The following is a 288,358-nucleotide window of genomic DNA, read 5'->3' as shown; positions in this document are numbered from 1 at the left end:
TCATCCACTATGTCCACTAATCATAGCAGCCTTAATGCATACATCAAAAAAAGGTGTGTATATACAAAATGATATTTTAATACGTATTATATCTCTTTACGTGATAAAGACCTAAATATATAAGCTATTTGCTTTAAATATGTGACTCATGTTAAAGAAAATGTAAGTAAACTATGGGGACAGAAAAATCACTGAATAACAGGAATGACTGACATATAGTGCCAAACAGATATGGTGCAAAGACAGAACTCATAGTACAAAGTAAACGTAGTGCACTATGTAGGGCAGGGGGTTCATTAGTTTCAGGAGAAGGAGGCTACCACCTTGAAAGTAGGTGGCTACCATTGTTTAGGGAAACTCGACATGCAAACTCTGAGACATGAGACGTAAACCAATTTCAGGGGGTGGTAGGGGTCCTTCTGGGGAAATTTTGAAATGTAGACCCATTAATAGTCCCTTTTTCAGGCATCTTAGAGGCCTCATTCCACCAAATTTTACTGACACAAACTCTGGGTTATTTTTCATCATACAGTAGTAGTACTAAGTAGTAGTAGCAGTCTGTTACTGAGGACACCAAATGTATCTCATTCTCAGATTATGTTGATTAATGATTGATGTACTGGTCAGTTGCAGTGCTCAATTATCAAGTAATGGTTTCATCAACAAGAGGTCAGCTTACCAGTGTCTGAAATAAGACTTTTAACCATTAACCAATCATTTAAAAAAATAAAGTTAACGTGACAAAGGAAATTATGTCTATGACTTTATTTATTTCACACCCTATTAGACATGTTAAAGGAACCTACAACTGTCTGAATGTAGCTTCTTAAATTCAGTAAATTCAGTGGTCTCCTGAATCAAAATAATTCCATAATCCAACCAGGTACACTCATGTCAAGACTCGGCTAGAAATATTCCACAGGCACAGTACAGGGTAAATAATGAATCTGAAAATCAAATAAGAAAGACTACTAAGAAAGACTGAATTTTCACGCATGGTATAAAAACTGTCAGAATGGGTTAACTTGGAACACATGTTAATGTTTGTAAACAAGCTCGGCTGATCGTGACGTCATCGCTGTATATTATATGGCTAGTAATAGTAGCTAGCCTACACACAACTAGATCAGCGAGTTCAGATGCTCCAGCATTCTGTCATTTTTTTTTGTCAGAATATTTCACTTTGGAAATAAGCTGTCGGCCTTAGCTTTCAAACAAAATCAGTGTCATGCAATATCTCCCCATATTCTTCACCAATTTTACGCCGATGTTGGCTCGAACGAATGAAGATATCGATCGTCTGCTGCTGGTCTGATAAATGTGCATCTGTACTGTGTGAATAAGTTGACGAGTCGAGTCGTATGTCAATGCAATGCATGCGGCAAACGAAGCGATGACACCGGGATGAAATAGTATAGTATTACGCCATGCTGGTCTCACTTTATTAAGTATTAAACTCGCCTTCAGTTCCTTCAGTCCTGGGCAATTTCGCGCTCGGTTGCAGCCACTGGTCAAGAAGGCTGCTTCGCTTTCTAGACGCCATTTTGTCCACTTGCCTCAATCAGCCAATCAGAAAACGCAGAATAAAAACTTGCCAAAAATAGCCAATCAAAACGAAGATAAGAATTAAGAAAGCCAAGCTAAGACGAAGATGGCTGCGCCTAGACAGAACACGGAAATTTCTGCAAAATAAATCTTTTATTGTGGCACAGAGTGCTGATCGTTTGATTCTGGGAACAGAGGCAGATTTTTTTTTTGAACAATTGAAAGTAGCCGGCTATGTACTTACCCACAGGCGGCGAAATATCGCCGGGTGCCGGCTTCAAATGAACCCCCTGGTAGGGTAGGTTGTAAATTTGTCTGCACTTTGCAGCTTACCTTGCGTTGACTCTTTGTAGTACGGACCCCACAACGGTGGTGGAATTATAAGGGGCTGGTCATCAGGGGGCATGGATTTTGTGGCAGTTTCTTTATTGTCCATATCAAACTCAGCATAGAAGCGCTTAAGCTGGTTGGCGTTGCTGGTGGAGGGAGCTGCATTTGTGGGTTTCTATTCTGCAATGAACATAAGAACATAAGAACTATACAAATGAGAGGAGGCCATTCGGCCCATCAAGCTCGCTTGGGGAGAACTAAACTAATAGCTCAGAGTCATTAAAATCTTATCTAGCTCTGATTTAAAGGAACCCAAGGATTCAGCTTGCACTACATTATCAGGAAGGCTATTCCATACTCTGACTACGCGCTGTGTAAAGAAGTGCTTCCTTAAATCCAGCTTGAAATGTTCTCCCGCTAATTTCCACCTATGGCCACGAGTTTGTGTATTTAAACTAATGCTGAAGTAACTATTTGGTTGAACAGCATCCAAACCTGTTAGAATCTTATATACCTGGATCATGTCCCCCCTCAGTCTCCTTTGCTTGAGACTGAACAGATTTAGCTCAAGTAACCGTTCCTCGTATGACATTCCTCTAAGACCAGAAATCATTTTTGTGGCCCTACGCTGCACCTTTTCTAAGGCCACAATGTCCTTTTTAAGATATGGTGACCAAACCTGCACACAATATTCTAGGTGAGGTCTCACCAAGGAATTGTATAATCTTAGCATTACCTCCCTTGACTTAAACTCCACACACCTGGAGATATACCCCAATATCCTATTGGCCTTTTTTATTGTTTCCCCACACTGGCGAGAATGGGACATGGAAGCATCAACATATACACCAAGGTCTTTCTCATGATCAGCTACCTTTATTTCAGTGAGACCCATGAAATACCTGTACTTTATGTTTCTGCTCCCTAGATGGAGTACCTTACATTTATCGACGTTAAATTTCATCTGCCAGGTATCGGCCCAGTCACTAATTAAACCAAGATCCCGCTGTAGCTGCTGAGCCGCTAATTCAGTATCTGCTATACCACCCACCTTGGTGTCATCTGCAAATTTCACCAGTTTACTGTATATATTGGTATCCATATCATTTAATGGCTTGAATGTCATGTGTATTAAGACAAACTCATGGACTATTACGTCGCCCACATAACATAGAATGAATAAGAGTTCTTTACCGTCCTCCTGTTACTGTAATATTCTGGGAAGTTGTGATTGTTCAACTCCACTATGCACGGTTAGGAGCAACTCCAACTTCACCTAGCAGAAATATGTAGTGTAACAAGACGCTATGTCCAACAAAAAGCAGTTTTTAAAAACCTAGCCTACATGGCGAAATTGAATTACTTTCTGCACCAACAAACGCAACCAGGCATGAACATTATGCACCTTCCTAGTCTTGATGTATGTCGTCAGACGGATGAGGACGACTTTAGATCATACTCATCATGCACTGCAATTATATGCAAATTCCTCAAACGGAAAACCATTAAATACAAAACGAGCAGCTTAGTTTGACTTTATGTATTGTATATTAAGTTTCTTGTAGTGATATTACAGAATTTCTTTACTAAAACTTACAAATTACACCATACATCCACCACAATAAAAATGTATATAACTAATGACAGATATATAAATCCAAAAGTTAAAGGCAGAGAAAAAAATATGTTTTAGCAGTCAAGAGCTTCGGAGAACTTATATCAATATAACTTTATGTGTATTTAGTATATAGGAGGGTCCTCTACGATCCAGGTTCCAAGATCGATGGATCTCAGCCAAAGTTTCAGTATCTGTGTGCGTTTTCATTGTAGGATTCAGATGGTTAGGTTGCCATTTACTGTGTGGAAGTGTTGCGTGCATGAAACAAAAGTACTTTCTATCGGCTAGGATGCGCACACTCACCGCACAGGCTTAGTATATAACAGAGGGTGCAGTGGGGTACTGCGGTGTATGTATATCCCGTTTATATGCTGCTGTGGTGAATGACAGAACCCTCTGTTTCTCTCCACGGTTTTAGCCCTGTCAGTTTTTCTGTCGGTTCTGGTGATACTGTGATGCTTGATACAGATGGCCGATGGCGAAAACCAGCCGTAGCACGTTAGCCTTCATAATGATGGCCGTGATTTCGCCGTCGTATGAAAATCCTGCGGTCTGTTTTAAGGTGGAGGGGGGTGATTACAGATGCCTGCGCTGCCGCAGTACAACAGTCTGGGTAAGCGAAGAGGTAGCCGCGTTGCCGCTGCCATTGGTTATGACATTTAACCACCTTCTCCGGAGACTCAGTTCGCATGACATCAGCGAGAAGGGGATTCGGGGGCGCCGTGGTGGACGGTAAACAAAGATGGCCGCGCCCTGAAGCCGAACATAAACAAAGATGGCCGCACCCCGAAGCCGAACGTAAACAAAGATGGCCGCAACCCCAAGCCGAACGTAAACAAAGATGGCCGCGCCCCGAAGCCGAACGTAAACAAAGATGGCCGCACCCCGAAGCCGAACGTAAACAAAGATGGCCGTGCCCTTAATTGGAATGTAAACAAAGATGGCTGTACCCTGAAGCCGTACATAAACAAAGATGGCTGCACGCATGAGTCTCTTTTTTATTATTATTATTTATTATTAAGCATTCCAAACAACAACATGCAGAAGTTCTCATTTGAACACACTTAACAAAATGAAATACAGCAAGATACAGACAGGGGTAAATGCACAGAATAGAAAAAGGAGAAAAAGTTATAATGGTAAGCTCAAGGCTGAAAATGCATCCAGAGTCTTAACAGCTTTTCTGTTTTTTGATCCATGCAGGGTTTGGAAATAAAGTCCCATTTCGATTTTAAAGTCCTGGATCCTGGGTTCCTTCTTTGTCCATATTTACATCTATGAATAAAATATTTCCCATGTAAATTAAAAAGGTTTAATATAAATTTCCTATTGTATTCAATATCAGTCTTTTCATAAAAGAAAATAACATCCTTCTTTTCCAGTTAATTGTTTTACTATAAAACATATTAAACATAAGTTCAACTTCTTACCAAAAAGAAAAGACATGCATGCATGGCTGCGTCTGAATGTGAGCTATTTGGGGTTAAGTGTCTGGATAAACTGATCCCTGGCCAGTTCACTCTGTACTGATAGAGCCATGTGAGCACAGACACGCCTACACAACCCCTTGATATCATTAGCCAGGATGCAGAGAGACTCATTTGACTCAGTGCCTGCGCCTATTGTTTAACTGAGAGGGCAGAAGTCCTCACACTGCCCACAGCGATTCTGCAGGGCACTGACCAGTGTCTCATCCAGGGGCTCAAGCAACCAGCAGTGTACACCTCACAAAAACATGTGTGACAACCCTGAGGACCTGCTTGCATACCACAATGGTATCCCATCTCCCCTTGCTCTTTAAAGGGGTACCACCCATCCAGTATAGTTATCACTGGGCAATCACAATGTCATCACAATACTAAAGACTGAATCAAAGTCGTGATGTCAGACCCTCTATATACAGCACACAGTCTCACCCTTACATCCTGTATGACCACATTTCTGCTGTTCACATGGCATTTCTCCAGCTTCCAGTGCCCTGCAATGGACTGACGTGCTGTTGAAGGTCAACCTCACTATACACTTTGCCCATGTCTTGTGTATACCCTGTCTGATCCTAACGTGTATTTAGTGTGTGTAAATCTCACTGCATGTGCATTTCGCAGTTCAGCATCTGACTACATTGTGTTTCCCATCTGTGTATTTGGGTTCGGTGCTTGTTGAGTGCCTGTCGTGGTCCTTCTATTTACAATTGTACGCGGGGCATGCTGGGATATGCGCCCCACCGGCGTTACATTAGTTTAAAAAAATGGAATCTGATAGAGGAATTTGTTCATTGACCAAATTTTGTATGGGAACCAATGCACACAGATGTCGTCCTCCTTTCTGTGCTTTAGTCCTCCTTTTTGGATACAAGTGTCATCCTTTTTAGAGTCATGCTGGTGGTCACAATATTGCAGACTTGGCCTACAGATTCTCTTCACTGGAGCTGACAGCTTTCTACCCCCCTCCTCTTTCCTCTGCTGAGGAGCAGAAGCTGAGCACATTGTATCCAGTTCAGACCCTGCCTGTGTATGTACACAGGACAGCGGGCTTCAGGAGGTACCATCAGCTGGTCGTGTCCTGGGCTACACCCCAGAGGGGCAAATCACTGTCCAGCCAGAGGCTTCCTCACTGCATTTTACAAGCTATACCCTAAACTTATACATTAGGGGTGTGCCTCTCCATCACTAAGGCTGATGTGATACACATCTCAATGCACTGGCAACCATCTGATTCATTAAGACACATATGAAGAAACTACTAACGTAATTCGATGTCATTTACCCCTATTGTGATGCAGTGTGATTCGGTGCGATACGATGCCCATTCTGTTAGGGGTGTGGCCACATCATGGGCCTTGTTCAGGGGGTGTCAGGCCAGGATATCTGTAATGTGGCAAGCTGAGCTACACTGTACACATTTGTGTGTTTTTACAGGCTGGCTGTTTCAGGGCCATCCGCGCACATGCAGTGTTGGAAGCCAATCCCTCAGAACTGGTGTAAGAATCAGCTTTTGGGTGTTTATAGTTTCCTGATTCGGGATACTGCAGTGCATTCTGGGAGCCGTCTGTATCTCCCACAGTGAAACACCCAGCGAAGTTAGGAAAAGAACTTATCCCTTGTTCTTTGGTAACAGAAGGAGGCGTTTCATCATCACTTCCCTCCTTGCATAGGCAAAGGATGAAATGATCCATCAGGGATGTCAACTGGGGTGCTAAGGGCAGGGCGTAGCTTGGTCTTGGGTCAACCTGTCTGTCACAGACAGATGTGGTGTTAAAAAGTATAATAATTGCAAGATAAAGGTAATATTGATGTTTTCTTCTAGAAGTTGGTGTTGAGGCTCAGAGGGAGGGGGATGAGTGACGTGGAATTGAAGATCCAGAGTGAGAAGGCAAGGGGGTCCAGATCAGTGGTCACGATCAGCCTCAGGAGTTGAGACTAGACCTGGTTGTCTTTCACTCTGCAGCAGGTTTGGAGAGCAAGTTAACCTCTAGCTGGGCTTGTGGTTTCGATATCTGGCCCAGCTTTTTGTGGATGAGATAGATTAATTTTTATTAGAAAGCTGTAACACAGTAGTTTTAAAAAAATAAAACGGTCATTGAGGGAAAGCAGAATTCATTTATTAATACATTAATAAATTCATAATTATAAATATAAAATGTCAGATAAAAACAAAGTTTTATTTAAAAAAGGTTAAAATGTCAAAGCTACGAGAAAAGTTAAAACGTTAAAAATGGGCTGACGGGGTTAAAAGCTTTTAAAGAAAAAAAATTATACCTGCCTATACATCCATATTTAACTTGCTGTCTATATGTTGAGCCTTACTGCTCACAACGGGTTGATTGATTATGTCTGCGGAGGCCGGAAAGGGGAAACTGTCAGCGCGATGCCTCATTCTCAGTAATGCTACCACGGCGGAAGCATTGTGCCTGGATGTGTTTATTTACGTTTCCCCTTTATTCAGGTACGATATGAGCATATTAGCTCCTGAATTCTTAATATGTTTGCTGCGCTATTTTATTTGTGTTTTATTAACATGTCGATTGTATGTTGAGTGTGTTTTGAAGCTGTATTGTCAGTTGTAAATTGTTAATCAGTATATGGCTAAGCGGCTAGTTGAAACTTCTTCCCCAGTGGTGGGAACAGAACAACCTGAGGCCAGCTTGTTGTATAGCGTGTGCGCTCTGCTCAGGTCAAGCTCAGTAAGACGCACACAAAGCATTTGGGTTTTGGTATGTTTGTGGGTGTACTTTGTTACGCATTTATTCGTATGTTCACTTCTTAAGTGAGTCGCCATGATAACAAACGGATAATACGAAGGGCTATATGTATTTTTTTGTTTATTTTCTGTAAATTCTCATTTGTAAATTTAAGGTCATGTTTACTGATTAATAGACCCTTGTTATACTTACCTGTTACACTTGATTTTATCTGTTTTAAGAAAAGTGAGAGATGTTAGTGTTTATTTACCTGTACAGCAGAATGGAATTACATTCGGAGCTGAAAGAGCATATAATTGGTGCAATATTTTGTTTTGAGAATAACCTTATAAACGCATATTTAATTGTTGGAATATTTTATTTTGGACAAAACGATGCATCTCTGCAGATGTTTTGAAAATAATACACATATATTCTCGGTAATGCTACCACGGAGGAAGCATCGTGCATGGATGTGTTTATTTAGATTTCCCCTTTATTCAGGGTGTTACATGGGCAGTTTGCATGGTCTCCCTGTATCCACGTTGAATTCCTCTCAGTTCTCTGGTTTCCTCCCGCAGTCCAAAGACACGTGGTTCAGGTGAATTGGTGCCTCTAAAAGTGCCCATAGTGACTGTGTGTGAGTGTTTGCCCTGTGACAGACTGGCATCCTGTCCTGGGTGTTCCCCGACTTTATGCCCTGTGCTGCCTCCGATCAGCTCCATGCTCCCAGTACTGTACTGACCCTGTACTTAATATGAATGTGCAAGATAAATGGCTGAACTAAAATACATTGAAATGCTTTTTGTATAAGTCATGTCAAGTGATTTTATTGAAAAAGTACATAAAAAAAACAATACATATTGTGCCAAAATGCTGTAGATAAAAATAGTACAATAAAAGCATGAAATACGTAATACAACCAGAGACATTGGACAAAGTTACATAAAATATATAATTTTAGTAAATCAATGGGGATAAGATAAAAGCAGGAGTAACTGTAAACCTGGGTACAGAGAACGGCAGTAACCCAATCAGGATAAAAGCAGGAGTAACTCTCCAGGTCTTTGGCTGAAAGGTGTGGTTTAAGCCAGGCTATTGAACTCAGCTGACAGAAACACCCCTTCACAACAGCATTTATTTGTTTATCAAACTCAGTGATGAATCAAAGATGACACCAAGATTTTTAGTATGTGACTGGAAGTTCTCTGAATGAGGCCCTAATTGTTCTCATGAACAGACCCTGAGTGACCAAAACTCATTACCTCTGTCTTGTTTTCATTAATCTGGACGAAAGTCATTGCTGTCCTGTTCTTAATATCCTCCAGACAGTTAGAAAGGGCCACCAGAGAGCAGCAGTCACCAGGTTTTAATGGCAGATAGAGCTGCGTATCACCAGCATAGCAATGATATTTTACATAATAACGTTCACAAATAGAGCCCAAAGGAAGCATGTATAGAGGAATAGGAGAGGGCTTGTATCACAGGACTGGATATGTTTACAAGTAAGGCAATAGTACTGAAGGGGTGTGGCCATCCCACACAGTGACAAGCCCATTCATTCACCTCATCGAGGCCTTTTACTAGGGATTTAAGGTCCTGGTTTTCCTCTCAGACCCTAGAACACACTGCCAGGCTCAGATTCCCGATCCTACATCCTGCTGAAGCCCTTCCAAAGATTAGACACTAGTTTTGTTTTCCTTGTTTTTATAGTAAAATGATGGTCTTTGAGTTTTATACATCATCACTGTTCTGTTAATTACACATGACCTAATCTAAGTATTATACAAACCAAGCATCATTACTTAGAGATGTCATGAGGTGGAAAATCCTTATTCAGTTAATTATTTTCCCCACAGGTGCTGATGGTGTGTCCACAGTGAAATGGGTCTGTGTACAGAGAGGATGATCTGTAACAGTCCCATGTTCCTATGGTGACAGATATGAAACTCATGTGAAATACTGGTACAAATGGCATGCTGTGAGGTCATGTACTCCCACAGTACACACTGACTCTCCACAGGAGGGTAAAGTGTCAGTCAGAGATGATCCTGACCAGCGAGTCTTCACTGTGACCATCAACAATCTGACAGCTGAGGACTCCGATCGGTACTGGTGTGGTGTGAAGATCAGTGGAGCCTCTTTGATCAGGTTAATCTGTCAGTCACTGATGGTAAGATGTCTGTACTGCAGACTGTAGCCAATGAGATGCACAGTATGTAACATGTCACTGAGTCAAAAAGGAAGGACCTTAACACAAACACTGAAGGAAAAAATGTTTTAATATTTAAAAAATCTGCATTTTAATTTAACTCAATATGATAAACGAGACTTGGAAGAAGTAACAGTGTCAGCTAAATTGGGCAACTTCATGAGGTTAAATATGATAAGTAATATGTTAAAAAATGTCACTTTATTGGGCAAACATTTACATACAGTATGTATGTTGTAATGGGCTGATATTCATAAACATTTCATTGCTGTGCAAATCTTTGAGTGTTTTACCTGTGTGTTCAAGTCCTCCAGGGCTGTCAGTGGTCAAACAGGAGGTGACGGGTGTGGATGGAGACAGTGTCAGTGTTACTATGGAAACAACAAAAGACAAAGGATGTGGTGTTTGATTGGGGGCTCCTGTCTATTTGGCTGATATAAGTTCTGCTCACTTCTGCTTGGGTTGCATGGATCACCAGCCAGTTGTCACCAACTAACAGACCACAGCCTACCTGACCAATGTCATAACAGGTGCACCTAGGTATAAAATTTAGTCTCACTGTCTTCGAAAAAGGCCACTGTCTGGAACCCCATGGAACCACATTTTTGATTCCTTAGGCAATTTTTACACTATGTGACAAACAAAAACAACACACAAGTTTGTCTCAACACAGGCTCCATAGTCAAGAAAGGACAGCAGCACCTCTACTTTCAGCGGAAGCTGAGAAATGTCCATCTCCCATCCTCACAACATTTTACTGGGGAACTACTGAGAGCATCCTGAGCAGCTGCATCACGGTCTGAATTGGGAACTGCCTCGCCTCAGATCACAAGACCAGCGGATAGTGAGGATAGCTGAGAAGATTATTAGAGTCTCTCTCCCCTCCATCATGGACATTCACATCACACGCTCCATCCGCAAAGCCACCAACATAGTGGATGACCCCACCCACCCCTCACATAATTTTTTCACTCTCCTAGCATCTGGAAAAGCATTCAGGCCTCAGGGACTGATCTGATACCACACACAACACACACACACACACACACACACACACACAGGTGTGTAAGTATAATACCGTGGGGACTCTCCATTCATTTCTATGGGGAAAACTGTAATCCCAACATGACAACTTTAACCCCTACCAACCCCTAACCTTAACCATATGTAACCAAACCAAATACAAGACTTTTGGCATTGTTAGTTTTTTGACTGTATTTACAGATCTTTGTGAGTACCTGAAAATGCCCCCCAAAACATCAAAATAACAGGTTTTTGTCACATTGTGGGGGACATTTGGTCCCCACAATATAATATACACCTAATCCACACACACACAGAGATTAGGTATCTGAATCTTTGTGGAGATTCTCCATTCATTTGTACGGGTGTAACCCCAATCCTAACTATGGCAACCTTAAACATTGCAGTAGTTACCAAGCAGTAACAGTAAGCAACCAAACAAAATGCAAGACTTTTTGAATTTTTCCTTTGACTGCATTCACAGAATTTAATAAAATTCAGTATCTTCTTACTTTCTGGATCGAAAACATGTCCCAACAAAGTCAAAATAACATGTTTTTATAGCACTATGTACATGACCACCCACCCAAACGCGCACACACACAAACACACACAAACAGGCCTACCTACAGTATACCCTCTGTTGGAGAAAGCGTCAGGCTTTCCACTCCAACTCTGCACACACTATTAATTACAAGACAACACACTTAAAGTTTTACTTGCGCAAGGGTAACCACACTCTCTGCATGCTAGGCTACAAACGAATGTGTTACAAAGGGTGGTTCCCCTTGGCACCTTTATTTATAGTCAATGGGGGGCAGGGGTCTTGGAGTGAGAACAAAGAAAGGATGGTGAGAGTAAGAAGAAGTTCTGGTTTTACTCAGGTGGACAACTATTTAAACACGTACTCAGGATACATGTAAACTAATATAATCTAAAGTATGAAGATAAAGGAAAACAAAATAATGTATATACATATTTACACTCATTGCTGATTATACAGAAATGATAACAAATGATTAATAACAGTTTCTTCAACCTAACAGGTGTAAAACAGTACTGAACACACTTTACGTGTCCAGCCTTGGATGTAACTTCATTGTTGCAATAAAGACTGAATTCTGGATACTACACAAGCGGCCCTCTGACTTCTGATTTGGCGGGGAAGGAGAAAAAACCACAACATAAATTGGCGTCACGAACAGGATCGGAGAAGAGACCTGGGGAGGCGACCACCTGGCGGAGAACCGGGAGACACCCGTCTGCATTTAAGCGGCGCGCCCAAACACAGGTAAGGAAAGGTTTTTATTATTGTTTAATAGAATAGGGAAATAGAATAGGGAGACGGGGGTGTCTCGGGGACATACGCCGCCAGGCAGGGCCTCCTGGTAAGGGAACTCGCCGATTAAAAGAACTAAAGATAGGAGAGCTGTTTGTGCAGTGTCCAGTGGGCCCAGTGTGTGTGTGTGATGTGAGAGAAATCCCTAAAGGAAGGGTCACGTGTGGATATTCCCTCAGAGATAAGCGCCTTGAAGGAGGGGAAAGTTGACCCTGAGGGCTTGATATACTGTTGCGAGGTGGAGAGGCCTTGAAGGTTTAATAGTGATTTAAAGGTATTGCCCTGAGAGAGGGCCAGTGTTTGTGCTGCAGGTTCTTGGATTAGTGTGAGTCGGAGACATCGCCCTAAGAGAGGGGGGTCTCCTTGTTCTGATAAAGTAAAGGTTAGGTGGCCCTAAGGGAGGGGGCCGTGTGTTTTAAGTTGTGGGGGAAAAAATGCTGTTATGTCATAATGCAAAGATGTTGCTAAGGAATTGTTTTAAGCAAAGGTCATGTTGTGTTGCAAATAAAATATTGGTAAAGTAATAAGGCCAGAGAGAGCCTAAGTATTAGAAGTTGTGGGGATTTTAAAGGTCTGCTGGATCAGACTGGTTTTGTTATGCAGAAGTGGGGAAAATTGTCATGTATGCAATTTTGGGTTGAACCAGAGGAAAAGCACAAATATTTTTGACTAAAAGTTGAGTGTTAAGGTGCATAAAGCAGAAATAAGTACCGCAGAGGTAAAAACGCTTAGGAGACTAAAATTAAAAAGGGATCAATCTAGCAGGGGGACTGGATAGAGCATTTGTGCATTTCTATAGAAAATCATTTGTAGTAGTGGAAGTGCAGGTAGGTGAGTTTAGAATTTTGACAAATCTCAAAATAAAGTTTTTGAATAAAATGTGATTAGAAGATTCTATGGACTAAAGAGACTAAGTTTAGAGATAAAGGGTATTAAAGCACATCTTTGTGAGAGAACAACAGGACATAGACAAGAGGTTTTGTGACTTCCCATGGAATTAGGGAGTTTAACAGAGAAAGCGTGAGGAGGCTCGTGTGCATGGTGGACAGGCAAACGTAAAATCAGGCTGATAAAAAGGAGAGAAGGGAGGCTTTGGTATATGTGTGCCCATAGATAATTGGGTGCAACGTTAGGAGTAAGTAGAAAATAATATAGAGTCAGTGACACTTTAAGGTGAAGTAGGTTCAGTCAGGGAGAAAATTCTTATTAAGGAAAAGAAAGGAAAACAATAGAACACGGGTTGGCTGTGAGGAAATTTGTTAATTTTTATATCAAACAGGAAAACAGCCCAAGTGACAGTAGAAACAAAAAAAACAAAAGTTGTTGTTCCATAGAGAGAAGTATAGTTTATATGGGATTGAAGATGATACTGGAAAAATTTGGGAAATTTTAGAACAGTGGGACCCATTCATACTGGAACAATATAGCAATAGGTTAAATTGGACACAGGACAAACATATTTCTTTGTTGCGATGGGGAAAATTCAGTGATCCTGAAGTAAAGGGTGAGTGGGATCAGCTGATAGAGTCTCTGCCTGGCCGGGAGAAAGAAAGGATGTGCATGATAACAGACGGGATAATATTAGGCCCTGAGGGAGTAGCCATTCCGATACGGAAAACGGGAATAGTGGGAGAATGGTACAACATACCAGACACGGAGCCCCACATAGCGATGGCTTTTAATCAGTCCATGCTGGATCTGAAGTTAGACAACAGAGATTTGTGGCTGTGGAGCATGATAGGAGTACAGCGTGATGCAAAAGAAAGTACAGAGGAATGTTGGCAGGAAATGGAAAGAGAAGTGCCTGAGGAGGTGTGGACTGCTCATGATACAGATGTAGGCCTAGTAAATTCAGCTAGCCCAGTGGAAATTTATCTTAAACCAGGGTGCACACCACCCTGGAAAAACCAGTACCCCTTGAAACCTGAGGCTGAGGAAGGTATAAGGGAAACAATAGAGGGATTACTGGATGCAGGGCTGTTGGTGCCTACCATTAGCTGCTGCAACACCCCCCTCTTGCCTGTGCCAAAGGCAGGAGGTGAAAAGTGGAGGCTGGTTCATGATTTGCGTGCAGTAAATGAGGTAGTGGAGGATCAGACAGCAGAAGTTCCCAATCCACACACACTGTTGACAAATGTGCCCCCCAGTGCAAAATGATTTACAGTTGTGGATTTGTGTTCAGCGTTTTTCAGTGTGCCCCTTGCAGAACAGTCACAGTTTCTGTTTGCTTTTACCTACAGGGGTCAGCAGTATAGCTACACGAGGATGCCACAGGGATTTAAGCATTCGCCGCATGTTTTTAATCAGGTGCTTAAGGCAGACTTAGATGGACTGAATTTAAAAAGTACAGTGATACAGTATGTGGATGATCTATTGTTGTGTGCTGAAACGCTGGCAGACTGCCACCAAGACTCAGTGCAGTTGCTGAAGGTCTTGGCAAAAGGGGGGCATAAGGTGTCCAAGGCCAAGCTGCAGTACTGCCAAGAGCAGGTTACGTACTTGGGGCATGAGATCAGCCATGGGATGAAAGCTATAGCAGCAGAACAGTTAAAGGGGATCACTAAGGCTCCGAAACCCATGATCGTATCACAGATGCTGACTTTTTTAGGGATGACAGGATTCAGCATGGACTGGATTGAGGACTGTGCTGTGAAGGTGGCACCGTTGCGGGCACTGATAAAGGAGGAGGGCCACACTAATTTGAAGGCCCCCTTAATTTGGACAAATGAGGCCTCAGTAGCATTTGAATCTATCAAGCAGGAGCTACAGAATGCACCTGCTCTGGGCCTCCCAGACTACACCAAGCCGTTTTATCTGTATGTCGGGAACAGGAAGGACGGCTTTGGGACAGCCCTGCTCACTCGGGACTTGTGTCCTGGCAGACGGAAGCAGCCATTGGCATACTACAGCATGAAGCTGGACAATGTGGCTCAGGGATACCCACCCTGTTTCCAGGGAGTGGTGGTTGCCTATTTAGGCTATGAAGAGGCCACTGCCATCACAATGGGTTATCCAGTGACAATTAATACTTCACATAAGGTGGTGGTCCTTACTGACAAAGGCAAATTTGTGTTGACCCCAGCAAGGCAGCTAGCGTACTTAGGATTTCTCACTTACCCGGATGTGACAATAAAGCGCTGCACTACAGTAAACCCTGCAGACAGCATTCCCCTGGAGGATGAGGGGCAGCCACATTAGTGTGTGGCAGAGTCTTTGGTTTACACTAAACTGAGACCAGACTTGGAGAGTTCTCCCATTAAAATAGCGAGATGGTGTTGTTTGTGGACGGCTCATGTTGGAGAGATGGGGATGCCTTGAAGGCTGGGTTTGCTGTAGTTCAGGCACAGGGTGATGATTTTCACACTCTCGTTTCAGAGCCAGCGGCACAACCGTGTTCCGCTCAATTAGCGGAGCTAAAGGCTTTGACTGAAGCGTGCCGGCGAGGACAACATAAGACGGTTACTATCTACACAGACTCTGCATACGTACTGCATACGCACACGGTGTATGCCATCTGTTTGGAGCAGTCTGGAAGCAAAGGGGGTTTCGCAAAAGTGACGGCTCCCCCATTCAGCATTATAATCAGATTTTGGAGTTGCTACATGCAATGATGCGTCCTAAGCGTTTCAGCGTGTCAGGCCCACCGCAAAGGTCGTGATTTTGTTATACAAGGCAATGCGGCCACTGATGCGGCAGCCAGGGCAGCTGCACAGGTCAGGACTGCTCATCTTTTGCCTATGGTGACTGTAGAGCCGGACCTTACTGTTTCTGATCTGGTGGCCCTGCAGGAGCGTGCGGGCCCCTATGAGGCCTCTGTGTGGCTAAAAAGGGGGGCCTCTAAGGATGTTAATGGTCTGTATCACAACCATAAGGGACTTTCGGCCGCACCTGTCTCTGGTGAACATTTTGATAACGGATGCGCATGGTCTTGACCATTGCACAAGGGGGGAGGTGTTACGGAAAATTACACGACAAGGTTTCTGGGCACCACAGATGCAAGCAATGGTGGATGCAAGGTTGTCAGAATGTGAAGTGTGCATTAAGAACAATGTACGCAAAGCAATCACGGCCCCAATAGGGCACATTCCAGTGCCTGAGGGATCATTCAGACACCTAGTGATGGACTATGTGGACATGGGAAAAACAGCATATGGAAAGCGATATATGCTTGTGATTGTGGACAGGTTCAGCAGATGGGTGGAGGCAATACCGTCCAAGGACATGGGGGCGATGACAGTGGTGAAATTCCTGATCAGAGAGGTGATTCCAAGGTTTGGGATACCAACTGAAATAAGCTCTGATAATGGAGCTGCCTTTGTGGGGAAAGTTACTAAGTTAGTGGTTCAACAGCTGAGAATAAAACAAAGGTTGGGATGTGTGTATCACCCTCAATCACAGGGCATGGTGGAGAGAGTGAATGGCACACTTAAGCAGAAGCTGAATAAGATTTGCGCCACCATGAAAATGAACTGGGCAGAGGCACTGCCAACAGCCTTGATGGCGTATCGGATGGAAACGCACAGGGTGACGCATTTGTCTCCGCATGAAATGCTGACAGGGAGACCAATGCCTGGATCGACTTGGAGGGGGCCGTATAAGGGACCCAGCCTAGATCAGCTGGGGGATGAATTAAAGTTGTACATGAGGACGTTAACCAAAATACACAAAGCTATTTCCAAACAGGAAAAGGAGAAAGCACAGAAAGAAGACACAGACCGGGAGGAGCCAGTCATCTTTCTCAGAGATAAAGTCTACCTGCGAGTGTTCTGGCGAAAGTGGCACGAGCCCCGACGAGAGGAACCCTTCAAGTTGACACGAGCCACAGCAACAGCGGTACAGGCAGAAAGGAGTAACACGTGGTATCATTTGAACCACTGCACTAGAGTACTGCACGAAAGGCAGATAGTCACTGAAACCAACACAGAGGATGCAGCTGCCCTTGGCTCAGATGGCCCTGATGGAGGTCCCAGAGGAGCTCCACAACTTGGAGAGGAGCCAGTTTCAGGTTCAGAACAGACTGAGGGTCAAGAGGGAGCATCGCAAGCAGGTCAGCTACTCCAGACAGAACACGAAGCTGTGGGTTCTGGTAGGGCTGACAGCGATGATATTGGTGATGCTAATGATATATCCGGCCCTTGAGGTCTGGGGGCACAGCAGGACCACAGGTCAGGTGAGTTCAGAACAATTGACTTCACTGACTCAGCCTTGTCCTTTGATGCTGAATAACCTGTCAGATAATGAGCGAAAGCGGAGAGAAATAGGGAGGAGATATGGGAGTGAGGAGAGTGAACAAATTGTAGAATATACCCAGGATGAAGTAGACCTGGATGGGTTAGCAAAACGTACGCTTGGAAATTGGTGGTATAAATGGGCTAAGTATACCGCTGCTTCATTAGGACAGGAGGGTTGTGTGTTGTGTGCAGGTCCTGACCCTTCAGTTAGGGTAGTCCCGTTCCCATACACTAATAAACGGTGTGAAGAACGGGAAATGGAGAGGATAATGAGATTCTGGAAGAGTGTGTGTCAGGAGGCGCAGGCCCCTGAGAAAGACTGCAGACCCATATCTAACCAGTCAGAGCGCATACCATACTGCCCCTATCAGTGTCTGATATATCAGGGAAATACTAAATATGCTTACAGGGTGGAAAAGCATTGTGGGCAGTTTAAGCCCTGGGAAGGGGGAAAGCAAGATATTATGATGAACAAATTCAGTTTTTTCAAGGGACTTATTTATGAGTGTTTTACAAATGATGGGCCAGAGGAGGTAGGCATCTTCTGGGGAATCTGTGGAACTGTTTGGGATGTTAAAGGTCCCCGAGTACAAAACGGAGAACTATGACGTGTTCCGCTGGATGCGTTAGAAAACCAGAGTGTGCCCCTGGCAGATGTGTGGTGGCTGTGTGGTAAGGAGGGCGGATTGAGGCCTACTCTTCCCTATAATTGGGGAGGCCTCTGCGCTAGGGTAATGTTAGCCAGCCAGGTGGATATATATTCTAGAAGACGACCGTCTAAGTACCGCAGATTTGTTGCAAATTATGAGAAGGATCCCAATGTATATATAGATGTGATTGGCCAGCCGAGGGGCATTCCAGAGAAATATAAGGCGAGAAGTGAGATAGCTGCTGGTTTCGAATCAATATTTATTTGGCCTACTCTTAACAAAAATGTGGAATGGATAAATTATTTGTACTATAATCAGTTTACCAACTATACTCAGGGGGCACTCGCATCTCTGGGGGAGCAGCTTCAGGCCATGAGTCTGATGACCTGGCAGAACAGGATGGCCCTGGATTGGCTCCTGGCAGAGAAAGGGGGAGTGTGTGTGCTGTTCGGGGATCAGTGCTGTACGTTTATTCCTAATAATACAGCCCCGGATGGTTCCTTTACTGAGGCTATGAGAAAGTTGCAGGGGTTACAGGACAAGATGGCAAGTAATGCAGGACAACATGACAGGTTGTTTGACTGGTGGTATGATATGTGGGGAAATTGGCAGCAAGCCCTTATGAAAGCACTCTGTGTGGGTGCTGTGCTCATTTTTGCTCTGCTACTAATCTTTTGCTGTGTAGTTCCTCTTGTTCGCTCCCTAGTGGGGAGAGCACTGTCCCGGCAGGTGACTATAGCTGCAATGTCTAGAGTGGTGGGAGGACCGTTTGGAGCGGCATCCTCCTGGACCAACACAGAAACGGATGGCGACATAGATACCTTGGATGCAGTCCTGCCCATAGCTGAAGTTCGGCCGTTCCGTGTGTGAATACTCCGAGCAGGAGACCTGCAGCATGCCTGCCTCCCATGACATCTGGGATTTTTTCTGATTAGGACAGACTGTCCATTATAATAGTCTGCAATGTTATTAGTTAACCTTTTACTTATCTTTGTATTACATATATCTGTTTTTGTATTGGGTTTGTAATAGATTTTGTAGTCCTGCTGTATATGCAATATATCCAGGGGAGGTCATTGTATGGCGATCCTCCCCTCCCTTCCTGATGTACCCCCTGTGCTGCTGTTGGTTGATTCTCAGTGTTAGTAATTTGTGAGCCATGCCTGCCATAGACCCCGAAGGGGGGCCGTGCCTGTGGCGGGCTGGGAGTGGAATTTCCCTAGGTCATAGGGTTTTTGCCCTCCCTCCTAGGCTGGATGGACAGGATTGTGTGTGGGACTCCTTGGAGTCCCAAAGGGGGCAAATATATGGAATATTATTTAGCACTATATAACATAGAATACAAGTATTATGATATTATTAAAAAGTATGCCAAATATCCATGATGTAATCATCACAATGTAAACATTATAATGTAATCAACACAATGTAATCAACTGAGTATGTATTTGCACCTTTTGTTAGTCTGAGTTTCTGTTAGCTACTTTATGTTAGTCCTGAATCTATGAATATTCACTTTTATTAACGTATATTTTATCACAATGTTAAAGGACAAATATATTATCAACCTTTTAGTTAGACAATGTGTAAAAGGCTGAAACTGCCAAGGTTTACTACTGATGGAAGGGATTTGCCTGAGTTCACCAGAAGTTCATGGCTGAGCATTTTTAAAAACCCAAGTGGAGCTGCTCGCACCACCATTATGTTCAGCCGAGAGACCAAACGATAAAAGAAATGATGGACAAACTTATCACCTAGGGGTGTGGATTAAGGGAAAAAACAATTATTGTGAATGGCTGAAGGAATGATGATGCTTAAGTGACGAGATATTGTTAAATGATAAGAACTTATACAAAAATTGATGTAAAACAGTACTGGACACTTTACGTGTCCGGCCTTGGTTGTAACTTCATTGTTGCAATAAAGACTGAATTCTGGATACTGCACAAGCGGACCTCTGACTTCTGATTTGGCGGGAAGGAGAAAAAACCACAACAGTACTAAGGGGCCTAACACAGTCCCTGAAATGTAGCCCCATACAATTATCCCTCCTTCACCAAACATTACTGTTGGCACAATGCAGTCAGACTGGTCATGGTCCCCAGACTAATCCATCAGACTGCCTGACAGAGAAGCATGATAAATTACTTCCTAGATCATGTTTCTACTATTCCAGAGTCCAGTGGTGGCGTGCTTCACACCACTCCATCAGACACTTGGCACTGCATTTGTGATGTGAGGTTTGGATGCAGTTGCTCAGCCATGGAAGCCCATTCCATGAATTTCTCAGTGCACAGTTTTTTTGCAGGAGTTAATGCCAAAGAAAGTTTGGAACTCTGTAGTTATTGAGTCAACAAAGCATTAGCAACTTTGCACCTTAGCACTCTGTTACATTATGTGGCCTGCCACTTTTTGGTGCAGTTTTTGTTATTCCTAAAGACATTCGCTTTGCAATAATACCACTGACAGTTCACTGCGGAATATATAACAGGAAAGAAATTTTCAAAAACTGCCTCATTGCAAAGGTGGCATTCCATGATAGTACCATGCTTGAGTCTTCAGAACGACTCATATTTTCATAAATGTCTGTAAACCTGTCTGCATGGCTAGGTGCTTGATTTTATACACCTTTGGCAATGGATCTTAGTGAAACACCTGAAAATTTTAAATCTAGCATGTTACATGACTTCACTGCATTTCCCTTCACAAGGATCATCTAACTTCACCAGAAGTTGTAGACAGAGCTGAAAATTAGTTAAATCATGACTTCAAAAGTTATCCAAGGGACAAGAGATTCTGAAAAATCAGAGATGGAACTACTGGTTGGGATGGTCGTTGCCTGCTTTTTCTAAATGAAGTTTCAACCTACTTAATTAATGTATGTAAATATGTTTTATAATATTTAAACAAAAAGCTTTTTAATGGGTTTGCATCTTATATATCCTACAGTGTGCTTGTGCATTTGATTCCTCCTTGATTCGGGTGAAACAGAAAATAACTATCAAGAGAGACAGAGAGAAACTTCTGGGAAGATTTGTTGTCCAAAGTTAAATTGAGTGTCCAAACCCTTTTGGATGTCAAATTTCATCTAGGTTCATCTAAATCACCTATTACCCACTGTAATCCTATCAATATTAACCTCTGTAGTCTTCATACACCATCACTGCCAACAAAATAAGAGAGTTATAGTTACATTAGGTAAGAAATTTTATGTAAAATTTGCCAATTCGGGCATTCAGCACCATAGACAGCAGCCTACTGTTGCTTAAAGGGGCATTATTATGCTCACTTTCAATTTATAATTCTATTTTTAGGCTCTGCAAGAATATAGTTTGCATGCTTCAGTGTTCCAAAAACACATATTTTCTCATTAATGCACATCTCTATTCACCCTCTGTCTAATCCCACCCCCAATGAGTCCCATGTGGTTTGATTGGTCGGCTTACCCTTCATTCCCCTGTCTTGCAGTTGGCAGACAGATCCTTGCAGTTAGGCAGCCAATAAGGATTGTGTTATGAAGAGACCTCATCATGTTGTGAAAGTAAGAGCTGGAATTCCAGTGAGGTGTTTTAGGTAGATGAGAGAAGAGTGGTTTCTGTGGTGAGAGTTACTCCCTTTGCTATGTACTTTGCGTCTTAAGACTTTGCAGACTGTTTACATGCACCTGAAGCCATATAACACACTAATAGAAAGGGAAAAGCATAATAGGTCCCATTTAGTGAGTATTATACCAGTTTCCAATACATTATTTTATATGTATATTTCTTTTGATGTTGACCAGAAGGTATGTGATGTCTTTCTCCCCTTACCCCTCATCAGATAAGTAAGAGCTGCTGTCATCTGAGACAAGCTGGTGTAATTCCCTTTAGTTCAATTCAACATTACTTCTGTCGTGCATTTTCACATTACATTGTCTCAAAGCACTTTACCTTATCCCTGTCCAAAGCCCCCAGAGAGTAAGCCAGTGGCAAGGAAAAACTCCTTAGAAGGAAGAAACCTTGGGAGGAACCAGACTCAAAGGGGAAGCCCATCCTCCAAGTGCCGGCACAGGAAGTGATATGAGCAAAATGGCAAGGTCCCAATTCACACTGTCTATGTTTTAAGATTTGAGTCTCAAAGTGGGCAGGTGATGGCAGGCAGGTGTTGATGCTGCTTCCGATGACAGGAGGAACTGTGGTACAGAAACAGGGCATACAGGAGAGACGTTACAGGCTGAGAAAAAAGCGGGCGGTCCTGATTTCATGTCTTTCATCAGACTACAAGATGGTCACTGACTGGTGGGCTCTGAGGGGGAGCTGTGATCTGGAAACCACAACCATTTTGTGATGGCGGCTGAATAACTGGAGCAGAGATCCAGATATGCGGGCAACTGTGGCTTTTAATAGTAACACGATAGCAGAGGTACAGATGGGACGTGGCAAGAGGGGTAGTCGATGGTCAAGAGCAGAAGTCCGAAGCCAGGAGATCCGTCCGACGGGTAAGCACAGGACACAAACACACCAGGGAGAGGGAACAAGACTTGCCGGTCTCAGCGGGTAAGGAAGATCAGGTTCGGGAGTGGTTCTGGGGAGAGGAAGAGAAACAGTTAAGGTACACACACAAGGCAGACAGAAATGGTAAGGAGGAACGGGCAGACGCAGGACAAAAGAATGCTTGGTATGGCTCAACTGCATTGGCTCAATACTTCGCAATGTTCCTCTGATACTCTGTGCCTTAAGACTGTTCGTTCATTGTTTTGCGATGCAGAACACCTGGCGGGCTTTGCCTGCATGGGCGTGACACATTTACATTTAATTTTGAAATATTTGTAAAATATTAATTCAATCAGAATATTTATTAAATCAAAATAATGACAAATATACAATTTTTAAGAATTAATAAGCAATGCAATAAGATTTTTACTTTCACAAATGATTAAACCAATTTTAATCTTTCACCAGCAGGTGGCAGCAAAGCACGTGTGAAGAAGAGGCCATCAGCAGTACAAAGCACTGGCTGTACAGGTTCCCAGCAGACAATCCAAACCTCCTTCATTAACTGACTCTCATGGTCTGACTAGACAGTCTGAGCAGATCTGCGTGAAAGAGGCCTCACTGCAGTTAGCATGACCATTTATTTTACAGCTCTTCTGTCTCATTCTACTCCATAAAGGTCACATCCCCCTTCCAGCTTCCTCTGATGCAAGGAGATTCATGCACAAATAAGTAGCTACAGCCGTTTATTTTTCTACTGATTAATCTATCAGTTATTTTAATGATTGGTCGATCAATCTAAGTGATTAATTTTCCTGCAGAAAATCACATTGAGTGTTTAATTTAAGTTTAATTTTGACAACACCAAACTGTATGTAACTGCAGGGCTATCGAGAATAACTACTCCAATAATTACGTAGTGATATTGAAGAAAGTCATGTCATCCACTACGTCCACTAATCATAGCAGCCTTAATGCATATATCAAAAAAAGGTGTGTATATATAAAATGGTATTTTAATACGTATTATATCTCTTTACATGATAACAAAGACCTAAATATATAAGCTATTTGCTTTAAATATGTGACTCATGTTAGAGAAAATGTAAGTAAACTATGGGGACAGAAAAATCACTGAATAACAGGAATGACCCACATATAGTGCCAAACAGATACGGTGCAAAGACAGAACTCATGGTACAAACAAAGTAAACGTAGTGCACTATGTAGGGTAGGTTGTAAATTTGTCTGCACTTTGCAGCTTACCTTGCGTTGACTCTTTGTAGTATGGACCCCACAACGGTGGTGGAATTATAAGGGGCTGGTCATCAGGGGGCATGGATTTTGTGGCAGTTTCTTTATTGTCCATATCAAACTGAGCATAGAAGCGCTTAAGCTGGTCGGCGTTGCTGGTGGAGGGAGCTGCATTTGTGGGTTTCTATTCTGCAATGGCTTGAATGTGCTGTGTATTAAGACGAACTCGCGGACTATTACGTCGCCCACATAACATAGAATGAATTGAATTGTTTACTGTCCTCCTGTTACTGTAATATTCTGGGAAGTTGCGATTGTTCAACGTCATTACGCACAGTTAGGAGCAACTCCAACTTCACCTAGCAGAAATATGTAGTCTAACAAAACGCAGTTTAAAGAAGGTAGTTTACCTGGCGAAATTGCAAACAAACATATAATCGGGCTATATCCAACAAAAAGCAGTTTTTAAAAACCTAGCCTACATGGCGAAATTGAATTACTTTCTGGACCAACAAACGCAACCAGGCATGAACATTATGCACCTTCGTAATTTAAAGATGGCCCCCGATGTTCTCTGTGGGCGTCAGACGGTCCGGCCGCCCGGCCCACCTGCCTAAGGGGCCCCTGAATTTCGGCCCGGAGGGTCGGCCTCGTCACGCCCTCCCGACCCGTTTGGGTGCCAGGAGTTGCGGGCCCCACATGTGTACCCGTGCGCCGTTGCCCGTTTAAGACAGCCGTCTAGGGCTACGAGACGGACCTGCGGAGCAAGAGCTCGAGGTTCGAATCCGGCTTCGGCCGTGCTTCCAAAACCGTCTGAAAAAAGTCTGAAAATACCCCTAAATTGTCTTATGCTCCTTACTTTAGCAAAACTTACAAGCGTTGTGAGAAAATCAATTTATTTTATTTTATATATATATTACATATATTAATATATCATGTATTACATATATATGTAGTCATGGGTAATCCAGCTCCAGACTTAGCTCTGAAAATATTTATTTCTGGGGGGAAAGTCACATATACACCTCAGCCAGGAAAACTTAAAGAATTCCTCTGTGTGTGTATATATAGTATAGTATGGTATGTAATGTGTATATATACAGGGAAAAAGTCTCGTACACACTTTGCTTCAGAAAAAAATATATATATATTATAAAAACATACAAAATAATTCAAATAAATAATATACAATATACATATACTATATATTTATATATAACATTAATTATATATACTTTATACATATAAAATAACTAAATATAAAAATATCATTTAGCGCGGCTCCTCGTGCTGTGCCTTCCAGTCCTCAAAGGACATCCCTTCCGCCTTCTCACAGAAAAATTTTTTTCTAAACCTTCTGTGTCCATACTGCTGCCTCCGCGGCTGCCCACACTGGGTGCACGTGTAGCGCTGATGACTGACACGTGGGGGGATGGGGAGACCCTGCGAACTGGCCTGGGCTTCAGCTGCCTTCCTCACTCAGTGGACCGGCTCCAAGTCTTTAACCCGAGCAGGTTGCCGGGGGAGTCTGCCTGCAAGGGAGCCGGTGGGGGTGTCGGCGGGGCAGCTGCTGTGGCTAGCTGAGGTGTCGGCAGGGCAAGTAAGGGGGCAGCTGGGATTGATGCAGAGGGCAGAGGAGCAGGTTGGGGTTGCGGAGTAGGAGCAGCTTGCTGCCGTCTCCGCACAGCCTGCCCAGACAGGTCTGGAGGGGAGGAAAAGGTGAATGGCCTCAGGTCAGAAGGAGGTTCTGCAGGCTCTGGCTCCTTCTGCCTGGGCTCTGCTAGAGGGGTGGGTGTCATCAGGCTGGGAGTGGGGAGAGGGATGTCCATAGACAGCACAGCACACTCTTGCCGCTTCACTAAATCGTTATGCCTATGGGAAATAAGACATTTTTAAAAATAAACTTAGAGAGTATTTATCAATAAGCCATTAAAAAAAACAAAAAAAAAAACCTCTGTTCAGCTGATCCCAAATGTTCGCTGAACACTTACCAAACGGACAGTGTATGCTGGTTGATTTTGAAAAGCTGAAAAAGTGGCCTGCATGAGCCCCCAGCCTAATGATCCTGCTGTAGTCCTGCAGGACGACAGCCCAGCGGTTCAGTCTCACCCCAGCAATCTTCTGAGCAGCTGGGTGAAGTGAGCAGAGCTCCAGGCAGATGGCCTCCACGAGTCTGCTCACGTGAGGCCACTGTGCAGGCCCGGTGCCTTGGCCCAGCAGGCAGCTGCTCAAAAAGAATTTAGAAGTTAGGCCAAGTGTAACCCAGCAGCAGAGTATGCATGCCTGGAAATATGTAATATCATTGTCTACACAAACGATTCACTCACCGCTTCAGGCTTTCCTTCCCTGAGCACACTGATGTTTTCGAGTGGCTGGCCTTCAACCCGCCCTGAAGGAGCCGCTCCCTGTGCCTCGGTGGGTAGGAGACACGCTGCCTGTCTCTCTCCGGCAGGTTGTTCCAGAGAGAGACGATCCTGGCAACGTGACTCTCCAATACACAGGGCTCCTCACGTAGCCCCACCAGGTACCTCGCCAGCCTGACCACATGGTTGTACCCCGGGGCTCTTCTGTCAGGGCCTTTGAAAATCTGACAGGATGACAAAGGGAGTAAAGTGTGAACGGAGGAAATTTGCAGTGCTGTTTCACATTAGGTGAATAGAAAAATAAATGAAATTCAGTGAATATAGATTCTGCCTCTCTGGGTGGCCAGTGCCTCGGGTGAGGGGCGCAGGGTGAGCTCCCCACTGTGCTCAAAGCGGAAAACTGGTGCAGAGTCCATTCTGATAGGAAAGAAATATTGAACAGCTCAATAAATGCAAGCATAATGCAAGAAATAATGAAATAGAAATTTATTGATATATTAATATAATGATTCCTGGAGAATTTTGGAGAATCTTTTTAAACAAACAGGAGGACTGCTTCTATATTAAATTACTTGCAAGAAGTATTACTAATGACAAAGAATAAATAATTTTTCTGTACAAAATATTTTTTTAAATTACATTCTGAGCAGGGCGGCATGGTGGTGCAGTGGTTAGCACTATTGCCTCACATCTCTGGGACCCGGGTTCGGGTCTCCGCCTGGGTTACATGTGTGTGGAGTTTACATGTTCTCCCCCTGTCGTCGTGGGGTTTCCTCTGGGTACTCCGGTTTCCCCCCACAGTCCAAAAACATGCTGAGGCTAATTGGAGTCGCTAAATTGCCCATAGGTGTGCATGTGTGAGTGAATGGTGTGTGAGTGTGCCCTGCAATGGGCCGGCCTCCCATCCTGGGTTGTTCCCTGCCTCGTGCCCTTTGCTTCTGGGATAGGCTCCGGACCCCCCGCGACCCAATAGGATAAGCGGTTTGGAAAATGGATGGATGGATTTCATAGCAAAATTATTGATAGCTGGTCTTCAGAGTGAATCATTCATGCTCACAGAGTTTAAACTACAAACAAATTAATCAAATAAGTCTAGTTCTTTTCTAAACTGTTACTTCCTCATATTGCAAATGAGCAAAGAGCAGTGAATTCAGACTTATTCTGAAAAGCAGAAAAGTCGTCATACAGGATGTGAGTGTGAGACTCTGCAGAAACACTGTGTGCTACATGCAGAGGGTCTGACCTCAGGCCTTTGTTTCACTCTTTATTATGTTTTATACAGTTTTAAAATGTCACTGCAGTAGGTCCTTTTAATATCTGTGGATCAGCACAAATCAAGAGGTCTGTTAGGAAGGTGTCTGTATGACAGGGGTGGGGGTGTCCTGGGGGGGGGGGGGGGCATAGTCAGGTGATTCACTTCATCTGGGTCTTATCAGCAGTCCTGTCAGACTGAGCTGTTTGTGTTTCTCTCAGCACCACAATGATGTTTCACACATAATGGGGTCCGTGGGCCTCCTCAGTTATATTCAGGCTTTCAAATTTCTTCAATCATAAAAAGTCACATGGATCTGACACTCTGAGACTGTTATATTAATTTGTTTAAATTCATTGAAAATACTATATATTACAGCTAGTATTTGGATCCGTCTGCTCTTTATCCGTTCCTCACTGGCATACCTGGGTCTCTGTGCAGTGCTTTCCGGAAGCATGAGAACCATTCATAAGGGAATCTATGTGTGGCTGCCCTCTAGTGGATACACAAAATTCAGCTACTTAAGTAGCTTGACTATATTTCTCTCCTAGTTTAGTTTAGTTCCTAATTTAATCTAACCGATGAAACTGAAGGCAGAGTTGGAAATTAGTTTACTCATGACTGCAGAAGTTACCCTGACAAGGGATTCTGTACAATCAGAGATGGAGCTGCTGGATGGGCTGGTCATCGCCTGCTTTTTCTGAATGATGTATGTCTGGATGTAAAGTTACAAACTGCTTAATGTGTATCAATCTGTTTTATAATCCATCCATCCATCCATTTTCTTAATCGCTTATCCTACTGGGTCGCGGGGGGTCCGGAGCCTATCCCGGAAGCAATGGGCACGGGAACAACCCTGGATGGGGGGCCAGCCCATCGCAGCCAAACCATTTAAGTTTGTGAAATTCGTTTTTAATAATTACCAATTTCAGAAAAATATGAAATGTTTTGTAAAGTATCAATTTATTAATCATGTATTTAAACAAATAATGACCAGTATAGAAGACACATACAAAACTGTACAAAAGTACAAAAGTGCAAAAGTGTTCAAATGATCTTCATCTTGGTCTAGAATTATAATATTTTGTCCGTCAAAGTGTGGCAGCCCAGTCATTTCAAAATCTCTTCTAAAGTTAGCAAAACATTTGCACCAACCATCCAATCGACCCATATATTTTTGACTTGACCATTAACACAACTCCTATGGCTAATTAATGCATCATTAACATTTGTTTAATTAAATTAATTAATTAAGTGAGCTGGTGGCGGAATTTAACAAATACATGGAATGGCTGGGATGCCCCTGAGGAGAGGTTTAGGATCCAAAGCGTGGTTCATCTAGCGATCCAACAAGGCATCAGTAACTTTATGGAGAAAAGAAGAAATTCTTGTTAGTTTTTATTGTGTCACTTTTAATTTGCATATATTTTTTATGATAATTGTGTTTTTGTTCTGAGCAAATATACACAACCCAATTAAATAGCATTAAACGTTTTCTTTGATGGCCCAAGACTTTTGCATAGTACCATATTTTTTCAGAATCAAGAGACAATTTAATAAAAATCAGTCTTACCTTCACAAGATAACGATTATTAAACATTTACCAACAGGTGGCAGCAAAGCACTTGAGAATAAGTGGCCAATACGTGGTTGTACAGGTTGCCAGCAGATAATCATCCCCTCTGTGTTTAACTGACTCTCATGCTATGACTGTACAGACTGTGCAGGGCCGAGTGAGAGAGGCCTCACTGCAGTTAGCTTAACCGTTTATTTTACAGCTCGTCTGACTCATTCTGCTCCACGAAGGTCATCTCCTCTGCCAGCTTCCTCTGATCCAGGGAGACCCTCTGCTTCTCTCTGATTGGTTCCCGCTTTCTACAGGAGGTCAAGTGCATTTGAATGGTGATGATGGTGCAAATCAGGTTAAACACACCAGTCCCAGCTTTCAGTACAGCATCCAGAACCTGCTCCCACCTGTGAGACATATAATACACCAGTGTGTCTGTCAGTCACACATATCACATTTAAACCTGAATAACAAAACAGTGAATCTATTCTGACTGAAGTAAAACCACCTTGATAATCGACAGCAGCACCGATCAGCTCAGTCCTACATACAGAGCCAGCTGGACCAAAGAGCTGAATAAGAGGGTGGATGTGAACAGTAAAGTCTTACATGCTTTATAGAAACACGGTACAGCCACATCTGTACTATTACACAGGACACATGTGAGGAACAGGCGACATTAACAAAGAGCATGAAAATAGCTAGAGATTATCACACAACATGTTACACTATTTTGTAAAAACAGGCCTGCAGTCATTCCCCAGCAGCACAGGGCACAAGGCAAGGGCTCACCCTGGATGGGATGGGATCTCAAGTTTATTATTAAGAAAATAAAATAAAAAATATTTTTTTCTTTTAAAATTAAAATGACAGTTTCCCATTACTGTGTGATCAGGTAAATGCTGCTAGCTGGACCCCCACACTACTGTAAATGCTGCTGAATGCTTACCTCAGTTTTTCATTATCCCCTCCTTCTTCATCATGTGCAGAGAAAAGGAGAGCAGTGGAAACAGGAGAAAGGATAGTTAATAAAATGCAGTGATCTGTTAGTCAATAAAGACTAAGAAAAGGTCACTCTTGAAACTGAAATATAAATTATGAAAGATATTCTACAGAGAAAATGATTAGATGGAGAACAATGAATTAGTGTTCGCATCCCAGGGCACTGATAGTGAACAGGTGAGATAAATGATTTTATTAACATATTTTAATGTATCTATTGTATCAGGGTGGCATGGTGGTGCAGTGGTTTGCACTGTCGCCTCACTCCTCTGGCACGTGTACTCAAGTCTTCGCTGGAGTTCCGTGTGTATGGAGTTTGCATGCTCCCCCTGTGTCATTGTGGGGTTTCCTCCAGGGACTCTGATTTCCCCCCACAGTCCAAAAACATGCTGAGGCTAATTGGAGTTGTCAAATTGCCGGTAGGTGTGCTTGTGCGAGGGAATGGAGTGTGAGCGTGTCCTGCAATGGGTTGGCACCCTATCATGGGATGTTCCCTGCCTTGCGCCCATAGGGACCCTGACTTAGACAAGCAGTTTCAGACAATGGATGGATGCAGCACTGGATCAGATATTACAGAGTACAACTGTAACACTGGCCTACGCTGCAATGAAAAGCCACCTACAGACATGTTAGTCAGTCTGCACACCATTAGTAACAATTTATCCTCACAAAGATGAAAAAATGCCTGAATTAAGTTGCAAGCTACATGGATTTGTCTGGATTTGTATACATAACAAGTGACTGGCTGTATGTCTGTGGAAAATGCTGTGTCATATTACAGACTGATCATAAAGTAGAAGACACACATTCAATATTAAAGACACCAATTAGCCTGACTGTGCGTTTTTGGATTGTTGGAGGAAACCCACACAGCATGTGGAGAACATGCAAACTCCACACAGACAGAGCAGGAGACAGATTCAAACCCCTAAACATGGAGGCGTGAAGCAACAGCGCCATCTACTGGACCACCGTGCCACTATCATTGAAACAATAATCCCAATAAATAACTCTGTTTCACAACAGCTGATAAATAGGGGATTATCCCCACAAAGAAGCACAAAGCCCTTCGTGAGTGAAACTGCTGGGTTGGTTAGTATGTATCTATTTATATTCAAGCATAAATAATTCACAGGCAGATTTAAATCAATTACTTATGTTTAACAGTAATATGAACTGGAATCTGCAGGATTCCACAACCAGCCACCAATACCAGCCAGTGTCCTTCCTCTCCAGCCCACTCATTGTCACAATGAAGGTTTTATTTTCTGTGTCATCCCTGATCAGGACAGGCCTCCCATGCAAACTCACTGATCTCTCTGATGCACAGGACCCCCCAATCTTACACCACATCCTTTGTCTTTTGTTGTTTCCATAGTAACACTGACACTGACTCCATCCACACCCTTCACCTCCTGTTTGTCCACTGACAGCCCTGGAGGACTTGAACACACAGGTAAAACACTCAAAGATTTGCACAGCAATGAAATGTTTATGAATATCAGCCCATTACAACATACATACTGTATGTAAATGTTTGGCCAATAAACTGACATTTTTTAACATATTACTTATCATATTTATCCTCATGAAGTCGCCCGATTAAGCTGACACTGTTTCTTCTTCCAAGTCTCGTTTATCATATTGAATTAAATTAAAATGCAGATTTTTAAAACATTTTTCCATCAGTGTTTGTGTTAAGGTCCTTCCTTTTTGACTCAGTGACATGTTACATACTGTGCATCTCATTGGCTACAGTCTGCAGTACAGACATCTTACCATCAGCTACTGACAGATTAACCTGGTCTAAGAGGCTCCACTGATCTTCACACCACACCAGTACCGATCGGAGTCCTCAGCTGTCAGATTGTTGATGGTCACAGTGAAGACTCGCTGGCCAGGATCATCTCTGACTCACACTTTACCCTCCTGTGGAGAGTCAGTGTGTACTATGGGAGTACATGACCTCACATTATACCCTCTGCACCAGTATTTCACATGAGTTTTATATCTGTCACCATAGGAACAGGGGATTGTTGCAGATCATACTCTCTGTACACAGGCCCATTTCACTGTAGACACACTGTCAGCACCTGTGGGGAAAATAATTAACTGAATAAGGATTTTCCACCTCATGACTTCTCTAAGTAATTATGCTTGGTTTGTGTAATACTTAGATTAGGTCATGTGTAATTAACAGAACAGTGATGATGTATAAAAGTCAAAGACCATCATTTTACTATAAGAACAAGGAAAACAAAACTAGTGTCTGATCTTGGGAAGGGCTTCAGCAGGATGTGAGATCGGGAATCTGAGCCTGGCAGTGTGTTCTAGGGTCTGAGAGGAAAACCAGGACCTTAAATCCCTAGTAAAAGGCCTCGATGAGGTGAATGAATGGGCTTGTCACTGTGTGGGATGGCCACACCCCTTCAGTACTATTGCCTTACTTGTAAACATATCCAGTCCTGTGATACAAGCCCTCTCCTATTCCTCTATACATGCTTCCTTTGGGCTCTATTTGTGAACGTTATTATGTAAAATATCATTGCTATGCTGGTGATACGCAGCTCTATCTGCCATTAAAACCTGGTGACTGCTGCTCTCTGGTGGCCCTTTCTAACTGTCTGGAGCAATGACTTTGGTCCAGATTAATGAAAACAAGATAGAGGTAATGAGTTTTGGTCACTGTTCATGATCTCAGAGAACAATTAGGGCTTCATTCAGAAAACGTCCAGTCACATACTAAAAACCTTGGTGTCATCTTTGATTCATCACTGAGTTTGATAAACAAATAAATGCTGTTGTGAAGGGGTGTTTCTGTCAGCTGAGTTCAATAGCCTGGCTTAAACCACACCTTTCAGCCAAAGACCTGGAGAGTTACTCCTGCTTTTATCCTGATTGGGTTACTGCCGTTCTCTGTACCCAGGTTTACCAGAAGCATCTTTATTCTGACTACACCTTGTTCAAAACGGTGCTACCAGGCTCTCAACAAAATATAGACACCAAATTTCCCCTGTGTTGGCTGCATTGCATTGGCTACCTGTTAAGTTTTGAGAATTTCTGAGAATACAGTTTAAAGATTTCTTATTTCATTCTAAGGCGATTCATGGCATAGGTCCCCAGTCTGTCTCGGAGCTAATTCAGCCTTACACCGCTTCTTATTAGATGCATCTCTGTACTGACCCTGCACACACAGGAACACATTTTATTTATCTATTTCATCGGACTATTCTGCTTTGCACATCATGTATTTAATATGTATAGTGATTTTATATTTATTATTAGATTATTGTATAACTTTTGCACTGTTTTTTAAACTTGGTTGTTGCTTAGTCTTGTTTTTCCAAGGAGCACCATTATACCAAAAAGAATTCCTTGTAGGGTCAACCTACTTGGCAATAAACCACAGTCTGATTCTGATTAATTCTTGTGTAACATTGTGTAACATTGGCCAATGTCTATACTTTTACTATATATTTATATTATTTTGACCTACAGCACTTTGGCACAACATAGATTGTTTTTAAATGTGCTATAGAAATAAAAATTATTCAACTTGATATTGAAACGTATTTCAAGTCATCCATCTTGCCGACAGGGGGGTTGCGGTGTGACCCCTGGTGGACAAATTATGCAGCAACAGCACTCATATCATGGTTGAAAGTTCTGTCTTCAGTCTCTCTGTTTCTTTTTAATTATCATTAATTGGCCATTATAAACCAAATGCTGATAGTGATTTATCACAGACTCCAGCATTAATGAATTAAAATATTCATAATGAATAAAGAAGATGAATTGGCGCTAATGTGTATTTTTACTGTGTTATTGATAAGATAAATATTACAGTACACGGATCGCTCTGGTGTCTCAGAAATTGTCTCCATTTTTTCATACCAATTTATCATTAGTACAGTAGTGCTTGCAGTTCACAAATGCTTTGGCCTACAAACAATTTGGTTCGCAAAAACAATATTTGGTCAATGAACAAACTCGACCAGATTCCTTTTTTTATACTAGTGTAACACCGGAGGGGCGCATATCCCAGCATGCCCCGCGTACAATTGTAAATAGAAGGACCACGACAGGCACCCAACAAGCACCGAACCCAAATACACAGATGGGAAACACAATGTTGTCAGAAGCTGAACTGCGAAATGCACATGCAGTGAGAGATTTACACACACTAAATACACGTTAGGATCAGACAGGATATACACACAAGACATGGGCAAAGTGTAAAGTGAGGTAGACCTTCAACAGCACGTCAGTCCATTGCAGGGCACTGGAAGCTGGAGAAATGCCATGTGAACAGCAGAAATGTGGTCAAACAGGATGTGAGGGTGAGACTGTGTGCTGTATATAGAGGGTCTGACATCACGGCTTTGTTTCAGTCTTTAGTATTGTGATGACATTGTGATTGCCCAGTGATGTCTATACTGGATGGGTGGTACCCCTTTAAAGAGCAAGGGGAGATGGGATACCATTGTGGTATGCAAGCAGGTCCTCAGGGTTGTCACACATGTTTTTGTGAGGTGTACACTGCTGGTTGCTTGAGCCCCTGGATGAGACACTGGTCAGTGCCCTGCAGAATCGCTGTGGGCAGTGTGAGGACTTCTGCCCTCTCAGTTAAACAATAGGCTCAGGGACTGAGTCAAATGAGTCTCTCTGCATCCTGCTTAATGATATCAAGGGGTTGTGTAGGCGTGTCTCTGCTCACATGGCTCTATCAGTACAGAGTGAACTGGCCATTGATCAGTTTATCTAGACACTTAACCCCAGATAGCTCACATTCAGACACAGTCAACCCCTCTGCGTCCCTGGACGAGGCCCTGGAACTGGCTTTGGAGAGAGAAATTGTGGGCAGCGAGGTGGTGGGGAACGAGGCGGGAGAAATCAACCAAGCTGTGAGGAAACGCCAAAGGGCTTGGAGGACCCAGGCCCTCAGGTTTACTTCCTGGATGCAGACTGCCTGTAGGCTGACAGGCAGCAGCACCCCCCCACCCCTCAGTCCTCAGACAGTGTCCCAAGTTCACCGCCACCCAGGGTTCCGCCAAGGGCACGCATAGCCGGGAAGATGTGGGTCAACAAGGTTAATTTCCTGAACTTCCTTGGTGACACCGGGGAGGTGGCCCTGCTGCCACCTGCTGTAGAGGTGGTGACTACGGATTGGACTCACAGAGGCAGCTTCTGTCACATACCCACCATAGTGATGTGAGTCGCATGTACTGCCCTAGTCCATACAGGTTCCACTGCAACCCTGGTGAGACCAGACACTGTCTAGAACTGACATTGGTGCAGGTGAGAACAATGACTGGTGACCTGGCCCCTTTAAAAGGGACGGGGTTGTTCCCTTTTGACATGGGGGGTTTAGTTGTGAATAGTAACTATGTGGATGGATGACATGCTCGATCCCTCCATCCTGGGCCTGAATTTCCCCCGGAGCACGGCATGTGTGCTGGACTTTGGGCACAACATGCTGAGATTCCCTGCGGTCCATGTGTACAGTGGGGCCGCTGGCCCCGCAGCCTCTGCAGCTGACTGCCCACCCCTTACTGCCACTGGGCCTGTACCTCCACATCAGCTAGAGATCCCTTCCTCTGCTACAGTCACATTGGCCCCTGAGCCCACATGTGTCCCCTCCAGTGTAGCGCTGCTGCCTCACTCACTTCACTGGAGTCTAACGGGGTTTATCAGAGCGACTTACCTGAAGCTGCCATTGGAGGAGCCCATGATGACCACACGGTTGCCCTTGTGCCACTGCAATCCCACTGCCCTGGTCCTCTACCTCACACCATTGATCCCCTGCCCCACCCATACGGTTGTGTGCCTCTTCATGTTTGCAGCATCCTTCTGCACTGAGCCTCTTGCCACCAGCACAGAACCAGTCAAGGCTGACCAGTGAAGCTCAGTGGTGGGTGCTGAGTGGCCATTTCAGAAGTTTAATTATTTAATTTACAGTAATACACACGTTTCCAACCATTAAAAACATTATCCAGACTTAAAGTCACTTGAATAAAAATATTTAAAAACTTGTTAGCATTTCAATATAGTATCTGGTTGGACTGTGTACTTCCTCTTTGTTTACATGGATAACATAACACTCACAGCACAAAGTATGCTGTCCTCAGCATTCGCATCGCCGCAACATTCCAAAGATCCATCATAGGCCTTTAGTCTAAAAACAAGCTAAAATGGTCACTGAGAACCTTTGCGTCCATTGATTTCCATCAGCTGTGTGTGGAAAGTTCGAAAGAATTTCTGAAGCTACTGAACAGAGCAAGGGTTGCCAGCTCTCACCCATCTGGTGTGACACTCACACTTTCAGGCTCTCACGCTCACGCAAGAAATCTATATTATTTCATTATAAACCTAAAATTCGCTATATCAAAAGCACTGGGGTACTTTGAAAACCCTACAAACTATTTACAAGGTAATAAAACTGTTACGTACATGTAAATCTGTGTGCATACTTGTTTCAAACTGAAAATCTTATGCCAGCCAGCTAAACAAATTAGACAACCCTGCTACAGGCCTCTCTGTTCAGTTTTCGCTGAATGCTAAGGCTTCCCAGGCAAGCTACTGACCCTCCAAATTTCACAGACCTCTCGGCCACCCAGTAATCTGTAACTTTAGTGCTGAAAGCTTGACAGTGAGTGTATCATGTGAGGCAGCTGTGGAAATACAGACTCTCCTCTGTGCTACAAAAAACCTTCTGCAGCGGCAATGTGGGATCTGTGCTCTCCGGGAGCATAACTGCTCGGCGCGGCAGCTCCAGCTCTGAGGGCCGCCGAGTCCCGCTGAGGGTGATACGATGCGCCCAGAGAATCACCAGGACAGAACTGCCACCCTGCATAAGTCCCCGGGGCCTTATGGCCGGGACTGAGAGGCCGAGGAGAAGCTTCTACCCCCAGGCCAGTAGGATCATTAACATCACAGATTAAAAGCTAAAATATGCTATAACTACAATCTGTACTTTAAACATTTCTACATATTTTCATCTTTACTTTTTATATAACTTTTATTGTTATATTTTCTTATTATCTTTCTGTAGTTTCAGTACTTATTTTGTTAATTCACGTTGTTTAATTTTGATGTCCTTTTACTAGTGTGTTTATTACACTGACTGGAGTAACGACAATTTCATTTCAGTGAAAGGAGGCAAGCCTAAGTTGAACTACCGTGATCTCCGATCCCTCAGGCGGCACTGTATCAAGAATCGTCATTCATCTATACGCGATATGACCACATATGACTACTTCGGCAAACCTTTGTCAAGTACCACAATACGTAGTCACATCCACAAATGCCAGTTAAAACTGTACTGTGCTAAAAGCAAGCCCCATCTTAACAGTGTCCAGAAGCGCCGTCGGCTTCTCTGGGCTCAGAACGCATCTGAGTTGGACCATCACACAGTGGAAACGTGTACTGTGGTCAGATGAATCAGTATTTCAGGTATTTTTTGTGAGAAATGGATGCCGTGTGCTCCAGACCAAAGAAGAAAAGGATCACCCAGACTGTTACCAGCAATAAGTCCAAAAGCCAGGGTCTGTCATGGTATGGGGTTGTGTCAGTGCCCTTGGCAAAGGTAACTTGCAGTTCTGTGATGGCACCATTAATGCTGAAAAGTACATAGAGATTTTGGAGCACAATATGTTACCTTCAAGAAGACATTTTTTCCAGGGACGCCCATGCATTTTTCAGCAAACAATGCGAAACCACATTCTGCACACATTACAAAGTCCTGGCTGCGGAGGAAGAGGGTATGGGTACTTGACTGCCTGCAGTCCCGACCTGTCTCCAATAGAGAATGTGTGGTGCATTTTGAAGCGCAATATGTGACAACGAAGACCCCGTACTGTTGTCCGCCTTAAGACTTGTTTGCAGGAAGAATGGGACAAAATTACACCTGAAACACTACATCACTTGGTGTCTTCAGTCCCTAAATGTCTTTTAAGTGTTGTGAAAAGGAATGGCAACATTACAAAGTAGTAAATGCTTTACTGTCCCAACTTTTTTTGAAATGTGTTCTAAGAACCAAAATTGGAATACGTGTTTGAAAAAATCAATGAAATTCACAAGGAACACATTAAATAATGTGCTGTTGTATTGTTTTCAATGTAATACAGGTCAAAGATAATTTAACAAAGTGCTGTTTTCAGTTTGATTTTCATTTTACATACCATCCCATCTTTTTCTGATTTGGGGTTGTAAAATGTGAACACAAAAGCTTTTTCTGTGTGAACATTATAAAACAGATTAATTCGTATTAAACAATTTGAAAGACATAGACATCTAATATGTGTGTGTCTGTGAGAGAGAGCATTTCAATTAATGCCTATAGTTCAATATTTGTTATATGTGCTGAATTTCATGGTCATCATTTTGGAAAAAAAGCTACCTAAACCATACAGGACTTAGAAATGGGTTAAAACTGACAGGACGATACCAGATATCAAATTGTATAGTTAGGATGAATGTACTGTTAAACATCAGCACCATTGGAGGAGTCATGCATGGTGAGGCAGGGGGATATCTGTACATTAATGGGCGATGCATTACTGGGGATCTTTGGCGCCACCTTTTGACCTGTTACAGTCGTCATCAACATTAAAAAAACATTTCCATTTCCAATGCATGAAAAAACAAATTGCACCCTATTTATAGAGTGGGAGACTACTTTTGCAAGGATTTATATCTCCTGAAATTACTTCTTCACAGATAAGCACCAGAATGTTCTTTTCCCAGATGGTAGTAGGGACAAAATCTCCTACCACTGATAATTCTGACCATACACAAAATTTAATTTTTCTGCGTCTTGCGATTTTACATTATCAAAAATAACCAGCAAATCCTATTATTATCCTGCTACCCCCACTCTATCAAAACTCATGAAATGATATGATTCATTTGGAGGAGGAAGATTTCTAATTGATCCTTTATACCCACCAACCAGACCAGTATAAGCAGCTGCACGATGTAAAGCCTCTTTAAATGGGTACAGACTACTTCCGTTTTGTAAGGACATAAAACTTATAGGTCCTGCAGGCCCCAACTCTGATCAGCCTGTATCAGTCTATTTCAGAGCTCCGCTGGCCCAGGCAAGACTGGACTCAACTCTTCAAACCACCCCTTTTAAGGAAGGAAATGGCCTGCCGGCTCCTGAGACACTGGATAGGAATAACTTGAGCAACACAGGAAAAGCAAGACCTTTCACCCCCCGGAGTGGCCGGAGTTCCACAGTCAATCCACAACAACAACAGCTGTTAGTTTCCATACACTGACACCTTTTCCACTATAAACAGGATAACTCACCACACATAGATGTTAGGGACAAATACACGCGTGTTTGGTCTCGTTTGAATAGGCATGAGACGGCGAGTGTTATACACTCAGATTTCAGGCAGTATAGCTTTTCCTAAGAGAAATACAGAAACTTCGGCTCCACCCACCAAACTGAGAGAGCCTCTCACATGGCAGAACAAGGGAATTACGACCACCCCCTAAAGTGATCTGATTGGCTGGGGACTTGAGAACCAAGGTCAACAATGCCACTAAAATTAACCATTGACCGAAATTGGTCAGTCTTCAGAGACATGCCATCATCTGGTTTGGATACTTAAGGAAGGGCCTCAGAAGAAGTCGGGGAGTCACTCTGTAATCAGAGCTCCCACAGAGAACTGCGTGAAAGTCCATCTGTCAGATACTTTCCACAGAACTTTGTGCACTCTCAGCTGAGGTATGTGATTGTTTAATATTGTATTCGTCAAATTGTATTTACAAGTATGTGGCCACATGTCAATGATTGGATATTGTAATATGTTTAATAAATGTTGTCTTGATTACTTCATGACTGTCTGATTTGCTAACCTTTTATAAACTTTCCAGATTGGGCTTCTATCCTGTTTGGGACTAAAGTGGTAAATACTACCTTGCAGCCTCTGGGTTAAATCCCCTTTATCTGGATCCCAAACTCGTCTGCCCAAGTTAAGTTAGGTAGATACCAAAACCGCACCTCTGGAGTTCGCACACGCTCAGTTACGGGCCGACTTAACCTCTGAGGTCAACACATACACACTATGTTCCTAGGCACCGGGCATAGTCCCTGAGACGCTCACATGGTAAGACAATGGGCGGCATCGGCGGAGTCCCTGAGACGAGCCCAAAGTAAACCTCATACAAACTACCACAACAAAAGGTGCGCCATCACAGCTGCTGAGGTTGACACATGTTATGATGTGGGCTGCCCCCGGCTGAGCCTCTGAGGTGGACGTACATGTGGTTCGGGTAAACATCGGCTTAATCTCCGAGGCACCCGCATGCTCAGTAATTGGCAGACACTGAGCCTTTGGGGAATTATATAGGTCGAGGGACCCGAATAATCAGAGGCTGACATTGTCTTAAATGGTGGCGATGTCCGTACCTTTAAGACAAACCCTGTGGAACAAGCCCACGAATCGCCCTGTCGGCCGAGGCGAATCTGGCGGACTTCTTCGTCAGGGGTAAACTAGAGTTGGTAACCTAAAGGAGAGTCCTGAAGTAATCCGAGCAACATGCACGTCATGACTACAATATACTGAAATAAGGTCATTAATAAAATGGAGTCAGATATGTGTCTAAAAGAATATCTTGTATATTAAAAAGGGTAAGTAATTCCCAGGAGCGCTTGGAAGGACCAACACGCATTCACAGCCTTCGGCTGCGCCATTGGATTCCGCCATTGGGTCAGTGGGCGGCTCCCTACAGTTTATTGTAATAAGTATCTCATAAATTTGACTTTACACTTTTGCATGGCATTGATAGATTTTGAAAGTTAATTACTTAATACAAATCTTATTAAAATTGTTCATTATAGAACCTGAATGTCTCAAGGTAGCACATTAGTACAAAAAACGCTGCATGATGTATTATTGTAGCAGTCAGATGTTATTTTAACCAATGTACAGGTTTACCTTTAATTAAATTCTACAAACATAATCAAAATCACTTGTGAAAAAGACATTTAGTCATTTACTAAGGCAGATACAACCTGTGGAAGCACAGCTAAAAGCATACCATCACCCATTATAGAGTGACCCATTGTCTTTGTAACTGAGTAATCACAACTAAGTGCAATTAACTATAATGAAATTGTACACAGAAACAGTAAAGGCAAAGGTAATTTATTATGACGAAATGCTTCCAAAATGCCCAGTGTGCTTCAGCGTTTCTCCTTTTCTCCAGTCGTCGACAGGTCCTGTGTTTATTAGGTGATCTGTGATGTAGGAGATCCTGAGAATGGCTGCTGCTCCAAGGATGATTGGAAGGTGGCTTTTCCCAGGAACAGCGGGCTGGAGATGTGTGGGATCTGGAGTGAAGATAGAAATAGAGGAAGAGAACAAGCAGAGGGTGTGGGGGGGGGGGGGGGGACAAGACTGCAGGACACGTTAAAGTCTATGGTAACACAGGTGACCTGGACTACATGCCTATCACTCCCCACATGCCTGTTTCCCTCGTCTTCCCTGTGGTGTGGTGCTGATGAGCTACATCTATTTCTCGTTTAATCCTGCCTCCCGTTTCAGCCCTTGTGTGGATGATCCCAGGTCCCTCTCGTCTGCTCCTCATCTGTGGTGCATATAGTGCCTCTTCGTCCTGTGCTCCCCAGTCCAGTCATTGTATTGTTACGTGTGTGATCCTGCTGTATAGGATCAATCCTGCTGATCCTGTGTTTCCCCCCTGCTCTCCCAGCCTGGTTTTGACCCCTCATGGTCTGTTTCCTTTTGCCTTTTGCATTGTGTTTTTATTAGAATAAAATCTCCTTCGTTTTCCCCGACGCCTGCCTTTACCTGCATCCTTCCAGAACCTTGACAATATCCTTAATGAGAGATATGGTGCTTAATAAATAGACAATAAATTAAACACAAATACTTAATAAGGCTAATAATTTTTATGTGTGTGTCGTTTAAAAGAAATTAAATCAAATTAACTTACCTGGTGACACTGGTAACTCTGAACATAATACTAAAAAGATCATTTTAAAATTGTATTCAATTTTGCTGTGAATAAGCATTAACAATTATTTTTTAAACTGCCCACCACCACCCCCCCTCTTCAGAGGACAACTTTATTTTACATTAAATTAAAGATACAGTGTAAAGAATGTGGCTGCTCCGAACTCACCTGTCCTAGTACTGTGATTAAAGAAAAAAAAATGGGGGGGGGGGGAGAGGGGGGCACAGACACAACAATCGTAGTAATAAAGGTGGGATGGAGAAAATAAAGTGTAGGGGAATACAGAGTACAAACAACCATAAGAAACACACGGCCCATGGCCATATGTCCACAAGACAACCACCCGCCCAACCCGAGAGGGAGCCTACGAGGGACTAAGGGGGCGCCAACCCCCATAAAAGGAGGTCCGCAGAGGGGGGACAGACAGCGAGCCCCCCAGTCCCTCCCGCAAGCCCTCCACCGAGGGAAGCGGGTCCAGGGCCAAAGGGCCCCATCAACCGGGAACACTCCCCTGGCGGACGGTCCCCCCAGCCCGCTCCCCAGCAGGACGGATCGCCGCCCACTGTAGCGACCCGGCACGCCCCCCCCCCTCCCCGACACTGCAGAATGATCTAAGGGAGACCCATACAAACAAAGTGCACCCCCCCCCACCACCTAGGAGTGGACCTGTGTCAACTGGGGAGCGGCAGACCCCCCGCCCAGCCCAAACCGAACCCTCCAATTCGCCTAGAAGGGCTCAGAGCATCCCTAGATACCCCGGACCACCTGCCAGGGCTCCACCACGGCACAGCAGAGCCAAGGACCACCCAGCCCGCAGCCCACAAGAGGAGACGGCCCACACCGGCCAGGGCCGTCTTCTACCTGCCGGGCCACCCCACCCTCGCAGGGCCAGAGACAGAGAGTTAGGGGGGGCCCTCAGCCCCCACTGCTTCCCCGTCCCATGTTAATGTGACGTGTGCATGTACATGTGTGAGAGAGTTGTGTGTTTATGTCTACAATGCATTAAGATTAGTGGGTGCAGTTCGAGTATGAGGGCCCCACCACTGGCAGATGGCAGAGTCCCCCATCCCCCTCCCTGCACCCCAAGGCCCTAATGTAGCATGGACTGTGTATATAACTAAAGTGCAAAAAGCAGGTGAACAGTCGAGGCACGGGCACCCCACCGCTGGCAGACGGCAGAGCCCCACCTGCCTAAACCCACCTCCTCAGCCCTAGTGTCATGTGGTGTCTAATGTACAAGTAAAACCTCCCCACTGCCCCTCAAAGCCCTAGTGTTGTATGAAATGTGGTGTCCGGCCCAGGGGAGCAATAAGGGCATGCAGGAGTGCCCCCCCCCCCCCAGCACCACATTAAGAATTATTAATAAACATTCCACTATACATCTCAAAATTGATCACACTTAATTCATTATCTTTGATACTGTTTCAAACATCTAATGTTCCCCAAACAGCAGCGGAAGAACCACAACTTCATCTTCCTTGTATTTTGGCTCTTTTCTGTGTCAAGAGCTCTACAAGCTCAACTTTAATATTAATTTTCCACCACTTCTACATCTTCTATCTCTACCTGACCCACATCTATCTCTACACCGCCAGTTTCCTCATTACCTCTTTCTCTATTTATAATATCAACTAGTACATCACTTACTATTATTTCCAATATGGTTACATCTCTCACCATGTCCACACCCTCAATAATTACCTCCCCTACTTCTACCCCCACAATCTCAAAATTTACATCCCCAGAAATTACTTCTGCAAGCCCAAACTCACACACTCGGACTTGCAAAGCCTCCACCTTCACATTTCCTTTCGTATCCTCTGCCTTTAGGGTAATATTCCCCCCCTCCACCTTAACCACCTTCACATTTACCCCCACCTCACCTTGCTTCCCATTGCTTCCATTTTGCATTTTATTAATGCCTACATTCTGGTCTGCACCCTCCACCTGTACACCGGAGATCTTACCCACATGTCTTTCCCTTTCTGCCACCTCCACCCTTTCCCCACTAACCTCACCCTTTACCTCACCTACCCCCTGACTGGTCCTATTCTTCCTCACCTTCTTCTTTTTGTGAAGGTAATACGTCTTATAAATTTCCCACTCTTCAGATGTCAGGCCGTAATTTTCCTGAAGAGTCTCAGAGAAAATGCCAGCATTGCCTATCACTCTCACACCCTCCCCTCCCTTACACCAGTCAGTCACACCTCCCAGTCCCGCCATAACCTCCCCAGCCTGGACAGTGGGGGGTGTCGCTGGTGAGCACTCCTCCAAACCTTTCCTCTCTCCCCAGTCGATCACCTCGTCCCACAGGTCCCAGGCTCCCCAGTGCTGGTCGTTGATCCAGGAAACAGCTTTCGGAATTTTCATTCTGGTGAATAAACAAGACATAATTAACTAGCCGTCTGTGATACTCTCAAAGCCAAACTAGACACTGTGTATTTTCAACGTACTCCAGACATTTGCTAAATGCTATTCACAAAGAATGCCTATGGAAAGGGATGGAGCCTTCATTAGCTGCTCGTGGCATCGAGGCTACTCCGATAGAAGCGGCCAAATTGCTAAAACTGTTTCACAACCTATACAGTAACGCTGGCGAAATCAGGATGCTGCTTCGATACGTTATAACATCGCCATGGTAATGAACCCAGCAAACGGTTAATCGTACTTCAACAACATGGGACATTTAAAAAGTAAACGTATAGGGGCTCTTTTCAGAATAACATCTTCAGATGAAACGCATTACGACAGACCGGATGAGTAAAACCAATCATATCAACCATAAGTCTTATTGTTTTTAAGTTTAACACAATTATTTTCTCTTACAATTTAAATATAAACAATCACATTACGAAAAATGGCCACAGCATCTACAGTTTAAGCTACTAATTTTAAGTATATTTCAATTATATCTTGCGGCAATATTTGCATGAACTATATCACGACATAAAATGAAATATAAAATTAACTATGCTAACAAAACATAATCTGAAGAAATAGCAAGAAACATACGAAAAGATGCTTCTTACCTCTGTGCCATCGCTCTGTCAGAAAGTTTATGTTCAACCTGCACTGATTTTGTTTCTATGGAAACCAGCGAAAGTTTTCATTGGTCTAAAGGATGAAGATATGTACTGACGCAATATTCAACGAATGAAAACGAGAAATGATTGTCAGGGAGGGACGAATTTGATGGTGAACCAATCAAAAGTAATATGTTTAGCTCGTGCTTGTTCTGGCTGGGCGTGATTGGATTTGTTGATCTAACCGCCTTCAAGCCCGTAAACCATGTATCTACTTGTCAATGGGAAACCACGCAGTTCTGTCTATAAATACTGACTGTAATTTTTTTTATGACATTATGTCTTTGCTATGCAGTTTTACGGTAATGCGTAATACCGCGATGTTTGGGGTGTACCGCTGTTTTTTTTTCTATAGCTGGTGAACGCAATTAGCATTTTAGCCACGTTGGTAGGTACGCTTTTGAGAAAGAACACTATAGTTCTTGTTATTCACATTCTGTGTCCTGGTGTTTTTAATTTCTCATAATGTGAACAAAGATATGTCATATTCAAGTTTTTTGAGAGACTAAATTTTGGTTTGATTTATAATTTATTTAATGGTAAATAAAGTTCTTATATAGCCATTTTAGAATTAGTGCAGTCTTTCGTTTAGAATTAGCGCAATATTCTTAAAAACTGCATGTTCAAACCAAACGCCATGCCATAATAACTGCTTTACAGATATTTCATTCAGGAATCTGGAGGGTGTACTGTAGGTAGGCCTGTTTGTGTGTGTGTGCGTTTGGGTGGGTGGTCATGTACATAGTGCTATAAAAACATGTTATTTTGACTTTGTAGGGACATGTTTTCGGTCCCGAAAGTAAGAAGATACTGAATTTTATTAAATTCTGTGAATGCAGTCAAAGGAATAATTCAAAAAGTCTTGCATTTTGTTTGGTTGCTTACTGTTACTGCTTGGTAACTACTGCAATGTTTAAGGTTGCCATAGTTAGGATTGGGGTTACGCCCATACAAATGAATGGAGAATCCCCACAAAGATTCAGATACCTAATCTGTGTGTGTGTGTGTGGATTAGGTGTATATTACATTGTGGGGACCAAATGTCCCCCACAATGTGACAAAAATCTGTTATTTTGATGTTTTGGGGGGCATTTTCATGTACTCACAAAGATCTGTAAATACAGTCAAAAAACGAAAAATGCCAAAAGTCTTGTATTTGGTTTGGTTACATATGGTTAAGGTTAGGGGTTGGTAGGGGTTAAAGTTGTCATGTTGGGATTACAGTTTTCCCCATAGAAATGAATGGAGAGTCCCCACGAAGATATGATTACACAGCTGTGTGTGTGTGTGTTGTGTGTGGTATCAGATCAGTCCCTGAGAGTTCAGTAGTCTGACACCATGTTTCTGAGTCTGGTTGTGGAGGCCTGAATGCTTTTCCAGATGCCAGAGTGAAAAGATTATGTGGCTTTGCGGATGGAGCGTGTGATGTGAATGTCCATGATGGAGGGGAGAGAGACTCTAATAATCTTCTCAGCTATCCTCACTATCCGCTCACTATCAGACCGTGATGCAGCTGCTCAGGATGCTCTCAGTAGTTCCCCAGTAAAATGTTGTGAGGATGGGAGATGGACTTTTCTCAGCTTCCGCTGAAAGTAGAGGTGCTGCTGTGCTTTCTTGACTATGGAGCCTGTGTTGAGACAAACTTGTGTGTTGTTTTTGTTTGTCACATAGTGTAAAAATTGCCTAAGGAATCAAAAATGTGGTTCCATGGGGTTCCAGACAGTGACCTTTTTTGGAGACAGTGAGACAAAATTTTATACCTAGGTGCACCAGTTATGATATTGGTCAGGTAGGCTGTGGTCTGTTAGTTGGTGACAAGTGGCTGGTGATCCATGCAACCCAAGCAGAAGTGAGCAGAACTTGTATCAGCCAAATAGACAGGAGAAAGCGGATTTTTCATTGGACTTCAGGACTCCTGAGTAACAGATAAAGACAGAGAAACAGCAAAGTTATGGAGAATCAGGAAGTAAGTGCCAGTCTGCGCAGATCTGAGGTCAGTGAGACACACATAAGGCTCCTCTGATGCTCCTCTTCATCCGCTGATGGGCCTCCAGGTGAGAATCACAAATCAAACATAATAACAACTGACACAAAGGCCTGAGGTCAGACCCTCTGTATGCAGCACACAGTGTGTCTGCAGTCTCACCCTCACATCGTGTATGATGACATTTCTGCTTTTTAGATTAAGTGCCTGTCTGCATCATGCTAATTATTTAGCTGTTTCGTGCTCAAGGGCAAAAGAAAAATGAGGATTAAGTTAAATATATCAGAAATAAATTTCTAATATGACTCAAGGCCACAGTAAAGTGGACCATCACATCAAGTAAGTACAAAACAGTCTTTACTAATACGCTAAGGGTTAAAAAAACATATAAGATGTGCATAATCTGACAGTATATCAGCGTGAGAGCAAGGCTGGCCCTGGAAGTGGTGTGCATGTATGCAACGGCAGAGCAAAGTTAGAGACACCCGCTAAAAACTTTCATTTCATCTCACTTACTTCTTTCTTCTTTTTCCTTCTTTTTTTCCCTCCTAATCTGTCCATCCTCTTCGGCCAGCTCACCCACTGAAATACTTTACGTGTTAGAAATGAAATAAATAAATAAAATTTAAAAAATGAAATCGATCAACATGAGAGGCCTATACAGAGTTTATAGAGCCCCTCATGGTAAAGCAAACATGTTTGGCACAGCAGCGTATTCAGACCATGATTCTGCTAAAGCTGCCGGACAGGACAAAGGGAAAAAAAAGAAGAAGGTGGGGGTCAGTGCAGCAGTGGGTAGTTCAGGTCCAGAAAGTAAAAATCCGGACCAAGATTTAGTTTCAACCAAACATCTGAGTACTCTGTGTCTGTGACACGTTACACAATTAGTTGTTTGAAACAAAGTCCTGGACTGGATTTTTACTATCTGGACCTAAACTATCCACTTCTGGATCAGTGTCATTCTTAAAGTCGTATTTCAACTTCTGGCAAAGTTCTCCCAGGAGCCTATCTCTGTTGTATGTACAGTCGGCATGTAATTCATTCCTGCCCAGATCCCTGACAAACAGTTGGAGGCAGAATTACTTGTTATCAGAGTATGTGAATTTATACACACACCAGCAGCTGTGACAGAATAAGATATTTCCTGTATACTGCTGCCACATAGTGGACACAAAGAAGACTGCAGTCAATTCTAAAATTAGTCAGTCAACATGCTACCACCACAGACTATAATCGGGAAGTAATCAAACTTCATGGAACAATATGAATATAAACATACAGATGTAGTAAGTATATTGTGCCAAATGTATCTTCATCTTAACTACGCTGAATGGTGGAGTCCCAGAGTAAGTGATCCTCACCTGGAGGCCCATCAGTGAAGAAGAGGATGAAGACTGGCACTCACTTCCTGACTCTCCTTAACCTCACTGCCTCCCTTTTTGTGGGTTTTAAATGTTTAAAAATCATCCATCTATCTTTGATTTTCATAAAGTGTTTGTGCACTGATGCATTTCCTGTCTATTTCTTGTCTGTAAAAAGGAAAACAGTTTGATGCTGCTGTTGTCCTGCTCTTACCAGGAATAAATATTTTGATTTCATCTAGAATCTTATCATTTTAGAAACATGATTTCATAGCAAAATTATTGATAGCTGGTCTTCAGAGTGAATCATTCATGCTCACAGAGTTTAAACTACAAACAAGTTAATCAAATGAATCTAGTTCTTTTCTAAACTGTTACTTCCTCATATTGCAAATGAGCAAAGAGCAGTGAAATCAGACTTATTCTGAAAAGCAGAAAAGTCGTCATACAGGATGTGAGTGTGAGACTGTGTGCTACATGCAGAGGGTCTGACCTCAGACCTTTGTTTCAGTCTATATTATGTTTTATACAGTTTTAAAATGTCACTGCAGTAGGTCCTTTTAATATCTGTGGATCAGCACAAATCAAGAGGTCTGTTAGGAAGGTGTCTGTATGACAGGGGTGGGGGTGTCCTGGGGGGGGGGGGGGGGGGCAACGTCAGGTGATTCACTTCATCTGGGTCTTATCAGCAGTCCTGTCAGACTGAGCTGTGTGTGTTTCTCTCAGCACCACAATGATGTTTCACACATAATGGGGTCCGTGGGCCTCCTCAGTTATATTCAGGCTTTCAAAGTTCTTCAATCATAAAAAGTGACATGGATCTGACACTCTGACACTGTTATATTAATTTGTTTAAATTCATTGAAAATACTATATATTACAGCTAGTATTTGGATCCGTCTGCTCTTTATCCGTTCCTCACTGGCATACCTGGGTCTCTGTACAGTGCTTTCCGGAAGCATCAGAACCATTCATAAGGGAATCTATGTGTGGCTGCCCTCTAGTGGATACACAAAATTCAGCTACTTAAGTAGCTTGACTATATTTCCCTCCTAGTTTAGTTTAGTTCCTAATTTAATCTAACTGATGAAACTGAAGGCAGAGCTGGAAATTAGTTTAGTCATGACTTCAGAAGTTACCCTGACAAGGGATTCTGTACAATCAGAGATGAAGCTGCTGGATGGGCTGGTCATCGCCTGCTTTTTCTGAATGATGTATGTCTGGATGTAAAGTTACAAACTGCTTAATGTGTATCAATCTGTTTTATAATGTTCACACAAAAAAGTGCTTTTAATGTGTCTGCACCTTGTATCTCCCACAATGTGCTTCTGCATTTGATATCTTCTTGACTTAGGGATAAAGAGATTTAACTGGATGGATTTTACTTTTGTGAAGCACTACAGTCCAAAGCTGAACTGATTGTTCAAAGCTTTTTGGTTTTTAAGCAAAACTACTTCATTTAATTTATCTGTAACCCACTTTGCGCCTTTCTAGACTCAACAAAGCATCATTGCCAACAAAATAAGTGAGTTACAGTTAAATCGGGTAAAGAAGTTTCATTTGGAATTTACTGATCCAGGTTTTCAGCACCACGGACAGCAACTAGACTTACTGTCATTTAATGGGAGTGAAAGCAGAAACCAATAGATCACACAGGGATATTTTCATTTGATGGTGTCTTTCTTTTTACTTTTGATATGCTGTCTTCCTCTTTAGCTGATATGTGAGGCTGCTGTCAGCTGAGACAAGCTGGTGTGATTTTACGCAGAGTGATAAGTGGGCGGTCCTGTTTTCGTGTGTTACATTTTCATTTGATGTTAGCCAATATGTATGTGGTACTGTTTCCTCCTTAGCTGATATGCACAGGCTGTTGTTAGCAGAGACAAACTGGTGTATTTGTACCGCAGATTGAAACGTGGGCGGTCCCGATTACATCACTCTTTAAAAGAGTCCCTGATTGGTGTGCTCTGACGAGGAGGCGTGACCTAAAAACTCCAAACCATTTATCCATCCATCCATCCATCCATTTTCCAAAACGCTTATCCTACTTGGTCGCGGGGGGTCCGGAGCCTATCCCGGAAGCAATGGGCACGGGAACAACCCTGGATGGGGGGCCAGCCCATCTCAGCCAAACCATTTAAGTTTGTGAAATTCGTTTTTAATAATTACCAATTTCAGAAAAATATGAAATGTTTTGTAAAGTATCAATTTATTAATCATGTATTTAAACAAATAATGACCAGTATAAAAGACACATACAAAACTGTACAATAGTCTTGGGCTGTCAAAGAAAATGATGTTCAAATGATCTCCATCTTGGTCTAGAATTATAATATTTTGTCCGTCAAAGTGTGGCAGCCCAGTCATTTCAAAATCTCTTCTAAAGTTAGTAAAACATTTGCACCAACCATCCAATCGACCCATATATTTTTGACTTGACCATTAACACAACTCCTATGGCTAATTAATGCATCATTAACATTTGTTTAATTAAATTAATTAATTAAGTGAGCTGGTGGCGGAATTTAACAAATACATGGAATGGCTGGGGTGCCCCTGAGGAGAGGTTTAGGATCCAAAGCGTGGTTCATCTAGCGATCCAACAAGGCATCAGTAACTTTATGGAGAAAAGAAGAAATTCTTGTTAGTTTTTATTGTGTTACTTTTAATTTGCATATGTTTTTATGATAATTGTGTTTTTGTTCTGAGCAAATATGCACAACCCAGGTAAATAGCATTAAACATTTTCTTTGATGGCCCAAGACTTTTGTATAGTACCATATTTTTTCAGAATTAAGAGACAATTTATTAAAATCCAGTCTAACCTTCACTAGTTAACTATTATTAAACCTTAACCAGCAGGTGGCAGCAAAGCGCTTGTGAATAAGTGGCCAATACATGGTTGTACAGGTTCCCAGCAGACAATCCAACACTGCAGATCAACCCCTCTGTGTTTAACTGACTCTCATGCTATGACTATACAGACTGAGCAGGGCCGAGTGAGAGAGACCTCACTGCAGTTAGCATAACCGTTTATTTTACAGCTCGCTGACTCATTCTGCTCCATGAAGGTCATCTCCTCTGCCAGCTTCCTCTGATCCAGGGAGACCCTCTGCTTCTCTCTGATTGGTTCCCGCTTTCTACAGGAGGTCCAGTGCAGCTGAATGGTGATGATGGTGCAAATCAGATAAAACACACTAGTTCCAGCTTTCAGTACAGCATCCAGAACCTGCTCCCACCTGTCAGACATATAATACACCAGAGTTTCTGTAAGTCACACGTATCATATTTAAACCTGAAGAAAAAAACAGTGAATCTATTCTGACTGAATTAAAACCACCTTGATAATCAACAGCAGCACCAATAAGCCCAGTCCTACATACAGAGTCAGCTGGACCAAAGAGCTGAATAAGAGGGTGGATGTGAACAGTAAAGTCTTACATGCTTTATAGAAACACGGTACAGCCACATCTGTACTATTACACAGGACACATGTGAGGAACAGGCGACATTAACAAAGAGCATGAAAATAGCTAGAGATTATCACACAACATGTTACACTATTTTGTAAAAACAGGCCTGCAGTCATTCCCCAGCAGCACAGGGCACAAGGCAAGGGCTCACCCTGGATGGGATGGGATCTCAAGTTTATTATTAAGAAAATAAAATAAAAAATATTTTTTTCTCTTAAAATTAAAATGACAGTTTCCCATTACTTTGTGATCAGGTAAATGCTGCTAGCTGGACCCCCACACTACTGTAAATGCTGCTGAATGCTTACCTCAGTTTTTCATTATCCCCTCCTTCTTCATCATGTGCAGAGAAAAGGAGAGCAGTGGAAACAGGATAAAGGATAGTTAATAAAAAGCAGTGTTCTGTTAGTCAATAAAGACTAAGAAAAGGTCACTCTTGAAACTGAAATATAAATTACGAAAGATATTAGACAGAGAAAATGATTAGATGGAGAACAATGAATCAGTGTCATGCCAACACCAAAGTGTTCACATCCCAGGGCACTGATAGTGAACAGGTGAGATAAATGATTTTATTAACATATTTTATACTATGGGACCGTTGAATGCTTGAATCTGATTGGCTGACGAACGTTCTGAGGTGTGTAATTATTTTTAGATAAACGCACGGCGAAAGTAGTTCCAGGTAGCTCTCTTGACCGCATTACAGTTCCATATCACTTCGCATAGTTAACTGTAATAACGGAAATTAGCATACAGTACCTATACAGCACGCAGGACTAACAAAAACAACAACATGACAGACGATTTTCCGAAAGTAAATTTTAATATTTATGGTGAATATGAAACTTTCAACAACTGGGCTGCAGCAGTATTAGTTAGCCTAGTGTACCAACTTAAAGGCTACACATGACATTTCTCACTAGCGAGGTAATAACAGCGCTGCACCTTAAAGCAGACTTACAGTTTAGAGACGGTGCTTCAGAACACTGTTGAGGGACACACAGAGGTAGCCTAATTCATACAAGCTCTCTCTCTCTCTCTTTCTCTGTGTCTCTGTCTCTCTCGCTCTCTTTCTAATAACTTCATTATTAACTGCATTAGTCTGCTATCAACGGCTCAAACCTCCATTGCAAGCTTTAAAATGACGTTTTGGAACTAGCAAAAGAGTCGTTGGATGAGATGCGGAAGAAATAATCCTACTCACAATAGCGATTTAAGTAGAAAAACCGGACGAATCCCTTGAAATATATCATCTGATCGATGTCTTGAGGTGTGGCAACCGTAGTATAAGCGGAATAATTGACTCCGGACCGTTGAATTATTAGAAAATAATGCACACCCGAGGTGTACCGGCCTAACCCTAACCCTAACCCTAACCCTAACCCGCATTACCACCTCGGGTGTGCATTATTTTCTAATTATTCAACGGCCCGTTGTCAATTATTCCTTACTTAATGTATTTATTGTATCAGGGTGGCATGGTGGTGCAGTGGTTTGCACTGTCGCCTCACTCCTCTGGCACGTGTACTCAAGTCTTCGCTGGAGTTCCGTGTGTATGGAGTTTCCATGCTCCCCCTGTGTCATTGTGGGGTTTCCTCCAGGGACTCTGATTTCCCCCCACAGTCCAAAAACATGCTGAGGCTAATTGGAGTTGTTAAATTGCCGGTAGGTGTGCTTGTGCGAGGGAATGGAGTGTGAGCGTGTCCTGCAATGGGTTGGCACCCTGTCATGGGACGTTCCCTGCCTTGCGCCCATAGGGACCCTGACTTAGACAAGCAGTTTCAGACAATGGATGGATGCAGCACTGGAACAGATATTACAGAGTACAACTGTAACACTGGCCTACGCTGCAATGAAAAACCACCTACAGACATATTAGTCAGTCTGCACACCATTAGTAACAATTCATCCTCACAAAGATGAAAAAATGCCTGAATTATGTTGCAAGCTACATGGATTTGTCTGGATTTGTATACATAACAAGTGACTGGCTGTATGTCTGTGGAAAATGCTGTGATTTTTGTCATATTACAGACTGATCATGAACTAGAAGACACACATTCAATATTAAAGACACCAATTAGCCTGACTGTGCGTTTTTGGATTGTTGGAGGAAACCCACACAGCATGTGGAGAACATGCAAACTCCACACAGACAGAGCAGAAGCCAGATTCAAACCCCTAAACATGGAGGCGTGAAGCAACAGCGCCACCTACTGGACCACCGTGCCACTATCATTGAAACAATAATCCCAATAAATAACTCTGTTTCACAACAACTGATAAATATGGGATTATCCCCACAAAGAAGCACAAACCCCTTTGTGAGTGAAACTGCTGGGTTGATTAGTATGTATCTATTTATATTCAAGCATAAATAATTCACAAGCAGATTTAAATCAATTACTTATGTTTAACAGTAATATGAACTGGAATCTGCAGGATTCCAGCAGCACACCAATACCAGCCAGTGTCCTTCCTCTCCAGTCCACTCATTGTCACAATGAAGGTTTTATTTTCTGTGTCATCCCTGATCAGGACAGGCCTCCCATGCAAACTCACTGATCTCTCTGATACACAGGAGCCCCCAATCTTACACCACATCCTTTGTCTTTTCTTGTTTCCATAGTAACACTGACACTGTCTCCATCCACACCCGTCACCTCCTGTTTGTCCTCTGACAGCCCTGGAGGACCTGAACACACAGGTAAAACACTCAAAGATTTGCACAGCAATGAAATGTTTATGAATATCAGCCCATTACAACATACATACTGTATGTAAATGTTTGGCCAATAAACTGACATTTTTTTACATATTACTTATCATATTTAACCTCATGAAGTCGCCCAATTTAGCTGACACTGTTACTTCTTCCAAGTCCCGTTTATCATATTGAATTAAATTAAAATGCAGATTTTTTAACTATTAAAACATTTTTTCCATCAGTGTTTGTGTTAAGTTCTTTCCTTTTTGACTCAGTGACATGTTACATACTGTGCATCTCACTGGCTACAGTCTGCAGTACAGACATCTTACCATCAGTGACTGACAGATTAACCTGATCAAAGAGGCTCCACTGATCTTCACACCACACCAGTACCGATCGGAGTCCTCAGCTGTCAGATTGTTGATGGTCACAATGAAGACTCGCTGGTCAGGATCATCTCTGACTGACACTTTACCCTCCTGTGGAGAGTCAGTGTGTACTATGGGAGTACATGACCTCACATTATACCCTCTGCACCAGTATTTCACATGAGTTTTATATCTGTCACCATCTTAACATGGGATTGTTACAGATCATCCTCTCTGTACACAGACCCATTTCACTGTAGACACTCTGTCAGCACCTGTGGGGAAAATAATTAACTGAATAAGGAACTTCCACCTCATGACATCTCTAAGTAATTATGCTTGGTTTGTATAATACTTAGATTAGGTCATGTGTAATTAACAGAACAGTGATGATGTATAAAAGTCAAAGACCATCATTTTACTATAAGAACAAGGAAAACAAAAGTAGTGTCTGATCTTGGGAAGGGCTTCAGCAGGATGTGGGATCGGGAATCTGAGCCTGGCAGTGTGTTCTAGGGTCTGAGAGGAAAACCAGGACCTTAAATCCCTAGTAAAAGGCCTAGATGAGGTGAATGAATGGGCTTGTCACTGTGTGGGTTGACCACACCCCTTCAGTACTATGGCCTTACTTGTAAACATATCCAGTCCTGTGATACAGGCCCTCTCCTATTTCCTCTGTACATGCTTCCTTTGGGCTCTATTTGTGAACGTTATTATGTAAAATATCATTGCTATGCTGGTGATACGCAGCTCTATCTGCCATTAAAACCTGGTGACTGCTGCTCTCTGGTGGCCCTTTCTAACTTTCTGGAGGATATTAAGAACAGGACAGCAATGACTTTCATCCAGATTAATGAAAACAAGATAGAGGTAATGAGTTTTGGTCACTGTTCATGATCTCAGTGAACAATTAGGGCCTCATTCAGAAATCTTCCAGTCACATACTAAAAATCTTGTTGTCATCTTTGATTCTTCACTGAGTTTGATAAACAAATAAATGCTGTTGTGAAGGAGTGTTTCTGTCAGCTGAGTTCAATAGCCTGGCTTAAACCACACCTTTCAGCCAAAGACCTGGAGAGTTACTCCTGCTTTTATCCTTATTGGGTTACTGCCGTTCTCTGTACCCAGGTTTACAGTTATTCCTGCTTTTATCTTATCCCCATTGATTTACTAAAATTATATATTTTTATGTAACTTTGTCCAATGTCTCTGGTTGTATTACGTATTTCATGCTTTTATTGTACTATTTTTATCTACAGCATTTTGGCACAATATGTATTTTTTTTTTTTATGTACTTTTTCAATAAAATCACTTGACATGACTTATACGAAAAGCATTTCAATGTATTTTAGTTCAGCCATTTATCTTGCACATTCATATTAAGTACAGGGTCATGGGTGCTGATCGGGAGCATGGAGCTGATCGGAGGCAGCACAGGGCATAAAGTCGGGGAACACCCAGGACAGGATGCCAGTCTGTCACAGGGCAAACACTCACACACAGTCACTATGGGCACTTTTAGAGGCACCAATTCACCTGAACCACGTGTCTTTGGACTGCGGGAGGAAACCAGAGAACTGAGAGGAATCCAACGTGGATACAGGGAGACCATGCAAACTGCCCATGTAACACCCTGAATAAAGGGGAAATCTAAATAAACACATCCATGCACCTTGCTTCCTCCGTGGTAGCATTACCGAGAATATATGTGTATTATTTTCAAAACATCTGCAGAGATGCATCGTTTTGTCCAAAATAAAATATTCCAACAATTAAATATGCATTCATAAGGTTATTCTCAAAACAAAATATTGCACCAATTATATGCTCTTTCAGCTCCGAATGTAATTCCATTCTGCTGTACAGGTAAATAAACACCAACATCTCTCACTTTTCTTAAAATAGATAAAATCAAGTGTAACAGGTAAGTATAACAAGGGTCTATTAATCAGTAAACATGACCTTAAATTTACAAATGAGAATTTACAGAAAATAAACAAAAAAAATACATATAGCCCTTCGTATTATCCGTTTGTTATCATGGCGACTCACTTAAGAAGTGAACATACGAATAAATGCGTAACAAAGTACACCCACAAACATACCAAAACCCAAATGCTTTGTGTGCGTCTTACTGAGCTTGACCTGAGCAGAGCGCACACGCTGTACAACAAGCTGGCCTCAGGTCGTTCTGTTCCAGCCACTGGGGAAGAAGTTTCAGCTAGCCGCTTAGCCATATACTGATTAACAATTTACAACTGACAATACAGCTTCAAAACACACTCAACATACAATCGACATGTTAATAAAACACAAAGAAAATAGCGCAGTAAACATATTATTATGTTTATTAATGTATTAATAAATGAATTCTACTTTCCCTCAATGGCCGTTTTATTTTTTTAAAACTACTGTGTTACAGCTTTCTAATAAAAATTTATCTATCACACCCACAGAGAGCTGGGCCAGATATCGAAACCACAAGCCCAGCTAGAGGTTAACTTGCTCTCCAAACCTGCTGCAGAGTGAAAGACAACCAGGTCTAGTCTCAACTCCTGAGGCTGATCGTGACCACTGATCTGGACCCCCTTACCTTCTCACTCTAGATCTTCAATTCCACGTCACTCATCCCCCTCCCTCTGAGCCTCAACACCTACTTCTAGCAGAAAACAGCAATATTACCATTATTTTGCAATTATTATACTTTTTAAGATATCTGTCTGTGACAGACTGGTTGACCCAAGACCAAGCTACGCCCTGCCGTTAGTAATCCAGTTGACATCCCTGATGGATCATTTCATCCTTTGCCTATGCAAGGAGGGAAGTGATGATGAAACGCCTCCTTCTGTTACCGAAGAACAAGGGATAAGTTCTTTTCCTAACTTCGCTGGGTGTTTCACTGTGGGAGATACAGACGGCTCCCAGAATGCACTGCAATATCCCGAATCAGGAAACTATAAACACTCAAAAGCTGATTCTTATACCAGTTCTGAGGGATTGGCCTCCAACACTGCATGTGCATGGATGGCCCTGAGACAGCCAGCCTGTAAAAACACACAAATGTGTACAATGTAGCTCAGCTTGCCACATTACAGATATCCTGGCCTGACACCCCCTGAACAAGGCCCATGATGTGGCCACACCCCTAACAGAATGGGCATCGTATCGCACCGAATCACACTGCATCACAATAGGGGTGAATCACATCCAATCACGTTAGTAGTTTCTTCATATGTATCTTAATGAATCAGATGGTTGCCAGTGCATTGAGATGTGTATCACATCAGCCTCAGTGATGGAGAGGCACACCCCTAATGTATAAGCTTAGGGTATAGCTTGTACAATGCAGTGAGGAAGCCTCTGGCTGGACAGTGATTTGCCCCTCTGGGGTGTAGCCCAGGACTCGACCAGCTGATGGTACCTCCTGAAGCCCGCTGTCCTGTGTACATACACAGGCAGGGTCTGAACTGGATACAATGTGCTCAGCTTCTGCTCCTCAGCAGAGGAAAGAGGAGGGGGGTAGAAAGCTGTCAGCTCCAGCGAAGAGAATTTGTAGGCCAAGTCTGCAATATTGTGACCACCAGCATGACTCTAAAAAGGAGGACAGTTGTACCCAAAAAGGAGGACTAAAGCACAGAAAGGAGGACGGCATCTGTGTGCATTGATTCCCGTACAAAATTTGGTCAGTGAACAAATTCCTCTATCAGATTCCTTTTTTTATACTAGTGTAACACCGACGGGGCGCATATCCCAGCATGCCCCGCGTACAATTGTAATTAGAAGGACCACGACAGGCACCCAACAAGCACCGAACCCAAATACACAGATGGGAAACACAATGTTGTCAGAAGCTGAACTGTGAAATGAACATGCAGTGAGACATTTGCACACACTGTATACACGTTAGGATCGGACAGGGTATACACAAGACATGGACAAAGTGTAAAGTGAGGTAGACCTTCAACAGCACGTCAGTCTATTGTCAGGCCCTGGAAGCTGGAGAAATGCCATGTGAACAGCAGAAATGTGGTCATACAGGATGTGAGGGTGAGACTGTGTGCTGTATACAGAGGGTCTGACCTCACGGCTTTGTTTCAGTCTTTAGTATTGTGATGACATTGTGATTGCCCAGTGATAACAATACTGGATGGGTGGTACCCCTTTTAAGAGCAAGGGGAAATGAGATACCATTGTGGTATGCAAGCAGCTCCTCAGGGTTGTCACACATGTTTTTGTGAGGTGTACACTGCTGGTTGCTTGAGCCCCTGGATGAGACACTGGTCAGTGCCCTGCAGAATCGCTGTGGGCAGTGTGAGGACTTCTGCCCTCTCAGTTAAACAATAGGCGCAGGGACTGAGTCAAATGAGTCTCTCTGCATCCTGGCTAATGATATCAAGGGGTTGTGTAGGCGTGTCTGTGCTCACATGGCTCTATCAGTACAGAGTGAACTGACCAGGGATAGGTTTATCCAGAGACAGATAGCTCACATTCAGACACAGCCAACCCACCCTTGTATGCATGTCTTTTCTTTTTGGTTAGAAGTTGAACATATGTTTAATGTGTTTTATAGTAAAAACATTTAACTTGAAAAGAAGGATGTTATTTTCTTTTATGAAAAGACTTTGTTTTCAGTTTGATTTTCATTTTACATACCATCCCAACTTTTTCTGATTTGGGGTTGTAAAATGTGAACACAAAAGCTTTTTTTTGTGTGAACATTATAAAACAGATTAATTCGTATTAAACAATTTGAAAGACATAGACATCTAATATGTATGTGTCTCAGAGAGATAGCATTTCAATTAATGCCTATAGTTCAATATTTGTTAGGTGCTTATAGTCCAGCTGAACAGCATGTCATCAATATCCCGCTGCATTATAGAAACTGAAAGAAGCATTACTCCATCAATCTATACATCTGCCTTCCAGATGTGTTAGCACACTGGCAAAACAGGGCTACTTATGTCAGTGAAAGCCTCGTTAGCGCGTCAGTCTCATAATCTGAAGGTTGTGAGTTCGACCCTCACACAGGGCGGTTTATTTACTTGCTGAAACAGTTCCCATGCATAGCTGCACTTTTACAAAATCACTCTCCCACAGACTCTAATAGATGTTTTTATGTCACTCATGTTGCATGAGCCCAGCGTACTTGCATAACTGTGCAAAAGAACTTCTTCAGAAGTAGATACCATTACTCGTCTCATAGCGGATCCACAAACCTTCCAATTTCAACGTCTAGCCCAAACTGATCTCAGATGCAAGCATCTGTACAGTCATCCGCATCCCATGGCTAAGATTTCACCTGCAACAGTAGCCAATCGAGCAACAATAAAATTCGGCAACAGCAAAATCTGTGACGAGGGCCATATACTTGTTGACTGTTACACTTGTATCACAACACCAGACCTGGACCAGAACCAGACATACTGCTAGCAGGTTTGTGCATAGATAATAGATAATCGCTACAAAGCTTACACCCGGTGTTTCCCAGATAGGTTCCAGACCCCCATGACCCTTTCCAGACCCTTTCTCATGGAAATGATTCATTTACTGTCTGTCAGTCTATCTGAAAATATGTGAGAGAGAGTGAGAGCCTGTCCCAGAGTAAGTGAGCCTCACCTGGAGGCCCATCAGTGAAGAAGAAGATGAAGAGGAGCATCAGAGGAGCCTTATGTGTGTATCGCTGACCTCAGATCTGTGGAGACTGACACTCACATCCCGACTCTCCATAACCTCACTGCCTCCATTTTATGGGTTTTAAATGTTTTTAAATCATCCATCTATCTTTCCCCCTCTTGCCCAGGCTGGGGTCACAGTCAGCCTGGGGCACATCCCAGGAAGCACGGGGCCCAAACCAGGGACACAAACAGCACACTGACAGCCAGGGGCAGGATTCAAACCCAAACCCCTGAAAGTATGAGGCGTCCGTGTTACACGCTGAGACATCACTGCAGCATGCAGGAGCAATGAAAAGCATTTTTATTAACATTATGTTAGTATATCCCACACTGTCTGTGTTCTGCATTTTCAGTTAAATTGTCAATAAGCAAAAGCATGACATCCTCTTAGATAAAGATACTGTGCAAGTACTGAAACATACAGAGCTACTAAGGGCACATGGGACACGTAACAAAAATGGAACAAAAAAATAAGACACAAATCTGGCAAAAGTTTTGTAAAACAACACAGATGTTTTACAAGATAATGCAAAAAGATTTGGTATTTTTTACTTCCATTCATTTTTTTTACCCTCCCTTGTCAAAGTTACTCCAGGAGGCAGTGAAGTACATAAAAGGGCATAAAATTAAAGCCAGAGCCTTTAAACCTCACTAATCAGCACATACTGTACATGCACAAGCGAAAATCAGATATTAGCAAATACTGTCTTAAAAACTGTATATTGCGGTATTCGACATTTCACATTATAAATGAATAAACTAGGAATTATAATATTTTTTGCATTTATTAGAATGAAAAGTAACAGACCACCACAATAATACCTTGCATTTACATGTATTATTTTTACCAGTTGGTTCTGTCCAAAGTGACATACAAGTAAGTAAATAGTTCCATGATTATGGTTCAAATGCACAGCAGCCATGAATGTCTGTTTCTCACTGGCTGATTCTTACTGTCACACTGTAACATGACAGTGCTGCATGCCATTTAAATACAGCTCACATCACTGTACGATTCTCCTCTCTGGTGATTTTCCCTCCCCATCACTGGAGTGTCTGCGTGTCCCTCACAGCTCTCATCCTGGGCAGCAGCTCCCCACATGTAGAGGAGCCTCTCTGTGTTGCTGCCCCCTACTGGACAAGGAATAACAGATAAGCATTAACATCATTTTGGTTTCTGAGGCACTAACACCTTCCTTAGCATTTCAGAGAGTTTGGTGTGTTAATGTTACTGCTACAGGAACAGGAGGTGAACCAGAGTGATAGATGAATAAGGGAAAACTCTTTAGTTCACTTTCATCTGGCAAAAATTTCAAGTCAAATGAGCTGCATGTATGTTGTTGGAATCGTGGCTGTACACATAATTAATGGAAACATATGACACATGTGCAGCATCATACAGACTAAATGTATCACAGCTCATGTTAGAGCAGATTGTCCAAACTCACCTCTCTGTGCTTCAGGGTGACTGAGCTGTAGATCACGTCGCTGGCTGGGTTCACAGCAGGACAGTGTGAAGAACATCCTGAGGACACCTGCTGAGAGTATGTAGCTGCTTACAGTGGAGGTACAAGACCAACCTTTGTACAGAAACCACAAATCCATGAACTCCCAAACCTCCAATCGGAGTCACTGTGAAATATCAGGGGTATCATAGTACTTCTTGGTACATTACAGCTAATTCTGATACACATGGATCTGAGAGATCAGCTGAGGTGTAGATGTACCTGCCCAGTCAGTATATTATTGATATATGTGTCACTCTCAGTGTGATACTGGTCCTATGTCTGAACCAAACACTGATTTACATGAAACTATCTTACCTCTGGGTCTCGCAGGACAATGGAGCTGTAGGTGACATCAGCACCAGGCTCCTCAGAGGTCTGAGAGAGGAACATTATGATTATGTATCCACCTGTCCATTCTTTAACTGACAGCAATCAAACGTCATTGTTAGTGAATTTGGTAATAATGTGATGTACTGTATCGGATAATGATCTGTATCTTTACAGATATTTCTATTTTTTTCTCTCTTATAAGACAAAAATCTACAGAATCTTCTAGATTTTCTTCTCATATTAAAGCTGAACTTACTGTCCCTCCTGGATTTTGATTCCTGGCCATTTTTTTTGCTACAAATAAAGAAAAGAAGAAAAAATAAATAGAAAATTATTTCTCTGCTCTTAACTGATACATAACAACTGACTACCAGCCTGCGTTTGCAGGTAACCAGTCAGTGAATCCCAGCCAGCCTTGGTTGGAGTAACTAACTCGTTTAGGGTTTTATAAGCTCAGCTGGGTGGACACAGACTCAGGAGGTCAGAGGAAAGTCTGCAGGATCATGGAGGAAAGGCTCTTTCAAGGCTGTTGTCCTCTGATGTCCTGTTTGTACTATAATGGATTTTAGCTCTGCACTGTTATTCCTTTTCCGAAGGGTCGTGACCACGTTTTATATTTTAATGTCACTGCATATGTAACCGGTCTCGTTTGGGTCTTTGTTTACGGCCCGATCGCGCCAAGCGAGTCCAGTTAAAACATAGTCCCGGTTAAAGTCCGAGAGCTGATGCTCTCACTCTGCGTTGTGTATTTTTTTTGTTGTGTGTGGTGTGTGGGTGCGGGAGAGGGAGAGACGACACCGCGTGGCTTCCTCTGGACTCGGGATCCGACGTCCCTTTATTGGCACGTGTCTTTTCCTCTGGTAATGAAGAGCAAAGCATTAATTCCCCAGCAGCATGTAGCAGCTCAACATTCTCTTCCTCGAAGAGACAGGGAAAGAGGACAAAATGAAAAAAAATATACATCAATATATAAAAAAAATAAAACAAACAAAACATACCTGGTAATGAAGAGCAAAGCATTAATTCCCCAGCAGCATGTAGCAGCTCAACATTCTGCCCATGTGCACCCCGACAATAAAAAGAAAAACACAAACCAAATGAAGTTCATACATTAAAATATTGCTTGATATATATTAATAATGATATGCTTAAACTTTTATTACAGGAATTTTATATAATAATAAAAGGATTATTTTCTATTTAATTGGGTTAATGAGAGAGCCATGTTACCTCTTCCTCGAAGAGACAGGGAAAGAGGAAGAGGAAACACGTCACGCCCCCTTTTAACCAGTGGGAGGCACCATGAAGCAGGGCCTTCTGGGAATTCTCCTTACTCCCTCTCCTATTTATTTTACCAGGATTTTAATAAATAAGGAATTTTGAGTAATTATACATATCAAAACAACTTTGTTACACATAGACCTGTGTGTCTGAATGCTGCTGTCTGTGTCCCTGTCCAGCTGGCTTTGGAAAAGGATAAAAGCATGAAGTAGCTGCTGCTTACAGGAGTGCAGAGGGACATGCATCACTGCTCAGACAGTCAGGTCACTTATACACCGTCTGCATCAGCAGATACTCACTGTGTTTGTCCCACACTTTCCATGTGATGATGATGATCAACAGCAGCACCAATAAGCCCAGTCCTACATACAGAGCCAGCTGGACCAAAGAGCTGAATAAGAGGGTGGATGTGAACAGTAAAGTCTTACATGCTTTAAAGCAACATGGTTCAGCCTCAACTGTACTATTACACAGGATACATGTGAGGAACAGGAGACATTAACAATCAGCATGAAAATATCTTGATTACTTTTTTTTGCCAGTTTTAATATGATTATTACAAGACTGTTTTGTAAAATCCATCCATCAATCCATCCGTCCATCTAAACAAACAGGCCTGCAGTCATTCCCCAGTAGCATAAAACAAAAGGCAGGGGCTCACCCTGGATTGGATGTCATCTCATGTTTATTATATCCATCCATTTATCATCAAAACTGCTAAATCCCAACTGGAGTCGCAGGTGGGACCGGAGCCTATTCTGGGAACAATGGGCGCAGGCAGGAACCAACCCTGGAGAGTCACCAACACACTGCAGGGTGCACACACTCAACCAATTATGGGGCCAACTGAGAGTTGTCAATTAACCTGCCTTGCACAATTTTGGACTGTTGGAGGAAACTGGAGCCCCTGGCAGATACTCACAAGAACAGCATGCAAACTCCACACAGAAAGGTCCCACGCCCAGCCCGGGGTAGAAACCCAGGACCTTCAAGCAGTCAGGCAGCAGCACTAACCACTGCACCACCATGCCTATGATTAAGAAAAAAATGAAAAGTAATATCCTAATTCTCATAAATATAATGGTAGTTTCCTCTCCTGGAGCTGACACCTTATCGTGGTGGAGGGGTTTGCATGTTCCAGGGATCCCAGGAGCTAAGTTGCCTGGGGTTTTATGCCTCTGGTAGAGTCACCCAAGGCAAACAGGTCCTGGATGAGGAACCAGACAAAGTGTGGCTCATCAGACCACTTATGATAAAAAAATAAAAAATAGATCCACGTTTTCCGTTGCCCGGAGCCAAAACACCAGCCCCCCCCCCCCCCCCCCCTCCCCCCGGAGCCAGGCCTGGTGGTGGGGCTCAATGGTGAACACCTGGTGGCCAGGCCTGCACCCATGGGGCCTGGTCGGGCACAGCCCAAAGAAGGCACGTGGGTCCCCCCTCCAATGGGCTCACCAACTGTAGGAGGGGCCAAAGGGGTCAGGTACAGTGTGAGTTGGGCAGTGGCTGAAGGTGGGGACCTTGGCGGTCTGATCCTTGGCTGCAGAAGCTAGCTCTAGGGACAGGGTAGCCTCCCTTTGCCTTCGGGTTGGAGAATGGGTCCTGACTGTTATTTGCGCGTATGCATCAAACAGCAGTTCAGAATACCCACCCTTTTTGGAGTCCTTGGAAGGGATGTTGGAGAGCGCTCCTCCTGGGGACTCTCTTGTTCTGCTGGGGGACTTCAATGCTCATATGGGCAATGACAGTGAGACCTGGAGGGGTGTGATTGGAAGGAACGCCCCCCCTTGTTCTGAACCCCAGTGGTGTTTTTTAATTTGACTTCTGTGCTTGTCACGGATTGTCCATAATGAACACCATGTTCAAGCATATGGGCCTCCATATGTGCACTTGGCATTGGGACACCCTAGGCCGCAGTTCAATGATCGACTTTGTGGTCAAGTCATCGGAATTGCAGCCGCATGTATTGGACACTTGGGTGAGGAGAGGTGGCGGAACTGTCAACTGATCACCACCTAGTGGTGGGTTGACTCCGCTGGTGGGGGAAGAAGTCGTTCAGACCTGGCAGACACAAGCATATACAGTATGTAGTGTGAGTCTGCTGGGAACGTCTGGTAGAATGGCCTGTGGGACTCCGGAGGCAGCTGATGAGTATCGGAGGGCCAAGCGGAACGCGGCTTCGACAGCTGCTGAGGCAAAAACTCGGGTATGGGATGAGTTAGACGAGGCCATGGAGAAAGACTTCCAGATGGCTTCGAGGAGATTCTGGTCCACCATCCGGTGGCTCAGGGTGGGAAAGTGGTGCAACATCAACACTGTTTATGGTGGGGATGGTGCGCTGCTGACCTCAGCTCGGGACGTTGTGGGTCGGTGGAAAGAATACTTCGAAGACCTCCTCAATCCCACTGACATGCCTTCCAATGAGGAAGCAGAGTCTGGGGACTTGGGAGTGGACTCACCTATCTCTGGAGCGGAGGTTGATGAGGTGGTTAAAAGTTCCTCAGTGGCTGGGCCCAGAGGTGGATGAGATCCGCCTGGATTTCCTCAAGGCTCTGGATGTTGCAGGGCTGTCTTGGTTGACACACATCTGCAACATCGTGTGGACATCGGGGGCGGTGCCTCTGGACTGGCAGACCGAGGTGGTGGTCCCCCTCTTCAAGAAGGGGGAACGGAGGGTGTGCTCCAACTATAGAAGGATCACACTCCTCAGCCTCCATGGTAAAGTCTATTCAGGGGTGCTGGAGAGGAGGGTCCGCCGGATTGTCGAACCTCAGATTCAGGAGGAGCAGTGTGGTTTTCACCCTGGCCGTGGAACAATGGACTAGCTATATACTCTCAGCAGGGTCCTGGAGGGTGCGTGGGAGTTTGCCCAACTAGTCTACATGTGCTTTGTGGACTTGGAGAAGGCATTCGACTGTGTCCCTCGGGGAGTCCTGTGGGGGGTGCTCCGGGAGTATGGGGTGCCGGGCTGCCTTATAGGGGCTGTTTGGTCCCTGTACAACCGGTGTCAGAGCTTGGTCCGCATTGTCGGCATTAAGTCAGTGAGGGTTGGACTCCACCAGGGCTGCCCTTTGTCATCGATTCTATTTATAACTTTTATGGACAGAATTTCTAGGCGCAGCCGTGGCATAGAGGGTGTCTGGGTTGGTGACCTCAGGATTATATCTCTGCTTTTTGCAGATGATGTGGTGCTGTTGGCCTCATCAGACCGTGGCCTTCGGCTCTCACTAGTGCAGTTTGCAGCCAAATGTGAAGCGGCTGGGATGAAAATCAGCACCTCCAAATCCGAGACCATGGTCCTCAGCAGGAAAAGGGTGGAGTGCTCTCTCCAGGTCGGGGAGGAGGTCCTTCCTCAAGTGGAGGAGTTTAAGTATCTTGGGGTCTTGTTCACGAGTGAGAGAAGGATGGAGCGGGACATCAACAGGTGGACTGGTGTAGTGTCAGCAGTAATGCGGACGCTGTATCAGTCTGTCATGGTGAAGAAAGAGCTGAGCCAAAATGCAAAGCTCTCGATTTACCAGTCGATCTACGTTCCTACCCTTACCTATGGTCACGAGCTATGGGTAGTGACCCAAAGAACGAGGTTGCGAATGCAAGCAGCCGAAATGGGTTTCCTCCACATGGTGGGTGGGCTCTCCCTTAGAGATAGGGTGAGGAGCTCGGTCATTCGGGAGGGACCCAGATGAGGTGGTTCGGGCATCTGGTCAGGATGCCTCCTGGATGCCTCCCTGGTGAGGTGTTCCGGGCATGTCCCACTGGGAGGAGGCCCCGGGGAAGACCCAGAACACACTGGAGAGACTATGTCTCCTGTCTGCCCTGGGAACGCCTCGGAATTCCCTCAGAGGAGCTGGATGAAGTGGCCGTGGAGAGGGAAGTCTGGGTTTCCCTGCTTAGACTGCTGCCCCTGCGACCCGACCCAGAAAAGTGATAGATGATTGATGGATGGATGGATGGATAATGACAGTTTCCTATTACTGTGTGACCAGGTAAATGCTGCTAGCTGGATCCTCACTCTGCTGTAAATGCTGCTGAATGCTTACCTCAGGATTTTATTATTCCCTCCATCTCCATCATGTGCAGAGAAAAGGACAGCAGTGGAAACAGGAGAAAGGATTGTGATTTTTTTACAAAAGGCCTGTCAATAAAGATCTTTCTGTACATTCAAACAGACCCAGAAACTAAAATGCCAATGGATATCCTAGAACAGCAGCAGCTGATAAATGGGGGAATTGGTAGTGATTCATTTAGATATCTAAAAAATCAGATAATAATATGTATGTTCATGCTCTTAAGGTTTGCTGTAATTTCAGCTGAGTGATTCTCTTCACTGTGGTGCTTGCTGGCAGTATTCTAGCAAACGCAGCCCCTCCTTCATAAGTGAAACTCTTAGGTCCAATTTTTACATTTATCTATTTGAACTGAAGCATAAATGATTCACAGCCAGATTTAAATTAATTACTTACATTTGATGGTAATACGAATTGGAATCTGCCAGACTCCATCAGCACACCAGTACCAGCCAGTGTCCTTCCTCTCCAGCACATTCATTGTCACAATGAAGGTTTTATTTTCTGTGTCATCCCTGATCAGGACATGCCTCCCATCCAAACTCCCAGATCTCTCTGATGCACAGGAGCCCCCAATTTTACACCACAACACCCGTCTTTTATCATATCCATACCGACACTGAACACTGATACTGTCTCCTTCCACACCTGTCACCTCCTGTTTGTCCACTGACAGCCCTGAGGAACCTGAACATACAAATTAGGGACAAATAAAAGACACCGTGTTACTGTAGTTACACAGCTGTAAAATATTCATGCATATGAACCAGGTAGAGCATGTTTATATTAATATTTGTCAAAGAAATGGACATTTCTTAGGATATTACTTGTTATTTTTCCCCCGAAATTCTCCCAGGTCTCATTCATTATATTGAACAAAATCAAAATGTGGAACCTATTCCATACTAATAACATTCTAAAATATTAAAATATTATGTTTTCTCAAATATTATTTTATTTAGTGTTTATGTCCATCCTTTCTGGCTGAATGTTACATATTGTGCATCTCATTGGCTACAGTCAGCAGTACAAACATCTTACCATCAGTGACCGAGAGGTAAACAGGTACCGAAACAGCTGAACCTCCACTGATCTCCACATCACACCAGTAGGTGTCAGAGTCCCCGTCTGTCAGATTGTTGATGGTCACAGTGAAGATTCGCTGGTCAGGATCATCTCTGATTGACACTTTACCCTCCTGTGGAGAGTCAGTGTGTACTAAGGGAGTACATGAATCCATATTATGCCCTTTGCACCAGTATTTCACATGTGTTTTATATCTGTTGTCATAGAAACATGGGATGGTGACAGATCCTCCTCTCTGTACAGGCACCAAGCTCATTGTGGACACACCTGCAGGGACAGTATGAAATTTACCAAGCTGATTAACTCTCACTCCCACTTACATCATTTATACACATATTATTAAAGAGTCAGCAGCAGTCCACTGTAGGTTACAGTACTTCACATTGTAGAACTATTAAAACTTATTTTGATTAAAATTTGTATTTCTTATTGTTGTATTTGTAAAGATTAAGAAAAAATTACTGACCATTTAGGATGCAAATACCTCCTTTGCTGGCTAATTTGTCATTAAAAAATGTTTATACATTAATTATAACACAGTCAAGCCGATGCTCTTTTACAGTATGATAATTTATATGTTTATTCTTTTCAGTGTAATTTATCTTTAAATTTCAACCAAAGGACATTTCTTAACATATTACTTTTTTAGCCCCTTGAAGTAGCCCATTTAAACTGACACTGTTACTTCTCCCAGGTATCATTCATCATCCGGAACTAAATATACAGTGGAAACCACTTAGCGTGATCATGTCTGTCTGGGCGATATTATTACATAAATATAAGGTAATAAAATGGACACTATTGCAATTTACTTAATTTTATTGACAGTTTCAAGATACAGTACAGCTGTATGAAACGCATTTCAAATTACAGTACAGTCGTCCCTCGCCACTTCGCGCTTCGACTTCACTCTGTCGCGGTTTTTTGTTTATTAAAAACTTGATCGAGACAGTGAAAATGATACATCTCTAAGTATCGTAAGCATCTTTGCTCCTCATAATTAAATGTACAATAATAATAATATGATATTTGTAACATCTAATATGTCTTTTTTTCTCTTATTTTGTCTAATATGTTGGGTAATAGGAGTGTAATTGTCATGACATGACTGTAAGATCCTCTTGTGTGCCACGCCCCCTTATTAACCAAGTGTGCAGCCCCGATGGTTACCAGCTGTTCCCTGTCAGTTTTATCCATCTGGTGTATTTAAGTCCACGTCAGAGTCTGTAACCCCAGGTCTCTCATTGACGTTTTTGATGTTACATGTTCATGTGTCCTGCATTTGGAGTGATTCCAAATAAACCCTTCAATCCTGATTCCTCATCTCCCCGTTCCTGCTTCCATGTTCAGCAATCATAACAGTAATGCTGACTAAAGGGTGTTATTTCATGTCTAATAATGTTAAAAACCATATATAGAAGGTCGTAAACATGTTTTCTGTGCTCTAACTACGAAAATATTCTATTTATAAATAAAGAATCCTACTTTGCGGAAATTCACTTATCGCGGTAGAGTCTGGAACTGATTAACCGCGATAAAGGAGGGCCGACTACTGTACAAATGAAATGACTAAACTGTGTATATACAAATACGCTATAATACAGGTCAGTACTGTACATAATATTCAATTCAATTTTATTTATACAATGCATTTTCACAACATTCCCTTGTCTCAAAGCGCTTATTGTAGTTTTGCTACTGCATTCTTGTGGCTCATTTTTGGTGGCTTATCAGAAGCTTTTTGAAAATGACTTTCTTTTTCCATTAATGATTTCTGTGCACGCCGTAGTAACATCAGGCAGCTACCCAGAAGCAGACGAGTTACCGCAAGGCAAAATAGGATGATCAAAATAGAGTAAAAAATAAAAAATCACTGCAGTTTTAATTTTTTCCATATGTTGTCACGTTGAAAAAGACCCAACTCTGCAAGCAGACCACATGAATACTATAAGTGAATTCATGTTATTTAAACATTACTTAATCTACCCCAAGCTATTTGGTCCATTTGAGCAGTTGATCGCTATAGCCGTGATCACTATAAGCAGCTTCCACTCTATTTGAACCCTGATCTACATGAATAGTTTATTGTTACTCTAATTAACATATTCTAACCATCACCAAAAAATCAAGAAAACATTTATTTTTATATTCCTTTATGTTTTTTTCACTGTCCAATTCATTCCTATTTTAAAATATTTATTCTGAATGTTTAAGAATCATACAATATACAACAGTTCATACAACAATCTGTATTTTTACTTAATTAGAGATACTGTATGTGCATCAAAATGGTGTCATCAGATGTTTTGTACAGGCATCTTACCATCAGTGACTGACAGGTAAACCCTTGCTGTAACATCTGAACCACCACTGATCTTCACACCACATGAGTAGGTGTCAGAGTCCGCAGTTGTCAGGTTGTTGATGGTCACAGTGAAGACTCCCTGGTCAGGATCATCTCTGATTGACACTTTATCCTCCTGTGGAGAGTCAGTGTGTACTATGGGAGTACATGACCTCCAATCTTTCCCTCTGCACCAGTATTTCACATGTGTTTTATATCTGTCACCATAGAAACATGGGATGGTGACAGATCCTCCACTCAGTACAGGCAGCCATCTTGCTGTGTACACACTGTCAGCACCTGTGGGGAACACGGTCATGTAAATAAAGATTTTATTCACACGTCACAGTACCTCTAAGTCAGCTAAATTATTTTTCTCTCAAGGCCCAAATTCCTCATGTGTAGATTTCACCGACCAGAGGGTGCTTTGTCATGGGGGGTGGGGGCCATTGGGATGGATTGGTAGTGCAGTTCGTATTAAATTCAAAATCTACCAACTGAGTACCCCTGCTGTAAGTAATTATACTTTGTTTATATAATACTTGGAGTGTTTAGTGGAACCATGAGGATTTATAAAAGGTAAAGACTAGGCCTACCATTTTGCCATATGAACATAGGACAGACATAGGCTTTTTTAAATATGAAAAAAATATTAAGCTACTGGCAGGTATTACATTAACGAGACTTATGGGCTTATTGGCTGCTACAACCCCTTATAAGGAAAACTGGGTTTGTCTTGGCTAGCTAACACTGTCTAATAATCCCCCATTTTGGAGAACACAAGGCTCATGGTCCCGCATGTTGGGGCTAGTCCTTACATGTGTAGCACCAAAGAAAACTGGATGGGTTCTCTTCAATGTGTAAAGTTTATCAGGTCCTGATGTTTTTCCTCAAGGGAACTAAGCCAGGATGAAAAACAGAATAATCTGTCCTCTGCACTATTTCCCCCCAACCATCATATTCTACTCTACCCAAACCACAAAAGCCCACACAGGGAGGTTAAACCCTTTGACCCATCCACAGGCTAGCAAACAAGAGCAGATCCCACCAAGATCCATTTGCATGCCTGGAGTTTGCAAAAGTTATTTAGGTCTATCTGGGGTTTCTGTTCTCTTGTCATATTCAATACCATTGGGGTGGATCAAAAAGAACAGAAAACCATTAATTCAAAGACAGTACAATGTCATGCTATGCAAATATACATCCAGCACCTTTGGCCTACAGCAGAGTGGGCAATTTCAGAATCTGCACAGCAGAGAGTGTCACAGCTCTCCTAATACCTTTCCAAACATAATACCCATCATACAAAGACAGGACTAGTATTGAAACACACCCCCACCATTAAAATACACTGCTCAAAAAAATTTAAGGAACACTTTTTAATCAGAGTATAGCATCAAGTCTATTAAACTTCTGGCATATTGATCTGTTCAGTTAAGTAGCAGAGGGGGTTGGCAATCAGTTTCAGCTGATTTGGTGTTAATGAAATTATCAACAGGTGAACTAGAGGGGCAACAATGAGACAACCCCCAAAACAGGAATGGATTAACAGAAGGAGGCCACTGGCATTTTTCCCTCCTCATCTTTTCTGATGGTTGTTTCACTAGTTTTGCATTTGGCGACGGTCAGTGTCACTACTGGTAGTATGAGGTGATACCTGGACCCTACAGAGTTTGTACAGGTAGTCAAACTCCTCCAGGATGGCGCATCAATACGTGCCATTGCCAGAAGGTTTGCTGTGTCTCCCAACACAGTCTCAAGGGCATGGAGGAGATTCCAGGAAACAGGCAGATATTCAAGGAGAGCTTGGACAGGGCCATAGGGTCCTTAACCCATCAGCAGGACCGGTATCTGCTCCTTTGTGCAAGGAGGAACAGGATGAACACTGCTGGAGCCCTACAAAATGACCTCCAGCAGGCCACTGGTGCGAATGTTTCTGATTGTTTGGTCAGAGACAGACTTCATGAGGGTGGCTTGAGGGCCCAACGTCCTCTAGTGGGCCCTGTGCTCACTGCCCAGCACCATGGAGCTCGATTGGCATTTGCCATAGAATACCAGAATTTGCAGGTCTGCCACTGGCACCCTGTGCTTTTCACAGATGAGAGCAGGTTCACCCTGAGCACATGTGACAGACGTGAAAGGGTCTGAAGAAGCCATGGGGAACGTTACGCTGACTGCAGCATTGTTCATCATGACCGGTTTGGTGGTGGGTCAGTGATGGTCTGGGGAGGCATATCCATGGAGGGACACACAGACCTCTACAGGCTAGACAACGGCACCTTGACTGCCATTAGGTATCAGGATGAAATCCTTGAACCCATAGTCAGACCCTACGCTGGTGCAGTGGGTCCTGGGTTCCTCCTGGTGCATGACAATGCCCGGCCTCATGTGGCAAGAGCATGCAGGCAGTTCCTGGAGGATGAAGGAATTGATACCATTGACTGCCCCCACGCTCGCCTGACCTAAATCCAATACAACACCTCTGGGACATTATGTTTCGTCCGTCCGATGCCACCAGGTTGCACCTTAGACTGTCAGGAAGCTCAGGGATACCCTGGTCCAGATCTGGGAGGAGATGCCCCAGAACACCATCCATGGTCTCATTAGAACCATGCCCTGACATTGTCAGGCATGCATACAACCACGTGGGGGCCATACAAACTACTGAGTATGATTCTGAGTTACTGTAATGAAATTTCGGCAAAATGGACTAACCTGCGGCATCATTTTTCACTTTGATTTTCCGGGTGTCTTTGAATTCAGCCCTCTGTAGGTTGATAATTTCATTTCCATCAAACAATGTGGCATCCATTTGTTCCTAACACATTACCCAGTCTACAGAAGCTGATTAAGTTCAGTTCCTTTACAATTCCTGATTTCAGGAGCCAGTTAATAAAACTAAATAATTTTCAAGTATTTGTCCTATAATACATGTTTAAGTTAATTTCCAAGAAAAGTGTTTCAGTAAGGCAGTGCTCATTGACACAGATAATAAAGTTAGTTCGACTGCACAACATAATGTAGCAGGGCTGAGAGGAGAGAGCTCTCCTAGTGGCTATACGAGTGCATTTCCCTAGAGCAGATACAATGTGTGGCAGCCTTAATGCTTTTAGATCACAATTTGGGACAGAAGAACAAATCAAATCATTTTGCTCATTTAATATTTAGATTTTTTTTATTAGGCTTATTTTTTTGGAAGCCCATGCTTGCTTCATATTTAGAGACTCACCACAATTGCACGCCACAGATATTAGTTTCTACCAGATTGTGCTGTTAGATTTTTTTTGGGTGTCTGAGTTATTTGGTGTGTGTCTGTTGGTATGATGCCTTAAGGAGCAAGAGGTGTACAACTGTAAAGGAATCTGAAAGACTTCTTTTTGTTGGGTTATGATATCAGTTAGTATGAACAGATCTTGAAGTGTTTTTGTAGCAGAAGAATCATAGGCATTGAGTGTTTTTGTTCCATACGCATCTAACTGGCATGAAAAGCCTTGGGGTAATTTGCAGACCCTATGGACTTATTTACAAGTTAGTAAAACTGTTACACAGACGTAAATGCTTGTGCAGACTTGTCTCAAATTAATAATCTCACCAGCCAGCTGACCAAAGTTGGTATTACTTTGAATGATGTTTTCCCATTACCGTTTCAATACCAAATTCTGGCATTCTGGAAATTATAAGGTTCGGTAGGCTTTAAGTATACTGAATAATTTAAGTGATATACCTGCACATATATCAGTCGTAGGTCAAAGCATTTTGCCTCAATTATAAAAGCCAGAAGTGGTACTAAATGAAGAACTGGTGTTTGAGAGCTCAAAGAGGCAGCTCTTATTGCTGAACTCAGTAAAAAGAGTCAGAAATCCCATCACTAGTGTAGCTCCTCATGATCACGCAAAGAAGCTGCAATCAAATACTTAACAAAATGCCGTTTCATACCTGTGGATAAGGCGTGAGTTATCTCTCAGTCATGACACGTATGAGTATGTATGATCATACGTCCCAGACAATATTACTGTAGATATTCATAACTTTAAGACAATACGTAAACTTTCGTAATACTGCATATTTATACAATGCTAATTTTTCCTAGGATGATGAAGTATGCCTGCAAATTACTCTACAAGGTACATGTACGTTTACATGTAGGTTAAAACTCAACTTCTTGTATTTCCTATTTTCTATAATACAAAATGACAGCACACATTATGTGCTTATATTTTGGTTTTTAGAACTTAAATCTAAGCCAGATGAAAACGGTGGAGATGTCCTATACTTACGCTAAATGTATTGTAATGTGTATGATGATAGTTTAATTGTTACAACCTGGAATAAATATGGGAACTTTGATAACGCCAAACTGGTCAAAAACACATGAATTTTGACAGGCAGTATACACATAGAATGCACCTTAACGTATGGAAGGCCATCAGTATGAAAGGCCACCTGGGCCAAAACGTCTTAACCTCTAGCCTAGAGGCGCCATTATTTCACACCTACATAAGTTGAAAGTGTATGGAACGCCATTGTTGCCACCCGTATGAAGAACAAATACAATGGAAATTTCTTATAGCGTTAACAGTTATATCAATCAACCGCTTATATGGATCAAAAAGATTGAGACCTAATCAGTCCTGTACAAATAATGTTTAAATAATCTGTGTGCCTGTAATCACACGGTCGCTGGTTCAAACCCAGCCTCAGCACATTTGCAGATCCTTGAGCAAATGTCAATAAAATGGCAATCTGCCTGAGACATACGAAGAAAAAAATCGGTTATAATCCACCGAGCACCAGGCATCCATGGGACATTGTTTTATGGGCTAAATCTGATCAGCCCATTTTGGCCTTTACTTCAAAAAAGATCAAAAATAGTCATTGAAAATTAGGCTGGGTTTAGTTCGTCTGTTTCTGCCCACATTTAACCCAAAACAGATTTGGTCTTTTTCGGACCAAATAGACGTCTAAAGTGTAGTTCATTCTTTACACTTTCCATGTGCGCTTTTGTGCACTTCTGGTCTGGAGACGATCATCCGCGCAGCAGCTTGTGTTCATACTGTGGATGCAAGTGGTTGTGGTCGGCGACCTGCAATATGACATTGCTCCAGACCAGCAGAGGGCACATGACATCTCCAAGGTCTCAATGAAGTTTACACAAAAGCATGATGAGATACTGTTCATAACCCCAAGTTTCAAGTCTTCTTGGGGTTTTAAAACAATAAAAACATAACTTTCTTTGTAAAACTACTTAACTACTTAAAACAATTTGGACAGTAAACATTTTTTATATTTACCTCTGCCAGATCATGTTTCGTATTGAAAGTACTATTTGATTCTTGTGATAAAATGTGATTTTTGGATAGAAATCAATAATAATCCAGACATAGGTGGAATATAACATGTTTTATAACAATTTTACGCAGAGCAGCTATGGTCTGCTAGCGTGATGCTACAGTTTGCTAACTGACGCAAATTGTGGTCCCGCCATTCTTCATTAAGCTCCACAGCTAAATTACTTGAACAGAAGACACTCATTCCAGTTTGACAGGTATTATCTTTGGGGAAGCATTGCAAGACGGCATGAGACAAGGGGTTTTCTAGTTGCATTTTACAAATGCAATACGACACAGATACTATGTAGATATTGTATGTAGTGTATATAGTGCTGTATATCGTATTGTGCTGTACAATGTACATGTATTGAAATAGACTGACTGTACTCATATTTAAACCCTGCAGATCATACACACATATTCATCAGGCACACAATTACATTCCACTATTCTAACAGTTTTCATTTTGACTGCTTTTGCAACATTTGCACAAATTCTGTATGTCTAAAATACCTATTGTAAGCTTTTTGTGTTTAGAGTTGATATTTGTAAATTATTTATAAAAATTCTTGTACTCTGTAATAACTGGAACCATGTGTTCTGGTGTCACGCCCACGCAGGCGGGAACTACGGGGTGTGTGGTGTTACGGTTAATGGGAGGAAGTATAAATGAGACCGAATTACCCCAGCACGCCACGAAGTATTGAGCCGATGATTCCGAGCCGTACTAAGCGTTTCTTTGTCTCTTGTCTTCCCCATCTCCCTCGCCCGCGCTGTTCACCCAGTGTGCTCTCCTTACCTGCTTCCCTTTCCTTCCCCGGACCCGCTCCCCGCCGAGACCGGCACGTCCCGTTCCCGCCCCCCTGTGTAGTCCCGTCTCGTGCCTGCTCGTTGGACAGACTCCCCGGATTTCGACCCCCACGCTCGTTGAACGACCACGACTTTTGCTTGCTCTGATCTGTACCTCTGCCCCAATCACGCCAATAAACCAGGCGTTGGCTTGCATTCCTGGATCCGTGTCTTCCTGTCTGGGTTATCCTCACATCTGGTCTCATATATAGCTGAGATGACTAAAGTTTATTTTCACTTTGACAGACTTATTAGTTTAAACTTCAAAAATACTTTTTACAGTTGCTTAAAAATCTTGCATGTTTAAAAGGTTTGCATAATTATATTTTCTTTAATTTTTCTCTGTTTGCAGAGATTAGAGAATCCACTTCTACTGTTAGATTTCATAGCTCTTTCAAAATGTCAAATTGTTTTCATTTACATTTTCCATGCCATCCCACCAGTTTTGGAAATGGGATTTGTATTAAAATCCTTGTAAAAATCAATTGCTTAATTATAATAATTTTAATTTGTATTTACAGTGATTTTGTCCTCTAAATACAATTTTAATGGGAGATGCTGATCCTTTTTACACCTAAGTGTACCTGTAAGTGTAGGTATGAAGTCCATTTAAACTGTGATACCGTAAATCTGACAAGTTACCCCAATAAGCCAGTAACTCCGCTTCGTAATACAGACCACTGGGGCTGATGAGACTGTGACCAAACCTGCTAATCTTGTCTAACATGGAGCTGATCTGAGGCAGCACAGGGCACAAGGCCGGGGACCCAGGACAGGATGCCAGTCTGTCACAGGGCAAACACTCACACACAGTCACTATGGGCACTTTTAGAGGCACCAGTTCACCTGAACCACGTGTCTTTGGACTGTGGGAGGAAACTAGAGAACTCAGAGAAAACAACTGTAGATACAGAGAGACCATGCAAACTGCCCACAGAGAGCTGGGGGCCGGATATCTAAACCACAAGCCTGGGGGTGTGAGGCCCCCACGCTGCCCCCAGTCTCTAGCAGCTAGAGGTCAACTAGCTCTCCAAAGCTGCTGCAGAATGAAAGACAAGCAGGTCTACTCTCAACCCCTGAGGTTGATCTTGAGCCCTGATAAACAGAGACCTGCTCCAGTAGCACATGAAGCTGGGTGTTTAGACCCCACTGACTGTACACACAGAAATGACAGATGGCATCCCGGCTGTCTGCTCACATAACCACTTGTACTGCTGAAAAGACCCCAGTAAGATCAATCGTAGGCCTCACAGAAAACCAAAGGGTACAAGAGACAAGGGTTTTTTGTCTGCTCTGACAGAATCTACATACAGCTTGGACACTAAATGGGAGACATGACAGTATCGTGCTATATATTTTGATTTCATACTTCATCAATAATCTGATTCGTGGTGCACTGGTCATGTCTTAAATATTACTGTTCTGGAAATAGTTTGCAAAAAGATCAGAAGACATATGACATACGCACTTTAAAACAGCCTATTACAAATTCATGAGGAAATATTTTTATGTTTTTGAATTCTACAAAATCTTGTGACATTTTCAAAGACAAAACTATTGTAAATTTAGTTTAAAAATTCTTTCCATAATCTGCATTTTGAGATTCCTTCTGATGTAGCAGTAGATTTCCATCATGATCTCCAAACTGTGTGGAGGAGCAGGAGAGAGATCTCTAGTCAGTTCCACTGTAATGAGTGACACTCAGTTATGAGATCAGTAATGAAAACAAACAGGAACATCACAGGACCCAAACATCCTCATCCTCTGTACCTTCACTGTCTCTGTTGTTTTTTTTTCTCACACACAGCAGGCAGAGTGAAGGGGGAGTGGACACTTTACACAGGAAGTGACAAAACCACAAGGCTGAATGTTTAGCAAGTCATACCACAACCACTTATTTGAATTATAGTTAATGTGCATTTATATTATGTTATTGCTAGTAAGAAATAAATATTAGTTGGATCTCTCTGTTGCAATTAAGAGGCGTCTCGGTTTTGTCTATCATAAGTATAATTATCTAGATCCTAATGCAGGAAGCACACAGTGCAAAGTGAGGTAAACCTTCAACAGCATGACAGTCCATTGCTGGGCACTGGAAGCTGGAGAAATGCCATGTGAACAGAGGAAGCCTGCAAACTGCACACAGACACAGTTATGGCCACATTCAAAACTAAAGACAGAGGGACTTTGAGGAACCACAGCAAGACCAACAGAAGACGTGGGTTTCTGACAGTAAGGCATCAAAATCCTTCACTGTTTACTGTCAGTGTCGCATTGCTTTTAAATTGATGTTTCTCAAACCAGTATTTGCAGAACCCCAGATGGTCCATTTTTTGCTCCCTCCTTTCCATATAGCAGAAAACTCTCTGGCAACTGGGAGAAAAATATGTGAACTGGTTTGAGGAACACTGGGCTCTATTTTCCACCTGCACAAAGCGAAACGCAAAGTGGTTTTGCTAGTTTTGTACCAGCACATTGCTCATTTTCACACCATGTGCACTCATGACCAAAATAGCAAACGATTTTGCACCTGCTTTCCACTCATTGGAGTGGTGTTTTTTTAAATGAAGCGTGGCCAGGTGCATTGATAGCACGTTGCTATTTTAATGTCATTGTGCTTTTGACCAATAAAAAACAAATATAAAGTTAATGGCACACTGTTGAACGGTATATAGAAGGGAGGTATTTAGGTTTTAGAAAAAATATATATAAAACAAAGAACAAACCATATAATTAAAAATCCATTTTCAGCCATTATTTATCATCAGAATGAAGCAGGTACTGTAATTCAAAGGACATTGCTGGACTGGATTGCTGAAAATGAGCTTCCGATATTTAGATAAGTCAGGTGGAACATTGCAATGCAGCCCTCAGAAGGTCGCAACATTCTTTGCAGCGTGTTGTTTGTTGCGTGCATTTCCATGCATGATAGATGTCTGTTGGACATAAATGAGGACACATTAGAGGAATTTAGAAGACAGAAGGTGTGAAGCTGAACTGCATGTGCCGATGTCAACAAAGGAGTGTATGGCAGGAGCTGCGTGGGCAAGGAGGGATCAGCTGGCAGAAGAGCTGAATGGTCTGAGACTGGTAAGGAAATTGGGAGTAGAAAAAACATCCTGATTGCCTTTTATTTTGAACATTTCAAAACACATTAAATACTGTAGGTTCTGTTTTGCTTGAAGAAAGATTGTACTTTTATTTACGACCTGCGACCTGCAGCCCCAAAATTAAAATAAAACATCCATTCATCCATCCACCCATTTTCCAAACTGCTTATCCTACTGGGTCACGGGGGGTCCGGAGCCTATCCCGGAAGCAACGAGCACGAGGCAGGGAACAACCCAGGATGGGGGGCCAGCCCATCGCAGGGCACACTCACATACCATTCGCTCACACATGCACACCTACGGGCAATTTAGCAAATCCAATTAGCCGCAGCATGTTTTTGGACTGTGGGGGGAAACCGGAGTACCCGGAGGAAACCCCACAACGACATGTGGAGAACATGCAAACTCCACACACATGTAACCCAGGCGGCGACTCAAACCTGGCTCCCAGAGGTGTGAGGCAACAGTGCTGACCACTGCACCAGCATGCCGCCCCTAAAATAAAACATGCAGGTATAATTAAGTCCCCGTTCCCAAGCCCTATTCTCAGTCTTTTGGCATCATTATACCGCTTTTGGCACTGCGCGGATGATCTGGTGATGCCAGAAAACAAGGACACACTTGTCACTGCTTCATCCCACGCCTGCTTCCCCCGAAAGACTTTGGTAGAACAGTGACACTCCCGTTCAATGGCATGCTCACGCATTTTCGCTTCACGCACAAGCATTCCCGTTTCCTCGGCTGAAAAGCGATCTGGGTTTGCTGAGCACACGCGCCATTGTAACAGCAATATACAGTAGATAATATGCTGCTGTCTTTTAAAGGTGAGGTGATGCACCATTCTGATTGGTTCATTGCTTATTATGCCCAAAACACGCTGCTGAATAATTATAAGAGTTAGGACAACCTTTTTGTGCCTTGCATAGGTGCAAAGTTTGGTTTTTCTGCCATCATAATAGCAAAATGGATTTGGACAAGCCTATATCTGTTAGTTCCACTTTGCGTTAGATCGTCAAAATAGGGCCCATTGTCTTACATAAACTGTGGGGTGGCTGGAAGAGACCCCATGGCAACAGGGAGAGAACAGACAGTCTCCACACACATATAGAGCCAAGGTGGAAACTTGGCCTTAGGGGTGTGAGGCCCTGCCTGCAGCTAAAGTGGAAAATTGAAGAAAAAAAACGCCTTCATCTTGCTTGGCTTCCTGTGTCATGCACGTGACTCACAGTTTATTTTTGTGCAACTTCACACTTCAATTGAGAAATGAGAGGAAGAGACAATGCAGAAAACAATGAGGGCCAGTACTGTACATACTGTCAGAGGTATAATCTTTACATTGCGAGAGTTTGTGCATTGATGTTGATGTATTTTCTGTTAAAAGGAAAACAGTTTGATGTTACTTTTATTTTGCTGTTTAAAGCAATACATTTTATAATTCCATCTAAAATCTCATCTTTTTAGAAACATAACATCATGAAATTATTGAATGATATTGTCTATAGCAGTGATATTCCACCAGACTAGCAGATACTGTAGCAGTTGTTTTGCAACAAACACAAATACTAATGTACTGAAATGGATTAACTTTTTATAAAGTTTTAAAGTTGTGACAGTCAAACCATGCTAATGTGACAAAATTATCAATAAACTAAGTTGTATGAAAAACTGCGTGTTTTATATGCAGTGTTCTTGTACTGCAGGACATAACAAACAACATCATTTCTCTCTGTCTGAGGAAATTCTCTTAATTGCCCAGTTTTTAGGCAATTTCTTTCAGTTCTTGCAGTGAAATACGTCTCTGTGCTCATTCACTAATGAATTTTGATGAGCCAAGACATGACCACCCCCCACATGAACCTGATAAGGCTGACTCTCATAACAGGTCTGGGATTTATAAGATATATAAGACAGTAAAGGAACCGATGGTACTCATAGCTGACATGCTGAATGCAAACCTGAGGCTATATTGTTATGGCCAGATGACTGGGTCAGACCACCTCAGATACGGAAAGTCAGCCGTGATGGATATGTACAGACAGTGGTCTGAGGGAGGAACAATGAATCAGCAACAGGCGTTTGGTGGCCAAAGACTCATCAATGTGAGATCAACGTGGACGAATGCCATCCCGTATGATATGAACTAACAGAAAGGCTTCTCAGGCACAAACTGCAGAGCATTTTAATGATGGTACAGGAGCCACATGTCACGACACACAGTACATCAAGCTATGTTGTGTATGGAGTTGTATAGTCACAGACCAACTAAAGATCAGTGGTGTGAGAAATATACTGAACAAAAATATAAACGCAACACTCTTGTTTCTGCTCCCATTTTTCATGAGATGGACTTAAAGACCTACAATTCATTCCAGATACACAATATTACCATTTCTCTCAAACATTTCTCACAAATCAGTCTAAATGTGTGATAGTGAGCACTTCTGCTTTGCTGAGATAATCCATCCCACCTCACAGGTGTGCCACATCAAGATGCTGATCTGACATCATGGGTAGTGCACAGGTGTACCTTATACTGCCCACAATAAAAGGCCACCCTGGAATGTGCAGTTTTTTGCTTTATTGGGGGTCTGGGGACTCAGAACCGGTCAGTATCTGGTGTGACCACCATTTGCCTCATGCAATGCAACACATCTTCTTCGCATAGAGTTTATCAGATTGTCAATTGTGGCCTGTGGAATGTTGGTCCACTCCTCTTCAATGGCTGTGCGAAGTTGTTGGATATTAGTGGGAACTGGTACACGCTGTCGTATACGCCGGTCAAGCACATCCCAAACATGCTCAACGGGTGACATGTCCGGTGAGTATGCTGGCCATGCAAGAACTGGGACATTTTCAGCTTCCAAGAACTGTGTACAGATCCTTGCAACATGGGGCCGTGCATCATCTGTCTGAGTGGCTGGTCTCAGACGATCTTGGAGGTGAACCTGCTGGATGTGGAGGTCCTGGGCTGGTGTGGTTACACGTGGTCTGCGGTTGTGAGGCCGGTTGGATGTACTGCCATATTCTCTGAAACGCCTTTGGAGACGGCTTATGGTTGAGAAATGAACATTCAATGCACGAGCAACAGATCTGGTTGACATTCCTGCTGTCAGCATGCCAATTGCACGCTCCCTCAATGCTTGTGGCATCTGTGGCATTTTGCTGTGAGACAAAACTGCACATTCCAGGGTGGCCTTTTATTGTGGGCAGTATAAGGTACACCTGTGCACTACCCATGATGTCAGATCAGCATCTTGATGTGGCACACCTGTGAGGTGGGATGGATTATCTCAGCAAAGCAGAAGTGCTCACTATCACACATTTAGACTGATTTGTGAGAAATGTTTGAGAGAAATGGTAATATTGTGTATCTGGAATGAATTGTAGATCTTTAAGTCCATCTCATGAAAAATGGGAGCAAAAACAAAAGTGTTGCGTTTATATTTTTGTTCAGTGTATAATGAAAAGATTAATATGTTGCCCTGGCTTCCATTTTCTCCAAATCTCAATCCAATCGAGCATCTGTGGGATGCATTGGAACAACAAGTCTGATCCATGGTCTGATCCAGCTCTACCTCAAAACCTACAGGAATTAAAGGAAAGCTGCTGACATCTTGGTGCCAGATACCATAGAGCACCATCAGTGGTCTTGTAGAGTCTATGGCTCAGCAGGTTTGGGCTGGTTTAGCAGCATGTGGAAGATCAGCAGGATATTAGGCAGTTGATCATAATCTTTTGGCTCATCGGTGCATTTCTGCACCTTCTCACACAGCTGCGTGTCGACAGCTTCCATAGCTACAGCTACTCATCCGCTTCTGACGCCTACTGGAAACACTTATTTCATTTTCTTTTACATGCATAGTCGGCTCACACAGATGCGTAAAAACTCCTCTAGACCCTGTGGTTCATGAATACAATCCCCATCGCAGGAGCAAAGAGAGTCATGGAGACTTGCTTAACACGGAAACCACACTCTTTATTAACAGTCCTTAACTCTTCTATTGTTGTTGTTGTTAATGTTAATTCCCTGTTGTCAGATATGTGTTTGCCTGTGTCTTGTGTGTACCCAGTCCGATCCTCGCGTGTATTTAGCGTGGTGTAAATCTCCCACCATGTGTGCATCTTGTAGTTCAGCCTCTGACAACCTTGTGTTTGCCGTCTGTGCATTAGGGTTTGGAGCTTGTCAATTGCCTGTTGTGATCCTTCTATTTACAATTGCACATGGGGCAGGCTGAGACATGCGCCCCGCCTGTGTTACACTAGTACACAAAAAGGAATCTGGTCGAGGAATCTGTTCGTCGACCAAATTTTGTACATGAACCAATGCATTTTTTTTCACAAAATTTTTGTTTGCGATCCAAATTGTTCGTAGACCACAGCGTTCATGAACAGCAGGCACCGCTGTACCAGTTTAGGCCAATATTGTAATCGTACATAAAGCCATCATTTAATTTGGACTAATTTAATTACATTTCCATTTCTGTTTCTAACACACTCTCACACAATCAGTGTTGTTATTCACACTATGTATGTTTATAACTGTATGTAACTGTTAATATGTATTGCTATGTAACGCTGTTAGGATACCTGACAAAGGCCAGGCAATCCAGCACCTGCAGTGAAGCTGTCTGCTGCAATGGACTGAAAAAGCACCAACTGTTACCGAACCAATGCCACCCCCAGCAAATAAATTGGCAAAGAAAGTTGCTGCTTCTACAATTTAAAAATGAACAAAAGAACTAGTTTGGTGTTGAAGGGGCGCACATACTTGGAACTCAGTTACTACTTAAGTACAAATCGTGAACAAATACAGTAGCTACTTGAGATAAAAGATGTGTCATGATTTAAAGATGAATAAATATGAGATCAGTATTTAACTTGTGTTATTCATTACTTGCTACTTTAGTAGTTCCTTCAGTAGTTCACAAAGGTTTACAGAATTAATAGGTATAGCAAAAAATATAGTAACTGCTTTACTATATGATAATGCGTCTCGATTAGAGATATCATGATTACTCGATTAAACTCGATTATGATATTATTTAAAAAACATCAATAAAAATTTTCATTCTCGATTATTCAGAAATATGGCAGAAGGGAGATGAAGGTGAAAATAAAGAGCAAAAACCATAACTTTTGTAGAAGCATTTCACAGTTATTTTTCAGTATTGCAAATCATAACTTAAATACCACCACAGCAATGCAAATACATCTTAAAGAAGATTTTCGAGTTTGACAGAGTTTGACAGTAATGTTAGGTTAGCCATACATATGTGACATTTAGTGTCTTGAAGTAGCTTAGCCTGTCTTTGTCATCACTTTGACTTCAATTATTTTGCTTAATATACTTTCTACTTCCTCTATGGCAAAATATTCACTGCTAAAACAAAGGTTAGCCCTGTCGCTTAGCCACATCATCATACATAATATGGTACATATACATTTGCATTGATTGTCTCAGAAAAAGCACGCAGAGCTCATGCAAAAGCAGTAAACTTTAGACTGATTTTTTACATATACTAGATCATTTTGAAAAGGAACCGTTCTTAACATTGCAGAGCTTGCTAAATTTTGCTTCCTATGCTATGTCGATACTATAATCGCACATCATGCAAGCATGTCAGTGTGGAGCAGCAGGGCGGCGCTATCGGTGCACACTGACACTATGTGTGTGTGGAGTTTGCATGTTCACCCTGTGTGTCCGTGGCATTTTGAGTCTCTGGTTTCCTTCCGCTGTCCAGCAACATGCAACTTAATGAGCTGGAGTGCCCAACGTGACCATATGTGTTAAGAGCCAAATAAAAGCCTAAATAATTAAAACTGTCTCCTGGTTTCTCTCACACATACAGACTGTTTTCTGTACAGATACAGAAGATTGCACACTACACTTTGGAACAGCAATAGTATCAAACTACTGAAGGTGGTTATTAGTATATGCATTATAAGGTGGGATCATTTCACATTAAAAACAGCTAATTTTGTAAATAACTCTATTGTTTAGGCATTGAGGCAAAAGTTGCCCGCGTGAAACACTTCGAAAAATTTCCAACACTGCATACGCAGGGGTGCCGCTAGAGATATGGGGCCCCATGAAAGCATATTATACTGGGCCGCCAACCAGGCCAGTCCAATTATGCTCCAAATTTTTTAGGGTCCCTGTCAGTCAGGGGCCGTTGGCATCATCCTAACCTGCCCCCCCCATAATACCCATGAACACCGTAGATTGACAATCCCAGGTCCACTCTATGGTTGCGCCATAGTACCTTCATGGTGCTAATTGGAAACCACAGATCTTGGTGTCTAAAAGGACTCCTGAAGAGGCACTGTGGGAATGTTAGCCAGTTGATACTCTCAACTCTGCCTGTAGAACATCATGAATTCTAAAAGGATTTATTTTTACCTGAGGATAGAGCAAGATCTTCTGCCATCATACCATGTACACGGCCTGGAAAAAATGTAGTCGCCGCTTGAATTTTAAATCTTGAATCATTATTGCAGTGATTAATATGTTTGCAGCAATAAAGTGAAGTCAGCTGAGTACCGGAATCTACTGAATAAGCAGGTTATCCCAACAATGAATGTTTTCTTCCATAATGGCACGGATGTATTCCAGGACGACAATGCTAAGATTCAACAGACTCAAATTGTGAAAGAGTGGTTCATGGAGCACAAGGAATCATTTTCACACATGAATTAGCCACCATAGAGTTCTCATTGAAAGCTTTTGGTATGTGCTGGAGAATACTTCACGGAGTGGTTTGATCCTCCTATTGTCAATACAAGACCTCAGCAAAAAATTTATGCAAATCTGGATGAAAATAAAAGTCGAGATGTTGCATAACCTCATCGGAGCAGTGCCTAGGTGAATGAAAACTAAAGGCAGTCCAACAAAATATTAAAGTGTGCGATTTTTTTGTCAGGCAGTGTGTTTCTTTGACCTACTGATGTGTGCGTCTTTCTTGTTGACCTACGCACATCCTTGATAGCGGCAATCTTCTCCTCCTGAAATCGGATTTATTATAGTTTTGATTTTTTTAAATTTCATTTTTATTTTTATATTTTCAGTTTTAGTTTTCATTGCGGTTTTGTATGTTTTTTATTTTAATGATTTATTTTCTATTTAGTTTTATTTATTTTAATGTAATTTAATTTTTGTGTAATTTTATAGCGATCTCTAATGAATTTTACTGTAATGAGTGACACTCACCTGTGAGCCCAGCAATGAGAAGAAACAGGAGCATCAGAGGATCCATATGTGTGTGTGTCACTGAGCCCAGATCTGTGGAGACTGACACTCACTTCCTCATCCTCTGTACCTTCACTGTTACTTTAATTTCTATTTTCAGACACAGCAGTCAGATTGAAGGGGGAGTGGACACTTTAAACAAGAAGTGACAAAACCACAATGTTTAGCGCTTCAGCAAGTCATTCTCTTATTATTTGTCTGTAGAGCATGAAATACACGGTTATTGCATTAATAGACTCATTAATGATATTAACATTTCAGCATAAATAAAGGACATGCCTGAATTACAGTTAACATGTATTTGTATTGTGTTATTGCTAATAAGAAACAAAAATTAGTTGGATTTCACTGTTGCATGAAAGAGTGATGTGTTTCACCATAGCTGTTTAATCATTGGTATACTTATCTATATCCTAATGCTGGAAGCACACAGTGTAAAGTGAAGTAAACCTTCAACAGCATGTCATTCAGTTGCAGGGCACTGGAAGCTGGAGAAATGCAAACTGCACACAGACACAGTCATGGTCACATTCAAAACCAGCACTCAGCAGTGCTGGGATGGCAGGTGTGTGAGTCAGATATCTAATATCATGATAATCTAAGGACAAAGAGGGACTTTGGGGAACCAAAGACTTCGCCAATTCAGGTGAATATCTCATTGGTCATAAATAAACCAAAAGTGCATCCCCATTCTACCCACATACCCCTAATCTCAACAAACTGCATCCCCTCCACATACTCTCCTCATGAATGCAAGACAATCCTTACTACAAGCCTGACTTTGGGCGACTTGTCTCAGTGTATCCACCTTCACCAGATCTACACCTAAGTGACGCTTCAATTTTGATGTGATTTGTCTCAAAATTAAATCAGTTATGGATCTTCTCTTATCTGAAGTCTTTGAAAAAAACTGTAAAATATTTTTTTCATTGTTATAATAATGAGATAAACTGCCTGAGGCAGACCATCTCTTTGATATCACATGAGTAGACATGCCTAGACAGACAGACCTACCTACCGCCCTACTGCCAGGCTCATCCTGAGCCATCTCTGCCGTGATACCTTGCGCCCCCTGAAATCACCCTCGTCTCACTGAGGAGAGACAGTGCTGTTTATAGTCCTGGTTTTGTTATTGTGTGGTTACTATCTTTCAATCGCACACAGACATGCCAGCACTTCTTATCTGATGCACAGATGCTGCTACTAAATGGCTAGTAAAGAATAAAGAGAAATGAGAGGGAGGAAACAATCTGAAGATCGTCTGGTTTACATTCTGAGTGCCGCTGCTCAGAATGTAATTTAAAAAAATATTTTGTACAGAAAAATTATTTATTCTTTGTCATTAGTAATACTTCTTGCAAGTAATTTAATATAGAAGCAGTCCTCCTGTTTGTTTAAAAAGATCCAAAATTCTCCAGGAAGCATTATGTTAATATATCAATAAATTTCTATTTCATTATTTCTTGCATTATGCTTGCATTTATTGAGCTGTTCAATATTTCTTTCCTATCAGAATGGACTCTGCACCAGTTTTCCGCTTTGAGCACAGTGGGGAGCTCACCCTGCGCCCCTCACCCGAGGCACTGGCCACCCAGAGAGGCAAAATCTATATTCACTGAATTTTATTTATTTTTCTATTCACCTAATGTGAAACAGCACTGCAAATTTACTCCACTCACACTTTACTCCCTTTGTCATCCTGTCAGGTTTTCAAAAGCCCTGACGGAGCCCCGGGGTACAACCATGTGGTCAGGCAACCATGTGAGGTACCTGGTGGAGCTACGTGAGGAGCCCTGTGTCTTGGAGAGTCACGTTGCCAGGATCGTCTCTCTCTGGAACAACCTGCCGGAGAGAGACAGGCAGCGTGTCTCCTACCCACCGAGGCACAGGGAGCGGCTCCTTCAGGGCGGGTTGAAGGCCAGCCACTCGAAAACATCAGTGTGCTCAGGGAAGGAAAGCCTGAAGCGGTGAGTGAATCGTTTGTGTAGACAATGATATTACATATTTCCAGGCATGCATACTCTGCTGCTGGGTTACACTTGGCCCAACTTCTAAATTCTGTTTCAGCAGCTGCCTGCTGGGCCAAGGCACCGGGCCTGCACAGTGGCCTCACGTGAGCAGACTGGTGGAGGCCATCTGCTTGGAGCTCTGCTCACTTCACCCAGCTGGTCAGAAGATTGCTGGGGTGAGACTGAACCGCTGGGCTGTCGTCCTGCAGGACTACAGCAGGATCATTAGGCTGGGGGCTCATGCAGGCCACGTCGCTGCAGCTTTTCAAAATCAACCAGCGTACACTGTCCGTTTGGTAAGTGTTCAGCGAACATTTGGGATCAGCTGAACAGAGGTTTTTTTTTTGTTTTTTTTAATGGCTTATTGATAAATACTCACTAAGTTTATTTTAAAAATGTCTTATTTCCCATAGGCATAACGATTTAGTGAAGCGGCAAGAGTGTGCTGTGCTGTCTATGGACATCCCTCTCCCCACTCCCAGCCTGACGACACCCACCCCTCTAGCAGAGCCCAGGCAGAAGGAGTCAGAGCCTGCAGAACCTCCTTCTGACCTGAGGTCATTCACCTTTTCCTCCCCTCCAGACCTGTCCGGGCAGGCTGTGCGGAGACGGCAGCAAGCTGCTCCTACTCCGCAACCCCAACCTGCTCCTCTGCCCTCTGCATCAATCCCAGCTGCCCCCTTACTTGACCTGCCGACACCTCAGCTAGCCACAGCAGCTGCCCCACTGACACCCCCACCGGCTCCGTTGCAGGCAGACTCCCCCGGCAACCTGCTCGGGTTAAAGACTTGGAGCCGGACCACCGAGTGGAGGCGGAGGAAGGCAGCTGAAGCCCAGGCCAGTTCGCAGGGTCTCCCCATCCCACCACGTGTCAGTCATCAGCGCTACACGTGCACCCAGTGTGGGCAGCCGTGGAGGCAGCAGTATGGACACAGAAGGTTTAGAAATAAATTTTTCTGTGAGAAGGCGGAAGGGATGTCCTTTGAGGACTGGAAGGCACAGCACGAGGAGCCGCGCTAAATGATATTTTTATATTTAGTTATTTTATATGTATAAATTATATATAATTAATATGTTATATATAAATATATAGTATATGTATATTGTATATTATTTATTTGAATTATTTTGTATGTTTTTATAATATATATATTTTTTTTTTCTGAAGCAAAGTGTGTACGAGACTTTTTCCCTGTATATATACACATTACATACCATACTATACTATATATACACACACACACAGAGGAAGTCTTTAAGTTTTCCTGGCTGAGGTGTATATGTGACTTTCCCCCCAGAAATAAATATTTTCAGAGCTAAGTCTGGAGCTGGATATATATATATATATATATATATATATATAAAATAAAATAAATAGATTTTCTCACAACGCTTGTAAGTTTTGCTAAAGTAAGGGGCATAAGACAATTTAGGGGTATTTTCAGACTTTTTTCAGACGGTTTTGGAAGCACGGCCGAAGCCGGATTCGAACCTCGAGCTCTTGCTCCGCAGGTCCGTCTCGTAGCCCTAGACGGCTGTCTTAAACGGGCAACGGCGCACGGGTACGCGTGTGGAGCCCGCAACTCCTGGCACCCAAACGGGTCGGGAGGGCCCGACAAGGCCGACCCTCCGGGCCGAAATTCAGGGGCCCCTTAGGCGGGTGGGCCGGGCGGCCGGACCGTCTGACGCCCGGGGGCCCACAGAGAACATCGGGGGCCATCTTTAAATTACGAAGGTGCATAATGTTCATGCCTGGTTGCGTTTGTTGGTCCAGAAAGTAATTCAATTTCGCCATGTAGGCTAGGTTTTTAAAAACTGCTTTTTGTTGGATATAGCCCGATTATATGTTTGTTTGCATTTCGCCAGGTAAACTACCTTCTTTAAACTGCGTTTTGTTAGACTACATATTTCTGCTAGGTGAAGTTGGAGTTGCTCCTAACTGTGCGTAATGACGTTGAACAATCGCAACTTCCCAGAATATTACAGTAACAGGAGGACAGTAAACAATTCAATTCATTCTATGTTATGTGGGCGACGTAATAGTCCGCGAGTTCGTCTTAATACACAGCACATTCAAGCCATTGCAGAATAGAAACCCACAAATGCAGCTCCCTCCACCAGCAACTCCGACCAGCTTAAGCGCTTCTATGCTCAGTTTGATATGGACAATAAAGAAACTGCCACAAAATCCATGCCCCCTGATGACCAGCCCCTTATAATTCCACCACCGTTGTGGGGTCCGTACTACAAAGAGTCAACGCAAGGTAAGCTGCAAAGTGCAGACAAATTTACAACCTACCCTACCAGGGGGTTCATTTGAAGCCGGCACCCGGCGATATTTCGCCGCCTGTGGGTAAGTACATAGCCGGCTACTTTCAATTTCTGCCTCTGTTCCTGCCAAAATCTGCCTCTGTTCCCAGAAGCAAACGATCAGCACTCGGTGCCACAATAGAAGATTTATTTTGCAGAAATTTCCGTGTTCTGTCTAGGCGCAGCCATCTTCGTCTTAGCTTGGCTTTCTTAATTCTTATCTTCGTTTTGATTGGCTATTTTTGGCAAGTTTTTATTCTGCGTTTTATGATTGGCTGATTCAGGCAAGTGGACAAAATGGCGTCTAGAAAGCGAAGCAGCCTTCTTGACCAGTGGCTGCAACCGAGCGCGAAATTGCCCAGGACTGAAGGAACTGAAGGTGAGTTTAATACTTAATAAAGTGAGACCAGCATGGCGTAATACTATACTATTTCATCCCGGTGTCGTCGCTTCGTTTGCCGCATGCATTGCATTGACATACGACTCGACTCGTCGACTTATTCACACAGTACAGATGCACATTTATCAGACCAGCAGCAGACGATCGATATCTTAATTCGTTCGAGCCAACATCGGCGTAAAATTGGTGAAGAATATGGGGAGATATTGCATGACACTGATTTTGTTTGAAAGCTAAGGGCGACAGCTTATTTCCAAAGTGAAATATTCTGACAAAAAAAAACGACAGAACGCCGGAGCATCTGAACTCGCTGATCTAGTTGTGTGTAGGCTAGCTACTATTACTAGCCATATAATATACAGCGATGACGTCACGATCAGCCGAGCTTGTTTACAAACATTAACATGTGTTCCAAGTTAACCCATTCTGACAGTTTTTATACCATGTGTGAAAATTCAGTCTTTCTTAGTAAATTCAGTCTTTCTTATTTGATTTTCAGATTCATTATTTACCCTGTACTGTGCCTGTGGAATATTTCTAGCCGAGTCTTGACATGAGTGTACCTGGTAGGATTATGGAATTATTTTGATTCAGGAGACCACTGAATTTACTGAATTTAAGAAGCTACATTCAGACAGTTGTAGGTTCCTTTAACATGTCTAATAGGGTGTGAAATAAATAAAGTCATAGACATAATTTCCTTTGTCACGTTAACTTTATTTTTTTAAATGATTGGTTAATGGTTAAAAGTCTTATTTCAGACACTGGTAAGCTGACCTCTTATTGATGAAACCATTACTTGATAATTGAGCACTGCAACTGACCAGTACATCAATCATTAATCAACATAATCTGAGAATGAGATACATTTGGTGTCCTCAGTAACAGACTGCTACTACTACTTAGTACTACTACTGTATGATGAAAAATAACCCAGAGTTTGTGTCAGTAAAATTTGGTGGAATGAGGCCTCTAAGATGCCTAAAAAAGGGACTATTAATGGGTCTACATTTCAAAATTTCCTCAGAAGGACCCCTACCACCCCCTGAAATTGGTTTACGTCTCATGTCTCAGAGTTTGCATGTCGAGTTTCCATAAACAATGGTAGCCACCTACTTTCAAGGTGGTAGCCTCCTTCTCCTGAAACTAATGAACCCCCTGTCCTACAGAGTGCACTATGTTTACTTTGTACTATGAGTTCTGTCTTTGCACCATATCTGTTTGGCACTATATGTCGGTCATTCCTGTTATTCAGTGATTTTTCTGTCCCCATAGTTTACTTACATTTTCTCTAACATGAGTCACATATTTAAAGCAAATAGCTTATATATTTAGGTCTTTGTTATCACGTAAACAGATATAATACGTATTAAAATACAATTTTGTATATACAAACCTTTTTTTGATATATGCATTAAGGCTGCTATGATTAGTGGACGTAGTGGATGACATGTCTTTCTTCAATATCACTACGTAATTATTGGAGTAGTTATTCTCGATAGCCCTGCAGTTACATACAGTTTGGTGTTGTCAAAATTAAACTTAAATTAAACACTCAATGTGATTTTCTGCAGGAAAATTAATCACTTAGATTGATCGACCAATCATTAAAATAACTGATAGATTAATCAGTAGAAAAATAAACGGCTGTAACCACTTATTTGTGCACGAATCTCCTTGCATCAGAGGAAGCTGGAAGGGGGGATGTGACCTTTATGGAGTAGAATGAGACAGAAGCGCTGTAAAATAAATGGTTATGCTAACTGCAGTGAGGCCTCTTTCACGCAGCCCTGTTCAGACTGTCTAGTCATACCATGAGAGTCAGTTAATGAAGGAGGTTTGGATTGTCTGCTGGGAACCTGTACAGCCAGTGCTTTGTACTGCTGATGGCCTCTTCTTCACACGTGCTTTGCTGCCACCTGCTGGTTAAAAAAAATCTTATTGCATTGCTTATTAATTGTTAAATATTGTATAATTGTGATTATTTTGATTTAATAAATATTCTGATTTAATTAATATTTTAAAAATATTTCAAAATTAAATGTAAATAGTTGTGGATTTCAGATCAGAGCTCCCCCTCAGAGCCCACCAATCAGTGACCATCTTGTAGTGTGATGAAAGACATGAAATCAGGACTGCCTGCTTTTTCCTCAGCCTGTAACGTCTCTCCTGTATGCCCTGTTGCTGTACCACAGTTCCTCCTGTCATCAGAAGCAGCACCAACACCTGCCTGTCATCACCTGCCCACTTTGAGACTCAAATCTTAAAATATAGACAGTGTGAATTGGGACCTTGCCATTTTGCTCATATCACTTCCTGTGCCGGCACTTGGAGGATGGGCTTCCCCTTTGAGTCTGGTTCCTCCCAAGGTTTCTTCCTTCTAAGGAGTTTTTCCTTGCCACTGGTTTGCTCTCTGGGGGCTTTGGGCAGGGATAAGGTAAAGTGATTTGAGACAATGTAATGTTGTGAAAATGCACAACAGAAGTAATGTTGAATTGAATTGAAATTAATCACACCAGCTTGTCTGAGCTGACAGCAGCTCTTTTCTTATCTGATGAGGGGTAAGGGGAGAAAGACATCACATACCTTCTGGTCAACATCAAAAGAAATATACATATAAAATAATGTATTGGAAACTGGTATAATACTCACTAAATGGGACCTGTTATGCTTTTTCCTTTCTATTAGTGTGTTTTATGGCTTCAGGTGCATGTAAACAGTCTGTAAAGTCTTAAGACGCAAAGTATATAGCAAAGGGAGGAACTTTCACCACAGAAACCACTCTTCTCTCATCTGCCTAAAACACCTCATTGGAATTCCAGCCCTTATTTTCACAACACGATGAGGTCTCTTCATAACACAATCCTTATTGGCTGCCTTCCTTCAAGGATCCATCTGCAGACTGCAAGACAGGGGAATGAAGGGTAAGCCGACCAATCAAACCACCCTGGACTCATTAGGGGTGGGATTAGACAGAGGGTGAATATAGATGTGCATTAATTAGAAAAGATATGTGTTTTTGGAACACTGAAGAATGCAAACTCTATTCTAGTAGAGCCTAACAATAAAAATTTTAACTGAAAGTGAGCATGATAATGCCCCTTTAAACAACAGTAGGCTGCTGTCCATGGTGCTGAACACCAGGATTGGCAAATTTTACATAAAATTCCTTTATCTAATGTAACTATAACCCTCTTATTTTGTTGGCAGTGATGCTATGTGAAGTCTACTAGGTTGGTATTGAAAGGATTACAGTGGGTAATAGGTGATTTAGAAGATCCTAGATGAAATTTGACATCCAAAAGTGTTTGGGCACTCAGTTCAACTTTGGACAACAAATCTTCCCAAAGGTTCTCTCTGTCTCTCTTGCTAGTTATTTTCTGTTTCACCTGAATCAAGGAGGAATCAAATGTGCAAGCACACTGTTGGATATATACGATGCAAATCCATTAAAAGGCTTTTTGTTTAAACATTATAAAACATATTTACATACATTAATTAAGTGCCCGGGAGGTTGGCATATTGGGTCTGTGTGTGTCTTTAGGCCTTAGGCAAGAAGAGATTGTTTTGAATACTGTGTGACCTCGCTTCGAGATAGCTGCCTGCAGTAAGTTCCGCAGACCCTGAGGAAAGTTCGGGCCTTGGAGAGGCAGACAGCGGAACAAAGGGGGGGGGGAGAAACCACTTGCAGGAAGAGATTCGAAGCTGCCTCAACTGGTGCACAGCGAGTTATAGCTTTATAGAATAGTTGTGGCAAACAATATATAGCAAGCTATGCGGTAGTGCAAATGTATAAGTAATTATGTTAATCATACTAATCATATGTTAACCATGTATTGGCAGTGATTCAATGACAATACGTCAATACGTTAATCATTAATCAAAGGACAACTGAGTATTTACAGTGATTCAATGTCATGTAATCAATATCTATATTCATATCTCCAGTAGGAGCCTAGCAGTCGAGACATGTTCTGGTAAACTGAGCGGAATGGGTGGACTTTACCTTGCCACCACGGTGAACCAATAGAATTCGAGAATTGTGTTTGTTATACGTTTAAGCTTGGTTCATTGGTGTGTTGTGACCAATCAGGATTTAGACACCCTTACTGTGAAGTGGGAGTTATGGTATAGCAACTGGTTGCTCGGAGAGCTCCGGAAGATTTTGGTACCGAATGCCAGAGTGTGATGAGAGCGCTTTGCTGAGTTGCTGAAATAAAAGAGATTTCCTTTACCTCATCAAACTGAGAGGTCCGACTTTTATTCTAAGTGTTATATTCTAAATTTTTCTACCACACTTTGAAACTTCATTTAGAAAAAGCAGGCAATGACCAGCCCAACCAGTAGTCCCATCTCTGATTTTTCAGAATCTCTTGTCCCTTGGATAACTTTTGAAGTCATGATATAACTAATTTTCAGCTCTGTCTTCAACTTCACCAGTTAGATTATCATTGTGGAGGGAAATGCAGTGAAGCCATGAAACATGCTAGATTTAAACTTTTCAGGTGTTTCACTGAGACCCATTGCCAAAGGTGTATAAAATCAAGCACCTAGCCATGCAGACAGGTTTACAAACATTTGTGAAAATATGGCTCGTTCTGAAGACCTCAGTGAATTCAAGCATGGTACCATTATGGAATGCCACCTTTGTAATGAGGCAGTTTTTGAAATTCCTTTCCTGCTATATATTCCACAGTGAACTGTCAGTGGTATTATTGCAAAGTGAATGTCTTTAGGAATAACAAAAACTGCACTAAAAAGTGGCAGGCCACATAATGTAACAGAGTGCAAAGTTGCTAATGCTTTCTTGACTCAGTAACTGCAGAGTTCCAAACTTTCTCTGGAATTAACTCCTGCACAAAAACTGTGCACTGAGAAATTCATGGAATGGGCTTCCATGGCTAAGCAGCTGCATCCAAACCTCACATCACCAAACGCAGTGCCAAGTGTCTGATGGAGTGGTGTAAAGCACGCCACCACTGGAATCTGGAATAGTAGAAACATGATCTAGGAAGTGATGTATCATGCTTCTCTGTCAGGCAGTCTGATGGATATGTCTGGGATTGGCAGATGTCAGGAGAACATGACCAGTCTGACTGCATTGTGCCAACAGTAATAGTAATGTTTGGTGAAGGTGGGATAATTGTATGGGGCTACATTTCAGGGACTGAGTTAGGCCCCTTAGTACCAGTTAAGGGAACCCTTAATGCTTCAACATACCATGACATATTGGACAATTCTATGCTTCCGATCTTGGCATTAAGATATCCTATAACTCAGTATAGATGGTAATGTCTGAGTTACTGCTGCCCAGAATGTATGAGTTGGTTGGTAAGTCCACATAGCATGAAAGGAATCATGGATACTAGTATGGGAGCACTGGGAACATACGTCTGCATCAGCAAGGCCCACATTGGACATTTCATGCTGAGTTATATGTGCTCTATAAATAATGCTATACTGAATTAATTGAAGGTTTGTATTGGTGGTAGACAAAAGAAATGTTTTTAAATGTTTATGTCCAGAAGTCAGTGTCAGTAGAGATTCCTAAGTTGCTCTTGCATTTTCTTATTGGTACTGTTAAAAAAATGTCTGAGCTTACAGAAAGTCTATAAAGTTTAGTGGTCAGTTTTTTCCTATAATGTAAATCAAGATTTTCGCTGACTTATTTTGAAGGGTGAAGAAGCTTTGGTGGACCCAGGCCTTCAGGTTTACTTCCTGGATGCAGACTGCTTGAAGACTAACAGACAGCCGCCCCACCATCCCTAAGTCCTCAGACAGTGTCCCAAGTTCACCGCCACCCAGGGATCCGCCAAGGGCACGCATAGCCGGGAAGATGTGGGCCAACAAGGTTAATTTCCTGGACTTCCTTGGTGACCACTTGAAGAGAACATATTTGTGTTCATAAACTTAAAATAAGATTTATAGTTGATGTGAAATTTTATACTCATCCCGTCTCTAACAATGTATTTCATCTTAAGGTGTTATTCTGAAAAGAGCCCCTATACATTTACTTTTTAAATGTCCCGTGTTGTTGAAGTAAAATTAACCGTTTGCTGGGTTCATTACCATGGCGATGTTATAACGTATCGAAGCAGCGTCCTGATTTCGCCAGCGTTACTGTATAGGTTGTGAAACCAATCTACCAATACCTTACCAATTTGGCCGCTTCTATCGGAGTAGCCTCGATGCCACGAGCAGCTAATGAAGGCTCCATCCCTTTCCATAGGCATTCTTGGTGAATAGCATTTAGCAAATGTCTGGAGTACGTTGAAAATACACAGTGTCTAGTTTGTCTTTGAGAGTATCACAGACCAGCACTGGGGAGCCTGGGACCTGTGGGACGAGGTGATCGACTGGGGAGAGAAGGAAGGTTTGGAGGAGTGATCACCAGCGACACCCCCCACTATCCAGGCTGGGGAGGTTATGGGGGGACTGGGAGGTGTGACTGACTAGTGTAAGGGAGGGGAGGGTGTGAGAGTGATTTTTCATTTTCTCTGAGACTCTTCAGGAAAATTACGGCCTGACATCTGAAGAGTGGGAAATTTATAAGACGTATTACCTTCACAAAAAGAAGAAGGTGAGGAAGAATAGGACCAGTCAGGGGGTAGGTGAGGTAAAGGGTGAGGTTAGTGGGGAAAGGGTGGAGGTGGCAGAGAGGGAAAGACATGTGAGGAAGATCTCCAGTGTACAGGTGGAGGATGCAGACCAGAATGTAGGCATTAATAAAGTACAAAATGGAGGCAATGGGAAGCAAGGTGAGGTGGGCGTGAATGTGAAGGTGGTTAAGGTGGAGGGGGGGCGGTTACCCTAAAGGCAGAGGATACGAAAGGAAATGTGAAGGTGGAGGCTTTGCAAGTCCAAGTGTGTCAGTTTGGGCTTGTAGAAGTAAATTCTGGAGATGTAAATGTTGAGGTTAAATGTTTTGTGTAAATGTTTTGTGGTTCTTCTGCTGGTGATGTGAGTGTTTTGGGACAATAAAATAATTATAACAGCATCAGGAAGTATCAATTCAGATAAATTTTATGTACATGTGGAATGTTTAATGATAATTTTTAACGTTTATTCAGAGATAAATGTGTATTTTTAAGTAAATTAAGCTGCTCTTTTTCGTTTTTCTTTAGAGTCAGAATTACCAAAATCCCCAGGTAATTTAATTTAATAATTTAAAGTAAAAATTAATTTTATTTAATTATTTAAGATAATAAATTACCTTTGTCTTTTCTATTTATGTGTGCAGTTTCATTATGGGTTATTGCACTTCATTTTGAGTATTTTGAGTTACAAAGAGAATGGGTCACTCCAGTATCGATGGGTGTCCCAGAAGGGGGCCGGCCGTGTCTCGATCTCCGGGAGAGGGAGACGGGGACACACCATCCATGGTCGCTGCTCCGGCCCCGCTGCTCGCTCCCACCCTGCAAGGCCCTTGGAGCCCTCCAGGTCCTGCTCCTGCCCTGTTCCGCACTCTGCTGCTGGACTACTGCATCTGGGCACTTCACTCTATATTTACATTTATTTTAATTAAATTTTTTTTGCTTTTTAAAAACTAATCCCTTCCATATTCCCTTTAGAGATATTTAAAATGATTATTAGGATAAAATATACCATGTCAAATTCAGTGTATACGTGTCTACTTGGCTCATAAAAATGATTGACTGAAGTCAGCTTCCAAAAACCATTGGCGCTGTGTGTACAGTGAGTCGTGTCATTTGATTTAGGCTTAAAAAGCTTTTGTTGAAAAAGACATACTTCGCATATACCTATTTTGTGTCAAGTGTGTGTAGATTGTAAAATGAGAGTTAACTGTAAAATCACCATACATCCTGCGAGAATTTTCATTTTAGTTATGACTTCAAAAGCTACCCTGACAAGGCATTCTGTACAATCAGAGATGCAACTGCTGGTTTGAACGTAAAGTTTCAAAGCGCTTAATGTATTCAAGTCTGTTTTATAATGTTTAAACAAATCTTTAATGTGTTTGCACCTTATATCTCCTACAATGAGCTTGTGCATTTTATTCCTCTTTGATTGGAGGGTAATGAGAAATAACTAGCAAGAGAGACAGAGAGAATCTTTTCGGAGGCATTATTGTCCAAAGTTGAACTGATTGTCAGAAGTTCATCTAAATCACCTATTACCCACTGTAATCCTTTCTATACCCACCTCTTTAGACTCCTAAGAGCATCACTGACAACAATATGAGGGTTACAGTTAAATTAGGTAAAGGAATTTAATGTAAGATTTGCCAATCCAGGTTATCAGCACCATGGACAGCAACCTAGTGTTGCTTAAAAGGGCATTATTAAGCTCATTTTCACTGTTCAAAACTTCTACTAGAATAGATTCACATGCCAAGTTCCAAAGACACATATTTACCCCAAACACTGTGTTATTACGCATCACCGTAATACTGACTAGCAATGACAAAATGGCATAAGGATTTACAGACAGACTTTACAGACAGAATTGTGTAGTTTCCCTTAGACAGACAGATACATGGTTTACGGGCTTGAAAGCAGTTAGATCAACAATATCCAATCAGGCGGAAATGCAATAAGCACCAACTAAAGATGCTGCTTCTGATTGGACCAGCTTCAAATTTGTCCCTCCCTGACAATCAATTCTGGCTTTCTTTCGTTGAACATAGTCTTAAGAATAATCATTTTTAGGTTGTTTAGTTTTACAAAATTACTAAATTATTGCCGGTTAAACATAAACTTTCTGATAGAGAGATGGTGCAGAGATAAGCAGCATCTCTTCAGGTGTTATTTCTTCACAATTTGTTTTGTTAACATATTTAATTCAATAGAAACTGGTGATGTAGAAATGGATGTGTGTTGGATAAATTTTGTTATGTACATGTGCTTGTTTCCTTCCTCTGTTTCTATCTTCACTCCAGATCCCACACATCTCCAGCCCGCTGTTCCTGGGAAAAGCCCCCTGCCAATTATCCTTGGAGCAGTAGCCATTCTCAGGATCTCCTACATCACAGATCACTTAATAAACACAGGACCTGTGGACGACTGGAGAAAAGGAGAAACACTGAAGTACAATGGGCATTTTGCAAGCTTTTCATCATAGTAAATTACATTTATCTCTAATGTTTCTGTGTGCATTTTCATTATAGTTAATTGCACTTAGTTGTGATTACTCAGTTACAAAGACAATGGGTCACTCTATAATGGGTGATGGTATGCTTTTAGCTGTGCTTCCACAGGTTTAATCTGACTTAGTGAACAACTAAATTTGTCTCATTCACTTGTGTTTTTGATTGTGTGTATATATGTAATTCTAAAAGTATACCCATACATTGTTGAAGAGGAAATACAGACTCATCCATACGACTGCCAGACAGAGATGCATGATTCGTCACTCCACATAACACGTTTCCACTGCTCCACAGTCCAGTGGTGGTGTGCTTTACACCACTCCATCCGACTCTTGGCATTGCGTTTGATGATGTGAGGCTTGCTTGAAGCTGCTAAGCCATAGAAGCCCATTCTCTGAATCTCCCAGTGCACAGTATTTGTGCAGGAGTTAATGCCAGAGAAAGTTTGGAACTATAAAGTTTCGAGTCGACAAAGCATTCGCAATTTTTACACAATATGCACCTTAGCACTTCACACTTAGTTACTTGACATGGCCTGCCACTTTGTGGCTGGGTTTCTGTTCCTAAACACTTTAACTTTGCAATAAAACCACTTACAAGTGACTGTGAAATATATAGTAGGAAAAGAATTTCACAAACTGACTTGTTGCAGAGGTGGTATCCCGTGACAATAGCAGGCTAGAATTCACTGAGCACTTCAGAACGACACATTATTTCACAAATGATTGTAAACCAAACTGCATGACTGGGATTTTACACACTTTTGACAATGGGTCTGAACATTGCACGGTGATGATGAAAGCATGCTCAGGCCTGGAACGTTTAGCGCAATGTGTCCGCAGACAAGTTGGGCAGTGAAGGGGGGGGGGGGGGGGGGGGGACAATCATGCTCAGGCATGGTACAAGGCTAATTGTGAGTACATCCTAACACTGACCATTTGCCAGGCTGAGCCCTACCTGGGAGGGTCCTAGAGCAACTACTGAAAGATGTGGTGCAACTCTACTTACCTCAGCCACCTGACAGACAACCTCAGTGCCTCCAAACCTACAATGAAAGAGCAGCCTGCAAGGGAAGAGCAGGCCATGAAATACAGACACCATCACGAAGGGCTACGGAGCCAGACTCCACTCACTCACAGAGATGGAACTCAGGGGTTCATGACGAACCATTTGCATTATTTGTGATTATAGCATTATTAAGTGTTTCCTCTGTTTATGTTAAAGTTCAGTGGTCAGTTTAACAGATAAACCACACACAGTTCCTCAATCCGGTCAGATCCCACACAATTTATTTGACTTGAATATACCTGCACTTACGCAGGTTATAGGAAATTATAATCATTCTGAAACAGAATATCAAAAAGATCTGAAATATTTACAATGAATATGAGTCTAAACAATGTTTGTAAAGCACAAAAATGCCCAGTTATGTTAATTATCTATTTTATTTCAATGGATTAAAAATAACAAATAATAACAAAATAACAAAAAAAAAATTTAAGTGCATATTTTATTTGTACCATTTGTTTCTGTCAGCGCTACTAATGACTACAGCCTAGAAAAATTCTGTGTTTCTAGGACATTATTCTGTATTTTTGTGACTGGGGACCTGTAGTCTATTCTCCAGCTGGGGTCATCAATTGTAATGGAATAACTATATTTTATTTTTCAAAACAAATTTAAAAATAATTATGCAATAAAAATGATTGTGTGAGCTTGCTGGAAAACAGCTTGGCTACACATTAACTCACATCAAAGTATATGATGCTTCTGTGATCAGTTATGGCCAACAAGCAACATCTTATGCATGATTTAAAGTGCTCAAAACAGCAAACTGGGATGTCTTGGTGCTGGGTGATACTGGTAATTTAATCAGTCTCAGTTAGCCTCATATCACACCAAATCCCATCAGTCTAAGTGAAGTAGTTCAACAACGAACATAAATCTACCTGATGGCTGTGGGGCTTCTTTGGATAGTATGCTGCCTTCTGTCTTTTCTGAATGAACACAAAACAGTGTTTGGTTTAAGAAAAAGACATTTATTTGCTTAACACAAACTCCAACTAATGCATGTAAGGTGCAGAGTGCTGCAAGCTGGGTGATCATTGCCATAGTGCCTGGGGTGGGGGCACAGCTGGCAGAGGGTGGCAGTTGTCGATCTTTCTGTTGGCCTGGGGGTACAGACTGTTCTGGAGTCTGGGTGTTGTGGTATTAACACTCCTGTACAGGTTTCATGAGAGTGACGATTTGTTGGGTGAGGTGGGTGAGACTGCTGACAATGCTGCTGGCCCATCTGCAGATTCTCCTGTCACAGATGTCCTGCAGTGAAGGGAGACCTAACCCTGTGATTTTCTGGGCTAACATGATCACCCACTGCAGTGCCTGTCTGTCCTGTCCAGCGCAGCTGCCAAAGCACACAGCTATGCAGCAGATTAATATGCTCTCCACAGTGCACCTGTAGAAGCTGCCTAGGACTGTCAGCAACATGCCAAATTTCTTCAGCCTCCACATAAAGAGTAGGCTGTGGTGAGCTTTCTTAAGCAGCCATACCATGGTCTTTGACCAGTTTAGATCCTAAAACCAGCTGAAAGAAGCAAAACACACAGCCACAGAAACACAAAGTAAATGGCTGAACAAAGCCAAGGGGGAGAGGGAGGGAGCACGCAAGCTGCATAGGAAGCCTCACACTGCATTGCTTGATATGATGAGGGGCAGTCCTGCCCCCTGCTGGTGGGATGGCAACAGCTGTTCAGTGAACATCTGCTTTAATTAAGTTTTGCATCATTTTCATTCCAGTGCTGGAAAAGCTAGGAAGCATGAATGGGTGATATGTATCTTAATTAATTAATGTAAGTTAATTCATGTCAAAAGTAAGAAAGCTGAATTTTACACCACTGCATACAGTTAAGAAGTTTAGCCTTTTGCATGGCTGGATAGGCCAGCTTTACAAATACCAAATTGAAATTCACTCAGATGATTTGGGTCCAACTTGCAATATGCAAGGCTCATTTCAGCGGCATGGACATATACATTTTTAAAAGATTTACATCCAGTGCCTTGCTGGAGTCGACAGTCAGATTAAACTCCTCCCCAAGGACCACGTTGAAAAGGTCTGAATTCACTCCTTTACTGATACCAGTTGAAGGGTAAGACGGAGAAATAAGCATACAATGTCTATTAAATGATAGGCAGCAACAATCAAGGCACCATTGGTGTAGAAATTAAGCTTGCTAATCACGATGCTATTTGGTATCTTTACAAAAATAGCATTCGTACTAAATAAACAATATTGCGGAAACTCAGAAGGCGCTTATTAATAAAAATGTAAAGTGCAGTTCAAATTACATAATGCAGCGTCTGGCGTACCGATGCAACGTAGAAGCAGAAAAAAACAAGGAGACCCGCTGGGCGGAGAGCAACACGCTCTATATTAGCCGCCCTGAAAAGAATTACATCAGACATGCAAAGCGCATCCAACCAATTACATACAGGAAACACAAGGTTGTCAGACGCCGAACTGTAAGACGCGTACATGATGGGAGATTTGCGTAAGATAATTACACAGGAGGATCGGACAGGGTACACACAAGACACGGGTAAACACACGCGCAACAATAAGGAAATGTAACCAGTAACATTAACAATTACGACACAACAAAGGCTAATCCCTTCAAAGACTAACAAGCTGTAAAAGACGGACAACTCGAGTCCCTACCTCGTGACTACAACAATTTGGGCTCCTACCCATGACATCATTAAACAAGGACCGATTCGCAGACGCGGTTTTGAATTAGGCGTCAAACGAGCAAAGGAATAAACTTTCACAGCTAACACATTGAATTAATTAGAATATAATACACTGATAACAGAACAATTACTATTAGTAGGAGTAGGGATGCTGCTGTCAATCTAAAGAAATACGGGACTTCGGAAATACGGGGCACCGGAAAACAGAGTGGGACTGGGGGATTCTGATTGGATGCTTAGTTTCAAATGATATCGATCTGTCTTTTTATGCAAAATAGTAAATAGATGAAAATAAGTGGGAGGAAACGATTAATAAGGCGACTAGCTGCTGCTACTAAAATTACTTTTACCGGTTAGTACAGTTTTTTTTTTTGTGAATTTCTAAGCGACCCATGTTTATATTCAGTTAATAATTGCATGGTCAAAGCAGTGGTAAAATAAACTTACATATGGACTGCATTTCTGTTTTTATTTAAAAGGGCGGTGAAACGTGTATATTTTGCAAGTTTACCCTGTACTTACGTAATCCCGTTTCTCATTGGCTATCGGGTTTAATCGCGATATGAAGGGCAGCTGTGTTGACGCAGTTCTAGAACTTCTACGTCACGCGGTCCTCTGGCCACAGAGGGACAGGACGTACAGTAGGTGGGTGGAAGTACTTATAGTTAGGTGCCATTCCATTACTCTGAACTTGGTGCCAGCATCTACAGAGAGCCAGTGAAGAGAGACAAGGTACGGTGTATCATTGGAGCGTTTGGGCTGACTGAATACCAGACTTCTTAGTTTTGAACGGATCGGATGAAGATGGAAAAAGTATGTGAGCTGTGCTGTGGGCTATATCCATGACTGGATCGGGACATTGGACTCAAACAGAAGACATTAGGATCAGCGGGTGAGGTTGGCATGCTGACCATCGAGGGATCGAATGCCGGTAGGTGCTGTTTCATTAAACTAATCATGTTGCAAGCGCCTATATATATGGAGCCAATGAAGACAGACGAAGTTGTATCTTTGGCGTATTTCGTCTGATTGAGTACCAAATGTTCTGCTTAGTCTTAGAAAAGTTCAGTTGGACATGGTGAATGTCTGGGGCTCCGCTGCCGCGTTTTAGTATCTAGTGATTTTACTTTGCAGCTGCAATATCACGGGATCCTTACCGACCCCAACATTGTGTGCATGGACTTGCTGTCCCTATATTTCAATGGATTCCTCCCATATTTTTATTAATCAAAAAGGAAAGACCTGATAAGAAGAATGATAATATGAAATAAATTAAAATAATTCAAATAAGCTAAGAGAAAAAAAATGATAAAAAATATAAAGATAAAAAATAAGATGATAAAAAATAAAATCACTAATATATTTGTTGTTGCTGCTGATGTTCTTGCTGCTGCGAATGTTCTTGTTTCTGCGGATGTTCTTGCTGCTGCTGATGTTCTTTGCTGATGTTATTTGCTGCTGATGATGTTCTTTGCTGCTGCGGATGTTCTTGCTGCTGCAGATGTTCTTGCTTATGTTCTTTGCTGCTGCTCATGTTCTGTGCTGATGTTCTTTGCTGCTGATGATGTTCTTGCTGCTGCTGATGTTCTTTGCTGCTGCGGATGTTCTTGCTGCTGCTGATGTTCTTTGCTGCTGCGGATGTTCTTGCTGCTGCAGATGTTCTTGCTGATGTTCTTTGTTGCTGCTGATCTTCATGCTGGTGTTATTTGCTGCTGCTGATCTTCATGCTGGTGTTATTTGCTGCTGATGATGTTCTTGCTGCTGCTGATGTTCTTTGTTGCTGCTGATGTTCTGTGCTGATGTTATTTGCTGCTGCTGATCTTCATGCTGGTGTTATTTGCTGCTGATGATGTTCTTGCTGCTGCTGATGTTCTTTGTTGCTGCTGATGTTCTTGCTGCTGCTAATCTTCTTGGTGATGTTCTTGGTGCTGCTGATGTTCTTGATGGTGTTCTTGGTGCTGCTGATGTTCTTGTTGCTGCTGATGTTCATCCGCTACTGCTGCTTTTCTTGCTGATGTTCTTTGCTGCTGATGATGTTCTTACTGATGTTCTTGGTGCTGCTGATGTTCTTGCTGCTGCTGATGTTCTTGCTTTTGCTGATTTTCTTGCTGTTGCTATTGTTCTTGGTGCTGCTGATGTTCTTTCTGCCAGTGGTTTCTGATGTTTTTAATCCCTGCCTGTTCCTGTGCAGCTAGTTTCACTTTGTAGATCATTTTGTTCTCTTAGTTACTTTAGTGGTCCTTTTTGTTTTGTAGTGTTCTCCATGTTTTTGGTTTTTGTTAATAAATCCCTCGCCCCCATGCCAGAACCTCTCGGTCATGACAACAATGCATATCTTAACCTACCGATTATCAAGACCTAATATGAAGAATGATAGTAAAAACACAAATCAAAATACAACTGCAGGCAGTAAGGAACGGGTCCAAAGCGTAAGATGGTCGTCTTGGTAGGACAAACAGTAGAGGAGCGTACTAGAAAGTCAAACAGAACTATAGGTCAGCAGATGGCCGACAGAACAGGACTTGTTTGGGTCAGATAGTCTGAATAGTAGGTAGAAATGAGGATGGAGATTGTTGAGTGTTGGTCTAAAAGGTCAGCAAATGTAGGACAGAATGTAGAACCCAGTGGTGGAGTGCCTGAGCTTGACTGAATGCATGGTTAGGCGTCTGATGGTCTGACTAGTTGGTAGATTTAGGCACCTTCATACCTGGTCTGATAAGTCTAGATCTTACAGGGTTGCTTTGTTTATACTGCTTGTGTAAACATAGGCTGTGTTGTATATTATTAACAAAGTGCTGAGTTGCGGGACTGCTGCATGTAACAGCAGTAATATCATGCTGTATCCTGTTCTAGGCTGTTCATTTAGACAAGAGGACGGCTGATAGTATTGAATTGAATTTTATAAATGGTGCACTGACTCCACCTGCTGGCCAATTTATTTAAAAATTCCAATTGCTGCAGTGTACACAGCCTGAAGTATCATTGAAGGTTCTATGAGAAATAAAGACATTTCAGCTGAATTTGCTATGGTGGGTGTTAGACATTTATAGACAGTGGCCTTAGCGCCTCTGTTTGACCGATTGGCACCAAACATGTGGTCTCGTGCTACATTAGTCGGTCAAATTTGGTGAGGATTGGTTGAAGCATGCCTGAGATAAAGACACCTGATTGAAATGAGTATGGAAATGGTGCAGGGTTGGTTGTGGCTGGTGGCCATACTGTACAGGCAGGTCAAGTTATTTTATGAATCATCCATAAGGGCAGTGTCATAATTGACCTGAGACCAGAATGACCTAGGTGGGGTGTACATTGTAGGAATTGTAGGAATATGGCATTTATTGAGTTTTTAAACATCATGAGGGAAAGCAAATCACTGTCATTGGACAGTACATATATCTTGATTTGGCAGGACTCACAGAACTTGCAGTACAAAGAATTTTGACTATTAATATGTCAGTAGAACAGAATGAGGAAAATGTCAGTTTCACTGATTTTGCAGGTTTAGAGACACATGTTAAATTGCTGTGCCACCCCCGTTTGACCGTTTGGCACCAGATTTGGAGGGCCTACCCCCACTACTGTCCTAACAGGATTTATTCAAGTTTGGTAGTGATTGGCTGAGACAGGCCTGAGATACAGCTGTCTGATTGAAATGGGCGTGCCACCTGTATGGTGTGAGTGTGGCTGGTTGCCATACTTTACAGAAACTTTAGGATTTTTTGAGTAATTATTTATGAGGACTGTCTCCTGATTTGAATGATACCAGATGTATGTAGGTTGGATGAAAATTCTAGGAGGTTAACGAAAAGTCCTGTTATCAGACCTACCTGAATCATGCAAAAGTGCAAATATGGAGAACTAAGTTCTACATGTTGTTTGATTTGGCTTGACATACTGAATTGGCTTGGCAATAAATGTCAACTGTATGCTTGACAGTTCTGGAGAAATAGGCAGAAACGGCAAAAGTTGTTGCTGTAGCGCTCTCATCTGGCAGACAAGGGTGCTCTTACCAGGGTGAGGTCAGGGTCTGTAATCACATGGATCATCCAGATTTAGTTGAGATTGGTGATTGCTAGCCTGTGAAATGCATGCTTGATTTTCATTGGCTAATTATGGCCACCATTGTATGACTTATGACTATCATATTACGGGTTTGACCTCAGGTTTGGCCATAGTACACATGTGCCAAATTTCCTTTGGATAGGCAAAGCAGTTCAGGAGATATTGGAAGTAGGCATTTGTAGCGCCCCCTATTGACTAAATGCAGCCCGCTTTGTTTGGTGTCCCCAGAATGGAACATGGGGTTAGCATTTCAAATTTGGTCATGGCTAATGGCCGTATCATACAGAAATATCATGCTTTTTTATATATGTTCATCAGCTCAGAGGACTGATCAGTTTGACACCTCATTTGTCTGATTTGGTCAGACTTTAAGGCAGAAGTAGGATTTCCAAATTATGCAAATTAGCAAAAAATCTAAGTAGGTGGAGCTTCATAGTCCAAATGGCAAGTTGGTAGGGCAAGGCTGTCTGTATCGGAATTTCGATTGTAGGACTAACAGGACAGGAGATATCAACCAAAACGTGTTGGGCTCATCTGGCTGACAGACTTGGGTCAGACAGTCTGAATAGTGGGTAGGAATTGACATCTTCCTGCCGAATTTGGTCGGCCGAGGTCTTACAGTTTAGGCTGCCCATTCAGATTTAGGGAAGAAAAATAAAAACAAATCCTACGAAAAACAATAAGGTTCCATAGCACTACGAGCTTTGGATTCTTAATTAAAACAATAAAAAAACTATGATAAAACAACAAAATGAAATTTATTTCTCACATAGAAAATATCTAATACAAAGAACATCCATTTAATGAAATTAAAATGCCAAATATGATTAAATAATAAATATAGCTTTAATATAACCAACAATTTGTCATCCTCTCCTGCCTTCTGGAGTGAGACCAAGTCAGACTCAGACCTCAAACATTGCTGAAATCGTAGTCTAAAGCATCCAACAATTTGTCATCCTCTCCTGCCATCTGTAGCCAGACCCAGTCAATATCAGACACTAATAAATATTTTCTCGAAATAAAAGACTCCTCGGACTCCTTTTTAAGAAAGTGATATTTAGAGAATTTTGTGCCTAGAAACCCGGCTAAAATAAAATAATACAATCTCTGGAGGGCAATTTTTTCCGCCATCAGATCACTCGAGGAAGGCGTGAGGTAGGAGGATGTGAACAGAGCTGCGTGGCATGAGCTGGAAGACCATGAGCTGAGCCGCGTGCCGTGAGCAATGAGGCTCGGAGCTGACCCACGTGGCGCGAGCGAGGAGGCCGCAGGCTGAGCTGCGTGTCGCGAGCTAGGAAGCCGTGAGCTGAGAGGCCACGAGCTGAGCCGCGTTCCGCAAGCTGGGATGCCCCAAGCTGAGCCGCGTCCTGTGAGCTAGGAGGCAGCGAACTGAGCCATGACCGATGAGCTAGGAAGCCGTGGTCTGAGCCGTGTCCCGCAAGCTAAGAGGCCTCAAACATTGCTGAAATCGTAGTCTAAAGCATCCAACAATTTGTCATCCTCTCCTGCCACCTGTAGCAAGACCCAGTCAATATCAGACACTAATAAATCTTTTCTCGAAATAAGACTCCTCGGACTCCATTTTAAGAAAGTGATATTTAGAGAATTGTGTGCCTAGAAACCCGGCTAAAATAAAATAATACAATCTCTGGAGGGCATTTTTTTCCGCCATCAGATCACTCGAGGAAGGCGTGAGGTAGGAGGCTGTGAACAGAGCTGCGTGGCATGAGCTGGAAGTCCATGAGCTGAGCCGCGTGGCGTGAGCAATGAGATTCTGAGCTGAGCCGCGTGGCGCGAGCGAGGAGGCCGCTGGCTGAGCTGCGTGTCGCGAGCTAGGAAGCCGTGAGCTGAGAGGCCACGAGCTGAGCCGCGTTCCGCAAGCTGGGATGCCCCAAGCTGAGCCGCGTCCTGTGAGCTAGGAGGCAGCGAGCTGAGCCATGACCGATGAGCTAGGAAGCCGTGGTCTGAGCCGTGTCCCGCAAGCTAAGAGGCCTCAAACAATGCTGAAATCGTAGTCTAAAGCATTCAACAATTTGTCATCCTCTCCTGCCATCTGTAGCCAGACCCAGTCAATATCAGACACTAATAAATATTTTCTCGAAATAAAAGACTCCTCGGACTCCTTTTTAAGAAAGTGATATTTAGAGAATTTTGTGCCTAGAAACCCGGCTAAAATAAAATAATACAATCTCTGGAGGGCAATTTTTTCCGCCATCAGATCACTCGAGGAAAGCGTGAGGTAGGAGGATGTGAACAGAGCTGCGTGGCATGAGCTGGAAGACCATGAGCTGAGCCGCGTGGCGTGAGCAATGAGGCTCTGAGCTGAGCCGCGTGGCGCAAGCGAGGAGGCCGCAGGCTGAGCTGCGTGTCGCGAGCTAGGAAGCCGTGAGCTGAGAGGCCACGAGCTGAGCCGCGTTCCGCAAGCTGGGATGCCCCAAGCTGAGCCGCGTCCTGTGAGCTAGGAGGCAGCGAGCTGAGCCATGACCGATGAGCTAGGAAGCCGTGGTCTGAGCCGTGTCCCGCAAGCTAAGAGGCCTCAAACAATGCTGAAATCGTAGTCTAAAGCATTCAACAATTTGTCATCCTCTCCTGCCATCTGTAGCCAGACCCAGTCAATATCAGACACTAATAAATATTTTCTCGAAATAAAAGACTCCTCGGACTCCTTTTTAAGAAAGTGATATTTAGAGAATTTTGTGCCTAGAAACCCGGCTAAAATAAAATAATACAATCTCTGGAGGGCAATTTTTTCCGCCATCAGATCACTCGAGGAAAGCGTGAGGTAGGAGGATGTGAACAGAGCTGCGTGGCATGAGCTGGAAGACCATGAGCTGAGCCGCGTGGCGTGAGCAATGAGGCTCTGAGCTGAGCCGCGTGGCGCGAGCGAGGAGGCCGCAGGCTGAGCTGCGTGTCGCGAGCTAGGAAGCCGTGAGCTGAGAGGCCACGAGCTGAGCCGCGTTCCGCAAGCTGGGATGCCCCAAGCTGAGCCGCGTCCTGTGAGCTAGGAGGCAGCGAGCTGAGCCATGACCGATGAGCTAGGAAGCCGTGGTCTGAGCCGTGTCCCGCAAGCTAAGAGGCCTGAAAAATTGCTGAAATCGTAGTCTAAAGCATCCAACAATTTGTCATCCTCTCCTGCCATCTGTAGCCAGACCCAGTCAATATCAGACACTAATAAATATTTTCTTGAAATAAAAGACTCCTCGGACTCCTTTTTAAGAAAGTGATATTTAGAGAATTTTGTGCCTAGAAACCCGGCTAAAATAAAATAATACAATCTCTGGAGGGCAATTTTTTCCGCCATCAGATCACTCGACGAAAGCGTGAGGTAGGAGGATGTGAACAGAGCTGCGTGGCATGAGCTGGAAGACCATGAGCTAAGCCGCGTGGCGTGAGCAATGAGGCTCTGAGCTGAGCCGCGTGGCGCGAGCGAGGAGGCCGCAGGCTGAGCTGCGTGTCGCGAGCTAGGAAGCCGTGAGCTGAGAGGCCACGAGCTGAGCCGCGTTCCGCAAGCTGGGATGCCCCAAGCTGAGCCGCGTCCTGTGAGCTAGGAGGCAGCGAGCTGAGCCATGACCGATGAGCTAGGAAGCCGTGGTCTGAGCCGTGTCCCGCAAGCTAAGAGGCCTGAAAAATTGCTGAAATCGTAGTCTAAAGCATCCAACAATTTGTCATCCTCTCCTGCCATCTGTAGCCAGACCCAGTCAATATCAGACACTAATAAATATTTTCTCGAAATAAAAGACTCCTCGGACTCCTTTTTAAGAAAGTGATATTTAGAGAATTTTGTGCCTAGAAACCCGGCTAAAATAAAATAATACGATCTCTGGAGGGCAATTTTTTCCGCCATCAGATCACTCGAGGAAGGCGTTAGGTAGGAGGATGTGAACAGAGCTGCGTGGCATCAGCTGGAAGACCATGAGCTGAGCCGCGTGGCGTGACCAATGAGGCTCTGAGCTGAGCCGCGTGGCGCGAGCGAGGAGGCTGCAGGCTGAGCTGCGTGATGCGAGCTAGAAAGCCGTGAGCTGAGAGGCCACGAGCTGAGCCGCGTTCTGCAAGCTGGGATGCCCCAAGCTGAGCCGCGTCCTGTGAGCTAGGAGGCAGCGAGCTGAGCCATAACCGATGAGCTAGGAAGCCGTGGTCTGAGCCGTGTCCCGCAAGCTAAGAGGCCTCAAACATTGCTGAAATCGTAGTCTAAAGCATCCAACAATTTGTCATCCTCTCCTGCCATCTGTAGCCAGACCCAGTCAATATCGGACACTAATAAATCGTTTCTCGAAATAAAAGACTCCTCGGACTCCTTTTTAAGAAAGTGATATTTAGAGAATTTTGTGCCTAGAAACCCGGCTAAAATTAAATAATACAATCTCTGGAGGGCAATATTTTCCGCCATCAGATCACTCGAGGAAGGCGTGAGGTAGGAGGCCGAGCACAGAGCTGCGTGGCATGAGCTGGAAGACCATGAGCTGAGCCGCGTGGCGTGAGCAATGAGGCTCTGAGCTGAGCTGCGTGTCGCGAGCTAGGAAGCCGTGAGCTGAGAGGCCACGAGCTGAGCCGCGTTCCGCAAGCTGGGATGCCCCAAGCTGAGCCGCGTCCTGTGAGCTAGGAGGCAGCGAGCTGAGCCATGACCGATGAGCTAGGAAGCCGTGGTCTGAGCCGTGTCCCGCAAGCTAAGAGGCCTCAAACATTGCTGAAATCGTAGTCTAAAGCATCCAACAATTTGTCATCCTCTCCTGCCACCTGTAGCCAGACCCAGTCAATATCAGACACTAATAAATCTTTTCTCGAAATAAGACTCCTCGGACTCCATGTTAAGAAAGTGATATTTAGAGAATTGTGTGCCTAGAAACCCGGCTAAAATAAAATAATACAATCTCTGGAGGGCAATTTTTTCCGCCATCAGATCACTCGAGGAAGGCGTGAGGTAGGAGGCTGTGAACAGAGCTGCGTGGCATGAGCTGGAAGTCGATGAGCTGAGCCGCGTGGCGTGAGCAATGAGGTTCTGAGCTGAGCCGCGTGGCGCGAGCGAGGAGGCCGCAGGCTGAGCTGCGTGTCGCGAGCTAGGAAGCCGTGAGCTGAGAGGCCACGAGCTGAGCCGCGTTCCGCAAGCTGGGATGCCCCAAGCTGAGCCGCGTCCTGTGAGCTAGGAGGCAGCGAGCTGAGCCATGACCGATGAGCTAGGAAGCCGTGGTCTGAGCCGTGTCCCGCAAGCTAAGAGGCCTGAAAAATTGATGAAATCGTAGTCTAAAGCATCCAACAATTTGTCATCCTCTCCTGCCATCTGTAGCCAGACCCAGTCAATATCAGACACTAATAAATCGTTTCTCGAAATAAAAGACTCCTCGGACTCCTTTTTAAGAAAGTGATATTTAGAGAATTTTGTGCCTAGAAACCCGGCTAAAATTAAATAATACAATCTCTGGAGGGCAATATTTTCCGCCATCAGATCACTCGAGTAAGGCGTGAGGTAGGAGGCCGAGCACAGAGCTGCGTGGCATGAGCTGGAAGACCATGAGCTGAGCCGCGTGGCGTGAGCAATGAGGCTCGGAGCTGAGCCGCGTGGCGCGAGCGAGGAGGCCGCAGGCTGAGCTGCGTGTCGCGAGCTAGGAAGCCGTGAGCTGAGAGGCCACGAGCTGAGCCGCGTTCCGCAAGCTGGGATGCCCCAAGCTGAGCCGCGTCCTGTGAGCTAGGAGGCAGCGAGCTGAGCCATGACCGATGAGCTAGGAAGCCGTGGTCTGAGCCGTGTCCCGCAAGCTAAGAGGCCTGAAAAATTGCTGAAATCGTAGTCTAAAGCATCCAACAATTTGTCATCCTCTCCTGCCATCTGTAGCCAGACCCAGTCAATATCAGACACTAATAAATCGTTTCTCGAAATAAAAGACTCCTCGGACTCCTTTTTAAGAAAGTGATATTTAGAGAATTTTGTGCCTAGAAACCCGGCTAAAATTAAATAATACAATCTCTGGAGGGCAATATTTTCCGCCATCAGATCACTCGAGGAAGGCGTGAGGTAGGAGGCCGAGCACAGAGCTGCGTGGCATGAGCTGGAAGACCATGAGCTGAGCCGCGTGGCGTGAGCAATGAGGCTCGGAGCTGAGCCGCGTGGCGCGAGCGAGGAGGCCGCAGGCTGAGCTGCGTGTCGCGAGCTAGGAAGCCGTGAGCTGAGAGGCCACGAGCTGAGCCGCGTTCCGCAAGCTGGGATGCCCCAAGCTGAGCCGCGTCCTGTGAGCTAGGAGGCAGCGAGCTGAGCCATGACCGATGAGCTAGGAAGCCGTGGTCTGAGCCGTGTCCCGCAAGCTAAGAGGCCTGAAAAATTGATGAAATCGTAGTCTAAAGCATCCAACAATTTGTCATCCTCTCCTGCCATCTGTAGCCAGACCCAGTCAATATCAGACACTAATAAATCGTTTCTCGAAATAAAAGACTCCTCGGACTCCTTTTTAAGAAAGTGATATTTAGAGAATTTTGTGCCTAGAAACCCGGCTAAAATTAAATAATACAATCTCTGGAGGGCAATATTTTCCGCCATCAGATCACTCGAGTAAGGCGTGAGGTAGGAGGCCGAGCACAGAGCTGCGTGGCATGAGCTGGAAGACCATGAGCTGAGCCGCGTGGCGTGAGCAATGAGGCTCGGAGCTGAGCCGCGTGGCGCGAGCGAGGAGGCCGCAGGCTGAGCTGCGTGTCGCGAGCTAGGAAGCCGTGAGCTGAGAGGCCACGAGCTGAGCCGCGTTCCGCAAGCTGGGATGCCCCAAGCTGAGCCGCGTCCTGTGAGCTAGGAGGCAGCGAGCTGAGCCATGACCGATGAGCTAGGAAGCCGTGGTCTGAGCCGTGTCCCGCAAGCTAAGAGGCCTGAAAAATTGCTGAAATCGTAGTCTAAAGCATCCAACAATTTGTCATCCTCTCCTGCCATCTGTAGCCAGACCCAGTCAATATCAGACACTAATAAATCGTTTCTCGAAATAAAAGACTCCTCGGACTCCTTTTTAAGAAAGTGATATTTAGAGAATTTTGTGCCTAGAAACCCGGCTAAAATTAAATAATACAATCTCTGGAGGGCAATATTTTCCGCCATCAGATCACTCGAGGAAGGCGTGAGGTAGGAGGCCGAGCACAGAGCTGCGTGGCATGAGCTGGAAGACCATGAGCTGAGCCGCGTGGCGTGAGCAATGAGGCTCGGAGCTGAGCCGCGTGGCGCGAGCGAGGAGGCCGCAGGCTGAGCTGCGTGTCGCGAGCTAGGAAGCCGTGAGCTGAGAGGCCACGAGCTGAGCCGCGTTCCGCAAGCTGGGATGCCCCAAGCTGAGCCGCGTCCTGTGAGCTAGGAGGCAGCGAGCTGAGCCATGACCGATGAGCTAGGAAGCCGTGGTCTGAGCCGTGTCCCGCAAGCTAAGAGGCCTCAAACATTGCTGAAATCGTAGTCTAAAGCATCCAACAATTTGTCATCCTCTCCTGCCATCTGTAGCCAGACCCAGTCAATATCGGACACTAATAAATCGTTTCTCGAAATAAAAAACTCCTCGGACTCCTTTTTAAGAAAGTGATATTTTGAGAATTTTGTGCCTAGAAACCCGGCTAAAATTAAATAATACAATCTCTGGAGGGCAATTTTTTCCGCCATCAGATCACTCGAGGAAGGCGTGAGGTAGGAGGCCGAGCACAGAGCTGCGTGGCATGAGCTGGAAGACCATGAGCTGAGCCGCGTGGCGTGAGCAATGAGGCTCGGAGCTGAGCCGCGTGGCGCGAGCGAGGAGGCCGCAGGCTGAGCTGCGTGTCGCGAGCTAGGAAGCCGTGAGCTGAGAGGCCACGAGCTGAGCCGCGTTCCGCAAGCTGGGATGCCCCAAGCTGAGCCGCGTCCTGTGAGCTAGGAGGCAGCGAGCTGAGCCATGACCGATGAGCTAGGAAGCCGTGGTCTGAGCCGTGTCCCGCAAGCTAAGAGGCCTCAAACATTGCTGAAATCGTAGTCTAAAGCATCCAACAATTTGTCATCCTCTCCTGCCACCTGTAGCCAGACCCAGTCAATATCAGACACTAATAAATCTTTTCTCGAAATAAGACTCCTCGGACTCCATTTCAAGAAAGTGATATTTAGAGATTTTTGTGCCTAGAAACCCGGCTAAAATAAAATAATTCAATCTCTGGAGGGCAATTTTTTCCGCCATCAGATCACTCGAGGAAGGCGTGAGGTAGGAGGATGTGAACAGAGCTGCGTGGCATGAGCTGGAAGACCATGAGCTGAGCCGCGTGGCGTGAGCAATGAGGCTCTGAGCTGAGCCGCGTGGCGCGAGCGAGGAGGCCGCAGGCTGAGCTGCGTGTCGCGAGCTAGGAAGCCGTGAGCTGAGAGGCCACGAGCTGAGCCGCGTTCCGCAAGCTGGGATGCCCCAAGCTGAGCCGCGTCCTGTGAGCTAGGAGGCAGCGAGCTGAGCCATGACCGATGAGCTAGGAAGCCGTGGTCTGAGCCGTGTCCCGCAAGCTAAGAGGCCTCAAACATTGCTGAAATCGTAGTCTAAAGCATCCAACAATTTGTCATCCTCTCCTGCCATCTGTAGCCAGACCCAGTCAATATCGGACACTAATAAATCGTTTCTCGAAATAAAAAACTCCTCGGACTCCTTTTTAAGAAAGTGATATTTTGAGAATTTTGTGCCTAGAAACCCGGCTAAAATTAAATAATACAATCTCTGGAGGGCAATTTTTTCCGCCATCAGATCACTCGAGGAAGGCGTGAGGTAGGAGGCCGAGCACAGAGCTGCGTGGCATGAGCTGGAAGACCATGAGCTGAGCCGCGTGGCGTGAGCAATGAGGCTCGGAGCTGAGCCGCGTGGCGCGAGCGAGGAGGCCGCAGGCTGAGCTGCGTGTCGCGAGCTAGGAAGCCGTGAGCTGAGAGGCCACGAGCTGAGACGCGTTCCGCAAGCTGGGATGCCCCAAGCTGAGCCGCGTCCTGTGAGCTAGGAGGCAGCGAGCTGAGCCATGACCGATGAGCTAGGAAGCCGTGGTCTGAGCCGTGTCCCGCAAGCTAAGAGGCCTCAAACATTGCTGAAATCGTAGTCTTAAGCATCCAACAATTTGTCATCCTCTCCTGCCACCTGTAGCCAGATCCAGTCAATATCAGACACTAATAAATCTTTTCTCGAAATAAGACTCCTCGGACTCCATTTTAAGAAAGTGATATTTAGAGATTTTTGTGCCTAGAAACCCGGCTAAAATAAAATAATTCAATCTCTGGAGGGCAATTTTTTCCGCCATCAGATCACTCGAGGAAGGCGTGAGGTAGGAGGATGTGAACAGAGCTGCGTGGCATGAGCTGGAAGACCATGAGCTGAGCCGCGTGGCGTGAGCAATGAGGCTCTGAGCTGAGCCGCGTGGCGCGAGCGAGGAGGCCGCAGGCTGAGCTGCGTGTCGCGAGCTAGGAAGCCGTGAGCTGAGAGGCCACGAGCTGAGCCGCGTTCTGCAAGCTGGGATGCTCCAAGCTGAGCCGCGTCCTGTGAGCTAGGAGGCAACGAGCTGAGCCATGACCGATGAGCTAGGAAGCCGTGGTCTGAGCCGTGTCCCGCAAGCTAAGAGGCCTCAAACATTGCTGAAATCGTAGTCTAAAGCATCCAACAATTTGTCATCCTCTCCTGCCATCTGTAGCCAGACCCAGTCAATATCAGACACTAATAAATATTTTCTCGAAATAAAAGACTCCTCGGACTCCATTTTAAGAAAGTGATATTTAGAGATTTTTGTGCCTAGAAACCCGGCTAAAATAAAATATTTCAATCTCTGGAGGGCAATTTTTTCCGCCATCAGATCACTCGAGGAAGGCGTGAGGTAGGAGGATGTGAACAGAGCTGCGTGGCATGAGCTGGAAGACCATGAGCTGAGCCGCGTGGCGTGAGCAATGAGGCTCTGAGCTGAGCCGCGTGGCGCGAGCGAGGAGGCCGCAGGCTGAGCTGCGTGTCGCGAGCTAGGAAGCCGTGAGCTGAGAGGCCACGAGCTGAGCCGCGTTCTGCAAGCTGGGATGCCCCAAGCTGAGCCGCGTCCTGTGAGCTAGGAGGCAGCGAGCTGAGCCATGACCGATGAGCTAGGAAGCCGTGGTCTGAGCCGTGTCCCGCAAGCTAAGAGGCCTCAAACATTGCTGAAATCGTAGTCTAAAGCATCCAACAATTTGTCATCCTCTCCTGCCATCTGTAGCCAGACCCAGTCAATATCAGACACTAATAAATATTTTCTCGAAATAAAAGACTCCTCGGACTCCTTTTTAAGAAAGTGATATTTAGAGAATTTTGTGCCTAGAAACCCGGCTAAAATAAAATAATACAATCTCTGGAGGGCAATTTTTTCCGCCATCAGATCACTCGAGGAAGGCGTGAGGTAGGAGGATGTGAACAGAGCTGCGTGGCATGAGCTGGAAGACCATGAGCTGAGCCACGTGGCATGAGCAATGAGGCTCTGAGCTGAGCCGCGTGGCGCGAGCGAGGAGGCCGCAGGCTGAGCTGCGTGTCGCGAGCTAGGAAGCCGTGAGCTGAGAGGCCACGAGCTGAGCCGTGTTCCGCAAGCTGGGATGCCCCAAGCTGAGCCGCGTCCTGTGAGCTAGGAGGCAGCGAGCTGAGCCATGACCGATGAGCTAGGAAGCCGTGGTCTGAGCCGTGTCCCGCAAGCTAAGAGGCCTCAAACATTGCTGAAATCGTAGTCTAAAGCATCCAACAATTTGTCATCCTCTCCTGCCATCTGTAGCCAGACCCAGTCAATATCGGACACTAATAAATCGTTTCTCGAAATAAAAGACTCCTCGGACTCCTTTTTAAGAAAGTGATATTTAGAGAATTTTGTGCCTAGAAACCCGGCTAAAATTAAATAATACAGTCTCTGGAGGGCAATTTTTTTCGCCATCAGATCACTCGAGGAAGGCGTGAGGTAGGAGGATGTGAACAGAGCTGCGTGGCATGAGCTGGAAGACCATGAGCTGAGCCGCGTGGCGTGAGCAATGAGGCTCTGAGCTGAGCCGCGTGGCGCGAGCGAGGAGGCCGCAGGCTGAGCTGCGTGTCGCGAGCTAGGAAGCCGTGAGCTGAGAGGCCACGAGCTGAGCCGCGTTCCGCAAGCTGGGATGCCCCAAGCTGAGCCGCGTCCTGTGAGCTAGGAGGCAGCGAGCGGAGCCATGACCGATGAGCTAGGAAGCCGTGGTCTGAGCCGTGTCTCGCAAGCTAAGAGGCCTCAAACATTGCTGAAATCGTAGTCTAAAGCATCCAACAATTTGTCATCCTCTCCTGCCATCTGTAGCCAGACCCAGTCAATATCAGACACTAATAAATATTTTCTCGAAATAAAAGACTCCTCGGACTCCTTTTTAAGAAAGTGATATTTAGAGAATTTTGTGCCTAGAAACCCGGCTAAAATAAAATAATACAATCTCTGGAGGGCAATTTTTTCCGCCATCAGATCACTCGAGGAAGGCGTGAGGTAGGAGGCTGTGAACAGAGCTGCGTGGCATGAGCTGGAAGTCCATGAGCTGAGCCGCGTGGCGTGAGCAATGAGGCTCTGAGCTGAGCCGCGTGGCGCGAGCGAGGAGGCCGCAGGCTGAGCTGCGTGTCGCGAGCTAGGAAGCCGTGAGCTGAGAGGCCACGAGCTGAGCCGCGTTCCGCAAGCTGGGATGCCCCAAGCTGAGCCGCGTCCTGTGAGCTAGGAGGCAGCGAGCTGAGCCATGACCGATGAGCTAGGAAGCCGTGGTCTGAGCCGTGTCCCGCAAGCTAAGAGGCCTCAAACAATGTTGAAATCGTAGTCTAAAGCATTCAACAATTTGTCATCCTCTCCTGCCATCTGTAGCCAGACCCAGTCAATATCAGACACTAATAAATATTTTCTCGAAATAAAAGACTCCTCGGACTCCTTTTTAAGAAAGTGATATTTAGAGAATTTTGTGCCTAGAAACCCGGCTAAAATAAAATAATACAATCTCTGGAGGGCAATTTTTTCCGCCATCAGATCACTCGAGGAAGGCGTGAGGTAGGAGGATGTGAACAGAGCTGCGTGGCATGAGCTGGAAGACCATGAGCTGAGCTGCGTGGCGTGAGCAATGAGGCTCTGAGCTGAGCCGCGTGGCGCGAGCGAGGAGGCCGCAGGCTGAGCTGCGTGTCGCGAGCTAGGAAGCCGTGAGCTGAGAGGCCACGAGCTGAGCCGCGTTCCGCAAGCTGGGATGCCCCAAGCTGAGCCGCGTCCTGTGAGCTAGGAGGCAGCGAGCTGAGCCATGACCGATGAGCTAGGAAGCCGTGGTCTGAGCCGTGTCCCGCAAGCTAAGAGGCCTCAAACATTGCTGAAATCGTAGTCTAAAGCATCCAACAATTTGTCATCCTCTCCTGCCACCTGTAGCCAGACCCAGTCAATATCAGACACTAATATATCTTTTCTCGAAATAAGACTCCTCGGACTCCTTTTTAAGAAAGTGATATTTAGAGATTTTTGTGCCTAGAAACCCGGCTAAAATAAAATATTTCAATCTCTGGAGGGCAATTTTTTCCGCCATCAGATCACTCGAGGAAGGCGTGAGGTAGGAGGATGTGAACAGAGCTGCGTGGCATGAGCTGGAAGACCATGAGCTGAGCCGCGTGGCGTGAGCAATGAGGCTCTGAGCTGAGCCGCGTGGCGCGAGCGAGGAGGCCGCAGGCTGAGCTGCGTGTCGCGAGCTAGGAAGCCGTGAGCTGAGAGGCGACGAGCTGAGCCGCGTTCTGCAAGCTGGGATGCCCCAAGCTGAGCCGCGTCCTGTGAGCTAGGAGGCAGCGAGCTGAGCCATGACCGATGAGCTAGGAAGCCGTGGTCTGAGCCGTGTCCCGCAAGCTAAGAGGCCTCAAACATTGCTGAAATCGTAGTCTAAAGCATCCAACAATTTGTCATCCTCTCCTGCCATCTGTAGCCAGACCCAGTCAATATCGGACACTAATAAATCGTTTCTCGAAATAAAAGACTCCTCGGACTCCTTTTTAAGAAAGTGATATTTAGAGAATTTTGTGCCTAGAAACCCGGCTAAAATTAAATAATACAGTCTCTGGAGGGCAATTTTTTCCGCCATCAGATCACTCGAGGAAGGCGTGAGGTAGGAGGATGTGAACAGAGCTGCGTGGCATTAGCTGGAAGACCATGAGCTGAGCCGCGTGGCGTGAGCAATGAGGCTCTGAGCTGAGCCGCGTGGCGCGAGCGAGGAGGCCGCAGGCTGAGCTGCGTGTCGCGAGCTAGGAAGCCGTGAGCTGAGAGGCCACGAGCTGAGCCGCGTTCCGCAAGCTGGGATGCCCCAAGCTGAGCCGCGTCCAGTGAGCTAGGAGGCAGCGAGCTGAGCCATGACCGATGAGCTAGGAAGCCGTGGTCTGAGCCGTGTCCCGCAAGCTAAGAGGCCTCAAACATTGCTGAAATCGTAGTCTAAAGCATCCAACAATTTGTCATCCTCTCCTGCCATCTGTAGCCAGACCCAGTCAATATCAGACACTAATAAATATTTTCTCGAAATAAAAGACTCCTCGGACTCCATTTTAAGAAAGTGATATTTAGAGATTTTTGTGCCTAGAAACCCGGCTAAAATAAAATATTTCAATCTCTGGAGGGCAATTTTTTCCGCCATCAGATCACTCGAGGAAGGCGTGAGGTAGGAGGATGTGAACAGAGCTGCGTGGCATGAGCTGGAAGACCATGAGCTGAGCCGCGTGGCGTGAGCAATGAGGCTCTGAGCTGAGCCGCGTGGCGCGAGCGAGGAGGCCGCAGGCTGAGCTGCGTGTCGCGAGCTAGGAAGCCGTGAGCTGAGAGGCCACGAGCTGAGCCGCGTTCTGCAAGCTGGGATGCCCCAAGCTGAGCCGCGTCCTGTGAGCTAGGAGGCAGCGAGCTGAGCCATGACCGATGAGCTAGGAAGCCGTGGTCTGAGCCGTGTCCCGCAAGCTAAGAGGCCTCAAACATTGCTGAAATCGTAGTCTAAAGCATCCAACAATTTGTCATCCTCTCCTGCCATCTGTAGCCAGACCCAGTCAATATCAGACACTAATAAATATTTTCTCGAAATAAAAGACTCCTCGGACTCCTTTTTAAGAAAGTGATATTTAGAGAATTTTGTGCCTAGAAACCCGGCTAAAATAAAATAATACAATCTCTGGAGGGCAATTTTTTCCGCCATCAAATCACTCGAGGAAAGCGTGAGGTAGGAGGATGTGAACAGAGCTGCGTGGCATGAGCTGGAAGACCATGAGCTGAGCCGCGTGGCGTGAGCAATGAGGCTCTGAGCTGAGCCGCGTGGCGCGAGCGAGGAGGCCGCAGGCTGAGCTGCGTGTCGCGAGCTAGGAAGCCGTGAGCTGAGAGGCCACGAGCTGAGCCGCGTTCCGCAAGCTGGGATGCCCCAAGCTGAGCCGCGTCCTGTGAGCTAGGAGGCAGCGAGCTGAGCCATGACCGATGAGCTAGGAAGCCGTGGTCTGAGCCGTGTCCCGCAAGCTAAGAGGCCTCAAACATTGCTGAAATCGTAGTCTAAAGCATCCAACAATTTGTCATCCTCTCCTGCCACCTGTAGCCAGACCCAGTCAATATCAGACACTAATATATCTTTTCTCGAAATAAGACTCCTCGGACTCCATTTTAAGAAAGTGATATTTAGAGATTTTTGTGCCTAGAACCCCGGCTAAAATAAAATAATTCAATCTCTGGAGGGCAATTTTTTCCGCCATCAGATCACTCGAGGAAGGCGTGAGGTAGGAGGATGTGAACAGAGCTGCGTGGCATGAGCTGGAAGACCATGAGCTGAGCCACGTGGCATGAGCAATGAGGCTCTGAGCTGAGCCGCGTGGCGCGAGCGAGGAGGCCGCAGGCTGAGCTGCGTGTCGCGAGCTAGGAAGCCGTGAGCTGAGAGGCCACGAGCTGAGCCGCGTTCCGCAAGCTGGGATGCCCCAAGCTGAGCCGCGTCCTGTGAGCTAGGAGGCAGCGAGCTGAGCCATGACCGATGAGCTAGGAAGCCGTGGTCTGAGCCGTGTCCCGCAAGCTAAGAGGCCTCAAACATTGCTGAAATCGTAGTCTAAAGCATCCAACAATTTGTCATCCTCTCCTGCCACCTGTAGCCAGACCCAGTCAATATCAGACACTAATATATCTTTTCTCGAAATAAGACTCCTCGGACTCCTTTTTAAGAAAGTGATATTTAGAGAATTTTGTGCCTAGAAACCTGGCTAAAATAAAATAATTCAATCTCTGGAGGGCAATTTTTTCCGCCATCAGATCACTCGAGGAAGGCGTGAGGTAGGAGGATGTGAACAGAGCTGCGTGGCATGAGCTGGAAGACCATGAGCTGAGCCACGTGGCATGAGCAATGAGGCTCTGAGCTGAGCCGCGTGGCGCGAGCGAGGAGGCCGCAGGCTGAGCTGCGTGTCGCGAGCTAGGAAGCCGTGAGCTGAGAGGCCACGAGCTGAGCCGCGTTCCGCAAGCTGGGATGCCCCAAGCTGAGCCGCGTCCTGTGAGCTAGGAGGCAGCGAGCTGAGCCATGACCGATGAGCTAGGAAGCCGTGGTCTGAGCCGTGTCCCGCAAGCTAAGAGGCCTCAAACATTGCTGAAATCGTAGTCTAAAGCATCCAACAATTTGTCATCCTCTCCTGCCATCTGTAGCCAGACCCAGTCAATATCGGACACTAATAAATCGTTTCTCGAAATAAAAGACTCCTCGGACTCCTTTTTAAGAAAGTGATATTTAGAGAATTTTGTGCCTAGAAACCTGGCTAAAATTAAATAATACAGTCTCTGGAGGGCAATTTTTTCCGCCATCAGATCACTCGAGGAAGGCGTGAGGTAGGAGGATGTGAACAGAGCTGCGTGGCATGAGCTGGAAGACCATGAGCTGAGCCACGTGGCATGAGCAATGAGGCTCTGAGCTGAGCCGCGTGGCGCGAGCGAGGAGGCCGCAGGCTGAGCTGCGTGGCGCGAGCTAGGAAGCCGTGAGCTGAGAGGCCACGAGCTGAGCCGCGTTCCGCAAGCTGGGATGCCCCAAGCTGAGCCGCGTCCTGTGAGCTAGGAGGCAGCGAGCTGAGCCATGACCGATGAGCTAGGAAGCCGTGGTCTGAGCCGTGTCCCGCAAGCTAAGAGGCCTCAAACATTGCTGAAATCATAGTCTAAAGCATCCAACAATTTGTCATCCTCTCCTGCCATCTGTAGCCAGACCCAGTCAATATCGGACACTAATAAATCGTTTCTCGAAATAAAAGACTCCTCTGACTCCTTTTTAAGAAAGTGATATTTAGAGAATTTTGTGCCTAGAAACCCGGCTAAAATTAAATAATACAGTCTCTGGAGGGCAATTTTTTCCGCCATCAGATCACTCGAGGAAGGCGTGAGGTAGGAAGATGTGAACAGAGCTGCGTGGCATTAGCTGGAAGACCATGAGCTGAGCCGCGTGGCGTGAGCAATGAGGCTCTGAGCTGAGCCGCGTGGCGCGAGCGAGGAGGCCGCAGGCTGAGCTGCGTGTCGCGAGCTAGGAAGCCGTGAGCTGAGAGGCCACGAGCTGAGCCGCGTTCTGCAAGCTGGGATGCCCCAAGCTGAGCCGCGTCCTGTGAGCTAGGATGCAGCGAGCTGAGCCATGACCGATGAGCTAGGAAGCCGTGGTCTGAGCCGTGTCCCGCAAGCTAAGAGGCCTCAAACATTGCTGAAATCGTAGTCTAAAGCATCCAACAATTTGTCATCCTCTCCTGCCATCTGTAGCCAGACCCAGTCAATATCAGACACTAATAAATATTTTCTTGAAATAAAAGACTCCTCGGACTCCTTTTTAAGAAAGTGATATTTAGAGAATTTTGTGCCTAGAAACCCGGCTAAAATTAAATAATACAGTCTCTGGAGGGCAATTTTTTCCGCCATCAGATCACTCGAGGAAGGCGTGAGGTAGGAGGATGTGAACAGAGCTGCGTGGCATTAGCTGGAAGACCATGAGCTGAGCCGCGTGGCGTGAGCAATGAGGCTCTGAGCTGAGCCGCGTGGCGCGAGCGAGGAGGCCGCAGGCTGAGCTGCGTGTCGCGAGCTAGGAAGCCGTGAGCTGAGAGGCCACGAGCTGAGCCGCGTTCTGCAAGCTGGGATGCCCCAAGCTGAGCCGCGTCCTGTGAGCTAGGAGGCAGCGAGCTGAGCCATGACCGATGAGCTAGGAAGCCGTGGTCTGAGCCGTGTCCCGCAAGCTAAGAGGCCTCAAACATTGCTGAAATCGTAGTCTAAAGCATCCAACAATTTGTCATCCTCTCCTGCCATCTGTAGCCAGACCCAGTCAATATCGGACACTAATAAATCGTTTCTCGAAATAAAAGACTCCTCTGACTCCTTTTTAAGAAAGTGATATTTAGAGAATTTTGTGCCTAGAAACCCGGCTAAAATTAAATAATACAGTCTCTGGAGGGCAATTTTTTCCGCCATCAGATCACTCGAGGAAGGCGTGAGGTAGGAGGATGTGAACAGAGCTGCGTGGCATTAGCTGGAAGACCATGAGCTGAGCCGCGTGGCGCGAGTGAGGAGGCCGCAGGCTGAGCTGCGTGTCGCGAGCTAGGAAGCCGTGAGCTGAGAGGCCACGAGCTGAGCCGCGTTCTGCAAGCTGGGATGCCCCAAGCTGAGCCGCGTCCTGTGAGCTAGGAGGCAGCGAGCTGAGCCATGACCGATGAGCTAGGAAGCCGTGGTCTGAGCCGTGTCCCGCAACCTAAGAGGCCTCAAACATTGCTGAAATCGTAGTCTAAAGCATCCAACAATTTGTCATCCTCTCCTGCCATCTGTAGCCAGACCCAGTCAATATCAGACACTAATAAATATTTTCTTGAAATAAAAGACTCCTCGGACTCCTTTTTAAGAAAGTGATATTTAGAGAATTTTGTGCCTAGAAACCCGGCTAAAATTAAATAATACAGTCTCTGGAGGGCAATTTTTTCCGCCATCAGATCACTCGAGGAAGGCGTGAGGTAGGAGGATGTGAACAGAGCTGCGTGGCATTAGCTGGAAGACCATGAGCTGAGCCGCGTGGCGTGAGCAATGAGGCTCTGAGCTGAGCCGCGTGGCGCGAGCGAGGAGGCCGCAGGCTGAGCTGCGTGTCGCGAGCTAGGAAGCCGTGAGCTGAGAGGCCACGAGCTGAGCCGCGTTCTGCAAGCTGGGATGCCCCAAGCTGAGCCGCGTCCTGTGAGCTAGGAGGCAGCGAGCTGAGCCATGACCGATGAGCTAGGAAGCCGTGGTCTGAGCCGTGTCCCGCAAGCTAAGAGGCCTCAAACATTGCTGAAATCGTAGTCTAAAGCATCCAACAATTTTTCATCCTCTCCTGCCATCTGTAGCCAGACCCAGTCAATATCAGACACTAATAAATATTTTCTTGAAATAAAAGACTCCTCGGACTCCTTTTTAAGAAAGTGATATTTAGAGAATTTTGTGCCTAGAAACCCGGCTAAAATAAAATAATACAATCTCTGGAGGGCAATTTTTTCCGCCATCAGATCACTCGAGGAAGGCGTGAGGTAGGAGGATGTGAACAGAGCTGCGTGGCATGAGCTGGAACACCATGAGCTGAGCCGCGTGGCGTGAGCAATGAGGCTCTGAGCTGAGCCGCGTGGCGCGAGCGAGGAGGCCGCAGGCTGAGCTGCGTGTCGCGAGCTAGGAAGCCGTGAGCTGAGAGGCCACGAGCTGAGCCGCGTTCCGCAAGCTGGGATGCCCCAAGCTGAGCCGCGTCCTGTGAGCTAGGAGGCAGCGAGCGGAGCCATGACCGATGAGCTAGGAAGCCGTGGTCTGAGCCGTGTCTCGCAAGCTAAGAGGCCTCAAACATTGCTGAAATCGTAGTCTAAAGCATCCAACAATTTGTCATCCTCTCCTGCCATCTGTAGCCAGACCCAGTCAATATCAGACACTAATAAATATTTTCTCGAAATAAAAGACTCCTCGGACTCCTTTTTAAGAAAGTGATATTTAGAGAATTTTGTGCCTAGAAACCCGGCTAAAATAAAATAATACAATCTCTGGAGGGCAATTTTTTCCGCCATCAGATCACTCGAGGAAGGCGTGAGGTAGGAGGCTGTGAACAGAGCTGCGTGGCATGAGCTGGAAGTCCATTAGCTGAGCCGCGTGGCGTGAGCAATGAGGCTCTGAGCTGAGCCGCGTGGCGCGAGCGAGGAGGCCGCAGGCTGAGCTGCGTGTCGCGAGCTAGGAAGCCGTGAGCTGAGAGGCCACGAGCTGAGCCGCGTTCCGCAAGCTGGGATGCCCCAAGCTGAGCCGCGTCCTGTGAGCTAGGAGGCAGCGAGCTGAGCCATGACCGATGAGCTAGGAAGCCGTGGTCTGAGCCGTGTCCCGCAAGCTAAGAGGCCTCAAACATTGCTGAAATCGTAGTCTAAAGCATCCAACAATTTGTCATCCTCTCCTGCCATCTGTAGCCAGACCCAGTCAATATCAGACACTAATAAATATTTTCTCGAAATAAAAGACTCCTCGGACTCCTTTTTAAGAAAGTGATATTTAGAGAATTTTGTGCCTAGAAACCCGGCTAAAATAAAATAATACAATCTCTGGAGGGCAATTTTTTCCGCCATCAGATCACTCGAGGAAGGCGTGAGGTAGGAGGATGTGAACAGAGCTGCGTGGCATGAGCTGGAAGACCATGAGCTGAGCCGCGTGGCGTGAGCAATGAGGCTCTGAGCTGAGCCGCGTGGCGCGAGCGAGGAGGCCGCAGGCTGAGCTGCGTGTCGCGAGCTAGGAAGCCGTGAGCTGAGAGGCCACGAGCTGAGCCGCGTTCCGCAAGCTGGGATGCCCCAAGCTGAGCCGCGTCCTGTGAGCTAGGAGGCAGCGAGCTGAGCCATGACCGATGAGCTAGGAAGCCGTGGTCTGAGCCGTGTCCCGCAAGCTAAGAGGCCTCAAACATTGCTGAAATCGTAGTCTAAAGCATCCAACAATTTGTCATCCTCTCCTGCCATCTGTAGCCAGACCCAGTCAATATCGGACACTAATAAATCGTTTCTCGAAATAAAAGACTCCTCTGACTCCTTTTTAAGAAAGTGATATTTAGAGAATTTTGTGCCTAGAAACCCGGCTAAAATTAAATAATACAGTCTCTGGAGGGCAATTTTTTCCGCCATCAGATCACTCGAGGAAGGCGTGAGGTAGGAAGATGTGAACAGAGCTGCGTGGCATTAGCTGGAAGACCATGAGCTGAGCCGCGTGGCGTGAGCAATGAGGCTCTGAGCTGAGCCGCGTGGCGCGAGCGAGGAGGCCGCAGGCTGAGCTGCGTGTCGCGAGCTAGGAAGCCGTGAGCTGAGAGGCCACGAGCTGAGCCGCGTTCTGCAAGCTGGGATGCCCCAAGCTGAGCCGCGTCCTGTGAGCTAGGATGCAGCGAGCTGAGCCATGACCGATGAGCTAGGAAGCCGTGGTCTGAGCCGTGTCCCGCAAGCTAAGAGGCCTCAAACATTGCTGCAATCGTAGTCTAAAGCATCCAACAATTTGTCATCCTCTCCTGCCATCTGTAGCCAGACCCAGTCAATATCAGACACTAATAAATATTTTCTTGAAATAAAAGACTCCTCGGACTCCTTTTTAAGAAAGTGATATTTAGAGAATTTTGTGCCTAGAAACCCGGCTAAAATTAAATAATACAGTCTCTGGAGGGCAATTTTTTCCGCCATCAGATCACTCGAGGAAGGCGTGAGGTAGGAGGATGTGAACAGAGCTGCGTGGCATTAGCTGGAAGACCATGAGCTGAGCCGCGTGGCGTGAGCAATGAGGCTCTGAGCTGAGCCGCGTGGCGCGAGCGAGGAGGCCGCAGGCTGAGCTGCGTGTCGCGAGCTAGGAAGCCGTGAGCTGAGAGGCCACGAGCTGAGCCGCGTTCTGCAAGCTGGGATGCCCCAAGCTGAGCCGCGTCCTGTGAGCTAGGAGGCAGCGAGCTGAGCCATGACCGATGAGCTAGGAAGCCGTGGTCTGAGCCGTGTCCCGCAAGCTAAGAGGCCTCAAACATTGCTGAAATCGTAGTCTAAAGCATCCAACAATTTGTCATCCTCTCCTGCCATCTGTAGCCAGACCCAGTCAATATCGGACACTAATAAATCGTTTCTCGAAATAAAAGACTCCTCTGACTCCTTTTTAAGAAAGTGATATTTAGAGAATTTTGTGCCTAGAAACCCGGCTAAAATTAAATAATACAGTCTCTGGAGGGCAATTTTTTCCGCCATCAGATCACTCGAGGAAGGCGTGAGGTAGGAGGATGTGAACAGAGCTGCGTGGCATTAGCTGGAAGACCATGAGCTGAGCCGCGTGGCGCGAGTGAGGAGGCCGCAGGCTGAGCTGCGTGTCGCGAGCTAGGAAGCCGTGAGCTGAGAGGCCACGAGCTGAGCCGCGTTCTGCAAGCTGGGATGCCCCAAGCTGAGCCGCGTCCTGTGAGCTAGGAGGCAGCGAGCGGAGCCATGACCGATGAGCTAGGAAGCCGTGGTCTGAGCCGTGTCTCGCAAGCTAAGAGGCCTCAAACATTGCTGAAATCGTAGTCTAAAGCATCCAACAATTTGTCATCCTCTCCTGCCATCTGTAGCCAGACCCAGTCAATATCAGACACTAATAAATATTTTCTCGAAATAAAAGACTCCTCGGACTCCTTTTTAAGAAAGTGATATTTAGAGAATTTTGTGCCTAGAAACCCGGCTAAAATAAAATAATACAATCTCTGGAGGGCAATTTTTTCCGCCATCAGATCACTCGAGGAAGGCGTGAGGTAGGAGGCTGTGAACAGAGCTGCGTGGCATGAGCTGGAAGTCCATTAGCTGAGCCGCGTGGCGTGAGCAATGAGGCTCTGAGCTGAGCCGCGTGGCGCGAGCGAGGAGGCCGCAGGCTGAGCTGCGTGTCGCGAGCTAGGAAGCCGTGAGCTGAGAGGCCACGAGCTGAGCCGCGTTCCGCAAGCTGGGATGCCCCAAGCTGAGCCGCGTCCTGTGAGCTAGGAGGCAGCGAGCTGAGCCATGACCGATGAGCTAGGAAGCCGTGGTCTGAGCCGTGTCCCGCAAGCTAAGAGGCCTCAAACATTGCTGAAATCGTAGTCTAAAGCATCCAACAATTTGTCATCCTCTCCTGCCATCTGTAGCCAGACCCAGTCAATATCAGACACTAATAAATATTTTCTCGAAATAAAAGACTCCTCGGACTCCTTTTTAAGAAAGTGATATTTAGAGAATTTTGTGCCTAGAAACCCGGCTAAAATAAAATAATACAATCTCTGGAGGGCAATTTTTTCCGCCATCAGATCACTCGAGGAAGGCGTGAGGTAGGAGGATGTGAACAGAGCTGCGTGGCATGAGCTGGAAGACCATGAGCTGAGCCGCGTGGCGTGAGCAATGAGGCTCTGAGCTGAGCCGCGTGGCGCGAGCGAGGAGGCCGCAGGCTGAGCTGCGTGTCGCGAGCTAGGAAGCCGTGAGCTGAGAGGCCACGAGCTGAGCCGCGTTCCGCAAGCTGGGATGCCCCAAGCTGAGCCGCGTCCAGTGAGCTAGGAGGCAGCGAGCTGAGCCATGACCGATGAGCTAGGAAGCCGTGGTCTGAGCCGTGTCCCGCAAGCTAAGAGGCCTCAAACAATGCTGAAATCGTAGTCTAAAGCATCCAGCAATTTGTCATTCTCTCCTGCCATCTGTAGCCAGACCCAGTGAATATCAGACACTAATAAATATTTTCTCGAAATAAAAGACTCTTCGGACTGCTTTTTAAGAAAGTGATATTTAGAGAATTTTGTGCCTAGAAACCCGGCTAAAATAAAATAATACAATCTCTGGAGGGCAATTTTTTCCGCCATCAGATCACTCAAGGAAGGCGTGAGGTAGGAGGATGTGAACAGAGCTGCGTGGCATGAGCTGGAAGACCATGAGCTGAGCCGCGTGGCGTGAGCAATGAGGCTCGGAGCTGAACCGCGTGGCGCGAGCGAGGAGGCCGCAGGCTGAGCTGCGTGTCGCGAGCTAGGAAGCCGTGAGCTGAGAGGCCACGAGCTGAGCCGCGTTCCGCAAGCTGGGATGCCCCAAGCTGAGCCGCGTCCTGTGAGCTAGGAGGCAGCGAGCTGAGCCATGACCGATGAGCTAGGAAGCCGTGGTCTGAGCCGTGTCCCGCAAGCTAAGAGGCCTCAAACAATGCTGAAATCGTAGTCTAAAGCATTCAACAATTTGTCATCCTCTCCTGCCATCTGTAGCCAGACCCAGTCAATATCAGACACTAATAAATATTTTCTCGAAATAAAAGACTCCTCGGACTCCTTTTTAAGAAAGTGATATTTAGAGAATTTTGTGCCTAGAAACCCGGCTAAAATAAAATAATACAATCTCTGGAGGGCAATTTTTTCCGCCATCAGATCACTCGAGGAAGGCGTGAGGTAGGAGGATGTGAACAGAGCTGCGTGGCATGAGCTGGAAGACCATAAGCTGAGCCGCGTGGCGTGAGCAATGAGGCTCTGAGCTGAGCCGCGTGGCGCGAGCGAGGAGGCCGCAGGCTGAGCTGCGTGTCGCGAGCTAGGAAGCCGTGAGCTGAGAGGCCACGAGCTGAGCCGCGTTCCGCAAGCTGGGATGCCCCAAGCTGAGCCGCGTCCTGTGAGCTAGGAGGCAGCGAGCTGAGCCATGACCGATGAGCTAGGAAGCCGTGGTCTGAGCCGTGTCCCGCAAGCTAAGAGGCCTCAAACATTGCTGAAATCGTAGTCTAAAGCATCCAACAATTTGTCATCCTCTCCTGCCATCTGTAGCCAGACCCAGTCAATATCAGACACTAATAAATATTTTCTCGAAATAAAAGACTCCTCGGACTCCTTTTTAAGAAAGTGATATTTAGAGAATTTTGTGCCTAGAAACCCGGCTAAAATTAAATAATACAGTCTCTGGAGGGCAATTTTTTCCGCCATCAGATCACTCGAGGAAGGCGTGAGGTAGGAAGATGTGAACAGAGCTGCGTGGCATTAGCTGGAAGACCATGAGCTGAGCCGCGTGGCGTGAGCAATGAGGCTCTGAGCTGAGCCGCGTGGCGCGAGCGAGGAGGCCGCAGGCTGAGCTGCGTGTCGCGAGCTAGGAAGCCGTGAGCTGAGAGGCCACGAGCTGAGCCGCGTTCTGCAAGCTGGGATGCCCCAAGCTGAGCCGCGTCCTGTGAGCTAGGATGCAGCGAGCTGAGCCATGACCGATGAGCTAGGAAGCCGTGGTCTGAGCCGTGTCCCACAAGCTAAGAGGCCTCAAACATTGCTGAAATCGTAGTCTAAAGCATCCAACAATTTGTCATCCTCTCCTGCCATCTGTAGCCAGACCCAGTCAATATCAGACACTAATAAATATTTTCTTGAAATAAAAGACTCCTCGGACTCCTTTTTAAGAAAGTGATATTTAGAGAATTTTGTGCCTAGAAACCCGGCTAAAATTAAATAATACAGTCTCTGGAGGGCAATTTTTTCCGCCATCAGATCACTCGAGGAAGGCGTGAGGTAGGAGGATGTGAACAGAGCTGCGTGGCATTAGCTGGAAGACCATGAGCTGAGCCGCGTGGCGTGAGCAATGAGGCTCTGAGCTGAGCCGCGTGGCGCGAGCGAGGAGGCCGCAGGCTGAGCTGCGTGTCGCGAGCTAGGAAGCCGTGAGCTGAGAGGCCACGAGCTGAGCCGCGTTCTGCAAGCTGGGATGCCCCAAGCTGAGCCGCGTCCTGTGAGCTAGGAGGCAGCGAGCTGAGCCATGACCGATGAGCTAGGAAGCCGTGGTCTGAGCCGTGTCCCGCAAGCTAAGAGGCCTCAAACATTGCTGAAATCGTAGTCTAAAGCATCCAACAATTTGTCATCCTCTCCTGCCATCTGTAGCCAGACCCAGTCAATATCGGACACTAATAAATCGTTTCTCGAAATAAAAGACTCCTCTGACTCCTTTTTAAGAAAGTGATATTTAGAGAATTTTGTGCCTAGAAACCCGGCTAAAATTAAATAATACAGTCTCTGGAGGGCAATTTTTTCCGCCATCAGATCACTCGAGGAAGGCGTGAGGTAGGAGGATGTGAACAGAGCTGCGTGGCATTAGCTGGAAGACCATGAGCTGAGCCGCGTGGCGCGAGTGAGGAGGCCGCAGGCTGAGCTGCGTGTCGCGAGCTAGGAAGCCGTGAGCTGAGAGGCCACGAGCTGAGCCGCGTTCTGCAAGCTGGGATGCCCCAAGCTGAGCCGCGTCCTGTGAGCTAGGAGGCAGCGAGCTGAGCCATGACCGATGAGCTAGGAAGCCGTGGTCTGAGCCGTGTCCCGCAACCTAAGAGGCCTCAAACATTGCTGAAATCGTAGTCTAAAGCATCCAACAATCTGTCATCCTCTCCTGCCATCTGTAGCCAGACCCAGTCAATATCAGACACTAATAAATATTTTCTTGAAATAAAAGACTCCTCGGACTCCTTTTTAAGAAAGTGATATTTAGAGAATTTTGTGCCTAGAAACCCGGCTAAAATTAAATAATACAGTCTCTGGAGGGCAATTTTTTCCACCATCAGATCACTCGAGGAAGGCGTGAGGTAGGAGGATGTGAACAGAGCTGCGTGGCATTAGCTGGAAGACCATGAGCTGAGCCGCGTGGCGTGAGCAATGAGGCTCTGAGCTGAGCCGCGTGGCGCGAGCGAGGAGGCCGCAGGCTGAGCTGCGTGTCGCGAGCTAGGAAGCCGTGAGCTGAGAGGCCACGAGCTGAGCCGCGTTCTGCAAGCTGGGATGCCCCAAGCTGAGCCGCGTCCTGTGAGCTAGGAGGCAGCGAGCTGAGCCATGACCGATGAGCTAGGAAGCCGTGGTCTGAGCCGTGTCCCGCAAGCTAAGAGGCCTCAAACATTGCTGAAATCGTAGTCTAAAGCATCCAACAATTTTTCATCCTCTCCTGCCATCTGTAGCCAGACCCAGTCAATATCAGACACTAATAAATATTTTCTTGAAATAAAAGACTCCTCGGACTCCTTTTTAAGAAAGTGATATTTAGAGAATTTTGTGCCTAGAAACCCGGCTAAAATAAAATAATACAATCTCTGGAGGGCAATTTTTTCCGCCATCAGATCACTCGAGGAAGGCGTGAGGTAGGAGGATGTGAACAGAGCTGCGTGGCATGAGCTGGAACACCATGAGCTGAGCCGCGTGGCGTGAGCAATGAGGCTCTGAGCTGAGCCGCGTGGCGCGAGCGAGGAGGCCGCAGGCTGAGCTGCGTGTCGCGAGCTAGGAAGCCGTGAGCTGAGAGGCCACGAGCTGAGCCGCGTTCTGCAAGCTGGGATGCCCCAAGCTGAGCCGCGTCCTGTGAGCTAGGAGGCAGCGAGCTGAGCCATGACCGATGAGCTAGGAAGCCATGGTCTGAGCCGTGTCCCGCAAGCTAAGAGGCCTCAAACATTGCTGAAATCGTAGTCTAAAGCATCCAACAATTTGTCATCCTCTCCTGCCATCTGTAGCCAGACCCAGTCAATATCAGACACTAATAAATATTTTCTCGAAATAAAAGACTCCTCGGACTCCTTTTTAAGAAAGTGATATTTAGAGAATTTTGTGCCTAGAAACCCGGCTAAAATAAAATAATACAATCTCTGGAGGGCAATTTTTTCCGCCATCAGATCACTCGAGGAAGGCGTGAGGTAGGAGGCTGTGAACAGAGCTGCGTGGCATGAGCTGGAAGTCCATGAGCTGAGCCGCGTGGCGTGAGCAATGAGGCTCTGAGCTGAGCCGCGTGGCGCGAGCGAGGAGGCCGCAGGCTGAGCTGCGTGTCGCAAGCTAGGAAGCCGTGAGCTGAGAGGCCACGAGCTGAGCCGCGTTCCGCAAGCTGGGATGCCCCAAGCTGAGCCGCGTCCTGTGAGCTAGGAGGCAGCGAGCGGAGCCATGACCGATGAGCTAGGAAGCCGTGGTCTGAGCCGTGTCTCGCAAGCTAAGAGGCCTCAAACATTGCTGAAATCGTAGTCTAAAGCATCCAACAATTTGTCATCCTCTCCTGCCATCTGTAGCCAGACCCAGTCAATATCAGACACTAATAAATATTTTCTCGAAATAAAAGACTCCTCGGACTCCTTTTTAAGAAAGTGATATTTAGAGAATTTTGTGCCTAGAAACCCGGCTAAAATAAAATAATACAATCTCTGGAGGGCAATTTTTTCCGCCATCAGATCACTCGAGGAAGGCGTGAGGTAGGAGGCTGTGAACAGAGCTGCGTGGCATGAGCTGGAAGTCCATGAGCTGAGCCGCGTGGCGTGAGCAATGAGGCTCTGAGCTGAGCCGCGTGGCGCGAGCGAGGAGGCCGCAGGCTGAGCTGCGTGTCGCGAGCTAGGAAGCCGTGAGCTGAGAGGCCACGAGCTGAGCCGCGTTCCGCAAGCTGGGATGCCCCAAGCTGAGCCGCGTCCTGTGAGCTAGGAGGCAGCGAGCTGAGCCATGACCGATGAGCTAGGAAGCCGTGGTCTGAGCCGTGTCCCGCAAGCTAAGAGGCCTCAAACATTGCTGAAATCGTAGTCTAAAGCATCCAACAATTTGTCATCCTCTCCTGCCATCTGTAGCCAGACCCAGTCAATATCAGACACTAATAAATATTTTCTCGAAATAAAAGACTCCTCGGACTCCTTTTTAAGAAAGTGATATTTAGAGAATTTTGTGCCTAGAAACCCGGCTAAAATAAAATAATACAATCTCTGGAGGGCAATTTTTTCCGCCATCAGATCACTCGAGGAAGGCGTGAGGTAGGAGGATGTGAACAGAGCTGCGTGGCATGAGCTGGAAGACCATGAGCTGAGCCGCGTGGTGTGAGCAATGAGGCTCTGAGCTGAGCCGCGTGGCGCGAGCGAGGAGGCCGCAGGCTGAGCTGCGTGTCGCGAGCTAGGAAGCCGTGAGCTGAGAGGCCACGAGCTGAGCCGCGTTCCGCAAGCTGGGATGCCCCAAGCTGAGCCGCGTCCAGTGAGCTAGGAGGCAGCGAGCTGAGCCATGACCGATGAGCTAGGAAGCCGTGGTCTGAGCCGTGTCCCGCAAGCTAAGAGGCCTCAAACAATGCTGAAATCGTAGTCTAAAGCATCCAGCAATTTGTCATTCTCTCCTGCCATCTGTAGCCAGACCCAGTGAATATCAGACACTAATAAATATTTTCTCGAAATAAAAGACTCTTCGGACTCCTTTTTAAGAAAGTGATATTTAGAGAATTTTGTGCCTAGAAACCCGGCTAAAATAAAATAATACAATCTCTGGAGGGCAATTTTTTCCGCCATCAGATCACTCAAGGAAGGCGTGAGGTAGGAGGATGTGAACAGAGCTGCGTGGCATGAGCTGGAAGACCATGAGCTGAGCCGCGTGGCGTGAGCAATGAGGCTCGGAGCTGAACCGCGTGGCGCGAGCGAGGAGGCCGCAGGCTGAGCTGCGTGTCGCGAGCTAGGAAGCCGTGAGCTGAGAGGCCACGAGCTGAGCCGCGTTCCGCAAGCTGGGATGCCCCAAGCTGAGCCGCGTCCTGTGAGCTAGGAGGCAGCGAGCTGAGCCATGACCGATGAGCTAGGAAGCCGTGGTCTGAGCCGTGTCCCGCAAGCTAAGAGGCCTCAAACAATGCTGAAATCGTAGTCTAAAGCATTCAACAATTTGTCATCCTCTCCTGCCATCTGTAGCCAGACCCAGTCAATATCAGACACTAATAAATATTTTCTCGAAATAAAAGACTCCTCGGACTCCTTTTTAAGAAAGTGATATTTAGAGAATTTTGTGCCTAGAAACCCGGCTAAAATAAAATAATACAATCTCTGGAGGGCAATTTTTTCCGCCATCAGATCACTCGAGGAAGGCGTGAGGTAGGAGGATGTGAACAGAGCTGCATGGCATGAGCTGGAAGACCATAAGCTGAGCCGCGTGGCGTGAGCAATGAGGCTCTGAGCTGAGCCGCGTGGCGCGAGCGAGGAGGCCGCAGGCTGAGCTGCGTGTCGCGAGCTAGGAAGCCGTGAGCTGAGAGGCCACGAGCTGAGCCGCGTTCCGCAAGCTGGGATGCCCCAAGCTGAGCCGCGTCCTGTGAGCTAGGAGGCAGCGAGCTGAGCCATGACCGATGAGCTAGGACGCCGTGGTCTGAGCCGTGTCCCGCAAGCTAAGAGGCCTCAAACAATGCTGAAATCGTAGTCTAAAGCATTCAACAATTTGTCATCCTCTCCTGCCATCTGTAGCCAGACCCAGTCAATATCAGACACTAATAAATATTTTCTCGAAATAAGACTCCTCGGACTCCTTTTTAAGAAAGTGATATTTAGAGAATTTTGTGCCTAGAAACCCGGCTAAAATAAAATAATACAATCTCTGGAGGGCAATTTTTTCCGCCATCAGATCACTCGAGGAAGGCGTGAGGTAGGAGGATGTGAACAGAGCTGCGTGGCATGAGCTGGAAGACCATGAGCTGAGCCGCGTGGCGCGAGCGAGGAGGCCGCAGGCTGAGCTGCGTGTCGCGAGCTAGGAAGCCGTGAGCTGAGAGGCCACGAGCTGAGCCGCGTTCCGCAAGCTGGGATGCCCCAAGCTGAGCCACGTCCTGTGAGCTAGGAGGCAGCGAGCTGAGCCATGACCGATGAGCTAGGAAGCCGTGGTCTGAGCCGTGTCCCGCAAGCTAAGAGGCCTCAAACAATGCTGAAATCGTAGTCTAAAGCATTCAACAATTTGTCATCCTCTCCTGCCATCTGTAGCCAGACCCAGTCAATATCAGACACTAATAAATATTTTCTCGAAATAAAAGACTCCTCGGACTCCTTTTTAAGAAAGTGATATTTAGAGAATTTTGTGCCTAGAAACCCGGCTAAAATAAAATAATACAATCTCTGGAGGGCATTTTTTTCCGCCATCAGATCACTCGAGGAAGGCGTGAGGTAGGAGGATGTGAACAGAGCTGCGTGGCATGAGCTGGAAGACCATGAGCTGAGCCGCGTGGCGTGAGCAATTAGGCTCTGAGCTGAGCCGCGTGGCGCGAGCGAGGAGGCCGCAGGCTGAGCTGCGTGTCGCGAGCTAGGAAGCCGTGAGCTGAGAGGCCACGAGCTGAGCCGCGTTCCGCAAGCTGGGATGCCCCAAGCTGAGCCGCGTCCAGTGAGCTAGGAGGCAGCGAGCTGAGCCATGACCGATGAGCTAGGAAGCCGTGGTCTGAGCCGTGTCCCGCAAGCTAAGAGGCCTCAAACAATGCTGAAATCGTAGTCTAAAGCATCCAACAATTTGTCATTCTCTCCTGCCATCTGTAGCCAGACCCAGTGAATATCAGACACTAATAAATATTTTCTCGAAATAAAAGACTCCTCGGACTCCTTTTTAAGAAAGTGATATTTAGAGAATTTTGTGTCTAGAAACCCGGCTAAAATAAAATAATACAATCTCTGGAGGGCAATTTTTTCCGCCATCAGATCACTCGAGGAAGGCGTGAGGTAGGAGGATGTGAACAAAGCTGCGTGGCATGAGCTGGAAGACCATGAGCTGAGCCGCGTGGTGTGAGCAATGAGGCTCTGAGCTGAGCCGCGTGGCGCGAGCGAGGAGGCCGCAGGCTGAGCTGCGTGTCGCGAGCTAGGAAGCCGTGAGCTGAGAGGCCACGAGCTGAGCCGCGTTCCGCAAGCTGGGATGCCCCAAGCTGAGCCGCGTCCTGTGAGCTAGGAGGCAGCGAGCTGAGCCATGACCGATGAGCTAGGAAGCCGTGGTCTGAGCCGTGTCCCGCAAGCTAAGAGGCCTCAAACAATGCTGAAATCGTAGTCTAAAGCATTCAACAATTTGTCATCCTCTCCTGCCATCTGTAGCCAGACCCAGTCAATATCAGACACTAATAAATATTTTCTCGAAATAAAAGACTCCTCGGACTCCTTTTTAAGAAAGTGATATTTAGAGAATTTTGTGCCTATAAACCCGGCTAAAATAAAATAATACAATCTCTGGAGGGCAATTTTTTCCGCCATCAGATCACTCGAGGAAGGCGTGAGGTAGGAGGATGTGAACAGAGCTGCGTGGCATGAGCTGGAAGACCATGAGCTGAGCCGCGTGGCGTGAGCAATGAGGCTCTGAGCTGAGCCGCGTGGCGCGAGCGAGGAGGCCGCAGGCTGAGCTGCGTGTCGCGAGCTAGGAAGCCGTGAGCTGAGAGGCCACGAGCTGAGCCACGTTCCGCAAGCTGGGATGCCCTAAGCTGAGCCGCGTCCTGTGAGCTAGGAGGCAGCGAGCTGAGCCATGACCGATGAGCTAGGAAGCCGTAGTCTGAGCCGTGTCCCGCAAGCTAAGAGGCCTCAAACAATGCTGAAATCGTAGTCTAAAGCATTCAACAATTTGTCATCCTCTCCAGCCATCTGTAGCCAGACCCAGTCAATATCAGACACTAATAAATATTTTCTCGAAATAAAAGACTCCTCGGACTCCTTTTTAAGAACGTGATATTTAGAGAATTTTGTGCCTAGAAACCCGGCTAAAATAAAATAATACAATCTCTGGAGGGCAATTTTCTCCGCCATCTGATCACTCGAGGAAGGCGTGAGGTAGGAGGATGTGAACAGAGCTGCATGGCATGAGCTGGAAGACCATGAGCTGAGCCGCGTGGCGTGAGCAATGAGGCTCGGAGCTGACCCGCGTGGCGCGAGCGAGGAGGCCGCAGGCTGAGCTGCGTGTCGCGAGCTAGGAAGCCGTGAGCTGAGAGGCCACGAGCTGAGCCGCGTTCCGCAAGCTGGGATGCCCCAAGCTGAGCCGCGTCCTGTGAGCTAGGAGGCAGCGAGCTGAGCCATGACCGATGAGCTAGGAAGCCGTGGTCTGAGCCGTGTCCCGCAAGCTAAGAGGCCTCAAACATTGCTGAAATCGTAGTCTAAAGCATCCAACAATTTGTCATCCTCTCCTGCCATCTGTAGCCAGACCCAGTGAATATCAGACACTAATAAATATTTTCTCGAAATAAAAGACTCCTCGGACTCCTTTTTAAGAAAGTGATATTTAGAGAATTTTGTGCCTAGAAACCCGGCTAAAATAAAATAATACAATCTCTGGAGGGCAATTTTTTCCGCCATCAGATCACTCGAGGAAGGCGTGAGGTATTAGGATGTGAACAGAGCTGCGTGGCATGAGCTGGAAGACCATGAGCTGAGCCGCGTGGCGTGAGCAATGAGGCTCTGAGCTGAGCCGCGTGGCGCGAGCGAGGAGGCCGCAGGCTGAGCTGCATGTCACGAGCTAGGAAGCCGTGAGCTGAGCGGCCACGAGCTGAGCCGCGTTCTGCAAGCTGGGATGCCCCAAGCTGAGCCGCGTCCTGTGAGCTAGGAGGCAGCTAGCTGAGCCATGACCGATGAGCTAGGAAGCCGTGGTCTGAGCCGTGTCCCGCAAGCTAAGAGGCCTCAAACATTGCTGAAATCGTAGTCTAAAGCAACCAACAATTTGTCATCCTCTCCTGCCATCTGTAGCCAGACCCAGTCAATATCAGACACTAATAAATATTTTCTCGAAATAAAAGACTCCTCGGACTCCTTTTTAAGAAAGTGATATTTAGAGAATTTTGTGCCTAGAAACCCAGCTAAAATAAAATAATACAATCTCTGGAGGGCAATTTTTTCCGCCATCAGATCACTCGAGGAAGGCGTGAGGTAGGAGGATGTGAACAGAGCTGCATGGCATGAGCTGGAAGACCATGAGCTGAGCCGCGTGGCGTGAGCAATGAGGCTCTGAGCTGAGCCGCGTGGCGCGAGCGAGGAGGCCGCAGGCTGAGCTGCGTGTCGCGAGCTAGGAAGCCGTGAGCTGAGAGGCCACGAGCTGAGCCGCGTCCTGTGAGCTAGGAGGCAGCGAGCTGAGCCATGACCGATGAGCTAGGAAGCCGTGGTCTGAGCCGTGTCCCGCAAGCTAAGAGGCCTCAAACAATGCTGAAATCGTAGTCTAAAGCATTCAACAATTTGTCATCCTCTCCTGCCATCTGTAGCCAGACCCAGTCAATATCAGACACTAATAAATATTTTCTCGAAATAAAAGACTCCTCGGACTCCTTTTTAAGAACGTGATATTTAGAGAATTTTGTGCCTAGAAACCCGGCTAAAATAAAATAATACAATCTCTGGAGGGCAATTTTCTCCGCCATCTGATCACTCGAGGAAGGCGTGAGGTAGGAGGATGTGAACAGAGCTGCATGGCATGAGCTGGAAGACCATGAGCTGAGCCGCGTGGCGTGAGCAATGAGGCTCGGAGCTGACCCGCGTGGCGCGAGCGAGGAGGCCGCAGGCTGAGCTGCGTGTCGCGAGCTAGGAAGCCGTGAGCTGAGAGGCCACGAGCTGAGCCGCGTTCCGCAAGCTGGGATGCCCCAAGCTGAGCCGCGTCCTGTGAGCTAGGAGGCAGCGAGCTGAGCCATGACCGATGAGCTAGGAAGCCGTGGTCTGAGCCGTGTCCCGCAAGCTAAGAGGCCTCAAACAATGCTGAAATCGTAGTCTAAAGCATTCAACAATTTGTCATCCTCTCCTGCCATCTGTAGCCAGACCCAGTCAATATCAGACACTAATAAATATTTTCTCGAAATAAAAGACTCCTCGGACTCCTTTTTAAGAAAGTGATATTTAGAGAATTTTGTGCCTAGAAACCCGGCTAAAATAAAATAATACAATCTCTGGAGGGCAATTTTTTCCGCCATCAGATCACTCGAGGAAGGCGTGAGGTAGGAGGATGTGAACAGAGCTGCGTGGCATGAGCTGGAAGACCATGAGCTGAGCAGCGTGGCGTGAGCAATGAGGCTCTGAGCTGAGCCGCGTGGCGCGAGCGAGGAGGCCGCAGGCTGAGCTGCGTGTCGCGAGCTAGGAAGCCGTGAGCTGAGAGGCCACGAGCTGAGCCGCGTTCCGCAAGCTGGGATGCCCCAAGCTGAGCCGCGTCCTGTGAGCTAGGAGGCAGCGAGCTGAGCCATGACCGATGAGCTAGGAAGCCGTGGTCTGAGCCGTGTCCCGCAAGCTAAGAGGCCTCAAACATTGCTGAAATCGTAGTCTAAAGCATCCAACAATTTGTCATCCTCTCCTGCCATCTGTAGCCAGACCCAGTGAATATCAGACACTAATAAATATTTTCTCGAAATAAAAGACTCCTCGGACTCCTTTTTAAGAAAGTGATATTTAGAGAATTTTGTGCCTAGAAACCCGGCTAAAATAAAATAATACAATCTCTGGAGGGCAATTTTTTCCGCCATCAGATCACTCGAGGAAGGCGTGAGGTATTAGGATGTGAACAGAGCTGCGTGGCATGAGCTGGAAGACCATGAGCTGAGCCGCGTGGCGTGAGCAATGAGGCTCTGAGCTGAGCCGCGTGGCGCGAGCGAGGAGGCCGCAGGCTGAGCTGCATGTCACGAGCTAGGAAGCCGTGAGCTGAGCGGCCACGAGCTGAGCCGCGTTCTGCAAGCTGGGATGCCCCAAGCTGAGCCGCGTCCTGTGAGCTAGGAGGCAGCTAGCTGAGCCATGACCGATGAGCTAGGAAGCCGTGGTCTGAGCCGTGTCCCGCAAGCTAAGAGGCCTCAAACATTGCTGAAATCGTAGTCTAAAGCAACCAACAATTTGTCATCCTCTCCTGCCATCTGTAGCCAGACCCAGTCAATATCAGACACTAATAAATATTTTCTCGAAATAAAAGACTCCTCGGACTCCTTTTTAAGAAAGTGATATTTAGAGAATTTTGTGCCTAGAAACCCAGCTAAAATAAAATAATACAATCTCTGGAGGGCAATTTTTTCCGCCATCAGATCACTCGAGGAAGGCGTGAGGTAGGAGGATGTGAACAGAGCTGCATGGCATGAGCTGGAAGACCATGAGCTGAGCCGCGTGGCGTGAGCAATGAGGCTCTGAGCTGAGCCGCGTGGCGCGAGCGAGGAGGCCGCAGGCTGAGCTGCGTGTCGCGAGCTAGGAAGCCGTGAGCTGAGAGGCCACGAGCTGAGCCGCGTTCCGCAAGCTGGGATGCCCCAAGCTGAGCCGCGTCCTGTGAGCTAGGAGGCAGCGAGCTGAGCCATGACCGATGAGCTAGGAAGCCGTGGTCTGAGCCGTGTCCCGCAAGCTAAGAGGCCTCAAACAATGCTGAAATCGTAGTCTAAAGCATCCAACAATTTGTCATTCTCTCCTGCCATCTGTAGCCAGACCCAGTGAATATCAGACACTAATAAATATTTTCTCGAAATAAAAGACTCCTCGGACTCCTTTTTAAGAAAGTGATATTTAGAGAATTTTGTGCCTAGAAACCCGGCTAAAATAAAATAATACAATCTCTGGAGGGCAATTTTTTCCGCCATCAGATCACTCGAGGAAGGCGTGAGGTAGGAGGATGTGAACAGAGCTGCGTGGCATGAGCTGGAAGACCATGAGCTGAGCCGCGTGGCGTGAGCAATGAGGCTCTGAGCTGAGCCGCGTGGCGCGAGCGAGGAGGCCGCAGGCTGAGCTGCATGTCACGAGCTAGGAAGCCGTGAGCTGAGCGGCCACGAGCTGAGCCGCGTTCTGCAAGCTGGGATGCCCCAAGCTGAGCCGCGTCCTGTGAGCTAGGAGGCAGCTAGCTGAGCCATGACCGATGAGCTAGGAAGCCGTGGTCTGAGCCGTGTCCCGCAAGCTAAGAGGCCTCAAACATTGCTGAAATCGTAGTCTAAAGCAACCAACAATTTGTCATCCTCTCCTGCCATCTGTAGCCAGACCCAGTCAATATCAGACACTAATAAATATTTTCTCGAAATAAAAGACTCCTCGGACTCCTTTTTAAGAAAGTGATATTTAGAGAATTTTGTGCCTAGAAACCCAGCTAAAATAAAATAATACAATCTCTGGAGGGCAATTTTTTCCGCCATCAGATCACTCGAGGAAGGCGTGAGGTAGGAGGATGTGAACAGAGCTGCATGGCATGAGCTGGAAGACCATGAGCTGAGCCGCGTGGCGTGAGCAATGAGGCTCTGAGCTGAGCCGCGTGGCGCGAGCGAGGAGGCCGCAGGCTGAGCTGCGTGTCGCGAGCTAGGAAGCCGTGAGCTGAGAGGCCACGAGCTGAGCCACGTTCCGCAAGCTGGGATGCCCCAAGCTGAGCCGCGTCCTGTGAGCTAGGAGGCAGCGAGCTGAGCCATGACCGATGAGCTAGGAAGCCGTGGTCTGAGCCGTGTCCCGCAAGCTAAGTGGCCTCAAACAATGCTGAAATCGTAGTCTAAAGCATTCAACAATTTGTCATCCTCTCCTGCCATCTGTAGCCAGACCCAGTCAATATCAGACACTAATAAATATTTTCTCGAAATAAAAGACTCCTCGGACTCCTTTTTAAGAAAGTGATATTTAGAGAATTTTGTGCCTAGAAACCCGGCTAAAATAAAATAATACAATCTCTGGAGGGCAATTTTTTCCGGCATCAGATCACTCGAGGAAGGCGTGAGGTAGGAGGATGTGAACAGAGCTGCATGGCATGAGCTGGAAGACCATGAGCTGAGCCGTGTGGCGTGAGCAATGAGGCTCTGAGCTGAGCCGCGTGGCGCGAGCGAGGAGGCCGCAGGCTGAGCTGCGTGTCGCGAGCTAGGAAGCCGTGAGCTGAGAGGCCACGAGCTGAGCCGCGTTCCGCAAGCTGGGATGCCCCAAGCTGAGCCGCGTCCTGTGAGCTAGGAGGCAGCGAGCTGAGCCATGACCGATGAGCTAGGAAGCCGTGGTCTGAGCCGTGTCCCGCAAGCTAAGTGGCCTCAAACAATGCTGAAATCGTAGTCTAAAGCATTCAACAATTTGTCATCCTCTCCTGCCATCTGTAGCCAGACCCAGTCAATATCAGACACTAATAAATATTTTCTCGAAATAAAAGACTCCTCGGACTCCTTTTTAAGAAAGTGATATTTAGAGAATTTTGTGCCTAGAAACCCGGCTAAAATAAAATAATACAATCTCTGGAGGGCAATTTTTTCCGCCATCAGATCACTCGAGGAAGGCGTGAGGTAGGAGGATGTGAACAGAGCTGCATGGCATGAGCTGGAAGACCATGAGCTGAGCCGCGTGGCGTGAGCAATGAGGCTCTGAGCTGAGCCGCGTGGCGCGAGCGAGGAGGCCGCAGGCTGAGCTGCGTGTCGCGAGCTAGGAAGCCGTGAGCTGAGAGGCCACGAGCTGAGCCGCGTTCCGCAAGCTGGGATGCCCCAAGCTGAGCCGCGTCCTGTGAGCTAGGAGGCAGCGAGCTGAGCCATGACCGATGAGCTAGGAAGCCGTGGTCTGAGCCGTGTCACGCAAGCTAAGAGGCCTCAAACAATGCTGAAATCGTAGTCTAAAGCATTCAACAATTTGTCATCCTCTCCTGCCATCTGTAGCCAGACCCAGTCAATATCAGACACTAATAAATATTTTCTCGAAATAAAAGACTCCTCGGACTCCTTTTTAAGAAAGTGATATTTAGAGAATTTTGTGCCTAGAAACCCGGCTAAAATAAAATAATACAATCTCTGGAGGGCAATTTTTTCCGCCATCAGATCACTCGAGGAAGGCGTGAGGTAGGAGGATGTGAACAGAGCTGCGTGGCATGAGCTGGAAGACCATAAGCTGAGCCGCGTGGCGTGAGCAATGAGGCTCTGAGCTGAGCCGCGTGGCGCGAGCGAGGAGGCCGCAGGCTGAGCTGCGTGTCGCGAGCTAGGAAGCCGTGAGCTGAGAGGCCACGAGCTGAGCCGCGTTCCGCAAGCTGGGATGCCCCAAGCTGAGCCGCGTCCTGTGAGCTAGGAGGCAGCGAGCTGAGCCATGACCGATGAGCTAGGAAGCCGTGGTCTGAGCCGTGTCCCGCAAGCTAAGAGGCCTCAAACATTGCTGAAATCGTAGTCTAAAGCATCCAACAATTTGTCATCCTCTCCTGCCACCTGTAGCCAGACCCAGTCAATATCAGACACTAATAAATCTTTTCTCGAAATAAGACTCCTCGGACTCCATTTTAAGAAAGTGATATTTAGAGATTTTTGTGCCTAGAAACCCGGCTAAAATAAAATAATTCAATCTCTGGAGGGCAATTTTTTCCGCCATCAGATCACTCGAGGAAGGCGTGAGGTAGGAGGATGTGAACAGAGCTGCGTGGCATGAGCTGGAAGACCATGAGCTGAGCCACGTGGCGCGAGCGAGGAGGCCGCAGGCTGAGCTGCGTGTCACGAGCTAGGAAGCCGTGAGCTGAGCGGCCACGAGCTGAGCCGCGTTCTGCAAGCTGGGATGCCCCAAGCTGAGCCGCGTCCTGTGAGCTAGGAGGCAGCGAGCTGAGCCATGACCGATGAGCTAGGAAGCCGTGGTCTGAGCCGTGTCCCGCAAGCTAAGAGGCCTCAAACATTGCTGAAATCGTAGTCTAAAGCATTCAACAATTTGTCATCCTCTCCTGCCATCTGTAGCCAGACCCAGTCAATATTGGACACTAATAAATATTTTCTCGAAATAAAAGACTCCTCGGACTCCTTTTTAAGAAAGTGATATTTAGAGAATTTTGTGCCTAGAAACCCGGCTAAAATAAAATAATAAAATCTCTGGAGGGCAATTTTTTCCGCCATCAGATCACTCGAGGAAGGCGTGAGGTAGGAGGCTGTGAACAGAGCTGCTTGGCATGAGCTGGAAGTCCATGAGCTGAGCCGCATGGCGTGAGCAATGAGGCTCTGAGCTGAGCCGCGTGGCGCGAGCGAGGAGGCCGCAGGCTGAGCTGCGTGTCGCGAGCTAGGAAGCCGTGAGCTGAGAGGCCACGAGCTGAGCCGCGTTCCGCAAGCTGGGATGCCCCAAGCTGAGCCGCGTCCTGTGAGCTAGGAGGCAGCGAGCTGAGCCATGACCGATGAGCTAGGAAGCCGTGGTCCGAGCCGTGTCCCGCAAGCTAAGAGGCCTCAAACAATGCTGAAATCGTAGTCTAAAGCATCCAACAATTTGTCATTCTCTCCTGCCATCTGTAGCCAGACCCAGTGAATATCAGACACTAATAAATATTTTCTCGAAATAAAAGACTCCTCGGACTCCTTTTTAAGAAAGTGATATTTAGAGAATTTTGTGCCTATAAATCCGGCTAAAATAAAATAATACAATCTCTGGAGGGCAATTTTTTCCGCCATCAGATCACTCGAGGAAGGCGTGAGGTAGGAGGATGTGAACAGAGCTGCGTGGCATGAGCTGGAAGACCATGAGCTGAGCCGCGTGGCGTGAGCAATGAGGCTCTGAGCTGAGCCACGTGGCGCGAGCGAGGAGGCCGCAGGCTGAGCTGCGTGTCGCGAGCTAGGAAGCCGTGAGCTGAGAGGCCACGAGCTGAGCCGCGTTCTGCAAGCTGGGATGCCCCAAGCTGAGCCGCGTCCTGTGAGCTAGGAGGCAGCGAGCTGAGCCATGACCGATGAGCTAGGAAGCCGTGGTCTGAGCCGTGTCCCGCAAGCTAAGAGGCCTCAAACATTGCTGAAATCGTAGTCTAAAGCATTCAACATTTTGTCATCCTCTCCTGCCATCTGTAGCCAGACCCAGTCAATATTGGACACTAATAAATATTTTCTCGAAATAAAAGACTCCTCGGACTCCTTTTTAAGAAAGTGATATTTAGAGAATTTTGTGCCTAGAAACCCGGCTAAAATAAAATAATAAAATCTCTGGAGGGCAATTTTTTCCGCCATCAGATCACTCGAGGAAGGCGTGAGGTAGGAGGCTGTGAACAGAGCTGCTTGGCATGAGCTGGAAGTCCATAAGCTGAGCCGCATGGCGTGAGCAATGAGGCTCTGAGCTGAGCCGCGTGGCGCGAGCGAGGAGGCCGCAGGCTGAGCTGCGTGTCGCGAGCTAGGAAGCCGTGAGCTGAGAGGCCACGAGCTGAGCCGCGTTCCGCAAGCTGGGATGCCCCAAGCTGAGCCGCGTCCTGTGAGCTAGGAGGCAGCGAGCTGAGCCATGACCGATGAGCTAGGAAGCCGGGGTCCGAGCCGTGTCCCGCAAGCTAAGAGGCCTCAAACAATGCTGAAATCGTAGTCTAAAGCATCCAACAATTTGTCATTCTCTCCTGCCATCTGTAGCCAGACCCAGTCAATATCGGACACTAATAAATATTTTCTCGAAATAAAAGACTCCTCGGACTCCTTTTTAAGAAAGTGATATTTAGAGAATTTTGTGCCTAGAAACCCGGCTAAAATAAAATAATACAATCTCTGGAGGGCAATTTTTTCCGCCATCAGATCACTCGAGGAAGGCGTGAGGTAGGAGGATGTGAACAGAGCTGCGTGGCATGAGCTGGAAGACCATGAGCTGAGCCGCGTGGCGTGAGCAATGAGGCTCTGAGCTGAGCCGCGTGGCGCGAGCGAGGAGGCCGCAGGCTGAGCTGCGTGTCGCGAGCTAGGAAGCCATGAGCTGAGAGGCCACGAGCTGAGCCGCGTTCCGCAAGCTGGGATGCCCCAAGCTGAGCCGCGTCCTGTGAGCTAGGAGGCAGCGAGCTGAGCCATGACCGATGAGCTAGGAAGCCGTGGTCTGAGCCGTGTCCCGCAAGCTAAGTGGCCTCAAACAATGCTGAAATCGTAGTCTAAAGCATTCAACAATTTGTCATCCTCTCCTGCCATCTGTAGCCAGACCCAGTCAATATCAGACACTAATAAATATTTTCTCGAAATAAAAGACTCCTCGGACTCCTTTTTAAGAAAGTGATATTTAGAGAATTTTGTGCCTAGAAACCCGGCTAAAATAAAATAATACAATCTCTGGAGGGCAATTTTTTCCGCCATCAGATCACTCGAGGAAGGCGTGAGGTAAGAGGATGTGAACAGAGCTGCATGGCATGAGCTGGAAGACCATGAGCTGAGCCGCGTGGCGTGAGCAATGAGGCTCTGAGCTGAGCCGCGTGGCGCGAGCGAGGAGGCCGCAGGCTGAGCTGCGTGTCGCGAGCTAGGAAGCCGTGAGCTGAGAGGCCACGAGCTGAGCCGCGTTCCGCAAGCTGGGATGCCCCAAGCTGAGCCGCGTCCTGTGAGCTAGGAGGCAGCGAGCTGAGCCATGACCGATGAGCTAGGAAGCCGTGGTCTGAGCCGTGTCACGCAAGCTAAGAGGCCTCAAACAATGCTGAAATCGTAGTCTAAAGCATTCAACAATTTGTCATCCTCTCCTGCCATCTGTAGCCAGACCCAGTCAATATCGGACACTAATAAATATTTTCTCGAAATAAAAGACTCCTCGGACTCCTTTTTAAGAAAGTGATATTTAGAGAATTTTGTGCCTAGAAACCCGGCTAAAATAAAATAATACAATCTCTGGAGGGCAATTTTTTCCGCCATCAGATCACTCGAGGAAGGCGTGAGGTAGGAGGATGTGAACAGAGCTGCGTGGCATGAGCTGGAAGACCATGAGCTGAGCCGCGTGGCGTGAGCAATGAGGCTCTGAGCTGAGCCGCGTGGCGCGAGCGAGGAGGCCGCAGGCTGAGCTGCGTGTCGCGAGCTAGGAAGCCATGAGCTGAGAGGCCACGAGCTGAGCCGCGTTCCGCAAGCTGGGATGCCCCAAGCTGAGCCGCGTCCTGTGAGCTAGGAGGCAGCGAGCTGAGCCATGACCGATGAGCTAGGAAGCCGTGGTCTGAGCCGTGTCCCGCAAGCTAAGTGGCCTCAAACAATGCTGAAATCGTAGTCTAAAGCATTCAACAATTTGTCATCCTCTCCTGCCATCTGTAGCCAGACCCAGTCAATATCAGACACTAATAAATATTTTCTCGAAATAAAAGACTCCTCGGACTCCTTTTTAAGAAAGTGATATTTAGAGAATTTTGTGCCTAGAAACCCGGCTAAAATAAAATAATACAATCTCTGGAGGGCAATTTTTTCCGCCATCAGATCACTCGAGGAAGGCGTGAGGTAGGAGGATGTGAACAGAGCTGCATGGCATGAGCTGGAAGACCATGAGCTGAGCCGCGTGGCGTGAGCAATGAGGCTCTGAGCTGAGCTGCGTGTCGCGAGCTAGGAAGCCGTGAGCTGAGAGGCCACGAGCTGAGCCGCGTTCCGCAAGCTGGGATGCCCCAAGCTGAGCCGCGTCCTGTGAGCTAGGAGGCAGCGAGCTGAGCCATGACCGATGAGCTAGGAAGCCGTGGTCTGAGCCGTGTCACGCAAGCTAAGAGGCCTCAAACAATGCTGAAATCGTAGTCTAAAGCATTCAACAATTTGTCATCCTCTCCTGCCATCTGTAGCCAGACCCAGTCAATATCAGACACTAATAAATATTTTCTCGAAATAAAAGACTCCTCGGACTCCTTTTTAAGAAAGTGATATTTAGAGAATTTTGTGCCTAGAAACCCGGCTAAAATAAAATAATACAATCTCTGGAGGGCAATTTTTTCCGCCATCAGATCACTCGAGGAAGGCGTGAGGTAGGAGGATGTGAACAGAGCTGCGTGGCATGAGCTGGAAGACCATGAGCTGAGCCGCGTGGCGTGAGCAATGAGGCTCTGAGCTGAGCCGCGTGGCGCGAGCGAGGAGGCCGCAGGCTGAGCTGCGTGTCGCGAGCTAGGAAGCCGTGAGCTGAGAGGCCACGAGCTGAGCCGCGTTCCGCAAGCTGGGATGCCCCAAGCTGAGCCGCGTCCTGTGAGCTAGGAGGCAGCGAGCTGAGCCATGACCGATGAGCTAGGAAGCCGTGGTCTGAGCCGTGTCCCGCAAGCTAAGAGGCCTCAAACATTGCTGAAATCGTAGTCTAAAGCATCCAACAATTTGTCATCCTCTCCTGCCACCTGTAGCCAGACCCAGTCAATATCAGACACTAATAAATCTTTTCTCGAAATAAGACTCCTCGGACTCCATTTTAAGAAAGTGATATTTAGAGATTTTTGTGCCTAGAAACCCGGCTAAAATAAAATAATTCAATCTCTGGAGGGCAATTTTTTCCGCCATCAGATCACTCGAGGAAGGCGTGAGGTAGGAGGATGTGAACAGAGCTGCGTGGCATGAGCTGGAAGACCATGAGCTGAGCCACGTGGCGCGAGCGAGGAGGCCGCAGGCTGAGCTGCGTGTCACGAGCTAGGAAGCCGTGAGCTGAGCGGCCACGAGCTGAGCCGCGTTCTGCAAGCTGGGATGCCCCAAGCTGAGCCGCGTCCTGTGAGCTAGGAGGCAGCTAGCTGAGCCATGACCGATGAGCTAGGAAGCCGTGGTCTGAGCCGTGTCCCGCAAGCTAAGAGGCCTCAAACATTGCTGAAATCGTAGTCTAAAGCATCCAACAATTTTTCATCCTCTCCTGCCATCTGTAGCCAGACCCAGTCAATATCAGACACTAATAAATATTTTCTCGAAATAAAAGACTCCTCGGACTCCTTTTTAAGAAAGTGATATTTAGAGAATTTTGTGCCTAGAAACCCGGCTAAAATAAAATAATACAATCTCTGGAGGGCAATTTTTTCCGCCATCAGATCACTCGAGGAAGGCGTGAGGTAGGAGGATGTGAACAGAGCTGCATGGCATGAGCTGGAAGACCATGAGCTGAGCCGCGTGGCGTGAGCAATGAGGCTCTGAGCTGAGCCGCGTGGCGCGAGCGAGGAGGCCGCAGGCTGAGCTGCGTGTCGCGAGCTAGGAAGCCGTGAGCTGAGAGGCCACGAGCTGAGCCGCGTTCCGCAAGCTGGGATGCCCCAAGCTGAGCCGCGTCCTGTGAGCTAGGAGGCAGCGAGCTGAGCCATGACCGATGAGCTAGGAAGCCGTGGTCTGAGCCGTGTCCCGCAAGCTAAGAGGCCTCAAACAATGCTGAAATCGTAGTCTAAAGCATTCAACAATTTGTCATCCTCTCCTGCCATCTGTAGCCAGACCCAGTCAATATCAGATACTAATAAATATTTTCTCGAAATAAAAGACTCCTCGGACTCCTTTTTAAGAAAGTGATATTTAGAGAATTTTGTGCCTAGAAGCCCTGCTAAAATAAAATAATACAATCTCTGGAGGGCAATTTTTTCCGCCATCAGATCACTCGAGGAAGGCGTGAGGTAGGAGGATGTGAACAGAGCTGCGTGGCATGAGCTGGAAGACCATGAGCTGAGCCGCGTGGCGTGAGCAATGAGGCTCTGAGCTGAGCCGCGTGGCGCGAGCGAGGAGGCCGCAGGCTGAGCTGCGTGTCGCGAGCTAGGAAGCCGTGAGCTGAGAGGCCACGAGCTGAGCCGCGTTCCGCAAGCTGGGATGCCCCAAGCTGAGCCGCGTCCTGTGAGCTAGGAGGCAGCGAGCTGAGCCATGACCGATGAGCTAGGAAGCCGTGGTCTGAGCCGTGTCCCGCAAGCTAAGTGGCCTCAAACAATGCTGAAATCGTAGTCTAAAGCATTCAACAATTTGTCATCCTCTCCTGCCATCTGTAGCCAGACCCAGTCAATATCAGACACTAATAAATATTTTCTCGAAATAAAAGACTCCTCAGACTCCTTTTTAAGAAAGTGATATTTAGAGAATTTTGTGCCTAGAAACCCGGCTAAAATAAAATAATACAATCTCTGGAGGGCTATTTTTTCCGCCATCAGATCACTCGAGGAAGGCGTGAGGTAGGAGGATGTGAACAGAGCTGCGTGGCATGAGCTGGAAGACCATGAGCTGAGCCGCGTGGCGTGAGCAATGAGGCTCTGAGCTGAGCCGCGTGGTGCGAGCGAGGAGGCCGCAGGCTGAGCTGCGTGTCGCGAGCTAGGAAGCCGTGAGCTGAGAGGCCACGAGCTGAGCCGCGTTCCGCAAGCTGGGATGCCCCAAGCTGAGCCGCGTCCTGTGAGCTAGGAGGCAGCGAGCTGAGCCATGACCGATGAGCTAGGAAGCCGTGGTCTGAGCCGTGTCCCGCAAGCTAAGAGGCCTCAAACATTGCTGAAATCGTAGTCTAAAGCATCCAACAATTTGTCATCCTCTCCTGCCATCTGTAGCCAGACCCAGTCAATATCAGACACTAATAAATATTTTCTCGAAATAAAAGACTCCTCGGACTCCTTTTTAAGAAAGTGATATTTAGAGAATTTTGTGCCTAGAAACCCGGCTAAAATAAAATAATACAATCTCTGGAGGGCAATTTTTTCCGCCATCAGATCACTCGAGGAAGGCGTGAGGTAGGAGGATGTGAACAGAGCTGCTTGGCATGAGCTGGAAGTCCATGAGCTGAGCCGCATGGCGTGAGCAATGAGGCTCTGAGCTGAGCCGCGTGGCGCGAGCGAGGAGGCCGCAGGCTGAGCTGCGTGTCGCGAGCTAGGAAGCCGTGAGCTGAGAGGCCACGAGCTGAGCCGCGTTCCGCAAGCTGGGATGCCCCAAGCTGAGCCGCGTCCTGTGAGCTAGGAGGCAGCGAGCTGAGCCATGACCGATGAGCTAGGAAGCCGTGGTCCGAGCCGTGTCCCGCAAGCTAAGAGGCCTCAAACAATGCTGAAATCGTAGTCTAAAGCATCCAACAATTTGTCATTCTCTCCTGCCATCTGTAGCCAGACCCAGTGAATATCAGACACTAATAAATATTTTCTCGAAATAAAAGACTCCTCGGACTCCTTTTTAAGAAAGTGATATTTAGAGAATTTTGTGCCTAGAAACCCGGCTAAAATAAAATAATACAATCTCTGGAGGGCAATTTTTTCCGCCATCAGATCACTCGAGGAAGGCGTGAGGTAGGAGGATGTGAACAGAGCTGCGTGGCATGAGCTGGAAGACCATGAGCTGAGCCGCGTGGCGTGAGCAATGAGGCTCTGAGCTGAGCCACGTGGCGCGAGCGAGGAGGCCGCAGGCTGAGCTGCGTGTCGCGAGCTAGGAAGCCGTGAGCTGAGAGGCCACGAGCTGAGCCGCGTTCTGCAAGCTGGGATGCCCCAAGCTGAGCCGCGTCCTGTGAGCTAGGAGGCAGCGAGCTGAGCCATGACCGATGATCTAGGAAGCCGTGGTCTGAGCCGTGTCCCGCAAGCTAAGAGGCCTCAAACATTGCTGAAATCGTAGTCTAAAGCATTCAACATTTTGTCATCCTCTCCTGCCATCTGTAGCCAGACCCAGTCAATATTGGACACTAATAAATATTTTCTCGAAATAAAAGACTCCTCGGACTCCTTTTTAAGAAAGTGATATTTAGAGAATTTTGTGCCTAGAAACCCGGCTAAAATAAAATAATAAAATCTCTGGAGGGCAATTTTTTCCACCATCAGATCACTCGAGGAAGGCGTGAGGTAGGAGGATGTGAACAGAGCTGTGTGGCATGAGCTGGAAGACCATGAGCTGAGCCGCGTGGCGTGAGCAATGAGGCTCGGAGCTGAGCCGCGTGGCGCGAGCGAGGAGGCCGCAGGCTGAGCTGCGTGTCGCGAGCTAGGAAGCCGTGAGCTGAGAGGCCACGAACTGAGCCGCGTTCCGCAAGCTGGGATGCCCCAAGCTGAGCCGCGTCCTGTGAGCTAGGAGGCAGCGAGCTGAGCCATGACCGATGAGCTAGGAAGCCGTGGTCTGAGCCGTGTCCCGCAAGCTAAGAGGCCTCAAACATTGCTGAAATCGTAGTCTAAAGCATTCAACAATTTGTCATCCTCTCCTGCCATCTGTAGCCAGACCCAGTCAATATTGGACACTAATAAATATTTTCTCGAAATAAAAGACTCCTCGGACTCCTTTTTAAGAAAGTGATATTTAGAGAATTTTGTGCCTAGAAACCCAGCTAAAATAAAATAATAAAATCTCTGGAGGGCAATTTTTTCCGCCATCATATCACTCGAGGAAGGCGTGAGGTAGGAGGCTGTGAACAGAGCTGCTTGGCATGAGCTGGAAGTCCATAAGCTGAGCCGCATGGCGTGAGCAATGAGGCTCTGAGCTGAGCCGCGTGGCGCGAGCGAGGAGGCCGCAGGCTGAGCTGCGTGTCGCGAGCTAGGAAGCCGTGAGCTGAGAGGCCACGAGCTGAGCCGCGTTCCGCAAGCTGGGATGCCCCAAGCTGAGCCGCGTCCTGTGAGCTAGGAGGCAGCGAGCTGAGCCATGACCGATGAGCTAGGAAGCCGGGGTCCGAGCCATGTCCCGCAAGCTAAGAGGCCTCAAACAATGCTGAAATCGTAGTCTAAAGCATCCAACAATTTGTCATTCTCTCCTGCCATCTGTAGCCAGACCCAGTCAATATCGGACACTAATAAATATTTTCTCGAAATAAAAGACTCCTCGGACTCCTTTTTAAGAAAGTGATATTTAGAGAATTTTGTGCCTAGAAACCCGGCTAAAATAAAATAATACAATCTCTGGAGGGCAATTTTTTCCGCCATCAGATCACTTGAGGAAGGCGTGAGGTAGGAGGATGTGAACAGAGCTGCGTGGCATGAGCTGGAAGACCATGAGCTGAGCCGCGTGGCGTGAGCAATGAGGCTCTGAGCTGAGCCGCGTGGCGCGAGCGAGGAGGCCGCAGGCTGAGCTGCGTGTCGCGAGCAAGGAAGCCATGAGCTGAGAGGCCACGAGCTGAGCCGCGTTCCGCAAGCTGGGATGCCCCAAGCTGAGCCGCGTCCTGTGAGCTAGGAGGCAGCGAGCTGAGCCATGACCGATGAGCTAGGAAGCCGTGGTCCGAGCCGTGTCCCGCAAGCTAAGAGGCCTCAAACAATGCTGAAATCGTAGTCTAAAGCATCCAACAATTTGTCATTCTCTCCTGCCATCTGTAGCCAGACCCAGTCAATATCGGACACTAATAAATATTTTCTCGAAATAAAAGACTCCTCGGACTCCTTTTTAAGAAAGTGATATTTAGAGAATTTTGTGCCTAGAAACCCGGCTAAAATAAAATAATACAATCTCTGGAGGGCAATTTTTTCCGCCATCAGATCACTCGAGGAAGGCGTGAGGTAGGAGGATGTGAACAGAGCTGCGTGGCATGAGCTGGAAGACCATGAGCTGAGCCGCGTGGCGTGAGCAATGAGGCTCTGAGCTGAGCCGCGTGGCGCGAGCGAGGAGGCCGCAGGCTGAGCTGCGTGTCGCGAGCTAGGAAGCTGTGAGCTGAGAGGCCACGAGCTGAGCCGCGTTCTGCAAGCTGGGATGCCCCAAGCTGAGCCGCGTCCTGTGAGCTAGGAGGCAGCGAGCTGAGCCATGACCGATGAGCTAGGAAGCCGTGGTCTGAGCCGTGTCCCGCAAGCTAAGAGGCCTCAAACATTGCTGAAATCGTAGTCTAAAGCATTCAACAATTTGTCATCCTCTCCTGCCATCTGTAGCCAGACCCAGTCAATATTGGACACTAATAAATATTTTCTCGAAATAAAAGACTCCTCGGACTCCTTTTTAAGAAAGTGATATTTAGAGAATTTTGTGCCTAGAAACCCGGCTAAAATAAAATAATACAATCTCTGGAGGGCAATTTTTTCCGCCATCAGATCACTCGAGGAAGGCGTGAGGTAGGAGGATGTGAACAGAGCTGCGTGGCATGAGCTGGAAGACCATGAGCTGAGCCGCGTGGCGTGAGCAATGAGGCTCTGAGCTGAGCCGCGTGGCGCGAGCGAGGAGGCCGCAGGCTGAGCTGCGTGTCGCGAGCTAGGAAGCCGTGAGCTGAGAGGCCACGAGCTGAGCCGCGTTCTGCAAGCTGGGATGCCCCAAGCTGAGCCGCGTCCTGTGAGCTAGGAGGCAGCGAGCTGAGCCATGACCGATGATCTAGGAAGCCGTGGTCTGAGCCGTGTCCCGCAAGCTAAGAGGCCTCAAACATTGCTGAAATCGTAGTCTAAAGCATTCAACATTTTGTCATCCTCTCCTGCCATCTGTAGCCAGACCCAGTCAATATTGGACACTAATAAATATTTTCTCGAAATAAAAGACTCCTCGGACTCCTTTTTAAGAAAGTGATATTTAGAGAATTTTGTGCCTAGAAACCCGGCTAAAATAAAATAATAAAATCTCTGGAGGGCAATTTTTTCCACCATCAGATCACTCGAGGAAGGCGTGAGGTAGGAGGATGTGAACAGAGCTGTGTGGCATGAGCTGGAAGACCATGAGCTGAGCCGCGTGGCGTGAGCAATGAGGCTCGGAGCTGAGCCGCGTGGCGCGAGCGAGGAGGCCGCAGGCTGAGCTGCGTGTCGCGAGCTAGGAAGCCGTGAGCTGAGAGGCCACGAACTGAGCCGCGTTCCGCAAGCTGGGATGCCCCAAGCTGAGCCGCGTCCTGTGAGCTAGGAGGCAGCGAGCTGAGCCATGACCGATGAGCTAGGAAGCCGTGGTCTGAGCCGTGTCCCGCAAGCTAAGAGGCCTCAAACATTGCTGAAATCGTAGTCTAAAGCATTCAACAATTTGTCATCCTCTCCTGCCATCTGTAGCCAGACCCAGTCAATATTGGACACTAATAAATATTTTCTCGAAATAAAAGACTCCTCGGACTCCTTTTTAAGAAAGTGATATTTAGAGAATTTTGTGCCTAGAAACCCAGCTAAAATAAAATAATAAAATCTCTGGAGGGCAATTTTTTCCGCCATCATATCACTCGAGGAAGGCGTGAGGTAGGAGGCTGTGAACAGAGCTGCTTGGCATGAGCTGGAAGTCCATAAGCTGAGCCGCATGGCGTGAGCAATGAGGCTCTGAGCTGAGCCGCGTGGCGCGAGCGAGGAGGCCGCAGGCTGAGCTGCGTGTCGCGAGCTAGGAAGCCGTGAGCTGAGAGGCCACGAGCTGAGCCGCGTTCCGCAAGCTGGGATGCCCCAAGCTGAGCCGCGTCCTGTGAGCTAGGAGGCAGCGAGCTGAGCCATGACCGATGAGCTAGGAAGCCGGGGTCCGAGCCATGTCCCGCAAGCTAAGAGGCCTCAAACAATGCTGAAATCGTAGTCTAAAGCATCCAACAATTTGTCATTCTCTCCTGCCATCTGTAGCCAGACCCAGTCAATATCGGACACTAATAAATATTTTCTCGAAATAAAAGACTCCTCGGACTCCTTTTTAAGAAAGTGATATTTAGAGAATTTTGTGCCTAGAAACCCGGCTAAAATAAAATAATACAATCTCTGGAGGGCAATTTTTTCCGCCATCAGATCACTCGAGGAAGGCGTGAGGTAGGAGGATGTGAACAGAGCTGCGTGGCATGAGCTGGAAGACCATGAGCTGAGCCGCGTGGCGTGAGCAATGAGGCTCTGAGCTGAGCCGCGTGGCGCGAGCGAGGAGGCCGCAGGCTGAGCTGCGTGTCGCGAGCAAGGAAGCCATGAGCTGAGAGGCCACGAGCTGAGCCGCGTTCCGCAAGCTGGGATGCCCCAAGCTGAGCCGCGTCCTGTGAGCTAGGAGGCAGCGAGCTGAGCCATGACCGATGAGCTAGGAAGCCGTGGTCCGAGCCGTGTCCCGCAAGCTAAGAGGCCTCAAACAATGCTGAAATCGTAGTCTAAAGCATCCAACAATTTGTCATTCTCTCCTGCCATCTGTAGCCAGACCCAGTCAATATCGGACACTAATAAATATTTTCTCGAAATAAAAGACTCCTCGGACTCCTTTTTAAGAAAGTGATATTTAGAGAATTTTGTGCCTAGAAACCCGGCTAAAATAAAATAATACAATCTCTGGAGGGCAATTTTTTCCGCCATCAGATCACTCGAGGAAGGCGTGAGGTAGGAGGATGTGAACAGAGCTGCGTGGCATGAGCTGGAAGACCATGAGCTGAGCCGCGTGGCGTGAGCAATGAGGCTCTGAGCTGAGCCGCGTGGCGCGAGCGAGGAGGCCGCAGGCTGAGCTGCGTGTCGCGAGCTAGGAAGCTGTGAGCTGAGAGGCCACGAGCTGAGCCGCGTTCTGCAAGCTGGGATGCCCCAAGCTGAGCCGCGTCCTGTGAGCTAGGAGGCAGCGAGCTGAGCCATGACCGATGAGCTAGGAAGCCGTGGTCTGAGCCGTGTCCCGCAAGCTAAGAGGCCTCAAACATTGCTGAAATCGTAGTCTAAAGCATTCAACAATTTGTCATCCTCTCCTGCCATCTGTAGCCAGACCCAGTCAATATTGGACACTAATAAATATTTTCTCGAAATAAAAGACTCCTCGGACTCCTTTTTAAGAAAGTGATATTTAGAGAATTTTGTGCCTAGAAACCCGGCTAAAATAAAATAATACAATCTCTGGAGGGCAATTTTTTCCGCCATCAGATCACTCGAGGAAGGCGTGAGGTAGGAGGATGTGAACAGAGCTGCGTGGCATGAGCTGGAAGACCATGAGCTGAGCCGCGTGGCGTGAGCAATGAGGCTCTGAGCTGAGCCGCGTGGCGCGAGCGAGGAGGCCGCAGGCTGAGCTGCGTGTCGCGAGCTAGGAAGCCGTGAGCTGAGAGGCCACGAGCTGAGCCGCGTTCTGCAAGCTGGGATGCCCCAAGCTGAGCCGCGTCCTGTGAGCTAGGAGGCAGCGAGCTGAGCCATGACCGATGAGCTAGGAAGCCGTGGTCTGAGCCGTGTCCCGCAAGCTAAGAGGCCTCAAACATTGCTGAAATCGTAGTCTAAAGCATTCAACAATTTGTCATCCTCTCCTGCCATCTGTAGCCAGACCCAGTCAATATTGGACACTAATAAATATTTTCTCGAAATAAAAGACTCCTCGGACTCCTTTTTAAGAAAGTGATATTTAGAGAATTTTGTGCCTAGAAACCCGGCTAAAATAAAATAATAAAATCTCTGGAGGGCAATTTTTTCCGCCATCAGATCACTCGAGGAAGGCGTGAGGTAGGAGGCTGTGAACAGAGCTGCTTGGCATGAGCTGGAAGTCCATGAGCTGAGCCGCATGGCGTGAGCAATGAGGCTCTGAGCTGAGCCGCGTGGCGCGAGCGAGGAGGCCGCAGGCTGAGCTGCGTGTCGCGAGCTAGGAAGCCGTGAGCTGAGAGGCCACGAGCTGAGCCGCGTTCCGCAAGCTGGGATGCCCCAAGCTGAGCCGCGTCCTGTGAGCTAGGAGGCAGCGAGCTGAGCCATGACCGATGAGCTAGGAAGCCGTGGTCCGAGCCGTGTCCCGCAAGCTAAGAGGCCTCAAACAATGCTGAAATCGTAGTCTAAAGCATCCAACAATTTGTCATTCTCTCCTGCCATCTGTAGCCAGACCCAGTCAATATCAGACACTAATAAATATTTTCTCGAAATAAAAGACTCCTCGGACTCCTTTTTAAGAAAGTGATATTTAGAGAATTTTGTGCCTAGAAACCCGGCTAAAATAAAATAATACAATCTCTGGAGGGCAATTTTTTCCGCCATCAGATCAGTCGAGGAAGGCGTGAGGTAGGAGGATGTGAACAGAGCTGCGTGGCATGAGCTGGAAGACCATAAGCTGAGCCGCGTGGCATGAGCAATGAGGCTCGGAGCTGAGCCGCGTGGCGCGAGCGAGGAGGCCGCAGGCTGAGCTGCGTGTCGCGAGCTAGGAAGCCGTGAGCTGAGAGGCCACGAGCTGAGCCGCGTTCCGCAAGCTGGGATGCCCCAAGCTGAGCCGCGTCCTGTGAGCTAGGAGGCAGCGAGCTGAGCCATGACCGATGAGCTAGGAAGCCGTGGTCTGAGCCGTGTCCCGCAAGCTAAGAGGCCTCAAGCAATGCTGAAATCGTAGTCTAAAGCATTCAACAATTTGTCATCCTCTCCTGCCATCTGTAGCCAGACCCAGTCAATATCAGACACTAATAAATATTTTCTCGAAATAAAAGACTCCTCGGACTCCTTTTTAAGAAAGTGATATTTAGAGAATTTTGTGCCTAGAAACCCGGCTAAAATAAAATAATAAAATCTCTGGAGGGCAATTTTTTCCGCCATCAGATCACTCGAGGAAGGCGTGAGGTAGGAGGCTGTGAACAGAGCTGCTTGGCATGAGCTGGAAGTCCATGAGCTGAGCCGCATGGCGTGAGCAATGAGGCTCTGAGCTGAGCCGCGTGGCGCGAGCGAGGAGGCCGCAGGCTGAGCTGCGTGTCGCGAGCTAGGAAGCCGTGAGCTGAGAGGCCACGAGCTGAGCCGCGTTCCGCAAGCTGGGATGCCCCAAGATGAGCCGCGTCCTGTGAGCTAGGAGGCAGCGAGCTGAGCCATGACCGATGAGCAAGGAAGCCGGGGTCCGAGCCGTGTCCCGCAAGCTAAGAGGCCTCAAACATTGCTGAAATCGTAGTCTAAAGCATTCAACAATTTGTCATCCTCTCCTGCCATCTGTAGCCAGACCCAGTCAATATTGGACACTAATAAATATTTTCTCGAAATAAAAGACTCCTCGGACTCCTTTTTAAGAAAGTGATATTTAGAGAATTTTGTGCCTAGAAACCCGGCTAAAATAAAATAATAAAATCTCTGGAGGGCAATTTTTTCCGCCATCAGATCACTCGAGGAAGGCGTGAGGTAGGAGGCTGTGAACAGAGCTGCTTGGCATGAGCTGGAAGTCCATGAGCTGAGCCGCATGGCGTGAGCAATGAGGCTCTGAGCTGAGCCGCGTGGCGCGAGCGAGGAGGCCGCAGGCTGAGCTGCGTGTCGCGAGCTAGGAAGCCGTGAGCTGAGAGGCCACGAGCTGAGCCGCGTTCCGCAAGCTGGGATGCCCCAAGCTGAGCCGCGTCCTGTGAGCTAGGAGGCAGCGAGCTGAGCCATGACCGATGAGCTAGGAAGCCGTGGTCCGAGCCGTGTCCCGCAAGCTAAGAGGCCTCAAACAATGCTGAAATCGTAGTCTAAAGCATCCAACAATTTGTCATTCTCTCCTGCCATCTGTAGCCAGACCCAGTCAATATCGGACACTAATAAATATTTTCTCGAAACAAAAGACTCCTCGGATTCCTTTTTAAGAAAGTGATATTTAGAGAATTTTGTGCCTAGAAACCCGGCTAAAATAAAATAATACAATCTCTGGAGGGCAATTTTTTCCGCCATCAGATCACTCGACGAAGGCGTGAGGTAGGAGGATGTGAACAGAGCTGCGTGGCATGAGCTGGAAGACCATGAGCTGAGCCGCGTGGCGTGAGCAATGAGGCTCTGAGCTGAGCCGCGTGGCGCGAGCGAGGAGGCCGCAGGCTGAGCTGCGTGTCGCGAGCTAGGAAGCCGTGAGCTGAGAGGCCACGAGCTGAGCCGCATTCCGCAAGCTGGGATGCCCCAAGCTGAGCCGCGTCCTGTGAGCTAGGAGGCCGTGGTCTGAGCCGTGTCCCGCCAGCTAAGAGGCCTCAAACAATGCTGAAAACGTAGTCTAAAGCATCCAACAATTTGTCATTCTCTCTTGCCATCTGTAGCCAGACCCAGTCAATATCAGACACTAATAAATATTTTCTCGAAATAAAAGACTCCTCGGACTCCTTTTTAAGAAAGTGATATTTAGAGAATTTTGTGCCTAGAAACCCGGCTAAAATAAAATAATACAATCTCTGGAGGGCAATTTTTTCCGCCATCAGATCAGTCGAGGAAGGCGTGAGGTAGGAGGATGTGAACAGAGCTGCGTGGCATGAGCTGGAAGACCATGAGCTGAGCCGCGTGGCGTGAGCAATGAGGCTCGGAGCTGAGCCGCGTGGCGCGAGCGAGGAGGCCGCAGGCTGAGCTGCGTGTCGCGAGCTAGGAAGCCGTGAGCTGAGAGGCCACGAGCTGAGCCGCATTCCGCAAGCTGGGATGCCCCAAGCTGAGCCGCGTCCTGTGAGCTAGGAGGCCGTGGTCTGAGCCGTGTCCCGCAAGCTAAGAGGCCTCAAACAATGCTGAAATCGTAGTCTAAAGCATCCAACAATTTGTCATTCTCTCCTGCCATCTGTAGCCAGACCCAGTCAATATCAGACACTAATAAATATTTTCTCGAAATAAAAGACTCCTCGGACTCCTTTTTAAGAAAGTGATATTTTGAGAATTTTGTGCCTAGAAACCCGGCTAAAATAAAATAATACAATCTCTGGAGGGCAATTTTTTCCGCCATCAGATCAGTCGAGGAAGGCGTGAGGTAGGAGGATGTGAACAGAGCTGCGTGGCATGAGCTGGAAGACCATGAGCTGAGCCGCGTGGCGTGAGCAATGAGGCTCGGAGCTGAGCCGCGTGGCGCGAGCGAGGAGGCCGCAGGCTGAGCTGCGTGTCGCGAGCTAGGAAGCCGTGAGCTGAGAGGCCACGAGCTGAGCCGCGTTCCGCAAGCTGGGATGCCCCAAGCTGAGCCGCGTCCTGTGAGCTAGGAGGCAGCGAGCTGAGCCATGACCGATGAGCTAGGAAGCCGTGGTCTGAGCCGTTTCCCGCAAGCTAAGAGGCCTCAAACATTGCTGAAATCGTAGTCTACAGCATCCAACAATTTGTCATCCTCTCCTGCCATCTGTAGCCAGACCCAGTCAATATCGGACACTAATAAATCGTTTCTCGAAATAAAAGACTCCTCGGACTCCATTTTAAGAAAGTGATATTTAGAGATTTTTGTGCCTAGAAACCCGGCTAAAATAAAATAATTCAATCTCTGGAGGGCAATTTTTTCCGCCATCAGATCACTCGAGGAAGGCGTGAGGTAGGAGGCTGTGAACAGAGCTGCTTGGCATGAGCTGGAAGTCCATGAGCTGAGCCGCATGGCGTGAGCAATGAGGCTCTGAGCTGAGCCGCGTGGCGCGAGCGAGGAGGCCGCAGGCTGAGCTGCGTGTCGCGAGCTAGGAAGCCGTGAGCTGAGAGGCCACGAGCTGAGCCGCATTCCGCAAGCTGGGATGCCCCAAGCTGAGCCGCGTCCTGTGAGCTAGGAGGCCGTGGTCTGAGCCGTGTCCCGCAAGCTAAGAGGCCTCAAACAATGCTGAAATCGTAGTCTAAAGCATCCAACAATTTGTCATTCTCTCCTGCCATCTGTAGCCAGACCCAGTCAATATCAGACACTAATAAATATTTTCTCGAAATAAAAGACTCCTCGGACTCCTTTTTAAGAAAGTGATATTTAGAGAATTTTGTGCCTAGAAACCCGGCTAAAATAAAATAATACAATCTCTGGAGGGCAATTTTTTCCGCCATCAGATCACTCGAGGAAGGCGTGAGGTAGGAGGATGTGAACAGAGCTGCGTGGCATGAGCTGGAAGACCATGAGCTGAGCCGCGTGGCGTGAGCAATGAGGCTCGGAGCTGAGCCGCGTGGCGCGAGCGAGGAGGCCGCAGGCTGAGCTGCGTGTCGCGAGCTAGGAAGCCGTGAGCTGAGAGGCCACGAGCTGAGCCGCGTTCCGCAAGCTGGGATGCCCCAAGCTGAGCCGCGTCCTGTGAGCTAGGAGGCAGCGAGCTGAGCCATGACCGATGAGCTAGGAAGCCGTGGTCTGAGCCGTTTCCCGCAAGCTAAGAGGCCTCAAACATTGCTGAAATCGTAGTCTACAGCATCCAACAATTTGTCATCCTCTCCTGCCATCTGTAGCCAGACCCAGTCAATATCGGACACTAATAAATCATTTCTCGAAATAAAAGACTCCTCGGACTCCATTTTAAGAAAGTGATATTTAGAGATTTTTGTGCCTAGAAACCCGGCTAAAATAAAATAATTCAATCTCTGGAGGGCAATTTTTTCCGCCATCAGATCACTCGAGGAAGGCGTGAGGTAGGAGGCTGTGAACAGAGCTGCTTGGCATGAGCTGGAAGTCCATGAGCTGAGCCGCATGGCGTGAGCAATGAGGCTCTGAGCTGAGCCGCGTGGCGCGAGCGAGGAGGCCGCAGGCTGAGCTGCGTGTCGCGAGCTAGGAAGCCGTGAGCTGAGAGGCCACGAGCTGAGCCGCGTTCCGCAAGCTGGGATGCCCCAAGCTGAGCCGCGTCCTGTGAGCTAGGAGGCAACGAGCTGAGCCATGACCGATGAGCTAGGAAGCCGTGGTCTGAGCCGTGTCCCGCAAGCTAAGAGGCCTCAAACAATGCTGAAATCGTAGTCTAAAGCATTCAACAATTTGTCATCCTCTCCTGCCATCTGTAGCCAGACCCAGTCAATATCAGACACTAATAAATATTTTCTCGAAATAAAAGACTCCTCGGACTCCTTTTTAAGAAAGTGATATTTAGAGAATTTTGTGCCTAGAAACCCGGCTAAAATAAAATAATACAATCTCTGGAGGGCAATTTTTTCCGCCATCAGATCACTCAAGGAAGGCGTGAGGTAGGAGGATGTGAACAGAGCTGCGTGGCATGAGCTGGAAGACCATGAGCTGAGCCGCGTGGCGTGAGCAATGAGGCTCGGAGCTGAGCCGCGTGGCGCGAGCGAGGAGGCCGCAGGCTGAGCTGCGTGTCGCGAGCTAGGAAGCCGTGAGCTGAGAGGCCACGAGCTGAGCCGCGTTCCGCAAGCTGGGATGCCCCAAGCTGAGCCGCGTCCTGTGAGCTAGGAGGCAGCGAGCTGAGCCATGACCGATGAGCTAGGAAGCCGTGGTCTGAGCCGTGTCCCGCAAGCTAAGAGGCCTCAAACAATGCTGAAATCGTAGTCTAAAGCATTCAACAATTTGTCATCCTCTCCTGCCATCTGTAGCCAGACCCAGTCAATATCAGACACTAATAAATATTTTCTCGAAATAAAAGACTCCTCGGACTCCTTTTTAAGAAAGTGATATTTAGAGAATTTTGTGCCTAGAAACCCGGCTAAAATAAAATAATACAATCTCTGGAGGGCAATTTTTTCCGCCATCAGATCACTCGAGGAAGGCGTGAGGTAGGAGGATGTGAACAGAGCTGCGTGGCATGAGCTGGAAGACCATGAGCTGAGCCGCGTGGCGTGAGCAATGAGGCTCGGAGCTGAGCCGCGTGGCGCGAGCGAGGAGGCCGCAGGCTGAGCTGCGTGTCGCGAGCTAGGAAGCCGTGAGCTGAGAGGCCACGAGCTGAGCCGCGTTCCGCAAGCTGGGATGCCCCAAGCTGAGCCGCGTCCTGTGAGCTAGGAGGCAGCGAGCTGAGCCATGACCGATGAGCTAGGAAGCCGTGGTCTGAGCCGTTTCCCGCAAGCTAAGAGGCCTCAAACATTGCTGAAATCGTAGTCTAAAGCATCCAACAATTTGTCATCCTCTCCTGCCATCTGCAGCCAGACCCAGTCAATATCGGACACTAATAAATCGTTTCTCGAAATAAAACACTCCTCGGACTCCATTTTAAGAAAGTGATATTTAGAGATTTTTGTGCCTAGAAACCCGGCTAAAATAAAATAATTCAATCTCTGGAGGGCAATTTTTTCCGCCATCAGATCACTCGAGGAAGGCGTGAGGTAGGAGCATGTGAACAGAGCTGCGTGGCATGAGCTGGAAGACCATGAGCTGAGCCGCGTGGCGTGAGCAATGAGGCTCTGAGCTGAGCCGCGTGGCGCGAGCGAGGAGGCCGCAGGCTGAGCTGCGTGTCGCGAGCTAGGAAGCCGTGAGCTGAGAGGCCACGAGCTGAGCCGCGTTCCGCAAGCTGGGATGCCCCAAGCTGAGCCGCGTCCTGTGAGCTAGGAGGCAGCGAGCTGAGCCATGACCGATGAGCTAGGAAGCCGTGGTCTGAGCCGTATCCCGCAAGCTAAGAGGCCTCAAACAATGCTGAAATCGTAGTCTACAGCATCCAACAATTTGTCATCCTCTCCTGCCATCTGTAGCCAGACCCAGTCAATATCGGACACTAATAAATCGTTTCTCGAAATAAAAGACTCCTCGGACTCCATTTTAAGAAAGTGATATTTAGAGATTTTTGTGCCTAGAAACCCGGCTAAAATAAAATAATTCAATCTCTGGAGGGCAATTTTTTCCGCCATCAGATCACTCGAGGAAGGCGTGAGGTAGGAGGCTGTGAACAGAGCTGCTTGGCATGAGCTGGAAGTCCATGAGCTGAGCCGCATGGCGTGAGCAATGAGGCTCTGAGCTGAGCCGCGTGGCGCGAGCGAGGAGGCCGCAGGCTGAGCTGCGTGTCGCGAGCTAGGAAGCCGTGAGCTGAGAGGCCACGAGCTGAGCCGCGTTCCGCAAGCTGGGATGCCCCAAGCTGAGCCGCGTCCTGTGAGCTAGGAGGCAACGAGCTGAGCCATGACCGATGAGCTAGGAAGCCGTGGTCTGAGCCGTGTCCCGCAAGCTAAGAGGCCTCAAACAATGCTGAAATCGTAGTCTAAAGCATTCAACAATTTGTCATCCTCTCCTGCCATCTGTAGCCAGACCCAGTCAATATCAGACACTAATAAATATTTTCTCGAAATAAAAGACTCCTCGGACTCCTTTTTAAGAAAGTGATATTTAGAGAATTTTGTGCCTAGAAACCCGGCTAAAATAAAATAATACAATCTCTGGAGGGCAATTTTTTCCGCCATCAGATCACTCGAGGAAGGCGTGAGGTAGGAGGATGTGAACAGAGCTGCGTGGCATGAGCTGGAAGACCATGAGCTGAGCCGCGTGGCGTGAGCAATGAGGCTCGGAGCTGAGCCGCGTGGCGTGAGCGAGGAGGCCGCAGGCTGAGCTGCGTGTCGCGAGCTAGGAAGCCGTGAGCTGAGAGGCCACGAGCTGAGCCGCGTTCCGCAAGCTGGGATGCCCCAAGCTGAGCCGCGTCCTGTGAGCTAGGAGGCAGCGAGCTGAGCCATGACCGATGAGCTAGGAAGCCGTGGTCTGAGCCGTGTCCCGCAAGCTAAGAGGCCTCAAACAATGCTGAAATCGTAGTCTAAAGCATTCAACAATTTGTCATCCTCTCCTGCCATCTGTAGCCAGACCCAGTCAATATCAGACACTAATAAATATTTTCTCGAAATAAAAGACTCCTCGGACTCCTTTTTAAGAAAGTGATATTTAGAGAATTTTGTGCCTAGAAACCCGGCTAAAATAAAATAATACAATCTCTGGAGGGCAATTTTTTCCGCCATCAGATCACTCGAGGAAGGCGTGAGGTAGGAGGATGTGAACAGAGCTGCGTGGCATGAGCTGGAAGACCATGAGCTGAGCCGCGTGGCGTGAGCAATGAGGCTCGGAGCTGAGCCGCGTGGCGCGAGCGAGGAGGCCGCAGGCTGAGCTGCGTGTCGCGAGCTAGGAAGCCGTGAGCTGAGAGGCCACGAGCTGAGCCGCGTTCCGCAAGCTGGGATGCCCCAAGCTGAGCCGCGTCCTGTGAGCTAGGAGGCAGCGAGCTGAGACATGACCGATGAGCTAGGAAGCCGTGGTCTGAGCCGTTTCCCGCAAGCTAAGAGGCCTCAAACATTGCTGAAATCGTAGTCTAAAGCATCCAACAATTTGTCATCCTCTCCTGCCATCTGCAGCCAGACCCAGTCAATATCGGACACTAATAAATCGTTTCTCGAAATAAAACACTCCTCGGACTCCATTTTAAGAAAGTGATATTTAGAGATTTTTGTGCCTAGAAACCCGGCTAAAATAAAATAATTCAATCTCTGGAGGGCAATTTTTTCCGCCATCAGATCACTCGAGGAAGGCGTGAGGTAGGAGGATGTGAACAGAGCTGCGTGGCATGAGCTGGAAGACCATGAGCTGAGCCGCGTGGCGTGAGCAATGAGGCTCGGAGCTGAGCCGCGTGGCGCGAGCGAGGAGGCCGCAGGCTGAGCTGCGTGTCGCGAGCTAGGAAGCCGTGAGCTGAGAGGCCACGAGCTGAGCCGCGTTCCGCAAGCTGGGATGCCCCAAGCTGAGCCGCGTCCTGTGAGCTAGGAGGCAGCGAGCTGAGCCATGACCGATGAGCTAGGAAGCCGTGGTCTGAGCCGTGTCCCGCAAGCTAAGAGGCCTCAAACAATGCTGAAATCGTAGTCTAAAGCATTCAACAATTTGTCATCCTCTCCTGCCATCTGTAGCCAGACCCAGTCAATATCAGACACTAATAAATATTTTCTCGAAATAAAAGACTCCTCGGACTCCTTTTTAAGAAAGTGATATTTAGAGAATTTTGTGCCTAGAAACCCGGCTAAAATAAAATAATACAATCTCTGGAGGGCAATTTTTTCCGCCATCAGATCACTCGAGGAAGGCGTGAGGTAGGAGGATGTGAACAGAGCTGCGTGGCATGAGCTGGAAGACCATGAGCTGAGCCGCGTGGCGTGAGCAATGAGGCTCGGAGCTGAGCCGCGTGGCGCGAGCGAGGAGGCCGCAGGCTGAGCTGCGTGTCGCGAGCTAGGAAGCCGTGAGCTGAGAGGCCACGAGCTGAGCCGCGTTCCGCAAGCTGGGATGCCCCAAGCTGAGCCGCGTCCTGTGAGCTAGGAGGCAGCGAGCTGAGACATGACCGATGAGCTAGGAAGCCGTGGTCTGAGCCGTTTCCCGCAAGCTAAGAGGCCTCAAACATTGCTGAAATCGTAGTCTAAAGCATCCAACAATTTGTCATCCTCTCCTGCCATCTGCAGCCAGACCCAGTCAATATCGGACACTAATAAATCGTTTCTCGAAATAAAACACTCCTCGGACTCCATTTTAAGAAAGTGATATTTAGAGATTTTTGTGCCTAGAAACCCGGCTAAAATAAAATAATTCAATCTCTGGAGGGCAATTTTTTCCGCCATCAGATCACTCGAGGAAGGCGTGAGGTAGGAGCATGTGAACAGAGCTGCGTGGCATGAGCTGGAAGACCATGAGCTGAGCCGCGTGGCGTGAGCAATGAGGCTCTGAGCTGAGCCGCGTGGCGCGAGCGAGGAGGCCGCAGGCTGAGCTGCGTGTCGCGAGCTAGGAAGCCGTGAGCTGAGAGGCCACGAGCTGAGCCGCGTTCCGCAAGCTGGGATGCCCCAAGCTGAGCCGCGTCCTGTGAGCTAGGAGGCAGCGAGCTGAGCCATGACCGATGAGCTAGGAAGCCGTGGTCTGAGCCGTATCCCGCAAGCTAAGAGGCCTCAAACAATGCTGAAATCGTAGTCTAAAGCATCCAACAATTTGTCATTCTCTCCTGCCATCTGTAGCCAGACCCAGTCAATATCAGACACTAATAAATATTTTCTCGAAATAAAAGACTCCTCGGACTCCTTTTTAAGAAAGTGATATTTAGAGAATTTTGTGCCTAGAAACCCGGCTAAAATAAAATAATACAATCTCTGGAGGGCAATTTTTTCCGCCATCAGATCACTCGAGGAAGGCGTGAGGTAGGAGGATGTGAACAGAGCTGCGTGGCATGAGCTGGAAGACCATGAGCTGAGCCGCGTGGCGTGAGCAATGAGGCTCGGAGCTGAGCCGTGTGGCGCGAGCGAGGAGGCCGCAGGCTGAGCTGCGTGTCGCGAGCTAGGAAGCCGTGAGCTGAGAGGCCACGAGCTGAGCCGCGTTCCGCAAGCTGGGATGCCCCAAGCTGAGCCGCGTCCTGTGAGCTAGGAGGCAGCGAGCTGAGCCATGACCGATGAGCTAGGAAGCCGTGGTCTGAGCCGTGTCCCGCAAGCTAAGAGGCCTCAAACATTGCTGAAATCGTAGTCTAAAGCATTCAACAATTTGTCATCCTCTCCTGCCATCTGTAGCCAGACCCAGTCAATATTGGACACTAATAAATATTTTCTCGAAATAAAAGACTCCTCGGACTCCTTTTTAAGAAAGTGATATTTAGAGAATTTTGTGCCTAGAAACCCGGCTAAAATAAAATAATACAATCTCTGGAGGGCAATTTTTTCCGCCATCAGATCACTCGAGGAAGGCGTGAGGTAGGAGGATGTGAACAGAGCTGCGTGGCATGAGCTGGAAGACCATGAGCTGAGCCGCGTGGCGTGAGCAATGAGGCTCTGAGCTGAGCCGCGTGGCGCGAGCGAGGAGGCCGCAGGTTGAGCTGCGTGTCGCGAGCTAGGAAGCCGTGAGCTGAGAGGCCACGAGCTGAGCCGCGTTCCGCAAGCTGGGATGCCCCAAGCTGAGCCGCGTCCTGTGAGCTAGGAGGCAGCGAGCTGAGCCATGACCGATGAGCTAGGAAGCCGTGGTCTGAGCCGTATCCCGCAAGCTAAGAGGCCTCAAACAATGCTGAAATCGTAGTCTAAAGCATCCAACAATTTGTCATTCTCTCCTGCCATCTGTAGCCAGACCCAGTCAATATCAGACACTAATAAATATTTTCTCGAAATAAAAGACTCCTCGGACTCCTTTTTAAGAAAGTGATATTTAGAGAATTTTGTGCCTAGAAACCCGGCTAAAATAAAATAATACAATCTCTGGAGGGCAATTTTTTCCGCCATCAGATCACTCGAGGAAGGCGTGAGGTAGGAGGATGTGAACAGAGCTGCGTGGCATGAGCTGGAAGACCATGAGCTGAGCCGCGTGGCGTGAGCAATGAGGCTCGGAGCTGAGCCGCGTGGCGCGAGCGAGGAGGCCGCAGGCTGACCTGCGTGTCGCGAGCTAGGAAGCCGTGAGCTGAGAGGCCACGAGCTGAGCCGCGTTCCGCAAGCTGGGATGCCCCAAGCTGAGCCGCGTCCTGTGAGCTAGGAGGCAGCGAGCTGAGCCATGACCGATGAGCTAGGAAGCCGTGGTCTGAGCCGTTTCCCGCAAGCTAAGAGGCCTCAAACATTGCTGAAATCGTAGTCTAAAGCATCCAACAATTTGTCATCCTCTCCTGCCATCTGTAGCCAGACCCAGTCAATATCGGACACTAATAAATCGTTTCTCGAAATAAAACACTCCTCGGACTCCTTTTTAAGAAAGTGATATTTAAAGAATTTTGTGCCTAGAAACCCGGCTAAAATAAAATAATACAATCTCTGGAGGGCAATTTTTTCCGCCATCAGATCACTCGAGGAAGGCGTGAGGTAGGAGGATGTGAACAGAGCTGCGTGGCATGAGCTGGAAGACCATGAGCTGAGCCGCGTGGCGTGAGCAATGAGGCTCTGAGCTGAGCCGCGTGGCGCGAGCGAGGAGGCCGCAGGCTGAGCTGCGTGTCGCGAGCTAGGAAGCCGTGAGCTGAGAGGCCACGAGCTGAGCCGCGTTCCGCAAGCTGGGATGCCCCAAGCTGAGCCGCGTCCTGTGAGCTAGGAGGCAGCGAGCTGAGCCATGACCGATGAGCTAGGAAGCCGTGGTCTGAGCCGTGTCCCGCAAGCTAAGAGGCCTCAAACAATGCTGAAATCGTAGTCTAAAGCATTCAACAATTTGTCATCCTCTCCTGCCATCTGTAGCCAGACCCAGTCAATATCAGACACTAATAAATATTTTCTCGAAATAAAAGACTCCTCGGACTCCTTTTTAAGAAAGTGATATTTAGAGAATTTTCTGCCTAGAAACCCGGCTAAAATAAAATAATACAATCTCTGGAGGGCAATTTTTTCCGCCATCAGATCACTCGAGGAAGGCGTGAGGTAGGAGGATGTGAACAGAGCTGCGTGGCATGAGCTGGAAGACCATGAGCTGAGCCGCGTGGCGTGAGCAATGAGGCTCTGAGCTGAGCTGCGTGGCGCGAGCGAGGAGGCCGCAGGCTGAGCTGCGTGTCGCGAGCTAGGAAGCCGTGAGCTGAGAGGCCACGAGCTGAGCCGCGTTCCGCAAGCTGGGATGCCCCAAGCTGAGCCGCGTCCTGTGAGCTAGGAGGCAGCGAGCTGAGCCATGACCGATGAGCTAGGAAGCCGTGGTCTGAGCCGTATCCCGCAAGCTAAGAGGCCTCAAACAATGCTGAAATCGTAGTCTAAAGCATCCAACAATTTGTCATTCTCTCCTGCCATCTGTAGCCAGACCCAGTCAATATCAGACACTAATAAATATTTTCTCGAAATAAAAGACTCCTCGGACTCCTTTTTAAGAAAGTGATATTTAGAGAATTTTGTGCCTAGAAACCCGGCTAAAATAAAATAATACAATCTCTGGAGGGCAATTTTTTCCGCCATCAGATCACTCGAGGAAGGCGTGAGGTAGGAGGATGTGAACAGAGCTGCGTGGCATGAGCTGGAAGACCATGAGCTGAGCCGCGTGGCGTGAGCAATGAGGCTCTGAGCTGAGCCGTGTGGCGCGAGCGAGGAGGCCGCAGGCTGAGCTGCGTGTCGCGAGCTAGGAAGCCGTGAGCTGAGAGGCCACGAGCTGAGCCGCGTTCCGCAAGCTGGGATGCCCCAAGCTGAGCCGCGTCCTGTGAGCTAGGAGGCAGCGAGCTGAGCCATGACCGATGAGTTAGGAAGCCGTGGTCTGAGCCGTGTCCCGCAAGCTAAGAGGCCTCAAACAATGCTGAAATCGTAGTCTAAAGCATTCAACAATTTGTCATCCTCTCCTGCCATCTGTAGCCAGACCCAGTCAATATCAGACACTAATAAATATTTTCTCGAAATAAAAGACTCCTCGGACTCCTTTTTAAGAAAGTGATATTTAGAGAATTTTGTGCCTAGAAACCCGGCTAAAATAAAATAATACAATCTCTGGAGGGCAATTTTTTCCGCCATCAGATCACTCGAGGAAGGCGTGAGGTAGGAGGATGTGAACAGAGCTGCGTGGCATGAGCTGGAAGACCATGAGCTGAGCTGCGTGGCGTGAGCAATGAGGCTCTGAGCTGAGCCGCGTGGCGCGAGCGAGGAGGCCGCAGGCTGAGCTGCGTGTCGCGAGCTAGGAAGCCGTGAGCTGAGAGGCCACGAGCTGAGCCGCGTTCCGCAAGCTGGGATGCCCCAAGCTGAGCCGCGTCCTGTGAGCTAGGAGGCAGCGAGCTGAGCCATGACCGATGAGCTAGGAAGCCGTGGTCTGAGCCGTGTCCCGCAAGCTAAGAGGCCTCAAACAATGCTGAAATCGTAGTCTAAAGCATTCAACAATTTGTCATCCTCTCCTGCCATCTGTAGCCAGACCCAGTCAATATCAGACACTAATAAATATTTTCTCGAAATAAAAGACTCCTCGGACTCCTTTTTAAGAAAGTGATATTTAGAGAATTTTGTGCCTAGAAACCCGGCTAAAATAAAATAATACAATCTCTGGAGGGCAATTTTTTCCGCCATCAGATCACTCGAGGAAGGCGTGAGGTAGGAGGATGTGAACAGAGCTGCGTGGCATGAGCTGGAAGACCATGAGCTGAGCCGCGTGGCGTGAGCAATGAGGCTCTGAGCTGAGCCGCGTGGCGCGAGCGAGGAGGCCGCAGGCTGAGCTGCGTGTCGCGAGCTAGGAAGCCGTGAGCTGAGAGGCCACGAGCTGAGCCGCGTTCCGCAAGCTGGGATGCCCCAAGCTGAGCCGCGTCCTGTGAGCTAGGAGGCAGCGAGCTGAGCCATGACCGATGAGCTAGGAAGCCGTGGTCTGAGCCGTATCCCGCAAGCTAAGAGGCCTCAAACAATGCTGAAATCGTAGTCTAAAGCATCCAACAATTTGTCATTCTCTCCTGCCATCTGTAGCCAGACCCAGTCAATATCAGACACTAATAAATATTTTCTCGAAATAAAAGACTCCTCGGACTCCTTTTTAAGAAAGTGATATTTAGAGAATTTTGTGCCTAGAAACCCGGCTAAAATAAAATAATACAATCTCTGGAGGGCAATTTTTTCCGCCATCAGATCACTCGAGGAAGGCGTGAGGTAGGAGGATGTGAACAGAGCTGCGTGGCATGAGCTGGAAGACCATGAGCTGAGCTGCGTGGCGTGAGCAATGAGGCTCTGAGCTGAGCCGCGTGGCGCGAGCGAGGAGGCCGCAGGCTGAGCTGCGTGTCGCGAGCTAGGAAGCCGTGAGCTGAGAGGCCACGAGCTGAGCCGCGTTCCGCAAGCTGGGATGCCCCAAGCTGAGCCGCGTCCTGTGAGCTAGGAGGCAGCGAGCTGAGCCATGACCGATGAGCTAGGAAGCCGTGGTCTGAGCCGTGTCCCGCAAGCTAAGAGGCCTCAAACAATGCTGAAATCGTAGTCTAAAGCATTCAACAATTTGTCATCCTCTCCTGCCATCTGTAGCCAGACCCAGTCAATATCAGACACTAATAAATATTTTCTCGAAATAAAAGACTCCTCGGACTCCTTTTTAAGAAAGTGATATTTAGAGAATTTTGTGCCTAGAAACCCGGCTAAAATAAAATAATACAATCTCTGGAGGGCAATTTTTTCCGCCATCAGATCACTCGAGGAAGGCGTGAGGTAGGAGGATGTGAACAGAGCTGCGTGGCATGAGCTGGAAGACCATGAGCTGAGCCGCGTGGCGTGAGCAATGAGGCTCTGAGCTGAGCCGCGTGGCGCGAGCGAGGAGGCCGCAGGCTGAGCTGCGTGTCGCGAGCTAGGAAGCCGTGAGCTGAGAGGCCACGAGCTGAGCCGCGTTCCGCAAGCTGGGATGCCCCAAGCTGAGCCGCGTCCTGTGAGCTAGGAGGCAGCGAGCTGAGCCATGACCGATGAGCTAGGAAGCCGTGGTCTGAGCCGTGTCCCGCAAGCTAAGAGGCCTCAAACAATGCTGAAATCGTAGTCTAAAGCATCCAACAATTTGTCATCCTCTCCTGCCATCTGTAGCCAGACCCAGTCAATATTGGACACTAATAAATATTTTCTCGAAATAAAAGACTCCTCGGACTCCTTTTTAAGAAAGTGATATTTAGAGAATTTTGTGCCTAGAAACCCGGCTAAAATAAAATAATACAATCTCTGGAGGGCAATTTTTTCGCCATCAGATCAGTCGAGGAAGGCGTGAGGTAGGAGGATGTGAACAGAGCTGCGTGGCATGAGCTGGAAGACCATGAGCTGAGCCGCGTGGCGTGAGCAATGAGGCTCGGAGCTGAGCCGCGTGGCGCGAGCGAGGAGGCCGCAGGCTGAGCTGCGTGTCGCGAGCTAGGAAGCCGTGAGCTGAGAGGCCACGAGCTGAGCCGCGTTCCGCAAGCTGGGATGCCCCAAGCTGAGCCGCGTCCTGTGAGCTAGGAGGCAGCGAGCTGAGCCATGACCGATGAGCTAGGAAGCCGTGGTCTGAGCCGTGTCCCGCAAGCTAAGAGGCCTCAAACAATGCTGAAATCGTAGTCTAAAGCATCCAACAATTTGTCATCCTCTCCTGCCATCTGTAGCCAGACCCAGTCAATATCAGACACTAATAAATATTTTCTCGAAATAAAAGACTCCTCGGACTCCTTTTTAAGAAATTGATATTTAGAGAATTTTGTGCCTAGAAACCCGGCTAAAATAAAATAATACAATCTCTGGAGGGCAATTTTTTCCGCCATCAGATCACTCGAGGAAGGCGTGAGGTAGGAGGATGTGAACAGAGCTGCGTGGCATGAGCTGGAAGACCATGAGCTGAGCCGCGTGGCGTGAGCAATGAGGCTCTGAGCTGAGCCGCGTGGCGCGAGCGAGGAGGCCGCAGGCTGAGCTGCGTGTCGCGAGCTAGGAAGCCGTGAGCTGAGAGGCCACGAGCTGAGCCGCGTTCCGCAAGCTGGGATGCCCCAAGCTGAGCCGCGTCCTGTGAGCTAGGAGGCAGCGAGCTGAGCCATGACCGATGAGCTAGGAAGCCGTGGTCTGAGCCGTGTCCCGCAAGCTAAGAGGCCTCAAACAATACTGAAATCGTAGTCTAAAGCATTCAACAATTTGTCATCCTCTCCTGCCATCTGTAGCCAGACCCAGTCAATATCAGACACTAATAAATATTTTCTCGAAATAAAAGACTCCTCGGACTCCTTTTTAAGAAAGTGATATTTAAAGAATTTTGTGCCTAGAAACCCGGCTAAAATAAAATAATACAATCTCTGGAGGGCAATTTTTTCCGCCATCAGATCACTCGAGGATGGCGTGAGGTAGGAGGATGTGAACAGAGCTGCGTGGCATGAGCTGGAAGACCATGAGCTGAGCCGCGTGGCGTGAGCAATGAGGCTCTGAGCTGAGCCGCGTGGCGCGAGCGAGGAGGCCGCAGGCTGAGCTGCGTGTCGCGAGCTAGGAAGCCGTGAGCTGAGAGGCCACGAGCTGAGCCGCGTTCCGCAAGCTGGGATGCCCCAAGCTGAGCCGCGTCCTGTGAGCTAGGAGGCAGCGAGCTGAGCCATGACCGATGAGCTAGGAAGCCGTGGTCTGAGCCGTGTCCCGCAAGCTAAGAGGCCTCAAACATTGCTGAAATCGTAGTCTAAAGCATCCAACAATTTGTCATCCTCTCCTGCCATCTGTAGCCAGACCCAGTCAATATCAGACACTGATAAATATTTTCTCGAAATAAAAGACTCCTCGGACTCCTTTTTAAGAAAGTGATATTTAGAGAATTTTGTGCCTAGAAACCCGGCTAAAATAAAATAATACAATCTCTGGAGGGCAATTTTTTCCGCCATCAGATCACTCGAGGAAGGCGTGAGGTAGGAGGATGTGAACAGAGCTGCGTGGCATGAGCTGGAAGACCATGAGCTGAGCCGCGTGGCGTGAGCAATGAGGCTCTGAGCTGAGCCGCGTGGCGCGAGCGAGGAGGCCGCAGGCTGAGCTGCGTGTCGCGAGCTAGGAAGCCGTGAGCTGAGAGGCCACGAGCTGAGCCGCGTTCCGCAAGCTGGGATGCCCGAAGCTGAGCCGCGTCCTGTGAGCTAGGAGGCAGCGAGCTGAGCCATGACCGATGAGCTAGGAAGCCGTGGTCTGAGCCGTGTCCCGCAAGCTAAGAGGCCTCAAACAATGCTGAAATCGTAGTCTAAAGCATTCAACAATTTGTCATCCTCTCCTGCCATCTGTAGCCAGACCCAGTCAATATCAGACACTAATAAATATTTTCTCGAAATAAAAGACTCCTCGGACTCCTTTTTAAGAAAGTGATATTTAAAGAATTTTGTGCCTAGAAACCCGGCTAAAATAAAATAATACAATCTCTGGAGGGCAATTTTTTCCGCCATCAGATCACTCGAGGATGGCGTGAGGTAGGAGGATGTGAACAGAGCTGCGTGGCATGAGCTGGAAGACCATGAGCTGAGCCGCGTGGCGTGAGCAATGAGGCTCTGAGCTGAGCCGCGTGGCGCGAGCGAGGAGGCCGCAGGCTGAGCTGCGTGTCGCGAGCTAGGAAGCCGTGAGCTGAGAGGCCACGAGCTGAGCCGCGTTCCGCAAGCTGGGATGCCCCAAGCTGAGCCGCGTCCTGTGAGCTAGGAGGCAGCGAGCTGAGCCATGACCGATGAGCTAGGAAGCCGTGGTCTGAGCCGTGTCCCGCAAGCTAAGAGGCCTCAAACATTGCTGAAATCGTAGTCTAAAGCATCCAACAATTTGTCATCCTCTCCTGCCATCTGTAGCCAGACCCAGTCAATATCAGACACTAATAAATATTTTCTCGAAATAAAAGACTCCTCGGACTCCTTTTTAAGAAAGTGATATTTAGAGAATTTTGTGCCTAGAAACCCGGCTAAAATAAAATAATACAATCTCTGGAGGGCAATTTTTTCCGCCATCAGATCACTCGAGGAAGGCGTGAGGTAGGAGGATGTGAACAGAGCTGCGTGGCATGAGCTGGAAGACCATGAGCTGAGCCGCGTGGCGTGAGCAATGAGGCTCTGAGCTGAGCCGCGTGGCGCGAGCGAGGAGGCCGCAGGCTGAGCTGCGTGTCGCGAGCTAGGAAGCCGTGAGCTGAGAGGCCACGAGCTGAGCCGCGTTCCGCAAGCTGGGATGCCCGAAGCTGAGCCGCGTCCTGTGAGCTAGGAGGCAGCGAGCTGAGCCATGACCGATGAGCTAGGAAGCCGTGGTCTGAGCCGTGTCCCGCAAGCTAAGAGGCCTCAAACAATGCTGAAATCGTAGTCTAAAGCATTCAACAATTTGTCATCCTCTCCTGCCATCTGTAGCCAGACCCAGTCAATATCAGACACTAATAAATATTTTCTCGAAATAAAAGACTCCTCGGACTCCTTTTTAAGAAAGTGATATTTAAAGAATTTTGTGCCTAGAAACCCGGCTAAAATAAAATAATACAATCTCTGGAGGGCAATTTTTTCCGCCATCAGATCACTCGAGGATGGCGTGAGGTAGGAGGATGTGAACAGAGCTGCGTGGCATGAGCTGGAAGACCATGAGCTGAGCCGCGTGGCGTGAGCAATGAGGCTCTGAGCTGAGCCGCGTGGCGCGAGCGAGGAGGCCGCAGGCTGAGCTGCGTGTCGCGAGCTAGGAAGCCGTGAGCTGAGAGGCCACGAGCTGAGCCGCGTTCCGCAAGCTGGGATGCCCCAAGCTGAGCCGCGTCCTGTGAGCTAGGAGGCAGCGAGCTGAGCCATGACCGATGAGCTAGGAAGCCGTGGTCTGAGCCGTGTCCCGCAAGCTAAGAGGCCTCAAACATTGCTGAAATCGTAGTCTAAAGCATCCAACAATTTGTCATCCTCTCCTGCCATCTGTAGCCAGACCCAGTCAATATCAGACACTAATAAATATTTTCTCGAAATAAAAGACTCCTCGGACTCCTTTTTAAGAAAGTGATATTTAGAGAATTTTGTGCCTAGAAACCCGGCTAAAATAAAATAATACAATCTCTGGAGGGCAATTTTTTCCGCCATCAGATCACTCGAGGAAGGCGTGAGGTAGGAGGATGTGAACAGAGCTGCGTGGCATGAGCTGGAAGACCATGAGCTGAGCCGCGTGGTGTGAGCAATGAGGCTCTGAGCTGAGCCGCGTGGCGCGAGCGAGGAGGCCGCAGGCTGAGCTGCGTGTCGCGAGCTAGGAAGCCGTTAGCTGAGAGGCCACGAGCTGAGCCGCGTTCCGCAAGCTGGGATGCCCCAAGCTGAGCCGCGTCCTGTGAGCTAGGAGGCAGCGAGCTGAGCCATGACCGATGAGCTAGGAAGCCGTGGTCCGAGCCGTGTCCCGCAAGCTAAGAGGCCTCAAACAATGCTGAAATCGTAGTCTAAAGCATCCAACAATTTGTCATTCTCTCCTGCCATCTGTAGCCAGACCCAGTCAATATCAGACACTAATAAATATTTTCTCGAAATAAAAGACTCCTCGGACTCCTTTTTAAGAAAGTGATATTTAGAGAATTTTGTGCCTAGAAACCCGGCTAAAATAAAATAATACAACCTCTGGAGGGCAATTTTTTCCGCCATCAGATCACTCGAGGAAGGCGTGAGGTAGGAGGATGTGAACAGAGCTGCGTGGCATGAGCTGGAAGACCATGAGCTGAGCCGCGTGGCGTGAGCAATGAGGCTCGGAGCTGAGCCGCGTGACGCGAGCGAGGAGGCCGCAGGCTGAGCTGCGTGTCGCGAGCTAGGAAACCGTGAGCTGAGAGGCCACGAGCTGAGCCGCGTTCCGCAAGCTGGGATGCCCCAAGCTGAGCCGTGTCCTGTGAGCTAGGAGGCAGCGAGCTGAGCCATGACCGATGAGCTAGGAAGCCGTGGTCTGAGCCGTGTCCCGCAAGCTAAGAGGCCTCAAACATTGCTGAAATCGTAGTCTAAAGCATCCAACAATTTGTCATCCTCTCCTGCCACCTGTAGCCAGACCCAGTCAATATCAGACACTAATAAATCTTTTCTCGAAATAAGACTCCTCGGACTCCATTTTAAGAAAGTGATATTTAGAGATTTTTGTGCCTAGAAACCCGGCTAAAATAAAATAATTCAATCTCTGGAGGGCAATTTTTTCCGCCATCAGATCACTCGAGGAAGGCGTGAGGTAGGAGGATGTGAACAGAGCTGCGTGGCATGAGCTGGAAGACCATGAGCTGAGCCGCATGGCGTGAGCAATGAGGCTCTGAGCTGAGCCGCGTGGCGCGAGCGAGGAGGCCGCAGGCTGAGCTGCGTGTCGCGAGCTAGGAAGCCGTGAGCTGAGAGGCCACGAGCTGAGCCGCGTCCTGTGAGCTAGGAAGCAGCGAGCTGAGCCATGACCGATGAGCTAGGAAGCCGTGAGCTGAGAGGCCACGAGCTGAGCCACGTTCCGCAAGCTGGGATGCCCCAAGCTGAGCCGCGTCCTGTGAGCTAGGAGGCAGCGAGCTGAGCCATGACCGATGAGCTAGGAAGCCGTGGTCTGAGCCGTGTCCCGCAAGCTAAGAGGCCTCAAACATTGCTGAAATCGTAGTCTAAAGCATTCAACAATTTGTCATCCTCTCCTGCCATCTGTAGCCAGACCCAGTCAATATCAGACACTAATAAATATTTTCTCGAAATAAAAGACTCCTCGGACTCCTTTTTAAGAAAGTGATATTTAGAGAATTTTGTGCCTAGAAACCCGGCTTAAATAAAATAATAAAATCTCTGGAGGGCAATTTTTTCCGCCATCAGATCACTCGAGGAAGGCGTGAGGTAGGAGGATGTGAACAGAGCTGCGTGGCATGAGCTGGAAGACCATGAGCTGAGCCGCGTGGCGTGAGCAATGAGGCTCTGAGTTGAGCCGCGTGGCGCGAGCGAGGAGGCCGCAGGCTGAGCTGCGTGTCGCGAGCTAGGAAGCCGTGAGCTGAGAGGCCACGAGCTGAGCCGCGTTCCGCAAGCTGGGATGCCCCAAGCTGAGCCGCGTCCTGTGAGCTAGGAGGCAGCGAGCTGAGCCATGACCGATGAGCTAGGAAGCCGTGGTCCGAGCCGTGTCCCGCAAGCTAAGAGGCTTCAAACAATGCTGAAATCGTAGTCTAAAGCATCCAACAATTTGTCATTCTCTCCTGCCATCTGTAGCCAGACCAAGTCAATATCGGACACTAATAAATATTTTCTCGAAATAAAAGACTCCTCGGACTCCTTTTTAAGAAAGTGATATTTAGAGAATTTTGTGCCTAGAAACCCGGCTAAAATAAAATAATAAAATCTCTGGAGGGCAATTTTTTCCGCCATCAGATCACTCGAGGAAGGCGTGAGGTAGGAGGATGTGAACAGAGCTGCGTGGCATGAGCTGGAAGACCATGAGCTGAGCCGCGTGGCGTGAGCAATGAGGCTCTGGGCTGAGCCGCGTGGCGCGAGCGAGGAGGCCGCAGGCTGAGCTGCGTGTCGCGAGCTAGGAAGCCGTGAGCTGAGAGGCCACGAGCTGAGCCGCGTTCCGCAAGCTGGGATGCCCCAAGCTGAGCCGCGTCCTGTGAGCTAGGAGGCAGCGAGCTGAGCCATGACGGATGAGCTAGGAAGCCGTGGTCTGAGCCGTGTCCCGCAAGCTAAGAGGCCTCAAACAATGCTGAAATCGTAGTCTAAAGCATCCAACAATTTGTCATTCTCTCCTGCCATCTGTAGCCAGACCCAGTCAATATCAGACACTAATAAACATTTTCTCGAAATAAAAGACTCCTCGGACTCTTTTTTAAGAAAGTGATATTTAGAGAATTTTGTGCCTAGAAACCCGGCTAAAATAAAATAATACAATCTCTGGAGGGCAATTTTTTCCGCCATCAGATCACTCGAGGAAGGCGTGAGGTAGGAGGATGTGAACAGAGCTGCGTGGCATGAGCTGGAAGACCATGAGCTGAGCCGCGTGGCGTGAGAAATGAGGCTCGGAGCTGAGCCGCGTGGCGCGAGCGAGGAGGCCGCAGGCTGAGCTGCGTGTCGCGAGCTAGGAAGCCGTGAGCTGAGAGGCCACGAGCTGAGCCGCGTTCCGCAAGCTGGGATGCCCCAAACTGAGCCGCATCCTGTGCGCTAGGAGGCAGCGAGCTGAGCCATGACCGATGAGCTAGGAAGCCGTGGTCTGAGCCGTTTCCCGCAAGCTAAGAGGCCTCAAACATTGCTGAAATCGTAGTCTAAAGCATCCAACAATTTGTCATCCTCTCCTGCCATCTGTAGCCTGACCCAGTCAATATCGGACACTAATAAATCGTTTCTCGAAATAAAAGACTCCTCGGACTCCTTTTTAAGAAAGTGATATTTAGAGAATTTTGTGCCTAGAAACCCGGCTAAAATAAAATAATAAAATCTCTGGAGGGCAATTTTTTCCGCCATCAGATCACTCGAGGAAGGCGTGAGGTAGGAGGCTGTGAACAGAGCTGCTTGGCATGAGCTGGAAGTCCATGAGCTGAGCCGCATGGCGTGAGCAATGAGGCTCTGAGCTGAGCCGCGTGGCGCGAGCGAGGAGGCCGCAGGCTGAGCTGCGTGTCGCGAGCTAGGAAGCCGTGAGCTGAGAGGCCACGAGCCGAGCCACGTTCCGCAAGCTGGGATGCCCCAAGCTGAGCCGCGTCCTGTGAGCTAGGAAGCAGCGAGCTGAGCCATGACCGATGAGCTAGGAAGCCGTGGTCTGAGCCGTGTCCCGCAAGCTAAGAGGCCTCAAACAATGCTGAAATCGTAGTCTAAAGCATTCAACAATTTGTCATCCTCTCCTGCCATCTGTAGCCAGACCCAGTCAATATCAGACACTAATAAATATTTTCTCGAAATAAAAGACTCCTCGGACTCCTTTTTAAGAAAGTGATATTTAGAGAATTTTGTGCCTAGAAACCCGGCTAAAATAAAATAATTCAATCTTTGGAGGGCAATTTTTTCCGCCATCAGATCACTCGAGGAAGGCGTGAGGTAGGAGGATGTGAACAGAGCTGCGTGGCATGAGCTGGAAGACCATGAGCTGAGCCGCGTCCTGTGAGCTAGGAGGCAGCGAGCTGAGCCATGACGGATGAGCTAGGAAGCCGTGGTCTGAGCCGTGTCCCGCAAGCTAAGAGGCTTCAAACAATGCTGAAATCGTAGTCTAAAGCATCCAACAATTTGTCATTCTCTCCTGCCATCTGTAGCCAGACCAAGTCAATATCGGACACTAATAAATATTTTCTCGAAATAAAAGACTCCTCGGACTCCTTTTTAAGAAAGTGATATTTAGAGAATTTTGTGCCTAGAAACCCGGCTAAAATAAAATAATAAAATCTCTGGAGGGCAATTTTTTCCGCCATCAGATCACTCGAGGAAGGCGTGAGGTAGGAGGATGTGAACAGAGCTGCGTGGCATGAGCTGGAAGACCATGAGCTGAGCCGCGTGGCGTGAGCAATGAGGCTCTGGGCTGAGCCGCGTGGCGCGAGCGAGGAGGCCGCAGGCTGAGCTGCGTGTCGCGAGCTAGGAAGCCGTGAGCTGAGAGGCCACGAGCTGAGCCGCGTTCCGCAAGCTGGGATGCCCCAAGCTGAGCCGCGTCCTGTGAGCTAGGAGGCAGCGAGCTGAGCCATGACGGATGAGCTAGGAAGCCGTGGTCTGAGCCGTGTCCCGCAAGCTAAGAGGCCTCAAACAATGCTGAAATCGTAGTCTAAAGCATCCAACAATTTGTCATTCTCTCCTGCCATCTGTAGCCAGACCCAGTCAATATCAGACACTAATAAACATTTTCTCGAAATAAAAGACTCCTCGGACTCTTTTTTAAGAAAGTGATATTTAGAGAATTTTGTGCCTAGAAACCCGGCTAAAATAAAATAATACAATCTCTGGAGGGCAATTTTTTCCGCCATCAGATCACTCGAGGAAGGCGTGAGGTAGGAGGATGTGAACAGAGCTGCGTGGCATGAGCTGGAAGACCATGAGCTGAGCCGCGTGGCGTGAGAAATGAGGCTCGGAGCTGAGCCGCGTGGCGCGAGCGAGGAGGCCGCAGGCTGAGCTGCGTGTCGCGAGCTAGGAAGCCGTGAGCTGAGAGGCCACGAGCTGAGCCGCGTTCCGCAAGCTGGGATGCCCCAAACTGAGCCGCATCCTGTGCGCTAGGAGGCAGCGAGCTGAGCCATGACCGATGAGCTAGGAAGCCGTGGTCTGAGCCGTTTCCCGCAAGCTAAGAGGCCTCAAACATTGCTGAAATCGTAGTCTAAAGCATCCAACAATTTGTCATCCTCTCCTGCCATCTGTAGCCTGACCCAGTCAATATCGGACACTAATAAATCGTTTCTCGAAATAAAAGACTCCTCGGACTCCTTTTTAAGAAAGTGATATTTAGAGAATTTTGTGCCTAGAAACCCGGCTAAAATAAAATAATAAAATCTCTGGAGGGCAATTTTTTCCGCCATCAGATCACTCGAGGAAGGCGTGAGGTAGGAGGCTGTGAACAGAGCTGCTTGGCATGAGCTGGAAGTCCATGAGCTGAGCCGCATGGCGTGAGCAATGAGGCTCTGAGCTGAGCCGCGTGGCGCGAGCGAGGAGGCCGCAGGCTGAGCTGCGTGTCGCGAGCTAGGAAGCCGTGAGCTGAGAGGCCACGAGCCGAGCCACGTTCCGCAAGCTGGGATGCCCCAAGCTGAGCCGCGTCCTGTGAGCTAGGAAGCAGCGAGCTGAGCCATGACCGATGAGCTAGGAAGCCGTGGTCTGAGCCGTGTCCCGCAAGCTAAGAGGCCTCAAACAATGCTGAAATCGTAGTCTAAAGCATTCAACAATTTGTCATCCTCTCCTGCCATCTGTAGCCAGACCCAGTCAATATCAGACACTAATAAATATTTTCTCGAAATAAAAGACTCCTCGGACTCCTTTTTAAGAAAGTGATATTTAGAGAATTTTGTGCCTAGAAACCCGGCTAAAATAAAATAATTCAATCTTTGGAGGGCAATTTTTTCCGCCATCAGATCACTCGAGGAAGGCGTGAGGTAGGAGGATGTGAACAGAGCTGCGTGGCATGAGCTGGAAGACCATGAGCTGAGCCGCGTGGCGTGAGCAATGAGGCTCTGAGCTGAGCCGCGTGGCGCGAGCGAGGAGGCCGCAGGCTGAGCTGCGTGTCGCGAGCTAGGAAGCCGTGAGCTGAGAGGCCACGAGCTGAGCCGCGTTCTGCAAGCTGGGATGCCCCAAGCTGAGCCGCGTCCTGTGAGCTAGGAGGCAGCGAGCTGAGCCATGACCGATGAGCTAGGAAGCCGTGGTCTGAGCCGTGTCCCGCAAGCTAAGAGGCCTCAAACATTGCTGAAATCGTAGTCTAAAGCATTCAACAATTTGTCATCCTCTCCTGCCATCTGTAGCCAGACCCAGTCAATATTGGACACTAATAAATATTTTCTCGAAATAAGACTCCTCGGACTCCTTTTTAAGAAAGTGATATTTAGAGAATTTTGTGCCTAGAAACCCGGCTAAAATAAAATAATAAAATCTCTGGAGGGCAATTTTTTCCGCCATCAGATCACTCGAGGAAGGCGTGAGGTAGGAGGATGTGAACAGAGCTGCGTGGCATGAGCTGGAAGACCATGAGCTGAGCCGCGTGGCGTGAGCAATGAGGCTCTGAGTTGAGCTGCGTGTCGCGAGCTAGGAAGCCGTGAGCTGAGAGGCCACGAGCTGAGCCGCGTTCCGCAAGCTGGGATGCCCCAAGCTGAGCCGCGTCCTGTGAGCTAGGAGGCAGCGAGCTGAGCCATGACGGATGAGCTAGGAAGCCGTGGTCTGAGCCGTGTCCCGCAAGCTAAGAGGCCTCAAACAATGCTGAAATCGTAGTCTAAAGCATCCAACAATTTGTCATTCTCTCCTGCCATCTGTAGCCAGACCCAGTCAATATCAGACACTAATAAACATTTTCTCGAAATAAAAGACTCCTCGGACTCTTTTTTAAGAAAGTGATATTTAGAGAATTTTGTGCCTAGAAACCCGGCTAAAATAAAATAATACAATCTCTGGAGGGCAATTTTTTCCGCCATCAGATCACTCGAGGAAGGCGTGAGGTAGGAGGATGTGAACAGAGCTGCGTGGCATGAGCTGGAAGACCATGAGCTGAGCCGCGTGGCGTGAGAAATGAGGCTCGGAGCTGAGCCGCGTGGCGCGAGCGAGGAGGCCGCAGGCTGAGCTGCGTGTCGCGAGCTAGGAAGCCGTGAGCTGAGAGGCCACGAGCTGAGCCGCGTTCCGCAAGCTGGGATGCCCCAAACTGAGCCGCATCCTGTGCGCTAGGAGGCAGCGAGCTGAGCCATGACCGATGAGCTAGGAAGCCGTGGTCTGAGCCGTTTCCCGCAAGCTAAGAGGCCTCAAACATTGCTGAAATCGTAGTCTAAAGCATCCAACAATTTGTCATCCTCTCCTGCCATCTGTAGCCAGACCCAGTCAATATCGGACACTAATAAATCGTTTCTCGAAATAAAAGACTCCTCGGACTCCTTTTTAAGAAAGTGATATTTAGAGAATTTTGTGCCTAGAAACCCGGCTAAAATAAAATAATAAAATCTCTGGAGGGCAATTTTTTCCGCCATCAGATCACTCGAGGAAGGCGTGAGGTAGGAGGCTGTGAACAGAGCTGCTTGGCATGAGCTGGAAGTCCATGAGCTGAGCCGCATGGCGTGAGCAATGAGGCTCTGAGCTGAGCCGCGTGGCGCGAGCGAGGAGGCCGCAGGCTGAGCTGCGTGTCGCGAGCTAGGAAGCCGTGAGCTGAGAGGCCACGAGCCGAGCCACGTTCCGCAAGCTGGGATGCCCCAAGCTGAGCCGCGTCCTGTGAGCTAGGAAGCAGCGAGCTGAGCCATGACCGATGAGCTAGGAAGCCGTGGTCTGAGCCGTGTCCCGCAAGCTAAGAGGCCTCAAACAATGCTGAAATCGTAGTCTAAAGCATTCAACAATTTGTCATCCTCTCCTGCCATCTGTAGCCAGACCCAGTCAATATCAGACACTAATAAATATTTTCTCGAAATAAAAGACTCCTCGGACTCCTTTTTAAGAAAGTGATATTTAGAGAATTTTGTGCCTAGAAACCCGGCTAAAATAAAATAATTCAATCTTTGGAGGGCAATTTTTTCCGCCATCAGATCACTCGAGGAAGGCGTGAGGTAGGAGGATGTGAACAGAGCTGCGTGGCATGAGCTGGAAGACCATGAGCTGAGCCGCGTGGCGTGAGCAATGAGGCTCTGAGCTGAGCCGCGTGGCGCGAGCGAGGAGGCCGCAGGCTGAGCTGCGTGTCGCGAGCTAGGAAGCCGTGAGCTGAGAGGCCACGAGCTGAGCCGCGTTCTGCAAGCTGGGATGCCCCAAGCTGAGCCGCGTCCTGTGAGCTAGGAGGCAGCGAGCTGAGCCATGACCGATGAGCTAGGAAGCCGTGGTCTGAGCCGTGTCCCGCAAGCTAAGAGGCCTCAAACATTGCTGAAATCGTAGTCTAAAGCATTCAACAATTTGTCATCCTCTCCTGCCATCTGTAGCCAGACCCAGTCAATATTGGACACTAATAAATATTTTCTCGAAATAAGACTCCTCGGACTCCTTTTTAAGAAAGTGATATTTAGAGAATTTTGTGCCTAGAAACCCGGCTAAAATAAAATAATAAAATCTCTGGAGGGCAATTTTTTCCGCCATCAGATCACTCGAGGAAGGCGTGAGGTAGGAGGATGTGAACAGAGCTGCGTGGCATGAGCTGGAAGACCATGAGCTGAGCCGCGTGGCGTGAGCAATGAGGCTCTGAGTTGAGCTGCGTGTCGCGAGCTAGGAAGCCGTGAGCTGAGAGGCCACGAGCTGAGCCGCGTTCCGCAAGCTGGGATGCCCCAAGCTGAGCCGCGTCCTGTGAGCTAGGAGGCAGCGAGCTGAGCCATGACCGATGAGCTAGGAAGCCGTGGTCCGAGCCGTGTCCCGCAAGCTAAGAGGCCTCAAACAATGCTGAAATCGTAGTCTAAAGCATCCAACAATTTGTCATTTTCTCCTGCCATCTGTAGCCAGACCAAGTCAATATCGGACACTAATAAATATTTTCTCGAAATAAAAGACTCCTCGGACTCCTTTTTAAGAAAGTGATATTTAGAGAATTTTGTGCCTAGAAACCCGGCTAAAATAAAATAATAAAATCTCTGGAGGGCAATTTTTTCCGCCATCAGATCACTCGAGGAAGGCGTGAGGTAGGAGGATGTGAACAGAGCTGCGTGGCATGAGCTGGAAGACCATGAGCTGAGCCGCGTGGCGTGAGCAATGAGGCTCTGGGCTGAGACGCGTGGCGCGAGCGAGGAGGCCGCAGGCTGAGCTGCGTGTCGCGAGCTAGGAAGCCGTGAGCTGAGAGGCCACGAGCTGAGCCGCGTCCTGTGAGCTAGGAGGCAGCGAGCTGAGCCATGACGGATGAGCTAGGAAGCCGTGGTCTGAGCCGTGTCCCGCAAGCTAAGAGGCCTCAAACAATGCTGAAATCGTAGTCTAAAGCATCCAACAATTTGTCATTCTCTCCTGCCATCTGTAGCCAGACCCAGTCAATATCAGACACTAATAAATATTTTCTCGAAATAAAAGACTCCTCGGACTCCTTTTTAAGAAAGTGATATTTAGAGAATTTTGTGCCTAGAAACCCGGCTAAAATAAAATAATACAATCTCTGGAGGGCAATTTTTTCCGCCATCAGATCAGTCGAGGAAGGCGTGAGGTAGGAGGATGTGAACAGAGCTGCGTGGCATGAGCTGGAAGACCATGAGCTGAGCCGCGTGGCGTGAGAAATGAGGCTCGGAGCTGAGCCGCGTGGCGCGAGCGAGGAGGCCGCAGGCTGAGCTGCGTGTCGCGAGCTAGGAAGCCGTGAGCTGAGAGGCCACGAGGTGAGCCGCGTTCCGCAAGCTGGGATGCCCCAAACTGAGCCGCGTCCTGTGAGCTAGGAGGCAGCGAGCTGAGCCATGACCGATGAGCTAGGAAGCCGTGGTCTGAGCCGTTTCCCGCAAGCTAAGAGGCCTCAAACATTGCTGAAATCGTAGTCTAAAGCATCCAACAATTTGTCATCCTCTCCTGCCATCTGTAGCCAGACCCAGTCAATATCGGACACTAATAAATCGTTTCTCGAAATAAAAGACTCCTCGGACTCCATTTTAAGAAAGTGATATTTAGAGATTTTTGTGCCTAGAAACCCGGCTAAAATAAAATAATTCAATCTCTGGAGGGCAATTTTTTCCGCCATCAGATCACTCGAGGAAGGCGTGAGGTAGGAGGATGTGAACAGAGCTGCGTGGCATGAGCTGGAAGATTATGAGCTGAGCCGCGTGGCGTGAGCAATGAGGCTCTGAGCTGAGCCGCGTGGCGCGAGCGAGGAGGCCGCAGGCTGAGCTGCGTGTCGCGAGCTAGGAAGCCGTGAGCTGAGAGGCCACGAGCTGAGCCGCGTTCCGCAAGCTGGGATGCCCCAAGCTGAGCCGCGTCCTGTGAGCTAGGAGGCAGCGAGCTGAGCCATGACCGATGAGCTAGGAAGCCGTGGTCTGAGCCGTGTCCCGCAAGCTAAGAGGCCTCAAACAATGCTGAAATCGTAGTCTAAAGCATTCAACAATTTGTCATCCTCTCCTGCCATCTGTAGCCAGACCCAGTCAATATCAGACACTAATAAATATTTTCTCGAAATAAAAGACTCCTCGGACTCCTTTTTAAGAAAGTGATATTTAGAGAATTTTGTGCCTAGAAACCCGGCTAAAATAAAATAATACAATCTCTGGAGGGCAATTTTTTCCGCCATCAGATCACTCGAGGAAGGCGTGAGGTAGGAGCATGTGAACAGAGCTGCGTGGCATGAGCTGGAAGAATATGAGCTGAGCCGCGTGGCGTGAGCAATGAGGCTCTGAGCTGAGCCGCGTGGCGCGAGCGAGGAGGCCACAGGCTGAGCTGCGTGTCGCGAGCAAGGAAGCCGTGAGCTGAGAGGCCACGAGCTGAGCCGCGTTCCGCAAGCTGGGATGCCCCAAGCTGAGCCGCGTCCTGTGAGCTAGGAGGCAGCGAGCTGAGCCATGACCGATGAGCTAGGAAGCCGTGGTCTGAGCCGTTTCCCGCAAGCTAAGAGGCCTCAAACATTGCTGAAATCGTAGTCTAAAGCATCCAACAATTTGTCATCCTCTCCTGCCATCTGTAGCCAGACCCAGTCAATATCGGACACTAATAAATCGTTTCTCGAAATAAAAGACTCCTCGGACTCCATTTTAAGAAAGTGATATTTAGAGATTTTTGTGCCTAGAAACCCGGCTAAAATTAAATAATTCAATCTCTGGAGGGCAATTTTTTCCGCCATCAGATCACTCGAGGAAGGCGTGAGGTAGGAGGATGTGAACAAAGCTGCGTGGCATGAGCTGGAAGACCATGAGCTGAGCCGCGTGGCGTGAGCAATGAGGCTCGGAGCTGAGCCGCGTGGCGCGAGCGAGGAGGCCACAGGCTGAGCTGCGTGTCGCGAGCTAGGAAGCCGTGAGCTGAGAGGCCACGAGCTGAGAGGCCACGAGCTGAGCCACGTTCCGCAAGCTGGGATGCCCCAAGCTGAGCCGCGTCCTGTGAGCTAGGAGGCAGCGAGCTGAGCCATGACCGATGAGCTAGGAAGCCGTGGTCTGAGCCGTGTCCCGCAAGCTAAGAGGCCTCAAACAATGCTGAAATCGTAGTCTAAAGCATCCAACAATTTGTCATCCTCTCCTGCCATCTGTAGCCAGACCCAGTCAATATTGGACACTAATAAATATTTTCTCGAAATAAAAGACTCCTCGGACTCCTTTTTAAGAAAGTGATATTTAGAGAATTTTGTGCCTAGAAACCCGGCTAAAATAAAATAATACAATCTCTGGAGGGCAATTTTTTCCGCCATCAGATCACTCGAGGAAGGCGTGAGGTAGGAGGATGTGAACAAAGCTGCGTGGCATGAGCTGGAAGACCATGAGCTGAGCCGCGTGGCGTGAGCAATGAGGCTCGGAGCTGAGCCGCGTGGCGCGAGCGAGGAGGCCGCAGGCTGAGCTGCGTGTCGCAAGCTAGGAAGCCGTGAGCTGAGAGGCCACGAGCTGAGCCGCGTTCCGCAAGCTGGGATGCCCCAAGCTGAGCCGCGTCCTGTGAGCTAGGAGGCAGCGAGCTGAGCCATGACCGATGAGCTAGGAAGCCGTGGTCTGAGCCGTGTCCCGCAAGCTAAGAGGCCTCAAACATTGCTGAAATCGTAGTCTAAAGCATCCAACAATTTGTCATCCTCTCCTGCCATCTGTAGCCAGACCCAGTCAATATCAGACACTAATAAATATTTTCTCGAAATAAAAGACTCCTCGGACTCCTTTTTAAGAAAGTGATATTTAAAGAATTTTGTGCCTAGAAACCCGGCTAAAATAAAATAATACAATCTCTGGAGGGCAATTTTTTCCGCCATCAGATCACTCGAGGAAGGCGTGAGGTAGGAGGATGTGAACAGAGCTGCGTGGCATGAGCTGGAAGACCATGAGCTGAGCCGCGTGGCGTGAGCAATGAGGCTCTGAGCTGAGCCGCGTGGCGCGAGCGAGGAGGCCGCAGGCTGAGCTGCGTGTCGCGAGCTAGGAAGCCGTGAGCTGAGAGGCCACGAGCTGAGCCGCGTTCCGCAAGCTGGGATGCCCCAAGCTGAGCCGCGTCCTGTGAGCTAGGAGGCAGCGAGCTGAGCCATGACCGATGAGCTTGGAAGCCGTGGTCTGAGCCGTGTCCCGCAAGCTAAGAGGCCTCAAACAATGCTGAAATCGTAGTCTAAAGCATCCAACAATTTGTCATCCTCTCCTGCCATCTGTAGCCAGACCCATTCAATATCAGACACTAATAAATTGATTCTCGAAATAAAAGACTCCTCGGACTACTTTTTAAGAAAGTGATATTTAGAGAATTTTGTGCCTAGAAACCCGGCTAAAATAAAATAATACAATCTCTGGAGGGCAATTTTTTCCACCATCAGATCACTCGAGGAAGGCGTGAGGTAGTAGGCTGTGAACAGAGCTGCGTGGCATGAGCTGGAAGACCACGAGCTGAGTCGCGTGGCGTGAGCAATGAGGCTCTGAGCTGAGCCGCGTGGCGCGAGCGAGGAGGCCGCAGGCTGAGCTGCGTGTCGCGAGCTAGGAAGCCGTGAGCTGAGAGGCCACGAGCTGAGCCGCGTTCCGCAAGTTGGGATGCCCCAAACTGAGCCGCGTCCTGTGAGCTAGGAGGCAGCGAGCTGAGCCATGACCGATGAGCTAGGAAGCCGTGGTCTGAGCCGTGTCCCGCAAGCTTAGAGGCCTCATACATTGCTGAAGTCGTAGTCTAAAGCATGCAACAGGTTGTCATACTCTCCTGTCATCTGGAGCCAGACCCAGTCAGACTCAGAGACTAAGGAAGCTTCTCTCGAAATAAGACTCCTCTGGCTCCTTTTTGCAAGAGTGATATCTAGCCAGCACTGTCCCTTGAACCCCATCACGACCAAAATAAAAAATTCTGGAGAACAACGTTTTCCGTCATCAGGGCACTCGAGGATGGCATGAGGTGGGAGGCCGCGAATGGAGCTGCGTGGCATGCGCTCGAAGACCATGAGCTGAGCCGAGTGGCTTGAGCAATGAGGCCACGAGCTGAGCCACATGGTGCATGCTGGGAGGATGAGGGCTCAGCTGCTTGTTATGAGCTAGGAAGTCACAAGGTTAAAGGCTGTAAGTTGTACCCCATCGAGCCACTTTTCTGTACTCGTAGTCTAGTAATAAACACCCTGGAGGGTTTTCTCTCACCAGTGCATTCGAGGATGGAGTGGCTTCACACAGCAAGGGAGGGATGGAAAAGGAGCTTCGTGCAGCTGTGAAGCCAAAAATTGAGCTGCTAGCTGAGGTAGGTAGGAGCTGAGAGTCTGCAAACTGAGCCGCATCTCGCGAATACGATGTCACGACTTGAGCTGCATCCTATGAAAAGACTGGGCTTAGAACTAGGCTTAGAAAGGTTATGGTTGGGATAGTTCCTTATCGGGCTTCTAATGAAGTTTTTATTTTCTTTTTTTATTAAGCTGCGAACAAGAACATCAAACATTCATTAATATAAGAAGTAGGACAAATGTCAGATAGCATGGGAACATTGGGGGAAAAAAAAGAAAACAAAATTACCACTATCAACAATAATAAGAAAATTATTTAAATAAAATACAATGCAAACACCTTACATACTTTTATACTTTTATACATTTATATGTATAAATTAAGTCACATATCAGATAAATTAGCAAATGATTACGGGGCAACACATGACAAATAACCACAACCCTTGTCTTGATGTATGGATATGTGTCTTATAAACTCTTTTTTCAGGGAAATACAGAAGGAAAGATAGAACAGAAGAATGACAATCAAAAGATAATAATAAAATCAACTAAATAACAATAATAATACAATTACAGAATCATTAGGCGTTGTGATGTAGTGAACATCTGTAGACTATTGAGGCTGCGTACTGTTTCCCCTTAATGGTGGGCATGCATTGTGTGTTGGTGAAGATACAAGTAACACATCAGGGGGTAGAGATGGAAGAGAGGAGAGGTGGGAGCAAAAGGAAGATTGATGGGGGGAAGATTGTTGTTTGATCAACGCAGGTTGGGCCGCCGTGCACAGTGAGCAGAGCAGAGAGAGAGGCATGGCAGCCCCCAGGACAGCACCCCCCATGTAAACCCCGGCCCAGGCAGACCACACCGAACGTGACCTGCTACCACTGTGTACCCCTAGACAGGGGCTAGAGTAAAGGCATATTAAAATGGCAATTCAAGCTGGAAGATGCTTATTGGGCTTTTTATTAAGACAGAGGGGTGATGAAGCTGTGCTGTAGTTCAAACATGTTCCTTTTTTGTGCTTTTACAGACGCTCCCCTCCAAATACTGAGCAGGTTCTGTGCCCATACCGATTTCTTAAAGAAATGATTGACCACAGAAAGTTTGTCATGTCCTGCTGTTTGTTTACTTTTCATTTTGTCTCTTGTGTATTTTTGTTTTTTTATAGGCCAGCATATTTTATTTTATGAACCCCTTTGCTACTTGTGTAAAACAATAAACATTTGAAAAATTATTTGAGGTTCTTTGTTGCTTTTGCTCATCCAGCTTTAAGTCCTGTTTGGTTCATCATGACATTTGTAAGTTGTATTACATATAAAAGTTCACACAGTCATAGGGGTATTAATCATCCATCCATTTTCCAAACCGCTTATCCTACTGAGTTGTGGGGAGCCTATCCCGGAAGCCATGGGCACAAGGCAGGGAACAACCCAGGGAACAACCCAGAATGGGGGACCAGCCCATCTCAGGGCACACTCACACACCATTCACTCGCACACCATTCACTCACACACCATTCACTCACACATATGGGCAATTTAGCAACTCCAATTAGCCTCAGCATGTTTTTGGTCCGTGGGGGGAAACCGGAGTACCCAGAGGAAGCCCCACGATGACATGGGAAGAACATGCAAACTCCACACACGTGACCCAGGTGGAGACTCGAACCCAGGTCCCAGAGGCACGAGGCAACAATGCTAACCACTGCACCACCATGCCACCCCTTATTAGTAATATATGGCAGTCAATGTTGTCCATAAGACCACATTGTAAAAATGTGTGTCAGTGTATAAAAACACAAATAATTTTTTCACTGTCACTGTTTTGATTACGGGTACAGATATGGTGGTACTGCAATATGTCAGTATATCTCCAGACTTTGTCAGTCTATCATGCAGGTGTAATAATAGAATTAGAACATTTCTGTGTACTGCTACCACATAGTGGACAAATAAAAGATTGCAATCAATTCTAAAATCAGTCAGTCAGCCCAGATGTCTTTACAGGCAGTCCCCGAGTTAAGGAGGCCGACTTATAGACAGCTCACACTTACGATCGGACTGCCATGAAGCCTTTTATATAAAAAATTTGGGCTAAATACAATGGTTTGTAATTACAAACAGACACGACATTAGTGACGCTCCTGAAATCATTGCATGGCTTCAGTAGTTTGCTGGCTGGAAGTTCAGTACTGTATTTTTGTTTTTTACTGTATAGCAGTAATAATAATGATAATTATTATCATGTACTGCATTTACTTTTCTGACTTTCCTACAAATTCACCTTAAAGACTAACTTTGGAAACGGATCTGGTTTGTAACCTGACGACTGCCTGTACTCTGAATATAACCTCCTACCCAACATTAATCCATATGATGTCCGTCCATTGAAGGGCTCATACACAGTTAAGGGTTGAACTACATGCTGTCAAGTTATAGTTAATTTATACATTTTCCTGGGATATCTGCTGTTAGTCATTATAAACACGAAGTGAAGAAATAACCATCCTGAAGTAAGTGATTCTCACCTGGAGGCCCATCAGAGGATGAAGAGGAGCATCAGAGGAGCCTTATGTGTGTCTCACTGACCTCAGATCTGCAGAGACTGATACTCACTTCCTGATTCTCCAAATCTGCATTGTTTCTCTGTCTCTATCTGTGATTGAGGAGTCCAATGAAAAATCCACTTTCTCCTCTCTGATTGGCTGATATGAGTTCTGCTGTCTTCTGTGTCACCTACTGACAGACCACAGCCCACCTGACCAACGTCGTCCTTTACAGCAGTGACTGGCTGTGGCATGTGTGGCTCTTTAAGGGCAGCCCTGCATGTGCTGAGGAGGCCAGCAGCACTGCCATGGGGTGTGTGTCACTGGGGGAGGGAGGGTGTCTGGGGGCAGGGGAGGAGGAAGAGCAGGAGGAAGAGCAGTGCCCAGGGCTCTACATCAGCAAGAAACTGTCAGCGAGAGAGACAAAGTATAGCACCACTGACAAAACAGTGACTGATAATTAAGTGAGCTGTCCTCACCCTCCGCTTCTACTTCCTGGGGGGGGGGGTACTTCCCCCTCTGTTGTGACTGTGCTCCCCCCATTACTCAGATCACTTAGCACTGTCTAGCTGGAACACCCTTCAGATTCCAGGGAGCCTATTAGCTGGGGGGGCGGGACCTGGTCTGGACTGACTCCCTCCCCCAAGAAGGGGGGGGTCAGTGCAGCAGTGGATAGTTCAGGTCCAGAAAGTAAAAATCCAGACCAAGATTTAGTTTCAACCAACCAGCTGAGTACTCTATGTCTGTGGCACTTTACACAACTAGTTGTTTGAAACAAAATCCAGGAGTGGATTTTTACTCTCTGGACCTAAACTATCCACTTCTGGATCAGTGTCATTCTTAAAGTCGTGTTTCAACTTCTGGCAAAGTTCTCTCAGGAGCCCATCTCTGTTGTATGTACAGTCGGCATGTAATTCATTCCTGCCCAGATCCCTGACAAACAGTTGGAGGCAGAATTACTTGTTATCAGAGTATGTGCATTTTACACACAGCAGCAGCTGTGACAGAATAAGATATTTCCTTTATACTGCTGCCACATAGTGGACACAAAGAAGACTGCAGTCAATTCTAAAATTAGTCAACATGCTACCACCACAGACCATTATTGGGAAGTGATAAAACTTCATGGAACAATATGAATATAAAAATACAGATGTAGTAAGTATATTGTGCAAAATGTATCTTCGTCTTAACTACGCTGAATGGTGGAGTCCCAGAGTAAGTGATCCTCACCTGGAGGCCCATCAGTGAAGAAGAGGATGAAGAGGAGCATCAGAGGAGCCTTATGTGTGTATCGCTGACCTCAGATCTGTGGAGACTGACACTCACTTCCTGACTCTCCTTAACCTCACTACCTCCATTTTTTCGGGTTTTAAATGTTTTAAAATCATCCATCTATCTTTGATTTTCATAAACTGTTTGTCCAGTGATGCATTTTCTGTCTATTTCTTGTCTGTAAAAAGGAAAACAGTTTGATGCGGCTTTTGTCCTGCTCTTACCAGGAATAAATATTTTAATTACATCTGGAACCTTATCATTTTAGAAACATGATTTTATAGCAAAATTATTGATAGCTGGTCTTCACAGAGCTACAAACAAATTAATCAAATAAGTCTAGTTATTTTCTAAACTTTTACTTCCTCATATTGCAAATGAGCAAAGAGCAGTGAAATCAGACTTATTCTGAAAAGCAGAAATGTCGTCATACAGGATGTGAGTGTGAGACTCTGCAGAAACAGTGTGTGCTACATACAGAGGGTCTGACCTCAGGCCTTTGTTTCAGTCTTTATTATGTTTTATACAGTTTTAAAATGTCACTGCAGTAGGTCCTTTTAATATCTGTGGATCAGTACAAATCAAGAGGTCCGTTACGAAGGTGTCTGTATGACAGGGGTGGGGGTGTCCTGGGGGGGCAAAGTCAGGTGATTCACTTCATCTGGGTCTTATCAGCAGTCCTATCAGACTGAGAGCTGTTTGTCTTTCTCTCAGCACCACAATGGTGTTTCACACATAATGGGGTCCGTGGGCCTCCTCAGTTATATTCAGGCTTTCAAAGTTCATCAATCATAAAAACTCACATGGATCTGACACTCTGACACTGTTATATTTATTTGTTTAAATTCAATTGAAATACTACATATTACAGCTAGTTGGTGGATCCGTCTGCTCTTTATCCGTTCCTCACTGGCATACCTGGGTCTCTCTACAGTGCTTTCCTGAAGCATCAGAACCATTTATAAGGGAATCTATGTGTGGCTGCCCTCTAGTGGATACACAAAATTCAGCTACTTAAGTAGCTTGACTGTATTTCCCTCCTAGTTTAGTTTAGTTCCTAATTTAATCTAACCGATGAAGCTGAAGGCAAAGCTGGAAATTACTTTAGTCAAGACTTCAGAAGTTACCCTGACAAGGGATTCTGTACAATCAGAGATGAAGCTGCTGGATGGGCTGGTCATCGCCTGCTTTTTCTGACTGATGTACGTCTGGATGTAAAGTTACAAACTGCTTAATGTGTATCAATCTGTTTTATAATGTTCACACAAAAAAGTGCTTTTAATGTGTCTGCACCTTGTATCTCCCACAATGTGCTTCTGCATTTGATTCCTTCTTGACTTGGGGGTAAAGAGATTTAACTGGATGGATTTTACTTTTGTGAAGCACTATAGTCCAAAGTTGAACTGATTGTTCAAATCTTTTTGGTTTTTAAGTAAAACTACTTAAATTAAATTATCTGTAACCATCTTTGCGCCTTTCTAGACTCAACAGAGCATCATTGCCAACAAAATAAGTGAGTTACAGTTAAATCGGGTAAAGAAGTTTCATTTGGAATTTACTGATCCAGGTTTTCAGCACCACGGACAGCAACTAGACTTACTGTCACTTAATGGGAGTGAAAGCAGAAACCAATAGATCACACAGGGATATTTTCATTTGATGTTGTCTTTCTTTTTACTTTTGATATGCCGTCTTCCTCCTTAGCTGATATGTGAGGCTGCTGTCAGCTGAGACAAGCTGGTGTGATTTTACGCAGAGTGATAAGTGGGCGGCCCTGATTTCGTGTATTACATTTTCATTTGATGTCAGCCAATATGTATGTGATACTGTTTCCTCCTTATCTGACATGTACAGGCTGTTGTTAGCAGACACAAGCTGGTGTATTTGTACAGCAGATTGAAAAGTGGGTGGTCCTGATTACATCACTCTCTAAAAGAGTCCCTGATTGGTGGGCTCTGACGAGGAGGCGAGACCTAAAAACCCCAAACCATTTATCCATCCATCCATCCATCCATTTTCCAAAACGCTTATCCTACTTGGTCGCGGGGGGTCCGGAGCCTATCCCGGAAGCAATGGGCACGGGAACAACCCTGGATGGGGGGCCAGCCCATCTCAGCCAAACCATTTAAGTTTGTGAAATTCGTTTTTAATATTTACCAATTTCAGAAAAATACTAAATGTTTTGTAAAGTAGCAATTTACTAATCATGTATTAAAGCAAATAATGACCAGTATAAAAGACATACACAAAACTGTGCAAAAGTCTTGGGCTGTCAAAGAAAATGATGTTCAAATGATCTTCGTCTTCTTCTAGAATTATAATATTTTGTCCGTCAAAGTGTGGCAGCCCAGTCATTTCAAAATCTCTTCTAAAGTCACCACAGTATTTTTCACCAACCATCCAATAGACCCATATATTTTTGACTTGACCATTAACACACCTCCTATGGCTAATCAATACATCATTAACATTTGTTTAATAATTAAATTAATTAATTGAGCTGGTGGTGAAATTTAACAAATACATGGAATGGCTGAAGTGCCCCTGAGGAGAGGTTTAGAAACCAAAGCGTGCATCATCTAGCGATCCACGAAGGCATCAGTAACTTTTTGGAGAAAAGAAGAAATTCTTGTTAGTTTTTATTGTGTTACTTTTAATTTGCATATATTTTTATGATAATTGTGTTTTTGTTCCGAGCAAATATGCACAACCCAGATAAATAGCATTAAACATTTTCTTTGATGGCCCAAGACTTTTGCATAGTACCATATTTTTTCAGTATTAAGAGACAATTTAATAAAATCCAGTCTTACCTTCACTAGATAACTATTATGAAACATTAACCAGCAGGTGGTAGCAAAGCACTTGTGAATAAGTGGCCAATACGTGTTTGTTCAGGTTCTCAGAAGAGATAATCCAACAATGCAGATCAACCTCTCTGTGTTTAACTGACTCTCATGCTATGACTGTACAGACTGAGCAGGGCCGATTGAGAGAGGCCTCACTGCAGTTAGCATAACCGTTTACTTTACAGCTCCTCTGACTCATTCTGCTCTATGAAGGTCATCTCCTCTGCCAGCTTCCTCTGATTCAGGGAGACCTTCTGCTTCTCTCTGATTGGTTCCCTCTTTTTACAGGAGGTCCAGTGCAGCTGAATGGCGATGATGGTGCAAATCAGATAAAACACACCAGTCCCAGCTTTCAGTACAGCATCCAGAACCTGCTCCCACCTGTCAGACATATAATTCACCAGTGTGTCTGTCAGTCACACGTATCACATTTAAACCTGAAGAACAAAACAGTGAATCTATTCTGACTGAATTAAAACCACCTTGATAATCAACAGCAGCACCGATCAGCTCAGTCCTACATACAGAGTCAGCTGGACCAAAGAGCTGAATAAGAGGGTGGATGTGAACAGTAAAGTCTTACATGCTTTATAGAAACACGGTACAGCCACATCTGTTCTATTACACAGGATACATGTGAGGAACAGGAGACATTAACAAAGAGCATGAAAATAGCTAGAGATTATCACACAACATGTTACACTATTTTGTAAAAAGAGGCCTGCAGTTGTTCCCCAGCAGCATAGGGCACAAGGCAAGGGCTCACCCTGGATGGGATGGGATCTCAAGTTTATTATTAAGAAAATAAAATAAAAAATAATATCTTTTTCTCTTATAATTAAAATGACAGTATCTCATTACTGTGTGATCAGGTAAATGCTGCTAGCTGGACCCCCACACTACTGTAAATGCTGCTGAATGCTTACCTCAGTTTTTCATTATCCCCTCCTTCTTCATCATGTGCAGAGAAAAGGAGAGCAGTGGAAACAGGAGAAAGGATAGTTAATAAAAAGGAATGTTCTGTTAGTCAATAAAGACTAAGAAAAGGTCAGTCTTGAAACTGAAATATAAATTATGAAAGATATTCTACAGAGAAAATGATTAGATGGAGAACAATGAATTAGTGTCATGACCAAAGTGTTCACATCCGAGGGCACGGATAGTGAACAGGTGAGATAAATGATTTTATTAACATATTTTAATGTATTTATTGTATCAGGGTGGCACAGTGGTGCAGTGGTCTGCAATGTCACCTCATACAGTACCTCAGGCACATGTACTCAAGTCTCTGCCAGAGTTCCGTGTGTATGGAGTTTGCATGCTCCCCCCGTGTCATTGTGGGGTTTCCTCCAGGGACTCTGATTTCCCCCCACAGTCCAAAAACATGCTGAGGCTAATTGGAGTTGTTAAATTGCCGGTAGGTGTGCTTGTGTGAGGGAATGGAGTGTGAGTGTGTCCTGCAATGGGTTGGCACCCTGTCATGGGACGTTCCCTGCCTTGCGCCCATAGGGACCCTGACTTAGACAAGTAGTTTCAGACAATGGATGGATGCAGCACTGGGACAGATATTACAGAGTACAACTGTAACACTGACCTTTGCTACAATGAAAAATCAGTCAGTCAGCACACCTTTAGTAACAATTCATTCCCACAAAAAAAAATGCAAACTACATGGATTTGTATACATAACAAAGGGCTGGCTGTATGTTTGCGGCAAAATGGTGTGATTTTTTCATGTTACATATTGATCATGAACTAGAAGACACACACTCTATATTAGAGACATCAATTAGCCTGACTACGTGTTTTTGGATTGTTGGAGGAAACCCCCACAGCATGTGGAGAACATGCAAGCTCCACACAGACAGAGCAGAAGCCAGATTCAAACCCCTAAACATGGAGGTGTGAAGCAACAGCGCCGCCTACTGGACCACCGTGCCACTATCATTTAAACAATAATCCCAATAAATAACCCTGTTTCACAACAGCTGATAAATAGGGGATTATCCCCACAAAGAAGCACAAACCCCCTTCATGAGTGAAACTGCTGGGTTAATTAGTATTTATCTTTTTATATTCAAGTATAAATGATCCACAAACAGATTTAAATTAATTACTTACGTTTGATAGTAATATGAACTGGAATCTGCAGATATCCAGCAGCACACCAATACCAGCCAGTGTCCTTCCTCTCCAGTCCCCTCATTGTCACAATGAAGGTTTTATTTTCTGTGTCATCCCTGATCAGGACAGGCCTCCCATCCAAACTCACTGATCTCTCTGATGCACAGGAGCCCCCAATCTTACACCACATCCTATGTCTTTTGTTGTTTCCATAGTAACACTGAACACTGACACTGTCTCCATCCACACCGGTCACCTCCTGTTTGTCCACTGACAGCCCCGAAGGAGCTGAACACACAGATTAGGAACAGATAAAACACTGAAATATTTACACCACAATGAAATATTATGAAAATCAGCTCATTAAACATGCATATGCAAATGTTTTTCCAAAAAGCCATAAATTACTTATCATATTTAACTCTGTGAAGTTGCCCATTTAAACTGACACTGTTACTTCTTTCAAATCTCGTTTATCACATTGAGTGAAAATAAAATGCAGATTTTTACAATATTAAAGTATCTTTTCCTTTTACAGGAAACAATATTTGTGTTAATGTCCTTCCTTTTTGACTCAATGACCTGTTACATACTGTGCATCTCATTGGCTACAGTCTGCAGTACAGACATCTTACCATCAGTGACTGACAGGTTAACCCGATCTCCAACATCTGAGGCTCCACTGATTTCCACACCACACCAGTACCGATCAGAGTCCCCAGTTGTCAAATTGTTGATGGTCACAGTGAAGACTTGCTGGTCAGGATCATCTCTGATTGACACTTTACCCTCCTGTGTAGAGTCAGTGTGTACTATGGGAGTACATGAACTTACATTATACCCTCTGCACCAGTATTTCACATGAGGTTTATATCTGTCATCATAGAAACATGGGATGGTGATAGATCCTCCTCTTTGTACACGCATCCATTTGACCGTGGACACACCTGCAGAAACAGTATGAAAATTACCAGGCTGATTAACTCTCTCTCCCTAATACACCATTTATACACAAATTAATAAAGAGGCAGAATATTAAACACAGAGTATTAAACAAAGAATATTAAAATTTGCTTTGCTAAAGGCACGGTGGTGTAGTGCTTAGCGCTGTTGCCTCACATAGAGTCTGACTCTCTGCTATGGCTCTGTGTCTGTGGAGTTTGCATGCTCCCCCTGTGTCATTGTGGGGTTTCCTCCAGGTGCTCTAGTGGCCCCCCACTGTCCAAGAACATGCTCAGGTTAAGTATCCGAATTGCCCGTAGGTATCAATGGTGTGTGTGTGGAGAAGGGGTTCAGGTAAACATTACATTGTGAGGACCAAATATCCACACAATGTAATAAAAACCAGTTATTTTGATGTTGTGGGGACCATTTTCTTGTGTATTTTGTTTGGTTACTTATGGTCCAGGCTAGGACTGGGTAGGGATCAAGGTTTTCATTGTTGGGAATAAGGTTTTGGCCATAGATATGAATAGATGGTCCCCACAAAGATATGAGTACAGGTCTGTGTGTGTGTGTGTGTGTGTGTGTCTGTGTGTGCGTGCCCTGCGATAGGTTGGCGCCCCATCCTGGGTTGTTCCCTGCCTTGCACTCATAGGCTCTGGATACCCTGCGACCCTGAACAGGACAAGTGGTTACAGGATATGGATGGGTGGATGGATGGATGAAAACTTCAAATTTATCCCTGAAAGTTGCAGGACCCCTGATGTAGCCCATTTAAACTGGTACTGTTACTTCTCTCTGATTTTATTTATTACATAAGCGATAAATATGTATATTTGGACTTTAATTTACAAAAATGCAGTTTAACACTGGCTGATTCATTCCTTGTATTTATTTTAATTCCATCCTTATTTACAAATAAATACTTTACAGTCATTTTAACTCATAAAATGAACATTTGCATTCATGCTTATATAGGTCTGGTCAGATATTTTACCTTCAGGCATCTTACCTTCAGTTACTGACAGGTAAACCCAATCTCGAACATCTGAACCTCCACTGATATTTACAAAGCATGAGAACCAACCAGAGTCCCCAGTTGTCAAATTGTTGATGGTCACAGTGAAGACTCGCTGGTCAGGATCATCTCTGATTGACACTTTACCCTCCTGTGGAGAGTCAGTGTGTACTATGGGAGTACATGACCTGACATTATACCCTCTGCACCATTTTTTCACATGAGTTTTATATCTGTCACCATAGAAACATGGAATGGTGACAGATCTTCCACTGCGAACAGTCACCCATCCACCTGTGGACACACTGTCAGCACCTGCAGGGAGAACAACCAACTGAATTCACATTTTCCACACCACGATCAGGTCAGGTCAGGTCAAGTTGGGGAGTATGCGCTGATGCAGCATGTTGCTGCACCCACCACACAGCGAAACTCCCCAGGATCCCGGCCAGCGATCCTCCAGGCAGATACACTGTCCAGTCCCACCCTCCGGAAATGGCCATCCATCTGCCGCAGCCAGGTGCTGCATGGGCATCCCCTTGGCCTGGTCCAGCCGCTTGGGTCCACAGCATTGAGGATCCTGTGACCCGGATCACCCTCAAGGAAACGCACCACATGTCCGTAGTGCCGTAACTGACAACTTCCTCACAATGCAGATAATGTCCCTCATTCAGGACTCCTCTAGTAATCGCTCATTCGACACAAAGTCAAATCAGTGGTACCCAAGGATTCTCTGAAGAGACACGGTACCGAAGGAGTCCAGTCTTCGTCTCAGCTCACTGCATAGTGTCCATCTCTTATAGCCATAGGGCAACACAGGGAGCACCAGGACTCTCAAGACTTGAACCCCCGTCCTCTTGCAGAGATATTGGCAATGCCACACGCCCCTTTCCAGCAACCTCACGACCCCACATGCTTTTCTAATCCGTCTGCTGACTTTATAGGAAGATTCACCAGAGACATGAATGTCGCTGCTGAGGCGGGTAAATCTCTCGACAAGGTCGATATTCCCCTGCAGACAGACACACAATTGATGGCTGTGCCTTAGAAATCATTAAAAGCCTGGATCTTGGTCTTTATCCAGGACACCTGCAATCCCAGAAACTCAGACTCCTCACTCAGTCTCCGGTGAGCCCCAAGCTGAGCTTCCATTGACTCCGGAAAGATCACAGCACAGCAAAGTCAAGAGCAGTAAATCTTACTTCACCAACAAATGCCTCATAACCACTGGACCCCACATCCCTGCCCAACGCCCAGTCCATGCAAGCATTGAACAGAGTAGGAGCAAGAACACATCCCTGGAAAACCCCAGAATCAACTGGGAAGAATGTAGAGGTTCTTCCTCCACTCTGTACAGCATTCACTGTACCAATGTACAGGCCGGCCATGACATCCAGAAGCTGTAGGGGGATCCCGCAAAATCTCAGGATGTCCCACAGGACAACTCGATCAACTGAATCGAACGCCTTAAGAAACTAAACCAAAAGCTGCAAAGAACCTCCGTTGATATTCGTGCTTACACTCAATGAGAACTTTCAGTGCAAGGATACGGCCAATGGTAGACTTCTTAGGTGTAAAACTAGACTGCTTTGGCCACTGATAGGTGAGCAAGTGATCACGAATCCTGTTAATCCTAGCAAGGACCTTACCCGGCAGTGAGAGCAGTGTTATCAGCCTGTAGTTGCCACAATCCAGGTGATCACCTTTCCCTTTCCAGATAGGGACTATAAGTCCCGTTTTCCAGTCAGTTAGGATGATGTCTGACTGCCAAATGGAAGCAAAGACTGCCTGCAGTGCCGGGAGGACAGCCTTACCACCAGCCTGGAGAAGTTCAACCCAGATACCACAGATCCCTGCAGCCTTCCCCACCCCCAGCTGATTCACCACCCATGCAATCTCAGTGAGACTGGGTGGTTCACAGCTGATTGTAGGATCTTCTTTTAGAACTGTAGACCCAGAGGTGTCCAACATCCTAGCTGGAGGGTCAGCTTTAAACAACTGCTCAACGTAGCCGGCCCAGCAGGTCACAACTGCAGTGTCATCCGTAAGGACCGTTCCATCACCCGCCCTGACTGCAAGTCTCTGAGGAACAGATTCAGATATATGTAATACTTCAATCCCTCTGTAAACAGGGTGTGGGTCATTAGACCACAAATGATGTGTCACCTGCTCACAAATTTGTCTTACAAACACATCCTTATCTGCCCTTAGAGCCCTCACAGCCCTCCTTTTCAGGTAGACACTGGAGTTGCCACCAAATCATGCGCTATGACTCCTCTTGGTGAAATACCTCCTTCTGAAAACACCAGCCACACCAACAAAACCCTCAGCAACCTTCAGAGTCTTACCAGGGAAGGTCTCGCACATCACATTACAGTCAGCAGTCGCACCCAAGTCTGCAAATTCCTCAAACTGCATGCAAACTCATCAGAACAGCTTGATCTTGGAGCCTTGCCAAGTCCAGCCTCATTCTCCTAGTAGGTACTGGATCTTAGCCTACTGGATCTAAGACAGATCTTCAGAATAGCAACAACAAATCTGTGGTTCACAAACTGGATGCTTCTGTAGACCCTGCAGGATCCTCCAGGGTCTGCCCTCGAGGATGTGATTGATCTCCTTTGCCGCACCACCAGCATTGGAGTACAAAGTCCAATAATGCGGCTTAGGGCATTGGAACCAGGATTCCGCAACCTGTAGCCTCTGACCTTTCGCAATGTCAAGGAATATGGAGCCACTGTCGCCCCATTCTCCAGACCCATGGGGACCGACACAATCCTCAAAGCCTTCCCTGTCAGTGCCTGTGTTCACAATGAAGTCACCCATGACCAAAGGAGCATCACCTCATGGGTACCCATCAACCACTGAGCAATGTTGCGAGTAAAATGTCTCCCTCAATGAGACATCTCTCAGCACGGTCAGAGCATACACTAAGACAACAGACAAAACACCAAAGGACTGCCTTAGCCTGAGTCTCATAATATGGTCGTTGAAAGGGGTGATATCATACACCATCGGGAGGAGCCGATCCGCCACAGCAATAGCTACTCCGAGTATGGCAGCTGTCAGAGCGACCAGACCAAAAGTAGTTGTATCCAGCTACAGAGATTTGGCTACCCTAGAGAATGTCACCACTGAAATGCAGAGTTTCTAAAGCTTCCCCGACAGCAGAGGAAGATGGTCATCTTGTCAGAGAGACAAGACATTCCACAGGCCTACCCGGATGGGTCAGCTCAAGTTGGGACCCAAGTGTCACAATGCGGCGGGCGGCGCCTCAGCACCACACCAGCCCTGATGCCCAACGGGCCCAACCCTATTTTTTTGATTGTGTAATACTTGGATTAGGGTCACATTTGTTTATCAGAACCATAGGGAATCTGAGTTTGGGAGTGTGTGGGAAGGCCTGAGAGGAAAACCAGAACCTTAAATCACTGGTAATAAGGCACAGGGGAGGTGAATGAATGGGCTCATCATTTTGTGTGATGACCACACTAAGACTGTATTTATAAATACACCTATTTCTGTGATATTTGACTTGTGAATGATATGTAAAAAATGTTCAATATTTTAGTTCAGCCATCCATCTTCCACATGCTTACCCAGTAAAGGGTCAATACAGTACAGGGAGCGTGGAGCTGATCTGAGGCAGCACAGGACACAAGGCAGGGGAACACCCAGGACAGGATGCCAGTCTCTCACAGAGCAAACACTTACACACAGTCACTGTGGGCACTTTTAGAGGCACCAATTCACCTGAACCACGTGTCTTTGGACTGTGGGAGGAAACCAGAGAACTGAGAGGAAACCAACGTAACCACAGGGAGACCATGCAAACTGAAATGACCCCAGTCAGATCAGTTGTCACCCTCACAGAAAATCACAGGGTACAAAAGACAAGGGCATTTTATGAGCACTAAGAGTATTTATACTGCTTGATCACTAAAAGGAAGACATGACAACATCACACAGAATATTTAAATGTTATACTAAACAATATCAATAAATCGATTCATGATAAATTGGTCATGTCTTAAATATCACTGTTCCAGAAATAGTTTGCAAACACTTCACAAAGATAATTTCTTTTGGAATTACAGTGGACGCCGCCTATAGTGATCACGTCTCTCTGGGCGAAATTGATCACTATACTGTAAGCGGATTATCATTATAACACATGTTTTCTCTTTATGTCTTAAGAAGATTATCATCTAATTGAGATTTGTATATTTTTACATGAATATAAGGTAATAAAACTGACGCTATACAGTCGCTATTCACTGAATTTTATTGACGATGTCAAAATACAGTACAGCTCTTTCAAACGCTTTTCGAATTACTGTACCGTACAAATTAAATTACTGAACTGTGCATAATTCGAATATGGTATAATACAGCATAATACTGTACATAAATATTCAGCCATCCATCCATCCATCCATTTTCCAAACCGCTTATCCTATTGGGTCGCGGGGGGTCCGGAGCCCATCCCGGAAGCAATGGGCACGAGGCAGGGAACAACCCAGGATGGGGGGCCAGCCCATCGCAGGGCACACCCACACACCATTCACTCACACACGCACACCTATGGGCAATTTAGCGACTCCAATTAGCCTCAGCATGTTTTTGGACTGTGGGGGGAAACTGGAGTACCCGGAGGAAACCCCACGACGACATGGGGAGAACATGCAAACTCCACACACATGTGACCCAGGCGGAGACTCAAACCCAGGTCCCAGAGGTGTGAGGCAACAGTGCTAACCACTGCACCACCATGCCGCCCCTCATAAATATTCAATTCAATAGAATTTTTTTACACAGTGTCATGACCTGCTCGTACGATACTCCTGTATGCCACGCCCCCTTATCATCCTCGTGTGAATTCCTGATTGTTCTCAGCCGTTCTGCGTTTCCGTCCCTTTAGTTCTGTGTATTTAGTCTGTGTGCTAGGCTGTCTCCCCTAGGTCTGTCATTGACGTTGTCATGCTCCCTGTCCTGAGTCTGTCTCTCGTCAATAAGGCTTCCATTGCCTGCTTGCCTGCCCCGACGCAACACACCGCACAAATTTCAGAATGTTACATTGTTTCAAACCGCTCACTGTAGTTTTGCTGCTGCATCTCCGTGGTCTTGTTTTTGGTGGTTTATCATAAGTTTTGATTATTCTATATTTGTTATTGAAAGAAAATGACTTTCTTTTTCCAGTCTTGTTTTCTGTGCTAGCCTCAAGTAGCTAGCCAGAAGCAGATGGGTTACCGCAGGGCAAAGTAGGATGATCAAAGTAAAGTAAACAAAGAAAATAACTACTGCAGTAAAAAAGACCCAAAATGAACAGTGAAAGCTGACTACTTGATTACGACAGACAAATTATCAAAACAATATTTGTACAAGAATTAATCTGTCCCAAGTATTTGATCCATATAAGTGATTCATCGTGATAACCACTGTATGCAAAAATTTGAAATTTGTTAAAATTGAAAAAGTATTCATTATTTCCAAGAACACATCAATTACATCATCATGTAACTAGCAACAGATCTCCATCATCATCTCCAACCTGTAGCTGACAGTGTGTGGAGGAGCAGGAGAGAGATCTCTACTCAGTTCCACTGTAATGAGTGACACTCACCTGTGAGCCCAGCAATGAGAAGAAACAGGAGCATCAGAGGATCCATATGTGTGTGTGTCACTGAGCCCAGATCTGTGGAGACTGACACTAACTTCCTCATCCTCTGTACCTTCACTGTCTCTGTCGTTTCTATTCTCACACACAGCAGGCAGAGTGAAGGGGGAGTGGACACTTTACACAGGAAGTGACAAAACCACAAGGCTGAAAGTTTATCATTAATAATATCAAAAAATAATAATTATCATATTATTCAGCATGTCATTCTATTATTATTTGTCTATTGAGCAGAAAATAAACTATTGGAAGATAGATATTAATGAAATTAAAATATCAGCATGAATACAGATGATGCATGAATTAGTGTTGATGTGTATTTATACTATGTTTTTGCTTATATGAAAAGTATATTTATTTGATCCCTCTGTTGCGTCAAAGATTCATCTGTTCATTAGAATAATTATGTAGAATCTAGATCGGATCAAGACAGATTCTAGACCCTAATGCAGGAAGCACACAGTGTAAAGTGAGGTAAACCTTCAACAGCACGTCAGTCCATTGCAGGGCACTGGAAGGTGGAGAAATGCCATGTGAACAGAGAAAGCCTGCAAACTGCACACAGACACAGTTATGGCCACATTCAAAACCAGCACTCAGCAGTGCTGGGATGGCAGATGTATGAGTCAGATTATCTAATTCCAGCATACATCAAAGACACAGAGGGACATTGATGAACCACAGCAAGACCAACAGAAGACGGGCTTCTGACAGTAAGGCATCAAAATCCGTCACTGTTTACTGTCGATGTCTCATTGTTCTTAAATGAACTGCAGGTGCAGCCAAAGCGGATTTTTAAAAGTTCTTTATCTTGCTTGGTTTCCTGTCATACATGTGAGTCACTGGTATTTTTGGTAACTTCAAAAGTTAAAGCATGAAATGAAGAACTGTGAGCCCCTGTACATTCTATCAAAGGATATCATCTTTGAGAGAGCTTGTTTGTGCAGTGATACATTTTCTGTGTATTTGTTGTCTGTAAAAAAGAAAACAGTTTGAGCATCAAAGGCTTTGTCCTGCTGTTACCAGGAATAAATATTTGGAATCTTATAATTTTAGAAACATAATTTCATAGTAAAATAATTTATTGTTGGTCTTTATGGTGAATCATTCCTGCTCACAGAGTTTAAAATACAAGCAAATGAAGCAAATAAGTCTAGTTTTTTTCTGAACTGCTATATCCTCATTTTTCTCTTGCAGATGAGCATAGAGCAGCTAAATCATTAGCATGATGTAGAAGATAATTTCAGACAGACACTCATTCTGAAAAGCAGAAATGTCATCCTACAGGATGTGAGGGTGAGTGTCACAGATCCACCCAACTCCCCTGCTGCTATGGCTCCTGGCCAGGGTGAGCGCCTCTGTCATGACTCCGCCTACCCTCCTCGTTGCCATGACTCCTGGCCAGGATGAACGCCTCTGTCATGACTCCGCCTACCCTCCTCGTTGCCATGACTCCTGGCCAGGATGAACGCCTCTGTCATGACTCCGCCTACCCTCCTCGTTGCCATGGCTCCTGGCCAGGGTGAGTGCCTCTGTCATGACTCCACCTACCCTCCTCGTTGCCATGGCTCCTGGCCAGGGTGAGCGCCTCTGTCATGACTCCGCCTACCCTCCTCGTTGCCATGACTCCTGGCCAGGATGACCGCCTCTTCCTTGACTCCGCCCACCTTCCTTTTGATTCAAACAGGTGCAACGGAGGGTGAGCTACGCGGATGAAGAGATCTGTGTATCCAGGGATGGAGAAAGCCGTTCATGGCCTTGTGATGGCTACAGCCACACAGTAAGAACTTAGTTCAGTATTTGTATGCATTTTCTAATTAAATTGCTTTACAGTAGTAATTCATAGGTTTTAGTTGTGTTTTGTCTTTGGTGTTAGGTGTAGTGCGTGTGTGTATATATATTTTGATATTGTAGGGTTGTGTGCAGTGATTGTTTAATCTCTTTGGTTTGTAGTTACTTTGTTTGTAGGGGATGGTCTTTTATTCAGCGTAAAGGTGTGGCTGAGGGCGGAGGTGTCTCAAAAGACAACCCCTGGAGTAGGAGCGAACCATGTGCTGCCATGGCAAGAGGGGGGGGTTGGGGTTTAGCTGTGTTTTGCTTTGTTTAGTTGTATGTAGTGCTTATTTGTTTTATCCCTTTTGTGTGTTAATTGGTTTGGCCAAACCGCTATATATGTTCCCTCATGTTACCATATTAGAAAGGTCAGTTTGCTTCAGTTACTGTTTTGCTTTGTAAAATTATGCCATGTTTGTTTTTGTTGGCCTCTTTTATGGGCCCAGTTATTGAGGTTTTGAGTTTGTTATTGTTTGCATTTCGGGGGTCAATAAAGCTCTGTTTCTTTAATTACGTTACTGCTTGGTCCCTCACAGCCTGGATCATGTGTCTCGTGTCGGGATGGTGGCAGCTGACTCGGGTGTGGCATGCCCCTGGGTTTGCCGCAGCTGCTGCCCAATTCTCCGGTAAGTGTATGGTGTGCATGAAATTCAGTGTGGGAAAGGGCACTCCAACCGACCCTGCAGTGACCCCGAGTCCCCAAAGCCCATTCGATCACCTTCAGATGGATTTCATTGAGCTGACGCCGTGCAGGGGATATAAGTATTGCTTGGTGATTGTAGATCTGTTTTCCAGATGGGTGGAGGCATTCTCTTGCCGTCGCCCTGATGCTCTGAGCGTGGCTAAATGTCTGCTAAAGGAGGTGATTCTGCGATGGGGCATTCCATCTAAAATCACCACAGACAACGGTCCTGCGTTCATCGCAGAGACCCTGTCTAAATTGCCCCATTGGATGCAAATTGATTTGAAGCATTAATGTGCCTATCACCCCTATCGCGCGCGGGACAGTCCTGAAACATTTCAGCGGTGCAGGCCAATGGTGAGCCGTTACAGGTGAAACGATTGTTTGACTTAAAGCCGAAGATCGTCCGACCGGAGGCGCAATAAGGCGTTTCTATTGTTTCCTCTTTGGGTCACGTGTTTAGAGGTGCGGAGCTTCCGTACGGTCCAGCAATTCCCGATTCATCCACAGGGTGGCGACCTTGCACACATTTGGCGTGACACTCACGCTTTCCGACTTTCATGCTGTTGCAAGAAGTGTTATGGTAAATATATATTCTTCCACTTTAAGCCCCAAATTAGCTACATCAAAAGCACTGGGGCAGTATTCAAACCCAACGGACTGTTTACAAGGTAATAAAACTCTTACATGCATGTAAAGCATTGTGCAGATTTATCCGCAATGAAAATTGCATGTCAGCCAGCTGACGAAAGTAGACATCCCTGTAGCCTGGCAGGCCGGGTTCCGCTCCCGGTATGGCAAAGGCAGGTTTTCACGTCTGCAGCCTGGTAGTTTCCAATATGCCTTAAATGAGAAAACATAAAACTCTTCCTGAAAAGTTTTGCTAATTTTCTCATTTAGCTTCAATCATAATTTTAGTTTTAGTTGACTAAATATCATAATTACAGTGAACTAAAACTTCAGTTGATTTAGTCGTCTAAAATTAAAAGTGCTAAGTATAATGTTTAAAGTTCCCCTTCGATTTCTGAAAGTCACTATATTCACCATATGCTCCGGACCCCCCGCGACCCATTAGGATAAGCGGTTTGGAAAATGGATGGGTGGTTGAACTATATTCAACCAAGATGAAATGAAAGCAATGTTAATGGATGGTATTAAGGTCTGACTGTGCAGTAAACAAATACACAGATTTCTCTCCTATTTGAAACACAAACTTGTGTTTGTTTACCCTGGAAACTGAGAACTGTAAAATCTGTAGTGCCATTAGTGCAAAATTAAATCACTTCAAAATGTGTAGGCTATAATGCCACCAGGCCTGTTCTCTCTGAATATTAAAACAGAAATATTTAAATAAATATTTGAAGATGGAGGCGGCATGGTGGTTAGCACTGTTGCCTCACACCTCTGGGACCCGGGTTCGTGTCCTCCTGGGTCACATGTGTGTGGAATTTGCATGTTCTCCCCATGTCGTCTTGGGGTTTCCGTGGCTAATTGGAGTTTCTAAATTGCCCGTGGGTGCGCATGCGTGTGTGTGAATGGTGTGTGAGTGTGCCCTGCGATGGGCTGGCCCCCTATCCAGGGTTGTTCTCTGCCTCGTGCCCATTGCTTCCGGGATAGGCTCCGGACCCCCCGCGACCCAGTAACATAAGCGGTTTGGAAAATGGAAGACGTAGTTTATTGGTGCTTTCATGTTCGTTGAAGTTTCTGCTTTTTAACAACTGTATAAAGTGATGTTATTTGTTATATAAATCATCAAAAAATTTACTTTTTCAGGGTTGCCAAATCTCAAGCATCTGGCATTACACTCACGCATTCAGATTCACGCAGGAAATCTTACGGCCAACCGGTAATATTCCATTATAAACCAAAAATTGGCTACGTCAAATGGGAATTTACACGGTTAAATACAGAAACAGACTATTTACAAGGTAAGAATGTAGTGTATTTACAAGGTAAGTGTGCAGACAACTCGAACTGAAAATCTCACTCCAGCCACCTGGCTGAAGTTGGTAACCCCACGTTTTATTTGGAATAAAAAGTAAAATCCGCTGTTTTCGCCTAAAACAGCTCGTCATTCCGTTTGCGTTGTTACTCTGACAAATATAAAGCTAATATGAGAAAAACATGTCACGTTTTTATCTTTTCGAAATAATATCCTACTCTAATAGCGATTGAAGTGATAAGTTTGTATGTATTTATATTAAAGCGAGACTGTAATTGTATTACTGTTGTTGGGTTATCGAAACCAATACTTAATTCCATGAACACTAACATATATGACACAAACACGACGGTATTAGGGTTTTACGGCTTAAGTGAAGCACTTTATTCAAACATGTACAATTTCCACGTTTTATTTATTTTTTCTTATTTTGAAATGCAGCAGGGGCGGCATGGTGGTACAGTGGTTAGCACTGTTGCCTCACACCTCTGGGACCCGGGTTCGAGTCTCCGCCTGGGTCACATGTGTGTGGAGTTTGCATGTTCTCCCCATGTCGTCGTGGGGTTTCCTCCGGGTACTCCGGTTTCCCCCCACAGTCCAAAAACATGCTGAGGCTAATTGGAGTCGCTAAGAATTGCCCATAGGTATGCATGTGTGAGTGAATGGTGTGCGAGTGTGCCCTGCGATGGGCTGGCCCCCCATCCTGGGTTGTTCCCTGCCTCGTGCCCATTGCTTCCGGGATAGGCTCCGGACCCCCCGCGACCCAATAGGATGAGCGGTTCGGAAAATGGATGAATGGATGAAATGCAGCCCTACTTTTATTTAGTAAATGAGAAAACTTCATACATATATGTTCAGTTCTACGCCACATGACAAATATTGTCGAAAACTTTTTGAATTGATTAATCATTAATTTGATTTGCCAGTCAGTTATTGATTAGATGCAGTGTTCATACAACTAATAGGTTATTTAAATATATGTCATACTAAATAGTTAGACATTATGATTTTCCAGACCTTTGCTTCTAGAAAATTTCTCTAACTTCAAATTTTATTTGAATATCCCTGTATGCGAACTACATTAGTTCTGATTGTATATCTCGTCTTCGGCAAACATTTTCGTCTCGTTTTTATTCATTGACGAAAGTGTCAATACCCTTCGTCACAGTCTTAGGCCTCGCGAAATAATTTTTATTTAGTTATCCTCTCTTTTTATTCTGAAAATAAAGGTCGTTGATGATAACCATGGCGAATATTTTTCGAAAACAAAATTAACACTGCTGAAAATACAGATAAGTCATCAGATATCATTCAGGCGGTCCTCTTGATTAACTGCCGTTTCACACGGGATTTTTGATCGAAATGCATGTGAAGATTTGTCTGTTTAGTTTACCCTAAACTGGGGTATATAGAACCAAAGCGGCCATTTTCGTCACCTTCTAACGCATTTTGTTCAAAGAAAAACGTACTAATTACACATTCAGAGTTTTTTTTACATGTTTACAAACCCGAAGGAAAGAAAAAAAACTAAGAGCAAACAACTGAAACTCAATCGCATCCACTATTACAAATCTGACTGCGCGGATTCTGAATACACATTCGCAGATTATTGTACACATTCGCAAATCTCAACAGATATTTAGAGATTCGTACGCAAATTTACAAGTGTAATAACGCACACACGAATTGAGATACCATTACACAACTCTCCGCACACATTTGATACTAATTTTGCAACAATAATAGCCCCAGAAGCAAAGAAATTGAAACTACTTAGATAACAACAGTGCTTCAAGGCGAAGGCCAGCACCGGGCCCCATATATGGGAATAGAACAAACGATCGGGCCTTCGTGAAATAAAACGCTTAAAACACTTGCACAAAAATGCCCAAACATAGTCTAGGTATAATCCAGATAGTTAGGAGATGCCAGCCAAACACAAAACTGTTTCTTACTTACACGGATAAACAAACTCGAGTTGTTAACAAACTAGGGCTGACAGACATGTCAACGTGACATTCCCTTATTAAAAGCAGTGTGAAGACTGCTGCTGTGTTCGCAGTCAAACACATTATTTTATAAGCTCGGACCCTTTGGAAAATTGATATAAATCTTATTTTGATCGGCTGAATGACGGCGACACGTCACCAGCCTTCCCAACGCCACCACCAATTAAGTGTCTAAAACAGCAAAATTAAAGTATAATAAGCTGGCTTACCTTGTTTTGATAGTAGTTTTTCCGATTAATTCCATCCCTGGCTTTGCATCCGAAGTGTTAAAAGTAATTCCCCGCATACCAGCCACTTATCCTCCCTGGCGCCATGAAGATGTTGCGCAGCAAAAGTTTAAAACAAGGTGGAGCCTGTTATACTGTTAACGTTTGTTTTCTTGTTTAAGGAGCTGCTGGTCCCCGTGTTTAGAAGATGGTTAGCTGAAAAGGCCTTGCCATTCAGGGTGCGCCGATCATACTGTCCCCACACCACCTTATTTTATTATTCTGGCCCCGAGTTGATTCGCGTGGACGCGCATTGCACGTGCTGAAAACCTACTGTTGACTGATCCATCGGAGGTGAGGCGGGCCTATAACTAAATAACCTGTAACTTAGATCATTTTGGATATCTGAGTGACCTGTAGTCGGCATTTTGTTGCTTATCACAGGCGAGACGATTAATGAAATTATCTTGAATACCTATGAAAACATAAATTTGTATTTTTTTTACTGATGTAACAGGTCTGTAATGGTTTAAGCCAACTCCTGAATGATTAAGATCCTAGCTAGTGCAGTAACACTAATACAGCATGTGGCGAATAGAAATGTATTTTTTCTCTCTGATTCTGGCTGTTCTAGTAACGAATATAAAATTTGAACAACATGAAGATACTCCTGTGCTGCACACACGCATATTCCTCTGCTGTACACATGCACATATTAAGTAAATCCAACTAACTGAGAACACCTGCTTCGTGGAATTCCCCCCTCTCCCCAATTTAAATTAATCCAGCTAACTGAGAGCACCTGCTGAGACGCCCGGTGTTGTGCCGAATTCTGCACCCCTGCCGTGAAATGCACCCCCTGTCGGGAGCGCGCACCGCTCTTTTCTTCTATTCGAAGTGGGAAAATACGTAGTTCCGTCAATCTAAATATGCAACAGAAATATTAAATTGCGTTTGCACATTTAGAAGACCACTGTCCCACTTCACGAAGGCTGCATTTAACCCATATAAAACTGATAAACTGTGACATGTAAACGATGAGCTCCGAACGAGAACGTAGGTGATTTATTTGTCTCGTCATCAGTTTACTAGTTTGAGAACAAGGAAGTCCTTCGCTTTAAGAATCAAAGCAAATTACACAGTATTATTCCCTATACATATCTAGTAATTATCTTTTTCCACAATGAAGAGAGTGTTCTGGTACAGTGATCCGAAATACCTAAACAAAAAAGATATTTATCTTTATGACGGCTAATCTGGCAGGAACTTCATTTCCATTCTCCCCTTTTATTCCATCACGAAATGCTGCTATCAAGCGACATATTTAAAGAAATAGATAATAATTAATTAATTTCATGAATGCCATATCACGTGCAGCGCGGGGGTGAGGGGGGGGGGTGCATTTTACGGCAGCTTACTTCTTTCGTATTTAAGAAACTGGCTCAGTACCTGTGCTATTAGTACCTTACAAAGTTCGCTCTGTTTATTGATCTTGATCTATTGTGCAGGTTTATGAAAAGCATATTAGGAGGAGGTGAACTGACAGGAACATGCAGGGGTGGAAGGGGGTGTGTCCTTTAGCATAAGGGTATGCACCCTTTTTAAATCTATCTGCTAAGATAACAACATTAGGGGACCTGCCATGAATTGCACCCCCTTTGAATTCTTGAAGCATTTTGGTATCTAATCACCGGAGACAGAGATACAGGGGGGTACCATTCACGGCAGGGTACCTGCCGGGAATTGCACCCCCTTTGAATTCTGGGTCTGAATGTCCTACATAAATGAAATTTGCTCAGGTAGTACACTTTGCCATACAGAGTGTACTGTCCAAAGCATTTTGGGATCTAATCACCAGAAACAGAGATACAGGGGGGTGCCATTCACGGCAGGGTACCTGCCGGGAATTGCACCCCCTTTGAATTCTGGGTATGAATGTCCTACATAAATGAAATTTGCTCAGGTAGTACACTTTGCCATACAGTGTGTACTGTCCAAAGCATTTTGGGATCTAATCACCAGAAACAGAGATACAGGGGGGTGCCATTCACGGCAGGGTACCTGCCGGGAATTGCACCCCCTTTGAATTCTGGGTATGAATGTCCTACATAAATGAAATTTGCTCAGGTAGTACACTTTGCCATACAGAGTGTACTGTCCAAAGCATTTTGGGATCTAATCACCAGAAACAGAGATACAGGGGGGTGCCATTCACGGCAGGGTACCTGCCGGGAATTGCACCCCCTTTGAATTTTGCAGGAAAATGGACATCCAATTTTAAATTATTTAGGTTCCCCTGAATCACAATGTTTTATGGAGTGATCTACAGTTAGACAGATACAGAGCGCTCCGTTATGTCAGGATTCCTTTTTCAAGAAATGTAAATATCAATCGCTAAACTTATCATGTATGTTTTGGTACCAAGTTTGCATCATGATTCACAGTTAAAATTACAGTTTGAACGCCAATGATCTTGGATGCCAAAAAAATGAATATGCTGCCTCATGACAACACATGTAATGCACTGTACCTACACAGATTATGAAACAGACCTTGCTGATGTCAAGTGGGCATGAAATGGGATATAATGTAGAAACTTAACTTAATGTTCTAGTTATAATTATTCATTTCAACATTAAAGTTTTCCTATAGATATCATCTGAGATTCAATAGGCAAATTATTTTGTGAAGGCATAGAAACTTTAATAATAAATACAATTAATAATCCCAACAATGACTACAAACTAAACGCTTAATAAAATCAAAAGTTCACTTATTATTATGGATAATAATAATAATGTTAGAAAACAATTAGTTGCATTGTCAAATAAATAAGTAATTAATCCTACATGAAACACAAAACTAATAAAATGACAATTCCTTATGTGCATGCTGGACAAATATAGTCCTGATCAATAGGAGGATTCTGCATGCAGTCATGGTGGTACCATCTGCTGCAAACATCACAGCAGACCTAAAGGGAAGGGAGAGTGTTTCCATTAAAGTATGGTTAACACTTATCACATTAAGTATTCAAAGCAATTAATGTAATCAGAATAGGTAATTCAGGGAAGATTATTGCCTACATATAACAAGTACTGTCCTAAAACACAAGTAAATATGTACAGCGCCCTCCACAATTATTGGCACCCCTTGTAAAAACTTGTAAAAAAGGCTTAGAAAAAATCTTCCTCTCAGTGAAGTAGCTTCATCTCACACTGAAATAAATTTGAAAAATCCAACCTGTCTTTGAAATAAATTTATTCAAAGAAAAAACTAATCCTTCATTAAGAAATAATAATTTTTCATAAAAACACATGTGCCACAATTATTGGCAGCCTTAATACTTAATACTTTGTACAACCTTCCTTTGCCAATATAACAGCACTAAGTCTTCTCCTGTAACATTTTATAAGGTTGGAGAATACAGAGCAGGGTATCTGAGACCATTTCTCTTTACAGGTCACCCATTGTCCTAGGCCCTCTCTTGTGCACTCTCCTCTTCAGTTCAGCCCACAGGTTTTCAGTGGGGTTCAGGTCAGGGGACTGGGATGGCCATGGCAGAAGCTTGATTCTGTGATCAGCTAGCTATTTTTGTGTTGATTTGGACATGTGCTTAGGATCATTGTCCTGCTTGAAGACCCAGTATTGACCCAACTGGATGGCCCAGTTTTAGTTTCCTAGCACAGGCAGCAAAATTTTGATTTAAAATATTTCATGGAGTCCAAAATTCCATGTATCATAACAAGGTTTCCAGGGCCATTGTAGGAAAAACAGTCTCACATCTCAGAACCTCCACCATATCTTAGATGGGATAAGGTTTTTTTTTTTACTACAGCCATCCTTCTTTTTACACCAAACCTACTTTGAATGTTTATTACCAAAAAGCTCCACTTTTGTTTCATCAGACTATTAAATTTTGGTTCCAGTCAAAGTTGTAATAGTCTTTCGCAAACTCCAGCTGTTTACGTTTGTGGTTAGCTGACAAAAAAAGTTTTTTTTCTGGCATACCATCCAAATAATACATTAGAATGAATGTGGCATCTGGTGTTTTTTTACGGAGACCCCAGTTAATCAGGAAGTCATGGATTACAGCTTGAAGGTTCCTTTTCACTCCAATCAACTCAAAGTTGTACAATTTACATGGGGAACATGCTTCAGTTACATTGTGTTCACTGTAATTTCCAAGGCTGCCAATAATTGTGGCACATGTGTTTTTATGAAAAATTATTATTTCTTAATGAAGGATTAGTTTTTTCTTTGAATAAATTTATTTCAAAGACAGGTTGGATTTTTCAAATTTATTTCAGTGTGAGATGAAGCTACTTCACTGAGAGGAAGATTTTTTCTAAGCCTTTTTTACACGTTTTTACAAGGGGTGCCAATAATTGTGGAGGGCGCTGTACATATTTACTTGTGTTTTAGGACAGTACTTGTTATATGTAGGCAATAATCTTCCCTGAATTACCTATTCTGATTACATTAATTGCTTTGAATACTTAATGTGATAAGTGTTAACCATACTTTAATGGAAACACTCTCCCTTCCCTTTAGGTCTGCTGTGATGTTTGCAGCAGATGGTACCACCATGACTGCATGCAGAATCCTCCTATTGATCAGGACTATATTTGTCCAGCATGCACATAAGGAATTGTCATTTTATTAGTTTTGTGTTTCATGTAGGATTAATTACTTATTTATTTGACAATGCAACTAATTTTTTTCTAACATTATTATTATTATCCATAATAATAAGTGAACTTTTGATTTTATTAAGCGTTTAGTTTGTAGTCATTGTTGGGATTATTAATTGTATTTATTATTAAAGTTTCTATGCCTTCACAAAATAATTTGCCTATTGAATCTCAGATGATATCTATAGGAAAACTTTAATGTTGAAATGAATAATTATAACTAGAACATTAAGTTAAGTTTCTACATTATATCCCATTTCATGCCCACTTGACATCAGCAAGGTCTGTTTCATAATCTGTGTAGGTACAGTGCATTACATGTGTTGTCATGAGGCAGCATATTCATTTTTTTGGCATCCAAGATCATTGGCGTTCAAACTGTAATTTTAACTGTGAATCATGATGCAAACTTGGTACCAAAACATACATGATAAGTTTAGCGATTGATATTTACATTTCTTGAAAAAGGAATCCTGACATAACGGAGCGCTCTGTATCTGTCTAACTGTAGATCACTCCATAAAACATTGTGATTCAGGGGAACCTAAATAATTTAAAATTGGATGTCCATTTTCCTGCAAAATTCAAAGGGGGTGCAATTCCCGGCAGGTACCCTGCCGTGAATGGCACCCCCCTGTATCTCTGTTTCTGGTGATTAGATCCCAAAATGCTTTGGACAGTACACTCTGTATGGCAAAGTGTACTACCTGAGCAAATTTCATTTATGTAGGACATTCATACCCAGAATTCAAAGGGGGTGCAATTCCCGGCAGGTACCCTGCCGTGAATGGCACCCCCCTGTATCTCTGTTTCTGGTGATTAGATCCCAAAATGCTTTGGACAGTACACACTGTATGGCAAAGTGTACTACCTGAGCAAATTTCATTTATGTAGGACATTCATACCCAGAATTCAAAGGGGGTGCAATTCCCGGCAGGTACCCTGCCGTGAATGGTACCCCCCTGTATCTCTGTCTCCGGTGATTAGATACCAAAATGCTTCAAGAATTCAAAGGGGGTGCAATTCATGGCAGGTCCCCTAATGTTGTTATCTTAGCAGATAGATTTAAAAAGGGTGCATACCCTTATGCTAAAGGACACACCCCCTTCCACCCCTGCATGTTCCTGTCAGTTCACCTCCTCCTAATATGCTTTTCATAAACCTGCACAATAGATCAAGATCAATAAACAGAGCGAACTTTGTAAGGTACTAATAGCACAGGTACTGAGCCAGTTTCTTAAATACGAAAGAAGTAAGCTGCCGTAAAATGCACCCCCCCCCCTCACCCCCGCGCTGCACGTGATATGGCATTCATGAAATTAATTAATTATTATCTATTTCTTTAAATATGTCGCTTGATAGCAGCATTTCGTGATGGAATAAAAGGGGAGAATGGAAATGAAGTTCCTGCCAGATTAGCCGTCATAAAGATAAATATCTTTTTTGTTTAGGTATTTCGGATCACTGTACCAGAACACTCTCTTCATTGTGGAAAAAGATAATTACTAGATATGTATAGGGAATAATACTGTGTAATTTGCTTTGATTCTTAAAGCGAAGGACTTCCTTGTTCTCAAACTAGTAAACTGATGACGAGACAAATAAATCACCTACGTTCTCGTTCGGAGCTCATCGTTTACATGTCACAGTTTATCAGTTTTATATGGGTTAAATGCAGCCTTCGTGAAGTGGGACAGTGGTCTTCTAAATGTGCAAACGCAATTTAATATTTCTGTTGCATATTTAGATTGACGGAACTACGTATTTTCCCACTTCGAATAGAAGAAAAGAGCGGTGCGCGCTCCCGACAGGGGGTGCATTTCACGGCAGGGGTGCAGAATTCGGCACAACACCTGCCTGTCCGCTCCTCGTGTGTGCCACGCCCCCCTAATTACCCACGTGTGATTACCTGATCGTACCCGGTCGTGTCTTGTTTCCTGCTGCCTTGTTCCATGTATTTAAGTTCCTGATTTGTACTAACCCGGTGTCTGTCATTGATGGTGTTACGTGAGACCTGTCTGTGTTGGTGAGATCTGTTCCCAAGTCCTGTTTCCTGTCCTGATCCCGTGATTAAACCCTGTTCGTCCCGAATCTTGCCTGCAAGTCTTGCTTTTACCACTCCTCAAGCCTCACCAACCCCGCCTGCTCTGCACACCCGTCCGGTCACCCGTGACACCTGCTTCATTGAATACCCCCCTTCTTCCCCTGTCTCTCTTATTACATAATTGACTACAAATGCTTGATTTCCTCAAAGACCATATTTAGCAGTGATTACTCTAAACATGCTTTGCAATATATCGATAATTTCTGACCGATTCAGGAAAAATTAGACTCATGTCCTATCCCTGTCATAATTATGATGCACACATCACTGAAATAGAAGGAAACCGTACTAGGAGTAAGACTTATCTTCAAGGTATAACCGAAATCATTAATATAAAAACAATCAATAGAAAGTCAACTAAAACAAAATCTGTGAAGGACTTGGAAAATACGTAACACTTTGCAAATATGCCTTATCATAATCTCTGCACTGTCCCGGTTCTGTCCAGTGCGGGGCTCAACAAGTGACACAAAGAGAAAAGGATTAAACGCATTTGCATCCAGATCTTTCTTGTGTCGATTTCACACTTCAGATGACTTTCAAGTATTTCTTAAAACAGATTCTTCCTCTCACTATCAAATAATGTCACAAGAAATTTAATCTTTTTAAGTAACAATAATGTTTTTGAGAATGACAGATGGAAAATCAACTAAAAGTAAATGCTACAGTCTGAAAATACGGAATGCTTCCCAAATCTGTCTGTCATCTATGTTCCTTTTGCCAGCCTCCTTTCGGCTTTAGTGCAACAAATGTTTCACCCCCCTATTGGCCAGTTGAAGAAGTGTTTCAACTAAATGTTTTACAACGGTCTCGACCGATTGGCCAAGCGAGGCGACCGAGTGGTTGGCCAGTGAAACAAGGAGCCGCCCGCCCCGCTGACGCGCTGGTGTTGCAGCACGGACATTCCCTTCGCATCGGTGACGTTTTTGGCTTCGCATCCAGCATCCTAGACAATGCACACATTTATGGCCGAAAAACTGCTAAATTTGAGCAAAATCTCTCATATTCTTGGTGTTTTCTTTTTGGCTGTTTCACCACGGGTAAGATATTTTTTTCTGTACAAATTGCATTTCGTAACCAACAAAAGTCATTCTATGGTAAAAGTTCATTTTCTCAAGTAATTCATTTCATTTTGTGTGTCTGATCTGAATTGCCGGGGACAGTGTTTTTCAGGGGTAACCTGGCACGGCACCACAACCTACCACTGGAGGGAATCGGCGCTGAGATTTTTCTTTAGCTTGGCTTAAAAATACTAAAAATGTAATAAATATTGTGACACCAAAGTGTGGCAAAATTACGTGTAAGGTGACAGCCAAGTGAGAGGTCCACCTGAGTTGTATGTAATGACTGGTCAGTATTTCCAGCAAGATTGTTAGACTTCCCAGGAAGAGCATTTTTGCTGCCTTAGCACAGGGACACGATTAGTTACAAGGCTGCAGACAACGATAAGTACAATTCCCATACCGGGAGTCGAACTCGGGCTACCTGGTATCTGGTACCTAACTTGGTTAATGGTAGCTTAAACGACGTAAATTAGACACATTTCCCCTTATTGCAGAGCTTCTCCGGTGAACCAGCTAACGTTAGCTTGTAATGTTTCAAGTTTCTCATGTGGGTTTGAAACCCCTTGCACAGACCGTCACTCAATCTGCTCACACGACATTAACACTAAAGGCATATTAAAATGGAAGTTCAAGCTGGAAGATGCTTATTGGGCTTTTTTTTAAGACAGAGGAGTGATGGAGCTGTGCTGTAGTTCAAACATGTTCCTTTTTTGTGCTTTTACAGACGCTCCCCTCCAAATACTGAGCAGGTTCTGTGCCCATACCGATTTCTTAAAGAAATGATTGACCACAGAAAGTTTGTCATGTCCTGCTGTTTGTTTACTTTTCATTTTGTCTCTTGTGTATTTTTGTTTTTATAGGCCAACATATTTTATTTATGAACACCTTTGCTACTTGTGTAAAACAATAAACATTTGAAAAATTATTTGATTTTCTTTGTTGCTTTTTATCCTCCAGCTTTAAGTCCTGTTTGGTTCATCATGACATTTATAAATTGTATTACATATAAAAGTTCACACACTGATAGGGGTATTAGTAATATATGGCAGTCAATGTTGTCCATAAGACCACATTGTAAAAATGTGTGTCAGTGTATAAAAACACAAATGATTTTCTCACGGTCACTGTTTTGATTACGGGTACTGATGTGGTGGTACTGCAATATGTCAGTATATCTACAGACTTTGTCAGTCCATCATGCAGGTGTAATGATAGAATTAGAACATTTCTGTCTACGGCTACCACATAGTGGACAAATAAAAGATTGCAATCAATTCTAAAATCAGTCAGTCAGCCCAGATGTCTTTACAGGCAGTCCCTGAGTTAAGGGAGGCCAACTTATGGACAGCTCATACTTACGATCGGACTGCTATGAAGCCTCTTATATTAAAAATTCAGGTTAAATACAATTGTTTGTAATAACAAACAGACGCGCCATTAGTGACGCTCCTGAAATCATTGCACGGCTTCAGCGGCTTGCTGGCTGGAAGTACAGTACTGTATTTTTGTTTTTTTACTGTATAGCAGTAATAATAATGTTAATTATTATCATGTACTGCATTTACTTTTCTGACTTTCCTACAAATTCACCTTAAAGACTGACTTTGGAAACGGATCTGGTTTGAAACCTGACGACTGCCTGTACTCTGAATATAACCTCCTACCCAACATTAATCCATATGATGTCCGTCCATTGAAGGGCTCATACACAGTTAAGGGCTGAACTACATGCTGTCAAATTATAATGAATTTATACATTTTCCTGGGATATCTGCTGTTAGTCATTATAAACACGAAGTGAAGAAATAAGCATCCTGAAGTAAGTGATTCTCACCTGGAGGCCCATCAGAGGATGAAGAGGAGCATCAGAGGACCCTTATGTGTGTCTCACTGACCTCAGATCTGTGGAGACTGACACTCACTTCCTGATTCTCCTAATCTGCATTGTTTCTCTGTCTCTATCTGTGATTGAGGAGTCCAATGAAAAATCCACTTTCTCCTCTCTGATTGGCTGATACGAGTTCTGCTGTCTTCTGTGTCACCTACTGACAGACCACAGCCCACCTGACCAACGTCGACCTTTACAGCAGTGACTGGCTGTGGCATGTGTGGCTCTATAAGGGCAGCCCTGCATGTGCTGAGGAGGCCAGCAGCACTGCCATGGGGTGTGTGTCACTGGGGGAGGGAGGGTGTCTGGGGGCAGTGGAGGAGGAAGAGGAGGAGGAAGAGCAGGAGGAAGAGCAGTGCCCAGGCTCTACATCAGCAAGAAACTGTCAGCAAGAGAGACAAAGTACAATTAATTAATTTTCAATTGATACTTTATTGATCCGAATTGCAAAGGGCTGGTCGTTAAGAGTCTTGCTCAAGGACCCACAGAGGCTGGGTTCAAACCTGCGACCTTCTGATTACAAGGACAAAGGCTTAGCCCACTGAGCCACATGCTGCCCCAAAGCACCACTGACAAAATTATTTTGATAATTAAGTGAGCTGTCCTCACCCTCCGCTTCTACTTCCTGGAGGGGGGGGTACTTCCCCCTCTGTTGTGACCGTGCTCCCCCCATTACTCAGATCACTTAGCACTGTCTAGCTGGAACACCCTTCAGCTTCCAGGGAGCCTATTAGCTGGGGGGCGGGACCTGGTCTGGACTGACTCCCTCCCCCAAGAAGGGGGTCAGTGCAGCAGTGGATAGTTCAGGTCCAGAAAGTAAAAATCCAGACCAAGATTTAGTTTCAACCAACCAGCTGAGTACTCTGTGTCTGTGGCACTTTACACAACTAGTTGTTTGAAACAACATCTAAAACTGGATTTTTACTCTCTGGACCTAAACTATCCACTTCTGGATCAGTGTCATTCTTAAAGTCGTGTTTCAACTTCTGGCAAAGTTCTCTCAGGAGCCCATCTCTGTTGTATGTACAGTCGGCATGTAATTCATTCCTGCCCAGATCCCTGACAAACAGTTGGAGGGAGAATTACTACTTATCAGAGTATGTGAATTTATACACACACCAGCAGCTGTGACAGAGTAAGACATTTCCTGTATACTGCTGCCACATAGTGGACACAAAGAAGACTGCAGTCAATTCTAAAATCAAAGTTAGTCAACATGCTACCACCACAGAATATTACAGTTTTTCTGAATTGCTAAAACGCATTTCCTAAAATCTCCTCTTCTTTTCTCAAAACACTAAGCACAAACCCTAAAGTTCAAGCTATGCTCATAAAACCTTTTACTTGTCTTGCAAAATCAAACAGTTGAACCAAGACTATTTTAACTTTACTCAAAATCAAGCACAACTGTCAGAAAACACACAAAACACTACTCAGAAATTGACACACTACATAAACAAATGCAAATCACTCTGGGATAAAAGGAAAATAATCTTTATTTAGGACATTCCTGTATTTATGAAAGCTTATTTACATCCAAACAAAGAAACCTGCAGCAAAACAAAATGCACTCTGTACTTTTACATATTTTTACATCAAAATCAATCAGTCATTCAGCCGCATCATCATGCCTCTGCATCCGGTCAGGCCACAGGACTTCATCTACATCACATGCAATGTTCTCCTTTGCAAGAAAACGTGGAAAGAATCCTTCGTGAAGAGGGAGCTGAGCTGGAAGGCAAAGCTTTTGATTTACCAGTCGATCTATCTTCCTACCCTCACCTATGGTCTTGAGCTCTGGGTAGTGACTGAAAGAATGAGACTGTGGATACAAACGACCGGAATGAGCTTCCTCCACAGCAGGCCTGGGCTCAGCCTTAGAGACAGGGTGAGGAGCTCAGACATTCGGGAGGAGCACTGAGTAAAGCCGCTGCTACTCCGCATTGAACTGAGCCAACTGAGGGGTTCGGGCATCTATCAAGGATGCCTCCTGGACGCCCCCAGGGGAGGTGGTTCCGGTATGTCCAACCAGGAGGAGGCCCTGGGGCGTCTCAGTTGGCCTGGGAACAACTTGGTATCCCCCGGTGGAGCCGGAAGAGGTGGCTGGTGAGAGGGAGGTCTGGGCATCCCTGCTTAGACTGCTGCCCCTGTGACCCGACCCCAGATAAGCGGCAGAAAATGGATGGATGGATGGATGGATGGAAGGAAGGAAGGAAGGACGGACAGACAAGAGAAAGAGACACTGGCCAATACTTTCTCAAAATACTGTATATTATGATAATAGACATTTTATATTATACAAATAAACTAATACTACTAATGATATTTTCTCCATTAATATAAAAGTGACATTTCACAGACCGCCAGAATAAAACCTCACATTTACATTTATCTTATTTAGCAAAAGTTTTTCTCCAAAGCGACGTACAAGTGCAGCAAATGGCGTCTTGATCACGGTAAAAATGCACAACAGCCACGAATGTCTGTTTCTCACTGGCTGATTCTTACTGTTGCACTGCAATGTGACAGTGCTGCATGCCATTTAAATACAGCTCACATCACTGTAAGATTCTCCTCTCTGGTGATGATCCCTCCCCATCACTGGAGTATCTGCATGTCCCTCACAGCTCTCATCCTGGGCAGCAGCTCCCCACATGTAGAGGAGCCTCTCTGTGTTGCTGCCCCCTACTGCACGAGGAATAACAGATAAGCATTAACATCAGTTTGGTTTCTCAGACACTAACACCTTCCTTAGCATTTCAGGGAATGTAGAGAATCAATGTTAGTGCTACAGGAACAGGAAATGAACCAGACTGATACATTAATCTGTGAAACCTCTTTAGCTTCATCCGGTTTAAAATCTGATGGCAAGTGAACCGCAGGTATGATGCTGGAATCATGACCATATACAGTGTCAAAGGAAACTCATAGCTAGGTGAACAGTAGGCAGGGTGTATATTTTGGCAGCTTGGATGCCATGGGACCATCTGATTGTGTAATTAGTACCACAGTAATTCTTCCTTTCTGTTGCGGTGATGCTGGCACTTTAATATCAGCGAAACGGCAGAGTGTGTGAGGGGCCGGAGCTCCCATATGACATCAGGGTTAGGAAGGGGCTGTAGAGCAGAGTGTGTGAATGGCTGGAGCTCCCATATGACATCAGGGTTAGGAAGTGGCTGTAGAGCAGAGTGTGTGAGGGGCCGGAGCTCCCATATGACATCAGGGTTAGGAAGTGGCTGTAGAGCAGAGTGTGTGAGGGGCTGGAGCTCCCATATGACATCAGGCGCTAGGAAGTGGCTGTAGAGCAGAGTGTGTGAGAGGCTGGAGCTCCCATATGAAATCAGGGTTAGGAAGTGGCTGTAGAGCAGAGTGTGTGAGAGGCTGGAGCTCCCATATGACATCAGGGTTAGGAAGTGGCTGTAGAGCAGAGTGTGTGAGGGGCCGGAGCTCCCATATGACATCAGGGTTAGGAAGTGGCTGTAGAGCAGAGTGTGTGAATGGCTGGAGCTCCCATATGACATCAGGGTTAGGAAGTGGCTGTAGAGCAGAGTGTGTGAGGGGCTGGAGCTCCCATATGACATCAGGGTTAGGAAGTGGCTGTAGAGCAGAGTGTGTGAGGGGCTGGAGCTCCCATATGACATCAGGGTTAGGAAGTGGCTGTAGAGCAGAGTGTGTGAGGGGCCGGAGCTCCCATATGACATCAGGGTTAGGAAGTGGCTGTAGAGCAGAGTGTGTGAGGGGCCGGAGCTCCCATATGACATCAGGGTTAGGAAGTGGCTGTAGAGCAGAGTGTGTGAGGGGCTGGAGCTCCCATATGACATCAGGGTTAGGAAGTGGCTGTAGAGCAGAGTGTGTGAGGGGCCGGAGCTCCCATATGACATCAGGGTTAGGAAGTGGCTGTAGAGCAGAGTGTGTGAGGGGCCGGAGCTCCCATATGACATCAGGGTTAGGAAGTGGCTGTAGAGCAGAGTGTGTGAGGGGCCGGAGCTCCCATATGACATCAGGGTTAGGAAGTGGCTGTAGTGCAGAGTGTGTGAGGGGCCGGAGCTCCCATATGACATCAGGGTTAGGAAGTGGCTGTAGAGCAGAGTGTGTGAGGGGCCGGAGCTCCCATATGACATCAGGGTTAGGAAGTGGCTGTAGAGCAGAGTGTGTGAGGGGCCGGAGCTCCCATATGACATCAGGGTTAGGAAGTGGCTGTAGAGCAGAGCTGAGTGTATGTAGCAAAAATAAACGAATAGATGGTTATAAAATACCGAAACGGTCAGCAATATCAGGACAAAAGTAAAATTATCAGCGGACTAAGGGGGATGAGTGATGATTTTGTTATTCTTCGATTCCCGGAGACTGGGAAAACGTGCTAGGTGTGTGATATCCCCTCCACGGCACCACTGACCAGCGGGGCAGAGGAAGTGGCAGTAACTACGCTGGTGGATGTCTATGGATGCTGACTTACATGGGTTGTCATGGGCTGGCGGTGGGGTCGCTTTGGCTTTGCATGACTGCTTCACGCTTGCTGGGTTGTCTGTTGGGGGGGTGATGCTTGGCGATTGCTTCTTGCGTTAATTGACGTGCCAGCTAATTTGGTGGCATGCCAGTTGATGTATGCGGTGGCTGTGGGCTGGCGTCCCCTGGCTGGTGGCTTAGTGGGTGTGGGGTGCTCAGGGGGGGCTGCAGTTACCATTGGTTCTTGCTGGGCGGCGCGGGTCTGTGATGCGTCTTGTATTGGTTTGTGTATCTGATCGTCAGGGGTCATGGATTGCTTGGGTGTTGCTTAGATGTATGGATTTTGTCCTTCTTATAAAGTGTCACTTTATTTAGTTGTGGTGTTTTTCCTTTATTTTGGAACCAGCCACTACTGTTGTCTATAGATGTCCAATAGACTGAATTATCATTAGGAGGTCGAACTAAAGTGTGTTTTATGTTTCTCATAATCGTTAAGTACGGCAGTTACGTTATAAAAAGTAATGCTGTTCTTTAAACAGTGCAGTCGAGATTTTCTTCCATGGCCGGTGGCATCATTTATAACCAGTGAACATATGACCCACATGCAGCATGGCACAGACTAAATGTATCACAGCTCATGTTACAGCAGATTGTCCAAACTCACCTCTCTGTGCTTCTGGGTGACTGAGCTGTAGATCACGTCGCTGGCTGGGGTTACAGCAGGACAGTGTGAAGAACATCCTGAGGACACCTGCTGAGAGTATTTAGCTGCTTACAGTAGAGGTACAAGACCAACCTTTGTACAGAAACTACAAATCCACTCCCAAACTCCCAAACCTCCCATGTGAATCACTATGAAATATCAGGGGTATCATGGTACTTCTTGGTTCATTACTGCTAATTCTGATACACATGGATCTGAGAGATCAGCTGAGGTGTAGATGTACCTGCCCAGTCAGTACATTATTGATATACTTGTCGCTCTCATTGGTATGGGCATAGGAGCAGTATCACAAAAACTGATTTACATGAAACCATCTTACCTCTAGAACTGGCAGGACAATGGAGCTGTAGGTGACATCAGCACCAGGCTCCTCAGGGGTCTGAGAGAGGAACATTATGACCATGTATCTCTACAGAACCACCTGTCCATTCTTTAACTAACAACAATGAAACGTCATTATTGATGAATTTGGAGATAATCCAGTGTACAAGTAAATGACTTTACCATTAAAGTTATTGTCCAAAATTAAGACTTTTTATTTCCATTTAGAAACCATTTTTACCATAATGCAGTAACTCACTTTTGAACTGGCAATGAATAATAAAGGAACTATCAGCACCTGGTAATGAATGACAAGAGGAGTACCGACACCCGGTACTGAATAACAAGAGGAGAACCGGCACCCGGTACTGAATAATAAGGGGAGAACCGGCACAGTCCTTGGAGCTGTTTGATGCGCTACACTAACAGTTAGACTATTCCATACTCTAACTACACACTGTGTAAAGAAGTGCTTCCTCAAATTCGTTTTAAAATGTTCTCCCACTAATTTCCACCTATGGCCACAGGTTCTAGTATTTAAACTAATATTGAAATAGCCATTTGGCTGAACAGCGTCCAGACCTGATAGAATCTTAGGATTCAAGCACTGGGGGTAGGAACTATCAAAAACACACACAGGAGACACTACTCTGATATTACACTGTTACAACACTCTATTTACAGCGCAAGTACATAAGTACACACATTATGTAACATGATTACACATACAGTATAAGCCGATAACCTGAATGATCAGTTGAACAGACCAGCCCCGCAGCCTCATGATATCATTGTATGTACTTTATTCCTGTGCCTTACCTGTCCTGGGGGGTCTCCCTCGCTGATGCCAGTTCTGTCTATTACTGCATATTCAGGGTCTGGGTTCAGCTAGAACAAAGTTACAGCTGAGTGTTCAAAACATTCACACCTCGTTCATTTTACATCATCTTTTTATACAGAAACTGAACGAGTTACAGGCTGTTGACAGTTCGGATTCAGTTTTTTTTTCATATAATATTGTGGCACCAAGCAGACCAAGACATTGAAAGAGCAGCAAAGAACAAAAAGACTTGCTTGTCGGGGTAGAACATGCTCTTTATCTGCAGTCTTTAGCAGGAAAATAAGAAGCACCCAACGAGCACCAGACCTAACACAGTATGAAAACACAGGAAGGTCAGACGCTGGACCGTCAGGTACGCAAACGGTGGGTGTCGCGTTTTAAGGAAGACACGAGACAGGTTGTAAACCGAAGCTGTTCAGTCATTTTTTCCCAAAAAAACTGCTCTCCTCTTCCTGAGCACTGTCCCCTTAATATTCCCCAAACGTAACTTGTTTTTTGTGTGAGTACATAACCTAACGGCAATAGTGGGGTTCCTCGCCTTCCAGGACTGATCAAACCGCAGCTTCATCTTGTGCTGCTGGGCGGACACCCTGTGGCAGCATGTAGGGGGAGGGGCCACTGGCCTTGAGTCGATCCAGTGGAAGCTGCAGTTCGCAGCCCAACATAAGTGACGCTGGCGAGCAGCCTGTTGTGCTGTGCTTGGTGGCCCTGTAATGGAGCAGTGTGTGAAGGAGCACCGCTGAAAGGGGTAACCTTCAGCTAAGTGGGCTCAGATGCCATACTTAAGGGTCTGATTGAGACGCTCCGGTCCGCCATCGGCCTGGGGGTGATATGAAGCTGTGCAGATGTGAGGGATGCCTGGATCCGTCAGAAAGGCTTCGAACTCAGCAGACACAAATTGGGGCCCATTATCCGTCGTAATAGCCAGAGGAAGTTCCCATCGAGCAAAGAGGGCGTCTAAAAAGTCAGTGAGTACCCGTGCCGTGACAGTGCCAGTGGAGACCACCTCAGGCCACTTAGAGTGGAGATCATGCACCAGAAGGAGGAACCGCTGCTGGTGTGGAACTCCATGTAGTTCCCCACAGATATCCAGTTGGAGATGTTCCCAAGGATGGGCCAAACCGGAGGCTGCAGAGGGGGTGGTGCAGGTTGGCCCATTTTCCTGCTCATAAGGCAAGCTGCACAATCCCTAACTAGATTTTCTATGTCCCTATCAATGCCAGGCCACCATACTAGGTCCCTACAACGTGGTTTGACATGTACAATGCCCAAATGGCCTTCATGTGCCATGCTAAGAACACGGGCCTGAAGGCTGCTTGGCACCACTGTGACAGCTCCACGAGCTACGCAGTGCTCATTCCAACATGAAAGCTCATCCCTGACCCTGTGGTAAGGGGTCACCTCAGCAGAGACTTCAGTCGGCCAGCCTGTGCGAATGTATGTACGAAGCTGAGGAAGGACTGGGTCCTGTTCTGAGGCCAGCCGGAGTTCATCAAAGGAGACAGCTGCCTTCAGTGGTGTGTGCATCATCTGGCTGAGGTCTGGTTCCTGAGAGATGGAGTCAGGTGCTGCAGGATACTGGCTGTAGCGGGACAGCAGGTCTGCCACAACGTTATCACAACCTGGGGTAAAACAGGATGATATTGTACTGTACTGTCAGGGCCTAGTGGTCAGTGCGCAGTGTAAATGCCCTGCCATAAAGATACATGTGCCACCGCTCACAGGCCCAGACACAGGCTAGAGCCTCACGTTCGCCCACGGAATATTTCCGTTCGGTGGGGGTGAGAGCACGGGAGGCAGAGCCAATGGGCCAGTCCACTCCATCCTGCAGCTGTGACAGTACAGCTCCAACTGCCACAGCTGAGGCATCACAGGTGACAGAGGTGGGGCAGGAGAGGGAAAAGTTTGCCAGGATAGGAGGTGATGTGAGATGGGACTTCCGGAGCTGGAAAGCCTCAAAGCAGGCTGGCATCCAAATGCATCTTTCTGCAGCAGCTGATGTAATGGAGCTGTGGTAGCGGAGGAGTGAGGCAAAAAACACAGGTAATAAGCTGTCATGCCCAGGAAAGAGAGAACCTGGTTAGCATTCGTGGGTCCAGAAATACGCTGAATGGCCTCAATATTAGGTTGAAGTGGAATGAGGCCCTCAGCCGTGAGGCAGAATCCATGGACCATGATGTCATCGAGGTAGATAATCACCCCAGGTATGCCAGTGAAGATGGTAGTCATAATCTTCTGGAAGCAGCTGGGGGCAGAGCTAAGCCCAAATGAGACCCATGTGCACTGAAACACTCCAGTATGCGTCACAAAAGCCGTGAGATTCTGGCTGTCAGGCTGGAGAGGGATCTGCAGATAGCTCCGACGAAGGCCCAGTTTTGTGAAGACCATCGAGCCATGAAAGTGGGACGTGACTTCTACTATGGAAGGGAGGGGGTACTTGTCAGGGACGACGGCCTTGTTTACAGCCCGGAGGTCGACACAGAGACACAGACTCCTGCATTTCTACTTAGCTATCACCAGATTTGAGATCCACTGAGAAGCATCAACTAGCTCAATAATGTCTGCCTCCAGCAGGTGGCGCAGCTCAGCAGTAACACCATCATGAAGGGCCAGGGGACTCAACATGGGAGCTGAAGTACTGAAGTTATAGATGGGACAAGTAGGGGTTGGTGATTAAATGTGGAGAGACAGCCTACGCCCTCCAACAGGGGACTGCTGCTGCCATGGCAAGTTAAAACGGCAGATCCAGTCGTATCCAGTAGGAAGAATCCAAGGGCAATAAAAGAGTCAAGGCCCATGTTGGCAAAATGGTGCGAGACGTGAAAGGGAAAGTCTGGGACTAGTTTAGAGCCACAGCGGACTGATAGCCGATAAAATAACATGTGAATTTTGGAAGTGCCATAGCCACATGGAGCAGGAACAGCCTTAGAAAGTGGCACATGGGAAAAAAACTACCGTACAGTATCTAGATTTAACAGAGAGAATGTGGCCCCAGTACCCAATAAGAGGGGAAGGCAGACTTTGTCCAGCTCTGCAGTACAGGTTTTAAAAGCTGGCAGTGTGAATAGTTGTAGAAGCAGATGGAGGTGCAGTGGAGAGTGACAGCGCTGTAGAATTTGCAGGGGTCGACCGGCATACTTTGGCAAAATGGTTAACTTTGCCACAGCGCTGGCACCGTTGCCTATGGGCAGGACAGCTCCGGGCCCCAGTAACACGGCGTCATGATACGGCAAGCTCGGACTGGGAAAACAGGCGAAGGACAAAAAGGGATTTAATAGGGAGCCGGATCGGCATACGGAACAAAAATCACCATAACAATACAATGACAGAACTAGGGAAACATTCTCTGACCTGGACATAAATACACAAAACTAATGAAGACACTTCGAAACAGCTGGTAAACACGGGGATTCCACGGCATCCAGGAGGATCGGACGGGCGGGTCGACACATTGGAGAATGAGCCACAATTCCCACAGCGTTGTCATTGCTTTCGCGGTGTCTGAGTATAATGCATGTCTGAACCAACTTCAGATAGTCCTGACGAAGGTGGCTGTGATGCAGATACTTATTGTGCAGGGAGCGAGGTGACAGCGGGGTAAGGTAATTTAGACGTAAACTCCGCTGCTGTTTCAATTTGAAACGCGACTTGTATAGCGCTAGCGAGGTCATGTGCTGCCGTCAACAGTCGCTCTCTAATTTTAGGGTGGTTAGAGTGTTCAGCCAGCTAACCACGAATGAATTCATCCTGCATGCCACCAAATTTACAAAGACTGGCTAAACCACGCAGATTAGCCACGTACTGATGTACGGACTCACCCGGCTGCTGTCGCCTTCGGCGAAAAAGAATCTGCCACAGGATGACACTTTGTGGAGCTGCGAAGTGAGAACCCAGGAGTGAAACAGCGTCTTCATACATCTCCGCAGGTCCGAGCGTCCGAAAGATCTGCCGTCCTTCCGTGCCTAAGCAGTGAATAAGTATGGCTTTCTTCCGAGCGTCGCTGACTTCATGCTGTCCCAGGGCATCCGAGTATGTCTGGAATGATTCCTGTCAGCGAGTCCAAGGGACAGGAGGTTCGCCGGGAAGTGCAAGAGAAGGTGAAGGTGGTGGAAGTGCAAGCTCTATTCTCGTCGCCAAAATGTCACGTTTTAAGGAAGACCGAAGCTGTTCATTTATTTTTTCCCAAAAAAAAAAAACTGTTCTCCTCATCCCGCATACTGTCCCCTTAATATTCCCCAGACGTGACGTGTTTTTTGTGCGTGTACATAAAAGTGAGTAATTTACATGATGCTAAAGACATGCGAGGGTGAACTACATGGGGCTATATACAAGTGCTCGTGAGGCATACTGGAAAGCGCAGATCTCACCGGCACAACAATAATCTGCTGACCTGTCATACGTACAGAGCAGGGAAACAGGCGAAGGGAGTCATCCAGTCGGGTAAACGAGGGATTTATTAGGGGATGGCACCATCGGGAACTCAAGGACCACCAGTAACATTAAGATGTTAATGACCCTGGGTAGCATTTGTGGGTTCGGAAATACACTGAATGGGGAAACATACTCTGAGGCGGACTTAAATACACAGGACTAATTAGATGTAACAAAAAGCAGCTGATAACACGAGGATTCAACATGAGGTAGGTGAGGGGGCGTGGCACACAAGAGGATCGGCACGATCGGAGCATGACAGAGTTTCTTCCCATATGAAACATGAACTTACTGTCCTTCCTAGATTTTGGCCCCCAGCCACATTTTTCTCTACAAGGAAAGAAATGAGGAAAAAAATAGAAAATTATTCTGCTGACACCATTGTCTCTGTCCTTAACCGACACAGATGACTTGCTTTGTAACAAACACATTCCCTTTTAATCAGCATGTACATACATCTGAAAATATTATCAAGTCTAATTAATGAGTAAAACTATCTACTCAATAGGGGCAATAGTTTTTTTTATTTCCATGACAACTGATTACCAGCCCGCGCTTGCAGGTAACCAGTCAGTGAATCCCAGCCGGCCGTGGTTAGAATAACTAACTCGGGGAGGGTTTTTATAAGCTCAACTGGGTGGACACAGACTCAGGGGGTCAGAGGAAAGTCTGCAGGATCATGGAGGAAAGGGTTTGGGTTAGAAAGGCTCCTTCAGGGCTGCTGTCCTCTGATGTCCTGCTTGTACTATTGTGGATTTTAGCTCTGCACTGTTATTCCTTTTCCAAAGGGTCGTGACCACGTTTTATGTTTTAATTTCACTGAATAGACCTGTGTGTCAGAATGCTGCTGTCTGTGTCCCTGTCAAGCAATCTTTGGAAAAGGATAAAAGCATGAAGTTGCCACTCACTGTGTTTGTCCCGCACTTTCCATGTGATGATGATGACCAACAGCAGCACCAATAAGCTCAGTCCTACATACAGAGCCAGCTGGACCAAAGAGCTGAATAAGAGGGTGGATATGAACAGTAAAGTCTTACATGCTTTATAGAAACACGGTACAGCCACATCTGTACTATTACACAGGACACATGTGAGGAACAGGAGACATTAACAAAGAACATAAAAATAGCTAGATATTATCACACAACATGTTACACTATTTTGTAAAAACAGGCCTGCAGTCATTCCCCAGCAGCACAGGGCACAAGGCAAGGGCTCACCCTGGATGGGATGGGATCTTAAGTTTATTATTAAGAAAATAAAATTAAAAATATTTGTTTCTCTTAAAATTAAAATGACAGTTTCCCATCACTGTGTGATCAGGTAAATGCTGCTAGCTGGACCCCCACACTATTGTAAATGCTGCTGAATGCTTACCTCCGTTTTTCATTATCCCCTCCTTCTTCATCATGTGCAGAGAAAAGGAGAGCAGTGGAAACAGGAGAAAGGATTGTTAATAAAAAGCAGTGTTCTGTTAGTCAATAAAGACTAAGAAAAGGTCAGTCTTGAAACTGAAATATAAATTATGAAAGATATTCTACAGAGAAAATGATTAGATGGAGAAAAATGAATTAGGGTCATGACCAAAGTGTTAATATCCCAGGGCACTGATAGTGAACAGGTGAGATTAATTATTTTATGAAAATATTATAATGTATTTATTGTAGGTGTGAGTGAATGGTGTGTGAGTGTGCCCTGCAATGGGCTGGCCCCCCATCTTGGGTTGTTCCCTGCCTCGTGCCCATTGCTTCCAGGATAGGCTCCGGACCCCCCGTGACCCAGTAGGATAAGCGGTTTGGAAAATGGATGGATGGATGGATGGATTTATTGTAGCAGGGTGGTGCAGTGGTTTGCAATGTCACCTTCGGGATGTGAGTTCAAGTCTCTGTCAGAGTTCTGTGTGTGTGGAGTTTGCATGTTCTCCTCGTGTCATTGTGGGGTTTCCTCCAGGTACTCTGGTTTCCCCCCACAGTCCAAAAACCTGCTGAGACTGATTGGAGTTGTCAAATTGCCGGTAGGTGTGCTTGTACGAGGGAATGGAGTGTGAGTGTGTCCTGTAATGGGTTGGCACCCTGTCATGGGACGTTTCCTGCCTTGTGCCCGTAGGGACCCTGAATTAGACAAGCAGTTTCACACAATGGATGGATGCAGCACTGGAACAGATATTACAGAGTACAACTGTAACACTGGTCTTTCCTGCAATGAAAAACCAACTACAGACATGTCTGCACACTTTTAGTAACAATGCCTGAATTATGTTGCAAACTACATGGATTTGTCTGGATTTGTATAAATAACAAGTGACTGGCTGTATGACTGTGGAAAATGCTGTGATTTTTGTCATATTCCAGACTGATCATAAACTACAAGTTGCTGCATCCTGAGGACTCAGTACAGCTTCCAGGAGTAGCATAAAGATCAGAAACTGATATATTTTATACAGAGCAGGACCTGTATCTGATGAGGTTACCAGAGCTGTATTATAGGATGTCTCTCTAAGAGTGCTGTGAACTGATGTTTCTGTTAAAAGAGATGTTTGAGTCATTCAAATGTGTGCTTTAATGTATTTGTTAACGATGTAGTCCTAAGGTATTTACATATATGTGTTCACTACATTACCCACAATCCTGTGTGGGTTTGTTGACGTAATGGGATGAGGGTGTAGACAAAGAAAGAAGAAAGAAGGATGGAGGTACTGAGTGTAAGTTTATGTTTGAAATGTAAAGTAAAGAGATTTGAAAGATCAGTTCTGTTTCTGTCTTGTGACTCGGAAGTTAAAAACTACCACAACAAAGAGTTAAGGCTGATGTGTAAATTAATCTTTCAGTACAAGCATATGGCACCAAATTGGAATCAATAGTCTTTAAAAGAATAAAATACATTACATTAATTCATTAATGCAATATTTTAATTATTTTTTAAGGCATAATAAAACTTTTAATTTCACCGGACGCGTAAAGCTTTTCTAGCTAGAGAGGAAAGAGGGGCTGGCAGTTTTAAATGGTAAAAGCAGTAGTTATGTACTGTTAAAGGGTTATCCTTTAAACAAAATACACTATTTTATATCGGTAAAACACAGCCATCCTGTTTTGGGGGGGGGGGGGGGGAATTTATGCGTATTGCATGTCTAGACATGTCGGTCAGCTAATGTCCGCGGCAGTGGGTAACGGGGCGTCAGCGCAAGAGCTTTTGGAGCCGTGAGCGATAAGCCCATGAGAAGGAAGTGTCAATGAAAGAAAATGGCCGCCGGTTGACAAATTGTTGCAGGGTGACTGCAGAGTGACTGTAACATCTCGTTTAACCGCTGGTCCTGGGTGTAAGAAGCTGACAGCCAGCAGCCCCATCCTGGCAGAAGGCACATTACCTCTATTTATTAATCTGTCTTATTTGTGAATAGTATAAAATAATATATTTCTAATTTAAATAAAAGTCGATCTCTAGCACCACAGCTCTGGGGCTCTGGCATAGGCCCGGACGCCCCGCTGCAGGCCTCGGTGTTGGGTAAAGTATCCAACTACAATTGTTTAATCAGCGGGATAAAGTGCCGTAACGGATGTATGACAAATCAGTATAAATTTAAAATCAATAAGATTTAATTAATAAAACAATTTAGCTGTATTTTATTAGTTTTATTTTAAATAAGATGCTCCCAGTTTATTATTAATTTAATAGCTGTAGGAACTAGTGAGGGAGCAGCATGGCGGTGCAGTGGTTAGCACTGTTGCCTCACACCTCTGGGTCCTGGGTTCGAGTCTCCGCCTGGGTCACATGTGTGTGGAGTTTGTATGTTCTCCCCATGTCATCGTGGGGTTTCCTCCGGGTACTCCGGTTTCTCCCCACAGTCCAAAGACATGCTGAGGCTAATTGGACTTGTTAAATTGCCCGTAGGTGTGCATGTGTGAGTGGATGGTGTGTGAGTGTGCCCTGCGATGGGCTGGCCCCCCATCCTAGGTTGTTCACTGCCTTGTGCCCATTGTTTCCAGGATAGGCTCCGGACCCCCTGCGACCCAGTAAGATAAGCGGTTTGGAAAATGGATGGATGGATGGAACTAGTGAGCAGTATTTAGCAATATACATGAAAAACATCTTCAACATTCCAATATGGAAGGTAACCGACAAAGTTTTCAAGCAGATTTCATAAAACAAGGCACCCCAAGGAGTCTGTTTAATTCAGAGATGGCACCATAGTCCCGGACAAGAACTATAGTGAGCGGTATTTAGCTACGTACTTCAAAAACATTTTGAAAACTTTGTTAGACTAATGGGGGTGGCATGGTGGTGCAGTGGTTAGCACTGTCGCCTCACACCTCTGGGACCCGAGTTCGAGTCTCCGCCTGGGTTACATGTGTGTGGAGTTTGTATGTTCTCCCCATGTCATCGTGGGGTTTCCTCCGGGTACTCCGGTTTCTCCCCACAGTCCAAAGACATGCTGAGGCTAATTGGACTTGTTAAATTGCCCGTAGGTGTGCATGTGTGAGTGGATGGTGTGTGAGTGTGCCCTGCGATGGGCTGGCCCCCCATCCTGGGTTGTTCCCTGCCTCGTGCCCATTGCTTCCGGGATAGGCTCCAGACACCCCGCGACCCAGTAGGATAAGTGGTTTGGAAAGTGGATGGATGGATGGATAATTTCTCACCTAAAACATGATGACAGGGCTTTTGCTGTTAGAAAATACCGAATTTGCTTGAAATAACACATTGACAAACACAACAAAATGTTTTTTATCCCTTAAATTATAACAATAACTAAGGTATTAGTCTAACATCCATCCATCCATTTTCTAAACAGCTTATCCTACTGGGTTGCGGGGGGTCCGGAGCCTATCCCGGAAACAATGGGCACTGTTGTGCGGCAACAGTGCTAACCACTGCACCACCATGCCACCCGTGAGAAATTATATTGTCTAGAATTATATGGACTAGCAACTGTCTCTGGGGCAGCAGCCCTAGATACTGTAGGAACTATTAAGCAGCATTTATTTACTATTAAGCACACTCTCTGTTACAAACACCAATTAGCCTGACTGCGTGTTTTTGGATTGTTGGAGGAAACCCACACAGCATGTGGAGAACATGCAAACTCCACACACACAGAGCAGAAGCCAGATTCAAACCCGTAAACATGGAGGCATGAAGCAACAGCGCCGCCTACTGGACCACCGTGCCACTAGCATTGAAACAATAATCCCAATAAATAACTCTGTTTCACAACAGCTGATAAATAGGGGATTATCCCCACAAAGAAGCACAAACCCCTTCGTGAGTGAAACTGCTGGGTTGATTAGTATGTATCTATTTATATTCAAGCATAAATAATTCACAGGCAGATTTAAATTACTTACGTTTAACAGTTATATGAACTGGAATCTGCAGGTTTCCAGCAGCACACCAATACCAGCCAGTGTCCTTCCTCTCCAGCCCACTCATTGTCACACTGAAGACTTTATTTTCTGTGTCATCCCTGATCAGGACAGGCCTCCCATCCAAACCCCCAGATTTCTCTGATGCACAGGAGCCCCCAATCTTACACCACGTCTTTGGTTTGTTGTTGTTTCCATAGCGACACTGAACACTGACACTGCCTCCTTCCACACGCATCACCTCCTGTTTGTCTACTGACAGCCCTGGAGGACCTGAACACACAGATAAAACACTCAAAGATTTGCATAGCATTGAAATGTTTATGAATATCAGCCCATTACAACATGCATATGTAAATGTTTGTCAAATAAACTGACATTTCTTAACATATTACTTATCATATTTAACCTCATGAAGTCGCCCATTTAAACTGTCACTTGTTACTTCTTCCAAGTCTCGTTTATCACATTGAATGAAAATAAAATGCAGATTTTTATAATATTAAAGCATCTTTTCCTTTAATATTTCTGTTAACGTCCTTCCTTTCTGGCTAAATGACATGTTACATACTGTGCATTTCATTGGCTACAGTCTGCAGTACAGACATCTTACCATCAGTGACTGACAGGTTAACCCGATCTCCAACATCTGAGGCTCCACTACGCTTCACACCACACCAGTACCTATCAGAGTCCTCAGCTGTCAGATTGTTGATGGTCACAGTGAAGATTCGCTGGTCAGGATCATCTCTGACTGACACTTTACCCTCCTGTGGAAAGTCAGTACTATGAGAGTACATGAACTTACATTAAACCCTCTGCACCAGTTTTTCACATGAGTATTATATCTGTCACCATATAAACATGGGATGGTGACAGATCCTCCTCTCTGTACAGACACTCGTCTCAGTGTGGACACACCTGCAGGGACAATATGAAAATTACCAGGCTGATTAACTCTCTCTCCCTATTACACCATTTATACACAAATTAATAAAGAGGTAGAATATTAAACAAAGAATATTAAAATCTGCTTTGCTAATGGCACGGTGATGTAGTGCTTAGTGCTGTTGCCTCACACATCTGCAACCAGAGTCTGACTCTCTGCTATGGCTCTGTGTCTGTGGAGTTTGCATGCTCCCCCCATGTCATCGTGGGGTTTCCTCCAGGGATTCCTCACTGTGCTGGCTCCCCACTGCGCAATGGCTGTATGTGAGTATTTGTAAAGGTCAGATAGACATTACATTGTGGGGACCAAATGTCCCCACAATGTGATAAAAACCTGTTATTTTGACGTTGTAGGGACCATTTTTTTAGTTCCCATAAGGAGAAATTCAGTTCTCTAAAAATATGTGACTGCAATAAAAAAACTAAAAATGCCAAGAGTCTTGTATTTTGCTTGAATACTTATGGTTAAGGTTAGGGCTTGGTAGGGGTTAAGGGTGTCATTGTCGGGATTAGGGTTGTGCCCATAGAAATGAATGGAGACTCCCCACGAAGATATAAGTACAGGTCTGTGTGTGTGTGTGTATCTGTGTGTGTCTGTGTGTGCATGCCCTGCGACAGGTTGGTGTCCCATCCTAGGTTGTTCCTTGCATGGATGTATGGATTGATGGATGGATGTATTGATGGATATAAATTTACAGCCCTGAAGGGAGGTAAGAAGTGTGTCCTGATACAGCGCGTTGCCACACCCACCACACAATGACCCTCCTCAGGGATGAGAACCTGAGAGCAGCCGTGCGGCAGGTGATACCTCAGCCCCACACTAGTTCGGATGGAATGGAACAGTGTGAAGTTTTCTCCGGTGGCTGGAGAGTCAATCCTGCCACCAAACCCCAAATTTCCCCCTGAAAGTTGCAGGACCCCTGATGTAGCCCATTTAAACTGATACTGTTACTTCTCTCTGATTGTATTTATCACATAAATGATAAATGTGCATATTTGGACCCTAATGTACAAAAATGCAGCTTAACATTGGCTGATTCATTCCTTGTATTTATTTTAATTCCATCCTTATTTACAAATAAATACTTTACAGTCATTTTCAGCTCAAACAATGAACATTTGCATTCATACTTATATAGAAATATATGTACGAAAAGGGTCTGATCAGATATTTTGTACAGACATCTTACCTTCAGTGACTGACAGGTAAACCCGATCTCCAACATCTGAAGCTCCACTGATATTTACAAAGCATGAGTACCAACCAGAGTCCCCAGCTGTCAGATTGTTCATGGTCACAGTGAAGACTCGCTGGTCAGGATCATCTCTGATTGACACGTTACCCTCCTGTCGAGAGTCAGTGTGTACTATGGGAGTACATGACTTCCAATAACTCCCTTTACACCAGGATTTCACATGTGCCTTATATCTGTCATCATAGAAACATGGGATGGTGACAGATCCTCCTCTCAATACAGTCACCCATCCAACTGTGGACACACTGTCAGCACCTGCAGGGAGAACAACCAACTGAATTCACATTTTCCACATCACAGTATCTCTAAGTAACTGTATAATGTTTGTATAATGCTTGGATTAGGGTCACATTCGTTTATTAGAACCACGGGGATGTTTAAAAGACAAAGACTGTCATTTTGTCACAAGAACAAGGGAGAGACACAGGAAAACAAAACAGGTGTCGGATCTTGGGAAGGGCTACAGCGGGATGTGGGATCGGGAATCTGAGTCTGGGAGTGTGTTCTAGGGTCTGAGAGGAAAACCAGGACCTTAAATCCCTAGTAAAAGGCCTAGATGAGGTGAATGAATGGGCTTGTCACGGTGTGGGACGACCACACCCCTGTGACACTAAGGCTTCATTTGTAAACTTAATTCTGTGGTATTTGACTTAAGAATGAGATACAGAAAGTATTTAAATGTATTTTAGTTCAGCCATCCATCTTCCACATGCTTATCCAGTACAGGGTCATTACAGTACAGCGAGTGTGGAGCTGATCTGAGGCAGCACAGAGCACAAGGCAGGGGAACACCCAGGACAGGATGCCAGTCTGTCACAGGGCAAACACTCACACACAGTCACTATGGGCACTTTTAGAAGCACCAATTCACCTGAACCATGTGTCTTTGGACTGTGGGAAGAAACCGGAGAACTGAGAGGAAACCAGCATAGATACAGGAAGAACATGCAAACTGCCCACGAGAGCTGGGCCGGATATCAAAACCACAAGCTTGGGGGTGTGAGGCCCCCACACTGCCCCTAGTCTCTACCAGCTAGAGGTTAACTAGCTCTCCAAACCCACTGTAGAGTGAAAGACAACCAGGTCTAATCTCGATCCCTGAGGTTGATCTTGAGCCCTGATAAACACAGACCTGCTCCAGTAGCACATGAAGCTGGGTGTTTAGACCCCACTGACTGTACACACAGAAATGACAGATGGCATCTCGGCCGTCTGCTCACATAACCACCTGTACTGCTGAAATGACCCCAGTCAGCCTAACAGAAAATCACAGGGTACAAGAGACGAGGGCATCTTATCTGCAGTAACAGTGTCTTTTTACTGATTGATCACTAAAAGGGAGAGATGACATCATCACACAGTATATTTAGATATTATACTTATAATATCAATAATCTGATTCACGATAGATTGGTCATGTCTTAAATATCACTGTTCCTGAAATAGTTTGCAAGCACTTTAAAAAACAAATGAAATCTGTTTTTTAAAAAAACGAAATTAGAAATTCATGAGGTATATGTTTCTCTTTTGAAATTACAGTGGAAACTGTTTATATCACGTCTGTCTGGGCAAAATTTATCACTATAAGTCGATGATCAGTATAACCAATTTTTTTCTTCTTCTTTATGCCTCAGGCAGATTAATATCTAATTGAGGTTTGTATATTTTTACATGAATATAAGGTAATAAACTGCACAGCGTAACTATTCACTGAATTTTATTGACGATGTCAAAACACAGTACAGCTGTTTCAAACGCTTTTCAAATTACAGTACTGTACAAATTAAATTACTGAACTGTGCATAATTCAAATACGCTATAATACAGTACAGTACTGTACATAAATATTCAGTTCACTACATTTGTATTTTCACAGCACATTTTCATGTTTTCTGTGCACGCAGCATTAGCCTTAGGTAACTAGCCAGAAGCAGGCAGGTTACCGCAAGGCAAAGTTACAGGACGATCAAAGTGAAATTACATTATATATAAAAAAAGAATTACTACCTCAGTTTTCATTTTTTCTATAGGTCGTCATGTCGAAAAAGACCCAAAATGATCAGTGTTAGCGGACTGCTTTATTACTATAACTGAATTATCTAAACAGTATTTGCACAGGAATGGCTCTGTCCCAAGCATTTGCTCCATAGTACCGTGATCACTATAAGTGGCTTCCCCTGTATGCAAGAATGTGTCATTTGTTAAACATCAAAAAGTATTCAAAATATCCAGGACCACATTATTGTAACTAGCAGCAGATCTCTATCATGATCTCCAAACTGCAGCTGACAGTGTGTGGAAGAGCAGGAGAGAGATCTCTACTCAGTACCACTGTAATGAGTGACACTCACCTGTGAGCCCAGCAATGAGAAGAAACAGGACCATCAGAGGATCCATATGTGTGTGTGTCACTGAGCCCAGATCTGTGGAGACTGACACTCACTTCCTCATCCTCTGTACCTTCCCTGTCTCTGTCGTTTCTATTCTCACACACAGCAGGCAGAGTGAAGGGGGAGTGGACACTTAAAACAGGAAGTGATAAAATCATCTCTAGAGCTTCATCAAGTCATAACATTTCTGTTACTCAAGAACATAAACTATCAATGCATAGACTCCTTCGGTAATAAAATAAAAATTTCAGCAGGAGTAAAGAAGACCTCATGAATGACAGTATCCAGCTAATAACCATTAATATTATTCAACCATCCATCCATGCATCCATCTTCTATACCCACTTGTCCTGTGCAGGGTCATGAGGGTCCACAGCCTATCTGGGAAGCTATGGCCATAAGGCAGGGAATAACCCAGGATGGGGCACCAACCCATTGCAGGGCAAACACACCATTCACACACATGCACACCTACAGACAATATGGTAACTCCAACTCACCTCAGCATGTTTTTGGACTGTGGGGTGAAACAGGAGAACCCAGAGAAAACCCCACACCGACATGGGGAGAACATGCAAGTGCAGGGGGAATATTTAAAAAATTTAAGTCAGTTTGCTTGGTTTCCTGTGTCATTCATGTGACTCACAGCTATTTTCTGCAGATTCAAAAATAAAGTGTGAAATGAAGAGCTGAGAGGGAGAGACACTGCAGAAAACAGTGAGGGCCAGTACATACTGTCAGAGGTTATAATCTTTACGATGTGTGTTTGTCCACTGATGCATTTTCTGTGTATTTCTTATCAGTTAAAAGGAAAACATTGTTGATGTTGTCTTTGTTCTGTTGTTTACAGGAACAGATATTTTAGGAATATCTGGAATCTTATTTTAGCAACATAAAATAACTGATAGTTGGTCTTTACAAAGTATCATTTTAGCTCACATGGTATTCTGCACAGGCATTCACATGCATGTAACAGCTTCATTAGTTGTAAATAGTCAGGATTGTTTGAAACTACCACAGCACTTTTGATGTTGCAAATTTTAGGTTCATAATGGAATAATATAGAATTGTCTTAAGATCTCTTACATGAGTGTGAGAGTCAGAGAGCGTGTGTCACGCCACATACGTTAGAGTTGGCAGCCCTGCATATTTCTCTTGTGCATGAGCATAAAGCAGCTGACATATTTTTAGTTACTTGGTGAGACTGTGCTGCATACAGAGGGTCTATCCTCAGGCCTTTCTTTCAGTCCTTATTATGTATTATGCCGTTTTTAACACTAGATTTACCGAGTTTTTATTCTCTGCTGAGAGTCCCAAGGTGTTTGTCACCCCTGCTGTGATTTTCGCAGGTCTTCAGCCCCATCCTCCTCCTGCTTTTGTTGTGCAAACACACCCATTACCTGTGAGGCCTGGCGCATTTGCATTTTTTACTCAGAGTAGCTCAAATCCAAGGCAGGCTAAACCTCTGTGTGTGACATGGAAACCTTCACAAAAGTCTGCCATATCTATACCAAATATCCCACACGCTGACTGACCTGCAAATATGAAAGACGCACATTCACAAAATATATGGAAACACAAGTCTGTGTTATTTATAAAACAAATTGAGTGAAAATAGAATGAAAAGTTGCTAATAGAATGAAATGAATAAAATGAAAACATGCTAACACTTCAGTCTCCAATGCATGTTTGTATATAAATGTCATAAGCTGAGTGAAGTCATGGTCCATGGTTTTTGACATGCTCATACACATACAGAATAAAATGTCATTTCATTTTCATTGGCCATCACTGAATTATAACACCAAAAGTGAATTTTGTTTTTGTGTGATCTCTCCAGCTTTGCATGTTTGGCTGTTCATGTAAAAATTGATGTATCCGTGCCTCAGTTCCAGGTTCATCTCTTCGTCATCTTTCTGCCTTTTGTCTCAGTGGTTACTGTCCCACACAGTCTGTCTATCTTTCAAAGTCTGTGTTTGCAGCGTTTGAAAACCCAGTGACCATCATCCCTGTATTTGGCAATGGAGTTCCTTGGCTAGAAGAATCGGAAACAATCTTCTTTTTCCTTTCCACCCTGTAGATGCTTTGTACAGAACGTAGGCATTCACCGCCACCAAGTCCAGCATGTTGTAAAACACAGCTACTGGCCACTTGCTTGTTGCTGCTCGTACTGAATACATGCGCGCCATTCTAAACACTGACGTGGAGAATTCCTCTCCCTGTGCAGTGTCCTTTGCCAATGGAGGAAGTTCACGGCAAACGTTATTCACCATGCCCAGTAAAGTGAAGCAGTCTGTGTGACAGTGACAGTGAGGTGAAGAAATTGTCCATTGTGACATTTCTCCCGTCATCCAGAAATGACTCCATCAGACTCATGACCACGTTCTCTGCCAGCCTTCACCAAGAACTGTGCTGAAAGTTTCACTCCAGGAGAACACATGAACATAGATGTACAGCTGTTCTCGACCAAGGTTCATTGTCCATGCAGTATATTTACATTTACATTTACAGGATTTGGCAGACGCCCTTAGCCAGAGCGACTTACATAAGTGCTTTGAGACTCTGCAATGAATTTCCGATGCTAGCTCAATAAGGACCCCAGCTACGAATACTATCTCTGAGAACGCCATTGAGTAGTGCAGAATTTTAATTTTATTTAATTTTTTTAAAACACACACCAGAAAAAGAGTCGAGTAAGAATATAGAAGTTCTACGTCAGGTATTTCTGAAAAAGAAAAGTTTTGAGTCGTCGCTTGAAGACATTCAAGGATTCAGCTGTTCGGACATCTAGGGGGAGTTCATTCCATCAATTAGGTGCCAGGACAGAGAAGAGCCGAGATGCGTGTCTTCCTTGTGCCATGAGGGGAGGTGGGACCAGTCGAGCAGTGCTGGAGGATCGGAGAGATCGTGGTGCAGAGCGGGGTGTGATGAGGTCCTTTAGGTAGGATGGTGCCAGAGAATTTTTGGCTTTGTATGCGAGCATCAGTGTTTTGAATCTGATGCGTGCAGCTACAGGAAGCCAGTGGAGGGAGCGCAGCAAAGGAGTGGTGTGGGAGAACTTGGGAAGGATGAAAACAAGACGAGCAGCTGCATTCTGAATCAGTTGGAGGGGACGGATGGCGCTCAGTGGTAAACCCGCTAGAAGCGAGTTGCAGTAGTCAAGGCATGAGATGACGAGGGACTGGACGAGTATCTGGGTAGCCTGGGTGGAAAGAAATGGACGTATCCTCCTGATGTTAAAGAGGAGAAACCGACAAGAGCGAGAAAGACTGGCGATATGTGAGGAAAATGACAACCGATCATCTATGGTAACTCCAAGGTTTCTAGCAGAAACCGAAGGACGGATCAGGGAGTTGTCAAAGGAGATCGCAAGGTCCTGGAGGGGGGATGAGTCAGCCGGGATGTAAAGCAACTCAGTTTTACTAGTGTTGAGTTTTAGCTGGTGAGTGGTCATCCAAGATGAGATGTCTGCCAAGCATGTAGAGATCTTAGTGGAGACATGAGTGTCTGAGGGAGGGAAGGAGAGGATGAGTTGAGTGTCATCGGCATAGCAGTGGTAGGAGAAGCCATGTGAGGATATAACTTCGCCAAGAGATTTAGTGTAGAGGGAGAATAGGAGAGGGCCAAGAACCGAGCCCTGAGGGACACCGGTGGAAAGACAACGTGGAGTAGATGTGGATCCATTCCATGTCACTTGGTATATCGCATCCAAGCCGGACAAATTTGGGATCAAGTTCTGGATGGCCACGGATTTGGAGACCAAATACGTCTGCAACGTGTCCCCTAACTTGGGAAAGGACCCCAGTCACCAGAAAAGGGAGAGGCTGGCAGAGAACATGGTCATGAGTCTGATGGAGCCATTTCTGGATGACGGGAGAAATGTCACAACGGACAATTTCTTCACCTCACTGGCACTGTCACACAGACTGCTTCAGCGCAAAACAACACTACTGAGCACAGGGAATAAAGTTTGGTATGAACTTCCTCCAATTTCAAAGGACACTGCACAGCAAGAGGAATTCTCCGCGTCAGTGCTTAGAAGTGGCAGTGTCTCCTTGACAATTTATGCACCTAAAAAAACAAGATTGTATGTGTTCTGAGTTCCTTGGACCAAGATGTGGCGATCTGTGAAGGCAGAAAGAGGAAACCCAACACGATAACAGACTATAACCACATGAAGGTATGTGAATGTGTGTATAATTTTACATCAGTGCTACAATGTTTTCTGATATGTACTATACAGGCCTATATAGAAAGAAGGTAGAAAAAAAGCAAATACACTCATGACTCTCTCTCTCTCTGCTGTTATAGTGTGGTGTAAATGTGTTGGACCAAATGGCGCGCATGTATTCCGTAAGAGCAGCAACATGCAGGTGGCCAGTAGCTGTATTTTACAACATGCTGGACCTGGTGGTGGCAAATTCCTACGTTCTGTACAAGGCATGTACAGGGTGGGAAGGCAAAAGAAGATTATTTTTGAGTCATCTAGCCAAGGAACTCCATTGCCAATTTATGCCACAAAAGGCTATGGGGACAGAGGAAGGCTGCTGCTGTGCCAGGACTTGTATGGACAACTCAGTGTCAGGTACAGGAGAACTGCAACAGAAACCGCAGCAGGTTTACCAGTGCAAAGTGTTACAAATTCACTTGCGCCAAATGCAGGGATGATGGTCACTGGGTCTGCAAACACTGCAAAGTTTGAAACACTCAATTTTTTTTATAAATAAAACAGACTTGTGCTTCCATATATTTTGTGAATGTGTGTCTTTCATATTTGCAGGTCAGTCAGCATGTGGGATATTTGGTATAGATATGGCAGACTTTTGTGAAGGTTTCCATGTCACACACAGAGGTTTAGCCTGCCTTGGATTTTAGCTGCTCTGAGTAAAAAAATGCAAATGTGCCAGGCCTCACAGGTAATGGGTGTGTTTGCACAACAAAAGCAGGAGGACAATGGCCCAAGAAACTCTCAGCAGGGATGCTAGTAGGTGTTAGGCCCAGGGAATTTACGCAAATTTGCGTAGATTTGGCAGTTCTAGTGTTAAAGTGCCATTGCATTAGGTCCTTTTAATTTCTGTGGATCAATACGAAAACAAGAGGCCCAGTAGGATCGCCTCTGTGGGTGTACTCACTGTGGCTTAGTATGACTGCCTCTCAGATCAACGCACACATTGCACTTAAAGTTTCAGGCCTGAACACGCTTTCGTTATCACCGTGCTACTTTCTGTGTTGAACACAACATGCATTGTCTTTTGTGTTGAAGAACAACACTACTGCATAGAATATCATAGCTCATGATTGTCCTTATTTTGCGACTTATCTGTTGTTGTCTTGGGTGCACTGACACACAGCGCTCATAGATTTATCCAGTAAGCAACTAAGCGAATACAACTGAATCGTGCTGCACGTATAAGAAGGTAGCCCCATATTTTAACAAATATCTCGGACTTCTTGTGTTTTGCATCTAGTTGTTCCTGGATACTGTAGTCCGTCAAAACTCTGCACCTCTGCCATACACCAAAGTATTTCATTTGTCGCAATATTTGTGACGTTTGTCGCTACCAGTCAGTACGAGCTGCAGCACGCGCACTCTCTGTCATTAGCACGCTCTGCGTTTGACGTCACGCGCACCCTTCAAACGACCCAGAAGAGAAGGATCCGGGAGGCTGCAGCGAATATGGTGTTGTTAAGGTTATTATTTGCCGTATTGGCGTGCATATTTCAAATTTTATTATATGGTTTATAATTATAATGGCTCGGACAAAATATTGCAATGTCAAGTATGCTAGTAACTGATTTTCTTGACATCTCAGTTAAACTTTGGAGTTATAGTAGCTGTTAGCTAGTTAGCCAATGGTAGCTTAAACGGCGTAAATTAGACTCGTTTCCCCTTATTGCAGAGCTTCTCCAGTGAGCCAGCTAACGTTAGCTTGTAATGTTTAAAGTTTCTCATGTGTAGGTGTCCGAACGCGAAAGCGTGTGGGTTTGAAACCCCTTGCAGAGACCGTCACTCAATCTGCTCACACGACATTAACACTAAAGACATATAAAAATGGCAATTCAAGCTGGAAGATGCTTATTGGGCTTTTTATTAAGACAGAGAGGTAATGGAGCTGTGCTGTAGTTCAAACGTGTTCCTTTTTTGTGCTTTTACAGACGCTCCCCTCCAAATACTGAGTAGGATCTGTGCCCATACCGAAATGATTGACCACAGAAAGTTTGTCATGTCCTGCCGTTTGTTTGCTTTTCATTTTGTCTCGTGTATTTTTGTTTTATTTATGAACACCTTTGCTACTTTTTGTGCAAAACAATAAACATTTGAAAAATTATTTGATTTGTCTTTGTTGCTTTTTCTCCTCCAGCTTTAAGTCCTGTTTGGTTCATCATGACATTTATAAATTGTATTGCATATAAAAGTTCACACACTGATAGGGGTATTAGTAATATATGGCAGTCAATGTTGTCCATAAGACCACATTGTAAAAATGTGTGTCAGTGTATAAAAACACAAATGATTTTTTCACTGTGACTGATTTGATTACAGGTACAGATATGGTGGTACTGCAATATGTCAGTATATCTGCAGACTTTGTCAGTCCATCATGCAAGTGTAATAATAGAATTAGAACATTTCTGTGTACTGCTACCACATAGTGGACAAACAAAAGATTGCAATCAATTCTAAAATCAGTCAGTCAGCCCAGAAGTCATTACAGGCAGTCCCCGAGTTAAGGAGGCCGACTTATGGACAGCTCATACTTACGATCGGGCTGTCATGAAGCCTCTTATATAAAAAATTTGGGGTAAATACAATGGTTTGTAAAAACAAACGGACAGGCTATTAGTGACGCTCCTGAAATCATTGCATGGCTTCAGCAGTTTGCTGGCTGGAAGTACAGTACTGTATGTTTGTTTTTTACTGTATAGCAGTAATAATAATGATAATTATTATCATGTACTGCATGTACTGCATTTACTTTTCTGACTTTCCTACAAATCCACCTTAAAGACTGACTTTGGGAACCGACCTGGTTTGTAACCTGGCGACTGCCTGTACTCTGAATATAACCTCCTTCCCGACATTAATCCATATGATGTCCGTCCATTGAAAGGCTCATACACAGTTAAGGGCTGAACTACGTGCTGTCAAATTATAATGAATTTATACATTTTCCTGGGATATCTGCTGTTAGTCATTATAAACACGAAGTGAAGAAATAAGCATCCTGAAGTAAGTGATTCTCACCTGGAGGCCCATCAGAGGATGAAGAGGAGCATCAGAGGAGCCTCATGTGTGTCTCACTGACCTCAGATCTGTGGAGACTGACACTCACTTCCTGATTCTCCAAATCTGCATTGTTTCTCTGTCTCTATCGGTGATTCATCAGTCCAATGAAAAATCCACTTTCTCCTCTCTGATTGGCTGATACGAGTTCTGCTGTCTTCTGTGTCACCTACTGACAGACCACAGCCCACCTGACCAACGTCGACCTTTACAGCAGTGACTGGCTGGGGCATGTGTGGCTCTTTAAGGGCAGCCCTGCATGTGCTGAGGAGGCCAGCAGCACTGCCATGGGGTGTGTGTCACTGCGGGAGGGAGGGTGTCTGGGGGCAGGGGGGGAGGAAGAGGAGGAGGAAGAGCAGTGCCCAGGGCTCTACATCAGCAAGAAACTGTCAGCAAGAGAGACAAAGTATAGCACCACTGAGAAACAGTGACTAATAATGAGGTAAGCCCTCCACACCCATCACTTCTTCCTGGGGGGGATACATCCACCTCTGTTGTGACTGTGCTCCCCCCATTACTCAGATCACTTAGCACTGTCTAGCTGGAACACCCTTCAGCTTCCAGGGAGCCTATTAGCTGGGGGGCGGGACCTGGTCTGGACTGACTCCCTCCCCCAAGAAGGTGGAGGTTAGTGCAACAGTGGATAGTTCAGGTCTAGAAAGTAAAAATCCAGACCAAGATTTAGTTTCAACCAACCAGCTGAGTACTCTGTGTCTGTGGCACTTTACACAACTAGTTGTTTGAAACAACATCTAAAACTGGATTTTTACTTTCTGGACCTAAACTATCCACTTCTGGATCAGTGTCATTCTTAAAGTCGTGTTTCAACTTCTGGCAAAGTTCTCCCAGGAGCCCATCTCTGTTGTATGTACAGTCGGCATGTAATTCATTCCTGCCCAGATCCCTGACAAACAGTTGGAGGCAGAATTACTTGTTATCATAGTATGTGAATTTTTACACACACCAGCAGCTGTGACAGAATAAGATATTTCCTGTATACTGCTGCCACATAGTGGACACAAAGAAGACTGCAGTCAATTCTAAAATAAGTCAGTCAACATGCTACCACCACAGACTATAATCGGGAAGTGATCAACCTTCATGGAACAATATGAATATAAACATACAGATGTAGTAAGTATATTGTGCAAAATGTATCTTCATCTTAACTACGCTGAATGGTGGAGTCCCAGAGTAAGTGATCCTCCCCTGGAGGCCCATCAGTGAAGAAGAGGATGAAGAGGAGCATCAGAGGAGCCTTATGTGTGTATCGCTGACCTCAGATCTGTGGAGACTGACACTCACTTCCTGACTCTCCTTAACCTCACTGCCTCCCTATTTGTGGGTTTTAAATGTTTTAAAATCTTCCATCTATCTTTGATTTTCATAAACTGTTTGTGCACTAATGCATTTTCTGTCTATTTCTTGTCTGTAAAAAGGAAAACAGTTTGATGCTGCTTTTATCCTGCTCTTACCAGGAATAAATATTTTGATTTCATTTAGAATCTTATCATTTTAGAAACATGATTTCATAGCAAAATTATTGATAGCTGGTCTTCACAGTGAATCATTCGTGCTCACAGAGTTTAAACTACAAACAAATGAATCAAATAAGTCTAGTTCTTTTCTAAACTGTTACTTCCTCATATTGCAAATGAGCAAAGAGCAGTGAAATCAGACTTATTCTGAAAAGCAGAAACAGGATGTGAGTGTGAGACTCTGCAGAAACACTGTGTGCTGCATACAGAGGGTCTGACCTCAGGCCTTTGTTTCAGTCTTTATTATGTTTTATACAGTTTTAAAATGTCACTGCAGTAGGTCCTTTTAATATCTGTGGATCAGTACAAATCAAGAGGTCCGTTAGGAAGGTGTCTGTATGACAGGGGTGGGGGTGTCCTGCGGGGGGCAAAGTCAGGTGATAAACTTCATCTGGGTCTTATCAGCAGTCCTGTCAGACTGAGAGCTGTTTGTGTTTCTCTCAGCACCACAATGGTGTTTCACACATAATGGGGTCCGTGGGCCTCCTCAGTTATATTCAGGCTTTCAAAGTTCATCAATCATAAAAAGTCACATGGATCTGACATTCTGACACTGTTATATTAATTTGTTTAAATTCAATGAAAATACTATATATTACAGCTAGTTGGTGGATCCGTCTGCTCTTTATCCGTTCCTCACTGGCATACCTGGGTCTCTCTACAGTGCTTTCCTGATGCATCAGAACCATTTATAAGGGAATCTTTGTGTGGCTGCCCTCTAGTGGATAAACAAAATTCACCCACTTAAGTAGCTTGACTGTATTTCCCTCCTAGTTTAGTTTAGTTCCTAATTTAATCTAACCGATGAAGCTGAAGGCAAAGCTGGAAATTAGTTTAGTCATGACTTCAGAAGTTACCCTGACAAGGGATTCTGTACAATCAGAGATGAAGCTGCTGGATGGGCTGGTCATCGCCTGCTTTTTCTGACTGATGTACGTCTGGATGTAAAGTTACAAACTGCTTAATGTGTATCAATCTGTTTTATAATGTTCACACAAAAAAGTGCTTTTAATGTGTCTGCACCTTGTATCTCCCACAATGTGCTTCTGCATTTGATTCCTTCTTGACTTGGGGATAAAGAGATTTAACTGGATGGATTTTACTTTTGTGAAGCACTATAGTCAAAGTTGAACTGATTGTTCAAATCTTTTTGGTTTTTAAGTAAAACTACTTCATTTAAATTTTCTGTAACCCACTTTGCGCCTTTCTAGACTCAACAAAGCATCATTGCCAATAAAATAAGTGAGTTACATGAGTTACAGTTAAATCGGGTAAAGAAGTTTTATTCGGAATTTACTGATCCAGGTTTTCAGCACCACGGACAGCATCTAGACTTACTGTCATTTAATGGGAGTGAAAGCAGAAACCAATAGATCACACAGGGATATTTTCATTTGATGGTGTCTTTCTTTTTACTTTTGATATACCGTCTTCCTCCTTAGCTGATATGTGAGGCTGCTGTCAGCTGAGACAAGCTGGTGTGATTTTACGCAGAGTGATAAGTGGGCGGTCCTGTTTTCGTGTGTTACATTTTCATTTGATGTTGGCCAATATGTATGTGATACTGTTTCCTCCTTATCTGATATGCACAGGCTGTTGTTAGCAGAGACAAGCTGGTGTATTTGTACCGAAGATGGAAAAGTGGGTGGTCCTGATTACATCACTCTTTAAAAGAGTTCTGATTGCTGGGCTCTGACAAGGAGGCGTGACCTTAAAACCCCAAACCATTTAAGTTTGTGAAATTTGTTTTTAGTAATTACAAACTTCAGAAAAATACAAATTGTTTTGTAAAGTATCAATTTATTAATCATGTATTGAATTAAAACAAAAAAATGACCAGTATAAAAGACATATACAAAACTGAGCAAAAGTCTTGGGTCGTCAAAGAAAATGATGTTCAAATGATCTTCATCTTGATCTAGAATTATAATATTATGTCCGTCAAAGTGTGGCAGCCCAGTCATTTCAAAATCTCTTCTAAAGTTAGCAAAACATTTGCACCAACCATCTAATACACCCATATATTTTTGACTTGACCATTAACACAACTCCTAAGGCTAATCAATACATCATTAACATTTGTTTAATCATTAAATCAATTAATTAAGTGAGCTGGTGGTGAAATTTAACAAATACATGGAATGGCTGAGGTGCCCCTGAGGAGAGGTTTGGGAACCAAAGCGTGGTTCATCTAGTGATCCAACAAGGTATCAGTTCAATTCTTGTTAGTTTTTATTGTGTTACTTTTAATTTGCATATATTTTTATGATAATTGTGTTTTTGTTCTGAGCAAATATACACAACCCAGATAAATAGCATTAAACATTTTCTTTGATGGCCCAAGACTTTTCTATAGTACCATATTTTTTCAGAATTAAGAGACAATTTAATAAAATCCAGTCTTACCTTCACTAGTTAACTATTATTAAACATTAGCCAGTAGGTGGCAGCAAAGCGCTTGTGAATAAGTGGCCAATAAGTGTCTGTACAGGTTCCCAGCAGACAATCCAACACTGCAGATCAACCCCTCTGTGTTTAACTGACTCTCATGCTATGACTGTAGAGACTGAGCAGGGCCGAGTGAGAGAGGCCTCACTGCAGTTAGCATAACCGTTTATTTTACAGCTCGTCTGACTCATTCTGCTCCATGAAGGTCATCTCCTCTGCCAGCTTCCTCTGATCCAGGGAGACCCTCTGCTTCTCTCTGATTGGTTCCCTCTCTCTAAAGGAGATGGTGGCACAGGAGGTAGTGCTCTCGTTCGGCAACTGGAGGGTTGCATGTTCAAGCCCTGGTTCCTCCTGACCCCATCAAAGTGTCCTTGAGAAAGACACTGAACCCCAAATTGCTCCCGGTGAGCAGGTTGGCACCTTGCATGGCAGCCTCCGCCACCGGAGTGTGAATGAGTGTGTGGATGGGTGAATGTGAGGCATGAAATGTAAAGTGCTTTTTAGTACTCGTAGGAGTAGAAAAGCGCTATATAAATGCAGTCCATTTACCATTTACCATAGCTGAATGGCGATGATGGTGCAAATCAGATAAAACACACCAGTCCCAGCTTTCAGTACAGCATCCAGAACCTGCTCCCACCTGTCAGACATATAATACACCAGTGTGTCTGTCAGTCACACGTATCACATTTAAACCTGAAGAACAAAACAGTGAATCTATTCTGACTGAAGTAAAACCACCTTGATAATCGACAGCAGCACCGATCAGCTCAGTCCTACATACAGAGCCAGCTGGACCAAAGAGCTGAATAAGAGGGTGGATGTGAACAGTAAAGTCTTACATGCTTTATAGAAACACGGTACAGCCACATCTGTACTATTACACAGGATACATGTGAGGAACAGGAGACATTAACAAAGAGCATGAAAATAGCTAGAGATTATCACACAACATGTTACACTATTTAGTAAAAACAGGCCTGCAGTTGTTCCCCAGCAGCACAGGGCACAAGGCAAGGGCTCACCCTGGATGGGATGGGATCTCAAGTTTATTATTAAGAAAATAAAATAAAAAATATTTTTTTCTCTTAAAATTAAAATGACAGTTTCCCATCACTGTGTGATCAGGTAAATGCTGCTAGTTGGACCCCCACACTACTGTAAATGCTGCTGAATGCTTACCTCAGTTTTTCATTATCCCCTCCTTCTTCATCATGTGCAGAGAAAAGGAGACCAGTGGAAACAGTAGAATGAACTGTTAATTTACAAATTAAACAAAAAAAAAAAACAGTTCCGTAAGGCACTAAAGACTTATAAGAAAATCGCCTTTTAAAACTGATATAATGTAAAATATTCCATAGAGCAGCTGGTTGGATACAGAATAATAAATTAGTGTTATGATCAAAGTGTTCACGTTCCAGGGAACTGGCAGAGAATTGTTGATATTAATTATTTTATTAATATATCATAATGTACTTATTGCAGTACTGGATCAGTTATTACAGAGTATTATCGTAAAACTGGCCTTTGCTGCATTTTGAAACCACCTACAGACACATCATCCAGTCTGCACACCTTCTGTAACAATTAATCTCTATATGGAAGAAAAATGCCTCAATTAATAGACATTTTGTTTTTAATTCTGTGATTTTTGTCGCATTATACAGATTGATCATAAACTACACAGCAAATGTGCCAGTGTTAAATTAACACTGCATGGTGTTTACAGGTGTCCATACCAATCAGTGTCACATTTAACACTTTACAGAGTGCAGTGAGTGTTAACTCTTATAGTGTTCAATTGACATCATAGAATGTTAAATCACTGTGATGCCACCTCTTTCCAGATTACAAGCCCATATGGGGGGCATCATGGGAAAGACCAAAACGGACCTCATGGCCTTTTCTCATTTATCGTAATGCTGGCATTTAAAATTAATCTTTTAATCCATTCATACAGACACATAAAACTACAGCCATCCCCCCATCTATCTTCTAACCCCTCCTCCTGGTCAGGGGTGTGGGGCTTGGAGCCTATCCCAGGCAGGACAGGGCACAGGGATGGAGTACATCCTGGACAGGATGCCAGTCAGTCATAGGGTACATAGACATACACTCTCTATTAGAGACACCATTTAGCCTGACTGCATGTCTTTGGACTGTAGGAGGAAACCCACACAGCACATGGAGAACATGCAAACTCCACACACAGAGAGCAGAAACGAGATTCAAACCCTTAAACATTGAGATGTGAAGCAACAGCTGATAAATAGGGGAGTTCAGAGACACACAATCCCACCCCACCCCCACTGATCAGTGTGCTGTATACAGAGTGTCTGTTCTCAGGCCATTGTTTCAGTCTTTATTATGTATTATACAGTTTTTAAAGTACCACTGCAGAAGGACCTTTTAATCTCTGTGTATCAGTAGAAAACAAGAGGCCAATTATAGGTATGTTGCGTAATCTTGGCATGCATTTGTTAGAATAAAAAATTTTGCGAACTGAAAACCCAAAATAATAAAAAAAAAACACACACAATCATCTGCCGTACCCATTCAGCAGTAAACTTCTGTTTTTCCCATCTTCTGACATCGTTATACCACTTTCAGCACTGCTCGAATGATCTAATGATGCCAAAAAGTGAGGAAATGCTCGCCGCTACATGCCACGCCCGCTTCACCTCGAAAGGCTTCACTGGAACAGTGGTGCTCCTGTAGAATCCGTGTATCGTTCGTTCTTTGAATGTTCCGTTTCAAAGCCAAATCGAATAAAGCGCCGTTCTTTCCTATTTAAAATTAGAACAGCAAAAAGGAAAAACAGAAATGAAAAACAAAACGGGCTTCATGTTTGTTTTTTGTTTTAAATCCAAATGGAAAAGCTCTGTGGGTTGGGAATCAGAAGGTTGCTGGTTCAAATCCCGTGGTTAGCAGAGTGATCTCACTTTTGGGCCATTGAGCAAGACCCTTAACCCCAATTTCTTCAGGGACTGGCTGACTCTACTGTCTTCTCTTTGCCTCTGTGGTTTATTGCTTGTTTTGCCCAAAACCGCCTCTAAATAATTAGGAGAGTTAGGACAACCTGTTTGCACCATTCACTGGCGCGGTCTACTTTTTTTCACCGTAAAAATAGCAAATTGGATTTGGACATGTCCATAATTGTTAGTTTTGTGTTTAATCATCAAAATAGGGTCTCTGGAGTCAATGGAAGAAGGAGAACCTTCTGATTATATCCACATAGCAGAAGTGACATGTTACCTGGTGCCATTTGAAGGTGAATGATGCAGTTTTTATAAAAGAAGATCTCACCCCCAAAAATCAGTGGCAGTTGGGGTGAGTAGTGGAAACTGTTATACACAAGCGCTGGCTTAGCTCGACTGTCAAAGTGCAAGTACAATCTCTGAAAGAAAGTACCAATTTGGACCTTTGAGGGTACGATACCTTGGCAGTGGGACTGTACTCTCAAGGGACTGCCAGCTGTGCCTTAGCTGTAGGTAAATGTACCTTTTAAGGTACAGAAACAGACTCTGTACATTAGTACATTAATGCTGATTGTACCTTGTAGAACAAAATTATACCTATTCTATACCATTTTTTTCCTAACAGTAAGGAGAACAGAGAGGATTAGAGTAATACCATCTTCCATCCAAAACCTCAGTAGTAGAAAGGACAATTAAAAGTTTTGTGCTTCTTGAAAATGAAGTCATGAGTCAGATGTACATATTGACACCATCACAATCCATTACATTTATATAATTTTTATTCTTACACCACACATTATTTTCGCGCAATAAATAGTTCTTTAGTTCTTATAATTATGTATGATTCATTTAGTTTGGGTATATAGGCCTACTGTGTTCATTCATCTTGACATGATTGGTGGGAGTGTAAAACACCACTTAGTGATTTTGTATTTGCACTTTTTGAATATTGTGCGATTTATGGGTTGAGTTGTTTATGTAACTTTATGCGCGACTTATTTGTAGTTTTTTTGTAATTTTTTAGAGTGACTGTGGTGTGCGAGTTTGTGATTGTGTTGAAATCTGTCCCTTTTTTGACACCGTAGTTTGGACACAGGGAGGTGAACTAACTAGCCGAGTTTGTATGTTTGTACATAGCCTGTGTTTATATGTTTTATCTAGTGAGGATTCCTCTACTTCAGCAGCGCAAACTTTGTTATTTGTGGCCGACCTGTTTGCTTTTTTCTTTCAATGCAATTGAAGAAAAGATTGTTGTTTGTCGTATTTTGCATCCCTTGGTGAGAAGAGCAAGGTGTGTTGTTATTTATTCATCGTTGTGTTTAATTGGTAATTTGATGCTTATTTTGAATGTGCTGTTGAGTAATTTGATGCTGATATTGAATGTGGTCTTCTCTCCCCGTGTTCGTGTGGGTTTTCGCCGGGGGCTCCGGTTTCCTCCCACGGTCCAAAAGCGTGCAGGTTAGGTTGATTGGTGAGTCTAAATTGGCCCTGTAGTTTTGTGAATGTGCGTGTGAGTGTGAGTGTGTGCACCCTGTGGTGTGTTGGCGTTGTTTCCCAGGGCTGTTTCCCACCTGCGCCCATTGTTCCCGGGATGGGCTCCAGTAACCCATGACCTCAGTTGGGTTTAAGCGGTTTCAGAAAATAGATGGATGGATGGATGGATATTGAATATGGATTTACTTTGATATTAAGTTTATTTGTGAAAGGTGTAAAATGTTTGCGTTGTTTGAGTCTTTTGATACAGATTTCACATCACTGCACGATGCTAAAGGACTTTATGCTGTTGCTGAACTTGTATACTGCAGTGCAGTGATGAACAAAGAAGTAATAATAAAAGAGATATTCAGTCTCCAATCGAGACACTCCATTCGGACTCCAAGGGCAGTTATAGTGAAAACTCGACACTACATCTGAGTCATTTGCCATCTGGAACTGTCTTTGTTCCTGGGAAGAGTCTACTTCCATTTGTTCCATGCACTTCCATGCAAGTTGCATAAACAGATACTGTAGATGCAGTGAGAGACTCTGGCTAATAGAATCATTATTAAATGAATTGAATTATCACATGATGATATCTTGAACAGAAAGAAGGGGAAATCAGCCTCATATACTTTGTAAACAAAACTACGGTTTAAATGGGTAAATGTTTTCAGTGCTTAAATGTTTGCTGTGCTTCAATTTTATATAATTTCTGAGGTTGTATAGAATAAGGAGTCTTGTACTTCTGAATGTGTTTGAAGAAAGATTAATTTAAGTAAGCTTAATGTTTATGTAACTTTTCTTGAATTCGTTTGAGAATATTTGAATGTGTATTTAATATCTAGCACACTTATTTTAGTTGTTAAAAGGGGGTCTGATATGAGTGGTGGTATACAGTGAGGCTGAATCCACTGCTCCCTAAACTTAGCAACAGACAAAATCACTCAAAGTTAATAGCAAATTTAACTGCTATAGGAATGTCAGTGTCAGGAGAGAAAGGTAAACCGACGACACACAAAGATGAGTCAGGCTGTCGTGAGAGGAAGGGACATATTAAAGAGTGCAGAGCACGGCATACCTGTGGAATTTGTGGTAGACGCTGTCCAACCTGTTTACATGAGGAGAGAGAAAAGGTCTGTGGAAGCAATAAAGTTTCACTTCCGTTAATTTTCACTCCTAATGAGTTTCACTCCTGAGTAATTTGATGTTTATCTTGAAGATTTATTTACTTTGATATGATGAAGTATAATTGTTTTGAATTTTCGAAAGATGTCAAATGTTTGCGTTGTTTGTGTGTTTTGAAATTTCACAGCACTGCACGGTGCTAAAGGGTTCTACGCTACTGCTTGTTTGCATACTGCAGTGCAGTGATGAACGATATGTAAAATATATCGAGGCACCAGTCGAGACTCTCCATTCGGACTCCGAGGGCTGTTACAATCCAGGTTTTGATGCAGTGTGGTTTTCCTCCTCCAGCTCTACCTCTCCATCACACACATGCAGACGCGCCAGCACCTCCTACCCAATGCGCGGTCGCTGCACACTGGGCTGCTGTGGCATGCAAAGGTGCCACTGGGGCGGGTGCGAGTGTGTGTGTGGAGTATCATTACGAAAACCGTACCTGGGAAACGAAATAGGCGCACGCTCACGCGGCGACTTACTCATTCATGCCAGGGTGAGTGGGTGTGGCTTCAGGAAGTGACAAAACATCAGACGCCCTTCACTCCCTTTTTAATTGGTAAAATAAAAAAAAAGGCACGCGCCCCACAGCCACACGATGCTCACTTCATATCCCTCCTTCTGTGGTCACAGTGATGGCCTGTCCATCGTTCTCTAAGTGCTTGGCTACAGAACGGCTAAAAATAAAGAGAAATTCATTCTGAGAGCAAAGGGAGGAAATGCTCTGAAGATCGTGTGGTTTGGAGGCTGGCATGTCGGCAGTGGCTATGAGATGCCTATACGCAGGAACAGATTAAGTAGATTGGCGTGAAAAACGCGGACAAGGACACGGACACCTTTATACGCCATTCAGACACTTTACTGGGGAGTCACAGTTTAAAAAACCAGGACGCTTCAGGCGGTACAGCCTAACACCACTAACTCAGTCCTGGCAGCACTACAGTCCCAACTGTTAGACAAGAGTATGGATAGATGGATATAAGACAAAGTGTATGGATGGATGGATGTATAACAAATATTCAAGGGATCCAAAAGGTGTATTGTCATTTGCACTAGTACAAGTACTGTGTACAATGTGATATTTACTTGTATGTTTCCTGCAGACTAGGTAATTCAGCACTGAATAATTAGACAAAAGGAAAAGCACACAGTTACAGGCCATATGATGGCATATAAATAAAATCTGTCAGGTCATTAATTAATACAAAATCCATCCATCCATTTTTTAAACCGCTTATCCTACTGGGTCACCGGGGGTCCGGAGCCTATCCCGGAAGCAATGGACACGAGGCAGGGAACAACCCAGGATGGGGGGCCAGCCCATCGCAGGGCACACTCACACACCATTCACTCACACATGCACTCCTACAGGCAATTTAGCAACTCCAATTAGCCTCAGCATGTTTTTGGACCGTGGGGGGAAACCAGAGTACCCGGAGGAAACCCCATGATGACATGGGGAGAACATGCAAACTCCGCACACATGTCACCTAAGCGGGGACTTGAACCTGGGTCCCAGAGGTGTGAGGCAACAGTGCTAACTACTGCAGACGGTCAATCCATTTGAGTAATGTCATCGAGTAATCAGTTAGACACCATCACGCAATGATATGACAGCGTCATTGAACAACTTATAGCAGCAAATCGACCTGCCTGCAGCAACTTTCCCTGAAAATGATTTGGGTAGAGCCAAGGCGGCCAGGAGCTTCTCAGCAGACCCCGTGCGCATCGCTGACAGTGTATTCAGGGATCAAGTGAGCTCTCTTCTTCCCACTCAGCTCTTTTTCCTCCGATGTCTCCTCCCTCCTCTTTCTTTCCCCTTCGTTCTTCTTCAGTACCCTCCGGCCATTGCTCCTGCCTTCTCCCGCTTCTCATCCACCCTCCGCATCGCCAGTCTCACCCACTCTTGGTCGGGATCTGCGCACACATACCTTCCACGTCGGGTGTGGAACCTGCCGGGAAATAAGCCAACCGTTTTGTGCTGAATGCGGCAGGCGGACGGATGACCATTTCTTTCACAATTATTGTTATTCAACAGACGCTCCTGTCCCAAGCGATTAACAAATTAGGCAAACGGCCCCTTGTAAACATAATGAGCTCCTAATGAATGCCCAGGTACGAATCTAAGCACTATAGGGGCAAGAAGTTCACTGCATCGTAAAAACCTGACACACATTCTTCACACGTAAGATACATCCATTGCAAAGTTCATGTCGATGTTTTTAACGTAGCCCACATATTTAAATAGAAATTAAAATATAATAAATTACTGATGATTACTGACTTGTCTCTGAAAATTACAGCCTGCAATACGGGTTATAAATACAGTAATGCTTCAAATATGTTACTATTCTGACACACCCTGGGGCTGGGTTGTTGCTTATCTCAAGTTTAACAAGCGCAGCTGCATTTAAAGAGAAAATTTGTATGATCTGTCTAGGTCTGTCTGGATCCACTGACTGTTAAATCGTCATAACTAATTGCAGTCAGTTCTGAGTCCGTGCAAGGGCGCTGCCTTAAAACTTAACTTATACTTGTACAGTTAGGTTACTTCTAACTTCAGCGGAAGACGTATCATTTCCTTGTTGAGATTACTTTCGAATTTGTGTGTAACGTTACAGTTTTCAGCCCTTATTGCTCTGAAACGAAAAACACTATTAGCATTTAAAAAATATACTAGATGCCAAACTAATTTTTTTCTTATTAATCTTCGCGTCTTCCAAGTCGCTATGTATAGCAGCCGAAATTGTAAGGAATATTAGTCGCAAACTATGAACTGTTCTTTATTAAAACTATTACATGTTAGGAGCACTTGCTTCGTACTTACACGACAGCCCTCACCGGGCAAAGTACTGCTTCTTGCACATAGTAGCTTACGATGTGGTGTAGACGTATCATCGATTTAGTCACGGACCGGCAGCATGGTGCATCCAGTCCGAATACTGGAAGACGGGAGAACACGCGAATTATTTAATTTAAATTAAATTAATTTAAATTAAAGTACGCATATGCACACATAACCACCGGAAACTACTACCAGTGCGTAAAAACTAGGCTGTGGAGTATGATAAACAACCACGGTTCGTCGAGCGCACGTCCGTAGACTCACATGCACAGACGGGGCACGCCGCCACGGCGAGGAGCAGGACGGCGACCGCAGTAATCCGCTGCATCGTTACCGGGACGGAATATGCGCTTTCTGGTGACCAGAGGCGGATATATGCGCTTTCTAGGTCACCGATACTGATATGCAGTGTCTCAACCTAGACGCTAAAATTTGCAGGGGGAGTGTGTCGAAGGATCGATCGTTCCACCCCCCTTCTGGTCAGCCCTGCCCGGTAATAGCTCATTTCCTCTCTATAATAATATAGACGTAAATCAGCAGGAAAGAAACAGTGATATGTTAACGTCATAATTGATTCTCAAAAATGAAAATGTTTAGAATCAGTCATTTAAGCATTGATTTAGAAGTCATAGTTAACACACCACAGCAAACAGTGCACAACTACGAAATGTGTCCTCTATATCAGCATTTCTCACACTTATTTGTCCTGGGGACCATTCATGTCAGGCTTTGGGGCTGCAGGGCCCTACATAAACGACCGCCGCCAACCTCCGCATAATAGATAGATATTATTACTGTTAATACTATTATACCTGACCTGATCTGACTGAATTTTGATTGGTGCAGAAGCCGTAGTACCGTAGGAACCCTCTCACTGACAGACACCGGTCCGCAGTGCTTGGGGCGGTACTTTGCTCAGGGTACTTCAGTGGTGCCTTAATTGCTGGTCGGGGATTCGAACCTGGCATCTAATTACAAGTGCGTTTCTCTAACCATTGACCCACCACTGTTCTGTAGAGCCGCACATCCTTAGTGAATTCCATAATTCCCCTGGAGAAAACTCACTGCTTCCCCCCCCTCCAAAAAAAAAGACTCGCACATCTTTAGCTCTTAGACGTGTGTGGTTTTATTTTGCAAAACGGAGCTGTTGTGCGATTAAACGTGCCTCGTGCTCACGGTTTGGTTTAATCACTGTGTATCAGGGTCTGTTCCAGAAAGTCCCTTCAATTAACATGGCTTGTTCTTGGCATCCGGACACTGAAACCAGATTCGTCGCTTTTGTTTTTGTAATCCGGTGGAGACACGTTCGGCGTGTTCCGCTTGTGGTATAACAGGAAGTAAATGAAACAGAAAATACGCAAGGATGCAAGAGGGCACGCCTAAAACATTTCATATTTCATTGTCAAATATTGCTGAAATATTCCTGAAAAACATAAGCTAAGGGGAGGCGCACTGCTCCGCACGAAGAGTCTCCTCTTTTTGTCGTCCACATATCCTCCCTCCCTCAAGACTCGGTACTTAAGTATTGTAATACTACGCAGTTGAATAGCATTAATTTCGTCATCAGGGGAATCCCGGCCGACTGTGCCCATGTATGTAATTTCCGACCCAGTTCCAGTAAACCACATTTTCTTTCGCAAGCCCTTTGTTGTGATACAACAGGAGTTCCAACCCAGTTCCACTAAACCACACCCCCATGCTGTGATCTCATACCCTGATCATAACCTGATTTGCGGATAGGCAAGCCCGATCCTGGAGTGCTGGTACCCAACAGGTTTTACATCCTACCTGGTCTCGATGAACAACACCTGACCTCAGGTGAATAGTAACTCCTCAGGCAGGATAGAAAATCGGCTGGATATCAGCGCTCCAGGATCAGGGTTACCTACGATACTTCACTTTTCTCTGTGGGCGTACTGTCCGGCATGCTGACCCTTTTGATCTTGACGGTGGGTGCAAATGGTCGCGATCGGTGCATGAGTACAGTAGTAATATTTTACCAGACTAGCAGAGTGCAGATGCATTGCTAGAAACACAAATACAAGCTATGTATTGAAAATTTTCTTTTTGTGAGCAGTTTAAAGTTGTTATTAGGCTTGGAATAGCGTTGCTTGAAAATACCATATTCAACATTATAATGTCTACATTTGTAGTTTCTGGCCACTTTTGTGTCGCTTTCACACTGCACAACAAGAATTTTGGACTTTTATAATAAATTGGAGGCACAAAAAGCTTGTAGGTTAAACTTAACAATTCATTTCATACGAAACTAAACGACGACCCGATGCAATGGAGGATGAACTAGTTGTCTTGTTAGTTAGGCCTATTTGTTTGTTATTCGAGGAAGGGAACAGATATTACTTCAACCACAAGGTGGCCTTTATTGCACAAAATGCACACACACTGCCTGCCTTGCTAGTCTCCCCAATACCTCCTAACACACACAGTGGGCACACATGCACATGACTCTCTTTACAACAAATAACATTAAGCACTATACAAGACATTACGATACAGGCAACAATGGCACATGTACATGAGACTCTAGCTGTACACAGCTATTTATATTATGTAGACCAGGGGCGCCGCTAAGGGGGGGAAAGTTGGGACAATTCTAAGGGCCCACGCCCTTTAGGGGCCCCCAGAGATCTGAATGGGTGTGGTAGGGGGGCCCAACCTCATATTTTGTCATAGGGCCCAAAATTGCTAGCGGCGCCCCTGGTAGACGGCTGGCACCGGTCCAACACACACCACTGCCCGATGGATCCTGCCAATTATGACAGTTATACCATTTAACCGCAAGATGGCGCCTAAGGATTACATATGAATCTGCATGTAATACACTGAGGGCGTTCTAACATGCACGAATAACCGCGGTAATAAAGTCAGAATCTCCGCATACAGGATGGCACCGTAGGACTATTAGAAACAGATACGTGAGCATAACATGGTACAGGAATACAGGAAACTTCCGTGTAAACGATATGGCAAAATTACACGAACAACCGTGCGTCCAGGAATGAAAATAACTACGTCAAATACAGAACGAATTTTACTCACTGAACGGCATGGACGCATACACATAACGGTGGGCAGAAAACATTATTATTAAAGGTTATTAAAGAAGAGATAAAAACACAAGAACAGAAGAAGATAATGATGACGTCTTCTCTCTGAAGCGCGGGAGAACTTCTGCCTCTTCTGGGAGCTGCCGCCGCGCAGGTCCTATGCCGTAGATCAGTGTTTCTCAAACTTTTTCAGACCAAGGACCACTTTGTCAAAAAAATAAAAATTCAGGGACCACCTGCCACTGCGCCCCCTCCCCGAGCCGTGTGCTGATACCCTCCGACCCCCACCCCACGCCACGCCAACCACAAAACCCACATACACACACATGATATCATATATACAAGAACATATTTCAACCTATGGTTGTGAGGACCACATATAGTCCACATAAATGTTAGTTTCAGTTAAAGTTCATATGATTTTTTTGATTCTTTATTTTCACTTTCTTATTTAAGTGAGTGATGTGACAGCGGAACGTAGAAACATTGGAAAACACCGACTAAATTCATATGTATTTTTTTAGAAATCCCCTCGTGGACCACTTGAGGTCGCTCACGGACCACTTGAGGTCCGCGGACCATACTTTGAGATCCACTGCCGTACAGCATGACGGCGCTGCTACACGCGGACTCAGCTCCGGATTCCACGGGCTGGAATCCCCAGCAGCGGGTGTCATACGCCCACTTGTTAATGTTCCCTGGCCAGCTTGTACATGGTCCATAAATGCTCCCATAGCTTAGCCCTCACAGCACATGGCCGTTATTGCTTCACTTTCACTTATGCAGGGTATTTCCCCAAACACTGTGGATCTTGAGATGCCTTTCAATAGAGGGCCATCACACTCCTGCCCTCAGGAAAGTGCTACTGGTGCATCACCACCTGCACCGCATGATTAGTGACCTGCCGCTGTCCGTGCACTGCACTGCACTGCACAGCATTGTTAATATTCCACTCCTGCACTACTTCTGTGGTTATTTGCACATACTTATCCTCATTGCATAACCTAATTATTACTTATTTATTGTCTACTTTTTCTTTCATTGCACTGAATTGTCTTGCCCTGTATTTCACTGCTGACTATCCTGTTGTACCTCAATTCACTCTTTGTTTTCTGAGGTTCAGTGCCTTAAGAATTGGACTATATACCTCTGACTACAAATAACAATGAAACTTGAAACTTAAGTTGTCATGGCAGCAGTCTCATTTAAGACAGAATTATGATCCCCTCACACATTTTGTTATTCCCAGAATTAATTAATTAATTAAGAATCAGCATTTCAGGTCGATGTGTGGGAGGACAGCATGTAAAATGCTGTCATTCACTGCTGGGGTTTCCATGAACTCCATAGCTGAACAGCTTGTCAAACCACCTAATATTTTCTCTTTATTTTATAAAAAATGTTAGTTCAGAAGACTGAGACTTAGGTTCAAGGCTGAGCACAGCAACTGGGAAGACATTTATAAAATATTCAATTATGCTTTATTCTGTCAGGCATTTCGAAGACAGTGCTAAGTGATGAGTTAATTTGTTTTGTCACTAGGGGGCTACAGTGTCCAGTTCAGGGTTTAGCTGGGACCTACAGTAGGCTGATAACTATCACAGATCTCAGTTTCAAAGCCTGGTATTCTAAGCACTAACATCCGTATAGTAACAGGCCCAGATTACATCTACATACACAAGTAATCCCCAACATGTTGTCCTTCAGGGTCTCGTCTGCACTTGTCTGAAGGAGGCCGGATCTCATTTCTTGTAAGGTATGGGGTCGTCAAGAGGAAGCAGCTCTGACTGACTACAGGTGACACTTACAAGAAATGTAAGTTTCCTTGGAAAACAGCCAACATCAGCATCTACTGACGTCCACGGTGACTTTACTGGGAAGTTCGTCAGCAATCATGCACCATAGTGATGCTGTAACTTTGAAAGTGTCAGATGTTTCAGGAAGACATGCCGACCTATAACACAGATGGCACAACAAACATAGCAAAAACCGTCAGACCTCTGTCATCCTGTTTCAGCTCTATTGTCTTTTGAGGAGTGAAACCAGCAGCCGATTGGGGGACTTCACAGAATAGCTACACTTTCCACAGGGGGAGGCTGCCGGAACAGCAGAGTGCAATCACTCCCTCACCTGTCTGTTCTCCAGCCTCCTCTGGGTGACGTTGCATTCTCTCTGGTGACCACAGGTGTGAAAAATCATGCTACCTAGTTTGCTATGAGTCGTCTTGCACAGACAACTGGGAAATACTTACAAAAACCAGCCATCCAAAAGTGCAACGGCGCAGGAAGCCACACGACCATGCATTGGAACATATCGCACGTGTCAAGACCTTCCAGTAAACAGAGACCTGCTTCAGCTCATTTAAACTGTGGCTTAAACGTAACATAACGTTTAAATAAATTAATAACGCTAAATAACGTAACATAAGCAGGAATTTAATAATACACAGCCACTGGTTTGGCTTTTAGGATTTCATTTTCATTGTGATTTGAATGTCTTCTGTTTTAATGTATCCTTATGCCCTTTGTCTTCCCTTGAGTCATATGAATTAGTGATTTGATTCGGTTATAAAGAAGCAGTTCTTGTTACTTGTGGTAAATGTCATTTGTGAGTCCTCGGCTTGAGTTGAGTTGTTTTGTTAGTTATTGGTTAGTTTTTGGGGGGGCAATCGATCGTGATCATAACAGGACACAGCCTTTTATTTCTGTTTTACCAGGGCCCTCAAGTTTCATCAAGTCTGGAGTGAGATTACATCTGTTAGGGGAGCAGCTTGTGTCTGACGGTCAATGCGGTCAGGGTCTATACCATCTGACCCCGTTTGGCCAGCGGGTATTGCTGGCCATCCTGCCTTTCTGCCTGTTGCTTGCCCCTTATGTCCCTAGTGTGTTTTCCATGCTGCATAGTTCAGTGGGTATCTGCTGGTCATGGGTTTGAGGTCTGTTTATTTGTATTTATTTGGGTTTCTGTTCCTGTTTGTTATGCTATTTTGGTTGACTTGCTCTTCGGTTTTCCTTGTGTGAAAGTTTCCTAATGTAGTGATTCCTAATGTATGATTAGTGTTCCTAGTTTCACTGTTTTCTATGTCTCTTCGTTCTGCACTCAGTGTTACTGCTTACACCTATTGCTCCTTGTTCCTATCCTCAGTTGATTGGTTAACTGATTATGTCTTACACCTGTTCCTTGTTTGCTCCAGTTTTCTATTGGTATTTAAGTGCCTGCCCTGCTCTGTTCTCCAATCAGTCATTTAGGTTTGTGTTACTGTGTGTTGGAAGTTCTGTCCCCTTGCCTGTACTTGATCGTTTTGGTTTTGGTTAGTGTATTCTGTTTTGTTTTAATAAACCCTTTTGTCTTGGAGCTGTAAGTGGATCATCACCTTCTTCCTGCCTCTGCTACAGTATGGCCCAAGTCCATGACATTTTAGAGCCCTGCCTACCCCATTCATTGGATCGTCCACGTCATGCCACTTCCTCCTCGTCTGCACTCCGTATGTGCACACATCTATGTAATAACGTGCTTGCAGCAGGGTCACATGCAATAAATGCTATTTTCTGACTGCCAGGTAGGTGGCTATTAGTTCTGTATAACTCGGGACAGCTTTGAACTCGTAGGCAAACTCCATTCTGTATGCCTGCACATCGTCCATTAATTCTATGCAGCCAGACAGCTTGGTGGACGTTCTCTTACTTCTCAGTGTGTGAAACACAAGGTGTGGCATGTGAACTGGTTGAAATGCGTGTGCCTCATGGTCAATGCATGAGACTTGAGTGCCCTGATTTTACTTATACGCTAATAAGTCGTGGCACTTTTCCCCACCGGTATCGACTGGAGATGCAGGCAAAAGATATTCAATCTTATTGAGGTACTAAAACAATTCCATCTACTCCTTTCTTCTGCACTTCCAGGTAGCTTCCATGTAAACACCGTGGCCAAATGATCAGCAAGTTTACCACTGTAAGCACCTCCTCAGTAGTGCAATCTGCAATCGGACAGAGTTCCAATGATTTCACTCACACACACATGCATATGCATCAGTTCTCACTCTCTCTGGATGTTTCACATGATATACGATGATGTGGTCAGTCTCTATATGGGAGTCACACTGGTGTGCCTATTTGTGACCCATCACCACGAAATGAGTCTTAAGTCGCACTGGTAGAAATACACCCATAAGACTCATTTCGTGACGATGGGTCACATTTATAGAATTCTCAAAAAATGTGACAAAATTGTGACTCAAATGTGACAAAATGTGACTAAATTGTTGCAGTCTGGATCCTTGTGGGACCAAATCCTTGATTTCTTAGGCATTTCTTACACTGTGTTATACAAAAACAACACACACGCGAACCAGTTCACAAGTGTGTCTCTTGGCATACGTCTTTCCTTTGGCCTATATGACGTGTTTGTGTAAAGTTACGTCAGACAGCCAATGACTGGCGACTTAAATCTTTATACAAATCTGCCGCATGCAAATTAGCTCACTGGAGCTGAGATTTACTGTTTGGGTATCAGAATTTGGCTCCCGAAAGAAAATTAATTTTTCAATCCTCGATAGGATTGGAGCATTTCAAACGATACCACAAAAGTACTGAAGTTCAGTCCTCAGCCCTAGTTATTAGTAGTATTACACACCATGATGTACTGATGCGTTCCCAATAACATGGAACTTGAACATTTCCAATCTCATACTTAAAAAACTTATTATAAAGGTTAGGGGGTCACCGGGACCATGCCACTGGTCCTGAGGGCCGACGCTGCCTCCTGCATGCATTAGTAAACTTATCAATAGCTGTTCTGCATGCATCACCTCACCCCCCCCCACCCCCAGTGGCTTCCTTCTTGGTGTTGAAACGTATGTGAGGGGAGCGCACCACTAATCAGAAAAAATGTGAAATGTGTGAATCTCTACCAAGAATCAGCTGCAGATGCATGAAGCGCAGAATATGAGAGATGTTGTCCTCACTGTTCCCTGTCCTCACACAGCTGACATATCACTACTCACACTGTCCACACTGTTGCTGTGTCACTGCTCACACTGTCCACACTGTATCTGCTGTCCCCTGTCCTCCTCGTCTCCTGTCCTCCTTGTCTCCTGTCCCTGCTGTCCCCTGTCCTCCTCATCTCCTGTCCTCCTCGTCTCCTGTCCCTACTGTCCACTGTCCTCCTCGTCTCCTGTCCTCCTTGTCTCCTGTCCCTGCTGTCCCCTGTCCTCCTCGTCTCCTGTCCCTGCTGTCCCCTGTTCTCCTTGTCTCCTGTCTTCCTCGTCTCCTGTCCCTGCTGTCCCCTGTCCTCCTCATCTCCTATCCTCCTTGTCTCCTGTCCCTGTTGTCCCCTGTTCTCCTCATCTCCTGTCCCTGCTGTCCCCTGTCCTCCTTGTCCCCTGTCCCCTGTCCTCCTCGTCTCCTGTCCCCTGCCCCGTCCTCCTTGTCTCCTGTCCCTGCTGTCCCCTGTTCTCCTCGTCTCCTGTCCCCTGTCCTCCTTGTCTCCTGTCCCTGTTGTCCCCTGTTCTCCTCATCTCCTGTCCCTGCTGTCCCCTGTCCTCCTTGTGCTCTGTCCTCCTCGTCTCCTGTCCCCTGCCCCCGTCCTCCTTGTCTCCTGTCCCTGCTGTCCCCTGTTCTCCTCGTCTCCTGTCCCTGCTGTCCCCTGTCCTCCTTGTCCCCTGTCCCCTGTCCTCCTCATCTCCTGTCCCCTGCCCCCGTCCTCCTTGTCTCCTGTCCCTGCTGTCCCCTGTCCTCCTCGTCTCCTGTCCCCTGTCCTCCTTGTCTCCTGTCCCTGCTGTCCCCTGTCCTCACTCTCCTGTGTCCTGTACTCCCAGCTCAGAACTGATATATCACAGTTGATACTGTCCTTACGCTGCTCCTTGATCACTCACTGAAATCTCGATCACTCATTCATGTTACATTTCTCTGGTTAAAATACTGCTATGAATAAATATGATACATATCACTGCTCATTAGTAGATGTTGCCATTCATGTTTCGCCTCCTGATGAGATTTTTGTTTTGAGCTCTGCTGCTCACTTGAAAATGAGCTCAGTGCAGCCATAAGCACCGAACTGACCACGAGCAGATCCTCCCCACACACGCCATTACCTGCGGATCTGTCCATTCATGGGCTCATACAGTGCACTCAGCACGGCCTTGTGGGGGCTTTCCACTCCAGCTTTAGTGGGGCTTTCCCAAAACTCTTGTTGGCTATATCAGCATTAGTCAGCAGGCTCTGCTCTATGTGTGACACAAAGCCGCTATTCTTAGCTACCGCAAGGCTTTTTTTGACCAGAAGAAGGAACATGCTCCTAAAATGACCTTGGTCTTTATTTTTGCTTGTCTGATGTGTGAGGCCAGTCAGTCATCAACATTAGATTTTATATATTTTTCAGAAGCTTTTTTCGACAGCGAAATACATTTGAGAAAGCAGGGTCAGCCAATCCCTGAGGCAATTTGGGATTAAGGGCCTTGGAGGGGGGGGGCTCAAACATTCGGGAGGAGCACTGAGTAAAGCCGCTGCTCCTCCACATTGAATTCAGCCAGTGGAGGGGATTTGGGCATCTACCTAGGATGCCTCCTGGACGGCTCCCTGGGGAGGTGTTTCCGGTATGTCCAACCAGGAGGAGGCCCTGGGGCAGACCCAGGACATGCTGGAGAGATTATATCTCTCAACTGGTCTGGGAACGCCTTGGGATTCCCTCAGAGGAGATGGCTGGGGAGAGGGAGGTCGGGGAATCCCTGCTTAGACTGCTGCCCCTGCGACCTAACTCTGGCCCTTCCAGTCACAGCCTCCGAATACAATGAACCACTGACACCTCTTCATTCAAAAATACAGCAGCACGTTCCTCCAATATGTTATTTGATGGCCTGATTTGAAATAAACATTAAAGAGATGTCTGACAGCTGCTGCTGGTGATCTTTGAATTGCTGGTGACACTGCGGCACTAAAAATACACTGCAGTTCACGTGACAGAAAAGACCTGTGTGGATGTGTTGCCCTCTGTGTGTTTTTGTGTCTGTGTGTTCTGGACAACAAATGATGTCAGATTACATGATAGATAAGTGTCCTTTTGCTGGGGAGGCCAAGGACCTTGCCTTTTGAGCCTGAGGAGAGTGACCATGTGATTCAAAAAGCATGACCAGCCCATTCTCAGTTGGCTGAGTTAACGAAGACGAAACCTGGGAGGAGGTTAGGGGGTGGGTTATGGGGGAGGAATTTCAGGCAGGCATTTTCCTGGACGACCTCTCCTTTCCAGCCAAACTTCAGAACCTCCCCTCGGCATTTGTCACCGATGGACTTGATTATTCCAAGCCTGAAAAGGAACTCGGGTGTGTTCTTGGGGGGTGTCTGTCAGCTTATTTCCTCTTTTGCTCCTCTTTATAAGGATGTGTCCTCAAGGGTTCATCTCAGCAAGCTCGTCTCCCCCCCGCCGCTGACAATATGCTTCTCACTATCGTCAGACTGGTGTCCCTCTTGGTCCTCATTGTGCTGCTGCTCACCACCTGCGTGTCCACCGGTAAGTAAGCGTGCCGCCGGTCCCGGGTGGGTGGAGCCTTTCCTGACTGTGGCTGTCTCCTGTGTCACTGAGCACCTGCTCTCCTATTCAGTGCCCTTTAAAGTGACCCGCAGGGGGTGCTGTAAGAGGACTGGCATCTTGCAGATCCACACCGAGATCACGGACTGCAGAGTGCAGGCGGCGCGGCGCGGCTGTGTGGATGCCGTCGTGTGAGGGCCACTCGCCGCTATTCCTCTGGCCCCCAGGGGCCCCCAGCTCGCCTCACTTCCTCTACCTGTTGGACAGAGTCTCTTCCTCCCCCTCTCACTCTGTCTCTTCCTCTAACTCGTACAGCTGTTCTCTTGTTCTCACAACAATCCCATTTTCTGTTCCCCATACTCTTCCTGTGATTCCTCTGCAGACATATGCTTATCCAGAAGTTTCTCATGATAGCAGCCACCCTAACCGAAAAGAGGAGGGACCTCCATCTTACCAAGGCCCTTTCTTCTGCCTACAGGTTCACCAGCAGGAGCAAACTCTACTGCTGCAGTCCAAATTCCACCTGGGTCCAAACCAAACTTCAGGAACTAGAGCAGGTCAGTACTGCCTCCACCCTCCGTCACATGACAGTGGCCCACAGATCTCACATGGTAGACAGATATGGTACACGGAAGGTACAAATGGATACTTTGTGACGAAGCCCTTTTAGGCAAAGAATGGGCCATACTGCAGACCACACCAGGACAATAGTCAAATTTGTACCCAACAGAACTGAACATTTACTACCATTAGCTTGAAGCTTCTTTAGGTCATCTTGGGGAATTCTTTGGTCTTAACACCCTTGTTTATCACTCCTTCCTTTAGATTAACATGCCTTGTAAACTACCGAAGAGGACCTGAGGGAAACCTCCGAGCACCATCAGCCACAAACACTGCAGCTGTTGTTCAAAAAATAAGTAGAAACGTTACTAAATTTCTGAAGCTTTCCTTTTGGCTAGAGCCCAAGTGAAGATCTTTATTTTGATAAGAGTTCTTATGACAGTCTTGTTTTGTTCTCTGCTGTTCTGCAACAAATATATATTTTTATATGTGAATGTTAAATATATTTATTATTTATTAGCTTGCTTGTTTAAAATTGTACACAATTTGTGATATATATGAAACCTTTGAAACAATGACATTTGTGTTTTCATTAAATGTTGCATTTAACTTTGTTTATGCGACTTGTGGTTAGACAGTCTTGGGCATCAAACTGATTAAAGGAAGTGAATTTCGCGTTGTGGTTGCTGTTCTTTGTTAATGTCGAGGGCGGCCACTTGGTTCTGAGTGTCTTTCCCTGGGCTCCTGTTTCCTCTTGCACCTCAGAAAGACTCAGTAAAGCAGACTGCTGTCTCCGGAAGGCCTGTGGTGCAAATGTGTAAAAACCTGCTATTTTGATGCTGTGGGGACCATTTTTCAGGTCCCCACAAAGATCTGTGAATGCAAATAACTAGAAATGCCAAAAGACTTTGTTACTTATGGTTAAGGTTATAGTTAGCATTAGCATGTTTCTAAAAGAAATGAATGAGCAGTCCCCACAAAGTTATGTGAGTGTGCATGTGCGTGTGTGTGTGTGAGTGTGCGTGTGTGTGTGTAAGTGTGTGCCCTGCGATGGTCTGTCATCCCATCCCCCACTCGTGCCCTATGCCCAGTGCTGCCTGGGGTGGCCTCATTCAGTGTCAGATTTTGTAGGGGGGGGGGATTCCTTTTTCCAGAGTTAAGTGGCCAGGATAAAATAACTAAGGGGGATAGAGGGGGCTCAGCGGGTTAGGATGCTGTGCCTGTGACTGGAAGGTCACTGGATGCTGTTCCTCTCACTGGAAGGTCACTGGTTCAAATCCTGTGATCTCAGCAGTGCTCCTTACTGCTCTGTGACTGGCGTGAAGACTTTGGTCCAAAGTACTTGGATCATGTGACCCTCCCTTCTGAATCACCCGGACGCCAGTCACCTTCAGCACTGGGGGTATTTCTGGAGTCACGCTAAACGAGTGTCGTCCATCTGCTTCTTTTATCTGTCCCATTTCCGCTTGTTGATCGTGAGCGGTACGCTACAGAGGCCCCACCGGCCACATCCGTTAGTATCTGTAATACAGGCCCCGCAGTATTACAAGGCAGGAAGTTCAGTCATGCTGAGAACTTTACCGAACGAGTGACCAGGGCTATTCCAGCTGGGGAGTGTAGCGACATGTGTCGCCGTGACGACAAACCTGGCTGCAAAGCTGTCCTGTGCCATGCCTTCATCAAGCGATCAATTGATTTCATTTGGCATAAAGCATCTCTACAGACAGGTTTGCCCCAGAGTCTCGCCGGTGACTTACCTTTACTGAGAGAAAAGTGCAAAAACAGCCATATCTCAGCCTACTCTGCAACTGCACTATTAAAAAGTCCATGAGAGGCGTATACAGGAGGTGGGGATACAGGGTCACCGACTCCAGCTGATTGGCTCCCAGAGTTCCCCCTCCCCTGTCACTCACCGATTCAAAGCATATCATTGGCTAATGATAAGGTTAGTCCCTCTGTATGAAGTTTGACCCCTCTTATGAGACTATGAGACTGACTTTAACGAAAAAATGCATGTGGAATGTGGGCATGAATCTAACAAACAAATCAAAGCCACGTCCCCATAGGTGGGTGACACTGAGCTGCCACAACTCCTCATATGCAACGCCATCTCACTCCCATCATCCTGCGGGCTGAGAGCAGGCCTCACCCTGGGCTGGGACTCAAACCCCCTTCAGTCCCACTTTCTCAAGCTGCTAGTTTTCCATGCCGACCCGAGTCGACTCCCGACTCCTGCGTAAAGGTCACGGCTGTCGCCGGTTTTCCATGCCAACCTGATTACTTATGGTTAAGGTTAGGGCTGGGTGGAGGTTAAGGTTGTAATTGTACGGATTATGTTTTTTTTCCATAGAAATGAATGGACAGTCCCCATTTAGACAGGAAGACCAACATGTGTGTGTGTGTTGGGGGGGGGGGTGATTTACTAGCACATTCCATTCTACTTGTGCAAATGGCACATAAAGCATCATATCATTTCAGAAGTTAATATTAATAGTCAGGATTTCCCAAAATGTCACAATGGGTGTGAGTTTTGGGGGGAGGTGTTGCTGTAAGGCTGTGGTTTCTGCTTTCTGCTGTATAACACTTTGGGGGGTGAGGGGGGTGGGTTAGGTCATACTGCAACTATGAGCAGAAAGAACAGAGCACTACTGGAAAAATTAAGTGATTCAAGCACTTTTGCATCGGTGATGAAAAGGCATAAAAGGGTGGGGTGGTGTGGGGGGGGTCTGGCCCTTGTCAGATGGCTTTTTCTCTAAGCCCTTTGAGCATCATGGGTCCTCAGCACAGAAATTCCCCCCACACAGCCAGCCGCCAAATTTATGCACTTCCTTCCTCTTCTGCCTGACTGCCGGAACAGTCACAACACCCCCCCCCCCCCCAACCTGCACGGAATTCCCACATGCCTGCACCGCACCCCCCCCTCACACACACGCACAAGGCCTCACCCATCCTAGAAAAGCAAAATGATGTGGTGGATGAGTTGTGGGTTTATGAAAGGAGATTCATTAATAGTTCTCAGGCAGAGCTGGGCCGGGGTATGTGCAAATGTTACCATGGGGACCACCCTGCTCAGCACAACCAGGAGGCCCCCCCAGTTAGATAACCATTTAAGGTAAGGTGGTCACCCTTAAAGGCACGATGCCGGCCTCTTCCACCTCACTGTATGATCTCACTTTCTCTTTCTCCATTCATTCTTTCTGTTCGTCATTCATTCCTTCGGTCTTTTGTTCCAGTCCAGCATTAACATGACTCACATTTTCCGCCATGGCTTCCTAACCTCGCCGGCTTTCCCCATTCAGTGGCTCGCTTTTGCCATTTTTTCCACACCAGGGGTTTCCACACACTGGGGTGACACCATCTTCGACGAAAAGGAATCGAAACAGGAGGGAAGCAACGAAGAAAGCAACGACCCTACTTCTGTTTTTTGACGAAATAAAAGCACCACCAGCACCGGTCTGCCCTCACTCTGCCGCTGTGAGGGACTCTGTCGCTATGGTGAGCTACGGCCAGCTGAGGAGATGTTTCGTCGCGTTGATGCTCACAGTCATGGTTTTGGCGGCAGTCGTGGGTAAGAGAAGTTCCAGAGACCCTCCTTTAACGCACCAGCGCTCTGATTTTAGGGGGGAGGCATAGCGCCTGTTTCACGATTTCCCCTCTGCAGATGCTGAGAAGATCTTCACCTGCTGCACAGCGGTGTCCAGGAAGGAGATTCAGACCCCCATCACGGCATTCTCGCTCCAGAAATGGAACCCGCCCTGTGTGAAGGCCGTCATGTAAGCACACGAGACCCCAGCTATTACACGCTTATTGCAAACCACACATGTTAACCGCTCTGCCCAAGCCCACAGCACTGCTTTTAAGCCTGTGTTAAAAAATGCCACCCCAGGTGATCGTAGTCGATTGAGCACCCCGCCCCCTACAGGACAGTTATGGAGTTGGGAGGGTCTCACCTGTTCTGTTGTTCCACAGCTTTGAGACGGAGGGACAGCACATCTGCAGCCACTGGAGCGAACCTTGGGTGCAAAAGAAGGTTCTGGAGCTGTAAGTACACAGGGGTAGACTAGGGGGCGCTGTGAGACAGACACAGCACAGACAGGCCGTCCGTGCAGCAGGGGCAGCTGTGTCACCTGCACATTACTGACCCAAAGTGTCTCTTTTCCTGCAGACTTTTCCAAAAGTCCAAGGCTCCTGAGATCCAACCATCTACCACACCTGTTGGGCCCAGCTCGGGCTCCCCAACCCCCACCACGTCCAACCACCCCCCCGCTCTGCCCTCCACCAGACAGACGTAGCCATGCCCCCTTCTGGTGGCTGGAAGAAGCTCCAGAACGCCCTTGGTGACGACCATCTTCATGAACAGCCGGTCTGGTCAACACTGCCTAGAATATAGCTGTATTATGTCATTACTGCATTAGTGTTTTTTATTTATCGTTGCCTTTTATAAAATGTATTTATTCCTATGTACCTATTTATGTACCTTTGGGCCTAAGTATTGACTTATGTACTGTATGTGTCTGCACTTTTCATAAAAACATCTTACACTCAAAGGCGGCTTGAGATTCTTTTTTGGTCTCCATATGTCTGCAGAGGAATATTCGAGTCACATTTGTGATAAATGTACACGTGTACATGTGTGTGTGTGTGTGTGTGTGTGTGGGGGGGGGGGGGGGGGGGGGAGGGCAGTGTGTTTCATCACCGGTGCCGCAGGAAGTGTGAGAGGGCATGTGGGGGTGGGGGGGCTTTACTCCAGTTCCCGTGCCAATCTGGGAGCATGAATTCCGAGGGAAACAGAGAAGATTCTGACCATCGGCTGGAATGTGCACGAGACTTTAAAAATACTTCATAAATATGGTAAAGATCTTGATTGAGCATCACAGACAGAATGCCTCCTTCTCGTTGGTTGTCTTTTGCATCCCGCTGCCAGCTAATGAAAGGAGCATGATACACTCGCAGGAAATGCATTCATGCAGAATGCTGCTATGCAGCTGTCCCAGAGGGGAGGAGGAAGGGCCCTGTGTTGCAAGAGCCTGCTCATCTTGGTGCTTGACACAGCCCCCACCGCCGTCAGAATGCAACCCACCATTTTCACACCTCGTGGCTGACGTCCGTTTTCATGAGAAAACACGCGAAGCGGGAAGAATTCAGAGCGTCAGCAGCCTGGCCGCCATGTTTTACTCACAGCAGTACGAACTGATGCAGCACCCAGCCCGAGAGTCACAGATCTCCCTCATCAGGGTGACGCTGGAGACAGCCGCCTGTCCTCCAGACAAAAAGGCTCCAGGGCTCATGATGGGCAAAAAAATTACCAGGGTATCTGCAGGATTAATAGAATGCAGCGGGATCTACGTTTTGATGGGAAAGTGCTCAGAGTGCAGAGCAGACTTCGCAGTTTAACTTACGCTGGGTGTCAAGCCGGCAAACGTCTTCACTGGAGGGGACAGACATTGTCTAGGGTGCTTTAAGAGGGGTTAGGATGGTTCCAAGAAGGCATGAGTGACATGGGGCCTAAAAAATTTGCAACACAATTAGACTAGTCTGGGTTTGGGGGTCCAACATGAATTGTTTCATGGGATCCAAAATTTCTAGCAGCGTCCCTGGGCATCAAGCCTGGAAGCTGGCAGAAAAGCCAGAAACGTAAAGACCAACTTTTATTGCCTCCTTGAATATAGGGATAAGCAAAACAATCTAAATAAATAGCCTCACCCACACCCAAACCTCAGTTCTCTCACATTTTTAAAAATAGCTGTCAGATACATGCATGCAGCTTCTAATCGCTGAGTGAAAAAGTGCAAGATAGACATATTCTCTGAAAAAGCGAGTGGGGGGTGGCGCTTGTGCCCGCCAAGCAGCTGGGGCGGAAAGCTCCGCTTGATGTGTGAAATTTCTATGATTACCAGCACCCCACCCCACATAAACCCCCCCTAGCTGATGTAATGAAGTGTTTCTATGATGCTTTGCACCGTCTTCCGTGATGAGCTGTCTGCAAGAAACCGGGCCAGATCCCCGACTCTAACGCACTGGGGGATCATCGCAAAGGATTGTGGGTGATCTGCTGCTCACGAGGGAGTGGAGGGTTCCCGCGAATCGTGTGCAGGGTGCATCACCTCACGGGCTTTGCAGCTGGCAGGACTGTGTTGGCACTTTTTAGTTTCTTTTTGAGCTGGCAACAAATCAGTAATAAGCTAGAACTAAAACAGAAAGTGTACAGAACTAACTACATTAATAACACTCTAAACTTTTTGGCGTGTGCCTCTTTGTTGCCGCAAAGCTGATACCATTAGTATCTTGGTTCTGGTCTTGCACTCACATCCTGGTGATGCGCGCTGCTTTGGTCACACCTCCTGCTGGCCTGTGAGTTTGCATCTAGCTCTGAGGTCACGCGAGCTGGGGACGTGTGACTGGGTACAGGGTCCGCAGCGGATGTTGCAGCCGTTGCCGCTGCTGGCAGTCCCCACCCAAGTGTCTTGGCTTAAAAAGCACAGCAGTCCAAGCGACCAGCTGCAGATCTGACAGACCACCGTCCCCCCGCAAGTAACCGAGAACCAGCACCACCATGCCGACCCCATGCGCCTGGCGGCCCCCACTTGTCGCCCTCCTGGTCATCGTCGCCTGTATGGCACCCGAGATAACTGGATGTAAGTACCCAGCATCCCTTGGGGCTTGACCGCTCGGCCTCACACATGATTTGGGCCATAAGTCACCAGCCGCTGATTCAAGCATCAATTAATTGAATGTGCTCACATTTTGAATGTTCAAGGTGCATTTTTTTGATAACAAATGCAGCATGAATCCCAGTGTATCAGCAAAAACTGCTGCGGTAGCAGTGTGTGTGGTTTATATTTTGTCACTATCTGATGAAAACCGCGTGTCACCTTTTTGACGATAGATTATTCCGTAGGTGGAGCACATTCTCCTCTGTCTAATGATACCGCTTGATATCTAACTGACCAATGAAAGGATGCTTTATGAATTCATCTGTTGAGCAAGTATATATGTTTGTACTAGTTAACATTTATATTCATGATAGTTATTTGGTTGTGTGGATTAATATATACCACTAATTTTAACATCTTAATGTTGATAGCTAGATAGTTAGCTGATTAATTGTGAATATAAAGCCAGATTACTTAGTATCTTGATGACACTGATATATTTGCCTCACTGACAACAATCCAAGTAAGTCCAATTCAAACATTAAACCATTCACTCATAGCTGTGTAAAGATCAGTTTCTATTTGTGGTACAAATGGTGTCCCATTGCGCTTTACATTTATTTTGTAAAGCAGTTTCTGAGAAATTCTTTTTTTTTCCACACAAATTACAAATGATGGAATTTTGGACAGCAATAATGCGAGCACTTAGGACCCAGGATCCAGTTTGCGGTTCAAAAGACACGCTCTCGTGCACTGGGACCGAGCCCTTCTAGAGGCGGCAGGAAGGAAGGGGCTGATTCTTTGGGAGTCACGCTTCTCGTCATTTGGGATACGATTGCACACATTAAATTAGTGAGCCTCAGAGCTACAAATTAAACCAAAAACCAGAGGAGGCCCGCCAGACCTCAGAGAACACTCTCACATCCTGATGCACCTCGACGGTCGCTGTAACTGCACGTGCTGCGCCGGCTGCAGGGTGCAGATCCTCAGATAGGCACATCTGCCGCTGTGAATGGATGGGGGCCGTCTGAATCGCAGCAAGAGCCGCAGTCTGCAATGGTGCTGATAATGAGACCAGACTGCATGGGCATCACCAGCCTGTTATGCTGCATACGGGGGAGGGGGCAGGAGCAAGCTTACTGTCAGCCTCCAGGGGGCGCGAGTGAGCAGATCTCCTCTCCACGACACTGTGAGGACTCTCGCATCTTTCTTATGCTGCTGTTCACCAGATCTCATCTCACCAAAGAGGTTTCATACTGTTCAGCTTCTCCCCCCTTAAGTCACACACTCAGCATGCATCTAAGTCAGGGGTAGGGAACCTGATCCATGGAGAGCCGGTGTGGGTGCGGGTTTTTGGGACGGCCTCTCAATCAGCCAATAACAGTGGATTCCAGGGACTGGAGTTGAGAATCGCTGCTGTATTATTGGCTGACTGAGAGGTCATCCCAAAAACCCGCACCCACACCAGCTCTGCATGGATCAGGTTCCCTACCCCTGATCTAAGTGATTGCACTAACACCCCTCCCCTTTTTAACTAATCAGTAATCAGCAAGTTAATCCCCCTGCTGATTTAACCCTCAGACCTGGGGTGCACCTTGCTTTGGCTGTTGTTTAGATGTGTGTGTGTGTGTGGGGGGGGTTGTTCTGCACTTATAAACTTGCTGAACACTGAATACACAAGTCAAACATAATAATCATATATTCATATAGATGTTTGTAATCATATATTTCTGAAAACACCCCCCACCTCTTTGACAAGTGGCTGATGCAACTGCCTGAAGATGTCATAAAACACCTACCACAACCTACCAACATTTTAGCTCCAGACACATCCACACCCATGAAACTTCTGCCTGTGTGTGTTGGTGCATGTGTGTGTGTGCGTGCTGTGCATATTTCTGTGTGTGTGTGCGTGCGTGTGTGAACGTCTGTGTGTGTGTGAGCATTTGCACGTGTGTTTGTATGTGTGTGCGTGTTTGTGCATGTGTGTGTGTGCATGTGTGTGTTTGTGTGTGTGTGCGTGAGCATTTCCACATGTGTGTGTGTTTGTGCATGTATGTGTGTGTGTGTGTGTGTGTGTGTGTGTGTGTGTGTGTGTGTGTGTGTGTGTGTGTGTGTGTGTGTGTGTGTATGTGTGTACACATACAGCCTTCTCAGCACTGTGCTACATGGCCGAAACAGTCACTATTGCCGAGAGGGAAATTATACAGTCACTCTATAAGCAAGCATGCAATGGAACGCACGTTTATGTGAACTCCAAAGGGCAGTGAAAGACAGCTCAGACAGTGTGATACACAATTACGTTCCACACTAAAACGGGACTTTAAAAAGAAGTTTCCATCTGGTAGCTCTGCACATCCTTGTCATATACTTCAGCATCACTCATATTTTAAAGTCCAGTAGAGCAGCAGTAATAAATACTGAACCAGACCACGGGCAGCTGGACAGACGATGCTGGAATGGGACGGAAGTCCGAGAGTATGGAGGAGTGTCTATTTAAAGCACACATCCTGGTACCAGCACGTTTAAATTCACAGGGCATCGTGCTAGAGGTTCTCGGAGTTTGAAGAGCCCTGTGCTTCTTCTGGGCATAGCGGGAGCTACGAGGATTTCACCTGTTTGATAATTCTGGGGAAAAATCCATTTCTAAGCCTCGTGGTTTGGGCTAGGAGATAGCTGTAGCGCCATCCAGTAGTCAGGGGGAGAAAAAGCTTGAGGGGTGTCAGTAATGGAAGAATGCTGGGGTTATGTCGCCTGTGTTTTCTGTGCTGGTGCTCAGTCACTGTATGAATCGTATATCGCATCATATCTCTAGTAAGATGCTCAGTGGCTGTTATCAAAGACGCCATCTTGTAGCTTAGGCTGCGGGGGGCACACCTCGCATTTCCTGTGGCATCACGCAGTGCATTTAAAAGCCCCACGCTGAGGCTGCACTGCAGTGTGCACTTAGGCTCCCTCCAAGGTCGACCAACAAGCCCCGGAGCAGCCCAAACCGCATGATGTCTCGCCTGATGTGTCAGATCGCAGTTCTGCTGATGCTGGCTGTCAGCGTCACCAAGCAGGACGACTGTGAGTGAGCCGGCCGTCAAACGAGGGCAAGTTTATCTTTAGGGAGGCACTATTTTACTGAGATATCAACTTTATGCAGCTTGTATACATGCAAGCATAAGGATCTGCGGGCTGCCTCTATGCGCATCAGAGATGTTTTACTATTAAATACTAACGATGTTTAATAACTAGGAATATTTCATTTCTCAATAGTGACT

General features: G+C 45.9%; 3 protein-coding genes and 1 long non-coding RNA gene across 19 annotated transcripts in view; 2 read left to right on the top strand and 2 right to left on the bottom strand.

The window, feature by feature from the left end:
• Window positions 1–40,945: 40,945 nt before the first annotated feature.
• LOC125740749 (uncharacterized) lies at window positions 40,946–45,158 on the bottom strand. Of its 2 annotated transcripts, XM_049012356.1 has the most exons (3): window positions 45,056–45,158; window positions 44,303–44,397; window positions 40,946–41,382 (listed from the first exon to the last, which is right to left on the bottom strand). In XM_049012356.1, exons 1-3 carry the CDS (start codon window positions 45,064–45,066, stop codon window positions 41,201–41,203), a joined length of 288 nt encoding a protein of 95 aa, XP_048868313.1. In that variant the 5' UTR covers window positions 45,067–45,158; the 3' UTR covers window positions 40,946–41,200. The 2 variants fall into 2 exon arrangements, with proteins under 2 accessions (XP_048868313.1, XP_048868312.1); XM_049012355.1 differs by lacking the exon at window positions 40,946–41,382 and having other exon boundaries at window positions 42,698–44,397.
• A 16,086-nt stretch (window positions 45,159–61,244) lies between these two features.
• Window positions 61,245–248,807, bottom strand: LOC125740746 (CMRF35-like molecule 1). 14 transcript variants are annotated; one of them, XM_049012333.1, is made up of 12 exons: window positions 248,038–248,807; window positions 247,499–247,627; window positions 245,082–245,402; window positions 243,557–243,864; window positions 242,926–243,216; window positions 238,964–238,988; window positions 238,495–238,586; window positions 237,879–237,916; window positions 233,134–233,202; window positions 232,313–232,372; window positions 231,934–232,023; window positions 61,245–61,821 (listed from the first exon to the last, which is right to left on the bottom strand). In XM_049012333.1, the coding sequence occupies exons 4-12, from the start codon at window positions 243,741–243,743 to the stop codon at window positions 61,819–61,821; spliced, it is 855 nt and encodes a 284-aa protein (XP_048868290.1). In that variant the 5' UTR covers window positions 243,744–243,864; window positions 245,082–245,402; window positions 247,499–247,627; window positions 248,038–248,807; the 3' UTR covers window positions 61,245–61,818. The 14 variants fall into 14 exon arrangements, 12 of the variants coding, with proteins under 12 accessions (XP_048868290.1, XP_048868294.1, XP_048868291.1 ...); XM_049012337.1 differs by having other exon boundaries at window positions 231,934–232,020; XM_049012334.1 differs by lacking the exon at window positions 231,934–232,023 and adding an exon at window positions 62,136–62,225.
• A 4,347-nt stretch (window positions 248,808–253,154) lies between these two features.
• On the top strand, window positions 253,155–253,866 carry LOC125740753 (uncharacterized). Its single transcript, XR_007397758.1, has 2 exons — window positions 253,155–253,228; window positions 253,694–253,866. It is a non-coding gene; the product is annotated as an uncharacterized LOC125740753 (long non-coding RNA).
• Window positions 253,867–284,898: 31,032 nt separating this feature from the next.
• LOC125740752 (eotaxin-like) overlaps window positions 284,899–288,358 on the top strand; it is a 5,363-nt gene continuing 1,903 nt past the window's right edge. Inside the window, exon 1 of one of the 2 annotated variants that reach the window (XM_049012362.1) lies at window positions 284,899–285,074. In XM_049012362.1, the coding sequence (XP_048868319.1) occupies window positions 284,993–285,074 (82 nt within the window). In that variant the 5' untranslated portion in view covers window positions 284,899–284,992. Of the gene's footprint in view, window positions 285,075–287,991; window positions 288,162–288,358 lie in introns of those variants that run through there. The other variant, XM_049012363.1, reaches the window with a different exon arrangement.

Source organism: Brienomyrus brachyistius, chromosome 4, assembly GCF_023856365.1.
Source record: "Brienomyrus brachyistius isolate T26 chromosome 4, BBRACH_0.4, whole genome shotgun sequence".
NCBI lineage: Eukaryota > Metazoa > Chordata > Actinopteri > Osteoglossiformes > Mormyridae > Brienomyrus > Brienomyrus brachyistius.
Note: the sequence above shows the minus strand (reverse complement) of the source record. Positions and strands in the feature narration are given on the sequence as shown.

Bases quoted from the DNA above. Each gene is read 5' to 3' on its own strand.
- LOC125740746 (XM_049012329.1), bottom strand. From the start codon at position 247,544: ATGGATCCTCTGATGGTCCTGTTTCTTCTCATTGCTGGGCTCACAG. The intron at 203,715-204,721 runs GTAAGATGCCTG...CTGTTTCTGCAG, and splicing joins TTACCTGTCAGTAACTGAAG to GTGTGTCCACGGTCAAATGG. The intron at 201,592-202,764 runs GTAAGTAATTAA...ATGATGAAGAAG, and splicing joins AGTTCATATTACTATCAAAC to GAGGGGATAATGAAAAACTG.